Here is a 243,793-nt window from a genome sequence, read left to right on the forward strand (position 1 = left end):
AACCCAAGAGTAACTTTGAACGCATGAAAGAGAAATAGCTTAATCTTGGCCACCGCTGCAAACATATGTCACCCAGCCCCGGCGCAGCGTTCATGCCCCACCGGGCCCCCTCCCAGGCCCCACGCCCCGGGGATTCTCCCAAAGCCTAGCCTCCTGGGTTCCCCAATGTCAGGGACGTGGCTCCGCGCCTCTTCCTCTCCCGCCTCCCCCACCCTCACACTCACCGCTGGGGCCCCCAAGACCACATTGTTAGTTTCAATACAATGGAATGTCACTGCACCGAACTCCTCGGCGCCCCCCTCTGCTCCCCGGAGCCAGTCCCGGGTCTCTCTGATCACCGAGTTCAGCCACAAACCCAAACTTCACCATGTGAGAGCCCAGGACCCAGGAGGTGACGGGGACCCATGACTCCCGCCCAACCCTCCCTTCTACCCACAGTCCCCGGCCAGCCGCAGCTGTGAATCCAGTACTGGTTGCCCCCATCCACCACCCTATAGGAGTCATCAGCCGCATCTCCCAGCTGGGGCGAGGGCGAGGAGACGAGCGGAGGGCTCCCCGCCAGGCCGGACCCCTGGGCGGTGCTGCACAGGGGACGAAGGCCCCAAACGCATCCCTGGCCTTTCCTGGCCCACCATGACCCCGCCGCCCACCCTCCCTACCTGGCCTTGAGGCTGGGGCTGCTGCCGCTGCTGCAGCTGCTGCTGGCGGCGGCGGCCGCGGCTCTGGGTTCGTAGGCCCAGGCGGGGGCAGGGGGTTGTGCGGCGGCGCTGGCGGGGGCAGCGGGGGGCGCGGGCGGCGGCGGCGGCGGGTCGGCGAAGCCGGAGGTCGCGTAGTTCCTGTCCATCGTGGGGGTTGCGTAGGGAGGGCGGGCAGCAGTGGGGGCTTCTCCAGGGCCCAGTGAGAGGGGGGCGGGAGGGGAGGGAGGGGGCGGGGGAGGAAGAGGAGGTGGAGGAGGCGGCGGCGGAGGGGGCTGCCCCTCACATGGCCTCGGCGGGCGCACAGGCGAAGGGCGCGTTGGCCAGTCTGTGCTGGGGGAACCCGGGCGGCGGCGCGCGACGAGGCCCCAGCTGGGCGTCAGGGAAACGGCGGCATCCGCGGCCGGGACTCACCGCGGCAGCGGCGGCGGCGGCGGCGGTCGCTGCGCCCCATGTTGGTGGATTTCCCAGGATGCACCTCCCGCCCCCCCCTCCGCCCCGCGACCTCGCCCCGCCTCCGCTCAGCGCCCCGCGCTCGCAGCTCGCGGGCCAGGCGGGCGGCCAGCGAGGCCTCTACCGCCACCGGCAGTCTCTGGAAGGCCAGCTGGGGCGGTGAAGGCTTGAGGCCTGTCCGGCCTGGCCGGGTCCAGGAAACCGGCGGGTCGCCTGGCAGCCGTAGCCCACGGGCCGCGGACTTCCAGCCTTCCGCTGCTCCGAGGGGAGCTGTCCGCGCTCGCCGCGCCCCGCGTGGGAAGGGGCTGTGCCTGCTGCTTGCCCTGCGCGAGGGAGGGAAATTGAGCGGAAACCCAGCGCAGGGTGCTGCAAAGGAGAGGCTTGTCAACGCTTTGCCTGGAGTTCGTTATTTGACCCTTCGAGTTATTTTCAGTGATTCAAATAACCCAGTTCCCACATCGCGATTCTTTTCTCTGCGCTTGGTCCTAAACCAGAAACAGCTGAGCGGGCTGTTTTACAGTTCCGTTTACTCCCTTCCTGCCCAAGGCTTGCCGGGCTGGAGGACCCTTTTCCTGCTGTTAGGGGAGATTTATATTCAAGAGATTCAAATTCAAACGTATTATTTTCCAATCCTCGTTGAAAGGACCTTTCCCAGGGGTTCTTATTAACTGTCCCCACCCCCACCTTGGGGATTTTCTCATTCTGGATTTCAGAATCTTCTATCTGAAGATAAATACAGCCTCTTCATTGATTAAAAATACAGTCACCATCTGGATGACTTTAATTGCGATAAAGTTAAACTCACTGGGCACACTTTGTGTTGGAGTTTTTTTGTTTGAGACTTAGAACTTCAGCAGGACTCTACACAGACATTTCCTATCTGATCTCCAAGCTGTTTGATGGCGGGTAAACTAACCATTATTTGCGGTTCTTCTATTGTATGTCAGAGTTGTGTTTCTTCTAGTAACTCATGAGTAGTGAAACTTGGGGATCACAGAAATCGTCGTTTGGTCCTGAAGGCATAAAGTAAAAGTTAAAAATGACAGTAAAGTTTGACCACCACCCTTAAAAATTCAATACGCATTTAACACCTCTTCATGTATTTAGCACAGAATTCTGTTCCTCAAGATAAGCCTAACAAAGGTTCAAGCAAATCAGGCATAGTAGAATACCTAATTAAATTGATACATTATCTCTGATCACCATTTAAAAAGCAGTTTAAACTTGGGTAATATCTGGTATTGGATCTACTGTTCCTTCTGAGATTAATTTTGTTCAGGGAGATTCTGTTTTCCTCCTGGCGCCTACATCCTTTTGTTCCTATTCATCCCTTTTTGTAAGTCTTTCGGCACCTGTGATGCTTGGAGTCTGGTCCTGGGGTGGGGAAGCAAGGAAGTGAGTATTCGTTATTTACAAATGAATTCAAATGTGTAGACACAAGTGATTTTGCCAATTTTATGTTAATCCCAGTATGCATTTACAGAGGCTATCTTTGAAAAGTGGTTTTCTTTGGGGAAGGAATTTGCTAGATAATCTGAGATCCTGCAGAGAAGTAACATAAATCTTCCTTACAGCCTTTATTTTTCTTACTGCAGACTGCAGATCTGCAATCTAAATTTTAAAAAAGTTTTCACTACTAACTATTCATTTATAAGTATTTTTGTGAGCACTAAAATTTTGTCTGTATGGAAGGTGTAGGAAGTGGAGTGGCATGCTATAAATGTTTTATGGCACTTAGTTTGGTACCCACAACTGGTACTCAGAATGAGTTATGCAGGCAATACCAAACAAGTGGCAATAAAACCTTTACAGTCCCTCACACCATTATGTAGTTTGTTTATGTCACATAAATCAGAGAAAAGATATTAAGGGAAATTTTTAGTGAGTATTTTAAAAATAGTATTACTGTCACCATATGTGAGGTTCCTTTGCCCATTAAGTGAAATTTCCTTAGTTTATCCTGTCAATGCAAGTATATTTCCAGTGTCACAACATGTCTACAAATAACATCATAAAATCTTTTTGGTAGAATTGACGATACTATCTGAAGAGTGTCTTTTTTCCTACTGAAAATATACTCCCAACACTGTGAACTTTCCATGTTCTCTTTCAAATAATAGCAACCAGCCAAAGTCCTATTTAGAAAGGATCAAAAGTCTACAGTGAGCCCTGTTTTTCTGGTTTTAAATAAAAATGTTCACTCCATTCTTTGCCTGTAGAACTTCAGATGCAGATCAACTGGAGTTCCCACTGTGGCACAGTGGGTTAAAAGATCTGGCATTGCAGCCGATGCAGCATAGGTTTCAGAAAGAGGCTCGGATTCAATCCCCTTGCCCGAGAATTTTTATATGCCACGGGGTGACCAGAAAAAACAAACAAAAAAACCATCAGAAATGAAATAAATCCCACTATCATTTTCTCTGTCTCTGAGGCTTGACCCTATCAATTATCTTTGGCTGCTCTCTCTGTTGCCTGTCTTACCCTCCAGGGAGATAGCAAAGGGGTCAGAAGAATTGCATTTAAGCCTACTTCTTTGGAAGCCATAGGTGTCGCTGAAAGATAGCGATGTGTCACATTCCAGTGAGCAGAACTTCAGAAAGCATACTTGATCAATTTTGCATATAGAGGATGTGGTCTGATCTATGGCTATGGATGATCTCTTAGCTGGCTTAGCTGGGGTCTGGAAGAAGCCAGGTTGAATGATAGGAGATCAAGAGGTCTGGGGATAGGAGTTCCCACTGTGGCACAGTGGAAACAAACCTGGCTAGTATCATGAGGACATGGGTTCAATCCCTGGCCTCGCTCACTGGGTCAAGGATCTGATGTTGCCTTGAGCTGTGATGTAGGTCGCATAGGCCTCTCGGATCCCAGATCCCAAGTTTCTGTGGCTGTGGTAAGCCAGCAGCCGTAGCTCTGATTTGACCCCTAGCCTGGGAACTTCCATATGCTGCCGGTGCGGCCCTAAAGAAGAAAAAAAAGGGGGGGGGGGTGTCTAGGGATAAAGCACAGTTTAAATATGAGCCAGAGAGATAGGGGTGTGGATTGATCAAAAGTGTTATCTTTTATCTCCCTGAGTAGATCACAGGAAATTTAAACCTCATTCTGTAGATGATAGCCCTTCTCATCAGAATAACTGATGTGGAGAGTGAGGGGGGCATTGCCAACACTACTGTCACCATCTCCTCAGTCATGCCGAAGCATGACTGAGTTCTCCATGGACATAAACTGTGAAGGCTGCTCTAACGCAGTCACTTGGCTCCTCAATGAGCCGGGAGGAGTTCAGTTTGACATTGACCTACCACAGAGTTGATGCAATGAGAAAGTCTGCATCAACTCTGAGCACAGTGTGCACACTCTGCTGGAGACACTGGGAAAAACAGGAAAGGCTGTTTCCTACCTCAGCCCCAAGCAGTTGGCTGGGCCTCAGGCTGGCAGGAGAAATGAAAGTAGGCAGGACTCTGATCCACTGCTGCCTTCCAGACAGATCTCGGACCCAGCAATCCTGCTCAGTGAAGGGAGTTTGTGGAGAGATGCTCACTTGCCCTGTTCCTCTGTAGCTTCTCTGCAATAAAGGCAAGCTACTTTTGCTGGGAGAAAGAAAGAAAAAAAAAGAATAAACTATATGTATTATGTATTCAATACATATGCACTAGGTCATATGCTGTGGGCTTGGCATGGTTTATCTCATTTAATCATCGAAATGTTCTTACAGTGTGGGTTTTTATTATTATTAGTATTTCCATGCTCTAGGAAATTGAAGCTTAATGAGGTTAACTAACTGTCCAAGTCATGCAAGTTAATATTAAATTGATGATTGTGCAAGTAGAGCTTCAAACCAGCTACGTTTGACTCCAAAACCTAATAAGTTTGGTTGAAGTGCTGCTGCCAGTTATCGCCACTGAAGAGTTCCTATATTTTCCTTATAATTAATAACTATTTTGTGGGTACTTTCAGACTTTATTTTTGGTTTTGTTTTGTTTTTGTTTTTGTCTTTTTGCCATTTCTTTGGCTGCTCCCTCGGCATATGGAGGTTCCCAGGCTGGGGGTCAAATCGGAGCTGTAGCTGCCAGCCTATGCCAGAGCCACAGCAACGCGGGATCCGAACTGCGTCTGTGACATACACCACAGCTCACAGCAACGCCGGATCCTTAACCCACTGAGCAAGGCCAGGGATCGAACCTGTAACCTCATGGTTCCTAGTTGGATTTGTTAGCCACTGCGCCACGACGGGAACTCCACTTTCAGACTTTAAAGTCCTGAAGCATCATTCCTTCACCACTAGTTTTAGTATCTATATTAGTTTCCTGAGGCTGCTGCAAGAAATTTTCACAAACTGGGTGGCTTAAAACAGTAGAACTGTATTGTCTCACAATTCCGGAGGTCAGAAGCCTGGAATCAAGACGTCTGCAAGGGCTTTGTGCTCCCCCCCGGAGGCTCTAGGGGAGAATTCTTCCTTGCCTCTTCCAGCTTCTGGGGGCATTCCTTGGCCACTTCACTCCCAATCTGTCTCATCGTCACATCGCCTTTTCCTCTCTAAGTCTGTATACTTTTCCCGTCTTTTATAAGAACACTTGTCATTGGATTTAACCACTCCCCCTGGGGTAATCCAGGACGATCTCATCTCAAGATCCTTAATTACATCTGCAAAGACCCTTTCCCCAAGTAAAGTAGCATTCATGTATTCCGAGGATTAGAAAATGGGCACATCTTTGGGGGAACTACCAATCAACTCCCTACAGCTTCTACTGATGATTCTTGCTTGAAGGAATTATTATTGTGGTTACCAAATTGTGTTTTTTTTCCCCTAACTCCATCATTTCTTCTGTAATCATTAGGTATCATTCTTCAGTGATGGAACTTTTCCTTATCTCCTATTTTACCTATCTATTTATTACAGTATAGATTCATGAGGTCTTTTTTATTCAATGATTTTTTTATAGGGCAGAATTAACTCAGCAGGTGCAGGTTATCCAGACCCTGTACACTCCAAAGAAAGATTTGGCCCTTACCAGGTACCAAGGCAATAGGTTCTAAGCACTTGGAATATCCTGCCTGTTAAGAGTGGTTTTGTTTACCTGGGGCCTTGGACCACACCAGGTAGTTATGCTAACAATATGATTTATGATGGGGGCTTTGGACCACATGGTACCAGCTTGAACTCTGGAGAGGCTAGAGAATCAAGGTTAGCTAACAGGCAGTCAGCCATGCCTATGTGATCGACACCCCCCCCCAGCACACCCCCCCCAAAAAAAACCCTGGACACCAAGGCTCAGGTGAGCTTCCCTGGTCAGCAATACTTCATATGATTAATGCCCATAGGACTCCACTGGGAGAGGACAACTTCAAGGCGTACCTGGTCTCCCTAATACTGTGCACTATGTGCCTCTTCCCATTGTTGATTTTAACCTGTATGCTTTCACTGTAACAAACTGTAACCAGCAGTATAACGACTTCACTGCCCTGTGAGGTCTTCAGCAAATTCACTGAATGTGAGAATGGCCTTGGGGGGTCCTTGATCCTAGGGTTACATAATCCATTCCCATATTTATTTATTTTGATGGTCACATAGGCCCATATCTGCCAGTACTCAAACATTTAACTACATTAGTATATTCCCTCACAATAAAGAGCCATGAGAACCTTTGAAACAGGGAGCACATGATGAAAGCCTTGGAAAACATGCCCTCGCCCTTCCTAGTGTCGCACCCTAGTTCACCTCTTCAGCCTGGGTGGAACATTGGTGCACCAGCATGAGAAAAACAGTCCTTTCATAGGTACGCACATGCACACACCACAATCACCACCATTTCCACCACGAATAAAAACAAGAAAAGAAAAAAAAATTTTTACTCCTGTTGTCCTGGTGGTCTGCAAACACAACTTTGAGGCAAATAGTTTCCAGAGGATTTGCTCCTGGAGGATTGAGCTTCAAACCAAGGGTGATCGAGCATAAGCCTCTCTCAGCTACAGCTAAGCTTAAGCGGAAGGTACTAAAGTTTACCCTGTCTGAGGAAAAAGCCCCCTGTAAAACTGGTTTATATCCTCTCACTTCTCTTGTTCCTCTTCTGTTCCCTTTATCCCCAAACTCTAGATATAGTGGTGGTAAAGGAAGCTCATTGGGAGAGATCTAGACTTGACCTAATTATCATTCATGTTCATGTTAGTATGTGTATATTAACTACTAAGCACATCATGACCTGGTAGCAGATTCAATTTTGCCATGTGGGATTTCTCAGTTACTTAAGATCCAGATCAGAGAGGCTCAAACATCTCATAGAAGTCTAAACCCTCTTCTAATTTCCTTCAAATTCTAGGGCAACTTAGTCTCTTGCTCAATATGTCTTCAAGTTTCCTCTGCTTCCATGAGTGGTTTCTCTGTTCAAAGGAGAAGCTGAAATTCAGTCTCTTTATAGAGTTACACACGCGCACACACACACTCTAGTCATAGGGAACATTTTGAAAGTAATAAAGTAAACACTGGACTCGTGATTATACTAGTATTATTATATTTATCCGTATTCATCTCTTTGCTACTCATGTAATATGGCCGCATGCTCACAACTTTGAAAACTCAGAGGAAATACTGGTCATGATGTGTTGTAGCAGACTCCTCTGGTCCCCACGTCACATCCCTTGGTTCACTTCTGAGACAGTGCTGACTTGCCTCATGCTCACAGCAGCCTACCCCAAACCTTGCCATGTGTCTTTCTGCATTCTGCTCTTTTGGACATCATTGGAGCTTCCTGGAATGCACAGGAGTTTGCATCTCCCCCTCAAGAGAAATCCTCAATCAGTGGAGAATGGAAGTCAGTGGAAATATCCCAGCCTCCCAACTCCCTGGTGGGCTGTTACACGGGAGTCATTTTGCACCCTTCTCAGAGAGTAGTCCTTAGAGAAGTGAGCCCCTGTGGCCAACAGTAGCAACCTTGATAATATGCCCTTTGGTTTGTCCTTCTGCCCTGCCCCTCTCCCTGCTCTGTCATTCTTGCTGCCTCCCAATTAAACTACCTGCACCCAAATCATTCTGCTTTTGGGAAAGCATGTCTTACACTATTGTTTGACATAACGACTTAATTTTTGCATTGTAATTTAAGTTTTTATGTCTTTTTATAAGCATCTGTCCCCAGGTCTTAGTTATTGTCTTTTCATGTCAGCTATGGATTGGCTAAGGGGACAAGGAATGTTGCTAAAAGTGCTAGAAGCTACACCTTGAAAATATGTAGAAGGGTCAGAGCTGGGATAATTCCAAAGAATTTATTGATACAACGGGTGAAACAAGTGGGCTTGGGTCTTTAAACAAACAAACAAACAAACAAAAAGGAGTAACATGGCTCATCAGGTTAGGAACTTGAGGAAACTTGAGGTTGGGAACTTCTGTGAGGAAACAGGTTCGGTCCTTAAACAAACAAACAAACAAACAGAAAGGAGTAACATGGCTTATCAGGTTGGGAACTTGAGGAAACTTGAGGTTGGGAACTTCTGTGAGGAAACAGGTTCGATCCCTGGCCTTGCTCAGTGGGTTAAGGATCCGGCATTGTTGCAAGCTGCAAAGTAAATCACAGATGCAGCTCAGATCTGGTGTGGCTGTGCCTGAGGCCAGCAGCTGCAGCTCCTACTTAACCCCTAGCTGGGAATCTTCCATATGCAGCAGGTGCGGCTGTAAAAAGAGAGAGAGAGGGAAAAAAAAAAACCCCACTGTAGTCCTTCTAAATAAAAGCTTATATCCCTTCCTCTCCCAAATAAAAACTAAAGATATACTCTTTGGAGAGACAGAATAGCATAATGATTAAGAATGTAGACTCTGGAGCCAGGCTGCTTGACTTAAATAGTTCTTCTGCTGCTTACTGTGTGAACTTGGGTAGGCTACTTAACTGCTCTGTTCCTCAGTTTCCTTTCTTTTGTAAAAACAGGTAGTAACAGTTGCCTCTAGAAGTATTGAGAGGATTAAATAACTGTGTATGTTTAGAAGAGTGCTTGGCACACAGTTTTCAGTTTTGGCTTTTTTAACTTTTTATTTTGATATAGAGTAGGTTAAAGAATAGTACAAAGAACACCTTATGTCATTCATTAACATTCATAAATGTTAACATTTACTACCTTTGCTTTCAAACTCTCAAACACACCATTCTTCTCAACATTGTATTGGAGGTTCAGCCAGAGCAATAAGGTGGGGAAAACAAAGAAAAAAGTAAAACTCTTTATTTGTGAATGTCATGATTATGTCATAGGAAATTCTAAGGAATCTATTTAAAAAGAAGTAGAATAATTGAATTTAGCTATCATAGGATATCAAGGTCAATAAATAGTAAATAAATATAATTCTTTTTTTTTCTTTTTTGGCCACCCTGTGGCATATAGAATTCCCTGGGCCAGAGATCAGATCCACGCTTCAGTTGTGACCTACACTGCAGCTGTGGCAGTGCCAGATCCTGTAACCCATGGTGCCAGGCTGGGGATTGAACCTGCATCCTGGTGCTGCAGGGACGCCGCCAATCCCATTGCATCACAGCAGGAACTCCAATAATTGTAATTCTATATAGTAACAATAAACAGTTGGAAAATACAATTTAAAAAATTTGAGATAAAACACACAAATTCGTAAATTTTAAAGTATATGATTCAGTGGCTTTTATTATATTCATAAGATTATACACCCATCACAATGATCTAATTCTAGAACATTATATCACCTCAAAAAGAAGCCTTATGTCTATTGGCAAACACTTCCCATTCCTTCTTCCCTCTAACCTTTGACAACCACTATTCAATCTACTTTCTGTCTTTATGGATTTGCCTATTCTGGACTTTTCATATAAAATGAATCCTACAATATGTGTGGCCTTTTGTGTCTAACTTTTTTCACTTAGCGTAGTGTTTTCAGGGTTCATCCATTTTGTAACATCTATCAGTACTTCATTCTTTTATATCTGAATAAAATTCCATTATATGTATTTACCACATTTTGTGTATTCATTCATAAACTGGTGGACATTTGAGTGTTTCCACTTTTTGGCTATTATGAATAATGCTACTACGAATATTTGTATACAAGTTATTATGTGAACATATGCTTTTAATTCTGTTGGCTATATACCTAGGAGTTGAAAAATTCAAATTTAAAAATAGAATTTTGAATAGAATAAAAAGACATGAACTACTTAGGGATGAATTTAACAAAATATATGCAATGCTTGTATACCGAAATCTATGAATATTGTTGAGAGATATTTTCAATATCTTGAAAAATACATTATGGATTGGAGGACTCAATTTTTTTTGGCCATGTCCAAGGCATGTGGGAGTTCCTCAGCCAGGGATTGAACCTATGCCACCGCAGTGACCTGAGCCACAGCAGTGGCAGTGCAGAACCCTAAATCCACTGTATCATAAGGGAACTTCCTGGAGGACTCATAATTGTTGAGTTTGATTCTTCTCAAATTTTTCTGTAAATTTAATGCACTTCTAAATTCTCAGAAATATTTAGATTTAGAAGTTGACAAGCTAACTCTAAAATATATACACACATATGGAAATGCAAAATGCCTTGAATAGCCAAAATAATTTAGGGAAAGAATGAAGTTAGAGGACTTATACTACTTTTTTTTTAATTTAAAATGTTTTTATTTTTTATTTAATTATTATTATTATTATTTTTTAAATTTTCCCACTGTACAGCAAGGGGGTCAGGTTATCCTTACATGTATACATTACAATTACATTTTTCCCCCACCCTTTCTTCTGTTGCAACATGAGTATCTAGACAAAGTTCTCAATGCTATTCAGCAGGATCTCCTTGTAAATCTATTCTAAGTTGTGTCTGATAAGCCCCAGCTCCTGATCCCTCCCACTCCCTCCCCCTCCCATCAGGCAGCCACAAGTCTCTTCTTCAAGTCCATGATTTTCTTTTCTAAGGAGATGTTCATTTGTGCTGGATATTAGATTCCAGTTATAAGTGATATCATATGGTATTTGTCTTTGTCTTTCTGGCTCATTTCACTCAGTATGAGATTCTCTAGTTCCATCCATGTTGCTGCAAAAGGCATTATGTCATTCTTTTTTATGGCTGAGTAGTATTCCATTGTGTATATATACCACATCTTCTGAATCCAATCATCTGTCCATGGACATTTGGGTTGTTTCCATGTCTTGGCTATTGTGAATAGTGCTGCAATGAACATGCGGGTGCACGTGCCTCTTTTAAGTAGAGTTTTGTCCGGATAGATGCCCAAGAGTGGGATTGCAGGGTCATATGGAAGTTCTATGTATAGATTTCTAAGGTATCTCCAAACTGTTCTCCATAGTGGCTGTACCAGTTGACATTCCCACCAACAGTGCAGGAGGGTTCCTTTTTCTCCACACCCCCTCCAGCACTTGTTATTTGTGGACTTATTAATGATGGCCATTCTGACTGGTGTGAGGTGATATCTCATGGTAGTTTTGATTTGCATTTCTCTTATAGTCAGCGATGTTGAGCATTTTTTCATGTGTTTGTTGGCCATCTGTATATCTTCTTTGGAGAAATGTCTATTCAGGTCTTTTGCCCATTTTTCCATTGATTGATTGGTTTTTTTTGCTGTTGGGTTATATAAGTTGTTTATATATTCTAGAGATTAAGCCCTTGTCAGTTGCATCATTTGAAACTATTTTCTCCCATTCTGTAAGTTGTCTTTTTGTTTTCTTTTTGGTTTCCTTTGCTGTGCAAAAGCTTTTCAGTTTGATTAGGTCCCATGGGTTTATTTTTGCTCTAATTTCTATTGCTTTGGGGGACTGACCTGAGAAAATATTCATGATGTTGATGTCAGAGAGTGTTTTGCCTATGTTTTCTTCTAGGAGTTTGATGGTGTCCTGTCGTATATTTAAGTCTTTCAGCCATTTTGAGTTTATTTTTGTGTATACTACTTCTTGTCAAGACTTACTGCAAAGCTACAGCGAGCAAAATAGTATAGTATTGGCATAAGATAGACAGAGATGAATGAAACATAACAGAGGGCCCAAATATACCATCAATTGATTTTCAAAAAAGATTCTAACACAATTCAGATAATTTGGTGGGGGGAAAAAGCCTATTAAACAAATATTGCTGAAACAATTTCATAGTTGAATGGAAGAAAATGCATCTCAGTCCTAACTTCATATATACACAAACATTAGACTTACATATAAAAGCTGAAACTGGAGTTCCCGTTGTGGCACAGTGGAAACAAATCTGACTAGGAACCATGAGGTTATGGGTTCGATCCCTGGCCTTGCTCAGTTAAGTATTCGGCGTTGCCATGAGCTATGGTATAGGTCGCAGATGCAGCTTGGATCTGGCATTGCTATGGCAGTGGCATCAGCCGGCAGCTGGAGCTCCAATTTGACCCCTAGCCTGGGAACTTCCATAAGCCGTGGGTGCGGCCCTAAAAACCAAAAAAAAAAAAAAAAAATCAGGGAAGTGCAAATTAAAACCACAGCGAAATACCACTATGCACACACCAGAGTGGATAAAATTAATAGATGCATAATAACGAGTGTGGCAACGATGTGAAGCCACTGGAACATTTATGTGTTTCTGTTAGGAGTGTGAAATGGTTCAACCACTTTTAAAAACAATTTGATAGTTTCTTATAAAGTTAGACATGTGCTTATCTATTATCAGCAATACTACTCTTATGTATTTACCCCCAAAGAACTGAAATTTTATGTCCACACAAACACTGGTATATGAATTTTCATAGTAGCTTTACTTACAAATGCTTATAACTGGTGAATAGATACATTGGGATATATCAATATGATCAATGAAATACTATTCAGCAATGAATACACTGGTGGCAGATGCAACAATATATTATTTAGTAAAAGAAGCCAGGCACTAAAGAGTACATGCCATATGATTTGATTAATATATAAAATTCTAGTATAGGTGAAATTAATCTATAGTGACAGAAAGTAGATTGGTGGTAACCTGAGGCTGGAGAGTTAGGAAATTGAGAGTAAAAGGACAGATGGAAAATTTCTGCAGTTGGGGTGATTGTTACCTGGTTGTCTACATTTGTTAAAACTCGTGGAACTGCTCAGTGAAGATGGCTCCATTTTCTGGCATGTACATTATACACCAATAAAGTTGCCATAAATGTAAAATAAAGCAGAGAGGAGTTCTTGTCTTGGTGCAGTGGAAACAAATCTGACTAGGAACCATGATGTTGTGGGTTCAATCCCTGGCCTCACTCAGTGGGTTAAGGATCTGGCGTTGCCATGAACTGTGGTGTAGGTTGCAGATGCGGCTCGGATCCCGAGTTGCTATGGCTCTGGTGTAGGCGGGCGGCTACAGCTCCGATATTAGACCCCTAGCCTGGGAACCTACATATGCCATGGCCCTAAAAAGACAAAAGACAATAAATAAAATAAAATAAAATAAAATAAAATAAAATAAAATAAAATAAAATAAAATAAAATAAAATAAAATAAAATAAACCAGAGAATACAAAAATGCCCTTGGAAATTAAAAACATGACAATCTAAAAATGATAATTTAACAGAGTTGAAAGTTAAAGAAGCTTTCAGAAAGAAGAATAAATGGAGAAAAATAGAAAATAGTGGATCATTTCAGGTAGTCCAATATTGAACCAACCACTAGGAATCACACAAAACATGGAGAAAACAAAGGAGAAGAAAATAGCAAAAGTTATACAAGAAAATTTTGTAGAATTAGGAGGGCACAGATCATCATATTAAAAATAGTCATTGGATGCGGTGAACAATAAATTAAAACCAAGGCCCTGAATTGTCAATTTGAGGTCACCAGGGATAAAAAGAAAATTTGAAAGTTTCCAGAGGAAGGAAACAAGACTTTAGGAGACAAGAACACAAACAGAGAGACTGGTATTAGGAACTAAATATGTTCTCCTAAAATTTTAGGTATTGAAGCTCTAACCCTTAGTGTCTCAGAATGTGACTGAATTATGTAAATAGGGTCTTTAAAGAGATTTAAGTTAAAATGAGGTCTTTAGGATGGGCCTTAATCCACTAGGACTGGTGTCTTTCTAAGAAGATATTAGGACACAGAAACGTAGAAGGAAGACTGTGTTAAAACAGAGAGTTGACCCTTAATCCACAAAATTGGCCTCAGAAGAAATCAACCCCGTTGACACTTTGATCTCAGACTTCTGGTTTCCAAGAATTGTAAGAAATGAATTTCCTTTATTTAAAAAAAGAAAAAAAAAACAAAATTTCCAGAGGGAGATGAAGGTCACATGTAAAGGAATGGAACCAAAATACTATTAGAATTCTTTTTTTTTTTTTTAAGTTTTATTTATTTATATTTTAGGGCCACACCCACGGCATATGGAGGGTCCCAGGCTAGGGGTCAAATCGGAGCTACAGCTACCTGCCTACACCACAGCCACAGCAACACAGGATCTGAGCCGTGTTTGCCTCCTACAACACAGCTCATGGCAACTCGGGTCCCTTAACCCACTGAGTGGGGGGGCCAGGGATCGAACCTGCAACCTTATGGTTCCTAGTCAGATTTGTTTCCTCTGCACCTCGATGGGAACTCCAAATACTATTAGAATTTTTAACGGCATTTAGATGCTAGATATTAGATGCTAGATATTAAAGCCATATCCACAATATGCCAAGGAAAGTTATTTTTAACCCATAACACTATACACAGCCAAATTATAAATCAAATATGAGAGTAAAGACAATATTCAGGGGCATGCAAGGATGAAGGATTTGATCCACTCTTTTCAGCAAATTTTCCTTTGGGTGTGCTTTGGCCAGTTAAGGAATAGGATCAGTTTCTCAAATTATTCTCAATATTACTGTTTTTAACCTGTTTAAGCCTATTTAATGCTAGGAATTATAGGAAAAAGAATAAGATAAATGAAATGGTAATTAATGAGACACTCCAAAGTTTTAAAAAGCAATAATGATATTAGGTGTTAACTCATATTTACATAAAACTTTACAATTGAAAAACTTTTTATCATGCTCATATGAAATGAAAGATCCTAGAGAAAGCATTTGGCCTGGGAACTGGCACATGGTAGATGCTTACGGTGGACAGACCCTAAGGTCATGCCTGGTGATCCCTCTCTTCTGATTTTTACATCTTTGTAGAATCTCCTCCCTTCGAGTTCGAGTGAAATGTACGACTTTGTTTTAACCAGCAGAATATAGCAAAGGCAATGGGATGGCTGTCTGGCAATTACGTTACGTTATTATTATGTTCATGTTGCTAGCAGACACACTCTAGGGATCCTTGTTGGCTTGAGGAAAGAAGCAGCAATGTTGAGGAATCCCATGTGGCAGGGAACTGTGGGTGGCTTCTAGGAACTGGAAGAGGCTTCTGAAGCTGAGGTTGGCCTCCAGCCTCCAGCCCATAAGGGTTTTTAGTTCTACAGATGCAAGGAGATGAACTCTGTGTAAGTGAACATGAGAGTGAATTCTTGCTTGGTAAAGCCTGCACGTGGGAACATAGCCTGGCCAACACCTTGATGGCAGCCTTGTCAGACCCCGAGAAGAGGACTTGCTAAGCTCTGCGTGGGCTCTTGACTCATAGCAACTGTGGGATAATAATGTGTGTTGTTTGAAACTGTTAGATTTGTGGTAATTTGTCATGCAGCAAAAGAAAACTACTACAGTGCTCAACAAATACTAATTGATTTGGAAAGTAAATAAAATTAGGCTACTATCTAATTGCCTCCTTTTTTTCTTTTTTCTCTTTCTTTCCTTTTTTCTTTTCTTTTTTCTTTTTTTGTCTTTTTAGGGCTGCACCTTACTTCATGTCTCTGGTCAAATACGTTCTCCTTAGACTTCTCTTTAGTTCCCGCACTGCCTTCTCTAGAATAGGCCTTCCTACCAGTCACTCTCCATTTCCTTACTTTTTCTTTTTGCTTTTTAGGGATGCACCTGTGGCATACAGAAGTTACCATGCTAGGGGCTGAATCAGAGCTGCACCACAGCCACAGCAATGCAGGATCTGATCTGTGTCTGTGACCTATACCACAGCTCATGGCAACACTGGATCCTTAACCCACTGAGTGAGGCCAGGGATGGCACCCTTTTCTCATGGATACTAGTAGGCTTCGATACAGCTGGGACATGTTGGAAACTCCATAATTGCCTTCTTTCTGACCATCCTTTTGGTTCTGGATTGTTTAACCCCTGCCCCATCTCAACAGGTTTGTGACAAGAGATACTGAGTGGTCCTGGCATCTGTCTTGGGATGACTCTTGATGTCTGAAGATGAGACATCCGTTTGCCCAACATTCATCTGCCCCTGATCCATTTGCTGGCTTTTCTGCCCAACATCCATTTGCCCCTGACTTAGTAACAGCATCATCTTCTTTTGTGGAACTGTGTCTCTCCAACTTCCAATCATATTATGCTGTCCTCTGGATACTGGTGGGCACATGAACCAGGCCTGCCCACTAACTGGCCCAGTTAAGGTCCTGTGACCCAAGCTTGGCTAATTAGAACCTTGGTGGTAACATGTGGGCTTTGGGTGAGGGAAAATTACTTCTCTGCAGTAAGCCTCCGGCTGTGCCACTATTCCTGGACAGCAGGACAGTGTTGACACAAAGCAGATTCTAGAACTTGAGATATTAAGGCCCTAAAGACTGCCCCAGACTTCCCAGTTTTGTAGGCCAGTTTGATTTAAATTTTTGTGACTTGCACTAGAGTTCAGATTTATATACTGTCTTTTATTTATTTATTTAATTAAAAAAAATTTTTTTGTCATACCCACAGCATGTGGAGGCTTCTGGGCCCAGGATTGAATCCATGCCACAGCAGTGACCCGAGCTGCTGCAGTGACAATGACAGATCCTTAACCTACTGTATCACAAGAGAACTCCTTTGTAGTGTGTTTTAGACTCTACCTCCTAATCTATTTACCCCTAACCCCTATATCATTTCTTCTGGTCCCTGAGTGAGACATAAGAGTCAGCAATGGACTTGACAATCCTGCACTCACTATTTAAGGGCACTTCTAATCAGCCCCGCCTCTTAAATCTCTATGGTTTTAGCTCTCAAAATTCTGCTTCTTAAGTATATTGACTAAGCTACTGTTAGGACAGATTCTTTGTTTAAATGAAATACAGCTATTCCACCTAGTTTTTAAAAGTTTGTGTTTCACCATCTTGTCAGAGCAATCAAAATCTAGGATATAAATTTGAATCCCTTGAAATTTTACTTATAGACATCACCTCGTTAAATATTACATAAAATCATTACTAAAACAATTCGCCCTTTTATCCTCTTCAACAGAATGTGAGGAAGTATTTTTTAAAAAAACCAAACCTTTCATTTGGCCCTAAGAAAACATTTTGTCTTAAAAGTAAGTTTTTGTATACATTGACTTTACTTTTTAGAGCAGTTCAGAGCAAAATTGAGTGGAAAATACAGAGCATTCCCATATACCCCCTGTCCCCACACATGAACATTGCCCCCCACTATCAACATCCCATGTCATAGTGGTACATTGACACATCATTACCACCTAAAGTCCACAGTCCATAGGCTATTCTGGTTCACTCTTGTGTTGTACATTCTAAGAGTTTGGACAAATGTATAATGGCACGTATCCACCATTATAGGATCATACAGAGTAGTTTTACTGCCCTAAAAATTCTCTTTTCTCCACCTATTCATCCTCTATACCTACTGCCCTTGCCCAATCCCTAACCACAACTGATCTTTTTATGTTCCCATAGTTTCGTCATTTCCAGAATGTCATATAGTTGGAATCATACAGTATGTAGCCTTTTGAAATTAGCTTCTTTTACTTAGTAATATGCATTTAAGTTTCCATCATATTTTTTCATGGCTTGATAGCTCATTTCTTTCTAGCATTGAGTAATTTTCTGTTGTCTGAATGTACCACAGGTTATCTATTCACCTGCTGAAAGACAACTTAGTTGCTTTCAAGTTCTGGTAGTTATAAATTAAACCATTATAGGAGTTCCTGTCGTGGTGCATGACACCGCGAGGTTTTGGGTTCCATCCCTGGCCTTGTTCAGTGGGTTAAGGATCCGGCGTTGCCAAGAGCTGTGGTGTAGGTCGCAGAGGAGGCTCGTATCTGGAATTGCTGTGGCTGTGGTGTAGGCCGGTGGCTACAGCTCTGATTAGACCGCTGGCCTGGGAACCTCCATATGCCACGGGAAGCGGTCCTAGAAAAGGCAAAAAGACAAAAAATACATAAATAAATAAAAAATAAACCATCGTAAATATCCATATGCAGGCTTTTGTGTGGACATAAGTTTTCAAGTCGTTTGGGTAAATACCCGGGAGCATGATTGCTGGATCGGATGGTAAAATTACGTTTAGTTTTGTAAGAAACTGCCAAACTGTCTTCCAAAGTGGCTGTGCCATTTTGCGTTCAAATCAGCAATAAATGACAGTTCCTATTGCTCCACATCCTCACTAACATTTAATGTTGTCAGTGTTCCGGATTTTGGACATTTTAATAGGTATGGATCTCTTTGTTGCTTTGATTTGCAATTCTCTAATGACATACGATGTTGGACATGTTTTCATATGCTTTCTTGTCACCTAAATATCTTTTTTTGGTGAGGTATCTGTCAGGTCTTTTACCCATTTTTTAGAAGCAGGTTGTTTTCTTATTGTTGGATTTTGAGATTTCTTTGTATAATTTGGATAACAGTCCTTTATTAAATGTGTCTTTTGCAGAGTTCCCATTGTGGCTCAGCGGAAGTGAATCTAACTAGTATCCATGAGGATGCAGTTTTGATCCCTGGCCTTGCCCAGTGGGTTAGGGATCTAGCATTGCCATAAGCTGGGGTGTAGGTCGAAGACCCGGCTCAGATCTGGCATTGCTGTGGCTGTGGTGTAGGCAGCTACAGGTCTGATTGGACCCCTAGCCTGGGAACCTCTGTATGCTGCAGGTGCAAAATGCCAAAAAAAAAGTGTCTCTTGCAAATTTTTCTCCTAGTCACTAGCTTGTCTTCTCATTCCCTTCATTAATTTTAAGGAGTATAAATATTAACATTTATGTGTTACTCAATTGGGTAAAAATTAAGGTGGTCTAATGTTTAACATGAAGTAAAATTTAATAATAGAGTTCATTTAGGTGTATGCTATGTATTATTAATTTATTTCTCTTAAATCGGAGGTACTATTAATCCTATAGTTTAGTGTAACATTACTGTATTTTTTGATTTTAAAATTATGTATAGATATAGTTCACAGAAATAAACTGTTTTAAAGAGTAATATATTATAAATTTTCTAGAAAGATTTATTAAATATTAAGAATGTGTTAAGGAAAATAGCACTTTCACAACTGTAATTTTTTAAACAGAAAGTTAACACTATTGGGTGATACATTCAGGGAGTTCCCGTCGTGGCGCAGGGGTTAACGAATCCGACTAGGAACCATGAGGTTGTGGGTTCGATCCCTGCCCTTGCTCAGTGGGTTGACGATCTGGCATTGCCGTGAGCTGTGGTGTAGGTCGCAGACGCGGCTCGGATCCCGAGTTGCTGTGGCTCTGGCGTAGGCCGGTGGCTACAGCTCTGATTCGACCCCTAGCCTGGGAACCTCCATGTGCTGCGGGAGCGGCCCAAGAAATAGCAAAAAGACAAAAAAAAAAAAAAAAGAAAGAAAATTACATTCAACAATACCATGCTATAAACATTGAAAACATGAATAAACTTGAAAACATGCAATGTGTTGTTCACATTTCATGAAGAAGAATGTTTAATTGAAACAAGCAACAAATATTTACTTAGTAGAAAGTTTATTCACATGTATAAAAAGTGTCTGTAATAGGAAATATATTAAAACCAAAACATAATCAAGACTACAGGAAAAATAAGCATTCAGAAACAGGTTTCAGGAGTTCCCGTCGTGGCGCAGTGGTTATCGAATCCGACTAGGAACCATGAGGTTGCGGGTTCGGTCCCTGCCCTTGCTCAGTGGGTTAACGATCTGGCGTTGCCGTGAGCTATGGTGTAGGTTGCAGACGCAGCTCGGATCCTGCGTTGCTGTGGCTCTGGTGTAGTCCGGTGGCTACAGCTCCGATTCGACCCCTAGCCTGGGAACCTCCATATGCCGCGGGAGTGGCCCAAAGAAATAGCAAAAAAAAAAGAAAAAAAAGAAACGGGTTGCTTTTTCCAGATAATGAAAATGCTAGTATATTTGTACTGAATTGCTTTAAACTCTTGATCTATTAGGGATATGTTTTTAAATTACAACAAAAAAATGTTTACAGAAACACACTATACAGAAGATTAAAGGCATTAATATATGTCATAACATGTTCCACAATCCGATACAGGCAGGACCTACAAAAGAATCTAGTTTTGTTTTTTTGCTTTTTAGGGCTGCACCTGCGGCCTATGGAAGTTCCCAGGCTAGGGTTGAATTGGGGCTGCAACTGACGGCCTACACCATAGATGCAGCAGTGCAGGATCCAAGCAGTGTCTGCTATCTATACTACAGCTCACAGCAATGCTGGATCCTTAACCCACTGAGCAAGGCCAGGGATTGAACCTGCATCCTCAAGGACACTGGTTGGGTTCGTAACCTCTGAGCCATAGTGGGAACTCCCAGAATCTTTTTTTTTTTTTTTTTAATTACAGAAATTCCAGGAACTCCCAGAATCTTTTTTTTTTTTAATTACAGAAATTCCAGACACTCTTCTAGTAGTATAAATGCTATATACAACATTTTAAATCAAACTAGTAACTAATACAAGTTTATTTCACATTTAATTAGAAAAAAACAATATGAATACAAAATTAAGCTTTTAAACAGCACTAACAAACTTTTTTTCAGTAAAACATTCTCTTATACATATAGAAAAAGTACACACACACACACATAAATTATCTGAGCAACAGGAAAAAATAATTAGAATTTTACAGGCATACAGGAAACCAGACACAGAAGACACTGTTACTTTAGTTTTTAATTGCTCTGAGAATTTTTACAGAGCTCTGTGTATTCATGCAGTGGGCGCAATATTAACAGATGAAAAACTCTGACACAGTCATAGTTTGTGTCCTTTGACTTTTTTCCATTTTGAAAAGAGAATATTCTGTGTAGAATTGTCTACACTACTGAAGGCATAACTCTATAAATGTGTTTGTCTTTTTCTAGACTTGTTCCCTTTTCATACCCATATTACATTCATTTCCTGATTGTAATAGAGAGGAAACTGATCTAATTAAATATAAAATTCTATGTCAAAATAGATTTAATAGTTAACACTAATTAATTACCCAGAGGAGAAGCACAAACAAATCAATCAAACCAAAACACCCACCACCAAAAAAAGTACAACAGGAATAGAAAAGTGTGAATGAGCCAGCAATACATGTTAATAATTTTACATTGAGATATTTTCCTTTAAATTGTTATAAGCAATTGATTATTATGGTTCTATCACATTTTCTTTTTTATGTTTAAAGTATTATGAGCTTGACATTGGAGCTCTACAAATATCAGTGATTTTGTAATTTTGTTTTTTTTTGGCATGGCGTGCAGTGGTTTGATGTAGGATCTCAGTTCCCAGACCAGGGACTGAAACTAGGCTGCAGCAGTGACAGTGCCAAATCCTAGCCATTAGACCACCAGGGAACTCCCAAGTGATATCATAATTGTAATGATGAATTCTATATTTGTTTAAGTTGGAGCAAAAGTTTTATACTAAATGATGGCATATGGCATATCTAAGCTGCTGCTGAGGCGACAGGGATTGTCACAGGCTCTGAAGCTAGCTTTGCAGTTAGATTCTTGTGAATCATTGGGAGTAAACAGGTTTAAGGAATATTGCAAATTGTGATTCAATAAAAGATAATATCACATCTTATTTTTTATTCATCCTAAGAAATATCTATGTTTGTGAGAATAAATATACAGGTATGTAACATATGCAACTAGATACATTTTTTTTTTTGGCAGCACCCAAGGTATGTGGAAGCTCCTGGGGCTGGGATCGAATCCACACCACAGCAGTGGCCTGAGCTGTTGCAATGGCAATGATGGATCCTTAACCTACCGAGCCACAATGAAACTACAATACATTTTTTATAAATGACAAAGGTTACACAGTTCTCATACAGACTTAGCATTGTTTGTGTTTTATAATTTTATGATTTGAGACAGTGTAATTCTATAGGTATGAGATGGGCCTAGAAAAGTGTGCTTGCTCATGCTAATGCTAGCTCTCACCAGTGTGTTAGGTTTTAGGCAAGTTATCCTTCTATGCTTTAGTCTGATTGCTAAAGTGAGTAGAGTTTGCCACCAAACTTTAAAAAAGGATTAAAATAAGGGCAAAGTGCAAAGCACAAAGTTACATGGGAAAAAGTGCTTACATAAAGCCAAGGTATGGAGTTCCTATCATGGCACAGTGGTTAATGAATCTGACTAGTAACCATAAGGTGGCGGGCTTGATCCCTGGCCTTGCTCAGTGGGTTAAGAATCCAGTGTTGCCGTGAGCTGTGGTGTAGGTCGCAGAAGCAGCTTGGATCCCAAGTTGCTGTGGCTCTGGCGTAGGCCGGTGGCTACAGCTCCGATTAGACCCCTAGCCTGGGAACCTCCATGTGCCTCGGGAGCGGCCCTAGAAAAGGCAAAAAGACAAAAAAATAAAAAATAAATAAAGCCAAGGTATGACTAACAGTAAAAATTTTTATAGGCAAAGTGGGTAGCTTTAAAAAAACCACTTTTCCTAATTATGTCTAAAGATTGCCAATGATTTCTTTTGTCACAAGTAACCAAAGAGACTCTGAAAATAGAAAAGGTGAAATCTTTAGCAGTCTATAATGATTAAGATCTTTCTTTTATCTACCTTAAGATCAGGCTGTCTTGAGAGATATACTCAAACACACAGTATAATATCATTTACACTTTTTAAACATTTGATTTGGAAGGAATTATCAATGCATGTGGGTTTTAATCTCACCTCTGTAAAAATTATAAAACAAATCACAATTTTATCAATGGTCTTAAATAGAAAAAAGAAATGCCTGGCAAAACCATGAAGAACAAAATTTTCTATTCCTTAAGAGTATGCTATTTTTTGAGCTCCTGCAAAGAGGAAACAAATACACACATACATACACACCCACTCAGATAAATGTGTGCAATACATTCATTCCAGAGGTTTATAGCTTATATTCTACTACATTCTTAAAGAGAGACTGGTCATATATATGATTAGATGAAAATACAAAATATAGACATTAAAAGATACAAGGTATTGCTGGTAACTTTAGTCAGTATAATTTTGATAGTACAAAAGTAAGTTACTTTTACTATGTTCTCAAACTATTATTTATAAAGTTCAACAAATTTTCCAGATTACTAATTATATATAGTTACATACAGATAACTTAGCAGTGAAAATGAGTTATGTGTGTTACTTACTCATCAGTAACACACAACTTTTTATGCATGGAACTTGTCAGTAATACACATAACTTTATCAAGTTCCAGTCACTCCTAGATTTGAGGCCTCTAAATTTATTTGATAGTATAACCACTCTTGAAAATCCTTGCCACTAAAACCCTGTACCCTCTGAAGAACTGACTCCTTAGCAAGTGCTTCATTTTTTTTTTTAAAGAAAACTATTGGCCTTCCTCCCCATAATAAAACATGACTGATAGCAAGAGTTCATAACTAAATGCATAAAATGTGGTGAATGCTATGCAATAATTTAAAATATAAAACCAACTGATTATATTAAAGCCCCCAATTAATATTTAAACATCAGATTCTGTGAAGTGTTTCCAACCAAAAAGAAATACTGAAAAAGAGTGGGTCCAATATTGACTTGAGATAATCTAATAATTTGAAATTCTTATTTTTTACATTCAACACAAGAAATATACAACTTTCTTCTGTACAAAGGAAAGAGATGGTTCACCAGTTCTAGCTGTGACATCCATAACACAGATTTTTTTTGAACCATTAAAATGAACAAAAAATGCTCTCTGTTTAACTGCAAGGAAACCCTAGCTAGCTGATAATGATCAAGTTCAGGTCTAAGAGGCTGACAGAACTTCAGTGGTATAGTACACATCCTAATTCTTCCTTTACTCTCTACAGTTTGTCATAAAGGGCTGAAGTGACATGTTTTTTTTTTTTTTTTTTGGTCCAGGGAAAATGAACCATTTAAATAATGTAAATGTCCTCTATCACCAAGACAAGAACGTGGGCTTAGTGAGATGGGAGTGACATAGATTTTTTAAATACCCCAAACCCTTTTGCTGGTCCAGGATATGGTGGTGGTGGTGAAACGTTGTGTTTTCTGGTCAGTGCCACTGCCTGTTCATAAGAAGGTAGCCCTGTGTCCTCCACTGAAGGTGGCGATGGTGACAAGACAGCCTCCTCTGGTCTTCTGAAAATGATGGAGGGAGTGTGTCTGCCCCTTCTTATGTGGGTGGCTGAAGAACTAAACAGAGACAGCATTTAGGTCTAGGAAAGGCCGCATTTAAGGTTAAGATGGCAATATTAAAAAATCCAACCATTATAATAAAAGTTGAACTGATTCATTAATATAACAACTGTTTGGTTTTTTTTCTCTCTCTTATCCAGTCATTCATTGTCTGATTGGCTCCTCCTCCCCAGTCTTCATTCACGTTGCATTTCATTCTTATGGCTACTTCTCTAAACTCCCACCCTCACCAACTAACACTTGGACTCTCCAAGCCTTCTTTTTATGGCTGCAGTGTGGCATATGGAAGTTCCTGGGATAGGGGTCGAATTGAAGCTGCAGCTGCAGGCCTATGCCACAGCCATGGCAATACGAGATCTAAGCTACATCTGTGACCTATGCCACAGCTTGTGGCAACACTGGGTCCTTAGCCCACTGGGCAAGGCCAGTGATTGAACCCACATCCTCATGGACACTATGTTGGGTTTTTAACCTGCTGAGCCACAATGGAACTCCAATATAACAACAGTTTTATTTTACTCATAAACTCTGAAAGGGTCTTGCCTTAGTGGAAAGATCAAGAACTTTGAAGTCAGTCATGGGTAGGAAACAGGATGCTGTCATTTCATGGCTATGTGACCAACAGCAAGTTAACCTGATTTGGCTTTCCTCCTCCGTGAAATGGGGATAATAACCGCTACCTTGGCAGAGTGTTTTGTGTGGACTGAGAAAGATATCATATGTAAGGCATCTACCAGTTTCTGCATCACTGTTATGAGGACTCACAACATGTGAATTCTGTTTTTCTTGCTCTTCATTAAAACTTTCTTGGCATTCCCTGGGAAAGTGGTTAAGGATTCAGCATTGTCACTGCTGTGGCTTGGGTTTGATTCCTTGCCTGGGAACTTCAGCATGCCATGGTTGTGACCAAAAAGAAAAAAGCTTTCTCAAAGTATGATGTGAAACCAAATCCAGGCTTGGTTGAAAGGTAGCACAACTCCAAGTCAAGGAAATTGATGCCATAGAGATAATCGCAATAATGGATGCCTGTGTCTCTCCTCTGTTTCCCACTGCAGCCCTGCTGCCTGGTTGATCCCTCCTAAACAGTACTTCCATCATGTCACTCTTCTCTGCAAAAGTCTAACCTGCAGCCTACTTTCCACTGAATCAAGTTCTAATTCCTATGCCTCCTTTTCAAAGCCTCCCTCATTATGGCCTTGCTTTAATTTCTAGCTCTGTGCTCTTGCCAAGCTATGTGCTGTGAATTCTCTGTTCTGTCTCTGTGCTTTCACTGGTATTGTTCCTTTTCTCAGATTATTGTCTATTCCCCATGCCATTGATCTAAGCCCAACATTAAAAAAAAAAAATATATATATATATATATACACACACACATATATATACATATGTATGTATGTATGTATATAAATGTATACATGGCCCAGCCATTGATCTAAGCCCAACATCAAAAAAATATATATATATATACACACACACACACATATATACATATGTATGTATGTATGTATGTATATAAATGTATATATGGCCCAGGTCAAGTCTCACCATTTTCACCCACACCAGCCAATGAAAATTGAAATGCAGCACAGGTCTGCATTTTCTCCCTTCAATTTGTGAGTTACAAATTATAATTTAAATATTAGTAAATCGATTTGTTTAGACTGTGAGGTTGGCTGTCTATGAAGTATCAATGGTGTGCATATGCATAAATTAGCCTCCTGAAGTTATGGCTAATAAAGATAATTAAAATTTATAGGTAATCCCCAACCTCTAGTCAATATTTACAATATTCTTCCCAATTAGAGATGGTTTAGCAGACTCGAAATACTGTAAACTTTTGCAGACTCGTTAGCTTTCCCTGGAAAATACCCTTTCCTTTGTAGGTAATAACAAGATCTGAAATTGGAGGGAAGGAGAGAGGAAAATTGCAGAGAGAGAGAGACAAAAAGAAAAAGATCTGTGTAATCTAGGAACTGGATAATCAGCTCTTCCATAGTTGAGAGGTGACAGAGCATCAGCAGTGTATTTAGAGGGCTCCACACAATTCCTCCTCTATTGGAAATCAGGAATGTTTTCATGGAAGGCTTGTCACTTGCCACATTCTTTAGTTTGTGGCAAAAAAGTTCTACTTCTCTGCTCACAGGAAACAGGAGAGACAGATGTTTTATCTGAACAAATAAATTTTTCCGTGTTGACTTTCAAAATTTAAGTTACAGAAACATTATAAAGTCATTAAGTGTCTACACAGTGACTTCTTACATTTTATGTGATTAAAATCAGAAAGTATGCACCAAGAAAATCTCAAATAAACTGACGACATTGTATTACGCCTATTAGAAAAATAAGACAAACTATTCTAACAATGATCTTATTTTTCACTCTTTTCTTTTTCAAATATTCTCTCCGCCTTCCCCCACTTTCAGACTTGCAAAACATAGAAAGAGAAGAAATAAATCTGCTGGAAGAATTTCTTGGGACAATTGATGAAAAGTACTTTAGTAAGTATTTAAAAGTTAAACCCAGCTCAAGCGAATGTCTAGTTAACCTAGTTTGAAATGTTGTGAGAATCGAAGTGAGACAATAGACGTAAAAATGATGAACCGTAGAGCATTATAGGGTACCAATATGAAGTATAACTAATCTTACTTTTAAAATAAGAGATATCCAGATTTTTGCAAATTCATAATAGCATACACATACACATGATAATAGCACTTCTTTGCTCCCTTTGAATTCTGCTTCTAACCTCACACAGAAAAGAAGTTAGAAGGTTTCAGAGAAAAAAAAGGCATAAAATGGACATGGCGCAGCAGAAATGAATCCGAATAGGAACCATGAAGTTGGAAGTTTGATCCCTGGCCTTGCTCAGTGGGTTAAGGATCCGGCATTGCCGTGAGCTGTGGTGTAGGTCACAGATGAGGCTCGGATCCTGTGTTGCTTTGGCTGTGGCGTAGGTCAGCAGCTGTAGCTCCGATTGGACCCCTAGCCTGGGAACCTCTATATGCTGTATGTGCAACCCTAAAAAAAAAAAAAAATGGCATAAAGTAAGAAGATGTAGTGGTGCAGAGAAGCAGAAAAATGAAGAAAAACAGGAAAGAAGAGAGAATGTCAAGCATGAGGACAATGAACAATGGCTGTGCTATCACAGATCTTTAGGGAATTACTAAACATGAGGCATACATGAACTTTTTGGAAAAAAAATTGTAAAAGGGGTGGAAAAGAAGGAAAAACAAGAGGCAAGGAGAATCTTTAAAGAGAAATTTTGCCTATTTATTTCTTCATTAACCTGGGAGTTTCCAGGTATCCCACAGCTTGTAGAGAAAGCCATACTGAATACAATCTTAGCCAAAGTCCTAGGAAATGGAAAGACCTTGCTTATTTCCTGCCTATTAAGTAAGAGAGAAAAGAAACCTCTCAGCTTAAAGGATAGTGGCTTGGAGTTCCCATCATGGCTCAGTAGTAATAAACCCAACTAGTATCCATGAGGATGTGGGTTCGATCCCTGGCCTTGCTCAGTGGGTCAAGGAACTGGCATTGCTGTGAGCTGTGGTGTAGGCTGCAGACAAGGCTCGAGTTCTGCTTGATATGGCTGTAGCATAGGCTGGCAGCTGCAGCTCCACTTTGACCCAACTGGGAACTTCCATATGCTGCCAGTGTGGCCCTAAGAGCAAAAAAAAAAAAAAAAGATTGTGTCTTAGCTATTGAAAACAGTGAGGTTCCTCAGAAAACAGAAAACTAAATATAGAACTACTATATAATCTAGAAATTCCAGACATATATCCAGACAAAACTATAATTCAAAAAGATACATGCACCCCTATGTTCATTGCAACACTATTCACAATAGCCTAGACATGGAAGCAATCTAAATGTACATCAACAAATGAATGGATTAAGTAGATGTAGTACATATATACAATGGAATACTACTCAGCCATAAAAAAGAACAAAATAATGCCATTTGCAGCAGCATGGATGGAACTAGAGACTCTCATACTAAGTGAAGTAAGTCAGAAAGAGAAAGACATACCATATGCTATCACTTATATCTAGAGTCTAATAAACGGCACAAATGAACCTATCTACAAAACAGAAACAAATTCAGAGACATAGAAAACAGACTTGTGGGGGAGGTGGAAGGGAGTGGGATGGGCTGGGAGTTTGGGGTTAATAGATGCAGACTATTGCCTTTGGAATGGATAAGCAATGAGATCCTGCTGTATAGTACTGGGAACTATGTCTAGTTACTTATGATGGAGCATGATAATGTGAGAAAAAAAGAATATATATATATATATATGTATGTATGTGTGACTGGGTCACCTTGCTGTACAGTAGAAAATTGACAGAATGCTGTTAACCAGCTATAATGGAAAAAAATCAGAATCATTAAAAAAATAGGAGTTCCCGTCATGGCGCAATGGTTAAAGAATCCGACTAGGAACCATGAGGTTGCGGGTTCAGTCCCTGCCCTTGCTCAGTGGGTTAATGATCCGGCGTTGCCGTGAGCTGTGGTGTAGGTTGCAGACGCGGCTCGGATCCCACATTGCTGTGGCTCTGGCGTAGGCCGGTGGCTGCAGCTCCGATTCAACCCCTAGCCTGGGAACCTCCATATGCCGCAGGAGCGGCCCAAGAAATAGCAAAAAAAAAAAAAAAAAGATATAGTACATATATACAATGGAATACTACTCAGCCATAAAAAAGAACAAAATAATGCCATTTGCAGCAGCATGGATACAGCTAGAGTTTCTCATACTAAGTGAAGTCAGAAAGAGAAAGACAAATACCACATGGTATCACTTATATGTGGAATCTAAAATATGGCACAAGTGAACTCATCTACAAAACAGAAACAAATTCAGAGACATAGAAAACAGACTTGTGGTTGCTGAAGGGGAGAGGGGAGGGAATGGGATGGGCTGGGAGTTTGGGTTTAATAGATGCAAACTATTACATTTGGAATGGATAAGCAATGAGGTCCTACTGTATAGCATAGGGAGCTATATCTAATCTTTTGGGATAGACCATGATGGAAGGTAATATAAGAAAAGGTATGTATGTGTGTATGCCCGCGTGCGTGTGTGCGTGTGTGTGTGTGTGTGTGTGTGAATTTGCTGTACAGCAGAAATTGGCGCAACATTGCAAATCAACCTTAATAAAAAATTATAAAAAAAGATGGTGGCTTAAGAAAAATTGCACAAATTTTTCCTTACTTTCTCTTACTTTTCCAAATTTTACAGGATTTACAGAAGTCTCAATCTCCTTAGTCCCTGCCCACAGATCACGTTAATGCCTAAGGGAATTGATCAGGAATTTCAGCTTAGGGATAGAATTACACTTTATGTTGTCCCTGACCTCTGCCCCTTTGCTGGCATGTCCTCTTTCTGCACCCTATCGCAGGCTTCCTTTGAGGCTCTGTCCCTTGCCTTCTGTCCTTTGATCACACTCAGGTTACTTGACTACTCTCATGGCTTCAGCTTTTAACATCCAATGGATTTATCCTAACCCCATATCTGTTGCCCTCAACTCTAACCTTAAGAATAAAGAAAAAAATTTTTACTGTGGTAAAATCTGTATAACATAAAATTGGTCATCTAAACCATTTTCAAGTGTACAGTTCAATGGTATTATATTTACAATATTGTGCAACCATCACCACTATTTCCATAATGTTTTCATTACCTGGTCACCATCATGAGCTTCTTCATAGAACTTGAAAGGAGGAATAGAGATAATATAAGCATACGATCTGGTGCTTTTATTGAATAAGGTTAGTTTTACATTTTCTCATCTATACTTACAGATGAGATAATATAGAAGATAATAACTTTTTATTCTAGTAAAGATATTGAGATTCTATTACACAAAGAATGATGGCCTTTATGAAGCTTTAAGAAGCTTTACTAATGCACTGGAGTTCAGTTAACAGTAATGTACCAATGTCCGTTTGTTAGTTTTATAAATATACTGTGGTAATGCCAGATGCTGACAACAAGGAAAGCTGGGAAAAGGATATATGAGAACTCTGTGTTATCTTTGCAACTTTCCTGTATATCTAAAATTATTCCAAAATAAAAAGTTTATTTAAAAAAATAGGAAGCCATTTCAAAATAATAGTATAGGATGTTTAATAGTGAATTAACTATTTTTACTTGGTACTTACCCTGGATGTCCTTGTCTGTTACACTTAGTGATGCAAAGATAGTAGCCAAGTAATCCAAAAATGACCAAAAATACTCCAGCAGCAATTAATCCAGTCAGAAGGCCCATAACATCGATTTTCTCTCTGTTACCATCTTAGGAGGAAACATTAAAAAACATAAATATAAAAACTGAAAGTCACCACCTATGAGTAATAAATTTAACACTGGGTGTAAGTACACTATTATGCATCAAATAATTAACACTGATTACTTTTGAAAGTCTGTGCTAGAGACATGACCAGAAAAAATTTAGATACACTCCCCCCAAGCATTTGTTATGGCTTGATTTATTTTAAATAAGTTATATTACCAGGATAATATTCAATGAACAAACATATTCTTTGTTCAACTGTACACATTTTGGTATTAACTACAAAGAAATATATTAAGCAATTCCAGTGCTGCAGTAATGTAATACCGTCTCCCCAGAGCTGGGACTCTATGCAGGAGGAAGGAAAGAATAGCTGGCAAAACCAAACCAAAACAAAATAAATCTGACTAAAAAGCAGCTAGAGGTGATCAATGCAGATGAAGTAAAGGATCCCCTCTCTAGAAGTGACTTAATTCTATCTAACAATCTTAATTTATCTAGTAGCATAACTATTCCATTCACTTATAACACTAAGAAAGAAAAAAAAATCAAAATAGTTTACTACTTGGAAACAATAGAGTCCTACTTTAAGCCTATGCAAGTCTTGACTTAACTGAGCTGTTCAGAAAAGCATGAAGCCTATTATCTCATTTCCCTAGTACCTCACCAAACTTGATTTTCAGTGTGTAAATAGATGAATGTGGATTTCTCTGTCTTAGATAACCCAGTGTATAATTGAGAAATCGTCCTTGGATTTACAAGGTATGTATGTTGTGCAACACCAAACTCCAACAATGAAACTGAAACTGTATTATAACCAAAGAAAGGCTGGGGAAAAAAAAACATTAAAAGTGATTAATTCTTGCCTTACTTGTTATTGTGATTGGTCCTTTAATGGAGTAGTCTTGCCAAAATGTCATCTAAGAGAAACATAAAATTTCCAAGTTTATTTAATTTCTTTATTATCGTTTCATTTGGTCTCAATGACCTAGACTAGGGATGGTAAATTCTTGGCATGTGCCACAGGTTAAGATGCCAGTTCATTCAAGCTAGAGGCAGTGACTCACTCTAATTAAAGCACTACCACCCACCGACATCCAAAAGAGCTTCTTCCAGCTCTGGAACTGGTCAGAGGATTACTGCCAGTGCAAACTCTCTACAACTGCACCCTGCTAGTCTTCCTTCACCTGCCCAAAGCCCTCGCTCAGGCATCGAGAAACTATCGCATTAGAGAATCGATGAAAGTAGTAGAGGTGGAAGTTGAAGCAGGGGGTTCATCTAATGTTTGAAAAGGAGTCTGATTTTTTTCTATACGAGGTGGGCCCTCAGTTTGCTAGGAGATTTTATGAAACGGATTTATTTGATTTGGAAAGACATCCCTGAAACTAAGTGCAGTGTTTATTGAGGGAATGGAAGCCAATTTTAAGCAACTATTCAAAAATCAGAAAATGGGTTTGTGAAAAACAATACAATTTCAATAGGCACAACTACAAAGTACAGACTTTGTTCTCCCTTCTCTAATAGATGCAGCAGATAATAGCAGGGAGTGGGAGGCGGGGCACAATTCTGAAAGAGAAAAGAATTGAGTTCCAGTAACACCTGCATTTGAAGTATACCTAGAAAGGTTCTTATTGACCAAAGAATAAGATGGGATTCTTAAGGAAAGGGAAAAAGGTGCTGGTGTTATTTAACATACAAGAGTAAAGGGTTTGGGTCACTTAATATTCTTAAAGAATATGCCCAATTATAACAGGGACAGTGCTGTCTGTCTTTGCAGAATTTAATTATGTGTTAAGGAGAACTTCTAAAAGTTTATTGCCAAGAAATAAACTCCTAAATATGGGGCCTATATATTTCGTATCTTCAGACTCTAGCAGAGAACTTGGCACATAGTAGATTGTCGATAAGTATTGACATATAAATATAGTAATCAAAAATGATAAGTCACTGATAGGAAAAACTGCTCTGAGTTTTGCATGATTGACACCTGAGGCACAGAACTAACTCCAATAATATCCTGAAGTTTAATTCACTCTGCTTCATCATTGTCTCTGAATATCACAAACATTAAATACACAAAATCACAACATAATTGATCATTTGCTAATTACTATAAGCTAAGTTAGGTATAACACCAAGCTTAAATGGGTTAATTAGCATTTTAAGAAAGTAGAAAGAGCTAACAGGTATACAATCCCAATTTTATTTAAGGCATACAATTTGCCATGACTGAAAGTGCCATTTTCTTAAGTACAACTCAATTAACATCAACAACCAAATTACCGTTTTATCTTCATCCACAAAAATCTCTCTGGCTTCCTCATAATTACAAAGTTCTTCTCTGCACTCTCTCTCTAGGTCACCAGGAGTGAAGAGCTCCAAATCAAATCTATTATATAGGAGGTGTCTACGTATGAACCAGTTCGCTTCTTCTTTTGATATAAAGACTAATAAAAAAATAGAAAAATTACAAACATTGATTAAAAAAATAAGGCAGAAAATTCCTGTTTTAATTGTGAGAAAAGCATATAGTTCTATGGATGTGATTAAATCATACCAAATTTTATTTTGTGGTTTTACTTTATTTATTTATTATTATTATTTTTTTGTCTTTTTGCCATTTCTTAGGCCGCTCCAGCGGCATATGGAGGTTTCCAGGCTAGGGGTTGAATCGGAGCTGTAGCCGCCAGCCTACGCCAGAGCCACAGCAGTGTGGGATCTGAGCTGCGTCTGCGACCTACAGCACAGCTCACGGCAACGATGGATCCTTAACCCACTGAGCAAGGCCAGGGATCGAACCCGCAACCTCATGGTTCCTAGTCGGATTCGTTAACCACTGAGCCGCGACGGGAACTGCTCTTTTGTGGTTTTAAAATCTGACAAAAAGAAATATCATCATTAAAAATAATTTCTGCTAGATATGAAATACAGATATTAGTAAAACTCCAGACCATATGTGTTATGTCTAAAATTATCAGCATAAATGAAAATTGAGTATTACTTTTTTTCCCTAGATGATTATTTTTCCAATAAATGACAGGCCAGACTATTCTGTTTCTAAAGCACTGGTTTCCCATTATCTTGACTGAGAAAAATGAGTCTGGTGTAATGGACAGAGTATTGGACTAAAAGGTAGAAAATAGAGATTCTCCATTTGATTTGGCTTAGTTATCAGCTGTATGTATTGGATAAGTCACTTTATATCTCTGGGTTGCCATTTCTTCATTTGTAAAATTGGTATATGAACTAAATAATCACAAAGATATTTTTATGTTTTAAAATTATGAGTTAATGTTTATATTAAAAGTGTTATATCAAGCTTATACCAAAAATGTTTAAACTTCTAAGCTAATAAAATCATGTTTAATTATAAGATTAATTAAAAGCCCTTCAGTCCCTCCCAAAAGAGTAGCTCCCTCCACCCAGCCCCTAAACATATGTCTCCCACATTACAAGACTCCCTTTATATTTGCTGGGAAGGTAAATGGTAAACACCATGGCCAAGCACAGGTTGACACAAAACCAAAACACCCACCAAGGCAGTATTTTCAGCACCGGCAAACGTCAAACTCATTCGGGTATCATACAAACGAAGCTGAAGCGATCTTGCTCCAGATCATCACTGAGACTGGAATTCAGAAACTCTGAGAACTACAGCAAATGCTTAAAAGGATTTAAAAGCATTGGCATTTTTCACTCATAACGATTACTAAAGGCAGAATTTATTAGAGTGGGCGACTGAAAGACTATTGAGACTGCTGACTAATAACTGATTTGAGAATGACCTCAGGTTGGCCATTTATTCTTAGCCTTTGAGAACAGTCACACTGTGGCCGAGATATTTTCCCTACTAATCAATCACTTTTCTAAGCAGGTCTGAATCTTTTTTTGAATCTTTTTTTTGGGGAGGTGGGCTGCACCAGCAGCATGCAAAAGTTCTGGGCCAGGGATGAACTTGGAGGCACTGCAGTGACAATGCTGGATGTTTGACCTGATGAGGCGCCAGGGATCTGAATCTTATATAGTTGTTTTGTCCAATACAGTTGTAAGTGGCTACTGAGCTCTTAAAATGAGACTAGTCTGAACTGAGATGTGCTGTAAGTGTAAAATACCCATGGGACTTTAAAGACATGGCTTAAAAAAAAAGAATGTGAAACATCTCAATGTTTTCATTGCTTACACTTGGAAATGATTATTTGATATATTAGGTTAAATTAAATCCATTATTGAAATTAATTTCACCTACTTCCTTTTACTTTTTTAAATGTGGCAACTAGAAAATTTTATTTACATGGTTCATGTTTTATTTTTATTGGCGAGTCCTATTCTGGTTGGCTATATGGGCTATTTGAACCAACGGGGAAGCGAGAATGGGATCATTGGTTAAAGAGTTTTGTTTTGTTTTTGCTTTTTTGCTTTTTGTCTTTTTAGGGCCACACCCACAGCATAGGAAGTTCTCAGGCTAGGGGTTGAGTTGGAGCTGCAGCTACTGGCCTACACCACAGCCACAGCAATGCCAGAATCAAGCTGCGTCTGCAATCTACACCACAGCTCATGGCAACACTGGATCCATAATGCACTGAGTGGGGCCAGGGATTGAACCCGCAGCTTCATGGATATTCGTCGGGTAGGTTACCACTGAGCCACAATGGGAGCTCCTGAAAGTTGTTTTAAGAAATATTCTAGGAGTTCTCTGGTGGCCTAGCAGTTAAGGATTCAGTGTTGTCACTCCTGTGGCTTGGGTTTGATCCATGGTCTGGGAACATCTGAATGCTGCGGACGTGGCCAAAAAAAGAAATATTATGAAAGGTAGACCAGTATGATGAAATATTTCTTTTCTTTCCCTTATCTTCTTGTAGATTTTATGTTATGACTTAATGGAGATAGAATGAAAAATTTCTCAGGTCTCCATCAACTCTCACTGGAATTCTTGCAATGGCCCTCTAAGGGTTTCCAGTATGCCTGGTTCCTCCTGCTTTTGCAGTTGCTATTTCCTCTGAATAGAACTTTCTTCTTTCAGTTTGCTTTCTCACCTCCTTCAGGATTTTGTTCAATTGCCTTGAAACCCATCCCTACCGACCCACTTCAGGCACTCCCCATCCACTATTGTACTTCGTTTTTCTCCACAGCACTTATCGCCATCTGGAGTTGTATATGCTTTACTTACTTGTTACCCTCTGTTCCCCTCACGAGAAGGAAAGTTCCATTAAAGCAGGGATGGTGGTTCCCGACACATAGAGGTACTCAAAAAATCACTTACAAAATAAATGAATGAACTTGACTTTTCTATAGTGGGAAGGCACTCTTGAACCTAAATTCTACCAATTGAAGCAACTCAAAGACATAGTCTGTTTCTCAGCTTGGCATAGGTTTAAAATACCAAACCAGGAGTTCCCCTTGGGGCTCAAAAGTAACGAATCGGACTAGTATCCACGAGGATGCGGGTTCGATGCCTGGCCTTGCTCAGTGGGTTAAGGATCCGGAGTTACTGTGGCTATGGCGTTGACTGGCAGTGCCAGCTCCAGTTTGACCCCTGGCCTGGGAACTTCCACATGCCACAGGTGTGGCCATTAAAAGGTAAATAATAAAATAAAATAAAAATAAAATAAAATACCAAACCAGTGATAAAGTAACTCTGAGCCTGCCTACCTCAGCTATATTATACTTACTATGTAAAGTCTAATTTCAAAATGTAGAATTAGAAATCTGCCTTTGTATTGCTACTTCTCAGATATCCCCAGATCTTCACGTTTTGTTGGCTAGAAAAGCAGTGTCAGTCTTCTATTCAAGTAGTTATCTGAGTTATAAAACTCTGCTGCCCTCCAAATGGGACTTTAAACTTGAAAGGAAGATAAAAAGAGAGAGGCAACAACATTTTTATTATTCCTGACATGATGTTTATACCAGTGAAAGTCCTCACTGCTGAATAAAACATGCCTTGGAGTTCCCGTTGTGGCGCAGTGGTTAACGAATCCGACTAGGAACCATGAGGTTGCGGGTTTGATCCCTGGCCTTGCTCAGTGGGTTAAGGACCTGGCGTTGCCATGAGCTGTGGCATAGGTTGCAGACGCGGCTCGGATCCTATGTTGCTGTGGCTGTGGTGTAGGCCAGCGGCTATAGATCCAATTAGACCCCTAGCCTAGGAACCTCCATATGCCGCAGGTAGGGACCCTAGAAAAGTAAAAAAATAAAAAAATAAAAAATAATAAAACATGCCTTTCAGGAGTGGCTGCTACTTACCCACTTCCCAGAGTGTGAAAATTCTAATTTAATCTGTGGTTGACCTTAGACCTTCAGTGCCTTATCAAACTTTTTTCTGCCTTTCTTATGATCCTCGGAGAAATACCGTCCTTTGTTATTTGGGCTCTAAGTAGCCATGGATTTGCTTGTAATTGAAAGAGGCAAACTCCCTTGCCCGTGGAGTATCTTAAACTTCCAGTGAGAGTCCCTATTTTCATCTGGCCATTGCAGGGGGATGCACTGGCCTTTGCTCTTTTGTATTCGCCTCCTCAGATTCTCTTCTCATCTCTATTTCTCCTGCCTTAGACCATCCTTAGAGGCTGTCTGTGTATTCCACTATTTTAAACCCAGCAACTGAGATAGTCCATTCTTGTCCTCTGTCCAGTATGCCCATGTTTTCTAAATAAATTCCCTTTCAACCCTATTCTTGGGCTTTATCAGAATGTAGCTGAAGGTCCTTTATTTTCCAAGTTACTTTCCTCCATTTCTTATGTCTCATCTGCAGATACAGAGCATTGACTTCCAAGCCATGCAACTCTCCTGAGACAAGAGTTATTGCCAATTCACTCTTTCCTCTGCACTTAAACTCTGTTTCTACCTCTGTCGTAGAGTTTGTGGAGATTATGGGTTTACACCCTGCCTCTCCCACCAGATGAAGCAGTCCTCCAGGGGAGGGATTATGGTCTTTCATTTCTATATCTCCAGTACCTAGTATAGGGTCTAGTATACTAAGCTTAATAGTTATTAACTGAACAAATCAGCTTTTTATCTTTAATTAATTATTTTTTTTGGCTGTACCCTTGGCATGCAAAAATTCCCAGGCCAGGGATCAAACCCATACCACAGCAGTAACCAGAGCCACAGCAGGACAAGGCCAAATCCTTAACCCTCTGAGCTACCAGGGAACTCCTGGGCTTTAAAAATATATAAGATTCCTCACTGACATTTCTCACAGATGTCTCCAGCCATCTGCATTCAAGTATCATCTCCAAATCCCTTCCACAGTTTGTGTGTCCTTGAAAGTGTCTTTTACACTTGCAGCATGTGAATGAATGAATGCACTCACAAGCATTCTGGAGATCAGCATTTGGTCTCACTGAGTATGAATCATCAACCTTATTCATGAGTGGAATTACATATTTGGTGCAACTTGAGAGGCACCAAAAATGATCTCCTTCTCAATCTCCTCCTATGCCGGTAGCTAGCCTACCCAATTGCTTAGAAGTCTGTTGTTGGGGGTTGATTCCTTCAGGTTAAATCAGGTTAAGACATTGTCCTATTTTAATAAACACACACACACACCACACACACACACACCCTCCTAGAAGGTTTGAGACACTAAGTTGCATTAATGATTAATAAGTCATCCAGGAGTATTAGTGTAACAGATCCTTTCCAAAAGAAAATGAGAGTAGGCTCCGATGAGAATGAATAAGGGGCAGGAAAGTGTGGGGAGGTAGATCCAAAGCACTGGCACTGAATAAGGGAGCATCAGGCAGTGAGAAGAGGCAAGCCGATGCTATTTTCTCTTCTGGTTTTTTTTTTTTTCCCTAAGTTAGGCTTTCAAAATGTGGGCAGTAATCAGTCCGTTAATGACCTGGAGCCCACAAGGTGTGTAATTCTAGGTTAGCAAGCTCCAAATCTAATCTCACACCATCTGATTTTACCCCAATAACAGACATTTTAAAATAAAAAAGGAACTCAGAGATCATTCCACTCCCCACCCACCACCATTTTACAAGCTGAAAGGGTTCAAATAACTTGCCCAAGGTCTCATAACAAATCCAGATTAGATCCTGAATTCCCTGTCCATCTTTCCAGGAAGAACAAGTAATTATGCTCATTATAATGACCACATAGCCTCATCTAGCAGAAGGGCCGCTCACTGATTTTCAGAAGTTAAAACAGGCTTTCCATTCAGTCAACCACAAACCTGGTCTTAAGTATATATTTATCAAAAGTAACTCACAGAAGTGAATTTATATAAATTGCACTTAACATAACACACCACAACATTACCAAGGAAACCACAAATTGTAAGATATTTTAGTGCTTCTATGACTGATGCGGGGCATGCGCTGTAATACCTGCTCGGGTTTCCAGGGGGGTTTTTCTTGGAACCTGAAGCCACTCTTACCTTCTTCTCCCGCATGCCTAGACTCCTCTGGACTTGTGAGATGAGGAAACGCGAAGGTAATTACAGGCAGTTGGCTGAGTAGCACCAGGAGTGTAAACATAGTCCGGCAACTGTCAAATAAACTAAAACAAGCAAAATAACCAACCAATCAACCAACCACCAAAAAGAAATACGTCCAAAAAAAAAAAAAAAAAAAGCCCCCGGCTCAGCACTTTCGAGTTCCTCTGGGAACTGAGTCACCAACCTGTTGTGCTCAAAGCCACCGCAAGACTGCGTCTGGAACGCGGTTTCGGTCACCAGGGTCCGACCCGCGCCCCGAAAAGCAGCCCCGAGAGCGTCAGGGGACTCATGTCGCCCCCTGCCCTCGGGGTCCTGCCGACGGCTAAGCGGGCACCTGTCGCTGCGGGCGACCCTCTGCTTTGCAATTGAATCGGATCCGGTCCGCGGAGGTGGACCCCACCTAGTCGCCCATTCCCCTCCCCGGGACGAGTCTCCGGGCCGCTCACCTGCAGCTCCCGGAACATGTTCCAGCAGTTCCCAGGCCGGAGCCCGGTGCTTGAGTAGTTCCTGTGGCCGCCAGACCCTCTGTCTCGGCGCCCCCTAGATCCTCTCCTTTCTTTCCGTAGGGCTGGGGTGGTCCCGCGTTCGGGACAGGGTAGAGCCTGGGGTCCTCGGAGGAGGCGACCGGGCCGGCTTGGGGACTTGCGGTGTGCGTCCTGCCTTGATCCCTGGAGGCCGCGGAGTAAAGCGGCGGGAAAGGGAGGAGGCAGCTACCTAGGAGCACTTAGGAGCACCTGGCCGCGCTCCTCCTCCCGGGGGCGGGCCTACCTGCCGCGGGGGGGGCAGTTGGCAGGTTTCTCCCGGGAGCCCGCGCCTAGCTGTCGCCGCCGCCGCCGCTGCCGCTTCCGCCCTGAGCCCGGCCACCGGCAGCCAGTTCTGGCTCCGCCTAGGCGCGCGAGTGGCAGGTTTGGAACTGGTTTCTAGACCCCGCGTCCTCTGCCAACCGGTGAGAGTGTGTTGGGCTCCCAGTGCTGAGCAGAGCGCCCCCGCCCGGGCGCGTCCTGGGCTTTTCGCTTTGAGTTCCATGAGGTGGGGGGTGGGGTGGGGTATGTCTTGGGGTTACCTTAAGTCTCAAAGGGTGGTCCGCGAACGAGAACAAAATGGTTACTAGAGAAAACGCACTTTTCTAGTAATATAAAATGGGAAGTGACCTTAAATTTAATCGATTGCATTGGTTCTCAAATCTGGTCCACCAGGTCTGGGTCATCTCCAAGATCCTTACCAGGGGTCTCTCGGGTCAACCGGTACAAAGACACGATTTGCCTTTTTCACTCTCCTTCCCTAATGAATGTACTGTGGAAATTTCCAGAGGCTGTTTGACGCGTAGTGATATCACTCAGCTAACTAATAAAATGCCTGCATATGTATTGTTTTCCATGATAGTAAGTTACAGTATCAGTGTACAAGACATTTTTAATAGAGATTTAGAGAGAATAAAATTTGCTTGTTCTCAGTACTTCTGTACTTTTTATTAGCTATCTTTGGTCATACCTGCCAGGATAGCTGCAACCTCATCATTTTCAAATAGTTATCTGAAATCTTGAGCTGTTTTTTAAGCCTGTGAGGAAACCCAAAAAAGAAATTATATGTTATTGTCTTTTTTTTTTTTTTTAGGCCGCATCTGCTGCATATGGAGGTTCCCAGCCTAGGGGTGGAATCAGAACTGTAGCCGCTGGCCTATGCCAGAGCCACAGCAACCAGATCTGAGCAGTATCTTCAACCTACACCACAGCTCACAGCAATGCAGGATCCTTAACCCACTGAGCAAGGCCAGGGATGGAATCCCCATCCTCATGGATACTAGTCTGTTCCCTAACCACTGAGCCATGATGGCAACTCCCTATACTTTGTTGTCTTGATTAGAAATAATATTTTGAAAATTTCTCAGTTCCATATGATAAATACCATTAGATAAAATTCACATAAGTTAAAGCTCTTTGGGGTCCTTGATAATGTTAAAGGGTGTGAAGAGGTCCTGAGATCAAAGAGTTTGAGAATTTCTGCCTCAAGTAATGAAGGCAGAGGGTTGACAGAGCACCCATGCCACGTGATATTCACATACGTCCTTGTCCAAATAACATGCCAGCAACTCTTTAACATTATTTATTCTCTTTGATGTTATTTAAGTGGCTTGGCCCTTGCTAAAAGCCAAAAGAAACATTTTTTTCCCCTTCTCATCTTTAATTCAAATTCCACCAACTTCCTTTTTCCCCCTACAAAAGCTATTGCCTAATTTCTTCTTTTTTTTTTTTTTTTTTTTTTTTTTAGGGCCACACTGTGGCATGTGGAGGTTCTCAGGCTAGGGGTCAAATCTGAGCTATACCTGCTGGCCTACGCCAGAGCAATGCCAGATCCTTAACCCACTGAGTGAGGCCAGGGATCGAACTTGTGTCTTCATGGATACTAGTCAGATTCATTTCCACTGAGCCACAATGGGAACTCCTACTTTATTCTAAATAATTAGAATCAACTGAAATCTACCTAAGTTTTCTGAAGAAATTTGTCTTCACTGATTCTTTCTAGACAGTGCTTTTTATTTTTCTTCCTCCCAATCTCCCCCTCCTTGATTTCCATTTGTCCGTCTTGTTCTTAAACTGTTTCTGTGATAGATGGCTCTTCAATCCTTTTACTGTTCTAAGCTATTGAGATCACACTGTGAAGAGGCTAGAAATGATTACTTGTGGTTGACATCCTAAAATAGGAAACATCTCCATTAGAACACCCATTCTTCTATTTACTCATTCATTTAGCCCTGAAGATAGAGAGAGAAACACCACAGACTCTGTTTGCAAGGAGAATTTAATCTAAGATCTATATCCAAGAATGTGGGCCCTGTAAGTTCTTATCAAGGGAAAGAACTGACTTATCTTTATCCTCCGTAGAACCTGGTGGAGTTCTTTTATGTTGTTCACGCTCAGTACACTTGGGGGGTGGTTGTGTGGAAGCAATTTATTCGCAGGTAGGAAAATCACATTACACTATATTTGGAGAGGGAAATAGTCAGATGCCTCATGCTGTGGAATAAGCAGACCTGAACTTTGATGACATTTCCTTGGTTAGAATTCGTCCATCCACATATCTGGATATTTGGACCAAAACAAATGAGGTTTTGTGCTCACTTCAAATATCAGAGTTTATAGTCTGAGAGGGGAGTCAAATACAGGAATGAAAGTCTGTTTCTCAGTGGTGAATTACAGCTCTGCATGTTTCCCTGTAACATTGGATCCTAAAGAATATTATAGCATTCTGCATTATGAACACATACTTCGATCACTATGGAGTTGCAAGATATTTTGAGATTAGGTAGCAAAGAAAAAAAGTAACAAGATTGTTCAAGACTGTCAATTTCTTCTGTTATTTATTTTGCTGTAATTCATTTGCTTTTTAAAGTCACATTTGTTTTATGCATTCTCCCAAAAATTTTAAGAACTTTTATCCTGACCATCTGCAGGGTTGGGCCAGATATTATGATTCTCTTTCTCTCTCTCTTTTTTTTTTTTTTTTTGGTCTTTTTAGGGCTGCACCCATGGCTTACGAACTTCCCAGGCTAGGGGTCGAACTGGAGCTGTAGCTGCTGGCCTATGCCACAGCCACAGCAACGCAGAATCCAAGACTTGTCTGAGACCTACACCAGAGCTTACAGCAAGGCCAGATCCTTAACCCACTGAGCGCGGCCAGGGAGTGAACCCACATCTTCATGGATACTCGTTGGATTTGTTACCATTGAGCCACAACAGGAACTCCCATGATTTTCATTTAAAAGAAGAGGATACAGAGGCACAAAGTAAAGGGTCTTGGACAGTCATTGGCCAAATAGAAGCCAAGCTCTTGTCTCTTTCCAGTGCTTTTTTTGAGTTATTAGCAAGCAATGGAGGGCAGGAGGTAAAGAATTATTTAATTTCAAGATAAAGAAAAAAAAATCAGAGCAATGAGATTCATGGACTTAGATGAATGGGATAATACATCTCTGAATTTGAGCACACACCCACCCACTTACCTGTGTGAACTCAGGAATGAAATGGAAACTCGCTCTATTGTGTGGGCATGAGGATTGACTCAAGGACTGTGACAGGAAATGTTAAGGTTGCAGCCATGAAGCTCTGCAATGTTAAGGTCACATCCATGTCCTTAAAGACACAGTGATAACTATGTCGTTACACTCCTTGGAACAGAAGATGGAACTTTACTGAACTTAAGTTTCTGTGACATTTTAGCCTTGACATTTCAGCGGCGGTTGCTTGCTGTTTTAATTTATCCCAGTAAAATCAGGAAGTGGAAAATGAAAGACTCCTCCTGTTCAAGGCCGATTATATTATCAGTATGCAAGTATTTTCAGATGCAACAAATAGGCCAAGGAGTTAAAGATTTTATTTTACACATATTCTTAACACCTTCTGAAGGAACTATTGACTAGAGCTCACATTTAATTCTATCATTTAAGAACAAAGATTGTTAATAACAAAATAAAATAAAATGCGAAACAGTGTGAGAAGTTACCTGGTTTCCTGGTCGTCTTGTTTTGGGCCAAGATGTTAAAAAACAACAGCAAAAACAAACCAACAAAAGTAATCGTTAGAGTCCTTACAAGGCACATAGGAACTTGAATTAATGTGACTCTGAGCTGCCTTCAGGGGTCTGTGACAAGGATTTGGGTCACTGCTGGTCACAAATATCTTACTCTTTGTTCAGACCTTGGCATTTTTACAGCTATAATTACTTCTTTCACTCATTGGACTCATTTTAATCATCATCGTCTTACTCTCTGATTGCCACACAGTTTTTTTGGTCTCCTTTTTGTAAGCCCATGTTCAGGTAATCGTAAGGTTTTAAGTAAACACAGGTTTGTTTTTTTTTCATAAGCACATCAATTGTGGAATTCTCTTGCGTCCAGTGGATTAGAAATCTAGTGATGTCACTGCAGTGGCCTGGGTTCAATCCCTAGCCCGGGAACTTCCACATGCCACGACCATGACCATAAAGCCCCCCAAAACAAAAAACAAACAAGAACAAACCGACAAACCTCTCCACGCTTTCATGTCCAATGTCTGAAAAGAGAGTTTAGACAAATCATGTATTTTTAGTTATATAATTGACATTGTTTAAGAATCATTCATTCATTCTGCACCTAAGCAGGATAATAACGAAGTATTGATGCTGCTGGTACTGAAAAAGGTGCACGTTATATGGAAGATCGATTAGAAAATGTACAACCAGGATCCTGTTTATCCTTCTCTGGTGAAGGATTATCCTTTGTTATTATATGTACTGTCCAGGGTTGAAGCTCTCAAATGAGGGTTCTCGATGAATGGGTTTTGTCATATAAAGTGTGGGGTTTTTTTGTTTGTTCGTTTTTTGCTTTTTAGGGCTGCACCTGTGGCATATGAAAGTTCCCAAGCTAGGTGTCTAATCAGAGCTGTAGCCACTGGCCTACGCCAAAGCCACAGCAACGCAGGATCAGAGCCACGTCTGCGACCCACACCACAGCTCATGGCAATGCCAGGTCCTTAATCCACTGAGCGAGGCCAGGGATCGAACCCCCATCCTCATGGATACTAGTCGGGTTCATTGACCACTGCATCATGACGGCAACTCCCTAACGTGTGGGTTTTTAAGCACCATTTCTTTTACTGATGCTAATGCCTTTAGTAGATTTATGGCTCCCCACCCCGCCCCCCGCCCGCCCTTGATAATGCCACGCTGACTTGACTTGGGAGTCCAGAACAAAGTTCATTGATCCTGTACCTCATCAGACACATGGCAGGATTGCTAAGTGAATGAAAGGAGTGAGTTCTAGTCCTAAGTCTGTTTCTCTCTAGCTCTGACCAAATCACTTCTCAGAACTTTTTCTGTCTCTTCTGAGACATTGAGAGTTTGGTCTGAATGAATTCTAAGTCTCCTTCCTATGCTAAAAATTTGTGGATCTTTGGTCATTCTTAATAGTAAAAGTATAAAGAGGACTTTATTTAAGTAATTTTTGAATTATTCTTTCCTTCCTGGATAATCTTGGATTATTTGCTTTTATATAATTTGTTACTTAGAAGGAAATCAGTCATATGAAAATATACATTTTAGACTTGTCTGTTTACACAAATTCTCTATTTTATTATTTGTTCATCTATAATTGTACAAAATGGGAAATTAGTATAATTTTTGCACATGGAAAAACAGATAGTAAATCATTTTTATTTATTTATTTATTTTTTTGTCTTTTGTCTTTTTGAGGGCTGCACCCCCAGCTTAAGGAGGTTCCCAGGCTAGGGGTCTAATTGGAGCTATTGCCACTGGCCTACACCACAGCCACAGCAACACCGGATCCTTAACCCACTGAACGAGGCCAGGGATCAAACCTGCAACCTCATGGTTCCTAGTTGGATTCGTTTCCACTGAGCCACGCCGGGAACTCCCTGTAAAGCATTTTTAGATTTACTTTCATTGGCTTCTCTACTCTAATAACTTGATTTACACTTTTCTTTCTCTCTTTCTCTCTCTCTTTTTTTTTTTTTTTTTTTTTGCTTTTTAGGGCCATACCCACCGCACATGGACGTTCCCATGCTAGGAATCCAGTCGGAGCTAAAGCCGCTGGCCTATGCCACATCCAAAGGAACACAGGATCCGAGCCACCTCTGTGACCTACACCACAGCACACAGCAATGCCGGATCCTTAACCCACTGAGCAAGGCCAGGGATCGAACCCACAACCTCATGGTTCCTAGTCAGATTGGTTTCTGCTGCGCCACAACGAGAATTCCACACTTTTCATTCTTGTGTTATTAAGTGACATTGCTGCAGAATCTTTTTCTTGTTATCAGGACTCCTATTTTATTTCTTTCCGACTTTGCTATTTTTTCTTGGATTTGTATTGAGTTTATATTTATTTTGGGGTATTTCTACTATCATTTCCCCTGTGTTATTTCTTCCCCTGCCTCAATATTTTTTTCCTTTTCTCTTTTGTCCTCAGAATTCAGAATTTTAAAATATGGGGCAGGGAGTTCCCTGTTAATGGTTAAGGATCTGGCAGTTGTCACTGCTGTGGCTTGGGTTTGAACCCTGGCCCTAGAATTTCTGAATGCTGCAGGTGCAGCCAAAATAAACAAATAAATAAATAAATATGTAAAATTGGGCACATTGATTTGCCTTTCTTCTTTAAGAAGAATAACATCTTCTCTTTCTTTTGAGGTACATATTGTGCCTACCATGAAATTATCTATATAGTGTTGGACACTCAGTATGTATTGAATGTGGAGTGCCCATCGTGGTGCAGAGGAAATGAATCTGACTAGGAACCATGAGGTTGCGGGTTCAATCCCTGGCCTCGCTCAGTGGGTTAAGGATCCAGTGTTGCTGTGAGCAGTGGTGTGGGTCATAGACCTGGCTAGGATCTGGCGTTGCTGTGGCTGTGGTATAGGCCAGTGGCAACAGCTCCAATTAGACCCATAGCCTGGGAACCTCCTTATGCTGGGGGTGCGACCCTCAAAAAGACAAAAGACAAATAAATAAATAAATAAAAATGCTTGGTCGCAGAGGCAGCTTGGATCTTGCGTTGTGGTGGCTGTGGGGTAGGCTGGAAGCTGTAGCTCTGACTGGACCCCTGGCCTGGGAACCTCCATATGCCATGGATGTGGCCCTAAAAAGCAAAAAAAAAAAAAAAAAAAGATTTTATATATATATATACACACATATATACACACACATATGTATATATGATGAATTAAATTAATTACTGAGAATTTATTAATTGTTCAACAAACAAATAAACAAAAACTGAAGTTCACAGATACAGAGAAGAGATTGGTGGTTGCCAGAGGTAGGGGGTGGGGAGTGGGTGAAGTAGGTGAATGAGGTCAAAAGATACCAACTTCCAGTTCTGAAATAAATAAGCCATGGGAATATAATGTGTAGCATGGTGACTGTAGTTACTTACACCCGTATTAAATATTTGGAAGTTGCTAAGTGAGTAGATATTGAAAGTCCTTATCACAAGAATAAAAATTTTTTTTGTAAATATGTGCTGTGATGGATGTTATTTAAACTTATCATGGTAATCATTTCACAATAGTATATACAAATACTGAATCATTCTGTTGTGCATCTGAAACTAACATATTATATGTCAATTATACTTCCGTTAAAAGTTTTTCGGCGTTCCCGTCGTGGTGCAGTGGTTAACGAATCCGACTAGGAACCATGAGGTTGCAGGTTCGGTCCCTGCCCTTGCTCAGTGGGTTAAGGATCTGGCTTTGCTGTGAGCTGTGGTGTAGGTTGCAGACGCGGCTCGGATCCCGCGTTGCTGTGGCTCTGGCGTAGGCCAGTGGCTACAGCTCCGATTCAACCCCTAGCCTGGAAACCTCCATATGCCACGGGAGCGGCCCAAGAAATAGCAAAAAGACAAAAAATAAAATAAAATAAAATAGAAGTTTTTCAAATAATTTATTAGTTTTGATTACCATACGTTTTGATTGTTCTTGTCTATTTTCGTTTATAAGTTCCCCTTTCCCAATTCTTTTTTTTTGCTTTTTCCTTTCATTCCCTCTTATTGTTATTTTGGAAAATTTTGTTTTTTTCTCATGATTCTCAACTCTTCTTTCTCTCTCTAAGGAATTTCTGTGATTTTCTTAGGTTGAACTACATGAAATCGACGCTGCTGTATTTTAAAAAAGGCATGAATTTCTTAATTTCATGTGATTCAACCGAACTGTTTTCCTCGATGCCTAGTACAGAGCTTTGCAGAAGCTTGATTAGTATTTTTTGAATGAATTAATAAATCAATTCTCCATTCCACTGGTTTTTCTGAGGGCCTGGGTAACATTAAGCAGAGAACACTTGACCAGCTGTGGACTCAGAAATTTTTAATCATTAATAATCTTACTTATTGGCTTATTACCTGATTGTATTAGCTCCTTTCAATAAGGTGCTAAAGCTAAACCTAAGGATATGCTTATAAGCAAGCATGTGGTTACCCACATCAATGTTATTTACATATTTGCATGAATGTTAGTAATCATAATTTATGGAGCATCTTTTTGTGAGCTTTTGTGGACATATACGTGATTAGCATCTCAACAAGCTGAAATATGTTAAAAGAGAAGTAGCAGAAATTGAAAGGAAGGTTGGATTTCTTAAACTATTATTTTAGTCTCACTAGCTGTAACATGAAATATCTGTTATTTCCAAAACATTCACCTCTGATATTCCACTACTCTCAATGAACTTTTGAGAATTTATTCACACTGAAACAATAGCTGAGCCCTGGAGAGGAGCCATTAATTGAGGAAACGTTTTAGGTTTCTTGAATCGCTGATGACTAGAATCGTTGACCCTGTTCATGAAGATTTTTGGTTCAAGATGCTTTTAATACTTTAACATGTAAACTCATAAGTCCTTCTTTTGTAACAGCTGAGATCTTTGTTTCATGCACTGACAAGTAGGTAGAGAAATTTTAAGACATTTTTCCAAGGAAATTTAGTAAGCGAATCAAGGGGAGCACTGAAACTAGGATTTCTGGTTTCTACCCAATATGATTTCCACTTCATCCCATTGTCATTAGAATTCTACTTAATCATTCAGTAACTGCATTTATGATTCACGCCCTATGAATCATGAAGAGTTTCTTTTGTCTTCTTTTAGTCACCAACAGGTGAAATTCAAGATCTGTCTCTGACATGTGGCATCAACCTCTCATGCAATTGAGGGTATAATTTTTCTTTCTTTTTTAAAAAATAAATTTCCTATTACTTAATAGCAAAGCAATAGATACCCTTTGTAAAAAAAAAAATCCAAATAATATAAAAGTTGGTTGGTAAAAAGTCAGTTGCTCTAAAAGAAAACTGTTGAAGTTTCCCCACAGCACAATTCTTTTGTAGTGAACTCTGGAGAACTGTTTAAACGCTTATGTCATAGAAGTTTTGTTGTATTAAGTGATGACTCCTTGGACACATTTAATGTTGCAAAATTTTCTTTGCACAGAATTTGTTATAACGTGTAATGTTTGAAAAATGTGTTTTTAAGAGTTGTCTCTCTCACATCTTATTCCAAAATAAACTCCAGCTGGCCTGAAGAGTAAAATGAAAAAAAAAATGACCCCATAAAAGAATTAGAAGAAAATACAGGTGGAGGATATCTTCTAGAGTGAAGAACTTTCTAATAACAAAAGCAAAGGAAAAATGATAAAAGAAAAGATTCATGTATTCGACCTCATAAAAAGTAAACATTTTAGGCATAAGATAACATTAAGTTAAAAAAGCAAATGACAGGCTGGGAAAAATACTTGAAACACATATGACAGACAAGGAGTTAAGATCTTTATCCTTTTTCTTTTTCTTTTTTTTTTTTAAGATCTTTACCTTTTCAAGTACTGTAACAAATCAATAAGAAAAGAAATATGAATAGTCAATAAATAAAACTTAGAAAATGTCCAATTTCACTAAGAATCAAAGAGATGAAAAGCAAACTGAGATTCTTTTTTTGCTGGTTATGTTCAGTACTGAGAAGAGTGTAGTAAAAAAGGCATTCTCCATTCACTATGGAAATAACCATTTTAGAAAGCAATTCAGCAATTCAGTTCAATTAGCGTGGAGATTCTGTTCTTTTTTTTTGTCTCTTTGCCATTTATTGGGCCGCCCCCTGGGCATATAGAGGTTCCCAGGCTAGGGGTCAAATCAGAGCTGTAGCCGCCGGCCTGTGCCAGAGCCACAGCAACTCGGGATCCGAACCGCTTCTGGAACCTACACCACAGCTCACAGCAACGCCGGATCCTTAACCCACTGACCAAGGCCAGAGATTAAACCCGCAACCTCATGGTTCCTAGTCAGATTCGTTAACCACTGAGCCACGTCGGGAACTCCACGGAGATTCTATTCTTAAATGTCACGAGTGGTGATGACTTTGTCCATTTTCATCAACCTAACTTGCACTTTGGCTTTGCTCCTTTGTAAAGATAATCTCTCACAGGTCATCTATCTAATGATAGATCTAATGTCTCTTCAGTTATTTCTGCATTTTACTTATTATTTTCTAGGTGTAACTAACAAGCTCAATAAAGTTCTAGTTTATTCATAAAATTTTTTAAAAAATTAACAAGTTGACTTAGCAAATTGTTTCCTCCTGCCCCGTGACTTTTCAAAGAGAAATACTTTTATTATTTTCTATTATAAATACTTATGTTTATTGGAGAAAAATTTAGGGGATAAAGACAAGGGAAAAAGATGCCTCATTCCACCTTCACATGTGTGATTTGAAATACATTATTCCAGAAATATTTTCTAGCTATAAACATAGGTATATAGCATACATACTGTGAAATTAACCTCCAGAAAGCTTATAATGTATATGCCCACCTATACTGGGAAATGACAAAGAAGATCATAATTTCCTCTTGTCAACAATGGATATTAATGGTTTAAAAATAACCTTTTTTGTCTTAATCAGTTTTTTTAATATACTCAGTGGATGTTTATAGATCTTCTTTTTTGAGTCCCCTATTAATATTTTTTTGCTAAATTGTATTTTAGCCAAGTGTAATCCCAAGATTGTTGGAACTGTTTTGTTTTAGTTGGGCCTAGACTATTCTTGGAATTTTTAGAGAACAGTAAATTATCTTTTATCTATGATTTATCCTGCATGTAAATTGTAATCAATGTAATTTATAGAAGTTGCTCAAATCATTTCACCTTTGCATTTAAGGTCATAAGTAACTTTCCCTTAAAAAAACACATGTTCCTAATGAGATCTCTTTAGGCACTCCAGGGAATACAACAATGAATAATAATTTTAATAACATTTAAAAAAATGATATAATATTCACATCACATAAAATTCATCATTTTAACCATTTAAAAATGTACAATTCAGTGAGTTTTAGTATATTCATATTATTGTGCAATCATCTTCACTATCTAATTCTGGAACATTTTCATCATTCCGAAAAGAAGCCTCACACCCCTTACTCAATCACTCCCCATTTCTCCTGGACTTCACCCCTGGCAACCACTAATCTACCTCTGAATCTATGAATTTGCTTATTTTTGACATTAACCATATGTGCAGAAATGGGACCATACAATATAATATGGTCTTTTATCACTGACGTCTTTCACTTAACATGTTTTTAAGGTTCATCCATGTTGTAACATGCACTTCATTCAAGTTTATGGACTAATAATATTCTATTGAGTGGATATACCACATTTTATTTATTCTGCAAATGATAGACATTTGGGCTGTTTCCATTTTGTGACTCATAAATAATGCTGTTATGAACATTCACGCACTGTTTAAGTTTTTGTGCGAACATATGTGAACAAAATCCTCTTTGGTTTACACCTAGAAGTGGAATTGCTAAGTCATATGGTAACTCTATGTTTAAGGTTTTTTTTTTTAAAAAACCTCTCATTTATTTATTTATTTTGCTTTTTTTTAGGGCCGCCGCACCCACAGCATATGGAGGTTCCCAGGCTAGGGGTCGAATCAGACCTGTAGCTGCCAGCCTACACCACAGCCACAGCAACACAAGATCCAAGCTGTGTCTGGGACCTACACCACAGCTCATGGCAACGCTGGATCCTTAACCCACTGAGCAAGGCCTGGGATTGAACCGTCGTCCTCATGGATGCTAGTCAGATTCGTTAACAGCTGAGCCATGACAAGAACTCCTGTTTAAGTTTTGAAGAGATCTCTTATGACACAGGGGGTTAAGGATTCCACATTGTCACTGCAGCAGTGTGGGTCACTTCTGTGGCATGGGTTTGATCCCTGGCTGGGGAAATTCCACATGTCATAGTGTGATCAAAAAAAAAAAAAAGTTTTTGAGAAATATGTAACATTCCTGAAGGCTTAATATACTTGTGACATTTAGTTAAGCATTTGACTTACATTTTCTCATTGAATCCTCATAACTTGCTGTGGTTGGTCCAATTATTAGGTCCATTTTATAGATGAGGGCATTGCAACTCAAAGATGTTAAAAAAAAAAATTTGCTCAAAATTTGATCTATCCCATAGCTAGTTGGGATAGATCCAGAATTTGAACTATGGCAGTCTGGTTACCCAATCTGAATTCTTTACTCCTCATTGTCTTAAGACACGAATGGTTCACAATGGGCAGAAGATAGGTCACAAGTAATAACACAAGGTGAAATGAAGTAGGAAGTATAAGCACCATATAATGTGACCAGAGGATTAGAGGTGGTGAGTAGAATCAGAAAAGGCTTTCTAGAAAGAGGAACATTTGAGGCAAACCTTAATTTATGGCAACAAATTTAAGAAGAGGAGCTGGAATGAAGGCCAACTAGGTGAGAGGACTATTACCAGGATGGTGAGTTAGTTTTGCATCAAGTGCCAATTCCATTTCATTGGTAGTGACTGTGTGTAGCACTGTGTTGAGATGTTATATGCCAGCTCAGTGGGAAAGAAGATGATGAGTAATTAGCAAAAGCTGCCATGGGCAAGGGAGGGAAGATTTGAAGATCTTGTGGTATGAATTTTTATCATTGGACTTATTACACTATGGAGATGAGCAATTATGGGTCATATGTTGGAAAACAATGACTACACGATTTTGACTCGGTCATAGGATATGCATAGGAAAGTGGAAGCTGACATAAGATAAGAAATCTATGATGAAGCTATATTGCACGGTGATTTAAATGACAGACTGATGAGTTTGTATTTAATTCAGTAGAAAATGAAGAGCTATCGAAGATTTTTGGACTGATGATAGTGTCACAGGAAGCCTACTCTAAGAAGATTAATCTGACAGTGGCATCGAGCATGAACTGATATGGAGAAAGATGAGAAAATGTACGTGTGAGGAAATGAACACTCTAACAGATTTCTGGTACTACTTTGGTTCAACTTTTCTGGAAGACATTTTGGAAATGTGTATAAAAAGCATTAAAATGGTTTACTTCTTAAAATTCAATATCTGGAAATTTATGCCAAGGAAGTAATAATTATGAACATATGCAGAGGTGTAGCCCAAAGATGTTCATTGCATTGGCATTTAAAGAAAAAAATAAAGGAAAGTTTCCTTGTGGGGCAGCGGGTTAAGAATCTGGCGTTGTCACTGCAGTGGCTCAGGCCTGGGAACTTCCAGTCACGGCAGGTGTGGCCAAAAAAAAAGAGAGAGAGAGAATGTAGGCCAGACTGGCTGTGCAGTTTCCTTTCTTGTCACCATCCACCGGAGTCAGGACTTGGCATTTAATTCACCATGGAAAACTCACTGCATGAAAACAATTTAGTTAGCAATATTGAGTTTGCTAAAAATTGTGGAAGCGAGATGGAAGAGAGATTTTTTTTTTTCATTGAAAAACACTCAGAAAATTTGATAAATACTTTCTCTACAGTGCTGAGCAAAGCCAGATTCCTTAACCCACTGAGTGAGGCCAGGGATCAAACCCACATCCTCATGGAATCTACTGTGTCAGGTTTTTAACCTGCTGAGCAGCAACAGGAATGCCTGAGTAGGCCTCTTTTTTGAAAAGCTGGTTTCTATTAGGAAAAAAGCGTCAAAAATATTGTTGGAGGGTATAAAAATTACTTACGAATTACACAAAACATGGGGAACTCATATGCTAAAAAAGAGGAGGCATTTGTGGAATAAACTAAAATGTAACTTACTACCTAACACTTGTTGAGTACCCTTTGGAAATATTTCTTCTTAAGGTGATTGTGTCCTTTCCATGATTTAAACGTGACTTAGGTGCTGACAACTCCCAGATGTATACATCTAGCACAAATCTTTCCTCTGTGTTCCAGACACATATTATCTCACTTCACTTCAGACTAATATCTCTATATTTGGTATCTCCACTTGATATCTTATAGATAGCTCAGACTTGCCATGTTAAACCTGGTCCACCCTGACCCTGATCTTCTAAAACTTGGAAAAGGTAGAATCATCAGAAAAGTTGCTAAAGTCAGAAGTTTAGTAAGCATGCTTTTTTTTTTTTTCCTTTTTAGGGCTGCAACTATGGCATATGGAAGCTCCCTGGGCTAGGGGTTGAATCGGAGCTGCAGCTGCTGGCTTACACCACAGACACAGCAACACAGGATCCAAGCCACATTTGTGTTCTACACCATAGCCATGGCAATGCCAGGTCCTTAATCTACTGAGTGAGGCCAGGGATTGAACCTACATCCTCATGGACACTATGTTGTGTTCTTAACCTGCTGAGCCACAACAGGAACTCCTGGTGGTATGGGTTTGATCCCTATTCTAGGAACTCCTAGTAGGCATTCTTTTTTTCTTTTTTACAGTTTTTTTTAATAATAATTTTTATTTTAGTGGGCATTCTTGATTCCTTCCTTCCTCTCCCTCATGTCCAATATATTAGAGTCCACTTAGTATCACATCCAAAATAAAGCCATTAATATCTTTTTATATACATTGCTGTGTTTAATTTTTGTGAAAATGCCAAACTGTTTTCCAAAGTGGCTGCACCATTTTGCATTTCTACCAGCAATAGATTCCAATTTTTCCACATTTTTGCTAGTACTTGTCATGGTCAGTCTTTTTTTTTTTTTAAATTATTATTATAGCCATCCTAGGACTTACTTTCCTTTTCTCTTTCTGAAGTCCTATCTCATTTGCTGGCTAAAACCTGGTCTTTTACTTATCATTCCTCATTTTAAATCATCCAAGGATGCTTGAAACTTGTGGCCTACATAGTGCTTTGAAAATCAGGAAATTTCGGAGTTCTCATCGTGGCACAGTGGTTAACGATTCTGACTAGGAACCATGAGGTTGTGGGTTCGATCCCTGGCCTTGCTCAGTGGGTTAAGGATCCGGCGTTGCCGTGAGCTGTGGTATAGGTTGCAGATGCGGCTCGGATCCCGCGTTGCTGTGGCTCTGGCGTAGGCCATCGGCTAAAGCTCTGATTAGACCCCTAGCCTGGGAACCTCCATATGCCACAGGAGTGGCCCTAGAAAAGGCAAAAAGCCAAAAAAAAGTAAAATAAAAAATAAAAAAATAAAATCATGAAATTTCTGGAAAGTCTAGAATATTTGGAAGTTCAGTTCCAAATTGGGCAATGATTGGGCAACAATTGGCTGGAGATAAGTTGTGGCCCTCCAGTTTTTTTTTTTTTTAGGCTGTGCCCATGGCATACAGAAGTTCCTGGGTCAGGGATAGAATCCACACCACAGCAGCAACCTGAGCCAGAGCAGTGACAATGCCAGGTCCTTAACCTGATGAGCCACCAGAGAACTCCAGAGGCCTTCCAATCTTCATCATCTTCTACTGTCTTACACATGGGCTGCTTTCCACATTGTTCCTTTTTACTTGGCTCCAGAGATAATTGAGTTTTCAGGTCTCTGTTAAAATCATCTGGCACAACGTAACTGTGGATATTGACTCTCAGAGCAAAATATAAGGAACTCCATAAAAAAATAGATTTAGAAATAAATCTAACCAAGGAGGTCCATAAACTTTATGGGGAAAATTATAAAACTTTACTGAAAGAAATCAAAAGAGACCAGGAGTTCTCCTGTGGCACAGATTAAAAAAAATGTGCAAAGGAGAAATCAGAATGGCCAATGGGATCAGCCATGTCTCTGCAGTGCCAGGATGCAGGTTTGATCCCTGGCTGATACAGCAGGTTAAAGGATCTGGCACTGCCAAGCTGTGGCATAGATCGCAACTATGGCTCAGATCTGATCCCTGGCCTGGGACCTCCATACACTGTGGGGCAGCCAAAAATGAATAAATAAATAAACAAATAAATAAAGTTATTGGAACATATTTATATTTATCACAGTTACATTAAGGTTGAAAGCATTCACAGACTAAACAGTGTATTGATTAAGGGTACATTCACATGTAGTGAAACTATAAAGAAAAACAAAGAAATTGTAGAAAAGAAAGAAGTGACAGGAGAGTGATTAGTTACTTCTGAGCATGGGCGAGAAGACACAATCAAGCAGAGATAAAGAAGTGTTATACTAAATGGTGTGTACGTGTGTGTGTGTGTGTGTGTGTGTGTGTGTGTACAAGTGCATACTATCTATGGATGAAATAGTAAAATAAAACTTCAGGAGAGTTTTCATGAAGAAAGTGATTAACTGGGAACCTGGGTTTGTGTAGAAGTGTAAAATAGGGAAGGGGGGATTGAAGAAAGTCTCCATTTCACAGTTTTGCCCACGGTTGGCCTTTTCCAAGGTACTGGTTCTATTTATTTCCACCCGAATGTCACAAAAAGGGAAATTGCAAAAATACACATATTTTGTTTTATCGTTTTACGTGAGGGATGACTACCATTCAATAGGATCTGGAAACACTGCATACAGTAACAATGTGAAAAGTGTAATAAAGGAATTTCCTCTTTTCTCCGTTTATTAATTTTTTATAATGATTTTTATTTTTTTCCGTTATAGCTGGCTTACAGTGTTCTGTCAATTTTTTACTGTACAGCAAGGTGACCCAATCACACATACATATATACATCTTTTTTCTCACAGTGTCATCCTCCATCATAAGCGACTAGATATAGTTCCCAGAGGATCTCACTGCTTATCCATTCCAAAGGCAATAGTTTACATCTATGAACCCCAAATTCCCAATCCATCCTACTCCTTCCATCTCCCCCTTGGCAACCACAAGTCTGTTCTCCAAGTCCATGATTTTCTTTTCACTTGTGCCATATATTAGATTTCAGATAAAAGTGATATCATAGCTTTCTGACTTACTTCACTTAGTATGAGTCTCTAGTTCCATCCACGTTGGTTCAAAGGGCATTATTTTGTTCTTTTTTATGGCTGAGTAGTATTCCATTGTGTATATATATATACCACATCTTCCTAATCCATTCATCTGTCAATAGACGTTTAGGCTGTTTCCACATCTTGGCTATTGTGAAAAGTGCTGCAATGAACATACAGGTGCATGTGTCTTTTTCAAGGAAAGTTTTATCTGGATGTATGCCCAAGAATGGAATTGCTGGGTCATATGGCAGTTCTATATATCGTTTTCTGAGGTACCTCCATACTGTTTTCCATAGTGGTTGTACCAATTTACATTCCCACCAACAGTGTAGGAGGGTTCTCTCTTCTATACACCCTCTCCAGCATTTGCTATTTGTGGACTTGATGACGGCCATTCTGACTGGTGTAAGTTGGTACCTCATGGTAGTTTTGATTTGCATTTCTTTAATAATCAGTATGTTGAGCATTTTTTTCATGTGCTTGTTGGCCATCTGTATATCTTCCTTGGAGAAACGTCTATTCGGGTCTTTTGTCCATTTTTCCATTGAGTCGTTGGCTTTTTTGCTGTCGAGATGTATAAGTTGTTTATTTTAGATTAAGCCCTTGTCAGTTGCATCGTTTGGAACTATTTTCTCCCATTCTCTAAGTTGTCTTTTGTTTTGTTTTGTTTTTGGTTTCCTTTGCTGTGCAAAAGCTTGTCAGTTTGATTAGGTCCCATTGGTTTATTTTTGCTTTTATTTCTGTTGCTTTGGGAGACTGACCTGAGAAAACATTTGTAAGGTTGATGTCAGAGAATGTTTTGCCTATGTTCTCTTTTAGGAATTTGATGGTGTCTTGTCTTATGTTAAAGTCTTTAAGCAATTTTGAGTTTATTTTTGTGCATGGTGTGAGGGTGTATTGTCTTTTTACCTTCTGAATGGCTTTAAATGAAAGCACTGGATTAAGAGTCAGAGACCTAAGTTTCTTTTCTTAAAAAAAATTAAAATTATTTTGTTTAATTTTATATTTTGGCCATACCCTCAGCATATAGAAGTTCCTAGGCCAGGGATCAAATTCAAACTGCAGCTTCAATCTATGCCACAGCTGTGGCAACACTGGTTCTTTAACCCACTGTGCTGGGCCAGGGATAGACCCTGCGTCTCAGCAGCAACCTGAAACGCTGAAATACTACAGAGACAGCACCAGATCCTCAACCTGCTATGCTACACTGGGAACACCCCAAGTTTCTAGTTTTGCTCTGTCCTTAATTAATTGTGACCTTGAGTAATTAATTTTGTCTCACTGAATCTCAGTTTCCTTAACAAGATAATTTCTAAGGTTCAGCTTTAAGTTCAGTCGTTCTACGAGTTGGAGAACCTCTCAACCAAAAAGAAAGTAGGATGTACATTCATCATTTTAATAAAGATATATTCTATTAATTTGGAAAATCTGAAGAGAGTATTAATTTTCCTCCCACAGTCTTAATGAAGAAATAAAGAAACTAATTTTCCATTACCATTCAAGGGGCAATCCACTCCTTCACAGATTGTGAAATTAATGTAACAGATCCAACCCGCTGAACAGTCTATGCAGCTGTCTTCACCTCTCCAATTCCAAGCCCAGAAACTGTATTTTATATAAACAATGTATAAAAAGTTAACTGAAAATGAATGTAGTTTTAAAACTTAAGTTTATGCATAGTGCTATATAGTTAAAGCAAAATACCTACTGTTTCCAGTATCTTTGATTCTGTAACATTTATTGAGTATTTTCTGCCTCTGAAGCACAGCAGATTTATGATCGTCACTAATTATAGCTTTACTAATTAATGTAACTTGTATCTATAATGTCTATTTTCCTAAGGTGTTCAGTGTAGTTAGCAGATATTAAATCATTCATCTTTACAACATATCAGTGAAGCTAGTAGGAGAAGTATTGTTCTCATAATTTAGAGGAGAATATTAAAAGTCAATGATCATAGGTCATAATCATACAGTAATTTTTGTCATGAACATTAAAATTAGATCTCTCTCCACCCACTTCCTATTTAAGGCAGCTATCTCCCCCATCCACTTCCTAAAATTTTTAAGGGCAATTCCCTATTATGTGCAACCCTAGTGGGATGCAGAGGTCTGCCTTCCACTCCTGAAACTGAACAGCAGTGATGTCCCTTCTCCCTAGGGTGGGGCCGCCAGAGTAAAGGCACCTTATCTAGGCTCCAGGATTTGGACACTCCAGCTCAGGGCCTGGAATCTTGAGGGAGTAACACAGATGCAGCAACAATTTAGGAATTACTTGTACCTACTAGCAAAGACAGCACGAATCTGCAATTGTTTTGAGTATCTGATGTCAATTGTGTCCTGTGGTGTCACCTCTCCATTGTTATAGTTAGACACTTTCTGCTGGTATTGTCTGGTTTGTGGCTGATGATTAGGCTTCCATTAACTTTGTGAACTGCGCAATACCCTCGCAATAAATTTCTCTTCTGTTTATATTGATTTCAATGGCTCACACACAAGGACACAGATTTCCCTAAACTTAACTGCTGTTGAAGGCAGCATATCTTAATCACTGAATTGTTCTGTATAATTAGGATGTTTAAATTCTGGCACTAAATTAAAAAATTTCTTGGAGTTCCCCTGTGGCTCAGTGGGTTAAGGATCCAATGTCACTGCAGCAGCTCAGGTCGCTGCTGTGGCACAGATTCAATCCACAACCCAGGAATTTCCACATGCCGAGAGGATGGCCAAAAAATATTTTTAATTATTAATAATTAAAAAAATTATCTAACATATTATTTGAAGCCTAACTGCAAAATCATAAGTCTGTGTATATAGGCTTTAGGATAATGTCAACAATATATTTTTTTACTGGGCCTAATCAATAAAGTTAAAATGGAATTGTAGATTCAAAATATTCCCACTGTATCAAGCAAGGAAAAGTAAGATACAAAGCCAAAAGTATAAAATATTCTCCATTTTATAAATATATTTGTGAATAGAAAAGTACTGGAAGAATAGATAATGAAAATAATGTGTAGTGGGAATATAGATTAGATTTCTTTGAGCTTTATCTTGACATTTAAAAAATTAAGATGTATTATTTCATAATTAATAAAAACCCATAGTAACTTAAAATTCTGTTTCTCATGGAAATTTACTGTTAAAAGAAACATTTCTGCGGACAATTTACTGACTTAGGCTCTTATTCAGTGATTCATGAATTGGGCAGCATTCAAACTAGCAGATAGAGAGGAGACGAGAGATTTTTATAGACCAAAAGCAAAGTGAGTAGGAACAAGAGAGTGACACTGGGCATTTATTTGCTGGTTGCTTAAAGCAGGGTTATTTTCCTTATATGGAGCAAGAGCATCTTGGAGCAGGTTAGGTAACTTGTGCTGAGCAGGCAAGCACTGATTTATTGACCTAGGACTTCCTTTCCTGGGAGAGCCAAGCACAGAAACAGTTAAGTTTTGGTTTGCTGACATGGGCCTTAGCATGAACAACTCCAGCTTGGGCCTCATCTGGTTACTTTAATATTACAAAAATAGAAAAAACTAGTCCTCATCTTATAAACATAGAGAAGTAGTCATCATTTGGCTTCAGCCCTTCTTGTTTCATCTGATATGAGCTTTACTCCCACTCATGCTAAATATTCAGCTTAGAAAGATTTTTTTCATTTAACTGATAATTCCTTCTTTTGCATATGTTATTCTCTCTTTTAGGAATTCTTCTTCTTCTTCTTCTTCTTTTTTCTTTTTTAAGGGCCACACCTGTGGCATATGGAAGTTTCCAGGATAGGGGCTGAATTGGAGCTACAGCTGCTGGCCTACACTACAGCCACAGCAACACCAGATGCTTAACCCCTCAGAGCAAGGCCAGGGATGGAACCCAAAACTTCATGGATACTAGTCAGGTTTGTTTCCACTGAGCCAGCCACAACAGGGACTCCTCTTTTAGGAATTCTTTTTTTTTGTGTGTGTGTCTTTTTGCCTTTTGAGGGCTCCTCCCACGGCATATGGAGGTTCCCAGGCTAGGAGTGGCCACCGGCCTATGCCAGAGCCACAACAATGGGGAATCCGAGCCGCATCTGCAACCTACACCACAGCTCAAGGCAACGCCGGATCCTTAATCCACTGAGCAAGGCCAGGGATCGAACGAACCCCCAACCTCCTGGTTCCTAGTCGGATTCGTTAACCACTGAGCCATGACGGGAATTCCTTCAGTACGATTTTAAATCTAATCTTTTCTGTTCTCCAATTGTTTCATTTTTGTGAATGCTTACTTTGTTCTCAGAAATGCAGTCTGTCCTTTAATCTTATTGAAAAAAGAATCCTACATTTTCCCAGGCTTTTCTTGCTTTTGTAGTAAATTTACTTTAGAAGAAACTATTCCTCTGATTATTATAGATCGGGAGTGGTCAAACTATACCTCTCAGGTGCCTACTTTGAAAATAAGTTTTATTGTAATACAGCTACCCTCTTCCATTTATACTGTGTCTGTAAGCTGCTTTTGCACTATGAAGGCTACAATAGCTGCTTTCCTTCTATAATACAACTCTGTCTAGTTGCCACAGACTGCATGGCCTGCAGAAACTAAGATATTTACTATCTGGCCCTTTACAGAAAAATTTTCTTGACCATTTTTCCAGGTGATTTCTTCCTTTTAATTTTCAGAATGTTTTCCCAAGTTCAGAGATTTTTTTTTCCTTTTTTTTTTTTCAGCTGCGGCTTGCAGCAGTCTGATGTGGGGGCTCTCAGGTCCCAGACCAGAGAACATGGGCCACAGCAGTGAAAGCGCCAAATCTTAACCACTAGACCACCAAGGAACTTCTGAGATTTTTCTTTATTTGCACATCAACAAGGATTAAGAACAAGGGGTTAGTACCTAAATCATAAGGTGGCCCTTTCAAATTTTGCCTTTCTGGGGCACCACATTATACCTACTAAATCAGAATTCTTTGTTGGGCCAACATTCTTCCTTTCACTACCCTGGTTCCACTTCTCAGAAGATGCCCTGATTGTTTGCCTTTATGGTCAGCTCTGTGATACATACTGGAGGAGACTAACTGCCTAGACAAAGTCTACTTGAAAGACTAGTTTTTTCCTCCATCTTTTCCTCTGATTCTCCTCTACCTTAATACAAACTGATAGGACTCAAAGTGTTATTTTAAGCTGTTTTGGCTTGACATAAATAGCTATACTCAATAACTTAGGTAAACTTGCATTTTTAACCTCCTTTAACTGGTTTCCTACTTATAATATGGATTATACACACACTAGAAGTTCATAGGGCAATGTGAGTTAAAGGCCATCATTATCTTGGGTCAGATTCATCTGTTACCACATAACAAGAAACAAGAGCTTTCCAAATAAGTCTTAGGCCATGAGTAGGCCACAAAATGAACCACGGATTTGGAATTAGTGTTCGCTTATTTGTGATTTGGGGTAAAGTCTTTGAATTTTCTGTCCTTCTGGTTTTTCAAACTTCAGAATTGTAGTTGGAATTGGGAATTTTATTTCCTTCTGGCTCTAAAATGCTTTTTCTTTTCTCTTTTTAAAATTTTATAGCCACACCCATGGCATATGGAAGTTCCTGGTTTAGGGATTGAGTCCCAGCCATAGTTACAATTTATGCCACAGCTGTGGCAATGCCAGATCCTTTAACCCACTGTGCCAGGCAGGGGATGGAACCCACACCTCCGCAGCTACCCAAACCCCTGTATTTGGATTCTTATCCCACTGTGCCTAAAATTCCCCCTTTTTTTTTTTTTTTTTTTGCTCTTTAGGGCCCCACCTGCAGCATATGAAGGTTCCCAGGGTAGGGGTCTAATCGGAGCTACAGCTGCCAGCCTATGCCACATCCACATAAAGGCAGGATCCTGTCTGTGTCTGCAACCTACACCACGGCTTACAGCAACGCCAGATTCTTAACCCACTGGGCAAAGCCAGGGATTGAACCTGCAACTTCATGGTTCCTAGTCAGATTCCTTTCCACTGCACCACGATGGGAACTCCCTAAAAATTCTTTAATGTAACAATTCTTGAGTACAGTCCTAGAGCCTGTAAGAGTGCTCAGCTTCAGTGAGCCTCCACAGAGGAGTTCTTGGTGGCTCAAAGGGCTGGTTGGAAGTCAGGGGAAAGGCGTAACAATGTAGAAAATAATTGAAATACAACACTGTAGGTGTTCCCAACACTGGTCCAGATCTCTCTTACTTGGTCTTGTGATATTGTTTTAAACTGACTTAATAAGGATGTTTCAAGCAACAGTTGGGCAGGATATGAATTTGTTAGATAAATCTGATCTTTGGAAAATTACCTTAAGTTGGCCCTGTGTTTTACATCTTTTTTTTTTTTTTTTAACTTAGATCCACATTTCGGATACAGTTTCTTATTTACTGAACTCTGTGAATAAAGGGGCTCAACAAGCATTTTGGTATATTTTACAGCAGTGTAAGTTTTAAGAGCTCTTTCATCCTTTCCTACTTACGTGGAATTCCTGTTAATGTCATAGGGATTTACTGTGATTGAAATGAAGGGAGTTTGTGTCCTGGAAAAGTTTGTAAGCAGTCTTTAGATATATAAATGGTATTATATATTTATGAACAACGCATAAATGTTTAAATAGTATTAACATGAACAGAATAAGATAAGATGTTAAAGATATGTCTATATTAGCAATTGAAGGGAATTGGAGGGGAAAATGAATTAAGTGTCTGGGTAATTTTTTTTTTCTTTAAGGTTGGAACAGAGAATGGGGAGAGCCTCTACTTGGGTTGAGTAATGAATTTGCCTCCTTTCCGATATAAGGTTCTATGTGGTCACCATTTCACTCAATGGTCACACCGTCTATCAAGGGTGTGATAAGTAAGCGTCCTAGGATTCAATATTTCACTTTCGTTCATCTACTTCATCCAAAATCCATCAAGAGGACCTGAAACATGGAGGAAAGGAATAAAAGAGAGGAAAAGGTAAGACTACTGTTACTCTGAACTCTTTATCTTGATTAACTAGGAGAATAATGCCGCAACCATGGCATAACATAAAGAAAAGTGTTCAGAAAGAGGATCTGGTTGAAGGGGCAAAAGGTAAAGTTCACATATTTGCTGGGTTTGCCTCATTGCTTTTCATTAAGATTTGAATTGGAAATTAAAGAAAAACCAGTATATTAGGAAAAAGTCTTAGAAAGAATGTTTAATGCAAATTTTCTGAGATGAGGAATTTATGCTTTGTTCTCCTATGTAGTATATATACAAAATAAGGTCAAATAAAGTCAACTAATTATAAGCTCTAAAAAGCCCCAACCCAATCATAAACTTATAATAAAACTTCTCCCATAGTGCATGTAATGCATATAGTAAATTAAAAAAAGTTTTTTTTTGGCTGTGCCCACAGCATACAGCTGGGCCAGGGATCAAAACTGAATCACGGCAGTGACAACACCAGATCCTTAATTGCTAGGCCACCAGGGAACTCCCTTAAATTTTTTTTTTAAGAGTAAATGTTTTGTAGTTGATTAATCCATTGTCTTGATATTGACATCTAAAATTCGATAGCTGGAGTTCCCGTCATGGCGCAGTGGTTAACGAATCCGACTAGGAACCATGAGGTTGCAGGTTCGGTCCCTGGCCTTGCTCAGCGGGGTTATCGATCCGGCGTTGCCGTGAGCTGTGGTGTAGGTTGCAGACACGGCTCGGATCTCGTGTTGCTGTGGCTCTGGCGTAGGCCGGTGGCTACAGCTCCGATTCGACCCCTAGCCTGGGAACCTCCATATGCCGCGGGAGCGGCCCAAGAAATAGCAAAAAGACAAAAAAAAAAAAGTTGTAAAATTCGATAGCTAATTGACATGTTACATTGTTATATATGTCAAAGTGAAAAGACAATATGTACAGAAAATTTTAGATAAATTTCTATCACAATATGTGGCACTACCAACATGAAATTCTGTAGGTTATATAAGTATATAGCCATAAATATTTATTAAATGTATATCATGTGCCAAACGCTGAGCTGAGGCTGCAGGTACAAAGATGAATAAGATATAATTCCCTCCCACAAACATAGAAACAATTAACTGTGATGATATGTGATAAGTGCTATGACAAACAAGTTATGAGCATTTGCTTTCACTATAGCATTTATATAAGCTATAGAAACCTGTTCATTTACTTCGTGCATATAACATTTTTCTTCAACGTACATATTATCTCCTATGGGAGTGACTCCTGGGGAGTCACTGTGCTTATTCACTACAAATTCTAAGTAGCTAGAATATTTGTCTTTCACGTCTAATATAGGATGTGAAAACTGTGATTATGGAGAACCTAGTTTGGGAGACATGTAAAGATGCTCACTCCCTTTACTACACCAAGTAAAAATGACATATTTTCAGTCTCTGACAATTAGGTTTAGGGTTGGATTAAGACCCTCTGAAGCCTTAATCTATGTCCCGTAAAAATGATTCTATATTATAATAAAGATTCACAATCCGTTCATAAAAGAACACACACTTGTAGTGAGGAAAGCTCTTACTTTACATGTGTGTAGAGTTACATCAGATTGAAAAGGAGGAGGTAATGAAGACAGAGAGCTAAAAGGAAAGAGAGTGCAGAAGAAAGAGGAACTTCCCATCAACCAGACTTGGACTTAGATACCTGATAGCCAGCGAACATTTATATCACTCACTCATTAATTCATTTAATCAACTAATACTTATTGAGTTCTTAAAAATGACAGGCATAAGCACCTTATCTATCATATTTATATCTTAGAGGTGGGTACTATCATTACTTCTACTTTACTGATGTGGACTTTTGAGGCAAAGAGAGACTGATTCCTTGTCCAAGTATATCAGCTAGTAAAGGACAAGAATTTGTATCAAGCCGTCTGCTCTTAACCGCTATGTATGAACCATCCACTGTGCTAGCCTTTGGGATTTAAAAGTAAATGTGACTAGAGTCCCTGTTGTGAAGGAATTCACAGTTTATTTGGAGAAAGAAATTGCAAATAATTGCAGCTCAATGTGATAAACAATACAATAAACATGTAGAATACCACAGAGGGAATGATTAATTCTGCTTAGATGGGAGTAAAGGGTTGACAAAATTTTAAAGAGGCTAGAATTTAAAGAAGGAGAACGTGATTTTAGGCAGGCAGGGCAGTTGTAAATGTAGAGGGAGCAGCGTATGTAAAAGCTAAGGGTACTTCAGGTGGGGCGAGGTACTAGGGATGGAGAGCCCAGAAAGCAGTGTATGGAATTCTAAATACTTTTAATATGTTTATGAACTTTCATTTAAAATTTTTTTTTTTTTGTCTTCTTAGGGCCACACCTGCGTCATAGGGAAGTTCCCGGGTTAGGGGCAACATGGGATCCGAGTTGCATCTGTGACCTACACCACAGCTCATGGATACGCCAGATCCTTAACCCACTGAGCAAGGCCAGGGATCAAACCTGCTTTCTCATGAATCCTAGTTGGGTTCATTAACTGCTGAGCCACGAAGTGAGCTCCCATCCTTTGAGTTTTACAGGATCTTTTATATAGAATCTGGGGCTGGGGTCAAAGAGTCCTAAAGCCCTCCTTTTGGATTTTTCACTTTCAGTCTTTAGACTCTTCCTTTCATCTGTTCCCCACACAATTGACTAATAATACCAGGAGTTAGTCGTTCAGGGGGGGTAGGTAGCACTGTTTCTAGTATGAGTCCATTACATAATCATATGATAATTGTGTAATTAAGTAATTATGGTAATCATATGATAAATAAAATTATATACAATGACAAGATTATAATAAAGAGTTTTTCCCTCACAATAATTTCTCTATTATTATTTTTTTTGTCTTTTTTTTTTTTTAGAGCCACACTAGTGCCATATGGAGGTTCCCAGGCTAGGGGTCAAATCAGAGCTGCAGCCACAGGCCTACGCCACAGCCACAGCAACTCGAGAGCCTAGCTGTGTCTGCGACCTACACCACAGCTCACGGCAACTCTGGATCTCCAACCTACTGAGCAAGACCAGGGATTGAACCAGCGTCCTCATGGATGCTAGTCGGGTTCGTTAACCACTGAGCCATGACGGGAACTCCTCCCTATTATTTTTTGTGTAATATTCAAAATACCTTTTTAGTGCACTGTAATTTACTCATTCTTTTATTTTGAAATTTAGGTTATTCACAATTTCATACCACTATAGACAATGTCATGATGAATAATTTTTCATACATATTTTTCCCTCATGTTATTTCCTTAGTGCGAGTTCCCAGGAGTGAGAGAATAAATAATATTTTTATAGCTTTTCTTGTGTATTACCATATTGCTTTCCATTTGCAACAACATAGATGGACTTGGAGGGCATTATGCTAAGTGAAATAAGTCAGAGAAATTCAAATACCATCTAACTCATGTGGCATGTAAATGCAACAAACTACTGAATACAACAAAAAAAGCAGGCTCAGATGTAAAGAATAAACTAGTGGTTACTAGAGGGAAAGGGAATGGGGGAGGGGCAAGATAGGGGTAGGAGATTAAGAGGTACCACCTATTATCTGTAAGATAAATAAGATACAAGGATATAACATACAACACAGGGAATGTATAAATGAAGCATAACTTTTAAAAATTTCAAATCACAGTGTTATACGCCTGTAAAATATAATATTGTACATTGACTACTTTGATTAAAAAAAAACAAAGATAGATGAACAAAACTAGGCTCTGCCTACATGGTGATTATGTTCTAGGATATAGACAATAAACAAATATACCATGTTATATGGTAATTGTATTATAGAGAATAAAACAAGGGGGAGGGTGGTAGAGTATGTGTGTGGGTGTTACTATTTAGGATAGTCAGGCAAAGTCTCCCTGATATGTGACATCTGGGCAAAGACCTGAAGGAAGGGAAGGAGTAAAAAGAGTTCCAGACAGACATTTACTTGCAAATATGGTTACATTTTGAGGACAGGGACCATTTCTTTCAGATTTTGGTAGCACAGCAAAAATTATGTATGTAGGAGGCCTGAAATATATTGCATTCTATATTATTTAGGTGCCAGAAAAGGTGTGATCACCAGTATGATTATCTCTAAAGTTCTTCTCTTTATTACTTCACTTAAAAAAAAAAATCAACATTTGTTTATGTTTGAATCTTGCTGATAACACTTCCACAAGATTCAAACATAAAAAAAGATAAGGACGGAAGGATTGAGAGTTTGGGATTGACAGATGCAAAAGCTATTATATATAGAATAGATAAACAACAAGGTCCTATTGTATAACACAGGGCACTATATTCAATATCCTGTGTTAAAACATAATGGAGAAAAATGTGTAAAAGTGTGTATATGTATCTGAATCACTTTGCTGTATCCCAGAAATCAACACATTGTAAATCAGTATACTTCAATATATATATGGTATTCAGTGAGGTCTCCCTCTCTCTCCTAGCCCCTCTACAGTTCTTATTGCTCCTATTAAGTTTACATTTATCCTTTCAAAGATTTTTTTTAACATAGATACATGAGTCAATACTTAAAGAAAAACATTGAACATCCAGAGATATAAACTTCCAAGAGCTTTATCTTAAAAAAAATAATAAATAAAGTCAATCATATTGCTCCAGGTGCTCAGGATCCCCCACTCACACTTGGCAAGGGAGTAAAGCCCTGAAAACCGGAAGTGCCCTAGGGTGTGAAAGGGTGAACCGGAAACGCGGGGTTGGTGGGAGCTAGAGGCTTTTGGCTGAGGTAACTCCGAGTAGTTACTAACTTGCTGGTAGGCTCTGTGGAAGTACTCCTGATTTTTTCATCCAGGATCCATTTAAAGTTTGACTTGCATCTCTGGCTGCTCAGGGGCTGACTTGCCCCTAGTCATGGACTTTTGTGTTGGTGGTTTCTAGAATCTTACACTGACCAGACCAGGGAGAGGCCGGCATCCTTGGACCTCGCAGTTTTTGCTTGGGCTTCACCTGACTCCCTGAAAACGGTGTCAAGCCCTCAGGTTAGTAACGTGGGTCTTGTCTATTCTAGTGGAGAGCAGATGCATCTCTCGTGCGCTTTAGGGCTGGTTGGTTTTGTTTTTAAATCTTGCGTGTGAGCTTTGAATAAGTGTAATCATGTTAGTCATGCTTGTAAAAAATTTCAAATGAGTCTAATGCTTAAGGTTTGTAATATTTTGAACTGGCTGTTTGAGTCTCGACTTTCTTTGGTGGATGTTACTTTGCAGAATGTTTGAAATATATTCTGAAGAAAAATTCTTCTAGTGCTTTGGCTGGTCATGTACATCCTCAGGAAAATTTCTCCAGTTTTCTTTATTCTTAGGGTAATTTTATTCTGAAGTGCTTTTCATAAGCAAACTAAATTGGAATCTTTCTGGGAATGAAGTGGCTGACCTAATCTTGAAAATGCTGAACTGTAGATTTAAATTCATCATGTTGTTGTCTTAGTCTTGAACTTAGCCTTTCTTTTGGACACATCAGTGATAACGCAAGGCATTTATGGGAGGCTTTATAATCAGTATACTTCATTTAGAAAGAAAATGTGAACATTCCATTAAGAATTTTCCCCTTAGATTAATGAAATCCTTTAATTTTTGATTATAGGGTGTTTTGCTTTAGCTGTGATAAATGCCTGTGGCTGTTTTTGTTTTGTGCCTTGAAGGAAAAATCCTTGCTGAAATATTTTAATCTGAAAATGGGCAAATAGAAGTTCCTATTGTGGCTCAGTGGGTTAAGAACTCAGCATAGACTCTGTGAGGGTGCAGGTCCAATCCCTGGCCTCCCTCAGTGGGTCAAGGATCCAGTGTTGCTGCAAACTATAGCAATAGGCCACAGATGCTGCTTGACTTCAGCAGTTGCTCTGGCTGTGGCGTAGGCCTCAGCTGCAGCTCCAATTCAACCCCTAGTCTGGGAACGGCCGTATGCCTCAGGTGTGGCCATTTGAAAAAAAAAAAAAATCAGCAAATACCATGCAGGTGGAGTTTATTCTGTAGTCCTTCACAGTTTTCTTTTCTAGTTACTTCTTTAGCCAATCTGAGTGTTTATGATAACCCGCCCTGGTTTCAGGGTTGGTTTAGAGGAATTAGTGAACTTTTAAAAATTATCTTCCCTACTTGATGATTTATAAAGTGTGCTAATGTAGCTCGAGAGAATATTTTAATTTTTATACTGCTTCATACCATATTATCAGGAACTAATATCAATTTTTACATCATATTGCCCACTGGGTGGCAGCATGGGGTTTTTTTAGTTTCTTTAGTTTTGGCTGTGGATTTCATAACTCCTGGAGCTGTAATGGTGTTATTCTGATGGTAATAGATATCTATCATATGCTGAATGCCAGGCACTGGACTAAATACTTTAGGCCCATTATCTCATTTAATCATGAAAAACAAATCCCAAACCCTGTGACATAAGTATTCCCATTATTCTGACATGAGGAAGCTGTGGGAAGGAGCTTAAATAATAATGTAAGGCCGATATATATTACAGGGCTGATAAACTACACAGCCAGTAAGTGGTAGAGCCAGAATTGAAACAGGTACTTAACTACTACTTCTTGCTAGTCAAAGGTGAAGTTAATGTAGGTTTATAGTGACCAAATAGTGAAGAGCCAGCAGTTAAAATGAGAAATCTGTGAATATTCTGAAAGAGGTGAGAATTGAATGTTTTTTATGTTTTACCTAATGTGCCTCAAGAAATTGGGGGTGCATCGTTTCCAAAAGACAGTATTTACTAAATTGTGTTCTAAGGTGTACTAGTCCTGGGAGATGCTCCAATTAAAAAAATAAATAAATAAATAAAAGGTACCTGTGACCAGAAATGCTCTTGGAGATTCATTAAAGGCACTCAAAAATACTGCAGTAAAGGAAACTGTTTAACACAACTTTTTTTGGAACTGATAGCATTCGTATACTTTCCGATTATATCCCACATTAAAAAATATGGAGTTCCCGTCGTGGCTCAGTGGTTAACGAATCTGACTAGGAACCATGAGGTTTCGGGTTTGGTCCCTGGCCTTACTCAGTGGGTTAAGGATCCGGCGTTGCCGTGAGCTGTGGTGCAGGTTGCAGACTCGGCTTGGATCTGGCGTTGCTGTGGCTGTGGTGTAGGCTGGCGGCTACAGCTCTGATTAGACCCCTAGCCTGGGAACCTCCATATGCTGTGGGAGTGGCCTTAGAAAAAGGCAAAAAGACAAAAAAAAAATTACATGCAGGCCAGTATAAACATACGTATATACATCTGCAATAAGATACTAAAATAAAATACACACGAGGTAGTATTTACCTTTAGTATGAGCAATGTAGTCTTACATTTTCTATTTTACTTCTAATCTTTTTTTAAATAGTAAATATCTTTGTTAATATTTATTCTTCTGTTCATCCTGGTAATAGTTGAATGAACATGGTTTCTTGTTGGGAAATTATTCTTTATAATAATAACTAAGGCCACTAGCAAAGTAAGGACATAGGAAGTAATTTTATTGTTAGAATTCCCCAAAGGACATTCTTTGTGACACATGTTCCCCAGAATATTAATTTGTATTATGAATTATCAAAAAAGTGTTCCATGGTCAAGATAAACCAGTCTAAATTTAGGTAGGTTCTACCTATGCTAATGGTATTGTTAATGTCTAAGATGAGGAGTTAGGATGCAGCATTTCCCAGTTTTATTTGACCAAGGAACCTGTTTTTAGAGAGGTATCTTGTGGACCTTGTGCCTTTTATAATATACTTTGGGAAATGATCAAGTTGATAATTAGTTTTAAAATGTTTTTGTTGTAACGTACAAATTTTAGGTGAAAATTTTTATTGTAAATTATTCACCTAATTTTCATAGTTCATTTAGCCTATTTGCTAATATCAACATGGCAGAGAAACATGTCAGAAAGCCTTTCAGAGGTTAATGAATCCAACCAGGAACCATAGTTGCCACCTGGCCTTGCTCAGTGGGTTAAGGATCTGGTGTTGCTGTGGCTGTGGTGTAGGCCCACGGCTACAGCTCTGATTAGACCCCTAACCTGGGAACCTCCATATGCTGCTGGTGTGGCCCTAAAAAGACAAATAGAAGACAAAACAAAACAAAAAAAGCTTTTCAGCTTCTTAGTTTGCCTATGATCCATGGAAACTTTCTGTTAATAATAAGTCTTTATGAAATTCTTTGGCAGTGATTAATTTCATATAAACTAAAATTTTATTTGCAGTTTAAATTCAATGAGCACTAAATTTCCAGCTGTGTTAGAATCAGCCATGTTAAGACATTTTGGCAATTTTATTTCATATTTAGAAAAATGTGGAGTTATTTAAAGGTTACAAGTGTTTAAGAAATATTTAAAGGATTTTTCTACATTTTATTTATAAGGTGGCCAAAATTAGTGCTTATGCACTTGATCCAAAGATTTCTGTTGTGTTGTTTTAGATTAGTTGAATTTATAGTACCTTTAATAGTTTCTTTCATGCTTGGTTCCATATGATCCTTAAGGAGAGATTTTTCTAATTCTCTCATTTCCTTCACACATCTCAGACCATTTAAGTATAGAACTTAAGTATTTCTAAATTTCTAAAATTTATATATGAAATCCCTACTCCTGTTCTATTTTCTTTTTCTTTTTTGGCTGCCTCATTGCATATGGAGTTCCCAGAGATCAGATTTGAGCCGCAGTAGTGACCTACATCATAGCTGCAGTAATGCCGAATCCTTTAACCCACTGTGTGGGACAGGGATTGAACCTGCATCCTGGTGCTGCAGAGATGCTGCCAATCCTGTTGTACCACTACAGAAACTCCCTACTCTTTAAAAAAAATTTTTATTTATTTTTTGCTTTTTAGGGTCACACATGTGGCATATGGAAGTTCCCAGCCTAGGGGTCAGATCAGAGCTGCAGCTGCAGGACTACACCACAGCCACAGCAACGTGGGTTCCAAGCCACATCTGCGACCTACTCCATAGCTCATGGCAACACCAGATACTTAACCCACTGAGCGAGGCCAGGGTTTGAACCCGCATCCTCTTGGATACTAGTTGGGTTCATTACTGCTGAGCTACAGCGGAAACTCCCCTCCTCCTTTTCTTAAGTCAAGAAGAAATTTGGCAAAGATTTTACCGTGAATATTTTAATAGTGTAAAACATTTTTCTGTAAGAAACTCAGTGTTTTAGTAAGTACACATAATTTATAGAAAATTTAAGGAAATTACCAAGTGTTCCCATGATGCATTGCCTACTGGAGCTTAATCAACCTTCTACAAACATAAAACAGTTAATGAAAAATAACTTTCATGGCAGCATTATAGATTGATATAATAAAGTACAAATTTATGTGACTTAGGCAGTAGGAATGGGCAGTATACACAATAAGGTGCTAATCATATGATATGGGCAACAAGTACTATTGAGAAAAGGAAAGGTTGGTGTCAGCTGGATTCATAAGAAAATTTCACCAAGGAGATGGAATTTGATTGATATTTAAATATGTTTAAATAGAAAAGATAGAGGAAGGCATTCTATATGACAGAGCAGAATGTGTGAAGGTATTAATCCGCTTAGGCTCCTTAATATGGCATGAAAGACCCTTCTCAAGTCATCCCATCATCTCCCAGTTTTATAAGTGACTCTAATCTCCTTAAACTGTTTTTAGTTCTTCATTTATTTTAATTATTTATTTCTCCGCCACACCTGTGGCATATGGAAGTTCCCAGGCTAGTGATTGATTCTGTGCCACAGCTCCTTAAACTATTACCTTATATCTCTCCGAACATAATTTTATGAAGATTGCTCATCAACAATCTCCTACTTTCCAAATCAATTCGTGTTAGAAAGAACTACCGGAGTTCCCGTCGTGGCGCAGTGGTTAACGAATCCGACTAGGAACCATGAGGTTGCGGGTTCGGTCCCTGCCCTTGCTCAGTGGGTTAAGGGTCCGGCGTTGCCGTGAGCTGTGGTGTAGGTCGCAGACGCGGCTCGGATCCCGCGTTGCTGTGGCTCTGGCTTAGGCCGGTGGCTACAGCTCCGATTTGACCCCTAGCCTGGGAACCTCCATATGCCGCGGGAGCAGCCCAAAGAAATAGCAAAAAGACAAAAAAAAAAAAAAAGAAAGAACTACCTTCCTGTCCTTCAGCCAAATTTGATTTCCCCTTGCTCAGGATCTATCTCAGAATCCTCCTCCATGGACTATTTCTTGAATTCCTCAAAAGCCTAAAATCTCTTCTCCATAGGTTAATTATATCAGAATTTTACTGCTAGAACTAGCACTTGACATCATCTCTTTCAATTGGCTATTACAGTTAAAACTATTTGGGTAATGAGACAGGATATTTACAACCAAATAAAAATTTACACTTAGTTTTGCTTCCTTATTTTATAGGTGAAAATGAGTCTTGGGCACTGTGTACTTTGAACTCTGAATCCTTAGAGAACCCCTTTTTTATGTCATGTCCCTTTATATCATGCCTAGTGTTATCAAGTCTGGGATTACACTTATTTGAATAAATGCATTATCTACCATTCTAGACTCTTAAAGACCATTAACTCGCATGTGTATCACTTGGAGTTTCATGAACAGAGAGATATATTGAATTATATCATGCTTATTCTTTACTGTCTCTATATAAGAAGTCTAATTTAAAAAAATCCATATGTGGACACTTTTTCCATTTTTCTTCATTACATAATTGTTTTTCTCTAGGTCTTTCTAGTGTTATGATATCTTTTTAAAGATATCTTAGGATATAAACTCAGATATCTTAAGATATAAATATGTACTATATCTACAGGAAGTGCATTCTGTGCAACATGCAATGCAATAAATATTAATTGAGTGCCTGACTTTTTAAAATTATTGTATAAGGCAGTATGAGGATATAAAAATGAGACTTGACCATAGTCTCACCACTTAAAATATAATGGCGAATGCAGTTATTGTTAATGTAAGAAAGAGTATGATTTAATCAATTCCACTTTGACACTGTGCTGTGTGGAACATAAAAACTCCTTTGATTCTTCGCTTCTAGGGGGGATACACTCTAGGAAATGTAGTGTTTATTATATTGTTATATTATAAATGGTCCAATGGAGTTAAGGTGATTTTCCAATGAATGTTATAGAAATCCAAGATCAGATAATTAAGTAGTGTTTATATATTTTTAGTCATGTTTTGGTAATTTTTTCTCAATCTTTTTCAATCTACACATATACCACCTTGTGTATAGTTAATGAATAAAGGTTTTTTTTACAAAAGAGCTTGCTTTTTTTGACAAGTGTCATCCATATTTTACATTTAAATATTATATTAATTACTTCTGAATGAAATATGCTTATAAGACTGATTTCATATTCAGTTCAAGTCATGAGATTGTAAGAAAAAAGACTATGATGAATAACTTGTGGGCTATTTAAGGAAAAAATAGGCAACTTGGAACTTACAGCTCTTTAACAAAGAATTCTTTTGGAAATTTAGTAACTGAAAAATCACAGTATTATATCTGTAGAGCTATTGTTGATGATTTTGTTTATACTCTGAATGTTTTAGCTAATGTCAAATCCTACCAGTTGTTATTATGTGAAATGATAGTGTGAAATTGATGCTGTTATAGTATAACAATAAGGACGTGACTCATGTATTTTATGTACACATGCATTCAACTGTAGTGACAAATGGCTTCATGCTGTGTGATTAAATGCATATTAGCGTTTGCCCTAGGCATTTGATTATTACCATCTTTACTTCATTACATTACCACACTGTATGGCCATATAATTTATAAGATAATACACACATCACTTTGTTGCTGATAGGAATTATTCTGTTTTATGGATGGTGTCCTTTAATTTTGCCTTTCATGGATTATAAAATTGGTTAATATCTGCTGAAGTGAATCACTGGAGAAGCAAATAAAGATGTTGGCCTCAGGTCACAGTGTCATTTGTGATACTGGCAAAATCTTACAGGCTCATTTATCCCTGTACATGATTGATAACAGCATGGGTTAAATGGAGAAAGCTTTGCTTCTATTAAAGGATCATCATGAATGAAGACCTCCCACTTAAAAGTCAGGCATGATGAGAAGACAAGAGACTGTCTACAGGTCAAATTAAATAACTTAAATAATTTAAGTAGAATGACAGTGTAATTTGTCCATTTTGTGTTATTACTCTGACCCCTATCAGGATTATAGGCTAACTTACTTTCTTCTGTAGAGTATTTAAAATGTTATTTTTAATAAATATTTTCAAAGATAAAAAAGCCTTTAGAACTCTTAAATTGTGGTAAAATATAGATTATTATATGTTTCTGAAAATAAAATCTTACAAAAAAACCCCTGCAATCCTTGTAAAATTCAGAAATATGGTGAATGCTGAGGTCATGCTTTAAGCTTCTATAGACTTTATTTTAAATTATTTCATAATGAAATATTATAATTAATTACTACAATACATTTATATTATAAATTCATTCATTATAAATAATAAATTTATTAATAAAATTACTATAAACAATTTGCAAGCATTAGTTAGTAACACTTTGAAGCCAGATGTTAAAAATAAAGATATAAGAGTTCCTGTCATGGCGCAGTGGAAAAGAATCTAACTAGGATCCATGAGGATGCAGGTTTGATCCCTGGCCTCGCTCAGTGGTTAAGGATCCAGAATTGCTGTGAGCTGAGGTGTAGGTTGCAGACACGGCTGGAATCTGGCATTGCTATGGCTCTGGTGTAGGCCGGTGGCCACAGCTCAGACTAGACCCTCTAGCCTGGGAAACTCCATGTGCCACAGGTGCGGCCCTAAAAAGCAAAAAAAAAATAAAATAAAATAAAAAAAAATAAAGATACAGTCAACATTTTTAAATGATTACTTTCCTGTATGGAATCATTGCATTTATTCAAATTGTGGTTCAAAATAAGGGAAAGCATAAGCATTTTTGGATAATAAAAGCAGTATTGGATTGTGAAAGTGTTTTGATCTGTTGAGTAAAATATGAAAAAAAGAGCAATATGTGAATAAAATCTCAAATGTTACGTCTCCTTTAAATGACCAAAAAGGAATTATTTTGACATAAAAGCATTCTCATTTCTTGTTCATTGACTATTGAAGGCTTACTGTATGCCAGGACTCTAATATATTACTTTGTTTAATCCTCACACCCTGTGAAATAAGTATCTCTGATTATAGATGAGGAAACTGAAACCCAGAGAAGTCCACAGCTAGTAAGAGGAAACAGAATTTGAATCTGCATCTGTTGTGGATTCTTTTTTTTTTTTCCCCCATACCCACAGCATGCAGAAATTCTGGGGCCAGGGATTGAACCTGCGCCATGGCAGTGACCTGAGCCACAGCAGTGACAATGCCAAGTCCTTAACCCACAGCACCACCAGGGAACTCCTGTTGTGGATTCTTATAGGAATCTACAAATATGGATCTATTTTTTCAAAATAGATAATAAAAATACTTTACCACAAAATTTCAAAACCATTGCATTTCTCACTTTATCAAGCTGATCACATTCCTGTAGTGAAAACTTCTTTTGGACTGTGAATCTCAGTGAGAAATACATTTCACATCATGATCCAGTACACTTACGTGTATTTACATTTATATGTAATTAAAACAAAAGCTTTATGAAACTTCCCACATATGAAGATTGCTGATATATTCCAATCTATTCTTTTCTGTTTTCTTTCATGATAAAAATTGCTGCTTGCAATTAAACTGATTTTTATATCTCTTTTAAGGGTTCTCGACTGAAGCAATTCTGTACTAATTTAAAATATGCACAATAGGAGTTCCCGTCATGGCGCAGTGGTTAACAAATCCGATTAGGAACCATGAGGTTGCAGGTTCAATCCCTGGCCTCGATCAGTGGGTTGAGGATCCAGCGTTGCAGTGAGCTGTGGTGTAGGTTGCAGATGCGGCTTGGATCTCGTGTTGCTGTGGCTCTGGCGTAGGTTCCATATGCTGTGAGAGCAGCCCTAGAAAAGGAAAAAAGCCAAAAAAATAAAAAAATAAAAAAAATATACACAATAAAGTTTTTTCTTCCATTATAGAAGTTATATATACTTTTCATAGAAAGCAGAATGAAGGGGAAAACATCACTTATTCCTTGATAACTGAAAGACAACTGCAGTTAACATTTTGATGTATTCTCAGTATTTTTTTGGGGGTGGTGTTTATATTACTATTGTTTTAACTAAGAGGAATATGTAATTTTGCATCCAGATTTTTAAAATTTAATATTTATCAAATTTATGTGTGCATGTAATAGAAAGAATTAAATTTTTTTACAAGATTTGTTCAAAAAAACCAGTAATCTCTGCCACTTCCTCCTCTCCAGAGCAACTGCTTTAAACTGTTTTAGCTGATTCTTTATACTTTTGCTTCCATATCTCTAAATAATATACTTATTGTTATTTCTTAATTTTTCAGTTTTAGGCATATCAAATGACTTCCTGTAATGGAAGATGAGGATTTAACTTAGTTTTAATTTTTTTTCTTTAACCCTTCCCCCTTCACACACATTTCATACTCCCCATAAAGTTACATCACAATCTTGATTATTTCAGTATTTAGAGTTACATTATTATGGCTGCATAATGCTTTTCACAGCCAAACCATTGTAGTATGCTGTGATTATTTTTCCTTTTCAACATTCTTCCCAACTCCATTGTCTTGTTTTTCTCTATTGCTTAATTTTTAATGTATTCATCACTAATCCCAGACTTTTCTCAGTGATATGAAATTCTTACTAATGGCTTAAAAACAGTTGGTAATCTGTTAATTTCATCCTATTGAGGGAGTTTCTATCAGAACCTGCTGAACCACTCCAACCTGGACTGGTGGCTGTTCAGGTTTGCTGTACAAGTGTCATCTTGCTCTCTCCATTCACCATCCCAGGAATTCCTTTCTTCTTTCTCTCTTGTACAGGGTACCCTGTTTCTTGGATCCCGTACCTTCCTCTTTCTCAGAGAAATCCTTAAGTGGCTACCCGAGAAAAGATGCATGGAAAGTAAATTGTTTTGGAGACTGCATGCCAGAAAATATCTTCTACCTTCACAGTTGGCATGGCTGTGAAATTCTAATTTTGTAATAATTTCTCCTTAATTTTGAAGGCTTAGCTGCTTCTTCCTTTTTTTCCTTTTTTTTTTCCAGCCACCCCCAGCATATGGAGTTCCTGGGCCAGGGATCAGATCCCAGCCGAAGTTGCAAGTATGCCGCAGCCGTGGCAACACCAGATCCTTAACCCACTGTGACATGCCAGGGTCGAACCTGCATCCCAAGGTTTAGCTTCTTAATTGCAGGTTTCTTTGTAGATTTTGAAAAACTCTAATGTAATTCTTCATCCTTTGTATGAAAAAAAAATTGTTTCCCTTTCTGGAAGTTTACAGGATCTTCCCATTTTCTTTAGTATTTTTTAACTTCACCTTTTTTTTTGCGGGGGGGGGGGTTGATTCTTGGTACTGATTTGCATGTCTTGACAGTACTGTGTCTAAATCTCTTAAATCCTTTATAATTACTCTTAAGCCAGCCCCAAGCCACTCAATCCTGTTTGCTTTTTTTTCCCCCCACCATGTTGTGTCTTGGCACCATCTGTTAATGAATTCTTTGCAAATTACAAGTTTTTAGTTCTGGGAAAATTGATTTTGAAAAAAATTTTTTCTTTTTATGGCCACACCCATGGCATATGGAAGTTACCAGGCCAGGGATTGAATCCCAGCCGCAGTTGCAACCTGACTTGAGCCACACCTGCGGCAACGTGGGATCCTTTAACCCACCATACTAGGCTGGGGATTGAACCTGTACCTCCACAGAAACCTGAGCTCTACAGTTAGATTCTTTTTTTTTTAATTTTTTTATTAGGGTATAGTTGATTCACAGTGTTGAGTCAATTTCTGCTGTACAGCATGGTGATCCAGTCATACATATGTATATTCTTTTTCTCATACTATCTTCTCATATGGTCTATCCCAAGAATCTAGATATAGTTCTTTCTGTGCTATACAGTAGGACCTCATTCCTATCCATTATAGGTGTAATAGTTTGCATCTACCAACTCCAAACTCCCTATCCATCTCACTTCTTCCTCCCTCCACCCAGTAACCACAAGTCTGTTCTTTATGTTCGTAGGTCCATTTCTATTTTGTGAATAGGTTTATTTGTGCCATGTTTTAGGTTCTATATATAAGTGATATTATATGGTATTTGTCTTTCTCTTTCTGACTTATTTTACTTAGTATGAGAATCTGTAGTTGCATCCATGTTGCTGCAAATGGCATTATTTTGTTCTTTTTTATGGCTGAGTAGTATTCCATTATATATATATATATGATATATATATATGATATATATATATCATATCTTCTTAATCCATTCATCTAGACATTTAGGTTGTTTCTATGTCTTGGCTATTATGAATAGTGCTGCAGTGAACATAGGGGTGCATGTATCTTTTTGAATGAAAGTTTTGTCCAGATATATGCCCAGGAATGAGATTACTCAGTCATATGGTAGTTCTATATTTAGTTTTCTGAGGAACCTCCATACTGTTTTCCATAGTGGTTGTACCAACTTACATTCTCAGCAATAGTATGGGAGGCTTCCCTTTTCTCCACACCCTCTCCAGCATTCATTATTTGTAGACTTACTAATGATAGCCATTTTGAATGATGTGATGTGGTACCTCATTGTAATTTTGATTTGCATTTCCCTAATAATTAGTGATGTCGAGCATCTTTTCATGTGCCTAAGACTATCCATATGTCTTCTTTGGAGAAATGTCTACTTAGGTCCTCTGCCCATTTTTTAATTGGGTTCTTTGTTTATATTTAATTGTATGAGCTGTTTATATATTTTGGAGATAAAGCTCTTGTTGGTTGCATCGATTGCAACTATTTTCTCCCATTCCGTAGGTTGTCTTTTTGTTTTTGCTTGTAAGTTTGATTAGGTCCCACTGGTTTATTTTTGTTTTTATTTCTATTGCCTTGGGAGACTGACCTAAGAAAATATTTCTATGGTTGATGTCAGAGAATGTTTTGCCTACATTCTCTTCTAGGAGTTTTATGGTGTCATGCCTTATGTTTAAGTCTTTAAGCCATTTTGAATTTATTTTTGTGCATGGTGTGAGGGTATGTTCCAGTTTCATTGATTGACATTGTAGCACTTGCTGAAGAGACTTTTTGCATTTTATATTCTTGACTCCTTTGTTGAACATTAATTAACCATAGGTGTCTGGGGTTATTTCTGGGCTCTCTATTCTGTTCCATTGGTCTGCATGTCTGTTTTTGTACCAGTACCACACCACCTTGATTACTGTAGCTTTGTAATATTATCTGAAGTCTGGGAGAGTTATGCCTCCTGCTTGGTTTTTTATGTTAAGGTTGCTTTGGCAATTCTGGGTTTTTTTTATGGTTCCATATAAAGTCTTGGACTATTTGTTCTAGTTCTGTGAAAAATGTCATGGGTATTTGATAGGGATCACATTAGATCTGTAGATCACCTTGGGTAGTGTGGCCATTTTAACAATATCGATTCTTCCAATCCAGGAGCATGGGCTGTCTTCCCATTTCTTTGAATCCTCTTTTAATTTCCTTGTTTAATGTTTTATAGTTCTCATCTTATAAGTCATTCACCTCCTTGGCCAGGTTTATTCCTAGGTATTTAAATTTTTTTGGATGCCATTTACAATTTTTTTATATTCCTTTTCTAATATTTTATTGTTAGTTCCTGTTGTGGCTCAGCAGTAATGAACCCAACTAATATCCATGAAGACGCAGGTTCAATCCCTTGCCTTGTTCAGTGGGTTAAGGGTCGGCATTGCCGTGATCTGTGGTGTAGGTCACAGACTTGGCTTGAATCTCTCATTGCTGTGGCTGTGGTGTAGGCCAGCAGCTATGGCCTTGATTCAGTCCCTTGCCTGGGAACTTCCATATGCTGTGGCTGTGGCCTTAAAAAAAAAAGACAAAAAAATGATAATAGTATTTCACTGTTAGTATACAGAAATGCAACCTATTTCTGAATGTTAATCTTGTATCCTGCTACTTGGTGAATTCGTTGAGCAGTTCAAATAGTTTTTGTGTGGTTTCCTATATATTAAAAAAAAAATTCACTGACCAACTAAGTATTAAATGTTTAGGTTAACTTGTATCAGTGTTTTTCACATTTTACTGGAATTGTTAAGACAGGATTTTTGATTCTTGATTCAGTGGGTCTCAGGCACTAGAATTTGTGTTTCTAGAAAGTCCTTAGGTGTTACTGATGTTGTTGGTGCAGAACTACACTTTAAGAACCACTGATTTACTTCATTGCTTTTGTTGTTTGTGTAACACTATTGATTATTAAAGTTAACAGGAGGTAATATTATTTTCTACTCTTAACATAAAGTACTATTCTCATATTTTGTGAGTGTTTGGCTAATGATTTTGAACTTTGAGCATTTAGGACAAGTAATGTTATATGTAGCAAGAAACAAATACCAGGTTACTAAATATATACACTTTAAAGTGTATTTATGTTAAATGAATAATATTTAGACATTGACTTCCCATTTAAAATAGAAGGAGCATTTTGATGGAAATTACTTAGCCTTCTTTAGTAATAAAATTCATAATAAAAATGTAGCAAGCTTCTTAAAGAGATCAGTAGGTTAAAATCTCTTCTGAGATATATTGGAATATAAGTAATATATAATATCTATTTAAAGAAATACAACTTTCTGTTAAAATATTAATAATACTTAAACATTACCATTATCATATGCACTATTTTAAAGGTCTCAGTAGTATATAAAAGGAAATCAAACATAGTTGTCCATTTTTCCTATACTCTTTTCACAGTTATTTATTTATTTATTTATTTGGCTGCCCCTTGGCATAGCGATCTCCTGGGCCAGGGATCAGATCCAAGCTGCAGCCACACACTAAGCTGCAGCAATGCTGGGCTGGGCATTGAACCTATGTCTCAGTGCTCCCAAGCCGCTGCTGATTCCATTGTACCACAGCGGGAGTTCCTTTTCACAATTATTTATTAATTTAACTAATTGGAGTTGTTAATCTATCTAAAATGATATTTCAAGGCTTTAACAGTGCCATTCTTTTAAAACCCATTCTTTTAGGGTTAAACTTGAAATTTATTGTCAGGTTGGGGAACTGAGCCTCAGAAAATTAGTCTTTTTCCTTCAAGATTATAAAGTTGACAAAGCAGTCAGTTTTTTTTACTCAAGTGTAGGCCTCTGACTTTGAGTTCAGTGATTTAAAAAAAAAATTTATACCTTGTAGGAACTAATACACTACAAACCTCAGAGAAGCAATTTAAGGCTCAAAAGAAAAACTGAGGTGAAATTGCTTTGTAATAAGTAAGAAGTTGTCTAAAAATAAACTATTCTAATTGCCTCTTAATTCACTGAGTATTTATTTTGTGCCTAGAACTGTACTGAATATTGTCCGGGAATAAATTAAAGCAATGTAGAACAGTTTTTGCCTTTAAGAAACATCCAAATTGAAGAGGCAGATGGAATGCACTTGGAACAACTGGTATTAAACTTTATAGTGTTGAATTTAAGCACACAACAAGAAATTTAGAGAATGGAGCAATTTTGAGTAGTCAAGGAAGGATTCCTGGAGAAAAGATGAATAGAATATAGATGCGGGGGGGAGGTTGAAAAAGTATTCTCAGTACCAAGGTGGACACGAGCATGGATTAGGTAGGAGAGAGCAAGGAAACTGTAATAGAGGAGGTCTTGGTCCTCTTTTGGGACTTCTATTTGGTAGAAAAGGATTAAGGTTGAATAGGTGGATGAAACTAGAAAGTGGGGAAGCTTTAAGCATCAGGCAAATGCATTTGGATTTGATTCGCAAACAAGAGGAGACCTCGAATTTGGAGATTGATTTTGGAGACTGAGATTTAAGTGGTGGTATTTGTTTGTTTTGGCCACACCTACAGCATGCAGAAGTTCCCCAGTCAGGGATCCAACCCACGTAGCAGCAGCAACCCATTGCTGTGACAGTATAGATCCTTAACCCGCTGAGCCAAAAGAAAACTCTTTAAGTGGTGTTTTGAAAAATAATTCTGAGTGGTGTTTTGAAAAATAATTCTAGAGGAAATATGCAGGATAGATTGAAGTAAGGGAGAAGATTAAATAAAGAGGTAACAGGAAAATGTGATTATAATTCATGTCTGAGGTAATGAGGGTCTGACTAGATTTATAGCAATAGGAGTAGTGATGCAGAATGAATCTAAGGGCCAATTAAAAGGAAGAACAAACAGGTCCATTTAGAGATTAGATTTAGGGGATGAAGGAGAGTGAACATGAAGACAGAAGTGGGGGGGGAGAGGGAGAGAGAAAGAGGAGAGCTCCAAGATTTTGTGTATGTTCATTGGAGATTTAAATAAAATATGTGGTACTACTGACAGAAATAAAGTTAAAAATATTTGAGAGAGAAATGCAATTTTTTTCATTTTTGTTTTTAGGGCTGCACCTGTGGCATATGGAAGTTCTCAGGTTAGGGATCCAATCAGAGCTACAGCTGCCAGCCTGTGCCACTGCCGCAGCAATGCCAGATATAAGGTGCATCTGTGACTTACACCACAGCTCATGGCAATGCTGGATCTTTAATCCACTGAGTGGGGCCAGGGATTGAAGCCAAAATCCTCATGGATACTAGTTTATTTCTGCTGAGCCACAACAGGAACTCTAGAAATGCAAATTTTGATTTGTTAAATCTGAGGTGAAAAAATACAAACGAGATCTTTTGAGATGACTGAAGATACATTGGGAATTGTTCACAAAGTAGTCACAAGATAGAACTTTGGAGCTGGAAGTAAATTTAGAGATAAAGTAAAAAAGTAGATCCAGAAAGGTCAAGTGGTTTGTCTGAAATCACATGACTACCTATTAACAGATTTGTTAATATCAACTGATTCCCAGTCTGTTGCTCTTTTAATCATTATTTATGTACCTAGCTATAGCAAGGGTCACTAGCTGAATACCTTCAAGAACTAGGAAAGTGAGGTAAATTCATTTAATGGTTAAAAATATGTAGTTAATCTCTGACATTACTATATATCAAGCCCTGTCCTAGGTGCTGAAGACACAGCATGGCTAAGATGGCTGAGACTGTGCTCTCACGAAGCTCACTTTTTAAAGGAGGGACATAATAAAGTAAATAGATAATTAACCGATAATTTTGAGTAGTGGGAAGTGCTGTAAAGAAAATAAAACAGTATTATGTACTGAAAAGTATAGAGGTATTATTTGAGCTGAGACTTGAAAAGCATGGAGGAAGTTCTGTATAAATGAGATAGAGCATTTCAGGTAGGAGTTCCCGTCGTGGTGCAGTGGTTAACGAGTCTGACTAGGAACCATGAGGTTGCAGGTTCAATCCCTGCCCTTGCTCAGTGGGTTAAGGATCCGGTGTTGCTGTGAGCAGACGTGGCTCGGATCCCGCGTTGCTGTGGCTCTGGCGTAGGCCAGTGGCTACAGCTCCAATTCAACCCCTAGCCTGGGAACCTCCATATGCCATGGGAGTGGCCCAAGAAATAGCTAAAAAGACCAAAAAAAAAAAAAAAATTAAAAAAAAAGATTCAGGTTTGTAGAACAGAAACAGACTCAAGACTTTGAAAACAAACTTAGGGTTACCAAAGTATGGTTCCCAAAGGAGACAGGTGGGAGTCGGGAAGGATGGACTCAGGGTTTGAGGACAGTATATGCCCACTGTGGTGTATAGAATGACTGGCCAACAGAGACCTGCTGTATAACACAGGGTGATAATTTATATGGGAAAAGAATCTGAAAAAGAATGGATATGTGTACATGTATAACTGAATCACTTTGTTGTACAGTAGAAATTATCACAACATTGTAAACCAACTATATTTCAATAAAACCTAAAAAACAGACAAAAACCTCTGGAGTTCCCAATAGCTCAGCAATTAAGGGTTCAGTGCCATCACTACTGTGGCTCTGGTTACTGCTGTGGCATAGGTTCTATCCCTGACCTGGGAACTTCTGCATGCTGCAGGTGCAGCCGAAAAAACACAACCCCCCCCCCAAAAAAAACCCCATAAACTGACTTCAATAGGAAATACTTCCTGGGTTTCCCACAGTTTTTTTCTCTAGAGCCATATCTATATTTCTTTTCAAGATAGACCTCTGTCTGCTTTGGACATATTGGACTGCTCTGAGATAATGCCCTTGAAATTCTTATATATATAGTAAATTGTCTTGCATTTTCTGAGGCAATAAAGGGTCTTGGTTTGATTTTTTTTTTGAGATATTTCTTACTGTAAGCATTTTTGTTGATTAGAGACTAGAACTGTGAAATTGTTTTATTTTCCAACCCAGGACATCTTGGACCCTTTGTATTTTCTATAGATTTGACTAAATGAACCTGAACAATTCGTTCGTTATATACCTTTAATATTTAGCTAGGGGGAAGAAAAAAAAAAAAAGGCCAGTTGTCACTTCTAGCATTCTGCCTGGAAATCTCCTTAGATCCACATTTTAATTAGGTGCAATTTTTTTTTTTCTTTTTACAGCTGCACCTGTGGCATATCGAAGTTTCCAGGCTAGAGGTCAAATCAGAGCTACAGCTACCAGCCTACACCACAGCCATGGCAACACCGGATCTGAGCTGCATCTGTGGGCTGCAGCTTATAGCAACTCTGGGTCCTTAACCCACTGAATGAGGCCAAGGATTGAACCTGCATCCTCACAGAGACTATATTGGGTTCTTAACCCACTGTGCCACAATGGAAACTCCTTAGTTAGGTACATTTTTAATCTTTCGGGTTACTGAAGACAGTACTTTGGTCACTTATTTTATACCATCTTTCCAGACTCTAGTAACAGTTTCCTCATCAGTGCTACATATTTTAAGTTTTTGTATGGTGTCATTCCATTTCCAGTATTCATTTCTGTATTAGTTACCTGTTGCTGAATAACAAACCACCCAAAACTTAGTGGCTAAAACAACAATATTATTTCTTGTAGTTTTGTGGACTGGCTGGGATGCTTAACTGTTGATTTCAGGTAGGCTTTTTCATACAAGTTTACTTAATTGATGAGTTTGCCTGGGGCTGAGCTCAGAAAGAAAAGCTGGAACTTTTGGGTCTCTTCTTTTATGTGTTTTTTTTTTTTTTTTCATCCCACATTTCTTCACAGCATGATGATCTCTGGGGATCATTCCAAGAGTTCAAAGGCAGAAACTGTAGCACTTTAAACTCTGGAACTCGTGCAGTGTCAATTCTGCCACATGCTATTGATCAAAGAATGTTATATGACTAGCCTAGATTCAAAAGGATTAAGAAATATATTCCATTTTTGGTTGGGAGGAGCAAGAAAGTCATATTGCAAAGAGGTGTGGATACTGAATGGGAGGAATTTGTGGCCATTAAATATGTATAAGAATATATATACAATATATAAATAATCCCCAGATAAGAGAAGCTTTTATATTCATAACACAAAAACACAATTCTTTGACATGAACTCTTGAACATTAAAAACATGAAAAATTTCAATAGAGTGATCGGAAGATAAAGGCAAGATCTCTTAGAAATTGGAACAAAATTGCAATAAGATGGAAGTAGGAGAGAAAAGAAAATTAGATAATCAATATATATATATATATGATTCAACATCCTACTAAAAAAAAAGAGAACAGAGAATGTGGGGAGGATATTATTAAAGAAATAATATAGGTATACTTTTCTATAGGTGAGGCCAAACTGTCTGTTAAAGGTGAGATTGGAATAATGTAATTTTCAGAAATTTTTACGTTAAAAAAAATTTAGCTCCCATTTCTTTTCCACAGGAAATTATTGGGGGTATTGTTGATTAAAACCAGGAAAAAGCAAAAAAGAAGAAGGCATAGGAGACAGGAAACAGAAATTCCAACACAAGAAAATGTCAATGGAAAACTGGAAAATGGTCGTGTGTCTGGACCAGGCCAGGTTGGAGCAACAGAATGGAAGAATGTGGGAGACTTATGGCTAAGATCATTTTGTCTTTTTTTTTTTTTTTAGGGCTACCCCCTCGGTGTATGGAGGGTTCCCAGGCAAGGGGCCTAATCAGAGCTGTAGCTGCTGCCCTATGCCACAGCCACAGCAACATCAGATCCGAGCCGCCTCTGCCACCTTATACCACAATTCATGGCAATGCCAGATCCTTAACTCATTGAGCGAGGACAGAGATCGAACCTGCGTCCTCATGGATGCTACTCAGATTTGTTTCCATTGAGCCACTTCAGGAACTCCTAAGATCATTTGTTGTTTTGAAAATGTAAAAAGATGGTTCACTGACATTTTTAGGAGAATTTGGAAAAAGTGGCTGGTACAAAGCAAAATAAGAAACGGAAAGGAGTTTCTGTCCTGGCTCATCGGTAACAAACCTGACTAGTATCCATGAGGACTCGGGTTTGATTCCTGGCCTCCCTCAGTGGGTTAATGATCTGGTGTTGCTGTGAGCTGTAGTGTAGGTCGCAGAACTGCTTGGATCTGGTGTTGCTGTGGCTGTGTTGTAGGCCTGCGGCTGCAGCTCTGATTCAATCCCTAGCTTGGGAACTTCCACATGCAATGGGTGCAGCCCCAAAAAGACCAAAAAAAAAAAAAAAAAAAAGGAAAAAAAAGTCACAGCAGTTATTAAAACCTGAGGATATCTCTAAAGGACATATTTTACTTGATGTGGCAGTCAACAGTATTTACACGGTTTTAATAATTTAAACCAGTACTCAAAGGCTTGAGACTTTTTTACACTTTTAAAAATTATTAAAGACCTTAAAAAGCTTTGGTTTATTTGAGCTATATCTTTTTCTATTTTCTATTCAAGATGAAAAATTAAAACAGAAAATTTAAAGATATTTATTCAAATAAAAGCAAATCATGAAGCCTTAATATAAAATAACATTTTAACAAAAAATAATGTATTTTCCTAAACAACAAAAAAATTAGTGATAAAAATGACATTGTTTTCTGTTTGCAAATCTTTTCCTATCTTTAAAAGGAGACAAATGGAGAGTTCCCTGGTGGCCTTAGTGGTTGGGACTCAGCACTTTGACTGATGGGGCCCAAGTTCAGTCCCTAGTCTGGGAACTGAGATCTGACGTCAGAGCTGCTGCATATTGTGGGCAAAAAAAGAAAAGAAAAAAAGAAGATGACAACTGCATTCTCATATCTGCTTCTGCATTCAGTCTATTGTGGTATTACCTTATGTAGCTTATAGAAAATCACTGTGCACTAATGAGAAAATAAGCATAAATAAGGCAGAAAACACTGTAGTGTTATAATGAAAATATTTTTAACCCTGCAGACCCTCTTTAAGGATCTTCCCACCCTTTTAGAACCACTGGTGTAAACTGACCATCGAGTCAACCAAAAATTGTGCTATGAGTATGTTAGGAAGATGGAAGAAGAGAAAGTGGTGGTGATTGTGTGTGACATAAGTGAGCTTAATTAATTAACTGTAACAGGATGTAAAAAATGCAGTAAAAATGGATACATCAAGAAATAGAGTTTTATTGGAGTTCCCATTGTGGCTCAGCAAAAACGAATCTGACTAGTATCCCTGAGGTTGAGGGTTTGGTCCCTGGCCTCGCTCAGTGGTTAAGGATCTGGTGTTGCTGTGAGCTGTGGTGTAGTTTGCAGACATGGCTTGGATCTGGTGTGGCTGTGGCGTAGGCTGGCAGCTGCAGCTGCGATTTGACCCATAGCCTGGGAACTTCCATATGCCACAGGTGCAGCCCTAAAAAGATTAAAAAAAAAAAGAAGAAGAAATAGTTTTGTTATTTAGAAATATAAATGCATATATCAGAAGGAACAGCTGGAATAATTGAAAGTAGCTGACTCTGGGAAGTGGGAATGGGGGGAATGTAGGCCAGCTGATCACTGTTTTCCAGTGTTTATCAGATTTTTTTTTAACAAATGCAAATATCACTTTGGTTAAAATTAAAAATTAAAACAAAGAAACAAAATGAAATAAGATATGATCCTACCCTTAGGGGTCATCTTATGTAACAGTTGTCTTTTATACTGGTAACTATTGGTAAACATATGTAGATATACATAGTTATAATATATTCTCAAATATGCAGTACCATGATAGATTAGAATTCTTTTTTGAAGAACCTCCATACTGTTTTCCACTGTGGCTGCAGCAATTGTATTCCCACCAACAGTGCATGAGGGTTCCCTTTTCTCCACATGCTCGCCAACACTTGTTACTTTTTTTTTTTGGTGATTGCCGTTTTAACAGGTGTGGGGTGTTGCTTCTTGCCGTGATTTTGATTTGCATTTCCTTAATGATTAGTGGTGTTGAGCACCTTTTCATTTATCTGTTGGCTATCTGTTTGTCTTCTTTGGGAAAATGTCTGTTCAGAGCTTCTGCTTGTTGTTTAATGGGATTGTTTGCTTTTTTTGCTAATGAGTTTTATGATTTTTTAAAACATATTTTGGATATTAACCCCTTGTCAGACAAATGACTTACAAATGTTTCCACCCATTTTCTAGGTTGCCTTGTCATTTTTTGACAGTTTCCCTTCCTGTGCAGAAGCTTTTTAGTGTGATGTAGTAGTCCCTTGGGTTTATTTTTACCTTTGATGTCAAATCCAAAAAAATCATCACCAAGACTGATGTCAAGGAACTTGCCTCCTGTTTTCTTCTAGGAGTTTTATGGTTTCAGGTCTTATGTTCAAGTCTTTAATCCATTTCAAATTAACTTTTGTGTATGGTGAGAGTCAGTGGTCCAGCTTCATTCTTTTTCATGTGGCTGTCATTTTTGCAACACCATTTAACAAAGAGACTGTTCTTTTCCTATGGTATATTTGTGGCTTCCTTTGTAATAAGTTAATTGACCATATATATGTAGTTTACTTCTGGAACATATGTTCCATTGATCTATGTGTCAGTTTCTCTGCTAATGTACTGTTTTAATTACTGCAGCTTTGCAATATAGTTTGAAGTCAGGAAATGTGATACCTCTGGATTTGTTGTTGTTCCTCAAGGTTGGTTTGGCTGTGTGTGTGTGTGTGTGTGTGTGTGTGTCCATACAAATTTTAGTAGTGTTTGTATTATTTCTATGAAAAATGCCATTGGAATTTTGAGAGACCGCATTGAATTTGTAGATGGCTTTGTGTAGTATGGAAATTTTCACAATATTAATTCTTACAATCCATGAGCACAAAGCATCTTTACATTTTTTGTTGTTTTCAGTTTCTTTCATTAATGTCGTAGTTTTCAGTGTGTGAGTCTTTCACTTCCTTGATTAAATTTATTCCTAGGTATTTTATTTTTTAATGCAGTTATAAATGGGATTGTTTTCTTAACTTCTCTTTCTGATGGTTGGTTATTAGTATATAGAAACAGAACAGATTTTTAGATTTTGAATCCTGCAGATTTACTGAATTCATTTATTCTAACAGTGTTATGGGGTTTTTGTTTTTATTTTTGTTTTTTTTTGTAGAGTCATTAGGATTTTCTGTATGTAGTATCATGTCATCTGCAAATAGTGACAGTTTTACGTTTTCTTTTCTGTTTTGGATGCCTTTTATTTCTTTTCTTTACCTAATTCCTCTGGCTGGAGCTTGTAGTATATATTGAAAGAGAATTAAGAGTGGGCATCCTTGCTTTACTTCTGTTCTTAGGGGAAGAGCTTGCAGCTTTTTGCCATTGAGCATGATATTAGTTATGGGCTTGTCATATATGAAAAAAGTACCTTTTATATTTTAAAAAAAGTACCTTTTATATTTAAAAAAATTTATATTTTAAAAGGCACTTGTTTTATTTTTTAATGGTTGTTATTTTAAGCCATTATGTTTTGGGGGGAATTGTTATACTGCTAAAGGGTTTATATCTTTAACCTTCTACTACCAAATTTTTCTCCAAAGTGTTTTTACCAATTTACACACTGACAGTGTCTGGGAGGTGACATTTCTTCACTTCTTCACTAATACTTGGTAATATCTATCTTTAAATTTTTGCCAGTCTAATGAGTATATTGTGGAATATTGGGGTTCTAATCTTCGTATTCCTAATTACTAATGAGACCAAGTACCTTTTCCTGTGTATATTGGCTATTTGGATATCCTATTTTATGAAGTACCTGTTTAAATATCTTGCACAATTTTCTATTGCTTTTTCTGTTGTTTTCTTCTTGTATTTAAAATACATTCTGTAATACTAGATCTTTTTGGTTATATGTGTTAAAAATTACTTTTCCTACTTTATGATTTGTCTTTATTCTCTTTATATCTTTTGATGAACAGAAGTTCTTAATTTTAATAATAAATAGATTAGTCTTTTGCTTCATTATTGGTGTTTTTTGTCTTATTTAAAAAATCCTCCTGGCGTTCCCATCGTGGTGCAGTGGTTAACGAATCCGACTAGGAACCATGAGGTTGTGGGTTCGGTCCCTGCCCTTGCTCAGTGGGTTAATGATCCGGTGTTGCTGTGAGCTATGGTGTAGGTTGCAGACACAGCTCAGATCCTGCGTTGCTGTGGCTCTGGTGTAGGCCGGTGGCTACAGCTCCGATTCGACCCCTAGCCTGGGAACCTCCATATGTCGTGGGAGTAGCCCTAGAAAAGGCAAAAAGACCAAAAAAAAAAAATCCTTCCTTAGTTCAAGAACAGCTAATGTATTCTGTATTACCTTCTAATGGCATTATACTTTTGCCTTTAGAATTGGTTTTCTAATCCATTTGGGATTATCTTTGCATATGAAGTGAAGTAGGGGTCAACTTTCACTTTTTTTCTAAAACAGAAACACAGTCATCCCAGAATTATTTATTGAAAATAAATAGTCCTTCCTTTCTGATATGATTTATGCACACACACAACCCACAGGTCTGGATTCCTTGTTTTGTTTCATAGGTCTGTTTGTCTTTTCCTGCATCATTGTCTCACTGTCTTTTTTTTAAATGGCTTCACCTGCAGCATATGGACGTTCCCAGGCTAGGGGTCGAATTGGAGCTTTAGCTGCTGGCCACAGCCACAGCAAAGCCAGATCTGAGCCACATCTGGGACTATGCCGCAGCTTGCAGCAACGCCGGATCCTAAACCCACTGAGCGCCAGGGATTGAACCTGTATCCTGATATTTTATTGATATTATATCAGGTTCTTAATCCACTGAACCACAATGGGAACTCCTGTTACACTCTTTTTTTTTTTTTTGGTCTTTTTGCCTTTTCTAGGGCTGCTCCCGCTGCATCTGGAGGTTCCCAGGCTAGGGGTCTAATCGGAGCTGTAGCTGCCAGCCTATGCCAGAGCCATAGCAACGCAGGATCTGAGCCACGTCTGCAACCTATACCACAGCTCATGGCAGCACCGGATCCTTAACCCACTGAGCAAGGCCAGGGATTGAACCCGCGATCTCATGGTCCCTAGTCAGATTTGTTAACCACTGAGCCGCGACTGGAACTCCTCCAGATAATTTTTAAATGAGATCACCATTTAAATTGGTAGATTTTGAGTAAAGCTGATTACCCTTTATAATGTGGGTGAGCCTCATCTAATAAGTTGAAGACCATAAGAGAAAAAGACTGAGGTTTCCCAAGGAGGAAGGAATTCTGCTTCCAGACTGTCTTTGGATTGCATTGCAGTATTACCTCTTCCCTGAGTTAGACTTGCCAGACCCCACAATCACATGAACTAATTCTTTAAAATAGATCTTTTTCAGAGATCCTGTTGTGGCTCAGTGGAAATGAATCTGACTAGTATCCATGAGGATGCAGGTTCGATCCCTGGCCTTGCTCAGTGGGTTAATGATCCGGTGTTGCTGTGGGATGTGGTGTGGGTTGCAGACATGGCTCGGATCTGGCATTGCTGTGGCTGTGGCGTAGGCTGGTGGCTACAGCTCTGATTCGACCCCTAGCCTGGGAACCTCCATATGCTGTGGATGTGGCCCTGAAAAAAAAAGATATAAAATAAATCTTTCTCTTTCTATATACACACATTCTATTGGTTTTGTTTCTCTGAAGAACACTTAACTTATATAATATCTATCAAAATGGCTAAAATAAAAAATGGTGATAACACCAAATCCTGGTGGGGCTTTGGAAAAACTGGATCTACTCATATATTACCGAAGGGAATGTAAAATGGTATAACCACTCTAGAAAATAGTTTGGCAGTTTCTTTTAAAGCTGAAAATTGCCTGAATATTTATTCATCCTCACAGTTACACTCTTGGACACTTTTCCTTAAGAAATGAAAACATTTGTTCATGTAGAAACTTGCATGTGGATATACATAGCAACTTAATTCATAAGAGCCAAAAACTGAAAGCAATTCAGACATATTTCAATGAGTGCATGTTTAAGCAAACTGTATATGTTCACACCATGGAATATTGCTCAGCAATAGCAAGTAATGAACTGTTGATACGCACAATAGCTTGGATGAACCTCAATGTAATTATTATTAGTGCAAAAAGTCTAGTCTCAGTTATTGCATGATGTGTGATTCCATTTATATAATTCTTGAAATAACAAAATCATAGAAATAGAGAACAGATTAGTGTAGTGGGTATGGAGACAAATAAGCTGCATGAGGGAGCCAGTGTTGATGGTAGAGTTCTGTATCTTGATTATAGTGGTGTTACATGAACCTATGCATATAATAAACTTGTACAGAATTATAGATACACAAGTATATGTATAACTAGTAGAATAATTATAAGCTCTGTATGTTGTACCACTGTCAGATTCACAGTTTTATATTGTGCTGTTATTATATAAGACATTAACATTGGGAGGGGCTGTGAATGGTGCATAGGACTCCTTGTACATTTCTTTGCAACTGTCTGTGAATCAATAATGGTCTTTTTTTTTTTTTGGTCTTTTTAGGCCACACCCACAGCATATGGAGGTTCCCAGGTAGGGGGCTAATCAGAGCTGTAGCTGCCAGCCTACACCACAGCCATAGCAATGCCAGATCTGAGCTGCGTCTGCAACCTACACCACAGCTCACGGCAATGCCAGATCTTTAATTCACTCAACAAGGTCAGCAACTGAACCTGCGGCCTCATGGATACTAGTCAGATTTGTTTCCACTGATCCATAGCAGGAACTCCTGTGAATCAATAATTCTTAAAATTAAAAGTTGTAAAGAGAAGTTTCTTGCAGCCTGATTCATAACATTTTATGAGTTGAAAAAGACATTTAAATGCTTTGGTTTTTGTTAAAAGGCAGTTACCCTAGTCCAACTTTGTTGTGTTTAAAGATTGCATTGCAGTTAATTAGCCTATCCTTACCATATACTTTATATCAAGGCAAAATTTAGAAAGCACAGTGTCTTTCTCAGCCTTGGTATAAAATGATTAATGAAGGGCCAATCCTTGTCTGTCACATCAGGAACCCAGTCTTTTGGTGTTTATAGGCAGAAAATTTGGTTTCAAGGGTAAAATAAGAGAAAAAGCCTCAGCTACAGAGAAACAGGATAGGATCATTGTTGCTGAATGTTTTATGTATCAAGATCCAAATAGCAGTGATGACAGAACTGTTATTCAGTGTTAAACCTGGAGGATTGTAGGATACAGGTTTTTTTTTTTTTTTTTTGTCTTTTTGCTATTTCTTGGGCCGCTCCCGCGGCATATGGAGATTCCCAGGCTAGGGGTCTAATCAGAGCCGAAGCCACCAGCCTACACCAGAGCCACAGCAACACCGGATCCGAGCCGAGTCTGCAGCCTACACCACAGCTCACAGCAACACCAGATCCGAGCCGAGTCTGCAACCTACACCACAGCTCACAGCAACACCGGATCATTAACCCACTGAGCAAGGGCAGGGACCGAACCCGCAACCTCATGGTTTCTAGTCAAATTCGTTAACCACTGCGCCATGACGGGAACTCCAGGTTGTTCAATTTTTATGGTAACTGCACTTTTACTTGAAAAACCTAAATAAAATTTTTTCAGTTAAAATATTTTATATTATAGGAAATGAATTTCAATATGAAGAATGATTTTGAGACCGAGTCAGCATCATCTAATTTTGCTCTTCAAAGTTCTTCGGAGACATTGTTTTCTATTCAGCTGTTAGATTTCAAAACAAGTTTACTGGAAGCATTAGAAGAATTACGTATGAGGAGGGTAAGTTCCTTTTTAAAATGCTTTTTTCAATCAGAGAACTTGATTTTGTCCAGTTTTTTTTTTTTTTTTTGTCTTGGGGGTGGGGATGGGGGGAACAGGCCCTGAAATAAAGAGAAAAGGTTAGATTTAGTCAATATTGGGTTGGAATAGAAGAGGAATTTATAAACCAAAGTAAAAATAAAACAGATCAGATTTTTAAATACTTGGTAAGTCTGCTAGTATTTACTGCATGCCTTTGAGTGCATAGATAGTATTATAGCTAGACACTAAGGCTGATGAAAAAGAATTGCTCTTTAGGAGGTTACAGTTTTGGTATGGCTAGAAGATAGGTGCCATGAAATGATTAAATGATGAGACAAGTAACATGATTAAGTGACAAAATAAATGTACGTAGTAGGTATTCTCAGTTCAAATAATAAAATATCCTTATTTTTAAAGTGGTAACCTTGAGATTTTTAGAAAGGAGATATCTAGTGCAAAATTGAAAAGGATGTTTGGTTTCAGCAGGAGATCTATATTGTACAAAAACCCTTAAAAGAATTTCAGTTCAGAGATCCTGTGGGTCTAAATTTGTAGAACAAGTTGTCAGCTCTCCATTAGATAGATTGGTGAGATTCTGAAAAGAAGAAAATAAACTATAAAACATTGTAAGAATGATCTAGGGATGAGGTCACCAGGACTTACATGTAACCAAAGATAGAACAGAAGGGACAGTAGAATTTGGTGACTTCCTGAAAAAAGGTGTAAGTGAGAGAAAAGGAGATCTGAAAAAACATTTTTATTACATGAAGCCTGTTCTAGAATTTAAAAATATTGAAATTTGTTGTCATAATAAGGAAATTTAATTACCATAATGTTCATCCTATATAAAGCTGCTTGTAGTTGATATAGCAAAAGTCTATTTAACAAAGAAGAAATCTTTCTTTAAAAAAGGATATCTTTGGAGTTCGTGTCGTGGCTCAGCAGATAGCGAACCCGACTAGCATCCCTGAGGACATGGGTTTGATCCCTGGCCTCACTCAGTGGGTTAAGGATCTGGTGTTGCCCTGAGCTGTTCCTGCATTGCTGTGGCTCTGGCATAGGCCGGTGGCTACAGCTCTGATTGGACCCCTAGCCTGGAAACCTCCAGATGCCACAGGTGCGGCCCTAAAAAGACAAAAAGACAAAAGAAAAAAAAAGGGGGTATCTTGGATAAGCATTGAAAATAACTATTTTTTATAAAATTAGCTTAAATGGCATCTTTTCTAAGTAAAGCAGCCTTAGGTAACTATTTAAAACTTTATATTCTATTTTGTCATGTTTCAAACATTATATTTTGGTCCATTTGTGTTTCTGACTTGAAAAAATAAGCTTCCTTTAAAAATGGTTTGAAAAATTTCAGGGTTGGAATAGAAGTAGTGTTTTTTAATAACCAAAGACAGGAATGTACCCTACTTTTAATAACAATCCTCATTGGAAGGGGAACTTTATTCTTAAAAAGAAGAAAATTCCTTATTTTATTGGAAAATGACAGTTATGCTTTTCACAGTTACCATAATGACAACACTTTGTCCATATTGCTGGATTTTAATTTTCCCCCATATTTTAATAAGAACATTTCAAAAATACATAATAGTTGAAGGTATTTAGCAGCCAACACCCATATACCCACTATGGAAGGCAGAGTAATGGCCACCACCAAGATATCTATATTCTAACCCTCAAAACCTGTAAATATATTACCTTACATAGCAAAAAGGACTTTGCAGATGTGATAAAGTTATACATTTTGAGATATAGGGATTATGCTGAAGTATTCAGCTGGGTCTGATATGTTCACAAAGGTTCTAATAAGAAGGAAGCAAGATAGTCAGAATCAGAGAAGAAGATGTGATGACAGAAGTAGGGGGTGTGGTCAAAGAGAGATTTGAAGATGTTATGCTGCTGGCTTTGAAGATGGAGGGTGGAAGCTATGAGTCAAGGAATGCGGGTAGAACTGGAAGAGGCGAGGAGTTTCCCATAGAGACTTCTCAAGGTATGTAGCCAGCCAACACCTTGATTTTAGCTCAGTAAGAACTTTTCAGATTTCTGACCTCCAGAACTGTAATAGAAAAAGTTTTGAATTATTTTAAGTTGGTACATTTGTTGTAATTTGTTGCAGCCACAGTGGGAACCTAATATACTTACCACCCGGATTCTATGCTTGATCTCATATATATCTCTCTATCATTGGTCTTATTTTTAAAGGGATTTCCATGTAAGTTTGAAATTGGTATACTTCAGTATGCATTATTAGAGTTCAATATTTAGTTATGTATTTTTCTTTTAATATAAAATTTATATACAGTGAAATGTATAGTTCTTAAGTACATCATTTCATGAGTTTTAACAAACCCTTGGGTGTAACCCAAACCCTTGTTAGAATGTTGAACATTACTATCTACCCTAGAAAGTTCCTTCATGCCCCTTCTCAATTATTCCTCATCCCTATCCATCTAGAGGCAACCGTTGTTCTAATTTTTTTCACCATGGATTAGTTTATTTTTATTCTAGAAATTCATATAATGGAATCATATAGTCTTTTGTGTAAGTTTTCGTACTATAATATTTAATTTTCATTCATGTTGTACTATCAGTAACTTGTTCCTTTTAATCATCGAGTAGTAAGCTCTTGTAAAAATGTGATAGATGGACTTCCCGTGTGGCTCACAACATAACTACTCGGCGTTGCTTCTACAGTGGCTGTGGCTCGACCCCTAGCCTGGGAACCTCCATATGCTGCAGGTGCGGCCACTTGTTTAAAAAAAAAAAAATGTGATAGAGTTTGTTCTTTTCTTAACCTATTGATGGACAGTTGGGTGGTTTCCAGTTGTTGGCTATTATGAATAAAGCTACTATGAACATTTTTGTTCAAAATGTTATGCAAGCATGTATGATACAGCTGAGCAAGAATAGACTTTATTCAGGATCTGTTAATAAGATACTATGTCATATGCCCTCTCTGACCTGAATCTTTACTATAAAATTTTAATATTTCCCTTTAGTAGTTTCTGAAGAGACATTTTCATTTAGCATTTAAAAAGAAGAGCAGGGAGTTCCTGTTGTGGCACAGTGAAACGAATCTGACTAGTATCCATGAGGATGTGAGTTTGATCCCTGGCCTTGCTCAGTGGGTTGGGGATCTGGCATTGCCATGAACTGTGGTGTAGGTCACAGATGCAGCTCAGATTCTGTGTTGCTGTGGCTGTGGTATAGGCCTGCAGCTGTAGCTTTGATTCAGCCTCTAGCCTGGGAACTTCCATATGCCAGGGTGAGGCCCTAAAAAAGCAAATAAAATGAAATGAAGTAAGAAAAGCAGGAGTTCTTTTGTGGCATGGTGAGTTAAGGATCTGGTTTGTCACTGTAGCAGCCCAGGTTGTTGCTGTGGCATGGGTTTGATCCCTGGCCTGGGAACTTCTGAATGTTGTGGGTGTGGCCAAAAGAAAAAAAAAAGAGAGAGAAAAGAAAAGAAAGAAAAAGATTAAAACCTAATCACAGCCAATAATAATTATATTTAATTTGCAAAGTTTAAAGAGGTAAAACTAAAATACTGAGCCATAATTATTGATAAGCCTAGATGGGATTGAGTTGTAGGTTCTGAAGGGAGGTAAAGATATTGGCCAACTGTATACTTTGTTTAGATATGTGGGCATATTAAAATTTCCATGGTAACCAATAAATGAATAGAAATAGAGTTTGTATCTTCCTAAACAGTAGAGAGAAAATATGCCAGTGTAGTAAATCATCTTGGATTTGATGTTACAATAAGTCTTTTTTTTTTTTTTTGTCTTTTTAGGGCTGCACCTGCAGTATATGGAGGTTCCCAGGCTAGGGGTCCACTTGGAGCTGTAGCCGCCAGCCTATGCCATAGCCACAGCTATGCAGGATCCAAGCCATGTCTGTGACCTACACCACAGCTCATGGCAACGCTGGAACCTTAACCCACTGAGTGAGGCCGGGATTGAACCCGTGTCCTCCTGGATTGAACCCGTGTCCTCCTGGATGCTAGTCGGGTTCATTAACTGCTGAGCCACGATGGGAACTCCTACAATAAGTCTTAAAAAAGGGTAATAGCTGTCTAGTAAGCTTTATCCTGGTTAAAAAAAATGTTGAATCTGTTTTCTGTATATTCTGGAAATTGGCCCATCTAGTCTACATTACTTTTTAAAAGATTTTAATTTTTCTATTATAGTTGATTTACAATGTTCTGTCAATTTCTGCTGCACAGCAAAGTGACCCATTTATACATGCATACATACATATGTATGTATCGAATATACATATATATATATATTTGAGAATATATATATCTTCTTTTTCTTAAATTTTCTCCATCATGTTCCATCACAAGTAGCTACACAGCAGGATCTCATTGCTTCTTTACTCCAAATCCAGTAGTTTGCATCTACTAATCCCAGACTCCTAGTCCATCCCATTCCCTCCCCTTCCCCTTTGGTAACCACAAGTCTGTTCTCCAAGTCCGTGAGTTTCTTTTCTGTAGATAGGCTCATTTATGCCATATATTAGGTTCCAGATATGTGATATCATATGGTATTTGTCTTTCTCTTTCTTACTTCACTTAGTATGAGAGTCTCTAGTTCTATCCCTGTTCCTGCAAATGGCATTATTTTGTTCTTTTTTATGGCTGAGTAGTATTCCATTGTATATATATACCACTTCTTCCTAATCCATTCATCTGTCAGTGGACATTTAAGTTGTTTCCATGTCTTGGCTATTGTGAATAGTTCTGCAGTGAACATAATGGTGCCTGTATCTTTTTCAGTGAAAGTTTTGTCTGGGCATATGCCCAGGAATAGGATTGCTGGATCATATGGTGGTTCTATATTTAGTTTTCTGAGGTATCTCCATACTGTTTTCCATAGTGGTTGTACCAATTTACATTCTCACCAACAGTGAAGGAGGGTGCCCTTTTCTCCACACCCTCTCCAGCATTTGTTATTTATTGACTTGTTAATGATGACCATTCTGACTAGTGTGATGTGGTACCTCATTGTATTTTTGATTTGCATTTCTCTAATAATTAGTGATGTTGAACATTTTTTCGTGTGCTTGTTGGCTCTCTGTGTATCTTCTTTGGAGAAATGTCTATTTAGGTCTTCTGCCCATTTTTCAATTGGGTTGTTGCTTTGGTTTTTTTTTTTTTTGCTGTTGAGTTGTACAAGCTGCTTGTGTATTTTAGAGAGTAAGCCCTTGTCAGTTACATTGTTTGAAATTATTTTCTCCCGTTGTACAGGTTTTTTTTGTTTTTGTTTTTGTTTTTATGGTTTCTTTTGTTGTGCAAAAGCTTGTAAGTTTGATTAGGTCCCACTGATTTATTTTAGTTTTTATTTCTGCTGCCTTGGAAGACTGACCTAAGAAAACATTTGTATGGTTGATGTCAGAGAATATTTTGCTTATGTTCTCTTCTAGGATAGTCTGCATTTCTTAGTTTTGATTTTGAAACGTCTGTTAATGGTAAACTCAAGGCTGCCTTTCTCTGTCTCTCTCTCGCGCCAGAAAATGTCTTTATTTTGCCATGGAGTTGTAGATTGATATTTATATTTTTTCAGTGTTTTAAAGAGATTTTATTGAACTCTTGTTGCTATTGAGAAATTTGTTAATTTAATTGTTCCTCTGTGGGTAATCTGTCGTTTTTTTTCTGTTTGTTATTTTAATTTCTAGAGGTTCTTTCAAAGCATCTGTTATGGTCTGGATGTTAGTGTCCCCTCCAAATTGATATGTTGAAATATAATATCCAACTCATCAGACCAAACCCCCATGAATGGGATTAATACCCTTATCAAAGAGGCCCAACACAGCTTCGTGGCCATTTCACCTAGTGAGGTTATGAACTGGGAAGCAGTTCTCTCCAAACACAGAACCTGAGCATGTTAGGTACCCTGATCTCAGACTTCTAGTCTCCAGAAGGGTGAGAAATACATTTCTGATATTTATAAACTATCCAGCCTGTGGTATTTTTTTAAAGTAGCTGGAGTGGACTAAGATAGGTTCCAAAATTTAATGCAATGCCCATTGAAACCCAATGGGGTATTTTTTTAGAATATGGCAGGATGATTCTAAAGTTATACCTTTAAGAAAAATGTATGACTAGGAGTTCCCGTTGTGGCTCGGCAGTTAACAAACCCAACTAGGATTCATGAGGATGCGGGTTTAATCCCTGGCCTTGCTCAGGGGTCAAGGATCTGGCATTGCCATAAGCTGTGGTGTAGGTAGCAGACGCTGCTTGGATCTGGCTTTGCTGTAGCTGTGGGATAGGCCTGCAGTTGTAGCTCTGATTCAGCCCCTAGCATGGGAACCTCCATATGCCACAGGTGGGGCCCTGAAAAAAAAAAAAAAGTATGACTATACATATATATCAAATCATTATGTTGTACATTTTAAACTGATACAATACTATATATGTCAGTTATATCTCCATAAAACTAGAAAAAGAAAAATGTATGAGTAATAGACAAGAAAAATTTGTAGATAAGAATTGTGCTAATTGCCATATCAAGTTTTAAAACATGCTGTTTTAAATTTTAATAGTTAAAAATGCCACACCTTTGGAGTAATAAATAGATTGGTAAAATGGTAAATCAATACAGTAGAAGAGAGGAAGGACGGATAATAAATAGCATTTGGACAGTTTATACATATTTTATACATGAAAATCAGATTTAGTAAAAAACATAATGCATAGAAAAAAGTATGCAAATATTAGAAAATATTAGAAATAATTTTTGTAGTCTTGAGAATAGAGATTATCCTTCCTGAAGGGAAAGATGAGTAGATATGATGATATATAACTATTAGCATTGATGTGGTAAAACTGTCATAAACCAAGTTAAAAAACAAGTGACTGATTGAAAATACTTGTAATATGCAAAATGGAAAAAAGGGTCAATATCTCTTTATAAAACATTTCATTATATCAAAAGGTAACCCAACAGAAAAATGAAAATAAAGAATATAAATTATCATAACATATATAAAAATATTCTTAAATTTACTACTAATAAAATACATGAAAATTATTAGAAAAATATTAAAAGGATGAATAACTCCTAGTGTTGGCAAGATTTTTCAGGAGTCGGTACTATTACATCCTTTATTTATTGATAGTAGTTGGTACATATAATAGAAATTGAGTTTTATCTATCTAAATTAAAAATGCAGAATTTCCTGGTCATTGAATATGAACAGTTTACATTTTTATCTAGGATAATTTTTTGTGTGTGGACTTAATTGGGCAGGTTTTTTTTACTATGATATTTATTATATTGTTATAATGGAAAAAATTAACAATCTAAATGTCTATTAACAGGTAGTGAATAAGTGATACTGTGACATCAGTAACTTCCAGTAATTCACACTTCTTGGTATTCATGCCCTTGAGTATGTAACTCCCATGTTAACTTAGCCCCGATTATGTGACTTGCTTTGGCCAGCAGGACATTAACAAGCCTGATACTAGGAGAGGCTTGATAAGTACTTCCCCATTAGGACTTGTTCTCCTTGACAGTCAACCTCTTGGAAGCCAATTGCCATGCCATAAAGCTCAGAATAGATTATTTAATGGTGAGAAGCTACATGGGCAGAGACCTGAAGTGAGAGAATATCATGGTTATACTAGCACAGCCAAACTACCAAATGAATGCATTTGTATGAATAACCTGATCTATAGCTTGTGAAGCAGAAGAATTGCCCAGTCAATGTATAGAATCATAAGACCTAATAAATTATTTTAAATCACCACGTTTTGGGAATGATTTGATAAATAGAACTAGGTGACTGATTCAAATATGTGGAACACTATGTAGCCCTTTAAAAATAAGGGAGGTACATATGTACTAACACGGGAGATGTGCATGGTATGTGGTACCATGGGACCATAGAAATGACCTTGTGGAGTTCCCGTCGTGGCGCAGTGGTTAACGAAATCCAACTAGGAACCATGAGGTTGCGGGTTCGGTCCCTGCCCTTGCTCAGTGGGTTAATGATCCGGCGTTGCCGTGAGCTGTGGTGTAGGTTGCAGACGCGGCTCGGATCCCGAGTTGCTGTGGCTCTGGCGTAGGCCGGTGGCTACAGCTCCAATTCAACCCCTAGCCTGGGAACCTCCATATGCCGCCGGAGCGGCCCAAGAAATAGCAACAACAACAACAACAACAATAATAACAACAACAACAAAAGACAAAAGACAAAAAAAAAAAGAAAAAGAAATGACCTTGCATGTTGAAAAAATGCAAAATGATCTTCATCAATATTAAAAATTGTGACTGTTCTGTGACTTAAAAATATTTGTGAAAATATTATATACTTTTTATGTCATACATGTAAAGGAAAGTGAAAAATAATATTTAATACAGCTTAATTTAAAACATTAGATGCATTAAAAATCAAAGTGTTTTATTTGTAAAATAACTTAATCAGGTCAATTTAACAGTACTTGCTTTATTCTTGTTATGTAACTTACAATATGGAGAGAGCATCATTTCTCTGCCTTTGCAAATTACAATACTCCTGTTCAAGTCTGGATCAGCTTCTCACATTTTATCTGTTGTGTTTTTGATGTTGTCAAATACTTTTGAGAGCTCTCCTTTAATAAGTGATATTTTTTTCTGGCATCATGTGCTCTGGGACACCTTCATCTTTTTCATCCCAATCACTTTCCTCATTTATGTTGATATGTTTAGCTTGTCTGTGTTCCCTTACCTACATTTCTAGGATCTCAAATGGTGGTAGTACATGCCTATGGTCAGCTATTTCTTCTTCTTCCTCTTATTCTCTCTCTCTCTCTCTCTTTTTTTTTTTTTTTTGTTTGTTTTTGCTTTTTAGGGCTGCACATGTGGCACATAGAAGCTCCCAGGCTAGGGGTCAAATCAGAGCTACAGCTGCTGGCCTATACCACAGCCACAGCAATGCCAGATCTGAGCCACATCTGCAACCTATACCACAGCTCACAGCAATGCCAGATCCTTAACCCACCGAGTGAGGCCAGGGATTGAGCCCACATCCTCATGGGCTTTATCACTGGGAGACTAAAAAGGAACATATCTTAATGCTTTTACTGCCTTTGTGTAGATTGAATAACAGATACACAGTGGCTAGTCATTGACTGTGAAAGAAATGACATAATTGATCACTGATCATGTTGCACCTGTGTTATTTATGTAGTGATTTATGGACTGAAGAGTTAGCAGTGAAGTTTCTGCAGTTACAGTAATTAACCATGATAACTGAAATTTCGACCATGTTGTTGGGTAGCTGGTGGTATTCAACCAAACCAAAGTAACTGAAATTTGTGTGTATGAGAACTGCGTAATGTGGGGACTGTGTTGTTAAATGAAAGTGGAAATTGTTAAAAAAAAGTTAAAAATGTTTATATAGCTACCGAAAACAGTTTTGGAAAGATATATTTTAAACAGTTATCCACGGCTACTTCAGAAGTGTAAAGTTCTTTGTAACATTTTCGCACCTTTTCTGTTAATTTGAGCTTTTTTTTACTATAAAAAATTTAAAATAATTAAGTATTAGATATGCCAAGAAATACTGTATGACCAATACCAATGTAAAAGGCAGACAAGAAAAATAAAATTATGGGGAGTTCCCGTAGTGGCGCAGTGGTTAACAAATCTGACTAGGAACCATGAGGTTGCGGGTTCTATCCCTGGCCTCGCTCAGTTGGTTAAGGATCTGGCATTGCCATGAGCTGTGGCGTAGGTTGCAGACGCGGCTTGGATCCCGTGTAGGCCAGCGGCTACAGCTCCAATTCGACCCCTAGCCTGGGAATCTCCATATGCTGTGGGAAGCAGCCCTAGAAAAGACAAAAAAATAAAAAAATAAAAATAATAAAATAAAATAAAATAAAGTTATATGTGATTTGGTTCTTGGAGTTTAAACAGAAAAGGACATTTATTTATTTATTTTTATTTTTATTTTTAATTTTTTTGTAGAACTGTATTATTTAATTGTACAGTTGCATTACTTAATTATAATTATCATAAATTCTTTGATGGAGAGGAAATCAGAATCAGATCTAAGAAGACTTCAGCATTCCAAGAATGATGTCAAATGATCCCCTTCATGGTTGATTATGTACTTATTTACTATGAGATATATTTCTTCTCCAGAGATTCCTTATTTGTGTTATCAATTGTAGATTTTTTGTTTGCAGTTATTCTGAAGTTTTGATATGAGTCTATATGTATATTAGATTGTTTTAAGTTGTTGTTCTCTTAATTGCAAGTTCATCTCCAGTGTCCTGTATTTGTACCCACCTCTTCTCATGATTTCTGGTTTGGGTGGTATAATTGTGCATGGATGATTTCATATCTTTACTGTATATATACCTTTACTGGTGAGCCTTGTCATTTGTGGAATTTTTGTTTCCTCTTGCTCTCTTTTCTTTTCTGCCTAGAGAAGTTCCTTTAGTATTTGCTGTAAGGCTGGTTTAGTGTTGCTGAATTCTCTCAACTTTTGCTTATCTGTGAAGGTTTTTATTTCTCCTTCAAATCTGAATGAGAGTCTTGCTGGGTAGAGTCATCTTGGTTGGAGGTTTTTTGCTTTCATCACATTAGGTATATCATGCCACTCCCTTCTGGCCTGCAGAGTTTCTGCTGAAAAATCTGCCGATAACCTTAGTGGGGTTCCCTTGTATGTTATTTGTTTCTTTTCCCTAGCTGCTTTCAAGATTTTCTCTTTGTCTTTAATTTTGGTTAGTTTGATTAATATGAGTCTCGGTGTATTCCTCCTTGGGTTTATTTTATATGGTACTCGTTGTGCTTCCTGGATTTGAGTGAGTGGTTCCTTTCTGATATTAGGGAAGTTTTCGGCTATTATCTCTTGGAATATTTTTTCTGTCCCCTTCTCTCTCTCTTCTCCTTCTAGCACCCCATAATACTGATGTTGGTGCATTTAGCATTGTCCCAGAGTTCTCTGAGACTCTCTTCATTTGTTTTCAACTTTTTTTTTTGTCTTTTTGCTATTTCTTTGGGCCGCTCCCCCGGCATATGGAGGTTCCCAGGCTAGGGGTCGAATTGGAACTGTAGCCCCCAGCCTACACCAGAGCCACAGCAACGTGGGATCCGAGCCACGTCTGCAACCCACACCGCTGCTCATGGCAACGCCGGATTGTTAACTCGCTGAGCAAGGGCAGGGACCGAACCCCCAACCTCATGGTTCCTAGTCGGATTTATTAACCACTGTGCCATGACGGGAACTCCAACTTTTTTTCTCTTTTCTGTTCCGCATCAATAATTTCCACTAATCTGTCCTTCACCTTACTTATTTGTTCTTCTGCCTCATGTATTCTGCTGTTAGCTGCTTCTAGTGAATTTTTTATTTCAGTGATTGTATTTTGCGTCTTTTCTTGTTTAACTTTGATATCTTGTATCTCTTTGCTCAGTATTTTCTGTAAGTTATCTTTGCCTCCAGTTTATTTCCAATGTCTTGCATCATCTTCAGCATCAACAATCCAAAGTCTTTTTCCTAGAGGCTGAGAATCTCCTCATCGCTTTGCTGATTTTCTGGGGTTTTTCCTTTCTCCTTCATCTGAGTTATAGTTCTCTGTCTTTTCATTTTTATAGGTTTTTGCTGTGATGACCTTTTTACAGATACTAGAGTTGTAGCCTCTCTTGCTTCTGGTTCCTCCCCCCTTCTGGCTGAAGTCGGTATAGGGGTTTGCTGTAGGTTTCCTGATGGGAGGGGCTGATGCCTGCCCACTGGTAGGTGGGGCTAATTCTAATCGCTCTTGTGGGTGGGCTTAGTCTCTGGATGGGATTACAGGCAGCTGTGTGCCTGAGGGGTCTTTAGGTAGCCTGTTTACTGATGGGTGGGGCTGGTGATCCAACCTGGGTTGTTGTTTGCCCTGGGGCTTCTCAGTGCTGATGGATGGGTGGGGCCAGATTTTCCCAAAATGGCCACCTCCAGAGAAAGGCATGCTGCTGAATATTCCCAAGAGCTTTGCTTCCAATGTCCTTCCCTCACAAGCCACATTCACCCCTGTTTTCTCAGGAGATCCTCCAAGCACTGCAGTCAGGTTTGACCCAGATACCTATGGAGACCTCATTCTGCCCTGGGACCCAGTGCATGTGAAAGTCTGTGTGCGCCTTTTAAGAATGGGGTCTCCAGGAGTTCCCGTTGTGGCGCAGTGGTTAATAAATCCGACTAGGAACCATGAGGTTGCGGGTTCGGTCCCTGCCCTTGCTCAGTGGGTTTACGATCCAGCGTTTCCGTGAGCTGTGGTGTAGGTTGCAGACGCGGCTCGGATCCTGCGTTTCTGTGGCTCTGGCATAGGCTGGGGGCTACAGCTCCGATTCGACCCCTAGCCTGGGAACCTCCATATGCCATGGAAGCGGCCCAAAGAAATAGCAAAAAGACAAAAAAAAAAAAAAAAGAATGGGGTCTCCGTTTCCCCCAGTCCTGTGGGGCTCCTGCACACAAGCCCCACTTGCCTTCAATGCCAGATGCTCCAGGGGCTCTTTCTCCCAGTGCCAGATCCCCGCACGTGAGGGTTTGATGTGTGGCTCAGAACTCTCACTCCTGTAGGTGAACCAGTTAGTTTACAGTCTGTGGAGCTTCCCACCCAGGAGGTATGAGGTTGTTTATATCACGAAATTGCCCCTCCTACCTCTTGATGTGGCCTCCTCTTTGGCCTCTGGAATAGGGTATCTTTTTTAAGGTTTCCAGTCCATTTGGGTGGAGATTTCTCAGCTTTTATTTGTGAATTTTGTGGTTTTTTTATTTTTTTAAACTTTTATTTAACAAATATTTATTGAGATACTTTTTGCCATACACATTGTATAAAAATGATGGCATAGATATCTTTAAGGATCATTATTGAAAATCAAATTAAAATGTAGAAGTGGGGATTTTTGAGACTACACATCACCAGGTACTAAATTGAGTATAAAGTAACATATATTGATTTTTTTCTACCTTACAATAGCTAGAATATATGTTGAAATAAATTCTCAAAGCCAGCCTGGTGTGTTTGAACCATTGTTCATTCCTTATCTTCTTTTTTTGTTATTAGAGTATAGTTGATTTACAGTGTTGAATCAATTTTTGCTGTACAGCATAGTGACCCAGTCATGCTTTTATGTACATTTTCTCATAGTGTCTTCCGTCATGTTCTACCCCAAGAGATTGGACATAGTTCCCTCTAGGACCCCATTGTTGATCCATAAATGTAATACTTTGCATATACCAACCCCAAACTCCCCATTCACCCCACTTCCTTTCTCTTCTCATTGAATCTATAGATTGCCCTTGGTAGTAGTGTCGTTTTGCCAATATTAATTCTTCCAATCCAAGAACACAGTATATCTTTCCATCTGTTTGTGTCACCTTCAGTTACTTTCATCAGGGTCTTATAGACTTCTGAGAACAGATTTTTTATCTCCTTAGGTAGGTTTATTCCTAGTGGGTTTTTTTTTTATTGAAATGATGGTGAAAGGGATTATTTCCTTAATTTCTCTTTCTATCTTTCATTGTTAGTGTATAGAAATGCAGTGGATTTCTGTTTATTAATTTTGTATCCTGCAACTTTCCAAAATTCACTGATGAGCTCTAATAGTTTTCCAGTAGCATCTTTTTATATATAGTATGTCATCTGCAAACAGTGACATTTTTACTTGTTCTTTTCCAATTTGGATTCCTATTTCTTTTTCTTCTCTGATTGCTGTCACTAGGACTTCCAAAACTGCATTGAATAGAAGTGGCAAGAGTGGTCATCCTTGCCTTGTTCCTGACATTAGAGGAAATACTTTCAGCTTTTCACCACTGTGTATGATGTAGCTGTGGGTTTGTCATATATGACCTTTATTATGTTGAAGTAAATTCCCTCTATGCCCACTTTCTGGAGAGTTTTTATCATAAATGGATGTTGAATTTTATCAAAAAGCTTTTTCTATATCTATTGAGATGATCATATGATTTTTATTCTTCAGTTTGTTAATGTGGTGTTTCACACTGAGTGATTTGTGCTTATTGAAAAATCCTTGAATCCCTGGGATAAACCCCATTTGATGTATAGTCTTATTAAAGTTTTGTTGGATTCAGTTTGCTAGTATTTTGTTCAGGATTTTTGCGTCTATGTTAATCAGTGATATTGCCCTATAATTTTCTCTCTTTTTTTGGTGGTAGCTTGGTCTGGTGTAGGTATTAGAGTGATGGTGGCCTCACATCTGGCCTCAGTTTGGAAGTGTTCCTTCCTTTGTAATTTTTTGGAATAGTTTGAGAAGGATAGATGTTAACTCTTCTCTAAGTGAGTGATAGAATTTGCCTGTGAATCCATCTGATCCTAGACTTTGGTTTGTTGGGAGTTTTTTAATCACAAATTGAATTTCAGTACTTGTAATTGGTTTGTTCTTATTTTCTTTTCTTTTCTTTTTTTTTTTTTTGTCTTTTTGGCATTTCTTGGGCTGCTCCTGCGGCATATGGAGGTTTCCGGGTAGGGGTCTAATTGGAGCTGTAGCCACCATCCTATGCCAGAGCCACAGCAACGCAGGATCCGAGCCGCGTCTGCAACCTACATCACAGCTCATGGCAATGCTGGATCCTTAACCCACTGAGCAAGGCCAGGGATTGAACCTGCAACCTCATGGTTCCTAGTCAGATTCATTAACCACTGCACCACGACAGGAACTCCTGTTCTTATTTTCTGTTTCTTCCTGGTTCAGTCTTGGGAGATCGTACCTTTCTAAGAATTTGTCCATTTTTTTCTAAGTTGTCCATTTTTTATTATCATAGAGTTGCTCTTGGTAGTCTCTCTGGTCCTTTGTATTTCAGTGGTGTTGGTTGTAACTTATTTTTCATTTCTAATGTTATTGATTTGGGCCCTCTCTTTTTTCTCGATGAGTCTGGCTAAAAGTTTATTAATTCTGTTTATCTTTTCAAAGAACCAGCTTTTAGTTCTGCTGATCCTTTCTACATTGTTTTAGATTGTTGTGTCTTTGTTGTCATTTGTCTCTCAGTATTTTTTGATTTCCTCAATTTCTTCAGTGCTTGTGTTTGTGAGTTCTGCTTTGTTTTTTTTGTTTGTTTGTTTGTTTTTGTTTTGTTTTACAGTTTTTTTCTTTGTAATTGATTTCTAGTCTCATGGTGTTGTGGCAAGAAAAGATGCCTGGTATGATTTCAGTTTTCTTAAACTACTGAGGCTTGATTTGTGGTCCAAGATGTGATCTATCCTGAAGAATGTTTCATGTGCACTTGAAAAGAATGTGTATTCTGCTGATTTCAGATGGAATGTTCTATAAAATATATATATATATATATATAAATTAGGTCCACTTGATCTACTTTTTCACTTAAGGGTTGTGTTTCCTTATTGATTTTCTGGATGATCTGTCCATTTATGAAAGTGGGATGTTAAACTTCCTACTATTATTTTGTTACTGCCAAGTTCTCCTTTTATGGCTGTTAACATTTGCCTTATATATTGGGGTGCTCCTATATTGGGTGCATATATATTTACAATTGTTTTTTGTGTGTTTCATTTTTGTTTATGTTTTTGTCTTTTTAGAGCTGCACCTGTGGCATATGGAGGTTCCCAGGCTAGGGGTTTAATCAGAGCTGTAGCCACTGGCCTACGCCAGAGCCACAGCAATGCCAGATCCGAGCCACATCTGCCATTCTACACCACAGCTCATGGCAACACTGGATCCTTAACCCACTGAGTGAGGCCAGGGATTGAAACTGCAACCTTGTGGTTCCTAGTTGGATTCATTTCCACTGCGCCATGACGGGAACTCTTACAATTGTTGTATCTTTGTCTTGGATCAATCCTTTGATCATTTTGTAGTGTCCTTCTTTGTCTCTTATAACTTTATTTTAAAGTCCATTTTGTCTGAGTACTTCTACTCCAGCTTTCTTTCTTTTGATTTCCATTTGCATGGAGTATCTTTTCCCATACTCTCATTTTCGGTTTGTATGTGTCCTTAGATCTGAAGTGGATCTCTTGTAGACAGGATATACATGGGGCTTTTTTTTTTTTTTAATGGGCTATACCTGTGGCATATGGAAATTCCCAGACTAAGGGGTCAAGTCAGAACTGCAGCTGAAGCCTATGCCACAGACATAGACATGCCAGATCTGGGCTGCATCAGTGACTATGCTGCAGCTTGTGGCCATGCCAGATCCTTAACCCACCAGCAAGGCTAGGGATTGAACCCATATCCTCATGGACACTATGTTGTGTTCTTAACCCACTGAGCCATACTGGGAACTCACAGGCTGTTTTTGTATCCATTCAGCCAGTCTGTGTCTCATTTGGAGCAGTTATTCCATTTACATTTAAGGTAATCATCAATATGTATGTTCTTACTGCCATTTAGTTAATCATTTTGGATATATTTTTGTAGGTCTTTTTTCTTCCTTTCCTCTTTTGTTTTCTTCTCTTGTGATTTAATGACTGTCTTTAGTGTTGTGTTTGGATTGCTCTTTCTTGTGTGTGTGTGTGTGTGTGTGTGTGTGTATCAAATACAGATTTTTGGTTTGCAGTTACCACAAAGTTTTTATACAGAAGCCTATATATAGATATATATATATATATATATACACACAGGATTATTTTAAGTCACTGGTTTCCTAATTTCAAATGCATTTCAAATATACTGCATTTATACTCTCCTCCTCTATGATACTTTCTTTTTCTTTTTTTTTTTTTGACCTCACCCATGGCATGTGGAAGTCTTGGGCTAGGGATCAAATCCGTACTACAGCAGTAACCAGAGGCACAGCAGTGACAACACTGGATCCTTAACCTACTGAGCCACCAGGGAACTTCACATGATACTGGTTTTGATATCATATTTCACATCTCATTGTTTTGTGTATCCTTGAATTGCCTATTGTGGATGCATATACTTTTATTACTTTTGTCTTTTAACTTCCCTGATAGCTTTGTGTGTGGATGATTTCCTGCCTTTATTGTATGTTTACCTTTCCTGGTGAGCTTTTTCATTTTGTAATTTTCTTTTTCTTCTTCCTTTTTTTTTTTTTTGTCTTTTTAGGGCTGCACCCATGGTATATGGAGATTCCCAGTCTAGGAGTCGAATCAGAGCTGTGGCTACTGGCCACAGCCATGTCAGATCTGAGCCACATCTGCAACCTACACCACAACTCATGGCAATGCTGGATCCTTAACCCACTGAGTGAGGCCAGGGATCGAACTCATGTCCTCACGGATACTAGTCAGGTTTGTTAACTGCTGAGCCATGACGGAAACTCCACTTGTAATTTTCTAGTTTCTAGTTGTGGCCTTTTCTATTTTTGCCTAGATAATTTATTTTAACATTTGCTGTAAAGGAGAAGATATTTGCAAATATGTTATGACTGATAAAGGGTTACTATCCAAAATATATATAAAAAGCTCATGTAGCTCAACATTGATAAAACAACCCAATTAAAAAAATTGACAGGAGGAGTTCCTGTCATGATGCAGTGGAAATGAATCCAACTAGGAACCGTGAGGTTGCAGGTTCGATCCCTGGCCTCACTCAGTGGCTTAAGGATCTGGCATTGCTGTGAGCTGTGGTGTAGGTCACAGACATGGCTTGGATCTGACCTTGCTGTGGCTCTGGTGTAGGCCGGCAGCTGTAGCTCCGATTAGACCCCTACCCTTGGAACCTTCCTATGCTGTAGGTGTGGCCCTAAAAAGACAAAATACAAAAATAAATAAAAAATAAAATGAAAAATTGACAGGAGACCTGAATAGATATTTTTCCAAAGAGGATATGCAGATGACCAGTAGCACATGAAAAGATGTTTAACATCACTAAAAAGTTGTTTAACATCACTAATCATCAGGGAAATTCAAATCAACACTTCAGTGAGATATTTCACACCGTTGGAATGACTATCATTAAACAGAGCACAAATCACAAATGTTGGCAAGGATGTGGGAAGAAGGGAACCATCATATACTGTTGGTGGGAATGTATATTGGTGCTGACACTGTGGAAAACAGTATGGAGGTTTTGCAAAAAAATAAAAATAGAACTGCCATATGACCCAGAAATTCCACTGTATGCCACATTCAGCCAGATTATGGGGAGAATTCCAGGATGGAATGCAGACTGAAAACATATGTAATCCTTTCACCAATGTGACTTGGTGACAATTGACTTGATACTATAAAGCTAAAGATAAAAATTTTGAAACTTTACATGAAGCGCTATCTCTAGTTGGTAAATTTTTTTCTCATGGGAGTAATATTGAAACTACTTTGCAGATGTACTAGGGTTGAACAAATAAGCAAATTGTAGATTATGAGAGCATTTACTTTTTAGGTGTGTTGAATGGGCCTAGAAGTAGCAACACCCCAATAGCAGCAACCATTTATAGTGCCAGATCTTGGTTCTAAATATCATCATCTAATAAAAGGAACCAGGACTCCTTAGAGAAATGGTTTATTCTAGGGTTGTATATCTTGTAGTGTTGGAAGATAAGGAGGCACTTAAAAGAGCAGGTCAAAAGGATACAGAAACCAACCTGGGAGAGCTCCTATGAACAAAGTTGGAAGAATTTGAGCAATAAAATAAATAACGATATTATTGGATTATAACCCAAAGGATAAAATAAATATCCATTATACCCTCTAGCATAAATAAATGGTTAAATAAATAAAAGTGGGAGATTGGACAGATCTTTAATTTGAATGAGTAAATGTAGGAGGAAGACAAAAATAGAAAACCACCCTTAGAATATCACAGTAGTAATTGCTGCAGGCAGGATCCACTGATGAATGCTAAAATTAATGGATGAAACTTGAGGGAGAAAGAGTAGTTACATAGTCACACAGTGTCTTCATCAAATTATTTAGTAACTTACTATGGTGGTTTTATACATGTTTGTAAATTGTTTGATGCTCTTTCCTTCTAGGAAGTGAAGCTTAATTTCCTTTCCATTGATTGGGGATTAAGTTCTAGAGGATGATTGAAAGGAAAAATAGTTAGGTATACTGTGGAGAAAACTGGCAAATAGTACCATAACTGAGTGATTAAGATTCCTAGAAAGAATTCATGTGGTTCAATAATTCATGTGAATATCAAACACTCATGATACGATGTGATGAAGAGGGAACTTTACCTCTACATTATTCTCCCCCCAAACCTAGCCTAATCATGAAAAAAACTGCAGACAAACCCCATATGTGGGATATTCTGCAAGTTATCTCATCAATGCTTGTCAAAAAGTGTCAAGGTCATGAAAAGTAAGGAGACTGAGAAACTATCTCAGATTGGAGGAGTCTAAGGAAACATGACTAAAGCTAACATGATATCCTGTATTATATTCTGGGGCAGATACTATTGGAAAAAATAGTGAAATCTGAATAAACTGTAGTCTCATCAATAATATTGTAACAGTTATTTTCTTAACTTTGATAAATGTACCCTAGTTATGTAAGTTTTTTGTTTGTTTGCTTTTTAGGGCTTCACTTACGGCATGTGGAAGTGACTGAGCTAGGGGTCCAGTTGGAGCTGCAGCTGCTGGCTTGTGCCACAACCACAGCAATGCTGGATCCGAGCCACATCTGTGACTTACACCACAGCTCACGGCAACACTATGGGGAAATTCCCGTAGTTATGTAAGATTTTAACTTTAGGAAAGCTGGGTAAAAAGGAGACATGAACTCTACCATCTTTGCAAGTCTTAGGTAAATCTAAAATTATTTTAAAATAAAAAATTTGTAGGAGTTCCCATTGTGGTACAGCAGAAATGAATCCGACTAGGAACCATGAGGTTTCGGGTTCGATCCCTGGCCTTGCTCAGTGGATTAAGGATCTGGCATTGCCTTGAGCTCTGGTGTAGGTTGCAGACACTGCTTGGATTCCATGTTGTTGTGGCTGTGGTATAGGCTGGCATCTGTAGCTCTGATTTGACCCCTATCCTGGGAACCTCTATATGCCATGGGTGTGGCCCTAAAAACCAAAAAAAAAAAAAAAAAGTAAAATTAAAAATTTGTAAAAAGAGGTTAGGCTTTGAAAAAGTAAAAACTCAGTAGATACTATAGTACAAATTAATGTGATTATTTTTAAGAGATATTAAGCAAGAAAAACTATATTTGGCCATTCATTTAATGTTTCTTGAACACTTAATTGTGCCAGGTTTTAGAGATTATAATACTATGTAATAGCTAAGGAGTGTACAATATAATATGAGTGTGTGGACAAGGAACCACTCCTACCACTCCTGCGTATACATCCGAAAAGACCCAAAACACTAATTCAAACAGATGCATGCATCCCACTTTCATAGCAGCACTATTTACAGTTGCCAGGATAAGGAAGCAGAGACTTTAAGAGACTGGTACCCTGATCTCTACTCCTTGTCTAGTGCTCTTCCATTAATATATGTAATAAATTAACCAGAATGCATAATACAGTCAACATAAAATTGGACCATATGGTAAAGGATTAGATAGTAAAGTTTCTTTAAAGAAGCAAAACACTGTTTCCAATAAAGTTTAAAAAAAAAAAGAGAGAGGCTTTCTTGGAGTTCCCATTGTGGCTCAGCAGAAATGAATCTGACTAGCATCTATGAGGATGCAGGTTCAATCCCTGGTCTCGCTAAGTGGGTTAAGGATCCAGTGTTTCTGTGAGCTGTGGTGTGGGTCATAGACGTGGCTTGGATCCCGAGTTGCTGTGGCTTTGGCATAGGCCAGCAGCTACAGCTCTGATTGGACCCCTAGCCTGGGAATCTTGATATGCTGTGGGCATGGCCCTAAAAAGACCAAAAAAAAAAAAAAAAAGCTTTCTTAATCTACTAAACTATATGTCAGTACTTAACTATGCTATAGTTAACGTAATTACCCATTTTTTTCTTATGGATCTAAATTGGTAATGATAATATTTGAAAAAAACAGAATTTTAAAAATTAATAAAGATATCTACAAATAAACAATGCAAATCAACAAAATGTGTGCTTTTTAGAATTTAGACACCATTTTTGGTTAATTCTGTTATCAGATAAATCTGTAGAATAACTGATGAATAGGGACGAACATAGCAGAGGGGTCGCAAGTTCAGCTTTCTCCAGGATTCAGGTAGTTGGCATATGATATGAATGATATGAATAGGGTAGGAATTCATATTGAATGGAGAGCCTATATCTTCAGTTTAACCTGTGTTTGTCATTCGGTTCCAAAAAATTGTTGCCATATAGAAAAAGGGACCCTGTACTATTAGCTTTTCTAATTATTGAAGAGAAACTAGAAATTCAGACTTAAATATATTAGATTATAAAAATTGGAAGAGGGTTGAAAGTTTTTAAACAAAGTATATCTATAAGCCAAATTAGTTATACAATGGGGATAAAAGACCTCTATCACAGAACTTTCAAACTTTTGAAGTAAGCATTCATTTGATAACTTTTGAGAAACAACTACTCAGTCTTGCCCCAAGAGAATTTAAAACTTAATAGTCACAACATAACTTGAAAATTAATTACTGCATACTCTCGCATTGTATATATTATGCATCATAATAGAATTGTGAAGTATTATGGGAGTTCAGAGAAAGTCACATTACATTTATTAAATATCTAAGCAGAAGTAAATCCTGGAATTTTAAATTAGCGATAAATAAAAGCCAATGGAAATTTGAGTTTTCTAAAGTAATAATGATTTGCTAAAGAAATTATAAAGGAAACTGAGTAATGGTATAATATGTGGTAAAAAATTTTATAAGCAGCACTTCAGTGCCTTATAAAATTAGTTATGCTACAAGTGCAATCATGCCCCTTTGTGATTATAATGATTTCAGAATATGTATCTTTTTACAATGTGGAAAGCTGATAAAATGAGTGTTTTCCATATTGCTGAAAGGTAACATTATAATATGCTTCTACTATATTAGGATTTGATTTAATTTAGTGCTTTTTAATCACAATTATTATTTAGCTTTTTATTTGGAATTTTCATTTTTATTTATTCTTCAAACAGCTTTTAAGAGTTATTAATAAAAATTCTTATTACATTGTCAATGAGAAAAAGTATATGAAATTTGGTGAGAAAATCTCATGTGTAACTTCAATAAAGTATCCAAGAATATAGAGCCTTAAAAGTGTTTATTTTTTATTAGCTGCCTTAGGACTACAAGGATTTAAGTGTCTTTACAAAAACAATAAAAGAGGAGTAATTTGATGGTTTATTTATTCTTTATAACCTTTAGAAAGTGTCATGCTTGTTTTTAAAGTGCTTGCTTCAGGCTGTAGTTTTACAAGATGGGCTATGTATTGTTTAGGCCTCTTCAATTCTTGACCCTGAACAGATTTAGGGACATAGTATATACAGCAAGCACTTGTCCAAGCAGCCAAAACTGTGTGAGAGTACTTTTATTCTTCTTTTCAAACTCATAATCCAACTCCTACAAAATTGCCCAATTCTGTTTCTCATGTTGTCTAATACAATACTAACTACTCTTTCAGAAAGTTCTAGTTTGATTAGCTATAAAGTATCCAAGATAAATATCTCCGATATGCTTGGGGTAGCCTAAAAGTTTGTGTTAAAAAAAAAATCTCTTTCCTAATTAGTATTTAAATTACTCTTTTCATATTAGTCAACATAATGTACTACAAAGATTTCTGAAATAGAAAAATAATAATATTTGAATATTCATAGCAGTTTTAAAAATCTTTCGTTTTTCTCATCAGCAGATATTTCTAGTTCTTATTTTGAAATGTTCTACTAAGTAATCAGAATGTACTTATATATTTAAAATAGGTAGTATGATTTTGAATGGTTTTCTGACTTTTGTGGAATATGAAGATTAAATTCTGAAGGTTTTGAAGGAAAGGCGTATGTCATAGCATTCCATGCTGTTGTACCCACAATTTCTTAAAGGTAGTGTAATGGCCCTGGAGACAGATCATCTAACTTCAAATATTGGTCTGCTCTTTGCCTGCTTTGTGACTAGGCAAGTTATTTATCCTCTTGCTAATAACCTGGTTTCCTTATCTATAAAATAACAGTTATTAGAGTACCTACCCATAAAATTATACCTCAGCTTAAATTAATCAATACATAAAAAGTGCTTAGAACAATATCTAAATCATGGTAAGATCTTAGAACCCACTGTAGCCACTAAAGGAGAAGTGTATAACCAGGCCCACATGAAGAAAGCAGTATCTTGCAGATTTTCAATCCAGCTGCTTTAGAAAGATTCATGTGATATGTACTACACACTTCCCCAACAAATGCCTATGCCTTTATTTGCTTTTTGACTACATACGTATCTATGTTTTGTCTGTAAATACATATTACTATAAGAGCTACTACAATACTACTTCTATTCTTTCTTCACTTTATTTATCATATAGCATGCCCTGTTCACATAAATTCTGTCTTTTAGTCCATGCTGGGAGAAGCTTGACTGTATCTTAGGATCCACCTCTCGCTAATGTGAGTTAGGTAAATGCTGACTGTCTTAGCTGCTCATGAAGACCCAGTGCATTTTGCCATCCAGTGACTGGTTTAGGAGAGGGCATATGACTTAGTTATGGCCAATGAAATATTAGAAGATGTGTATTCAGAAGCTTCTGGGAAGTTTTGTTATCCTTTTAATAAGAGATTATACTTTTTCTACTGCAGAGTAATGTCCTTTCTGTCCTTAATGCATACAATTACAGTAGCCAAGGGATGAAAAGCCTAAGGAAAATCACTTGAATAATGGCAAAATGGAAGGAAAGAGAGGCAGAATCATAGTCCTTGGTGATATTATTGGGCCTCTGAAAATGAATCCTAGAAGCACTCTGCCTTCAGACTTGTCTTGGGAGACCATAAGTCCCATAAGCCTTTGCGAGTTGGGGTTTGTTGTTGTTGCTACTTGCTGCTGAAACTATTTTAAATGAGACAGCTTTAATGAAAGCCTCTTTGAATACCGTGTTTGTGTGTGTGTGTGTAATAAAACAAAGAACGTGTAAGAGAGTCATAAGAAAATATTTCATAGCAAAACATTTTTTCTCTTAACATCCGCTCTTCGATTTTTCCCAACTGTTTTCTTATGAAAATTGTCAAACATGACAGCAAAACTGACAGAATTTGACAGCTATCACTCATACATCATTAATGTTTTACTGTTCTTGTTTTATCACGTATTGGCCCATCTACTTATCCTTCCTTCCTTCAACTTTATTTTTGATGATTTCAAAGTAAACTGCTGGCATAAGTGCACTTTTTCCTAAATACTTCAGAATGCATATCATTGAGCAGAGTACAATATTTGTTTACAGCTTTTTTCTTTACAGTAAAATTTACATACAGTTAAAGACACAAGTCTTTACAGTGTATTTTATGAGTTTTAGCAGATGCATACACTTGAATATTGCAAACTGTTACCCAGATATAAAATGTTTACATCTACTCAGAAAATTTCTTTATGTTCTTTCCCAGGCAAATTCTTTCTCCTACACACTCCCCAAAAGGCAGCCATTCTTTTGATTTTTTTTTCCACTCCTGATTAGTTTTGTTTTTTTTTCTGACATTTCGTGTAAATGGAATCCTACAGTATGTATTCTTTTTTTTTCTTTTTTTTTTTGTCTTTTTGCCATTTCTCGGGCCGCTCTCGCGGCATATGGAGGTTCCCAGGCTAGGGGTCAAATCGGAGCTGTAGCCACCAGCCTATGCCAGAGCCACAGCAACGTGGGATCCGAGCCACGTCTGCAACCTACACCACAGCTCACGGCAACGCCGGATCGTTAATCCACTGAGCAAGGGCAGGGACCAAACCCGCAACCTCATGGTTCCTAGTGGGATTCGTTAACCACTGCACCACGACGGGAACTCCATATGTATTCTTTTAGATAAGGCTTCTTTTGCATAGCGTAATATTTCTAATCCATCCATGTTGTTGTATATTAGCATACAGATCTTATACATGTTTGTTAAGTGTGGACCTATATATTTCATTTTCTCTGGAATGATTATAAACTGTATTGTGTTTGTAATTTTATTTTATGCATTTTATTGTGAGTGTATAGAAATGTTATTGATTTTGGGGGTATTGATCTTATGTCTCATGACCTTGTTCAGCTCATTAGCTCTGGGAGATTTTTTAAAATAGATTCCTTGGGGAGTTCCTGTTGTGGCTCAGTGGTTAACGAACCTGACTAGCATCCATGAGGTTTTGGGTTTGATCCCTGGCTTTGCTCAGTGGGTAAGGGATCTGGCTTGCTGTGAGCTGTGGTGTAGATTGCAGATGCAGCTTGGATCCTGCGTTGCTGTGGCTCTGGCGTAGACTGGCGGCTACAGCTCCAATCTGATCCCTAGCCTGGAAACCTCCATATGCTGCTGGTGAGGCCCTAAAAACAAAAAAAAGGCCAAAAAAAAAAAAGATTCCTTGGGATTTTCTATGTGTAAGATCATGTCATCTACAAAGACACAGTTTTTACTTCTTTCTTTCTGACCTGTTTCTTTTCTTTTTTTCTTTCTTTTCTCCTTTTCTTTCTCTTTCTTTTTCTCTCCTTCCTCTCCTTTTTCCTGTTTGTCCATCTGTCCACGTCTAATTGCAGGGGGTAGAACTTCCAGTAGTATGTTGAATAGGGGCAATGAGAATAGATATCCCTTCTTTCTTCCTGATTTTAGAAGGAAAGCATTCAGTCTTTCATCATGAAATATGATTATTTACAGTAGACAATGATATGGAAGCAACCCATGTGCTCACCAACAGATAAAGGTATGAAGAATACACACACACACACACACACACACACACACACACACACACACATATATACTTATACATACACACAATAGAATATTACTCAGCCATAAAAATGAAAAATTTGGCATTTGTAACAATGTGGATGGACTTGGAGGTATTATGCTTAGTGAAATAAGACAGAGAAAGACAAATATATGTTGTCACTTAAGTGTGACATCTGAAAAATAAGTAGTAGATATAACAAAAAAAGACTTTAAATAATGTTTCTATAAATGCCCTTTATCAAACTGAGGTTATTCCCTTTATTCCTAACCTGCTGAGAACTAATTTTTTTTGCCACCCCTGAAGCATGTGGAAGTTCCTGGGCCAGGAATCAAATCCACACCACAGCAGCAACCCAAGCCACTGAAGTGACAATACGGGTTCCTTAACACACCACAGCTGCATCACAAGGGAATTCCCTGGCTGAGAACTTTTATTATGAACAAGTTGAATTTTGTCAAATGCTTTTTCTGTGTTGATTGATATGATCACAGGATTTTTCTTCTTTAGTGTATTAATATGGTGAATTACATCAACTGTTGAGCCAGCTTTGCATGCCTAGAATAAATTCTAGTTGATCATGGTGTATAATTTTTTTATACATTGTTGGATTCCATTTGCTAATATGTTACTGAGGATTTTTCCAAACTGTGAGAGATACTGGTCTTTGTTTTCTCTTTTTGTACTGTCTTTATCTGGTTTTGGTGTCACAGTAAATAGGTCTCATAAAGTGAGTTGGGATGTGCTCTTTTCTCTTCTGTTTTTCTGGAAGAGACTGTGTGAAAGTGGTGTTAATTTTTTTTAAATGCTTTGTAGAAATCTTTGGTGAAATTATCTGGGCCTGGGAAATTTTTTTTTTGGGGTGCTTTTAAATTTATGGCTATAGGGCTATTTAGATTGTATATATATCCTTGGTTGAGTTTGGTAGTTTGTAGTTTTAAAATAATTGGTTCATTTCTGTGAGTTGTCAAACTTATGAGCATAAACCTGCTTGTAGCATTCCCTTAACTTTTTAATGGCTATAGGATTTTTCTTTTAGAAACCATGGAGCATATATAAAATTGTCTATTTAAAAATCTTTGTCTAAGTCCATTGTCTGCACTTGCTCAGGAATATTCCTGGTCTAATTCAAGAGCATTACTATATATATATATATATATTTTTTTTGTCTTTTTGCCATTTCTTGGGCCGCTCCCGCGGCATATGGAGGTTCCCAGGCTAGGGGTCTAATCAGAGCTGTAGCCACTAGCCTACGCCAGAGCCACAACAATGCGGGATCCGAGCCGCGTCTGCAACCTACACCACAGCTCACGGCAACACCGGATCGTTAACCCACTGAGCAAGGGCAGGGACCGAACCCACAACCTCATGGTTCCTAGTCGGATTCGTTAACCACTGCACCACGATGGGAACTCCTAGCATTACAATATTTTAAATCAAATCAGAGGATTTTCCTAAATACCTGCTTCCTGCTTGACTTTGGGACTCCTTCCTTGACTTTGGGTCTTCCCTTTGTGTTGCTTCCCAGAGAGTCCATTTTTGCAGCTCTCCCAGCTGTATCTCCCTGTTTTTTTAACTTGATGCTTATTAGTTGCATGGTGGTGGCATGTGGGGAAATAGGAACATTCTCTGATGTTCTTATTAAGTCTCAGTCTCTGGTGAACCTGAGTCTCACAAGACTCAGGTTACAAGAATTCTGATCCCCTCTATCAAGGAGCCTAGCATGTAATCTTCCCCTCCCCTAATGATAGAACTCTTGTTTTATTTTTTCAGTCTTATCCTCTCAGCTGCAGTGGTTTCCTCAAATGCCCTCATGGAATAGGGTTTTTTGTTTTGGGGGGCTTTTTTTTTTGTTTTTTTTTGCCCTTCCCTTGTAGATTAAGGAACAAAAGGGAAGACAGGTTTTTCTAGATAGAATTTTCAGTGGTGGCTGTTAGTCTCCTTTCCGGCTGCAGAGGATTTCCACTGGTGTCCTTAGAGATAGTTTTTGTTGTCCTTTCCCCTGCAGATTAAGGTTTTGGTCTATGGGAGATATAGGGAAGATGGCTTGTGCCTGTTCTTCTCTTCCCTAGCCAGTAGCACAGAGGAAAGCTTTCTCATATTCTTCTCATCCTTACCTGTAAGCACCTGGTAAGTTTAATGGAGGAAAAACATTTCAGAAGAAGGTTTATACCTCTTATTTCTGGGGCCCTAAGGAGATTCATTAGAGCCCATGCTCTAATTTTAGAAATTTATTAAGGACTTTCAGCTGATTTTTTTTTTATCAGTACTCAGTGGCTTATGTCCAGGTAAGCAAATGCTGTGTGCTTGTTCTCCCTGTAGGCATCTGTCTGGATGCAGATGATTTTGGATTACTTGGTTGATTTGGGACCTCAGCTCTCTGATAGATTTTTTTTTTTTTTCTTTTTAGGGCCGCAGTATGGAAGTTCCCAGGCTAGAAGTCGAATTGGAGCTATAGCTGCCAGCCTATGCCACAGCCACAGCAACTTGGGATTCTGGCCGCATCTGCAACCTACACCACAGCTCATGGCAACGCCAGATCCTTAACCCACTGAGCAAGGCCAGGGATCGAACCTGCGACCTCATGGATGCTAGTCAGATTCATTTCCAATGAGCCACGATGGGAACTCCAAGGGTGGGAGGATATTATTTTTATCTATCTAGAAAGAGCTGAAACTTGAAGTTTTCAAGTCCTTATTTTCCTGGCATTTTTCTTCTTTTTGATTTAGGAAGCAGAAACTCGATATGAAGAGCAAATTGGTAAAATTATTGTGGAGACACAAGAACTCAAATGGCAAAATGTGAGTATTTCCCCCCTTTAGTTAGCATTTTTAGCATCTATTTAAAAATGTGTTTTAGTCTTTAGTTGCAAAGTTAATTTTTAAATTTTCTTAAATATATATTTGGGGGATTGTGCATCATTTTAGAGATTCTCAAGAAAATTCCAGCTAAAAGTGCTAATAACATGTGGGCTTCCAGAAAACCTTGAATAGCCATTTTTATTCAGGCTTTCCTGTAAGAAAATTATTGAGGATAACTCTGAAAACTGCTATGAGTTATTCTGTATCTGAGAAATATATTGTGTGTTATAGAGGAGTTAAAATATTTTTTAAGATGTGAAAGCTTAACACCATATTTTCCTAGTTGTTACTATATCCGAATATTTTTAAAAATATGATCAAATCTGATTTTCTTTCTATCCTTATTCTTATAGAGGCAGTTTTGATGGTGCTTCTTATGCCTTTCCATCAAATTATTCTTAACAGCTAAAAATTGAAAGCTTAATTAAGAGGACTCTATCCTCAGTAATTGGCAATATTGAAATAGGAACTTGGAGATAACATGTAAGAATCAGATTTCAAATGACAGAGGATAGGCCAACAATGGAAATTTTGCCTTTTTTTTTTTTTTTTTTAGGGCCACACCTGTAAGTTCCCAGGCTAGGGGTCTAATTGGAGCTGTGGCTGCCAGCCTACACCACAGCCACAGCAATGCACAATCCGAGCCATGTCTGTAACCTATACCACAGCTCATTGTAGCAGCAGATCCTTGACCCCCTGAGTGAGGTTGGGGATTGAACCCTCATCCTCAGGGATACTAGTTGTGTTTGTTACCACTGAGCCATGGCAGGACTCCATAATGGAAATTTTGAGGCCAGACAGGCCCACAGGGTGGTATAGAAATGGGAGTAAAACCAGTGTTGGGTTATATATGAGGGACAAGTCTGAAACAAAGAGAACTGTCTGTGGAGAGAAAAAAAGAGATAAACACCAAGGATAATCTAAAGCTCCAAGCAGATTTTAGAATATAAAGTCATAGCTTGCTTTTTGTAGTTTGTTTTTTTATTTTTTGGTAAGATTTTTATTTTTTCTATTATAGTTGATTTACAGTATTCTTTCAGCTTCATATCTTGTTTTAGGACAGAGGGAGTCAATTGTAGAAAGTTATCAGAATCCTTAAGTTAATCAGTAAGTTTAATACAATCCAATTTAAAATGCCAAGTGTGTATTTAGGGTACTTAAGCTGATTCTAAGGTTTATGTGGAAATAAACTTATAAGAGTGGCTGGAAAAGTTTTGAAAAGCAAGAGGATAAGATAGTCACAGTAGATTCTCAAATATATTATATATCTATAGTAATTAAAATAGCTTGGTAGTATGCATGAACAGATAGAACATAATAGAGTCCAGAAATGGATCCAAATACGTAAGGTAATTTAGTGAATGATAAAGATGGCATTTCAATGCAGTGGGGAGAAGTAGATTATCAAAGAAATGATATTAGAACTGGGTACCATTTGAAAAAAATAAAACCAGATTCCTACCTTACTTTATAAACTCATACAAAAATAGAACTTTCATATATTCCTTTTGGCAATGTAAAAGTGTCCTATTGAATTCCCCCAAATGTCTAGATCCCATAACCTTCTATATATCCCAATTCTGACTTTTCCCTTTTGAGACACTACTAAGACTGTCAAGCTAATATTGTTACTTACTGCAATGAATTCTAATAAACATAGTTTTGCTTTGTTAAGAGGTTGATGGTGTTTTGGTTGAGTTTGTTTTTGTATATGTTGTTAGGTAAGGGTTCAGCTACATTCTTTTGTGTGTGTACATCCAGTTTTCCTAGCACCTTTGGTTGAAAAGACAGTTCTTTCTCCCATGGAATGATCTTAGCATCCTTGTCAAAAATAATTTGGCCATATTTGTGAGGGTTTATTTCTGTGCTCTTTATTCTATTGCATTAGTCCATGTGTCTGTGTTTGTGCCAGTATAACACTGTTTTGATTCCTAGAGCTTTCTAGTAAATTTTGAAATCAGGAGATGTGAATCCCCTAGCTTTTTTCTTCATTTTCAGCGTTATTTGTCTGGGGGTTCCCACTGTGGCACAGTGGGATTGGTCATGTCTTAGGAGCACTGGGACACAGGTTTGATCCCTAGCCTGGCACAGTGGATTAACGATCAGCATTGCCCCAGCTGCGGCTTATGTTGCAACTATGGCTTGAATCTGATCCCTGGCCAGGGAATTCCATATGTCATGGGGCAGCCAAACAAAAACAAAAACAAAAAAAACCCCAACAAGATTATTTGGCCATTTGGGTGTTCGTTGAGATTCCATATGAATTTTAGGGTATGTTTTTTTTATTTCTGCAAAAAATATCATTGGGATTTTGACAGGGGTTACATTGAATCTATAGATAACTTTGGATACTATAGACATCTTAATAGTATGAAGTTTCTAATCCCATAGCAAAGGTTATGTTTACATTTTTAATGTCTTATTTAATTTATTTTGACAGTGTTTTGTAGTTTTCATTGTACAAGTCTTTTAGCTCCTTGGTTAAGTTTTATGTATTTTATTCTTGTTAGTGCTATTGTAAATATAGTTTTTTCTTAATTTCACTTTTGGGTTGTTCATTGTTAGCATGTAGAAATGTAACTGATTTGTGTGGCTTTGTATATTACTACTTTGCTGAATTTCTTTATTAAATTTTTTTGTGGTCTCTTTAGGGTTTTTCTCACATAAAGTTATAACATCTGCAAACAGAGATAAATCTGCTTGTTCATTTCCAAATTGAATTTCTTTTTCTTGCCTCATTGCTATGGCTTGGACTTCCAGTACTATATTGAACAGAAGTTGTGAAAGCAGGCATCTTTGCCTTGTTCCTGACTTTAAAGGAAAAGCTTTCAGACCTTTACCATTGAGTAATATGTTCACTGTGTTTTTTTCAAATATGAATTTTATTATATTGAGGTAGTTTCCTTCTATTCCTATTTTATTGAGTGTTTTTATCATGAAAGAGGTTGAATTTTGTTGGTGCTTTTATTTTTGCATAAATTGAAATGTGTTTTTCCCCTTCATTCTGCTAGTGTGGTGTATTACATTAATTTATTTTTATATGTTGAATTTTCCTTTTATCACAGGGATAAGTCCCACTTGGTCATAGTGTATGATCCTTTTAATATGCTTCTAAATTAGGTTTGCTAGTGTTTTGTTGAGGATTTTAGCATTAACATTCATTAAAGGTATTGGTGTATAGTATTCTTTTCTTGATGTGTCTTCATCTGGCTTCAGTATTAAGGTAATACTGGCCTCAAAATATAAGTTAGAAAGTGTTCCTTCCTGTTCAACTATTTGGAAAAGTTTGAGGAGGATTGCTGTTAGTTCTTTAAATGTTTGGTAGAATTCACCAGTTAAGCCATCAGGTTCAGGGCTTTTTGGTGGTGGTGGTGGTGGTGGTTGTGGTGGGATTTTTTTTTTTGATTACTGATTCAGTCTCCTTACTAGTTACAGGTCTATTAAAATTTTCTATTTCTTCATAATTTGGTCTTAGTAGGTTTTATGTTTCCAGGAGTTCTCCATTACATCTAGATTATCCAATTTGCTGGCATACAATTGTGCATAGTACTCTCATAGTACTTATTATTTCTGCAGAATCAGTAGTAATGTCTCCACTTTCATTTCTGAATTTAATAATTTGAGTCTTCTTTTTTTCTTAGTCCATCTAGCTAAAGGTTTGTACTTTTTGTTATTTTTTCAAAGAACCAACTTTTAATTTCATTCATTTTCTCTCTTGTTTTTCTATTCTCTATTTCACTTATTTGTGCACTGATCATTGTTTCCCTCCTTCTGCTAGCTTTGGGCTTAGTTTGTTCTTTTCTTTCTTAAATATAAAGTTAGATTTTTGATTTGAGATCTTTCTTGTTTTTTCATGTAAACATTTATAAGTATAAATTTCCTCCTTTGCAGTTCCTTTGCTGAATCCCATAAGTTCTAGTGTGTTGTATTTTTGTTTTCATTTGTCTTTAAATATTTTCTAAATTCTCCTGTGATTTCTTCTTTGACCCATTAGTTGTTTAAGAGTTTGTTCTTTAATTTCTACACTGGGTTTTCCAGTGTTCCTCCTGTTTTTTTATGTCTTAATGTCATGCCATTGTTATTGGAGAAGATACTTTGCATGTTATCTATTTTTTGAAATCTATTGAGACTTAATTTGTGGCCTAATATATGGTATATCCTGGAAAATGTCCCATGTGCACATGAAAAGAATGTGTTTTTTTTTTTTTGTTGTTGTTGTTTTTTCAGGTAGTGTTCCGTATATGTCTTTTAAATCTAAGTGGTTTACTGTGTTGTTCAGGTCCTTTATTTCCTTGCTTATCTTCTGTCTGGTTGTTCTATCCGTTATTGAGAATGGGGTATTGAAGTCTTTAACTATTATTGTAGAACTGTTTATCCCTTCATTTCTGTTCATTTTTGCTTCATATATTTTGATGGTCTGTCACTAGGTGCATAAAAGTTTATAATTGTTATATCTTTTTGCTTATTGAACCTTTTATAAATATATAATTCTTTTGTCTCTTGTAACTTTTTAAAAATTTAAGGTCTATTTTTTATTTTATCTTTTTGGGGTATTTTTGTTACTATTTTCATTAAATACCTTCTCCTGTTTTCTCACTTTCAACTTGTGTCTTTGGATCTAAAGTGAGTCCCTTGTATACAGTATAAAGTTGGATCATTTTTTGTATCCATTCTTCCAACTTTTGCCTTTTGATTAAAGAGTTTAAATGTACATTTAAAATAATTTCAGATAAGGAGCATCTGACCTCTGTCATTTTGCTATTAGCTTTCTGTGTATTTTGTAGCTTTTTGGCCCTTATTTCCTGCAGTGTCATTTTCTTTGGTGTTTAGTTGATTTTTTGTAGTGAAGTGTTTAAATTCCTTTCTCATTTCCTTTTGTGTATATTCTATAGCTATTTTCTTTTTTGGTTATCATGGGGATTACAATTAATATCTATCATTATAGCATTCTAATTTGAATTTATATCATCTTAAGTTCAGTAACATACAGGAACTCTGTTCCTTAATAGCTCCATCCATAACCCTTTCAGTTGTTAATATTACAAGATTACATCTTTATATATTGTGTGTCTAAGAGCATAAAGTAATAATTTTAAGAAATGCATTATTAGCCTCTGAATATGTGGAAAACCAATGTGGAGTTACAAACCAAAATTTCAGTAATACTAGCTTTTAGTCTAATAATTGTTTTTTAAAATGTGTTAGTTTCCTAAATCATATGGAAACAAAAAGAAATAAAGCAATTATTAGAGTAATACTAGCTTTATAATTGTTCTTATATTCACCTTGACCGAGATCTTTATTTCTTTATATGACTTTGAGTTACTCTCTGTGACCTTTCACTTCAACCTGTGGAACTCCTTTTATCATTTCTTGCAGGACAGATCTAATGGTAATGAACTCTCTCAGCTTTGTTTATCTGCATTTTAGATCCTGTAGAGAAAAGGCAACTTATATGACATGATGATAAGACTATGAAGCATATTTCCTGAGTCCTTGGAGTATTTGCCAGTTTTGACTGAGGTCAGGAAATGTCCAAAATTGGGGCACAAATAGCTAGTTTCATGTGGTAACCTCTAACAGGTATGTATGGTGGAAGCCAATGAGTATAGGAGAGTGTGGACTTAATGGTCTTGAGAGTTAGACATAACCTTCTTGCTCATGAAAGTTCAAGAGTGTCAGATTTAATATACCATTAACTCCCTCTATTTTTCCTCAAGATTGGGGCAATGAGGTTTCTAAATAAATGACAAGGCTTTGCAAAGTTCTCTAATAACTAGCCCAGTAAGATGAATGCCTCTGTCACTGGAGATCCTAATATTGAGAATATGAAATCAAGTGGTTTTTTCCTACTTCATAATTGTAGCTCTCTCTTAAGAAAAAGTTTTAATCAATCCAGAGAATTAGCAAGCAATGATCAGAACATATTTAGAACCCTTTGTAAGGGTTAATTTTAGGAAATCCACATGGGCATGTTCAGTGGGATCCTGAAGCTTGGGTTTACAAGGATAATAGTTTTATTAGGACTGTGCTGGAGACAAATGAGATTTCCACCAGAGAATATCCTCAAAAATGTTAGTAAAATTTCTCCACCCATGCTACTTGAATATAGTTTTCGGTATGACCTTGCTCTGATGGGTAATTTCTTGTAAAAATTTTTGAAGAGTTTCTTCAAGGTTCTCTGGTGCCACCAAGTGTCTGTCCTAGAAGTGCCAGGGATTCTCTTGTGGTTTACAACCATGTATTCATTAAATTCTGGAGCCAGTTGTGGGCATTCCAAGTTGCATTTTTGAATCTCCACAAAGATTTAGCTTTTTAGAGTATCATGGGGCCGGGACCTGACTGATGGCTACCTGTGTGTCATAAAGATAAATTAGGATATTTCCTTTGGCCACTGTTATTCTTTATAGTGTGGCTTTACGATAGCTGTCTTATTAGGAAGCATTAGAGCCCTTAAAATTATTGTTCATTTTACATTGAGATTCCTATTGAGGTTAGAAACTCATTGTTTCTATAGCATTACAAAATCATTGACTACCCCAAAAGGCATACTTGATACTAGTTTTATGTTAACTCTCTTACCTCTTAACAACTGGCATGCTCTGCTGAGTGGGAAGGTACTGTCATCTGGGCTGGCTTTACTCTCTCATAAGGAGTCATATTTTAGGGGTCATTTGAGACTGTTACAGTGTATCTTGCCTGATATTTTCCCATTTCAGTTTCAAAAAATAGTATTTCAACAAATAATATTAAACCTGCATTTTCTAGGAGGAGTTTCTAATAAATCTGAGACGTAGTCATTACTTGGACAGAGGCTAGATCTCATGAAATTCCCTTTCTTTGGGTAATGGGAAAAGAGTAGTAATCTTTAAAGTACAGCACTGAGTAGAAATATGTGAGGGAGAAAGTAATAGAAGTTCATAGGAGGTAAGCCTGCTTACCGAGAAATGTATTTTCAGTAAGCAACGAGGTTTGTACAGCATACAGAACCATCAAATTTAAACAAGATCATTGAACCAAGTTAATAGAGGCCTTTACTTGTTTGGCTGCTGCTAATATTATCCTTAGATAAGGAGTAGGATTTTGCCGAACAATAGTGTTTTCAGTCCGATATAGGTATGATTCATCCTTTCTTTATTAGGCTCTTGGATTATTCACTTTAGCTCTTCTTAGTTTCTGGTTTTAGAGGCATTGTATAAACTTAGGGAGAGGTTTAGATGGATCAGTCTGAACATTTACTGCCAATATCACTAAGACGTTTTTGGAGTTCCCTTGTGGCTCATTGGGTTAAGAACCCAGCTAGTATCCATGAGGATGTGGGTTTGATCCCTGGCCTTGCTCAGTGGGTTAAGGACCCAGCATTGCTGCAAGCTGTGGCACATGTTGCAGATGTGGCTTGGATCTGTGTTGCTGTGGTTCTAGCATAGGGCTGGCAGCTGCAGCTCTAATTTGACGGCTAACCAGGAAACTTCCATATCATGCAGGTGCAGCCCATAAATAAATGAATAAATAAATAAATTTAAAATAAAAAAAATTTTAATTTAAAAAAGAAGACATTTTGCCCACAAAGAGTGCCATTTTCATGGAGAGCTTTAATTGGTTTCATCGTACATATAGGTACCTAGGTCAATATCCAAATTAACTATGATCTGACTGTAAATTAAAAAATCCCTAGCAATCTTTTTTAAAATTTAAGAATTTAATTTTGCAATTCTATTTGCATAGTTGATTCCTGTCTCTCTCTCCTTTTTTTTTCTAGGCCTCACTCAAGGCATATGGAGATTCTCAGGCTAAGGATCGAATTGGAGCTGTAGCCACTGGCCACAGTCATGGCAACATGGGACACAAGCCCCATCTGCAACCTACACCACAGCTCATGGCAACTCTGAATCCTCAACCCACTGAACGAGGCCAAGGATCAAACCTGCATCCTCATGGTTAGTAGTCATATTCGTTTCTGCTGAGCCACAATTGGAACTCCCAATTCCTAGGTCTTAAGTTAATGTGTGTGGTGTCTTAAAGGAGAAAGTAATATTTCTCACTCTCTGAGAATCTAAGGATAATAGTTATAGGCTGAAACAGGGTGATTATTTTAGGATTATGAGAGATACATACTATTTGAGTAGCTCCTTGACTCTGAGGGAGAGGTTATGTAATGCTGCCAGAGTTTGTGGTATGAATAAAAATTTCAAGGTTTCTTATACTATTTAGAGAAAAATGTCTTTGCAAGTTGGAAGAATGAGTGGGAAGTTGGATGTATGATTTCCCCTTAAAGCAGTGTCATTGATTTGCCCTCCCGATAATTTTTCCCTTTATTTTCTTAGCTAGTTCAGGATTTCTTTTTCCCAGTGTCTTTTCTGCTTATAAGTATTTACAGGTGTTTCTATCAGGAGGCATGCTCTTCTGGTGCTTAATGACTGGATTGGGATTGTTAAATTGTTTTATCTGTAAGGTCGTTAGTTTATTCTTCTTTTGATCTAAGGCTTTTTGAAGATTCGGATTTGGAAATCTAGTAAGGGGGCAATTTCCCATTCCAGTTTTTCTTGCGTATTAAATATCTTATTTCTTGTTTTAAGGCTGTTCACAAAAATTTGGGAGAGAGCTGGAGATCACATCTACTTCAGAATCTTCTCCTCAAAGAATCTATCCCTGAAGTCTCCTATAAATTTATTCTTCCTATGCTTGCAGGAGTGGATTAGAGTCTTATATTTTCACAGGAAAGCTTTGAGCAATAAGCTCTGAAAGATTTTATCCAACATCTACAGCTTCCCTAAATGTCTTGTATCCTATGCAGTTGGGATTTCCTAAATCATTCTTGGGATCTTTTCACTTTGCCTTTTCTGTTCGTTCTTTCTTTCTTTCTTTCTTTCTTTTCTTTTTCTTTCTTTCTTTCTTTCTTTCTTTCTTCCTTTCTTCCTTCCTTCCTTCCTTCCTTCCTTCCTTCCTTCCTTCCTTCCTTCCTTCCTTCCTTTCTTCCTTTCTTCCTTTCTTTCTTCTTTTCTTCCTTTCTTTCTTCCTTCCTTCCTTTCTTTCTTCCTCCCTTTCTTTTCTTTTCTTTCTTTCCTTTACTTCTTTCTTGCTTTCTTTCTTTCTTTCTTTCTTTCTTTCTTTCTTTCTTTCTTTTCTTTTCTTTTCTTTTCTTTTCTTTCTTTCTTTTTCTTTCTTTCTCACTTGAGAATATGAACCAATTGATATAGACCCGAGAACTAGCAGTATTATTTTTTAAATTAGTTATGGGAATTAAAACATTTTAAAGTAATTGCTAACATCAGGAAAAATAAAATGTTATATGAGAATAAAGATATAATCATGATATACTATCTGACTCAGCATTGAATAAAAATTGCATAGTTGTAAGAGTATAAATACTGACTATTGATTTAAGCACAATTTTTCTGTAACTGTTGGAAGAATAGAGGGAGGAAATGTAGGATAATGGTTGTGTAAGAAAGCTAATCTCCTTGCTATCATAATAGGAGGTCAGGGAGATAAATTTTTTAAATCGATAAATTAATATATATTTAGAAACATGGAGTAAAATAACAAACATTTGTAAGTAGCCACTTCTAGAGCTAATATTTTAAATTATGAGACTAACTTGATAAAAAATAGAAGAAAAATTCATCTTGAAATCTGAAGGGCAGGACACACATCTTCTACCAAAAAAAAAGGTGGGGGAGAATGGAATCATATATATAGATTTTTTTTTTTTTTCAAAAATGCCCTGTGGTAGTTTTGGTTTTGTAAAAAATATATTTCCATGAATTTAAAGAGTCATATGTTGGGAGTTCCTGCTGTGGCACAGTGGGTTAAGAATCTAATTGCAGTGGATTGGGTCACTTTGGAGGTATGGGTTCCATCCCCACCCTGGCACAGTGGGTTAAAGGGTCTGACATTGCCACAGCTGTGGCATAGACTGCAGTTCTGGCTTGGATTCAGTCCCTGGCCCAAGAACTTCCATGTGCTGCAGGTGCAGATGTTAAAAAAAAAAAATCATATGTTGCCATGTAAACATTTGTGCTTAGATAATAAAATTGGTTTCTTCGGAAACTCAGAGACTGTAGTCTGCTTGAATACTAGGACTGTTGAAATATTTTATTTTATTTTATTTGTCTTTTTGCCTTTTCTAGGGCCGCTCCCTTGGCATATGGAGGTTCCCAGGCTACGGGTCTAATCGGGGCTGTAGCCACCAGCCTATACCAGAGCCACAGCAACATGGGATCCGAACCACATCTGCAACCTACACCACAGCTCACAGCAACGCCAGATCCTTAACCCACTGAGCAAGGCCAGGGATCGAACCTGCAACCTCATGGTTCCTAGTCGGATTCTTTAACCACTGAACCACAACGGGAACTCCAGGACTGTTGATTTTAATAACTTGATGAAAGATATTTTCTTGAAGGAAACTTTGGAGTAAGCTATATTCAGAGTTTAAAATTTTAAAAAACAATATGTTTTATCATGAAAAAGAAATTGAGAGCAAAATTATTGTATGCCAAATCCATAACAGTTAAAAAATTATTAAATTGTCCTGAGTTGTGTCTCATGAATGTAAAGTAATATGTGCAATAAATGTTAACTTTTATTTAAATTGTGAACATTTGGAAGAGTTGCTAGCATTTATATTTTAACTTTTCATAATTTTTAAAATAGGAAACTCTTCAGAATCAAAAGGAAACCTTATCAAAGCAACACAAAGAAGCAATGGCAGCTTTTAAAAAGCAGGTAAATTTCATAAGGACAGAAAAATACTAGTTTTAAATATTGCACTTTTCTCATGAATGTTATGACAAATTATTCTCCATAATCATTGAAGACAAAAAGAATATTATTGGAAACAGGAAATGAATAAGGTTATTTTGGATCATAACCGATAATAAAGAATGTAATGTTGTAGAATGATTTAATTAAAGAGAATAATTGGGAAGATGATTTGCTTGGCTATATATTTTCATTTGTCCTAAATAAAATGTTAGTGATATGTGTGTTCTTGCACTTTCTCTCCCTTCTTCCCTTTCTCTTTAATTAGTGTGTCCTGGGAGCTTATTTTTCCATATCACTCCTTTCTTCATGCCAGAATTATAACATTAGGGAAAAGCTGAGATGCAAGTAGGGAGATATAAGGATGAAGAGGTGTGATTATCATGCATTTCCATAAATATTAACCTTCAGCAACTGAGAAAGATTAGTAGAAAATGGAAAGAACAAAAGTGTTTTAAAGAAAATAGCAACTTCTCCCATTTTTTTGTATTCTATAGCTCCTCTTTACTACCTCAAATTTTTATTCAGTCTCTAGTTAGGCACATTTCTTATAGTTATATTTTCTATGTAAAATATAACTCTGGAAGTGCTTTTCCTTATAGCCATGCCAGTGTCATCATTTTTTCTTCCTTTTTCCTTCTCTCTTTTTTGTTTTCATCTCCATACAAGTGTGTGTGTGTTTAGAAAGAAATGCATAAAAAGTAAACTTACATAACCTAAATCACTAGTGGGGTGAGGTTATTGATAATTTACACTGTAGTGTGGATTTCTTTAAGCAGACGATTAACTTCTTCCGTATAGTCTGAAATTGGCTTTACCTAAGTTATGAGAGTTTTAACTGAAGGGTGAAGAAGCAGAAACCAAATGTACTGCATAATATTTATTCTTTAGGAGAGAGTAAGTCTATGTCTCTGTTTCCCCACGGGACTCTGGGCAAGATAAGAATATCCAGGTATCTTGGAGTTCCCGTCGTAGCGCAGTGGTTAACGAATCCGACTAGGAACCATGAGGTTGCGGGTTCGGTCCCTGCCCTTGCTCAGTGGGTTAACGATCTGGCGTTGCCGTGAGCTGTGGTGTAGGTTGCAGACGCGGCTCAGATCCCGCGTTGCTGTGGCTCTGGCGTAGGCCGGGGGCTACAGCTCCGATTCAACCCCTAGCCTGGGAACCTCCATATGCCGAGGGAGCGCCCCAAGAAATAGCAACAACAACAACAAAAGACAAAAAAGACAAAAAAAAAAAAAAAAAAAAAGAATATCCAGGTATCTGGAGGGTAGAGGAGAAAGTGCTATTGCATCTCCCCTTGTTTTTCTGTTTTAAAAAAAATTTGTTTCTTTTCCTCTTCTTTTTTTTTTTTTTTCTGAAGAAAATATTCTTGAATGTAAGTGAGGACCATGGGAAGTGAGATGAAGAAATTTCAAAGAAAAATTTTATTTCTTGACAACTTTGCCTAGTATCTTTGTGTTGCTTGGAATATTAGTTTGCTTTGGCAAGTTCACTCTAGTTTTTCTGTTTACAAAGTCATTATTTATTTATTAGACTGCCACATGCACTTTTTAAAATTGTCAAAAAACTCTGTCAATGCAGATATAAGTGAGTATCAATTTCACAAAAGTGTATCTTCAGAAAATGTTATATGTTATTATTTATGAGTAGATGGAAAATATTGAAACATTTAAGAAAGAAAACTAGAGGGAAAAACTAAATTTTCAAGGATGATTGGTGCTCTGATCATGTGATTAAATTGTTCATTTCCTTTGATGACTGGCTTCCCATATCTTTCATTATTTATTTTCTCAGTGTAAAAGTAGCATGATCACATTTACTAAGTTCAAACAATATGGACATGTAAAACACATCTGTAGTCTCACTAGACCAGTGTAAATCAGTAGTAACATTTCACCTGTATTTTAATTTTTAAAATTCTTTATCAGTTGCAAATGAAGATATGTGCCTTGGAAGAAGAAAAGGTATTTATTAATTTTTTAATAATTTGAAGCATAGCTAAATGCATTTAATTATCAGTTCACGGTAATAGAAAGGAGCACTAGTAATAAACAAATGGAAACTATTCTTGAAATTTTAGAAACAGGACCCAAGGGAATGTGTTACTTGAGCTCTAACTGTTTGACAGTTGAGAGTACTGAGGCCTAGTAAGATATAAATGACTCAGCTGAAGCTGAAGATTCCATTTTGAAGTGGCAGGGTTGGGTGTAGGACCCAGATCTATTCAGCCCCTAAATCGATGCTCTCTCCACTTTGCTGCAATATTTCTATTAAGTATAGTATATTTTTAGTGCCTTTTCGATGAAATTACTTTCTTTAAAAAAAAGATTTGCATGTACATGAAGACCAGTAGGAAAAGAGTATACAATTCTAAACAATCCTAGAAATTCATCTGGCAGTAAATATTTTCTCTAGCTATTTAATATTTAATGCATATTTTTATTATATCAAAGAATATGTCATTTATAATAATAATTATATTTTTAGCAAGACCTTTTAAAATTTTTTTCATATTCTTATAAGGTAAAGATACTTGTGTCTTATTATTAGAATATCTTTATTCTACCATATGAAATTAAATGAACATATAGTGTCCGTAAGTTCTCAGGAATACTGTATTGATAACATGATTTATTGTTATAATGAGATTTTCCATTTCATGATATTTGTGAGCTTATATAGATCTTATTGTAATTTTTTGATATTTTGGAATCATTAAAGATGTAGATTTTAGTTCAGATATAAGTTTAAAGTCTGTGAAGTATTAGGTTTAAAGTAGAGACTTTGGTTATCAAGCTCTTAAGTTTTCCCCATTCATAATGTCTTTTATTTTGGAAAGCACTGAAATATACTTTTTTATTTAAGGGAAAATATCAACTTGCTACAGAAATAAAAGAAAAAGAAATAGAAGGATTGAAGGAAACATTAAAGGGATTACAGGTGAAGAAACTTTATATTGCTTGAAAGGTAATTTGGTATTTTAGCAGTGTATCGGTAAGACACCTGTAAACATGTAATCTAGCAAAGTAAAGCTGACAAAAAATTCATATATCATATTCTGTGTAATTTAATACTTTTTGCTGAGAGCCTTCAATTTCAAATTAGAATGTTTGCTTCATCCTTTATCTTAAAAAGAAATGTTGGAGTTCCTGCTGTGGTGCAGTGGTTTAAAATCCCCACTGTGGTGGCTCAGGTTGCTACAGAGGTTCGGGTTCAATCCCCAGCCCAGGGAGGTGGGTTAAAGGATCCAAGTGGGTTAAAGGATCCAGCATTACCACAGCCGTGGTATAGGTTGCAGTTGTGACTCGGATCTGATCCCTGGCCTGGAAATATGCAATATGGGTACATGTAGATATCCAGTTTTTCAAACACCATTTTTTGAAGATTATCTTTTCCCTATTATGTGTTCTTGGTGTCCTTGTCAAAAATTTGTTGGCTACCTACATGTAGATATATTTCTGGGCTTCCTATTTTGTTCCATTTGTTGGTATGTTTCTTTCTTTTTTTTTCTTTTTTTTTTTTTTTTTTTTTGGTCAGTAAGTATCATGCTGCTTTGATCACTGTAGCTTTGAAATACATTTTAGAATCGGGAAGTATGAAGTATTCAGTTTTGTTTATCTTGTTCAAGATTGCTTTGGTTATTCAGCATCTTTTGTGTTGCTACACAAATTTTAGGGCTTTAAAAAAAATTTCCTTAGAAGCTGACATGATTTTGATAGGGATTGCACTGAATCTGTAGATCACTTTGGGTAATACAGACATTTAAACAATATTAATTTTTCCATCTGTAAACACAGGATGCCTTTATATCTATATGTCTTTTAAAACTTCTTTTGTCAATATTTAATAATATTTAGTGTATAAGCCTTTACCACATTGGTTAAAGTTATTTCTAAATGTCTTATTCTTTTTGTTACTATTGTGCATGGGATTATTTCAATTTTCCTTTCAAATAGTTTGTTGTTTGTGTGTAGAAATGTGACTGATTTTTGTATGTTGATTTTGTATCCTGCAATTTTACTGAATTTATTTATTAGTTCTAACAATTTGTTGTTGTTATGTCTTTAGGGTTTTTTCTACATGTATGACTGTGTTATATTCAAATAGCCTTTAGGGTTTTCTACATGTATGATTGCGTTATCTTCAAACAGAAGTAATCTTTTTCCTTTGTGATTTGGATGCCTTTTATTAATTTTTCTTTTCTCATTGCTCTGGCTAGGACTTCTAGTACTCTGTTGGATGCAAATGGTGAGAATGGGCACTCTTGCCTTAGACTGAATTGATTATGGTGATGACTATGGGTTTTATTTTTTTAAATATATGGCCTTATTGTGCTGAGGTATGTTTCTTAAATATTTATTTTGTTGAGAGTTTTTAATCATGGATGGATGTTGAATTTTGTCAAATGCTTTTTCTGCATCTATTGAGATGAACATGTGTTTTTTTTTTTCTTTCATTCTGTTAATGTGGTGTATCACATTGATTGATGTACATATGTTGGACCATCCTTTTAGCCAGGGAATTGAATCCCACTGGTAATGGTTAATGATTCTTTTAATGTGCTGTTGAATTCAGCTTGCTAGAATTTTATTGAAGATTTTTGTATCTACGTTCATCAGGGATATTGGCCTCTCATTTTTTTTTTTTCCTATTAAAAAAAATTTATGGCCATGCTCACAACATATGGAAGTTCCCAGGCTGGGGATTAAATCCAGGCCTTAACTGCGACCTACACCACAGCCACAGCAACACCAGATCCTTTAATCCTCTTCACAGGGCTGGGGATCAGACCTGCTCCTCCACAGCTACCCAAGCTGCTGCAGTCGGATTCTTGTTTTTTTTGTTTTTTTTTTTTTGTCTTTTTAGGGCTGCACCTGCAGTATTTGGAGGTTCCCAGGCTAGGGGCCTAATTGGAGCTGTAGTGCTGGCCTACACCACAGCCACAGCAGCATGGGATCCAAGCTGCGTCTGTAGCCTAAACCACAGCTCACAGGCAATGCTGGATCCTCAACCCACTGAGTGAGGCCTGGGATCGAACCCACATCCTCATGGTTCCTAGTCGGATTCATTAACTACTGAGCCACGATGGGAACTCCAGCAGTCAGATTATTAACCCACTGTGCCATGGTGGGAAGTCCTGGCCTGCAGTGTTCTTTTCTTTTAGTATCTTTGTCAGGTTTTGTTGTCACAATGACCCTGGCCTCATAAAATGAGATTGGAAGTATGCTCTGTTCTGTATCTTGGGAGAATTTAAGAAGGATTTGTGGGGTGTTTTTTGTTTGTTTGTATGTTAGTTTGTCTTTTTAGGGCCACACCCACAGCCTATGGAGGTTCCCAGGCTAGGGGTCTAATCAGAGCTGTAGCTGCTGGCCTGTGCCAGAGCCACAGCAACGCCAGATCTGAGCCACATCTGTGGCCTACACCACAGTTCATAGCAATGCCAGATCCCTAACACACTGAGGGAGGCCAGGGATCGAACCTGCAACCTCATGGTTCCTAGTTGGATTTGTTTCTGCTGCGCCACATGGGAACTCCAATTTTTTTCTTTTTTCTTTTTTTTAAGGGATTTGTATTAAATCTTCTTTGAATATTTGGTAGAATTCATCCATGAAGCCATCTAGTCCTGGGCTTTTCTTTGCTGGGAAATTTTAAAGTATCCTTATTTGCCATTGGTATGTTCAAGCTTTCTATTTTGTGTGCAGTTTTTGTAGGTTGTGTGTCTTTAGGAATTTATTAATGTTTTCTAAATTACCTGATTTGTTGGCATGTAATTGTTCATAATAGTCTTTTATGATCCTTTTTATTTCTGAGGCATACATTGTAATGTCTCCTTTTTCATATAATTTTACTTATTTAAGTCTTCTCTCTTTTTTTTTAGTCCAGCTAAGGGTTTGTCAGTTTTGCTTATTCTTCCAAAAAGTCAACTCTTAATTTTGTTGATTTTTTCAATTGTTTTTGTAGGCATTTATTACTATGAAATTTCCTATTATAATTGCTTTTGGTGCACCCCTTAAGTTTTGGTATGTTGTGCTATTTTCATTTGTCCTCAGATACTTTTAAAATTCTCCTTTAAAAAAAAACACAATGAATATTCAAGAGTTTGTTTGTTTAGTTTCTATGCATTTGTGAATTTTCCTGTTTTCTTACTGTTATTGATTTCTAATTTTATTACACTGTGGGCAGAGAATATACTTGGAATGATTTTGAGCTTCTTAAATTTAAAATTTTTTCGGTGCCCTATCACATAAAAGTTGACTTTTCTGGGATAGACCATATAATAAACATATGATCTATCCTGGAGACTGTTCCATGTATGCTTGAGAAGAAAGTGCTCTTTTGTTGGGTGGAAAATTCTGTACATATCTGTTAGGTCTATTTAATCTATAGTGATGTTCAAGTCAACTGTTTCTTTATCGATGTTCTATATGGATGTTCTCTTATTGAAAGGATATTGAAGTCTCCTACTATTATTGTATTTTTGTCTATTTCTCTATTCAGACACGCTATTTGCTTTGTATATTCAAGTGCTCTGATACTGGATGCATATATATATTTGTTATATCTTCCTGTTGAATTGACTCTTTAGCATGGTATAATGACCTTCTTTGTCTCTAGAGGCAGTTTTGACCTTATCTAAGTTTAGCCACTCCTACTTTCTTTTGGTTACTCTGGCATATTTTTTTCATCCCTTTACTTTCAGTCTATGTGTGTCCTTCTACAGTAAATCTCTTATAGAATTATATCGCTGGACCTTGTTTTTTATTATTCATTTAGCCACTCTGTGCCTTTTTATTGGAGAGTTTAATTACATTTAAAGTAATTATTGATAGGTGTGTAGTTACTATTGTCATTTTTCTTGATTGTTTTCTGATTTAGTTGTTTTTTACATCTCTCCTCGTTATCTTTTGTTATTTGATTTTTTATAGTGAATTTAATTAATTAATTAATTAATTAATTTTTATTTATTTTTTCCTGCTGTGCAGCCTGGGGATCAAGTTACTCTTACATGTATACATTTTTTTCCCCACCCTTGATTCTGTTGCAATATGAGTATCTAGACATAGTTCTCAATGCTACTCAGCAGAATCTCCTTGTAAATCTATTCTAAGTTGTATCTGATAACCCCAAGCTCCTGATCCCTCCCACTCCCTCCCTCTCTAGTCGGGCAGCCACAAGTCTATTCTCCAAGTCCATGATTTTCTTTTCTGAGGAGATGTTCATTTGTGCTGGATATTAGATTCCAGTTATAAGTGATATCATATGGTGTTTGTCTTTGTCTTTCTGACTAATTTCATTCAGTATGAGAGTCTCTAGTTCCATCCATGTTGCTGCAAATGGCATTATGTCATTCTTTTTTATGGCTGAGTAGTATTCCATTGTGTATATATACCACTTCTTCCTAATCCAATCATCTGTTGATGGACCTTTGGGTTGTTTCCATGTCCTGGCTATTGTGAATAGTGCTGCAATGAACATGTGGGTTTTAAAAATTGTGTCTTTATCTTTTGATGGTGTTCTATAAATCTTAGATGCTTTATTCACTCTCTTTCCTTTTCTGACTGGATAGTTTAAAATAATCTGTCTTTGAGCTTTGAGTTCACTGTTTTTTCCCCTTTTGTTTGATTGTGCTATTGAAACTATTACCTTTTTCATTTCATTCATTGTATTTTTCAGCTCTAGAATTTCTTTTTGGTTCTTATGATTTCTGTCTCTTCATTGAACTTCTGATTTTATTCATGTATTATTTTCCTGATTTTGTTGAGTTTTCTGTCTGTATTGTGGTTGGTTGAACTTCTCTAAAAGAATTATTTTGATTCTTTGTCAGGTAGTTCATAGATCTCCATTTCTTTGGGGTCAGTTACTGGAAATTTATAATGTTCCTTTGGTGGCGTCATGTTTCCTTGAATTTTTTGGTATACCTTTTAGCCTTTTGTTGGTGTTTATGCATTTGAAGGAGAGATCTCTTTCAGAGTTTTTGGACTAGCTCTGGCAGCTATAAAACTTGACCTACTGGTGGGTGGAGGATGCTGGCTGGATGTGGTATGCAGTGGTGCCACATGTCGTGCTGGGTCTAGCAGCTCTGGCTTTGTGGGGAAGCAGTGGTGCCTCTGGCTCCAAGAAAGGGCACAGCTCCATTAGTTTGGGTAGGTTTAGACATTAGCAAAGATTGTGAGGGTTCTTGGCGATGAAGGTTGCTGGTGTCCACAGTAGTGATGAGAGCTGCTGAAGTCCTTGGTAGTAAAGGCTACTGATGTCTTCCTGCTCTACTTTTTTCCCACATTGGGGAAGTTGTGGCTGAGGGCATTTATTTTGGTTCTAAGCTAGTGTGTGAACCTAGAGGATGGAATGGCACGGGTGAAATACTTTTCTGTTCAGATATCCTTGTTTTTTTGTGCTCTACTGGGTTGCTGTAGCTTCTTAATTGTACTACAGAGCTCTTCCAGAATTAGTTTCATTCGTAGGTACTTGTTAAATCATGTGTGTGTGTTGGCAGGAAGGGGGGGAGGAGAAGGGCTGGGACCTCCTGATATCTTTCTGGTATCACTCCCATGAATTCTTTATATTTCTTAGAAATAAGCCCTTTATGTTTGTGCTGTGGGCTTCAGATGGTTTTTACAGTTTGCCATTTTGATTTTGTTCATTTGGTTTTTTGTTTAATATTTGCTATAAATTATTCATTTTTCTTTCATGGATTTTGGAGTTTGTCATGGTTAGAAAGGCATTCACATCTCCAAAGTTACAAAAGGACTTGCCCTTGCTTTCTTTTATTACATCTATGTACTCAAATTTTATATTGAATCTTTGATCATTTGTAGCAGTTATGAGATGAAGCTAAGTCTATATTTTTCAGATTGTTATTCAGTTGTCTTAACATTATTTAAATTCTCCTTTGATATATTAAGCAATTTTTATTTTGAATTTCTTTTGTTACTTCAATGTACCAAACTAAATAAAAATTAAATAAAATGTCAGTGAGTTCCAAGAAGAATGTTTTCACTAAAAAGAAATGCATGGATTTTGTGCCTCAGATTGGATGAATAAGAGGCTGGACAATATTAATGATATAGTAAAGAATCCTTGTAACTTGTTTCAAGACGAAAGGCAGAAAGTGATTAGAAACTCCAGAGAAAACAGATTACTCTAAGGCATAAAGTACATTAAAATCTGGGATGGCTTGGGGCAATTTATGGATTATAGGAAGAGAGAAGATATTTAGGTCCTGACTGTAGTAAAATCATCCTTCACGTAATATACAGAACTAATAGAGGAGGAATGTAGTATTAACACCCTATTTGGCTCTGCATTAAACAATATCTATGTTAATTGTAATAACATAAACACTTTTGACTTTCATTTTTTAGAATTAACCCATAAGCAAAGTGGAGAAGACAATTATGGTCACAGAACAAAACTTAAATGTTACTAACCTTGTTGATAAAAAAGTAAAGGTGTAGTTAAGATGAAGTTGATGGTGATATCCAGTTGATGGAAGATAAATAGAGGATTAAGTCTACTATTTAAAGTTTATGTAGTTACACAGTTTAGTGGTTCTTATCATAACTCAGATATCCAGTTCAAAATGACCCCTGTAGGTAAATTTTTTTCTTGTTTCTTTTTTCCTTTTGGCCTTGCCTGCAGCACGAAGAAATTCCCAAGGGATTGAACTTGCCCCACTGCAGCCACCCAAGCCACAGCATTGACAATGCTGGATCCTTAGCCCACTAAGCCACCAGGGAACTCCTAAATTTTTTTCTTACTATTTAGAGAAATTAAAAAATTGTTCTTATAATTGAGTAAATAGAAATTACCATTATAACTATTATAAAAGACTCACTGATGTGTTTTCTTTTTTTTTTTTTTTGTCTTTTTAGGGCCGCACCTACAGCATATGGAGGTTCCCAAGCTAGGGGTCCAATCAGAGCTACAGCTGCTGGCCTAGACCACAGCTCACAGCTTGGGATCCGAACCGTGTCTGCAAACTACACCACAGCTCACGGCAACAGTGGATCCTTAACCCACTGAGCAAGGCCAGGGATCGAACCCGCAACCTCATGGTTACTAGTCGGGTTTGTTAACCACTGAGCCACTATGAGAATTCCTGATGTGTTTTCTTACAGTGTCTTGAATTAGGTATAACTTATCTCTTATTTCTGGATAAATCTTAGGAAAAGTATTATTTTTTTCCTACTAAAAATATGTCATTTTTGTTAAAAGTGCTTTGTTCTTTTAGCACTTTTTCATAAATTGCTTTATTTGACGCCATTCATGCATGTTTAATTATCTGGTTAATGTAATGAGTATTTTCAAAGCAAAAGACATTTCTTCATATGGCTGACCCTCTGTGAAAGAGCTGTAGGATTTGTTTTGCTTTGTTCAACCTGTGACATAGTACAGGTGATGTATATGTTACTTCAAGGTCGGCTGAACATGCTATACAAACAGTGTAGAACAATGAAAATGTTTCTAGTGTTTCCCCCTCAAGTTAAAGTTCCTGTTCACTTATGGATCTGATATAAATCTCCTAGGTAAAGGAAGTCCTCAGCCTCTTAACCATCATGTAGCAAAATCCCTCCCTCTTTTACTTAGGTTGCAACTTTTTTCCTTTCATAAGGCCATGCCTACCATGTGCTACATAGCAGGAATAAGAAATTAGGTAGTTCCTTTTCTTAAAAAGGTTATAGTCAAGTGACTCTTTCTTCTTGAATTCCAAAACAAAATGAACAGACACAACTCCATGACACACCAAAAACTTAATTATTTTGCTTTAATGGATACTTTGAGTATGTTTAATTTCTATTTAAAGTGGTACTTTGTTACCTGATTTTGAAGGGGTTGGATATAACAGAGCAACCTGATTATATCTAAGTTACCTGAGAAATTAAATTGTTTGTATAAACAATATACGCAGAGGGCTAAATAGATTTTGATGAGTGTCCTGTAGATTTTAAGTAAATTGTTTCTGCCTGTTAACGACTTATTATATAGTCCTGTGGTAAGACTTTTTGTCTTCCTGAGCCTCAGTTTTCCTTTAGGTAAAATGAGGAAATTGACATACATCAGCATTTCCCACACAAGAACATTTTGTAAAGCAATAACACATCCACTTTCTCTACTCTGGATAGCAGAATAAAAAAGTTTGGGAAGGGTCTTTATTCACCTTCCAGAAGAGGCATGAATAAAGAGAGCATAGATACAAGGTGGTAAAAACTGGATTGGGAGTAATGGGATAGATGACCTCTAAGATTTTCAGCTCTAATGCTCTGTGATACCATGTTATCAAATTTTAAACTTACTGAATTATAAATTGACATTAATTCCTTTCACAGAACTGAAGCCTATTTAGTATATAATGTGTTGTTTCTATTACTGAATCCTTAACTTTTTAGGCCTTACCTAACCACAGTGATAAAAGGGAACTAAATTCCCGGAGCTTTGGGTGTGTACATTTATGTATAAGGAATTCTTTGACATTCGGATAATTTTGTAGTTTAGAGACCATAAATTTACAGAGATGTTAAAAATAGAATACAAAGAATTAATTTTCCTAAGTGATTTAAAAGTAATATGCCAATCTGATGCCCTATCACCCCAAATACTGTAATATCTTTCTTACAAGCAAGGACATTCTCCTACAAAACTGTATCACAACCATCAAAATCAGGAAGTTAACACTGATACATCATTGCAATCTAATTCTCATGCCTCATTCAGTTTTTACCAGTTGTCCTAACAAGGGCTTTTATAGAAAAAGGATCCAGTTTAGAATCTTATGCTGAGCTTCGGTGTCATATCTCTTTAATCTCTTTCATTCTAGAACACTTCCCCAGTCTTTGCTTGATTTTTATGACTTTGAAACTCTTGAAGATTACAGACCAGTTCTTTTGTAGAATGTCCCTCAATTTCTGTTTGTATGATATTTCCTCATGAATAGAGTTAATGTATGCATTTTTGGCAGGAGTATTACAGAAATAAGGCCTTATTCCTATAATTGAATCCTATCAAATAGCTGATGATTTCAGTTTGTCTTACTATTGGTAATGTTCACTTTGATCCTTAAGGTAGTATCTGACAAGTTTCTCCACTGGAAAGTTACTCTTTTCCTCCTTTCTTTTTTTCTTCTTTTTACAAATCTTTTTTGGCTGCACATGTGGCATGTGGAAGTTCCTGGGCCAGGGATCAAATTCAAGCTGCAGCTGTGACCTATACCACAGCTGTGGCAGTGCTGGATCCTTAATCTACTACACTGGGCCAGGGATCGAACCCTTGCCACCACAGAGACCACAACTGGATAATTAACCCACTGTGCCACAGTGGTAACTCCCTCTTTTCCTCTTTCTAATCAGAGTATTTTATAGGTATTTTGAAGTTATGTAATGTTCTATTTCTTATCATTTAATTAATATTGTTATAGGCTCATAGTTCTAACTTTATTAATGGATTAAAAGCTATGACTGTCATTATTTATTTTGATGCTCAATACCATTAGTTTGGCCAATTGAGGGTCCATTCAGGCTGATTTCTAAGTCTTTTGGACATGTCTTCATCATTCTTTTAGCATTTTCCTGCTCTTAGGTGAAAACAAAATGTGCCAGGGATCACATTATAGTTTACCTAACCTTGCCTGGAATAAAACATTTCTCCATGTTTTCCTGGTTCCTCTTAGTGGAAAATGCACTTGGTGATTCAGACACTAGGATCTGGACACTATTACACTCACTACTATTGGGGTGTCACTGGTCTCAGATCCTCTCAGTGGACAGAGCTAGAGGATTTAGTGTATGTATTTATATACACACAAATATATAAACACTCATTTATACTATGTTTTTCTCTATCTATGTATGTCAGTATGTCTATATATAAATTCACATTACTTTCAATTCCAACCCAAAACTATACATTTCTTTTCTCTTACAGTGAGAAATAAGACATTCTTTCTTCTTAATGTATTTACTTATTTGATAAATTACCTAGTATATGACCAGGCCACCATTCTGTTGCTCCTTCCTTCCTGACATGGGTGCCTTTTCCCTGCTTCAACTCTTACACCTGGGTTGCTCTTTTTTCAACACTGCCCACTGAGCACCCTGTTCACCTTTTGACTCCTTACAGTAGACTGCCCTTTCTCCCATGGGGACATCCTCTTTCCCCCATTCCAGCCTGATACCTGTTCTGAATGCTGCCACCATGACCTCTTCATCTCATTCCCCACCTAATGTACTTGGGACTGGATTATTCAGGAAGGGGAGAGGTTAAGTATTTTTAATGTAGTATTTAAAGGACTTTATCCCCAAGTAATATATATCCAGTTAATGGAAAAATAGATTTGTTCTAAACAAAAGTTTATAGTCAACTTTTTGTATAGTTTTCCATAAAGTTAGGGGTTAACTCTAACTAGTTATATGTGCTTTATCTTTGAAATGCCTTCGATAGTTAATACATTAATGTTAGAATAGTTTTTCTGTATCGATAAGTCAATTTTATGTGATTTCGCAATGAAAAATAATTATATATAGAACGTCCATAAAAAGATTTCATGTCAAACTAGTTGTGTTACTTTCAAATTTGACTTGTATGTCATAAGAATGCAGGTACATGGCAGTTTTTTAAGTTGGGCAGTACTCTATAGAGGTGTTGATAAAATAAGCTGTGAATCATGGTTCAGAAGGTGTAAAATACAGAGACATCAATGTTTGAAGAACAGTGACCTGAAAGAATTTGGTAAATTTGTTCTATGTGTATCAGTTTTATCTTTGGCTAATGGTAGCTGTATTAGTGAGGATTCACCAGTTAAACAAAACCAATAAAATAGGTAGGTAGGTAGTTAGATAGATTGACAGAGCTAGAGAGAGAGATACAGGATATATATATATGTGTGTGTATATATATATATATATATATATATGTATCTCCTCTCTTTTATATATAGATAGAGAGAGAGATTTATTATGAGGAATTGGCTCACACAATCATACAGTTATGGAAGCAGAGAAATGACATCATCTATTGTCTGAAAGCTGGAGATATAATTCCAGTCTGAATCCCAAGGCCTGAAAGACAGGAGAATCCATGGTGTAAATTCCAGTCCAGGGAGTTCTTGTTGTGACTCAGTGGAAATGAATCTGACTAGGATTCATGAGGATGCAAGTTGGATCCCTGGCCTCGCTCAGTGGGTTAAGGATCTGGCATTGCTGAGAGCTGTGGTGTGGGTCACAAATGTGACTTGGATCTGGCATTGCTGTGGCATAGGCCAGAGGCTGTGGCTCCAATTAGACCCCTGGCCTGGGCACGTCCATATGCCATGGGCGTGGCCCTAAAAAAAAAATTCCATTTCAAAAGCATGTGAAAATCAGTGTTCCAGCTCAATCAGGTAGACAGGTAGAAAACAGGGTGACTTCATCCTTTGTCTGCCTTTTGTTCTATTCAGGTCCTCAACAGATTGGATGAGGCCCACTCACATTGGAGAGGGTAATTACTTTATTGAGTCCACTGCTTCAAATGCTAATCTCATCTAGAAAACCCCTCACAGACACACCCATAAATAATGTTTAATCTGGGCACCCCTTGGCCCAGCCAAGTTGACATATTAACCGTCACAGTAGCAGATAATAAATTCAAGATTAGATTGAAAGTGTTCTGAATTTTGTCTTTTTTTCCCTTTTTTTTTTTTAATGACCTCTACCTTTTTAGTTTTGTTTTGTCTGTATACCTTAAAAAATACTCTGATTTTGTCCAGTCTCATTTCTTTAAAATGAGATCTGCATGCAGAGGGCTTCCAAATGTGTATCTCCAGCCCCAAATCCAGCTTGGATTGACTGTTGGATGTCTAAAAGACATCTCAAACTTGATGTGCTCAAAACTAAGTTCCTAAAATCTCCTCCCCCTGAAAACTCACTTGTCTTTTATTTTTTTGTTAATTACAACTCCCTTCTTCCTGCTGCAGAGTTTTTTCAGTTTTTCCCTCAAGAGTATATCCAGAATCCGACCACTTCTCACTACATCCATTACTAACACCCTAGACCTCTTTCATGATCTTCTTTCATCTGAATTGCAGTAGTTTTTATTAAGCGTTTTTCCTGCTTCCACTTCTGTTCTCCCTCAGTTTTCACTTAGAGTGATCCTTCTAAAAAGTAAGTCACGCTGTGTCACATTTGTGCTTGGAACTCTTCAGTGGCTTCCTGTCTCATTCAGTGTAAATCATTATCATGTGCTACAAGACCTACAGTGATTTGGCCCTACCTCTCCTCGTTTCGCCTACTCTTCTCTCAACCCATCTTTTCTGTTCTTCCCCTTGCTTACTAAACTCTTTCAACCACGTGGGCTTCCTGCTGTTCTTGAATATACCAGACATTTTCCCACCTCAAGGCCTTTGCACTTGCTGGAGTATTCTTCCTTGATTTCTATGTGCTCAAAAGTTTCTCTCTCAGGACTTTCCTGGCCATCCTATGTAATCCCCTTCCTGAATTTATTATTTTTATTAGAGTCTATTGATATATAATAGACCATATATTTTAACTTATTTATGTTGCTTGTTGTCTACATTCCCTAGACTTTAATCTGGACAGGATTTTTTTGTCTAATATTGTAGCCCCAATGTTTACATTCGTGCTTTACTTATAGTAAGCAGTCAGTATTTGTTGAAGAAATGAATGACACATAATCCATTTCACCAACATGAGATAAATTATCAGCTTGTTCAAGGCAGTATGCTAAAAAATTTATTTCATAGGAAATATGAGGTAATTAGTGAACTTTTGTTTAGATTTTAACAAATATTGGGTGGGTTTAAATAAGCACTCATACATGGCTAGTTGGACTTTAACTTGGTCCATACTCTGAAGGACTATGTGTGTAATTGGAATTGTTAAAAGTCTATAAAAATGAGCAAGTCTTAGGAGTTCTGCTTCTTGTAATTTATTCTGCTGAAATGAATAACTACAGAGTTTTCTTGATCCCACATGTTTATTTCAGAATTCTTGGGTAAATCTACAAAAATGAGAGTGATTTGATAAACTATGGTATAAAGTTAAACAGTGGAATACTGTGTAGGCATTAAAAATTTGTAGATTAATTTGTGATAGAAAAGTATTTACTATATAGTAAGTAAAAGTAAGTTACAAAATAGTACATATATTATTATTCTACCCTCCCCACTCGCTTTTAAAGTATAAATACATGGAAAAATATCTGGAAGTACTGCTGTATTAATTTGTGTTGTTATTTCTGGGTTGTGAGATGATTTGTTTGAAACAATGTTTTTCCCCTGTGCTTAATGTATTTTTTCAGATTTTCTTCAATGAAGAGCTAATATTAAGTGGCAAACTCTCCTAGAGTCTCTTGCTGTCCTTCTTTCTTTATTTTTCTCCATAGTATTTGTCACTCTCTAACTTCTGTACTTTTTATATTTTATTATGTGTCTACCACCACCCCCACTAGATAGAAAGCTTGTTAAGGACATGGGCTTTGTTTAATTCACTGTCCTATTTCAGGATCCTAGGAAAGTGGTTGGCCTATGGTAGGTGTTCCATAACTATATGTTGAATCAATAAATGAATGTATTTTTTTAAAGGAAGAAAGTTATGGTAAATAACATTTTGAAAATATGTCACTGGAAAAAACTAGTGCATAAAGTATAAATGTCACATTTTATAGAATATGATTTTAACATCAAGAGGAATTTGTAGCAATTAACTAAAGAACTTTAATGAGATTTTTCCCTTTATTTTTTCAAGGTTTCTGAATATTCTTTACAGAAGAAAGTGAGTGAAATGGTAAGGAAATTTCAAAATATACACCCACCTACCCCAGAATAGTATACAGTGTACACAATATTTTTGTCAATATTAATGGGAAATTTATAGTTAAAAAAAAAGTTGAAAACAGATATTAATATCCCCTTTAAAGGGCTGAATTATAGTTTAAGATATAGTTTGAATGAATTTATTTCACAAATTTATTTTCAGATTATATATGTCTACGTATTAAAAAATGAATTTAACACAATTCCTAAATTATAAATAGAAGTCTTACATCAAAATCGAACCATAGGAAGTTCCCCTCTGGCACAGTGGGTTAAGGTGTTGCTGCAGCTATGACACAGGCTGCAACTGTGGCTAGGGTTCAATCCCTGCCCTGGGAATTTCCACATGCCTTGAGTGTGGCCAAAAAAAAAAAAAAAAATTGAATCACAAGTGAAAACAACAAAACTCTGAAGCTCTTTACTTTAATAATGTCTTTTCTAGGTATTTTTACAAACATGTAGTTATTGCTTATAGCCTGAAAAGTTGAAATAATATGAAGTAGCATTTGAATATTACACCTGGGATATGGTACTCATCCTTTGTCATTCAACAAGTGTTTATTTGTTGTGCATTCCTCTTCTATAGTATATTAAAAATTAATATTTGCATTTTGCATCATAATATTTTGTGAAATATTTACTTTGGTATTCTCTCTATATATCCCTATTTGATTCAGAAAAATTTCTCTCTCTCTCTCTTTTTTTTTTAGGGCCACGGCTATGGCATATGGAGGTTCCCAGGCTAGGGGTCCAATTGGAGCTGTAGCTGCCAGCCTATACCAGAGCCACAGCAACACAAGATCTTAGCTGCGTCTGTAACCCACACCACAGCTCACAGCAACGCCAGATCCTTAACCCACTGAACGAGGCCAGGGATCAAACCCAAAACCTCATGGTTCCTAGTCGGATTCATTTCTGCTGCACCATGAAGGGAATTCCTCTCTCTCTCTCTTTTTTTTTTTTTAATTACTCAAATGAATTTATCACATCTTTAGTTGTATAATGATCATAAAAATCTGATTTCACAGGATTTCCATCCCACAGCCCAAGCACACACCCCCACCCCCCAAACTGTCTCTTCCGGAGACCATAAGTTTTTCAATGTCTGTGAGTCAGCATCTCTTCTGCAAAGAAGTTCAGTCTGTCCTTTTTTCAGATTCCACATGTCAGTGAAAGCATTTGATGTTGGTGTCTCATTGTGTGGCTGACTTCACTTAGCATGATAATTTCTAAGTCCATCCATGTTGCTAAAAATGCCGGTATTTCATTCTTTTTAATGGCTGAGCAATATTCCATTGTGTATATGTACCACACCTTCTTGATCCAATCCTCTGTTGATGGACATTTAGGTTGTTTCCATATTTTGGCTATTGTATCCTCTCTGTATTTTTGATTGAGCAAATTTCTCCCATTTCACTTTATTTTCAGAGGGCTTCTTGGGTGGGTTTATGTATTTCAATCTTCCTTCTTTGGAGTAGACCGTAAGGCAAGTAAAATTAATTTTTTAGTGGGGTTAGTATGTTATATCTATGAGAAGTAAGAAATGAGAGATCACTCCTTATGACATTACACAAAAATATAAAGTCAGTATTTTGCTTCTTGAAATGTTTTGGTGTGTTAGAAAATAAATAGGCCATAGAAAGATTGCTAAGCCTGATTAAATAAAAGATGTGAGAATTCTGTTGCCGTTCAACTGGAAAGACTAAAGATAATATTGTCACACTATTTTAAACTATGATTTTAATTAAGGAGCTGAAAAACTAGATTCTGGTTTAGCTTTAAGTATCATGACATTTGTACTGAAAGTCATCTTCAACGCTACAGTGGTTTTACACAAAATATAGTGAAATTGAATAATGTACCCTCTGACCTGGGAGATAAAGCTACAAGTTAAAGATCAAAGGCAACATAAAATGTGTTTTATTTTATTCCACTTTAAAGTTTCATCAAACAGATACTTAAAATATTAAAAAAACATGGAAACATGCAGTATACTTATAGTTTCTGGTCACTTTTGAGCATTTCTTATTATGAATTTAGCCTCTTAAGAACCTACTAGAATAATAGTGAATTATAGTTAACAATATTTTTCTGACAATTCAGAGCATTAAATAAATCACTTTACAGTAAAATAATTTTACATATTTATATGTACACAATATTTTAATGCCAATTCTGGCAGAATACTTTATGTATTTTAGATGATTGATTTGAAAGTTAAAAATAATCTTTTGCCTAAATATTCTTACATTATTATTTTTACACTATTCTCATATAACCTTTTCTTTATTCAAAGTACTATATGATATTCAATTAATTTTATTCAAATCAGCATATTATTCTTCTATGTTATATGACTCTTTGTGCAAGATAGGAAACAAAATGGTCACTTGTGTCAAGGCAGGACTTTGGGGAGCAGTTGATAAAGTGTTCCTAAAGAAATAGTTTTTAGAATAGTATTAAGACACTTTTTTTTTTTTTGGTCTTTTTAGGGCCATGGAGGGCTTGTGGAGGTTCCCTGGCTAGGAGCTGAATTGGAGCCACAGCTGCCAGCCTACACCACAGCCACAGCAGTGTGGGATCCGAGCCATGTCTGTGACCTACACCACAGCTCACGGCAATGCTGGATCCTTAACTCACTGAGCAAGGCCAGGGATTGAACCTGTGTCCTCATGGATGCTAGTCAGATTCGTTTCCACTGAGCCACACAGGAATTCCTCCAATATTAGGACACTTTTAAAGAAGTTCATGATCTTCTGTCGGTGAGCTCTTATTAACTACTAGTAAATTTCTGCTTGTGGGAATTCAATAAGGTGATGTTCACGTAGAGGTGATAGGTTTCTAGATAAATTAACACAATTATGAATAAAAAGATTTATTTATCTCTAACAGTACCCAAACGTTCTCTTGAATAAATGATCACATTAATCATTACCAATAAAAATAATGCAATAAAATATGATAAAAATAAACTATAGATTAACTGACTTGGTCATTAATAAAAATCCTTCCTGTTGTGTTCCCCTGATTACTGTACAGATGACTATGTTGTATAACTGAGCAGCTAATAGAGCTTAATGAATGAAGTAAAAACTTAGCCAACCATCCCTTAAGTTATATTTTCTTTTTTTGTATATCACTTTCCCCTAAGGAAAAGCCGTAAAGATTTATTTTTCTTAATTAAATTAAAACAAAATTTCAGTTTTGAAGGTTTTCTTCATATTTTCTTTCAGAAAATATTCATTTTTTTAGACTGAAGACTTGTCTAGAAGTAATCTTTATGATTATAATATTATGTACACTTGTAAACACAAAATATATGTGACTTCAGTTTTTTTAAGTTATGCATGCCTTATATTGTGGCTTAAAAATGAAAGTATCCTAAGAAAGATGCCATAGATTCTTAAAAAATGAGTATTATAACCCATTAATTTATTTTGGGTTCATATTGAAGAAATAGTTGCAAAAATAGAAATGAAGAATATATGAAGTTTGTTTTAGGGTTTTGAATCTTTTTCTCTAAAATTCACTTATAATGAACTAATTGTTTTAAGGGAAATTAATTTTATTTCTAAAAGTGTTCAAATCAGTCTCTATAAGGTAATAAGAAAGGGAGGAAATAAGCAGCTGTGCCTTCTGTTAGTAAATATAGTTCTAAAGAGTCATGTGTAAATGTTATTTTAAAATTATTCCCATTTAGGAGTTCCCACTGTGGTGCAATGGGATTGGTGGTGTCTTGGGAGCCCAGGGTCACAGGTTCGATCCCCAGCCTGGCACAGTGGGTTAAGAATTTGGCATTACCACAGCCACTGCTTGGGTTGCAACTGCGGCTGGGGTCACAACTGTGGCTCAGATCTGATCCCTGGCCCTATAACTCCGTATGCCATGTGTGGCCCCAAAAAGATAAAAGTAAAGTTATTCCTATTTTAAATGCCTGAAGAGGCTTCTAAGTAAAGTTTTAGACCACACACACATATGCACACACACACCCTACTCGTAATTATGCATGTGCTATAATCTTGATTTTCAAAGATTGTTTGTTTAAAATGAGGTACATATGTATTTGGAAAACAATGAATCCTGACACTGTTTTTTTGTGGACAGAGGGTTTGCATTTAGTAGTAAAATTGAATAAAAGAGAAAATAACTTGAACTAATTCACAGAAGTAAAAAGAGCGAAAACACTATCTATTTAGCTATTTCTTAGTAATTTCAATAAAATAATCTTTATTATGGTATAGTATATAATTTTAAAGTTATAATAACACCATAAATTTATTTGTATTATTCTTTATAATGTTCTTAGGTTTCTTAAACAGGTGTTACCAATCTGCTTTTTGTTGTTGCTTCCCAAAGAATTTAAACTATTTGCTGACAGCCATGCAGTTAGTGGCAAACTCCCTTCTTCACTCTCATTATCAAAACTGAATCGGGGCAGCCAACTAGGTTCATATATCAACAGTCCCATATGGGCCTGAATGGGCTAATGAGCTATAGCTATATGTGCCCTTATGATTTGTAAGTCTTTATAGCATTTATCATGGCCATTGAATAGGCTAATATATTTGAAAATCACAATTCTGTCATTGAAACAAATGAAACCACATTTTAATTAAATTCAACTTTGGTTTCAAGCAAAGGATGTTGGAATAGAGTATATCACAAACTACTCTAATGTGTATAGAGCTCTGTATAGGTAGTGAATACCTAAGAACTCACTTTGATCTTTCTGCATTTTTAGTCAACAAGATAACTTTGCAGGCATTGACAGTATTAATATATGTTAATATGTAGTGGACAGTTTTCTCATAAGGGCTATATAAAAATCGATTTGAAGGGAGTTCCTGTTGTGGCTCAGCAGTAACGAATCTGACGAATATCCATGAGGACACGGGTTCGATCCCTGGCCTCACTCAGTGGGTTAAGGATCCAGTGTTGCCATTAGCTGTCATGTAGGTTGCAGATGCAGCTTGGATCTGGCATTGCTGTGGTTGTGGCTGTGGTGTAGGCCAGCAGCTACAGCCCCAATTTGACCCCTAGCCCAGGTGCGGCCCTAAAAAGCCAAAAAAAAAAAATTGATTTGAATTTAAAAGTTGAAAGAATTCCTTGAGCTGAAAAAAAAAATCTTTAGACAAGTGTTCAGTGGAATTGTATTATGTTTCTATACAACTGTTGGAAGCAATATAATTCTCTGGATTAGGGAATTAAGTAGTATTTTAGAAGAACAGATTATGGGTCATTATTATTCATTGTATAGCTGTTGATAATAGTGACTGCCCAGGTTGGCAATAAGATCTTAGGGTAAGTACGCTTGTCAACTTGTTTGAATTTATAACTGCTGCGCACTTAATTCAAATGACTAAGTAGTGAATTTGAAAAGCTCATAGAAGTGCAATAAGAAAGTTTCAACTGATCCTTCACAACCATTGCCAAAGAAACTATCACTTTGCTTAAAATAATTTAAAAATGTTTTTGGAAAAAGTTAAGATTATCACCAGATCTGCCAAGTTAATGTAGTTAAGTACAACTTAAATTGTAATGTGTTTTCCTTATTAATCTTAAGGAGGGCTGTTCCAATTCAAAATAAAAATTAATTAAGCTTTTGAAGGCACTTTTATCTTTTGAGGAGTAATAACAAAATATTATATTGTACTTATTTTGTGACAGGCTCTGTTCTTAGTCTTCTGTGTGTTAATTTGTCTTACCTGTATAACAACCCTATGAGAGAGATACTGTTATAATCTCTATTTTAAAGACAGGGGAGATAATTTTTCCAAGGTCACACAGAAGCTACATTGTAGAGGCAGGATTAAACATAGGCAGACTAGCTTTTGACCACACTACTAACCTGCCTGTGCTTTGGTGTTAAACAGTACAAAATGGCTCTGGTTAACTTATGCAAAGGGAAACTTAACGAGCAGGCACTCACAATCAGAGTCCAGAATGATTTTGAAAATGAGTAGGGACTAGGGCAATTGCAGGGTTTGCGAAGCAGGTCGTAGGAGCCCAGGGCAGAAGTTTCACATCAGTCTGGATAGGATCACCACTGAACTTCTTTAGTTTTATAGTCTCTTTTGTTCCAGATTCACATTCCAAGAAAGTAGAAATGGATAGATTTATTTGGGGTAATATGCCCTACACTTGACTAGGGAAGAATAAGACCCCTGAATTTTAGTCCTATTAGATTGTAATGAAGAATTATTTCAAGTAAATGCTTGGAATTGTGTTACTGTTGATAAGGGCCATAGATGCAGGCCAGGCAAATCTAACAAACTGCCACTGTTGGAACTCTCTGAGACAACAGCAGTTCATTCAGAAAGTAATTACTTAGGGCCTGGTCATGGGCCTCCACTCTTCTTTATACCTCTCAATAGAAGCTGAAGTATGTGGCGGAAATGAAAGTTGTGGATGATTCTACTAATCAACTCAAGATCAAAACTTTTGAAATGTGTTATTGATTATGTTAGCTTAATATTTCTTTTTGAAATGTAAGTCATTTTTCTCAGTATGGTAAAACAAGCTCTTTTAGCTGAAAGCAGTGCTGGTCCATGTATTATACATAAGGTCTAATTATTACCAACTATGTCTCCCAGCTTAAGTAAACTTTCTGCTATACTATATTGCCTCCCTATCACTGACAGATATTGTTCTCATGATTCCATTTTTAATGCAGTGATAAGTGCTATATTCATTAAAATTAACCTCAGGGAAATCACCTGAGTTTTGATAATGCCCATTATAATTGTGCCAGCAAATTTAGAGAAAAAAAATTATTTCCTAAATTATCAAGAGTATTGCTTTAATAATATTCCCCCCACTTTCTTAGTCCTGGACTGGACTAATTAACTTTTCTATAGCTAAAACACCAATTGCTTTTGAAAAAGAAATCGTAAACAAAGGAAATATAACCTTAAGTGACTATTTTGTTACAGGAAGGAAAAAAGCTTTAATTTTAACTAGTTTTAGAAATATCTCCTAACATTTCCTCTCTAAGATGTACTGGAAGAGTACTTTTTCGTGGCATATTTATGTTAATAACAATAGTTACTTAAAATAATAAAATTGATTATGTTTAATAATGTGTGTATGTATGTGTTATATATCTATAACATTTAAAATAACTCTTCAAAATAGGAACAAAAAGTCCAGTTACATCTTCTGGCTAAAGAAGATCATCAGAAGCAACTGAATGAAATTGAGAAATACTATGCCACAATAACAGGTCAATTTGGATTGGTAAAAGAGAGTCATGAAAAGTTAGAACAAAGTGGTAGGTGCTATCTTATTTAAATTTATATATTTAATAGGAAATGTTTTAAATGGACTTATTAATGAATAAATTGAACTTATCTGATGCTAGAAATAATAAAAAATGGCAGTTTATTTAATATTATTAAATTCTGCAATAATTATATACATTGCATTGAGGCTATTTTCCTTGTCCATATTAGTAATATTTCCTTAAAATGTACATTGAATATAATGTTTTCCTTATCTTTCATGCTGCAGTACAGGAAGCAATACAGTTAAACAAAAGACTTTCAGCTTTAAATAAAAAGCAAGACTCTGAAATATGCACCTTAAAGAAGGTATGATTGATCCAGTTTATTGTATTATGTAAAAATTAGTCTATAATAGTTTTATGAGATAATACTAGAAAAGTTGGGTAATTTTTTTGTATAAAGATAAATGTTTTAAATACAGATTCGTAAACTTTGAGTTATGGTTTTAATAAATGTAATGATTGAATTTGTTCTAATCCATTCTAAATATTATTTCTTTGACTTGTGAGCAGTGGCATGCATTTTTATGATGACATGAATAGCCAATAAGCATTCGCTATATTAATCTCATTAACACCATTCATTCATTCATTGAATGGCTTTATTTAACTGGTACTATATGACACTGAGGATACAAGTATGAAGAAGATAAAACATGTGCCAGCCTTTTGGGGGTTTATAGTTCAACAGAAGAATTATATATAAAGTGATCACACAGATCAAATAATTTAAAACTGTTATAAATGATATGAAGAAAGAATAAAGGATGCAATGAAATTATCAAGGTGACTTTACTACATAGGAGGTGAAGTGGTGGGGGAAAGAAGAGAATGTTTCAGGCAAGGGAATAGCATGTGCAAAAGCCTTGAGACAGGAGAGTTTAGTATCTTTGAAGGACTAGAAAAAGTCTGGTATGGTCCAAGCATTTTGAGTGAAAGAGTGCAGTGCATTGGACATTTATTGGTTACTTACTAAGCATCTATATCCCTTTCTTCCTAAACTCATCTAGATTTTTGTTTTGATGCCTCCAGCTTTAGAGGTGAACCCTAAATTGGCAGAAGGCCATAAATATATTTTATTACTCTGGCCAGAGTCATTGGTTAAGGAGTGGATAAATGACTTTAGCTAGTAGTTATAAACCAGCTAGTGGTTGTAAACCAGAAAGAATGTAATCCCTACCGTGGCTGGCAGTCAGCCTACAATCATAACAAACTGAAAAAGAGGAACCTGACAATGTGGATGCCAGATTGCTATGATATGAAGAAATCTATACTTTGATGACATTTTTGAGTTCCTGGATGGACCAACCCTACTCTTGCTCTACCTTTAGATCTTTCAGTTATCTGAGCTAATAAATCCCACTATTATTTAATCCAGTTTGGTTAGGGCCAGTTTCATTTTCCATAATTTACAACTAAAAATATCCCTACTTATACAAGGGGAGAATGATATGAGAAGGACAAATAGGCAAGGCCTTTTTTTTCCCTACAGAGAATGACCTTTTATTTCCTTTTCCTAATCTTTTCTAAGCCCCAGCTGAAATAATACTACTTTGAACTACCTCCCTATCCCTGAGAGAGTTCTTACCAACAATCAATAAACGCTCTAAAACAGCATTTACTGAGTGTCATTTTAACATTTATTAATAAATTACACTTACTTTGTAGTTATTTAATTTATTGGTGTGCAAAATGTCTTCCATTTGTCCCTCCCAATCCAGACTTACCCATTCATCTCTTCTTGTAAGGCTTTCCTACTTGGATTGCATCAATGCTCCCATATTTTCTGGCTTCCTGTTTTGACCACATGTTTATAGTCAGCACCATCAGTCAAATTCTCTCAGTTTCTGTTTGAAAAAGTTAATTTCTCCTTCACTTTTGAAGAATAATTTCAAAGGACACAGAATTTTAGGTTGGCGGTTTTTTTCTCAATACTTTACATATTTCACCTTGCTCTCTTCTTGCTTGGATGGTTTCTGAGGGAAAATGAGATAATAATTATCTCTGCTCCTTCGTAGGTAAGATTTTTTTTCCCTCTGCTGGCTTCTTTTAAGATTTTAAATTTATCTTTGATTTTCTGAAGTTTGAATATAGTATGGCTGGGTGTAATTTTTTTGGGTCACTTTTCCTTCTTGGTCTTCTTTGAGCTTCCTGGATCTGTGGTTTGATGTCTGCAGTTAATTTGGGGAAAATCTCAGTCATAACTGCTTCAAATATTGCTTCTTTTCCTTTAATTCTTCTCTTTCTTGTACTTATGAATATGTTACACTTTGTGTATGTTACACTGTCTGACCCACAGTTTATGGATATTCTCTTATGGTTTTTTCAGTCTTTTTTTCTCATTGTTTTTAGTTTTGGAATTTCTATTGTCATATCCTCAAGCTCAGATTATTTCCTCAGCCTTGTCCAGTCTACTATTGAGCCCGTCAAAGGCATTCCTATTTCTGTTACAGTGGTTTTGATCTCCAGCATTTCTTTTTGACTCTTTTTTAGAATTTCCATCTCTCTACTTACGTTAGCCATCTGTTCTTCCATGATTTGTGTTGTTTTCATGAAAGCTTCTAGCATACTAATCATAGTTTTAAAAAATTTCTGTTCTGAGAGTTCTGGCTGTGGTATGGCATGCAGCAAGTTAAGGATCCGGTGTTGTCTCTGTGGTGGCATGGATTTGCTCCCCAGCCCAGCACAGTGGGTTAAGAATCCAGTGTTGCTGCAGCTTGTGGCATAGATTGCAGCTGTGGCTCAGATTTGATCCCTGGCCATGGGATCAAACTGGAAACGTCTACATGCCATGGGTGTGGCCAGTAAAAAAAATTCTGGTCTGATAATTCTAACATTCCTGTCATATCTGACTTTGGTTCTGAGGCTTGTTCTGTCTCTTCAAACTGTGTCTTTTGCTTTTTAGTATGTCTTTTATAATTTTTTTGCTGGAAGGCAGACATGATATACTGGGTAAAAAGAACTTCCATAAATAGGCCTATAGTAATATAGTGGTAAGGTGGGGAGTGGGGCAGTATCCTATGATTAAATGAGCCTGTTGCCCCTGGACTGTGAACTTCACTAGTGCTTCTCAGTCCCCACCCCCGTCCCCAGGAGGTATGAGATGGTTGGAGAGGGCTGAAGTTGGGTATTACCCTTCCCTCAGGAAGTGTAGGCTCAGGTCAGATAGTTTCTCCTGAGGGCAGGACTTGCTGATAAGAACAGAATGAATCAGTATATTTAAAAACAGTTCACTTTCTTTCCTTTTCCTCCTTCTAGGAAGAGGGAATTTTTCTCTGATGTCTAGTGTGAGAGAACCTGGAGGTAAAACTTCACGGAAGTGTGGGGGCCCCAGGGACTGTATCCCCCTGAATTTTTAACTTCCAGAATTGTCCGCTCTGGGGAGTTCTGTCGTGGCTCAGTGGTTAACGAACCCAACTAGTATCCATAAGTATGTGGGTTCAATCCCTGGCCTTGCTCGGTGGGTTAAGGATCCGGCTTTGCCACGAGCTGTGGTGTAGGTTGCAGAACAGCTTGAATCCAGCACTGCTGTGGCTGTGGCATAGACTGGCAGCTACAGCTCCGATTCGACCCCTAGGCTGGGAACCTCCATATGCCGCAGGTGCAGCCCTAAAAAGACAGAAAAAAAAAAAAAAAAAAAAGAAAACTGTCTACTCTGAACCTCTGGAAGTTTGTCAGTTACAGTTCAGTTTTTCCTATCCTGGTACTGGTTCCTGTGGAGGTTTCTGATTATGATTCTCTGTATTCACTTGTCCATCTCTCTAATTTTTGAGGCAATGATTTGCCTAATGACATCATTTCTCTAACAGATCTGAGTTGTTGCTTTTCAGTTTGTTTGGTTTTTAACTTGGAAGAATGAAGTGGGAACTTCTACATGAATTCCTTTAATGCTGGGCCAGAAGGCTCTCTGTATTTATATTTAACTATAACTTTACCAAAATAGAAAATTTAAGACAATTTATTATTCATAAAGACACAGTCCTAAGTTTTGAAGAAGAATGTTTTGTGCTACTAGACTAATGACTTGAATGCGTAATTACTTGAATGCATAATTCAAGAAATCAGGAAGTTTTACTGCTTTCTCTATTAGCACCATTTCAAGGAAAGCAAGCAGGACCACTTGAGCAAAAGATTGATGTGGCTTCTCAGTGCTAAGCTAGAGTTCAAAGACCATGAATATTTGTAACCCTATTATATGTAGGTCTTTTTCTTATACCTGCCAATAAATTGATTTTATATTCCATGTACTCTATTCTTATGCCTGAGGGATCAGAAATTAAGAGCATAGAGGTAGCTCAGTATAGAATATTAGAACACTAATAAGCATATATCCCTAGCCCTTAAAGTCTATGTCTGTCTAATAAACCACCTAAGAGGACAATTTATGTGTAGAGAATATTTCTTCTCAGTCACATTTCAGAGTATTGAAGATGGCTCTTGTGGAGTTTTGAAAATTTTTTTTCTTAAATTAGAGAATTGATAAATGGACTATTCATTTTTAACAATATAAACTTTAAAAACATAAAAATAACTAATACTGACTGAATAATTGTGAATAAGCACACATTCAGTGGTATCTCTTTGGTTTATTTATTACTGAAATATGGTTGATTCACAGTGCTATACAGTATAAATAGAGAGAGCCTTCTGGCCCAGCATTAAAGGAATTCATGTGATATCTATACATTCAGTGATATCTCTTTGGTTTATTTATTATTGAAATATGGTTGATTCACAGTGCTTCACAATCTTTGTTTATCCCCTCCATGTATAATAGCTTAGAGTTCATCCCCCTCCCCCTTGGATACATTTTATGGCCACTACCTGTAGCATATGGAAGTTCCCAGGCTAGGGATCGAATTGGAGCTGCAGCTGAGGCCTATGCCACAGCCACAGCAATTCCAGATCTGAGCTGCATCTGTGACTTGTGTTGCAGTTTACAGCAACACCAATCCCCAACCCACTGAGTGAGACCAGGGATTGAATCTGCATCCTCACAGAGACTACATTGGGTTCTTAACCTTTGAAGCAACAATGGGAACTCATTTCTTTTTTTTTTTTTGTCTTTTTGCTATTTCTTGGGCTGCTCCCATGGCATATGGAGGTTCCCAGGCTAGGGGTCTAATTGGAGCTGTAGTCACCAGCCTACGCCAGAGCCACAGCAACTCGGGATCCGAGCCGCGTCTGCGACCTACACCACAGCTCACGGCAACGCTGGACCCTTAACCCACTGAGCAAGGGCAGGGACCGAACCTGCAACCTCATGGTTCCTAGTCGGATTCGTTAACCACTGCGCCACAACGGGAACTCCGGGAACTCATTTTTTGACGACTTCTTTTTTTTTTTTAACCTGTGTAGTAGCATGTTTAAGTGATTTACTTCCCAACTGTGATTTTCTCTTTTGTATTGATTCTTCTTTTCTATGTAGAGAAGACCTTTCAATATTTATTTTAAGATAATTTTAGTATTGCCATATTCTTTTAGTTTTTGTTTGTCTGAGAAATTCTTTCTCTCTCCTTCCATTCCAAATAATGAGTTTGCTAGGTAGAGTATCCTAGGTTGCAGACTTTTCTGTTGCAGAACTTTGAATGTATCTTGCCACTCCCCTCTGGCCCACCACATAGACATCAGCTGATAGCCTTATTGGGGGGGAGGGTTCCCTTGTAATTAACTCTGTTTTTCTCTTGCCTTTAGAATCTTCTCATTATCTTTAACTATTGCTGTTTTTATTATGCTATGTCTTGGTGTAGGTCTCTTTGGGTTTATCTTGTTTGGGACCCTCTGTGCTTCCTGTACCAGGATAGCTATTTCCTTCTTTAGGAAGTTTTGGGAAGTTTTCAGCTATTATTTTATCAAATATATTTTCAATCCCCTTTTCTTTTTATTCCCCCCGGAATCCCTATTATGCATAGATTGGCATGCTTTATATTTTTCCATAGATCTTATATTGCTTTCATTTTTTTTTTTCATTTGGCTTTCTGTATGCTGTCCTGATTGAGTTATTTCCATTATTTTATCCTCCAGGTCACTTATTCTTTCTTCTGCATTATTCATTCTGTTCTTCATTGCCTTTAGTTCCACTTTTGTATTAGCAAATGAGCTTTCTAGTTTTTCTTGGTTCCTCTTGATAATTTCTAGTTCCTTTTTACAGTACTCTGCATTTTTGTCAATAGACTTAATTTGTTCCTTCAGTATTTTCATTTCTTCATTTTGAAATTGGTGTCTGTTAAACTGAAGAGGCCTGTTTCATTGTTTGTTCTTTCAGGGGAATTATCTTGGTCTTTTAACTGAGAGGGATTTTTCTGCTTCTTTTTTTCCTTATATTTCTCTTATTCTGTTAGTTTAGGACAAACAGTTGTCTACTGTGGTCTTGGATGGGCTGTTTATACATGGGAGCATCCCTGTGTAGCTTGAATGCGTTTTATATTTAATTTTTAAAATAGTTTTGGTGTGAGGACTATTTCATATGGGTGCCTGTTGCCTCTTCCCTTAGCATGTGCTGGCCATTATCTCCTTGAGAGTAGGTGTGCAGATGTAGTGCCTGGTGCCTGGTCCTTTACAGTGTTTTGCAGTGGTAGCAGCTGACACATGCACTCAGAGCATGTGATGGGAGTGGAGGTGGCTCATGATCACTCCTGGAGTCTGCAAAAGTGATGGTGGTGGCTCACACAACTGCCTCTGGAGCTTGTGTAGGTGGTCCCACCACCTGAGAGTGCATGCAGGAGACAGAGCTAATGGCGAGTCCTATCTCTCCCCTCATGCACCCCAAAGTCACACCTGGTCTCCAAGGCGGCCCAGGCTTCCTCTGTATACAACCTCAAATATGGTTGCCCTAGACTCCAGTCCCTTCAGGCTGTTTCAGTGAGGCCAATCCCAGTTCTCTCTGCATAGCCAGCCCCTGAGTCTGATCTCCAAAGCCTGAGCTTCAGTACTCAACCCATGCCTATTCTGGCAGATGCACGTCTTGGGCTGTGGAGAATGCTGAGCAGTGGCACTGACCATCTGTGCAGGTTTGTCCCATCTGGCTGCTGCATACTGGTTGCTGCATTCTCCTCCAAGGCTCTGAATCTCCCCCTGTGTCCCAGAGCATCTGGGAAATTTTTTCATTTCCCAGCTCCTTCCCAGGGATGTAGGTACCATCCCAGTTCCTTTCTCACTGTCTTTTTTTGTTTGTTTTTTTCTTTTGTCCTATCTGATTATGTGGAGATTTTCTTGTTCTTTCAGAAGTTTGAGATCTTTTGCCAGTGTTTATTAGATTTTCTGTGCAAATTAAAATAGTCATATGCCTTTATATAATTAGTTTTTGCATTATTGTGAAAATATTATATTTCATAAATTTCTCTACTAAATTTTGTTTTTTCATTTAAAGACAAATTGCAACATGAAACCACTGTATTTCTAATGTACAGTTTAAGATTGACCTGGAGATGGAGATGAGGATTATGTAAATTCATGGAGAGATTCCCTTGTTGGATTTATGTGAAAGGGGTAAAGAGGGTCTCTGCACAAGAAGAAGAGTGTTGCTCATGAGTACATTTGCCCCCTTTCCAAGGTCTTTCAGCCTCGGCCAAGGCTTTTTAAATGTGCATGTGTCATCCATTGGTGGCCTCTGTCACTCTAGAAAGGATTACAGCTGCCAAATAGTTCTTGAAAGAGAGAGTGTATACAAGGGTAAAGTGAGAAAAATGTGGTTACATTTGAGAATTGTAAGTTCAAATAGCTGAAATGGTAAAAATTTACATATGTGTTTTAACAGAAAATTCTTAATATTTCAGACATTCTAGGCAAAAATTTTATATTTTGTGGGTTTTTTAATGTAGTTTTTATTTTTAACTTAAAAACTTTTTTTGGTTTTCATATTCTTTTTTCAGAGGCTAATCAAAACTAGTAACATTGCTTTATATCACTTATTTAAAACTTCTAATCCTTAATTTTTCCAGAGGTTTTTTTTTTTTAATTTTTCTCATATACTGCTCTATGATTTTGTCCAGGACAGTTTAAATTACTGGTTTGTGATAAGATGGAATTCTTTTTTTTCTTTCTTTCTTTTTTTTTTTTTTGGAGCAAAGTTAAACAGACCAAACTTAGTTGTTAGATAAAACTAGGTATTACAGTTCTAAATGCTGGGTTCACCATTATGGCAATCATGAAGAATTTCCGATACTATCTGTGAGCAGCATTCATAACCTCTGCTATTTGTCTAAGTAAACGTCAGAGCACTCAAGGAGATAGTGATATTTAACAGACTACCTCATACCAAAAGAAGAGGGATAAAGGAGAAAAGGGCATGGTATTTATGACTCTAGGAACTATAAGTTGTAATTTAATGAGATCAAAGCATGTGCTGTTTATTTGCTGCACTTACAGCTTTGAATAAAATGGTTAGAAAACAGTGTACTAAAAGTTCAGGGTATTTAAAAGCTAGAATGGCTATAAAATCAAAAGCATATTTTCAGTGAAAAATAATTTTGTAGAGGTCTCTTATTTTAATTTAATATGCTCTTAACATTAAGTAATTAATATATATAAGAAGAAAAAAGAAATGATTAGTTTTTAACTTTTGTCAGCCACATATCAGGTTCTCACCTCTTCCCACCTTATTCCCACTTCCCTGCTGTTTCATAACAATTATTATAATAGAAATTGATGCATTTTAGAGATCTTCTATAAAACTTACTGATTACAACAGCTCTATGTTTTCAGTTGTTGAAAAGATGTAGAAGTTTGTTGGATTTTGTAACCTTGACGGAAGTAAAAGCTTTTAGAAAACCAACCTTCCTTTATTAAGTCAGAGAATTGTAAGCCACTTTATATGAATGTAAGTTTTAGCCATATACTTCAGTTTAATTGCACTTTTATCAGTAAGACATTGTGTCTTAGAGTGAACCTGGAACAAATCCCTAGTATAAAACAAGCCATTTGATAATTTACTTTCTAAGTTGTTTACTTCATTCAGGTGTATCTTGCTTTAACAAAACCCTATAGAAAAAATAAAAAATTCAAAATGATTGTTGCAAATTTTATTTTAAAAATGATCACTTTAGGGTACAGAAAAGCAGCTTGAAAGTAAGGTTTAAAACACCATGTGTTTAAAAAAGATGTACATTATTTTTGTTATTTTAAAACTAATATCATTGATATCTTTTAAAAAATCAATTTAGCATAAAAAGTTTGTTTTTATTACTCAGGTGGTGTTGACTAAATACCAGGTAATGGTATAAATATGTTTTTGAACAGCCTGTAAATCTGAGTTGAGATTAAAACTTTGAAGTCCTCTAACATATTTTTCCTTTGAATTATTAATCTCCTGAATTTTTTGAAAGTTAATTGCTGAAATGACTAGCTTTATTTTTATATCCTTCAGTATCTATAGTCAGTTTAACTATTATCCCATGTTTTTGAATATTTATCCAGTTGGATATAATAAGATAAATAAATTTATTTATTTAATAAATTCTTTAAGTCAAAGATCATCTGGCTTAGGAATTAGGATAATGTTTTATTATATTGTCTGATTTCTGTAATCGTTTTCTAGGATATTCTTGGACCTGAATTTATAGTACAGAATAACTCATTGTAATCTCACAAGTTTAGAGCTAACACAGTCAAGATTCTAGCCCCTAAATATGCTGTTCTTTTAGCATTAACATAAAGCTAGTGACTCACCACCTACTAAGCTTTATTTTTCCATAGTCAGTAAGAAAATTGTGGGAGTTCCCACTGTGGCTCAGTAGGTTAAGGACCCAACATAGCATCTCAGAAGATGTGGGTTCGATCCCTGGCCTCACTCAGCAGGTTAAGGATCTCATGTTGCTGCCAGCTGCAGCATAGGTCTCTGATGTGCCTCAGATCTGGTGTTGCTGCCCCTGTGGCGTAGGCCTGCAGCTACAGCTCTGATTTGACCCCTAGCCCAGGAAGTTCCATGTGACGCAGATGTGGCTGTTAAAAAGAAAGAAAGGAAGAAAATAAAATTGTACTGGTCTGTTCACATTTAAGTGAGGAGCATCTCTCTGTAACATGGTGGTCTACAGGTCTGTGATTGTTACCTTAACTGGAGTGGAGGAAGCCATCTGGTTCAATCAGTGATTAAAGGCATAAGACTATACTTTCCTATATACTATACAATATACTCACTACTGTACTATACCTGTCACTTTCTCTGCAGTCTTACAAATTGACTGTGAATCACTGTGTCATTAACAATAGTCTCTTTGGCTAACACTGACTGCTCTCACCAATATATTTTATTGCCATTTGCTTTATCCTGAATAAATCAACCTTGACTTCATCAAATCTTATTTTTTTGACAAAGATTAAGTCACATTTTTCATATCATGTTCATCACTCTTTTCTTCTTAGATTCATTACATTTTTTCAGTTCTTCTTAGATCCCAGAATGTCTTAAGGTGCTAGGGGATAATTATGAAATATGGTATCTTTCCTCGAGTTCATAGTCTATAAGAATACTGTTCCTGTTATTACTTATGAAACACTGAATCTTAATTCTTCAAATAAATGAAAGAATACTTAGTTATTCATACCACTATTAAGTCTTTAGACCACTTTATTTTAAAAGTTGAGAAAATAATCATAGAATCCCTTGAACTCACCTTAGTATTAATAAATAGGTAATAGTGTCTAGCACATAGTAGAGATGCTCAACAAATTCTTGTAATGTGGAATATTTCATGCCAGGCACTTTGTTAGTTTTTTTAAAAATTATATCCCCACTTTACAAATGTGAAATTTGAGGCAGAATGCAGTTAAGCAAGTTACCTAAAGTTACACAACAGGAAAAATAGAGCGAGGATTAGAACCCCCCAAATGTGGCTCCAGAACCTGTAATCCTAACTTTCTACTGCTAATAGTAGCAGCATAAGCAATTTATCCATCTAAGTTTCTTCTCTGCATCATTCACCATTAGAGAGCATATATTTATTAAAAGGGAAAATTGCTAATATTCATACTCCTGAAATACCAGCTCCCTATAATCCTTGACTCTGCATATCTAGACTAATATGTCCCTACCTTGAAACTTATCATTAAATACTGCTTCTTTGGGGCTCTTTCATTCACCCCTCTTCCTTCTCCACCCAGAGCATCCTTTTCTATCATCTGTGCTGTTACACACCCAACACTATTCTTTTGACCTCTAGTCTTTCAGTCCTCATTATAGTCCGCACTGTATTGGCCTATTCCTGCCTACACATAATTCCATGAATGATATTTCTTATTTGCTCTATCTTAACTTGTAACTTTACCTTTTTCTTTAAAACTAAACTTTTCAACTTTAGTCATCCTAAGGGGGTACATAACCCAGACCATACTAGTATTACTTTTCTCTTTTTACCCCTTTGTATTCTCATTTGCAATATGGGTGTAATGATATGTACCTTTCCTCTTTTATGTATGTGTAATAAATACAAAATAATAGAAAACCACCTCAGAAGTTTTAACATGTAGAAATTTATGGAATTATTGTTGCATGCAGGTGAAATTAGCTTAAAATTAAGGCAAATTTTGATGGATACCATTTTTCTGCAGCATAGCTATAGGTGGGTTACTTATATAGGCTTTCAAGACAACTGAAACATGGCCTCATTTGCTTTTAAATTTTTTATTAAGACAGGAAAGCCAGACATTTCTTCCAACTCATTAATTGCTTTTTCTCCCCTTGTGCTTGAATTATATTCTCTTTCTACAGTGACTTGTTCTCTCAATCATCCCTAAATTTTAAGTAATCATAAGGTTCATCTAATCTACCAATTTTCATCTTTCTTTGAGCTGCAGAAAATTCTGTTCAAAATGTGGAAGTTCAATATAAAAAAAAATAAAGTAGAGCTACTTGTGCTGGAAAGGAGGGTTGGAGGAATACTGAGCCATGTATGTTAGCACTTACTTCTCTATCAGCAGCTGCGGAGGGGCTCCATGGAACCCCTAGGACTTCTTGCGGCACAATTTAAAAACTGTTAATTGGATGCAGCAGTTAGGTGAATTACTCAACGTTAAGCAGCTTGTAAAAAAGATTATCCATTTATCTTTGCTTTGTATTTCTTTTATTTTTAATTTTTTGTCTTTTTAGGGCTGCACCTTCAGTTTTGGAAGTTCCCAGGCTAGGGGTTGAATTGGAGCTGTAGTTGCCAGCCTATACCACAGCCATGGCAACAAAGGGTCCGAGCCGCATCTGCGACCTCACTGCAGCTCACAGCAACACCGGATCCTTAACCCACTGAGCAAGGCCAGTGATCAAACCCACGTCCTCATAGAAACTAGTCAGGTTTGTTACCCCTGAGCCACAGCAGGAACTCCGATTCACTTTGTGTTGTATACTATTTGTAGTCAGTAATATTCTAAACAATGTATAAATTTTACAGTGTTAGTTGAAATTCTTCTTGTAGTGGACCTTTTGATAATTCCGTAACATCCAGTGCACCTCATATGATCAGTCTGTCTTTAAGCCAGTCGATATGATCTCCATTCCTCATGCCAGTATTTGGTTAAGGAATGAGCATGTGATTTAATGCTGGCCGGCAGGAGGGGGTTCAGAATTTTCTTACTCTTTAGGAGGGGTTCCAGGAAGAGATAGTTGCTACATAGTACCTACATCACCTTTTGCTACAGAATAGATTTCCTTATTGTTTAATGATTTATGTATGTTTTCTAATAGTTGTGACCAAAGCATTCTGATAACTGACAATTCATGTTTTTCATTACAGAATATTGTGTTTTGTACAAAATTATATTCAAAATACAAAATGTATTAGGTTGTTTTTGTTTTTGTTTTTGTTTGGGGGGCCTGCATCTTCAGCATATGGAAGTTCCCAGGCTAGGGGTTGAACTGGAGCTACAGCTGCTGACCTACACCACAGCCACAGTAATGCCAGATTTGAGCCATGTCTGTGACCTACACCTCAGGTCATGGGAATGCCGGATCCTTAACCCACTGAGCAAGGCTAGGGATTGAACCCACAACCTCATGGATACTAGTCAGGTTCGTTTCTGTTGAGCCACAAGGGGAACTCCCTAAAATGTATTAGTTTGACCAATTATATTTTAGTTCACTGTTCAAGGGTCTTTGGGTACAAATAAATTCCTTTTTCTCCTTGATTATTTTCTTTTTCCTCCTATTCCTCCAAAGCTCTATGTTAAATTCTGTTTTTCTTTTTTGCATATTCTTTTTTGCAATTAGCACATACTCCTCCATTTAATCATTCACTTTATGCAGATAACTTCCTCTCTATATTTCCAGCCTCAAGTTTCTTTTAACCTCTAGTTCTGTATTTCTCTTTCTTTCGTCTCTTTCTTTCTTTCTTTCTTGAAACAAAGTGTTTATTAAGAGAGAAGATGAGAAGATATATGCAGAGAAAGCACAGGCAGGCTCTGGTGGGAGGGGTGGGCAGAGAGAGGGAGAGACAGAAACACAGAGAGAGAAAGAGCAAGAGAGAAAAGAACAGTTCTATATTTTTCAACTGCCTGCATGTCATTTCCTTTTATGATTTATTTTAACTTCAGGGTCCCTCAGTGGATTGAGTCTTCATTCTTCCTGTACTACTTCTTCACCCTGTCAAAAAAAAAAAAAAATCATACGCCTGTCCTTTCAAAGGAAACCATCTTGCTGCCTGTGCAGGTGAACCATCACTGATACACTGAAACTTCATTTGGGAGAGTTCATCCTATGTGACCTTTTATAATTTGCAAAATAATGAGTGAAGAATCTTTTTTTTTTTTTAATTTAGAACAGTTACAGTCTATGGCTTAGGCTTAAGATTTGTGCTTTTTGGCTTTCTTAAGAGTCAATCTCAGAACATTGTCTATCTCTTATTTCTTGTAGTCTTTAATATGAGACTTTTCATCTTCTTCATCACTGAAGTAGACTTTTCATTTCCATTCTCAATGCATCACTCTTTTACGTTTCATGGTCTCTTATTTCTTCTAGCTTAACGTAAATACTTTGAAATCACCTTTTTCCTTTATTTCTTTTGTCTATTTGATTATATTTTCCTTTAGAATCCCTTATTTTTTATTTTCCATTTCTCAGTTGTATAGATATTCATCATCTCATGCATGGATTAATAAAATAGCTTCTTAGCCAGTATTCTTTACTCCAGTATTAATTCATTCTTTTGCTAGACTAACTACTGATTTACTTGTTTAATATAATACTTTTATGTGCCTGACACATGCTAGATACTTAGCATATGTAGAAGGAATGATATATTGAATAGTTCTCCTTTGTTTACCAAATCAGGTCCCCAATTTTTTCCCAGCTTTATTGAGATATAATTGACATATAACATTGTTTTAGGTTTACAATATGTTGATCTAGTCCCAAACTTCTTTAATTGGCTTTCCAGAACTTCCCTAGTCTTGTCCCATTTTTTATCTTAAACAATGTTTCCTACTACCTTCTAATAAGCATCTTCCATTCTATTTAATCCAAAATCTTTGTTGCCGTTATCAAAGTTCTTAATTTTCCCCATCTTTTTGCCTTTTCTCTCTCCATATTCCCTACCCCAACTTGAAATTCCTTCTCTCAGTTTACTTGTATTAAACAGGATTGAGGCAGGAAACAGATGGCACATTGGAATAGTTAATTGAAAAAAGATTGATGAAGAAGCTATTTACTATGGTCAGAGTTCAGGGAAATCAACAGAGGATAGAAGCAGTGAGGGAATGATTACACCACGTGGACTGGAAGGTGGCAAAGGAAGGAAGCAGATACTGTAACCTGGAGAGAGCTATTAGTAACGATGTAGAAGAAAGCTGCAACTCAGAAGCTATGACCTTTGGTAAAGATAAAGAGCTGTTGTCAATTTGTAGTCATTTATGGAGGGAGCTGGAGAAATACTTCAATCTCTTCTCTTCCCAGTGTACTTATTTACTGATACCTTCCACAGATTGAACCCAACAAAGCCATTGAGAAGGGAGCCTGTTTGCTATATCCCTAGATATCAGCCATACAGGCCAGAGAAAAAAATGGAATTAAAAAATATAAAGAACATCTAAACAGTTGAAGCATACAATAACTGAAATGAAAAATGCACTTAAAGGAATCAATAGCAGAAAAATGAGGCAGAGTAACAGATAAGTAAGCTGGAGGACAGAATGGTGGAAGACCAGAATAAAGAAAAAAGAATGGAAATGCTACAGACCAGAATAAAGAAAAAAGAATGGAAATAAGTGAGGATGGTCTAAGGAGTTCCCTTACAGCCTAATGTTTAAAGGATCTGATGTTGTCACTGCTGTGGCTCAGGTCACTGCTGTGGTGAGAGTTCATTCCCTGGCCTGGGAACATCTGCATGCCATGAGCATGGTCAAAAAATAGAAATTAAAATAAGTGAAGATTGTTTTAGAGACCTCTGGGATAACATCAAATACAACAACATTCATGTTGTAGGGATCTCAGGAGAAGAGAAAGGACCTGAGAAAATACTTGAAGAGGTAATAACTGAAAATTTCCCAAACATGGGAAGGGAAACAGTTACCCAAGTCCAGGAAGCCTGGAGAGTCCCATACAGGATTAATCCAAGGAGGAACATGCTGAAACATATAGTAATCAAATGGATAAAAATTAAAGAGAAAATATTAAAAGCAAGAAGGTAAAGGCAAAAATAGCATACAAAGAAATTCTCATAAAGTTATCAGCTGATTTTTCAGCAGAAACTCTGCAGGCCAGAAAGGAGTGGCATGATATATTTAAAGTGACGAAAGGGAAAAAACTACAACCAAGAATAACCTGCCCAGTAAAGCTCCTTTTCAGATTTGAATAAGAAATCAAAAGCTTTAAGATAAGCAAAAGCTGAAAGAATGAAGCACCACTATACCAGCTTTACAAGAAATGCTAAGAAACTTCTCTAGGCAAAAAAAGAAAAAAACTACAAGTAGAAACAAGAAAATTAAGAAATAGGAAAGCTCACTGGTAAAGGCAAATATACAGTAAAGGTAGGAAATCATCCATACACAAATATGATATCAAAACAGTAATCATGGGAGGAAGAGAGTATAAATGCATGATATTTTAAATGCATTAAAAATCAAGTGATCAGAAACCTAAAAAAAATCATGTATATATAGAGACTATTATATCAAAATCTGGAAACCACCAACCAAAAACTTACAATAGAAACGCATACACACAAAATGAATCTAACACAATACAAAAGGTAGTCATTAAGTTACAAGAGAAGAGAATAAAAGGGGAAAGGAAGAAAAAAGACCTACAAAAACAAATCCAAACAATTAACAAAATTGCAGTAAGAACATAGGTATGAATATTTACCTTAAATGTAAATGGAATAAATGCTCCAACCAAAAGACAGAGTGGCTGAATGGATATAGAAGTAAGACCTATCTATATGTTGTCTACAAGAGACTCATTTCAAATCTAGAGAAACACAGACTGAAAGTGAGGAGATGGAAAAAGGTATTCCATGAAATGAAAATCAAAAGAAAGCTGGAGAAGCAATACTCATATTAGACAAAATAGACTTTAAAATAAAGAAGGTCATAAGAGACAAAGAAGGACACTACATAATAATCAACAGATCAATCCAAGAAGAAGATATAACAATCATAAATATATATGGATCCAACATAGAAGCACCTCAATAATATAAGGCAAATTCTAACAGCCATAAAAAGAGAAATTGACAGTAACACAATAATAGCAGGGCATTTTAATACCCCATTTTTGTAAATAGATCATGCAGACAGAGAATCAAAAAGGAAACACAAGCTTTAAATGACACATCAGACCTAAGTAGACCTAATTGATATTTATAGAACATTCCATCTGAAAGCAGCAGAATACACATTCTTTTCAAGTGCACATGGAACATTCTCCAGGAAAGGTCACATCTTGGGCCACAAATCAAGCCTCAGTAAATTTAAGAAAACTGAAATTATATCAAGCTTCTTTTCCAACCTCAAAACTAGAAATCAATTACAAGAAAAAAAAAACTGAAAAAGCACAGACACATGAACTGAAGAAATCAAAGAAGAAATAAAAAAATACCTAGAGACAAATGACAACAAAAACATGATGACCCAAAATGTATGAGATGCAGCAAAAGCATCTCTAAGAAGGAATTTTATAACAACAACAACAACAAAAACTTACCTTGGGAAACAAGAAAAATCTCAAAAAACAAACAAACAAAAAACCAATTTACAACTAAATCAACAAGAGAACGAACAAACAAAACCCAAAGTTAGAAGAAGGAAAGAAATTATAAAGATCAGAGCAGAAATAAAGGTGAAGAAAACAATACGATCACTGACGCTGTACAGCAGAAATTGGCACAACACTGTAAATCAACTATACTCTAATAAAAAAACCATGAAAAGAAAGAATCTATGTAACTAAAAGATGGTTCTTTGAAAAGATAAACAGAATTGATAAACCTTTAGCCATATTCATCAGGACAAAAAGAGAGCGCCTAAATCAATAAAATTAGAAATGAAAAAGGGGAAGTTATAACCAATACCACTGAAATACAAAGGACCGTAAGAGACTACCAAGAGCAACTCTGTGACAATAAAATGGACACCTAGAAGAAATGGATAAATTCTTAGAAAGGTACACTCTCCCAAGACTGAACCAGGAAGAAACAAAAAAATAGGAACAGACCAATTACAAGTACTGAAATTGAATCTGTGATTAAAAAACTCCCAACAAACAAAAGTCCAGGAACCAGATGGCTTCACAGGCAAATTGTATCAAACATTTAGAGAAGCATTAACACCTTAGTTTCCTTAATATCATGCTTTCTTGGTTTCCCTCCTTGCCTCAGCTGACTATATTTCTAAACCTTCTGTACTAGCAGTTTAATCAATGAATGTTGGAATTCTTTAGGAGTCAATTATGTGTCATCATCTTTCTTCTAACTAATAACTAAGTGATTGTACCTGTTTCTGTAGCTTTAAACACTGTTAAATACACTGTTAAATAAACTGATTCATGAAAAATATGTATTTATTTTAGAAAAAAAAATAATTAACTGCACGATGAAGGAAATAAAAATTTCCTGTAATCTCACCACCCCAGTGAACCAATTTTTTCTGCAAGAGTTGCTTATTATTATTGTTATTTTTATTCTGTTCTCAAATATACCTTTTAAAAATTGAAGTGTATAATTAAGATTCTTAATCGTAGATGTTTTTTCCAGCAAAGAAATTTGGATGTTGATTTTCTTAGGCTTGGAAAATGGTCAGAAATAAGGGAAGCTATGCACAGCATAAACCAGCTTCCCTACTAAGTACTATGGTCTGCACCTTGTACCATCACCAATAACCATGTGGATGCTGCCGTTATTAAAGTGGTGTCACTGTTGCCCATGGAAGCCTGAAGTTTATAGCACTGCCCTTGCTATCTACCAACAGATAGGTTTGCAGCAGTTCTTGTGATACTAGTTTCTGATCCAAGATCCAAGATAGGTGTGTCTGATTAGCAGAGCCTGGTCACATGGATATAAAGCTATATTCTGACATTCCAGCTTCTCTAATAGGCCTTCAGAATTTGAAAGGGGTTCAAATGCTCTGTCATCAAGAATGTGAACAATAGGAGTTCCCTTGTGGTACAGCAGGTTAAGGATCTGATGTTGTCATTGCAGTGGCTAGGGTCACTGTGTGTGGGTCAGTCCCTGGCCCAGGAAGTTCCAAATTCTTCAGCTTGGCCTACAAGTATTTTTCAATATTTTAATCTTGCCAGATTTTAAGGTACAACTTCTAGTACTCTACTCCTTCCCCTTACCTTTAATTTATTAGTCCCAGCCACATGAGATTAGTTCTATTTCCCTGAAAAATGTTTCTGTACCTTTCTGAGTCTTTTTTCCTAAAGTGTTTACTCCTCTTTTGTCCTCCTTGCAAATGTATCATTGAAGACCCAGTTTAAATACCACTTTCCTGTGTAATACCTTATTTGTTTGTTTGTTTGTTTGTTTGTTTATTTATTTTTGGCTGCACCTGTGGCATGTGGCTGTTCCTGGGACAAGGATTAAATCTGAGCCACAGCTGTGGCCATCTGGGTCCTTTAATCCACTGTGCTGGGCCAGGGATTGAACCTGTGTTCTGGTGCTGCAGAGACACTGCCAATCCCATTGCACCACCGCAGGAACTCCTGTCTTCTTTTTTTTAAAATCTTATAAGATTTTTGTTGAATAAGTCATCAACAAAAACCCCCTACTTGTGGTTGGTTGGTCGTTTAGTTAGTGTGTTCTTTTTAACAGCACAGATCGTGCATTCTATTTTTGTGTCATTATGTTTGCCTGTTCCATGGCCACAAATGGACTTTAAAATTGTCAGAAAAATGCCTCGATTTGACGAAATATATATACTGAATTTTTTGATGTTTCTTATGTTAAGGAACTAAAAAAAGTAACCTCAGACTTGATAAAGACCAAGGTCACATGTCAATATAAGACAGGAGAAGAAAACATCAATTTAACAATTAAAGAACAGAAATTTCAAGAACTTCAAGAAAGACTCAAAATGGTATTTATTTATTTATTTATTTATTTATTTATTTTTAGGGTCACACCCACAGCATATGGAAGTTCTCAGTCTAGGGGTCCAAACAAAGCTGCAGCTGCCAGACTACATCAGAGCCGCAGCAGCACCAGATCCCAGTCACATCTGTGGCCTACGCCACAGCTCTCAGCAATGTGGGATCCGTAACCCCCTGAGCAGGGCCAGGGATCAAACCCTCATCCTCACGGATACTAGTTCAGTTCATTTCTGCTGCGCCACAATGGAAACTCCCTCAAAATGATATTTAATTAAATGTATTCATGTTTATAAAATTTACATTTTAGAAAATTTATGAAAATTTATGATTATATAGATGAATAAATAAAAGGATTATGACACAAAAATGTCCCTTCTGGAGCTCCCATTGTGGCTCAGCAAGTTAAGAACCCAACATAGTCTCCTTGAGGATGTGGGTTTGATCCCTGGCCTTGCTCGGTGGGTTAAGGATTCCAGCATTGCCACAAGCTGTGGCAGAGGTCACAGATGCAGCTCAGATCTCTATGGCATAGGCCTGCAGCTGCAGCTCTGATTTTACCCCTAGCCTAGGAACATCTACATGCCACAGGTGCAGCCTTAAAAAAGAATGTTCTAGAGTTCCCCCCATGGCTCAGTGGAAATGAATCTGACTAGTGTCCATGAGGACAGCAGGTTTGACCCCTGACGTCACTCAGTGGGTTAGGGATCTGGCCTAGCCATGGGCTGTGGTATAGGTTGCCAGTGCTGCTTGAATCTGGCATTGCTGTGGCTATGGGATAGGCTGACAGCTGCAGCTCCTATTCGACCCCTAGCCTGGGAACTTCCATATGCCACGAGTGCAGCCCTAAAAAGACACACACACACAAAACAATGTTCCTTCTTTATAGAGTTAATATAAATGGTAAAAAATTTATGAATTTTAAAAAAATTATTAGTTTTTGGCATTATCAACAAGACTTTAGGATAATAAAATTTGCCTGTAACCATTTATTTTCACTTTAATGTGCTGTCAGGTAATCTTATGGTACAGTGGTGTTTTCAGAAAAGCTTTAGGAGATCAGAAATTCTATAGTTGTTTTGTTTTTGTTTTTTGTTTTTTTTTTGGTCTTTTGTCTTTTCAGAGCCACAGCCACGGCATATGGAGGTTCCAGGCTAGGGATCTAATCAGAGCTGTTGCTGCTGGCCTGTGCCAGAGCCACAGCAATGCCTGATCCAGGCTGTACCTGTGACCTACATTACACCACAGCTCACGACAACGGCGGATCCTTAACCCGCTGAGCCAAGTCAGGGATCGAACTTGCAACCTCATGGTTCCTAGTCAGATTCGTTTCTGCTGTGCCACGACGGGAACTCCAATTCTGTACTTTTTAACATTAACATTTATAAGTTTGCACCAGCCTGTATGGGATAGAATCTAATACTATCTTTAGTTCAGTAGAGTCATTGCTCAGCAATAAACAAAAATTGATACTCTGGAGTAATAATAGGTCATGACACTCAAATTTGTTAAGCCCTTAATTGAATGTAAAATTTGCCAAATTTTGTATCACAATTTAAAAATTATTCAATTTGTAGGAAATGGAATTAAATAAGAAGATTAATGAAGAGATTACCTGTATTCAAGAAGAAAAACAAGTAAGCATTCATAAGATATTTGGAAGCCAATAAATATTTTAAAAGCCTAATACAATGTGGGAAATAAATTAAGCTAAACAAGTAGAATCATGCCTCGGTCAGTTCCTAGCAGGTAGTAAGCACTCTGTTGGGTGTACTGAACGGATGCATGTGTATCTTTTTAAGTAGGCCTCACATGTACTCCTATTAAACAAATAGAGGAGAAACGGGTAGCATCAAAGGCTACAAACTTTCAGGTGTAAGATAAGTAAGTTTTTGGGGTGTACAGCATTAGTTAACAAAACTGTATTCTATACTTGAAAGTTGTGAAAAGAGTAGATTTTTTTTTTTTTTACTGTCTTAACCATTTTTAAGTGTACAACAGTTCAGTAGTGTTAGGTACATTCACACTGTTGTGCAAACATCACCGCCATCCATCCCTAGAACTCTTTATTATATCTTGCCAAACTGAAATTCTACCCATTCACAAAAACTCCCCATTCCCCCTCCCTCATTTCTTAGAAACCCACAATCTATTTTCTGTGAGAGTAGATTTTTTAAAAAATGAGACTCCAAACACATATTCTTTTTTAAAAAATGTTTATTTTGTTGAGGTGTAGTTGATTTCTTATATTAGTTTCAGGTATACAACATAGTGATTCAGAATTTTTATAGATTGGGAGTTCCTTCTGTGGCTCAGTGGGTTAAAAATCCATCTGCAGTGGTTCAGGTCGCTGTGGAGGTGCAGGTTCGATCCCCAGCCTGGCCCAATGGGTTAAAGGATCTGAGATTGCTGCAGCTACAGCATAGGTCACAGCTATAGCTCAGCTTCAGTCTCTGTCCCGGGAACTTCCATATGCCACAGGTGTAGTCATATATATTTTTTAAATTGTATAGATTATTATAAAGCTATTATAAAATATTGGCTATATTCCCTATGCTGTGCAATAGTTGTACAGTGCTGTCCTTGTAGTTCATTTATTTTATACCGTGAGTAGATCTTAACTGTTCTCACCACACACAAAAAAGTTGATGATTATGTGCAGTGATAGAGGTGTTGACCTTGTGGTAATTATATCACAAAATATCCGTGTGTCAGATCATCACATTGTACAGCTTAAGCTTACACATGTTATATATCTCAATAAAGCTGGAGAAAAGTACATTAAAATTTTAGAAATAAATCCGTTTTTTCCTTGATAGTTTAGACCAATGGTACTCTAAGCCATAGTTACTGAAATGCATGTGTACTTAGAGCATACATTTATAGGACATTATACCCTCATTTGAATCTATTTGATATTTATGATATTTTGACTTTAAATAAAAAGAAAATATGTGAAAGAAGGTTTCTCCTGTTTCTCTCTTTACCCCTCCTTCTGCTTTTCCTCCATTTGATTCTGAACACATGCCATGACATCCTAGCCCATTAGCAGTATGACGTTTTGGTAATAATTATTATTTGAGGAGCAAACCAACAAAAGTTTGGGTTTTGAATTCTTCACATTTTTCAGTAGTGTCTTGTAGTCCATGGTTCATTTCAGAAACTTTGTTAGTTATTTCAGGAGCCCTTAGAATAGTGCTTTGTAAGTAATCATGTAATACAGATTATGTTAGATGTTAAATTAATAAAATTGCCATTAGTTTATTTCAGCATGTTGTTTATTATGGCTGGCATTGAAATTAAACTGTAAAGATAATAAATTAAGAAAGTAGAAAGTGTGTTTTAAGAATGAGTTTGGAAACACACCTACTGTCTTAAAACTTTTCCAATTAACATGTTATATTTATACTTTTTTAAAAGGGTATCATCACTTCTTTCCAACAATTGCAGCAGTTACTTCAGCAACAGACTCAAATTAATACTGAAATGGAAGCAGAATTAAAGGTACTTAAATAAAATAATCAGACTGTATATTTATATTTCCATCTAATGAGCTTTACCTGTTTAGTTGCATTCATCTGTCCAATTTCATCTGAGATCATTTTGAATTTTAAGTGTAAAAATATTGGCCCTTTCGTCAACTTGGTATCAGTGTCCCAACTAAAGAGCATTTTTTTTTTTTTTTTTTACATTCAAGTCACTAGTTAAATGTTCACTTTTGGAGTTCCCCTTGTGGCTCAGCAGAAGTGAATCTGACTAGTATCCATGAGGATATGGGTTTGATTCCTGGCCTCACTCAGAGGGTTGGGGATCCAGTGTTGCTGTGAGCTATGGTATAGGTCACAGATATGGCTGGGATCCCACATTGCTGTGGCTGTGGTGTAGGCCAGCAGCTGTAGCTTCAATTTGACCCCTAGCCTGGGAAATTCCATATGCCACAGGTGCGGCCCTAAAAAGAAAAAAAAAAAAATCAAGTATCTGATTTAATTTAGTAACAAATTGAATAGGTTTTTTTTCTGTGTTTTATAACTGTGGCCAAGACCCAAAGCTGAAAATAAAAGGTGACAAGTGTTACCATAGTCTTAGAAAGTAGTCAGTGAGCTCCCCAAAATGGGGAGGGGGAGCAGATCTCTCTTCACAGGAATGTGATAGAACTGGCCCTATTACCACAACAATCAGTCCATTATCTTCTTCCCAGTATATATAAGAAAATGATTGGGGATTGAAAGAAGTTATGGTCACTGATGTTTTGGGAGTGAGGGTTCATTAAGAGAGGCTTTTTTCTTAACATCCCTAGTAGAGAGGTGTTCATTTCCCCTCATGAATCTTAAGTGTAGGCATTTATGGGAAAATCATGTATACAAATTGGGGTATAAGAAGGGGAGGTTGCCATCTTGTTTTTTAGATGGATGCTTGAGATCCTGTAGAAAACTGAAAGTCCACTCTGGTGCTGCTGGTAAAACAAAATGTTGTAAGTTCATGTGGGAGAGCCTGGCATGTTTCTTGAAGTTCAGAAGTGTACCAAGAACATATAGACTGATGCCCAGTTCTGGTCTAGAAGTTTCAAGGAGAGTTTTTGGTGTAATCTGTTTCAATGGGGCTTAAAGTGTGTGTTACGTTTGTTCTAATGCTACATGGCCCTGGAAGAGTACAGAAGAGAGAACGTGGCGGTTGCTTTGTTCCACGTGAAGGAACATGGAGGTTCGTGGAATGGCAGAAACTACTAAGTGACAAGGTGTCCAACTCAAGAGAAGGAGCTGGGGACATGTTCTACTGGGGCGGCCAATGCAAGATATTTGTGCTCCTCTGAAGCGATTCTTGGTCATGAAGGGTGAAGCTGTACATTTCCCAAGAAAAGTAAAGACCACCATCAGCAGAGGCCTAGGCCACCTTCATGGGTATTAACCAGTGCAGTTGTATAAAGTCCATAAGGTTCTTCTGGGTAGAAGGGGCTTGAGCTTCAGGTTTAATACTCTGTGGTCACTGTCTTAACTTTTTTAAATTAATTTTTATCTTTGAAAATATGTTTTGTAAATTGTCAGATGGGAAAATGGAGCATGCACCAGGGCTTGGAGCTTCAGCTCCAGTGTTCTCCTGTCTTCTGCTGCCTCCCAGTACCTGTTCTTAGCTGCTGACTCTTCTGCCCTTTGGTGCCCTAGGTCCTGAACAGCCTCATCCTCCCTGCTCCTGTGTTGCCACTGCTCTGGGTCCCACTGGTGGGGAGAGGCCTGTGTTCTGTTGTTGCTGTTTACCACTGGTGGTAGACTAGATGTAGCGGGGAGGGTCTGGGTCAAGTGCATGTGCCCTGCAGCATCTTCTGTCCTACATTGTCAGGGCTCTGGCACCATTTGGTAAGTGTCTTAGCAGGGAGTGAGTCCCCAGTATGGGTACTGAATTGTATCCCTGCCTGGCAGTTTCAGTCCTTTGGGGGTTACCCATCTGCCATGAGTTGGGGTAGAGGGCCCATGGGATGGAGAGATTGACGTCCCCAACTTCAGCCAAAACGTAATACATGGGTCTAGCAGCTTGCAGAAGGTAGAACCCAGTGCTGAGTCTTGTGGTGAGGCCTTTAGACATCTGTGAGGATCTGTATTTGGCCTGTGAGTATCACAGGGGCCCATAACATTTAATAGAAAATAAAAAAGCACCATGTTAGGTTGACAGGGAGAGAGAGAGAAAGAGAGAGGGAGGGAGGGACCACAAAGAAAAGTTTTCTTAGTATCTTTTTTTTTTGTCTTTTTGTCTTTTTAGGGCTGCATCTGTGGCATATGAGGTTCCCAGGCTAGGGATCCAATCAGAACTGTAGCCCAAGGCCTACACCACAGCCACAGAAACGTGGGATCTGAGCTGCATCTGTGACCTACACCACAGCTCACAATGTCACCAATTCCCCGACCCACTGAGCAAGACCAGGGATAGAACCCACTTCCTCATGGATGCTAGTTGGGTTTGCTAACTGCTGAGCCATGGTGGGAACTCCCTTAGTATCTTTATTGGCACTTTTTGCTCTGCTTTTTTTCATTTGTACCCAGCCCCACAAGTTACGCTGAATCTTTTATCATTGAATGTAATCAGACTTAACCTGAATAATGAAAGATTTCTCTTCTCACTATTGATGTTCTGTGAGTAGTCATGAAAAGAGAGTTTTGCCTTTCTTATTTCTCTTGCCTGCCCCTCTAATACTATAGGAGTTAGAAGAGAGAGAGAGAGAGAGAGAGAGATGCTGGAAGAGGGAGAGGGAAAAGGTTGGAAGAGAGAGAGTGCTAGAGTCAAATCTCTTCCTCCTCTTAACCCCTTCACCTACTGCAATAAAAGATTAAATTTTTTTCTCTGAAAGTCCAGTTATCAGTAAGTATTCCTCCTGCCACCTCGCCCACAGGTGAATAACTGGAACTAGTTCTCTAATATGTTGAACCTTCTCCCTAGAAACATATGATATAATTTATCCTAATTCTTCATGAGTAGTAATTATCAGGATTGTCTCCTAATCCATTTAAAGGAGTTGAAACAGATTTTTAGGATGAGCAAAATATCAGAGACTAGCAAATCCAGTCATTTCATTTCATGATGAAATAAAGATCCACAAAATGTAGGTAGTATAGTTTTTGCCTATAATTAGTGGCAAAACCAGGATTAAATTTTTGTCTTGATTCCACTTCAGCACTATTTCTACAATATCACATTGTTAAGATATTTTTCCTAGATATATGAGAATTGCCATTCTTGTTAGATCAGTTATATGAAGACCAAAAGTTTTGAATTGCCCTTCCACAGTTCTATATCCAGGGCTTATGTATTGTTGAATTCTACAGGGCCTACAATAGCCATAGAGATACACAGTCATGTGTTTCTTTGAGTTAATGTTAATGGTAACTATGGTTCTAGGACCTTTTAACTGTAACTACCAGTATCTTAGATAAATCAAAGGCCTCTCTCTTTAACTAGTCCCATTATTACCCAAGCCTTGAGAGTACATAGAGAAACTAGATTTCATATAGTAAAATTTCAAACAAAGTATTGGCAAGAACAGGATAGAATTGCCAGCTCTTTATTTTAACAGGCAAGGGAATTAAAAATCAATACTATCTATCATCACTTTAATTTTATAGAGGAGAACATTTTAACACTAAAAGAATATTAAGGGAATAATATCAATAAAGGACAGTCCTTTACAAGAAAACACACTTGATGACCTTATATTGACATTTTTTTGCCAGGGACCAGGAGATTTTGCCATGGATCAGTACTTGTTTATAGACTGGTGTTGGAGAACCACTGATATATAGTATCACAGAATATTAATGTTGAATTGTTGCTGAGGATTATGCTGCATAGATATCTCAAGTGTTTTCCCAAAGAGCATTCTGATTGTACCTGTACTAAAAGGGATCATTACACTTCATAATAGCCTGCTTTTTTCAGTGCCCTGCAGTCATACTGTTATCTGTCGTATTTTTTAAAGTACACTTTAGAGTATAGAGACTTAAATTCTCATAACAGAAAATATTTTCTACTGTGATTAATCATTGTTTAGTCCATATAAAGTATAATTATGCTGCTATAGTCATAGTGTTAAGCAGAAAATTAATAAATCCACAAGGATGAGGAAATAGGGAGAGGAAACAAAGTTTATAAAAGTGGGAACCGAGTGGAGAATGAGTAATTTGCTTAGCAAATGAGAGAAAGTACAGAAATAAGCAGAAATTGCAAGCATCATGTGCAGGGAAAAGAATCTGGATGTGTAATAGTTTCTTATATAGACCTAGTTTTTGACTTCAGTTTTGCACCAACTGAAGACAGGGCACAACTAAAGTCAAAAACTAGGTCTATATAAGAAACTATTACACTTCCAGATTCTTTTCCCTGCTCTGCACAAATAGACACTCTCTGTCTCCTATGTGGCAGAAGGTTGGAGAATTATACGTTGGAGAGTTTGAGGAACAACTGAGTTTGGGTATATCCAGTGGTGTGCTGGAGACAGCTTGTACCAGGAAGAACTAGTTAGAGCTGTTGTCATTTTGTGAGTTGGTTTAAACCAATGGTAGCTTGAAATTGACCATGGTGAGATTTTTAACACTAATGAAATTGGCAAATACTGCAAATCAGGGTAATTTTTTGAGACCCAATTTACCAGCACAGTACTGAAAGTATTACATTTAAAACAGTTTGAGAAGTCTAAATATTGAATTTTGAAGCCTCCAGGCCAAGTTTCCCCATTTAGAGGGCAGTTAGCCTTATAACTTCCAGGCAGGAGAATGGAAGCTTCCATTCTGGAGCTACTAACCTGCTCAAGAAAAAAGACTGTTAACTGCTGTTGATGAAAACAGCTCATCCAGACCAATGTACAGTAACGCCCACCACTGTAGAGACAAAATTTTGTAGTTGGCAGAACTTTCAGCCAACTTTTAAACATTTCATCCTTAAATGTGAGCAAGCAGTTAAGGATCACTAGACATTTGAAGAAAGTCTCCATGTAAAAAATAGACAAAACAAGCAGGGTAGTGAAAAAAAAACTTGGAGAAGCAAAGAAAACATAATTAATTAAGAGAAATACATTTATTAATCTATAATACAATACAATAATTAGGAATGTTAAAAGATAAATGTTCATGGAATAAAAGAGAATATATTAGCAGGCACAAAAAGTACAATGAGGGAGTTCCCGTCGTGGCACAGCAGAAATGAATCTGACTAGTATCGTGAGGATTTGGGTTCAATCCCTGGCCTTCTCAGTGGGTTGGGGATCCAACATAGCTATGAGCTGTGGTGTAGGTTGAAGATGCAGCTTGTATCCCATGTTGCTGTGGCTGTGGTGTAGGCCAGCAGCTGTAGATCCGATTCAACCCCTAGCCTGGGAACCTCCATATGCTGTGGGTGCATACCTAAAAAGTAAAAAAAAAAAAAAAAAAAAGTACAATGGTAAAGTTGGAAGATAACATTGAGATAGTCTTCTAAGAAAGTAGACAAAAGGGGGAGTTCCCATCATGGCTCAGCGGTTAACGAATCCGACTAGGAGCCATGAGGTTGTGGGTTCGATCCTTGGCCTTGCTCAGTGGGTGAAGGATCCGGCGTTGCCGTGAGCTGTGGTGTAGGTCACAGATGCGGCTCGGATCCTGCGTTGCTGTGGCTCTGGTGTAGGCTGGCAGCTACAGCTCCAATTACACCCCTAGCCGGGGAATCTCCATATGCCGCAGGAGCGGCCCAAGAAATGGCAAAAAGACAAAAAAAAAAAAAAAGAAAGAAAAAAAAAGAAAGTAAACAAAAGACATGAAGATGGAAAACAGGAAAGAAGGAAAATTAAGGGCTCAGTCCTAGAGGTCAGGTGAGTTTCAGAGAGAATAGAAAATGGAAGGAGAGCAAATGACCAAGGAAGTAATTCAAGAAAGTAACCCAGAACTGGAGGATCTGAATTTGTTTTGCTTAACACCAATGCATATTATTATGTAATTTCATACTACAGTTGAGAAGATTATAAAATTGCTGTGAGGAAAAAAGTAGGGTACATACAGGATTCAGAATGAGAATGGCAAGGTAATGGCTTCAGACTTCTGATTGGCATCCCTGGGAAAGTAGGAGATAGTAGAACCATGCCTTTAGAGGTTAAGGAGAAATTGCTTTCCAAAGCAGAATTGTACAGTATTTAGTCAAATGAGTGAAGGGTTGGTAGAATAAACATATTTTCAGACATGCAGGGTCTCAAAAAGTGTACCACCTCTGTCTCCTTTATCAAGAAGTAATAGAGGAGTTCCCGTCGTCGTGGCGAAGTGGTTAACGAATCCGACTAGGAACCATAAGGTTGCGGGTTCGGTCCCTGCCCTTGCTCAGTGGATTAACGATCCGGCGTTGCCATGAGCTGTGGTGTAGGTTGCAGACGCGGCTCGGATCCAGCGTTGCTGTGGCTCTGGCGTGGGCCGGTGGCTACAGCTCCGATTCAACCCCTAGCCTGGGAACCTCCATATGCCGAGGGAGCAGCCCAAGAAATAGCAACAACAACAACAACAAAAAGACAAAAGACAAAAAAAAAAGAAGTAATAGAAAGGTTGCTTTTCCAAGACAAGGGAATAAACCGAGAGAAAAATTATCAGCTCTAGGAATTAGGAGACCACCAAAGAAGAGAGAAGGAAATTCTCAGAGATAATCTGGTCAGTGTAGCAGAATGAAAGCTCAGTAGGTCCAAATTGAAGGGAAGGATGAACGTCTCCAAAACATGGAAACTGAGAGGTTCCCTGTTGTAGGCAGTGTCTTTTAAATGGGGAAATGAGAGTAGGGACAGGAAATGATTGATATATCTATAATGTACTCTTTGGGAACGTAATGTTCTTGGTCATTTATTATTACTAGGAAAGAGTCTGTGGTATAGTCTCCCATATCTCCTCTTAACCTTGATTATCCATCTTCTAAAATACAGTGTTATCAATATAAATAAATACTGTAAAGTATCTGTTAGGCTGTTAAAGTACTAAGCGTCTATTATATACATACCATTGTAAATATTCAGAAACTTCCCTATTATTATAATATGTACCTAAAGATTCAGGCAAAATCATGACTTCTACAAAAATATTTATATTATCCTAAAGTAGAAGCAGTTAAAATAGGTATTCATTGAGTGCTGTCAAAGTGCAAAGTTCTTTATGAGCTGGAGCAGAATCTTCAGGTTAAAATTGTAAAATGCTTTTTATTAGATGTTTCCATAATTTTGCATAATTTTATCTTTGCATACTGATATTTTGTATAGTAATTGAGAACCCTTTAAATAGATGGAATACTATGAAACCTTTAAAATGAGCAGATGTATATAATGATATGGAAATTAAGCAAGACATTCATATATTTAGAAAAGCAGATTGTGAGACAGTATGGTATGTGTGATATGATTTTATCTCTATTTAAAAAGATACATTTTATGTACTTGTGTGCTTATAGACAATTTCTAGAAGGATACACAAGAAACTATTAGAATAGTTATACCTCTGGGGAGGAGAGCTGGAAAACCAGTAGAGAAAAACTTTACCTTTTCTTTCTGTATCCTTTGTGTGGCTTGAATGTTTACCCTGAATGTATTTAGCTTTATTAATTATAAATAAATTAATATAAAAATTCCAAATGTATTAGATATGTAGGTAGAGTTCTTACTATTTGTCTTTTTACAGAAATTTACTTGGATTATCAGCAGACACTGAAGAAACCTAGTAATAGTGGTGATACTAATTTAATAGCTTTTAAATCCTTGTCTTAGAAAATAGTAGTATTTTTACCCCATAAAAGTTTTGGGGGAAGGGGAGAAGAGAGTCTGGTGGCTATATAATATGGTAATTTATGAAGTAATAAGTTAATACAATAAATATTAAAGTTCTATTAAAAGTGTTAATTTGAAATTAAAAATTAAAATTATATTTTAAGGATTTTCTAGCCAGTTAATTTCTGAAATAAATGGATGTGGAAAAAATGTTCTGTGGTAGTTAAAATTTTTAGTAGGTTTAGGCTGGATTATGCTACATTTCATATTTTTCAGTGCTGTACTTTATATTACTTTTTCAGTACATTAAAACTTATGCAGTGAAACTGAATAATGGCAATGTTTTTATACCCTTTTATAGCCATTTCTTTTTCATAACCTCCCCCTATTTCCTGTTAACTAAACTATAAGCACCTTTCTGTTAATTTATGAAAATTATTGTTGAGATAGCACATTATCACTGATCTGTATGGCACTTTCAGCATGTTAGAAGCAAAGGTCCAAGCAACATAAAACACATCAAAATTCATTAATGTGGTATTGATTATTTTTTGGATAATTAATTTTATTGCAGACCCTTGAAAGAGATAATGAGCTGCAAAGGGAGAAGGTAAAAGAAAATGAAGAAAAGTTCCTTAATCTTCAAAATGAGCATGAGAAAGCACTAGGAACTTGGAAAAAGCATGTAGGTTTATTAAATAGTAAAATAGTAAAATATTTTAAGTAGTTACAGATATTTAAAATAACAATGCTAAGAAAATATTGCAAAAATAAGACAGGGATAAAGTCAGACATATTTTTTTTTTGCTCTTATTTTTCCAAGAAGTGAATGTTTATAAAGCTAAATTTAATAAAATTTTCTGTAATGCTTTCATACATGAAAAACCTCACATATACATGTACATATTTAGATATATATGTGTGATTTTTCCTATGTGATGAATAAAAATTAATTTCCCTTTTCACAAAACCATTGATAGTGTTTTAGTAAATGATTAAAATAAAAAGTTATATAGGTATTATCATTAGCTGATCTCTTTAGCTTTCCTCAGTAGTTTTGTTGAGTTGTATTAAAGCCGTGTTTAGAACATGTATACAGTAGTTGAGTTCTGTAGTTTAACATTTTATCATGAGAGTTTTATGTTGTAAACATGGCTATTTCCTTAAAGCACATCTGTTTATTTTATGCTAAATTTTAATTTCAGTGAAGTAGATAATAAAAGTATGAAGTGATATAAATTAAAGTTGTGAAATATAAGGTTCACTTAAAAGACTGGTGAACCACAAAATTGATTATTCTATTATCTGTATGTATTGCCTTGAGTTCTTTTAAAAGAATTAACAAAATAGAAAGTCACAGCTTATCAATTTATGAAAGCTATATTTTGGGAAAGTAAGATTATATTTTAAACTATTATACAATTATGCTACATAATTAATACAATACTGATGTATTTTATACTAACATATATCTACATACCATTCTGCACCTGTTTTTGTTTGATATAAATTTTTATATGTCAGTCTTGATTTTTTTGATCCATTTACAACTAACATGTTCTTTTTGCATTTTGTAGAGATCTTCACTGATGAATTTGATAAGATTTACCTAATTTTGAAAAATATTTTGTAATTAATTGTATCATAATACTATAAAATGCTTAATGACCTCTATATAAGTAAAGTTCATCATTAAGCAACAAGCATAATAATATTATTTTAGCTTCGGCTAATCCAGCTTGCATCCCAATACTTCCTTCTCATCCCTAATGTTTAAAAAACCGTGGAAATAGTACTTTCAGGGTAAGGAAGACTATCAAGTGAAAAGAGAATATAAACTTAAACATGCCAACGATGCAAAAAAAATAGTTGAACTAAGCAAACTAAACATTTATTTTTCCTAATGAGATCTCAACCATGTCCTTCCCCCAAGGGGAAAAAAAAATCAATCAAATTAAGAAAAATAAACATTCACCTTCACTAGTTGGGACCTCAGTCTATAATCTGGATAAAATTGGGTTTGTCTTGGGATTTTTAGCATCTCCAGTCATTTCACTTCTTGATGTTTTAGTGCTAAACAAAGTGTATATATTTTTTTGGCCGCACCTGAGACATGTGGAAGTTCTCCAGCAAGGGATGAAACCTGTAACAGAGCAGTGGCCTGAGCTGCTGCAGTGACAATGATGGATCCTTAATCTACTGTACCACAAGGAAACTCCCATAGTTACATTTTTTTTTAAGCTGCTTTGGCTCTATAAGTGTTTTCTTGGATGGGGGGTCAGATCTACTCTTTAACTGTATTTCTATTCTGAGTTTTTCACCATCCTTGAGTGAAAGACAATCACAGTATTGCTAGTGAGATTGGATTGAGATGATTTTTAAAAGACGTTAGAATATACTGACAGAAATAAGATGAAATCATATAAACTCCAGTTAGAAAAATAAACAGTGAGGGAATTCTCTTGTGGTGCAACAGGTTAAGGATCTAGCATTGTCACTGCAGCAGCTTGAGTCACTGCTGTGACAGAAGTTCTATCCCTGGCCCAGGAACTTTCACATGTAATGGCCACAGCCAAAAATAAAAAATAAAAAAATAAACAGTGATAGAGTTCCCATTGTGGTACAACAAGATTGGCAGGGTCTCTGGTGCACTGGGACACAGATTCAGTCCCTAGCCCAGCACAGTGCATTAAGGATCCAGTGTTGTTGCAGCTGTGATGTAGGTTGCAACTGCAGCTCAGATCTGATCCCTCTCCCAGGACCTCCATATGCCCTGGAATGGCTGAAAAAGAAAAATAATAAATTAAAAAACTAACTAACCAGTGAAAGAAAATACGTACAAATAAAACAGGGAATATTATTAGATAGTTTATTTAAAATTCATTGAAGTGTCATGTCAAAGATGCCTAAAATACAAAGATGGTTAAAGAGCTCACTCTCTTAAATAGGTAATTATTAAGTTAATCACAATATTGTAGAGTGGTTTGTTTATTTGATTGTTTGTCTGTTTGTTGTTTGCCATGCATGCAGCATGCAGAAGTTCCTTGGCCACGGATCAAACCCACACCACAGCCACAACCCAACCCGCTACAGTGACAACACCAGATCCTTAACCCACTGTACCGCAAGAGAACTCCTTTGTAGAGTGGTTTTTAGTAGTAGTAACATTACCATTAACAAATTATTATGAAAGCACAAAATAAGTCATGTTGTTTAACTAGGTTGAGGAAAGTTTTAGAGAAGAGATGACGCTACAGTTTAGCACTTTTACCAGACAGAAGGTGCTGGTTTCCTCACTTCCCATTCTACTCTGTTGGCATTCCATTTAAAAAAGGGAAGAATAGTGGAGTCATGGAACTGCATTCTCAAGGGTGATGAATAATCTAATCTAGAATGTAACATTAGAAGTTAGGTTGAGGTCACCTTCTGAAGAGTTCTTTACTAAGGAAGTTGAATTGTATAGGGAATGGGAAGCGACTGAGAATTTTAAAGCAGAAAAGTGACATAGTCAGATTTCACTTTGGAAAAATCACTCTAGCATCAGTATGGAGGATGGCGTTATGGAGGGAGATCAGTAAGCAGAATGTTGCACATAATTAACCACAAGTCTATGAGGGTATGAATTAGGGCAGTGGTAGTGATAACAAAGAAGAGGGATAGATGCTGGAAGCATTTTAGAAGTAGAATTAGCAGGATTCGTGATATGTAACGAGTTTTAGAGGGGAAAGAAGTCAACTGTGATTCTGGGATTATTACAATGGGCAGAGTAATAATGTCACTAACTGACAGTAAGGACTGAAGGGAGAAGCAGATTTGGTGGATGAAAATTAGTTTTATTTGGGAACTGTTGGATTTATAATGACTGCAGGACATCTGACTTGAAATATATATCATGCATTTGGGAATCTAATCTTAGGAGAGAATTTGGGAGATGAGATACATATTTAAGACTTATTAACATAAAGCTGAAATTTAAAGGTATAATAAGGTCATCTATGGAAGGAATGGAGGACTTGAAGAGAAGACTAAAGAAGAAAAAGCCTTGGGGAATGTCAGTATTTTGTGAGTGGTTAGTTTTGTGCGTATTGGGGCAGGAGGGGAGAGGGAGCCTGATAAGAACAGAGAGGAAGGTAGGAGGATAAGGAGAGAGTACTACCTTGAAATGAAAGAAAAGAGGCTGTTTCAAGAACAGATAGTCAACACAGTCATGCTCCAGGGGTGTTGACTGGTACAAAACTTGGAAAAAGTCCTTTTGCTTTTTTTGCAGGTGATAGCTGAGAAAAAAAATCATAGAACAGTAAGGGCAGAAGTCTAGATGTTAAGGACTGTTAGGAGGTTAGAATTTGAAAGTAGCAAGAGTAGACTTTAAGACACAGGGGAGGTAGAATAATTTGGTCAAGGAGAAAAAAAGAATTAGGAATGTACGACAGCACATTTGTGGGCTCGGAACATGCTGGTAGAGCAGGAAAAGGTTGAGATTAGGCCAGGAGAGAGGAGATCATTGCTGGAGCTAGGCACTAAGGGAGGTAGGAGGGATGAGGCAGAGAACACATGGAGAGTTGAGCCTTGGGAAAGGAGAACCTTGCAGAGGTAGATTTAAAAATGGTTAAAAGTAAGTAAGATGAAGGGAAAGTATTAGGTCAGCTCGTATCTGTTAGCGTCTCTAAAGAATATTACATGCATTTGTGGAATTTTTGTCAGCTTAAAATTGTCTAAGAGAAACTTTTATAATCTTTTATGACAAAATAAAAGATTCTCTTCAGTGCAATTTCCTTTGTCTCACATTTGAGGTTTCTATGAAGGAGAACACCCTCAAGAAAAAGATTATGAAATTTTATAGCCAGTACAAGCCCAGTTTATGGATGTATTAGGCTGAAGGGTCAGTTTCTGTTGTACTAGTACTCGTCGTCTAGCTGAGTTAAAATCTGTGTATCTTAGTTGAGCCAAAAAGAAAACATTAAGAAAGCAATGAAGTTGTAACTTTTATAGAAATTTTTATTAAAAATAAATTAATTTTTTTGTTTGTAATAAGAGGTAAACCCCTAGATTTAGTTTTGGATTTGAATTCTGATTACCACTTTACACCTGCCTGACCTTGGGCAAGTTACATTAGGTCTGTGAGCCTGTAAATTGGAGATTAAAAATACCTCATGGGGAGTTCCCATCATGTCTCACTGGAAATGAATCTGATTAGCATCTGTGAGGACACAGGTTTGATCCTTGGCTTTGCTCGGTGGGTTAAGGATCTGGCGTTGCTGTGAGCTGTGATGTAGGTCGCAGATGTGGCTTGGATCTGGTGTTGCTGTGGCTGTGGCTTAGGCTGGCAGCTGCAACTCTCATTTGACCCCTAGCCTGGGAACCTCCATATTGCCATGGGTGTGGCCCTAAAAAGACAAAAAACAAAACAACAACAACAAAAAACCCTCATGAGATTTTTATGAGTATCAAATGATGTTTATTAAGTATTCAGTACAACTCAATAAATCATAGTTCTTAATACTGTAATTACTTTGGGAATGTTTTTATTTTTTACTGTTTCCCAAAATTTGTGTTAATGAAGCATTTTCATACAAAACAAATTTATATGTGTGTTCACTTTATATTAGGTTGAAGAACTTAATGGAGAAGTTAATGAGATTAGAAATGAGTTATCATCACTTAAAGAAACTCATACTAAGTTACAAGAACATTACAACAAATTACGCGATCAGAAAAAGTTTGAGGAAGACAAGAAGTTTCAGGTAAAATTGAAGTGTATTGGGGGTATAAGCTCTTAAAGAAATTGAAACTACCATCACTGATGATTTTTGCCATGCTTTATATTTTTAGTTTCTCTCCTTTTAAAAAATGAGTATAAGCGTATAGCCTGTAATACTTTTTAAGTTGATTTTTATGTACGGTATGACATAATGAAAAAGGGTCATTTTTTTTACATGAATTTTCAGTTCCAGCATATATATTTGTGGAATAGACAATTTTTTCTCCCACTGTACCTTGGTACTTTCCTTGAAAATCAATTGACCAAATAAATATAAATGGGTCTATTTCTGCACCCTCTGTTATATTCCTTTGATTATATGTCTATTTTTAAGCCAATACAATACTTTCTCTATTAGTCTGGATTTATAAGAAGTCTTAAAATGTATAAATCCTTCCGTTTTGTTGTTCTTTTTCAAAATTGTTTCAGCTGTTCTAAGTAGCTAAATTGTTTTGGCTATTCTCCTTTGCTTTTCCATATAATTTTTTTTTTTTTTTTGTCTTTTTGGGCCACCCCCATGGCATATAGAAGTTCCTGAGCCAGGGGTAAAATCTGAGCTACAGCTTTGACCTACGCCACAGCTGCAGCAATCCTGGATACTTAACTCACTGCACCAGGCCAGGGATTGAACCCATGCCACTGCAGAGATGATGCCAAATCCTTAATCTGCTGTGTCACAGCAGGAACTCCCTCCATTTAACTTTTAGAATCAGCTTGTCAGTTTCTTTTTTAAAAGAGTGTGAGATTTGGATTGTGTTGGATGTATAGATTAATTTGCAAAGAATTGATATCTTTTTATGAACATAGTATATCTTGATGTTTATTTAAATATTATTTAATATCTCAGAAATATTTTGTAGTTTTCCTTGCATAGGTCTTGCAAATATTTTTTATTTTTATGTATTTATTATTTTTTAAATTAAAAAATTTTAATTGAAGTATGGTTGATTTACACTATCGTGTTAGTTTCAGGATGTACAGCACAGTGATTGAGTTATATATGTATGTGTGTGTGTGTATTTTTTTTCAGAATATTTTCCCTTACAGGTTATTATAAAATATTGAGTATAGTTCCCTGTGCTATGCAGTAGGTTCTTGTTATCTATTTTATATACAGTAGTGTATATATGCTAATCCCAGGCTCCTCTAATTTATCCCTCTCTCCAACCCCTTTACCCTTTGGTAACCATCAGTTTGTATTCTTTGTATGTGAGTCTCTTTCTGTTTGAAAATAAATATTATGTTAAATTTATCCCTGAATATTTCCTGTTTTGGGGTCTTACTATAAATAGTATTCTAAAAATTAATTTTCTAATTGTTTCTTACTAGTATATAAAAGTAAAATTGATTTTTGTACATTGACCTTATATTGTTTTACCTTTTTAATTAACTTATTATTATAGCAATTTTTGGTTGTTGAACTTTAGAATTTTCTATGTACCTAGTTATGTCATCTGTGAATTTAAGGCAGAAGAATTTTACTTCTTTTTCTGCTCTGTATGCATTTTATTTTTTCCTCAAGTTATTGCATTAACTAGGATCCTTTAGTACAGTGTTAAATAAAAGTTGCGAGAGTGGACATGCTTGATATGTTTCTCATCTTAAAAGGAGAATATTTAGCTAAGCCATAGGTTTTTTTGGGGGGGTATACACTCTTTATCAGGTTGAGGAATTTCCTTCTATTCCTAGTTTGCTGAGTTTTTCTCATGAGTGACTTTTTATCATGCCTTTTCTGTATCTATTGAGAAGATCCTATTTTTTCTTTATTCTGTTAATGTGTCGACGTTAGCCAATTAATTATATTGATTGATTTCCAAATTTACCTTGCATTCCTGGGATATGTATTGTTCTTTTTATACACAGTTAGATATGATTTGCTAATGCTGTGTTAAGGGTTTTGAATTAATGAGGAATAAAGCTCTGTAAGTTTTGCTTGTTTTTTCTTTGCACTCTTTTGGTCCGGTTTTTCTATCAAAGTAATACTGGTCATATAAATTGAGCTGGAATGTGTTCCCTCCTCCTGAAAAAGTACTGTGTAGAACTGCTATTATTTACCTTTACTAAATATTAGATACAATTCATTGGAGAAGCTGTCTAGGCTTTTTCTTTGTGGGAATATTTTTAATAACAAACTGAATTTTTACATTATTTATAGGGTTATTCAGATTATCAGTGTCGTCTTGTATTGGTATGCAGAAAGTAGTTTACATAGCATGCCTGTGAAAAGTCTTTGAAAGACCTAATGTAAGGTTTGGCTCTTGAGTGATACCTGGAAACTTAGACTGGGGGAGAGTGCCCACCATTTCCTAATAGACAGGAGTGGCTCACTATGCCTAAACTAAGTGGTTTCCTCGGAACATCTGCTTTCTTTCTGGGCATCTGGAGTTTTGACACATGCTAGGCAGAGGGTGACCAGCACCCCAAAAAACCTTTAGCACTGAATCTCTAAATTCACATATGTGGTCATGATTCATTGCTGTAGGAATTAAGCATGTCCTATGTGACTCTACTAGGAGAGAACTCTTGAAAGAAGTTTATACATGGTTTCCTCCAGACTTCACCTCTTGTAACTTTTACCTTAGCTGATTTTGCTTTATATTCTTGTGCTATAATAAATCTTAGGACTACAACTACATATTGAGTCCTGTGAGTCTTTATAGCAAATCACTGAACCTGGGGATGGACTTGGAGACACAGTTGGTTTGGGTAATTTTTCTCTTTCAAGGAACTTGTCCTTTTCATCTACGTTGTCCAATTTACTGGCAAAGAGTTGCTCATAATATTCCCTTATTAATATATTCATTTTAGGATCTATATTGACGTCACCTCTTTCATTCTTTTTTTTTTTCCGTCTTTTTTGCCATTTCTTGAGCCATTCCTGAGGCATATGGAGGTTCCCAGGATAGGAGTCTAATCAGAACTATAGCTGCCGGCCTACCCCAGAGCCACAGCAGCGCGGGATCCGACCTCTTTCATTCTTGATATTAATAATTGTGTTTTCCTTTCCATTCCCTTACCTCTCTCAATTTAGCTAGAAATTTGCAATTTTAATAGTCTTTTCGAAGAACCAGGTTGTGGCTACATTGATTTTTCTCTCAAATTCATTTATTTACTATTTCATTGGTTTTGCGATCAAATTTCTTTCATTCTGCCTACTTGGGATCTAATTAGCTTTATTTTTTCTAGCTACTGAAGATGAAAACTTTGGCCATTGGTTATTGGCCTTCTTTTTCTTTCTTTCTTTCTTTCTTTCTCTCTTTCTTTCTTTCTTCAGTCACAGTTGTGGCATATGGAAATTCTCTGGCTAGGGGTCAAATTGGAGCTACAGTTGCAGGCCTACACCACAGCCACAGCAACACCAGATCCTTAACGTACTGAGCAAGGCCAGGGATCAAGCCCACAGCCTCACAGAGACAATGTTGTGTTCTTAACCCACTGAGCCACAACAGGAACTCCTGACCATTCTTTTCTTTTCTTTTTTTTTGTCTTGTCTTTTGTCTTTTGTTGTTGTTGTTGTTGTTGTTGTTGTTGTTGTTGTTGCTATTTCTTGGGCTGCTCCCACTGCATATGGGGGTTCCCAGGCTAGGGGTTGAATCGGAGCTGTAGCCACCAGCCTACACCAGAGCCACAGCAACTCGGGATCCGAGCCGCGTCTGCAACCTACACCACAGCTCACGGCAACGCCGGATCGTTAACCCACTGAGCAAGGGCAGGGACCGAACCCGAAACCTCATGGTTCCTAGTCGGATTCGTTAACCACTGCGCCACGACGGGAACTCCTCATTCTTTTCTAATATAAGCATTTTAAGGTATTAAATTTTTCTCTAAACACTGCTTTAGATTCATTCTATGAATTCTAATGTGCAGTGTTCTCATTTTTATTCTATTGAACGTATTTTAAAATTTTGTGAGTCCTTCCTTGACCCATAGATATGAATTTGCCCTATAACCATTTAGTTTAATTTCCAAATATTTTGAGAATTTTCCAAATATCTTTCTGTTAATTATTCCAAATTTGAATAAGACTTTTATCCTTTTAAAGATATTAAGACTTTTTTTGGCCAAGTGTATTGTCTATTTTGATGAATATTTTGTGGAAAAGAATGTGAATTCTGATGGTTGTTGGACTGTTTTATAAATGTCAGGTCAGTTTGGTTGCTAACGTTGTTCAAGTTTTATCTATCCTTACAAATATTTTGTGTATATTTTCTGTCAGTTAGTGGGAAATCTTTCATTGTAATTGTGAATTTATGTTTCTCTTTTCAGTTGTGTTAGTTTTTGCTTCATGTGTTTTTAAGCCCTGTCATTAGGTGTATACACAGTTATAATTATTATGACTTCCTGATTAATTGACCTTTTATCCTTATGAAATGTCCTTCCTTATCCTAGTAATATTTCTTGTCCTGAATTTTATTTATTTTGCCTGATATTAATACAACTACTCCATCTTTTATGATTAGTGTTTGCATTACATACTTTTTTCATCTTGTTACTTTTTAATAGAATATTTGTGTTTTCTTATTTATATTGAGCAATAGCATGAGAAAGTATTTTCTCTTTGAGAACTTTTTTGTTTCTTTTATTTTGGTAAAGTAGTACATAACATAAAATTTACTACTTTACTCATTTTTGTGTGTATGGTTCTTTGGCATTAAGTTCATTCATAAATGGGCATTAAGTTCATTTATAAATGCCAGTGCACCAATAAAATCGCATTTCCAAAAAACAGACAGTAGGCCAGATATTGCCAACTCCTTTTCCAGAGTTTAATTTATCATAGTCTGCTTTCAAATAATATTATAGGAAAGGAAATTCTCTGATTAGGTAAGAAGCTTACAATACTATATTCTCATTCTCCTTCCTATCCTTTGTGTTGTTTTTATCACACATTTTTTTCTACATATATTATGAACTCCACTGTATATTGTTATTTGTTTTATTTTAAACTGTTAATTACCTAGTAAAGAAAAATAGGAAGTAGTTTAACTGTCTTTTATATTAAATCACATTTACCATTACTGACACTTTTCATTCCTCTATGTTAATTTAGGTTTCTGCCTATCATATTCATTTAGCCCCCAATTTTTTCTTTAATATTTCTTTTTATATACATCTGCTGGTAAGGAAGTCTCTCAACTTTTGTTTGTCTGAAAAGTGTTTATTTCTCCTTAATTTTTTTAAGGATATTGTCACTGGGTATAAAATTCTAAATGGACAAGTTTTTTTCTTTAATTAATTTAAAGATGCTGTTCCATTGTTTTCTAACTTGTATTGCTTCTGGCAACAAGTCTGTAGATATTATTATATTTACTGTCCTCTTTATAAGTGTCCTTTTTTTTCTGACTGCTTGTAAGACATTTATTTGTTTGTTTGTTTATTTATTTATTTATTATGGCCACATCCATGGCATATGGAAGCTCTAGGGTCAGGCATTGAATCCAAGCTGCAGCTGTGACCTATACTGCAGCTGTGGCTACACTGGATACTTCAATCCACTGCACCAGGCCAGGGATCAAACTTGTGTCCCACAGTGACCTGAGCTGCTGTAGTCAGATTCTTAACCCACTGCGCCACAGTAGGAACTCCAATTTATGGTTGTTTGTAAGCAGTTTGAGTATGATTTATCTTGGTGTGGCTTCCTTGCATATCATGTTTGGAATTTATTGAATTCCTTACATCTCTGGATTTAGTTTTCATCATATTTGGAGAATTTTAATTAGTATTTCTTCAAACATTTTTTTTTCTCTTTCCCTTCTCTCTTTTTATGGGACTTTAATTACATTTGTATTAGACTACTTGATAGTGTCCCACAGGTTACTGACGTGTCAAAGTATTTTTTTTTTAAGTCTTATTTTTCTCTCTGCTTTCCTTGGGGTTGTGTATATTGTTATGTCCTACAGTTTATGTATCTTTTATTCTAAAACATCTAATCTGCCATTAAACCTATCCAATAAATTTTTATTTCACATACTGCATATTTTGTCTCTAGAATTTACTTTAGGGGATTTTTGGGGGGTATATTTAATTTTTATCTTCATTACATTCATGTCGATGTCCTTTAATTTCTTGAACATTTATAATGACTGTTTTTAAAATTGCTTTGCTGATTCTATCAGTTCTTTAATTTCTTTTTTTTTTTCTTCTTCTTGCTTTTAAGGGCCGCATCCATAGCCTATGGAGGTTCCCAGGCTAGAGGTCAAATCCGAGCTACAGCTGCTGGCCCACACCACAGCCACAGCAACATAGGATCCCAGCCATATCCGCAACCTACACCACAGCCCATGGCAATGCCAGATCTCTAACCTACTGAATGAGGCCAGGGATCGAACCTGCAACCTCACGGTTCCTATTTGGATTCGTTTCTGCTGCACCACATTGGGAACCCCAGCTCTTTAATTTCTATGTGTGTTTCTGGGGACTGATTTTTTTTTCTTGTTTATAAAAGGTGACATTGTTTTGCTTCTCTTCCTGTCTAGTAAATTTTTTATTGGATTAGAACGTTTTGAATTTTACATTGCTTATTGTTGTATTTCATTGTTTTCCTTTCAATAGTATTGAAGTTTGACAGGCAGTTGAATTATAGACAAGCTTCTTCTTTTTGAGGCTTCATTTTAAATATAAGGGTAAATCTAGACTTGCCTTTACTCTAGGGCTAGTTCATACCTTTGAGTAAGGTGTGATCCTCTGACGGATCTGTAGAATGCCCAGGTGTTTAATAAGGTCCTTCCCCTCTGGTTTATTGGAACTTGGACTTCCCAGATCTGTAAGTGCTCTGGAAATTGTCCACCTTACAGATCCCTTGTAAGTCCTTGTATGCTTTTATTCCACTCATGTCCAGCTTAAAATTTAGTATCTGATTGAATATGCATGGTTCCCTCGTCTTCAGTACATTGCCTCACAAATTGCTTAGCCTCCCCAAACTCTGAACTCTATCTTTTCATCTCAATGAGACCATCTTGCTTTGCAGTTGATGGTACAGAAAGTGTCTCCTGGCAAAAAGACAGAGTAATAATAGGGTTTGTTTCATTTTTTCCCTTTTTCTCAAAAAGCACAGTTTTTCATTGTGTGTGGTCCATTGTCTGAAAGCTGTTTTTTTTTTTTCATATATTTTATCCAGTTTTCTTGTTATTTATGGTGTGAAAGCAAGACCAGTAACAGTTACTCTGGCATGGTTAGAGGTAGAAGTCTAAATTTTAAAAATCATTCATTAAATGTGAAGTATACCATCTTTAAAAACTCTATGATTAGCCCTTTTTAAAGCAATATTTTTATTTTTATTATATGTCTTTTCCATAAAGTGGGTATTTTTAACATATATGCTCGTTAATTTATTCATTTAATTCATTCTTTATGTACTTATTTAACAAACATGCATTGAGTATTGCTTATGTGCAACACACTGTAGAAGATTATAGGAATATAATAATGGAAAAGACAGATGGTTTTTCAAGAAACTTACAATCTAGTAGAAGAAACAACTTAAGAGTAGTTGTAGCATACTCTGGAAAGTGCTTAAAGAGTGGAATAGTCAGAGTAGTGGCAAAGAATGGAGAGATCAACTTTACTTAGATGAGGAGGGGCTGCACCTCACCTTACTTGTGGTGAGGGGGAGACCTCACACAGCAGGAGATTTTTGAGCTGAGTTGTTAAAAGTAATAATTTTCCAGATAATTGCAAGTAGATGGAGTAACATGGGCAAAGAATCAGGAAAGTGAAATATCATTATTCAACATGTAAACTAGACATACGTTAGCAAGGCTGCAGTAGAAGATGCTTGCAGTAAATAGCCAGAGAAGGGGTTGAAAAGATAGAAGATAGGCTGTAGAGAGCGTATAGTCTATTTATAGAAATTTATCCTTGACGCTACCATTTGGAAGCTTTTAAACAAGGGAGTAAGGTGATTAGATTACTTTTTTGAAGCATCATTATGGTGATGATGTGGGTAGACAAGTGGTACAAAACTAAAGGCACAGATTCCAGCTTAAAGAACACTGTAATAGTCCGGGCAGGAGATATTTATTGTCATTTTAATATTCATAACTTAACATAGCTTTAGAGTTATAAATGGCAAGTAATTCTAAAACATCTGGTTGATTATAGAAATGAATATAGACTTGCATTCATAAAAAATTGTTTAGCATTCACTTTCAAGTTGAAAATAACTTAATCAGATTATAATCATATTTTCATTTTAAAAAATGTAGACAATATAGACATGTTAAAATAAGAAAGTGAAGGTCACCCATAACCCCATCGTCTAGAAATAGTGATTGTTAAAATTATGGTATATGACTTCCAGAGTTTTCCTATACATTTTTTTTTAGTTTTTTTTATTTAGAAATTTATTTTATTGTGGTAAAATACATAACATAAAATTTGCCATTTTTTCTTTTTTAATGAGTTTTGTTTTTTCTATTATAGTTGGTTTACAGTGTTCTGTCAGTTTTCTACTGTATAGCAAAGTGCCCAGTCACACACACACACACACACACACACACACACACACATATACATTCTTTTTCTCATATTATCCTCCAGCATGCTCCATCACAATTAGATACAGTTCCCAGTGCTGTTATACACACAGGATCTCATTGCCTATCCACTCCAAAGGCAGTAGTTTGCATCTATTAACCCCAAGCTCCCAGTCCATCCCACTCTCTCCCCCTCAGCAACCACAAGTCTTTTCTCCAAGTCCTTGAATTTCTTTTCTGTGGAAAGGTTCATTTGTGTCGTATATTAGATTCCAGATATAAGTGATGTCATATGGTATTTCTCTTTCTCTTTCTGACTGACTTCACTTAGTATGAGAGTCTCTAGTTCCATTCATGTTGATGAAATGGCATTATTTTGTTCTTTTGTATGGCCAAGTAGTATTCCCTTGTGTATATATACCACATCTTCTTAATCCATTCATCTATCGATGGACATTTTGGTTGTTTCCATGTCTTGGCTGTTGTGAGTAGTGCTTCAATGAACATACAGGTGCATGTGGCTTTTTCAAGAAAAGTTTTGTCTGGATATATGCCCAAGAGTGGGATTGCTGGGTCATATGGCAGTTCTATATATCGTTTTCTGAGGTACCTCCATACTGTTTTCCATAGTGGTTGTACCAATTTACATTCCCAACAATAGTGTAGGAGGGGTTGCTTTTCTCCACACCCTCTCCAGCATTTTTTGTTTATGGACTTATTAATGATGGCCATTCTGACAGGTGTGAGGTGGTACCTCATAGTAGTTTTGATTTGCTTTTCTCTAATAATCAGTAATCTTGAGCATTTTTTCATGTGCTTATTGGCCATCTGTATATCTTTTTTGGAGAAATGTCTATTCAGGTCTTTTGCCCATTTTTCAATTGGGTTGTTGGGGTTTTTTTTGCTGTTGAGTTGTGTAAGTTGTTTGTATATTTTAGAGATTAAGCCCTTGTCAGTTGTGTTGTTTGAAACTATTTTCTCCTATCCATAGGTTGTCTTTTTTTTTTTTTTATGGTTTCCTTTCCTGCACAAAAGCTTGTCGGTTTAATTAGGTCCCATTGGTTTATTTTTGCTTTTATTTCTGTTGCCTTAGGAGACTGACCTGAGAAAACATTTGTAAGGTTGATGTCAGAGAGTGTTTTGCCTGTGTTTTCTTCTAGGAGTTTGATGGTGTCTTGTCTTATGTTTAAATCTTTAAGCCATTTTGAGTTTATTTTTGTGCATGGTGTGAGGGTGTGCTCCAGTTTCATTGATTTACATGCAGCTGTCCAGGTTTCCAGCCCCACTTGCCGAAAAGACTGTCTTTCCCATTTTATATTCTTGCCTCCTTTGTAGAAGATTAATTGACCATAGGTGTCTGGGTTTATTTCTGAGTTCTCTGTTCTGTTGCATTGGTCTATATGCCTGTTCTGGTACAAGTACCACACTGTCTTGATTACTGTGGCTTTGTAATTATTGCCTGAAGTCTGGGAGAGTTATGCCTCCTGCTTGGTTTTTGTTCCTCAGGATTGCTTTGGCAATTCTGGGTCTTTTGTGGTTCCATATAAAGCTTTGGATAGTTTCTAGTTCTTTGAAAAATGTCATGGGTAATTTGATAGGGATTGCATTATATCTGTAGATTGCTTTGTGTAGTATGGCCATTTTTATGATAGTAAAATTTTTCTAACCCAGGAGCATGGAATATCTTTCCATTTCTTAACATCTTCTTTAATTTCCTTGATTAAGGTTTTGTAGTTCTCAGCATATAAGTCTTTCACCTCCTTGGGAAGGTTTATTCCTAGGTACTTAAATATTTTGGGTGTGATTTTAAAAGGTTTTGTATTTTTTGTATTTTTACGTGGTTATACCTAAAAATATACTTAAAGTTCATTTTAGGAGTTCCTGTCATGGCTCAGTGGTTAATGAATCTGACTAGGAACCATGAGGTTGCGGTTCAAACCCTGGCCTTCCTCAGTGGATTAAGGATCTAGTGTTGCTATGAGTGTGGTGTAGGTTGCAGATGCAGCTCAGATCCCATGTTGCTGTGGCTCTGGCATAGGCCGGCTAGCTACAGCTCCAATTAGACCCCTAGCCTGGGAACCTCCATATGCTGTGGGTGCAGCCCTAGAAAAGGCAAAAAGCCAAAAAAAAAAAAAGTTCATTTTAACTAATTACAATTTAGTGACATTAATTACAAGTATGGTATTATGCAGTCATCACCACTATCCATTTCCAACACTTTTTCATCATCCCAACAGAAACTGTGTAACCATTAATCAAATCGGTAACTTCCTCTTTCTTCCTCCTCAGGTCTAGATTGGAGAAATTGGTCTAATCTACTTTCCGACTCAGTGAATTTACCTATTCTATATATGTTATATAAGTGGAATTGTACAATATTTGACCTCCTTGTCTGGCTTATTTCACTTAGATAATGTCTTCAAAGTTCACCCTTGTTGTAGCACATATTAGAACTTCATTCCTTTTTATGGCAGAATAATACCCCATTGTATGGATATGCCATTTTGTGTCCATTCATCTCCTGATGGAGGCTTGGGTTTTTACCCTTTGGCTATTGTGCTGTTTTGACATTGGCATATGACTATTTGAATCTCTGTTTTCAGTTTTGAGAGGATATATAGTGAGGAGTGGCACCAAGTGAGTCCCACATCCTGGTATTCATGTTCTTTTGTAATCCCTCCATTGATTGTGAATTGTATTTAGTAACTTGCTTCTAATTAATAGAATATAGCAGAAGTGATGCATTGTTACTTCTGAGATTGGGTCACAAGACTGGTTTCTGTCAGGTGAACAGCTGTTTCTCAGTCTGTCTCTGTCTCTCTTCTTGTCTTTTTTTCTGAGCCATGTAAAGAAGTCTTAGCTATCCTGCTTTTCATAAAGGTTTGATTCTTAATATGTAGTATTTTATAATGTGGAATACATGGTTGAAAACTTTGAAGGGTCTCCGTTTTGTTTAAATATGGTAGACTATACAAAATGAATTTATAGTGATCTTGTTACAAAGAATAGCATCTTAATTTTAGCCAAAAGAAAATCACTTGGCTTTCAAATAGAAATTGCTGAATGGTTGAATTGAAACACAGATTCCACTTTTATTAGCTAAGTTTGTTCATATGTTTTATACTTTTAACAATCTGTTTTTACGATAAAGCAGTCTTTCCCATTTTACACTAGAATCTTCCAGAAGTGAGTACTGAAATGTCAATGGAAAAACAAGAAGACACCATCGTACAGAAATATAATTCCAGGCAAGAAATAAGGGAAGAAAATACTGTGAATTATTGTTTAGACAGTGAATACAGAGAAAAGGAGGAAAAGAGAGAAGGCCCATTTATAGAAGAAATCAATATAAATGAAGGTAGCCTAAGATTATATTGCTATTTTCAAATTTTTATATTGATCATTTTAGGGGACTATCAATTACAGTCTTTGCTTTGAGAACCTAGTATTATAATTGGAGAAACACTTTTGCATTTGTATGCATCTTAAGAAAAGACTTATATGTCTTTTTAGGTATTTGTTAATAGGTCAATATTTGGGGGGAAAATAAATTTTTGCTTTCCCTTCTCATCACTTACTTATAGGCTTTTTGCATTCTGGTTTTTGCCTTCACTGCTTTGCTGAGAATATTCTCTGAGCTACCAGTAACTTTCTGTTGACCAGACCCTGGAGCACTTTCCTTAGTTCAAATGACCTTTCTGTAGCCACTGAAATCATTGACTAATTCATCCATATTGAAAAAGAGTTGTTTAAAGACAAGTTTGAAGGTGTTCAAACCTAGGCTGAACAACCACTTGGTGGAGATGTTGTAGAGAGAATGATTGGATTAAAAAGGCCCTTCACGCCCAAAATTTGTATTCTAGATTATTTTAACTATACTGACATTTTGAAATCTATGGTTAAAACCCAGACTGATAAAATTAATGTTTTAAATAAATGTCCTGTACACTTTGCCCAAAAGAATTCCAAAATTTTAAAATATTTACAAGGTAGCAAGTAAAAAAGTGGTGATTATCAGTCTTGGAAAAAACCAGCTAGCAATGCCTGCATCTAGGTAGTAAGAGAAATTACAGTAGGACCTATTAGTGTAAATTAATATTAATCTAATCAGCTATGTGTTTATATGGAGTTGTATTATATGCCCAAGAGGAGGCAACAGACTAGAGAAATAAAAACCATTTCCTAATACCCTCAACTTACTTCTCCCCTTTTTAAACCAAAAATAATTTTGCTGTTAATGAAATAAAAATTTAACATGAGTAGAGCCAAATTTTTATAGCATGCTAAATATATGCTTATTAAAGGGAATTCCATATTTACATAAAAGTGGTGTTATTATGTTTGTGTAATAGCTTACAAGTGAACATTTTAAGGCTATGTTTTTATAAAAATAGGTAATAACATGTCTTATAAAAGAAGGCTTTAATGTATGACATAAAAATTTACTGTGTTATTATCATAACAGACTTACAGCTTTTTGAAAAAAGCTCCAAGAATGAAATTGATACTATTGTACTTCAGGATAAAAATCAAAGTGAAATCTCCCTAAACAAAACCTTTTGCAATGAAGAAGAAGGACAAACCTTGAATGTTACTGACATTAGAAACGTGGTTACTACAGAAATAAAAGACAAGGTGGACTTGGAAAAAGATAATGGATATGCAGAATTTAAATCACCAAATATTTCTTTTTTAGTGGCAGGTATGTCAATAGAAACAGAAAAGCTACCTCTAGAAAGAACCGAAGGATTAGATCTTCACCATACAGAAGTGTATCTGGTTGAAAACAGCAGAACATCATTTAACAATATTTTACATGAGACGGCTTGCAAGACAAATCATAAAAAAGATGTTTCTGAAGATGAACCACTCAAACAACAATTGAGATGGCTTCCAGGGACTCAAGCAAATGCCACAGAAAAGGAAATTACAAAGAGTCACCAAACTAAGGTAGATTTGGATTCATCTCTATATGTAAAAAAGAATCTCATTCATTGTCAGAAATACAGTTTACAGGATTCAAGCAACATTTTGTTAGATGACAAACAATGTAAATTAAGACGAATAGAACTGTTAAATAAAAAAAGTGAATGCAGCACACTGCCATTTAAAGAAACTTCAAATTTTCAGCAAGTTGGTGAGGATACCTCAGAGAAACGTGAACTGACTATTCCCTGTAAGACAGCAGTCAACCACCTCATTTCTTCTGATGTTTTCAGTAACAATTTGAACATACTTTTAAAGAATGCAGATAAAAATATTAATATTATGCCTATGTTGGTGAAACCCAACTCAAGCCCTGGGAAGAGAACTATATGGAAAAATCTGAATGATATGCAAAGCAGTGAAGTTAAGAACTGTTTGGGATCTATAGAAAACTATGCGACTGTTTCCTATCTTCAGGATATTGGTGAGACTATACCTGCTTCACAAGCCAAAGATATGAAAACTGCTGTTCACGTGAAAACGTCCACAGAAATACAGTTTTCCAATAAAGAGAGTCAGATTGATGAAAATCAGATTCCTGAAGCTACAAAAAATGACTTCTCCCTTAATGAAAGACAGCATACATTGTTAAATAATACAGAGAAAATGGAGTCATTAAATGACATTATTTTGGAAAAAAATTACAGTGAAGGACAGCTGGAAGAATCTTGTTCATTTCACATAAAGCCATCTGGAGATTTAGTAAACAGAGGTGGAAGGTCAGCCTTTGATCTCTTAACTGTAGATAAAAAAACTGAGAAAACTCCAGTAAACGTGAATTTTTTAGACCCTACTCCTTGGTCAAAAGTAAATCAAGTTGAAAGTCAAACAGTGGGCACTTTAACATCTAGCATTCCTCTGTTGCTGAAGGAGAGACCAATAGGTCCATCAGAAAACAAAAAGAGTGTTTCGATGACACTTTGTAAAAACGTTGGTGTGGATGATGGCAGGAAGGATATTGAACCAGGTAAGAAAATAAGGTTTATATTTTAAGTTCTTTTAAGTTTTGTATTTCTACTTATTATTCTTGGTAAAAAAAATTTCCAAATGGTTTAAAATGAAAATTTATATACTAATATTTTTTTCCTAAACCTCAAAGTCTTCATATGTGTATACACGTAAAAGTAGGAAATGTTTTATTTAAAATGGAAGTAGACTTCTTTTCCTCTATGTTTGAGCCAGTATTATCAACATGTACTGAGGTAAAGTGCATTTTGGAAATTAAAAAAAAAAGAATTCCTTTTCATCATCAAAGAACTGAAAATAGCAAAAACAACCGTAAGTCTGAGTCATTAATTTTAAATTGGGAACATCTACCTAATCCAAGTCTCTTTAACTTCTAGGCAAACGCAGTGAAGATGTTGATTAGGCTTTTCTGCCAGAGTGCGTGTTTACTCCTTTTGTTTATTAGGAAAAAAAAAAAACAAAAAACCTTTCTTCTCTCAGAACCATATTTTAGTTTTTTCTCCTATGTTGTCACTCTTTCCCCAATTTTTTCCCTTTCCTTAATTTTTGTTTTTCTCTCTCCCTGCACTAGCACCACAAATCCAACTTTTTCTTCTTTTGTTTTGTAAGTGATAGTGAGGTATAACATTAATACCTTTCATATCATTGATATTTATCATCATTTGAACACTTTAAGTGGAATTCCTTAATAATTGTTCCTATTAATAAATTCAGATATTTAAGTATTTCAGATAATAGACTGTTCTACTCTTTAAAACCGCATGAAATAACAATGTCCAAGTTTTACTTTAAAAATACTCCAGAATTTTAAAAAAGAGAGGTAAATGGATGAAATACATATGACATAATATTGGAGATACTGAAGTTGAGTGATTACATAGAGGTTCATACTTTCTACTTTTGTGTATTTGAAATTTTTCATATTAAAGATATCTTAAAATAGAAATATACTACCTATCACGTAACTTGAAGATTAACTGTTGTTTAAGAAATATGAACATAATAAAAATGTTTACTTTGCTAATAGTTGTTGGGGGTAAAGTTGTTGGGGACATTTTTAGATTTTAAGGGAATTTTGCCTGTTTAACAATATGCATTTAGACCCAATTAAAAAATGTAGATTACAAGGAAAGCTTTATTTTAACAGGCTTATTTCAAAAAGGAAATTGAAAAAAAAATTGGGAATTAAAAGCAAAAAAAGTGGATTGTGTTTACTAGAGTGAATGAAGTAATGTAAGGAAAAATAGAAAATCAAAACACTGTAAAATCTCATTTCACAAACTGTAATTCTCCTGATAAAATGTATTAAGTTGAGATTCCATTAATTTCGTCTGTTAAATGCTGCAGTTAGTTAAATGCTTAGTCAAGGGACTGGTCTAATGTTTACTATTTTCTCACAAATCCTTTCATCCAAATCTCAGTAAAATAAATTGGGATGGAACGAGCAATGACTAAAATTCTATAGAAATTCAGCTTTTAAATACTCCTGAATATCTTTTAACCTTCAAAGACATTCCTCTAAAACATTGTTATCTGTTTATTAAAGCCCAGTAACACCCTACTAGACAGCCCTTTGTTGGGCTTCTTACTATGGCTCATTTCTTTGAAATATATATTTTACAAGTCTTTTAGTTAGTTTAGACGTTTCCCTTTAATCTGAATTGGTAAGATGTTCACTATATAAACATTTACATGCGTAGGCAGTGCAGTAACCAGAGGAATAAGGATAACATTTTATGTATATTGTTTTAGGAAATATTTATACCATTCATTAATGTGAAATCAGCAGGTTTCAGACAGTGATAAAAAAATTGTTTTCTGAAGTGAAATGCCTAAAGTAAGAGCAAAGTCTGTGGAAATCAGTGTTCAAAGTGAGAAGATAGAAATTGTTACTTTTTAAATATAAAATCATAGGGTCAGAGAAAAACAAATTTAGTCACTAAAATGAATGCCTGGAAAAAAAAAATTCAGTTGTCATTTCCTCTTTGTCAACCAGATACTACCAGCATTAACAGAGTTGCTGACACTTTGAATAACTCGAGTATCCATCCAGATCCCAAGGGAGAGCCCAGTGAAGAGAGGAATGCAATTGCAAAGACTTTTTATGATTCTTCTTTTCCCACAGAACATGTAAGTCAATTAAAAATATTGCCGAGCAGACCTTAGTGAGCTAATTCTACAGATATGTGTAGAACTGTATGCATCTGGATGCTTTAAGACCTAACTGATCTTCAAAATAATATCAAGAGGGCAACATGGCACCATTTTTCACAATTAAAGTTGATGGAAAACAGCAGGAAAAAGTCACAGTGTATAAATCAAATAGATATAATCCAGCCTGTTTTGGGAAGGAGAGTGTGAGGTGGAGTATTATGTACTTCTATTTTTCAGTCACCTAAATTTAGGAATAGTGGCACTTGAGCATTTATTTATTTATCTAAACTAGAAAAAAAAGTTCACCTATTTGAGCATTTAAATTTTTAATAAAAGATGCCCCACATAATCTAATCGATTAAGTCCTGTTTTTAATAGTGCTTAAGATAATTTCCATTATTTGGGGAAATTGCTACAAAGGAAGAATTTATTTTAAAGTATTTCAGTTAAAACACAGTATGTGAAAGGATCAGATATAAATGTGATATCAAGTGTGGATATAAATATTAAGCAGAGATTATATGGCACCAAGAGTCCATTTGTCATATATAAAGCAACTAAGTAACTACAACTGACAGGATTTTGGCTTTTTTCAATTTTTAAATTTTTTATCTTAGCGTACGAAACAGTGCAAATTGTTCAGAGTCTAAAAAACAATTATAGGTATAACTGCCAAAAGGTAATAACCTAAAAAGGCTAGGAGGACAGTTGCATAGTGGCAGATTTTTAAGTCACTGTATATTTCAAATTTTAGAGATGCACATTAAGGAGTTCCCTGGTGGCCTAGCAAATTAAGGATCCAGTGTTGTCATTGCTGTGGCACATGTTCCATCCCTGGGCCCAGGAATTTCCAAATGCCAAGGGCGCAGACAAAAAAAGATGCACACTAAACAACTCTCTCTTTAGTTTCCCTTTAATGTTCTCTTTAGTGAAAATTATAGTACTAACACAGCTTTAACAAGTTAACAGGTTTTAGCAATACATTTTATTTTGCTTTTTAAATTCGAGAAACCTCAAGTAAGATAGCATAACTCTCCCTTTGGCAAAGTTGAAACTAAAATCAGGATCTACATTTTCCACCTTTTCATAATTGAGCTCAAAAACAAATCGTTCCAGCTTGATGTGTACAAGTAGGTAATCTTTAAACTATGGTAACTAAAGCACAGTAGACAGGCACTGGAAAATCTAAGTTCTGACCTTGGCTAATTGCCTAAGTCATAGAATCAAAGAAAAAGAAGCATCAGCGTGTCAAAGTTAGACACCCATTCTAACTGGGTTGAATACTAAGTAGTCCTAAGATAACTGTCCTGTTTTCAAACAGTTTAAGGGTATAATGGAAATTTCACATCTCCCTTTCAAGCCCATTTTTATAGTTAACTCACTAGGGAAATTCTTGTAGCAAATTCCTAATGCTTTTTCTGTAATTAATGTTAAATAGAATTCAGAACTTTTTCAAAGAAATATTCCCACAGCAGTCCTTTTCATGGATGAGAAGGCAGTGACACAAATGTGAAATAACTTTCCAGTCATAATAGAAGAGTCTGTGATAGACTTAGCCTAGGTGTCTTGGCTCTTAGTCACATGCTACATACCTCAACTTTTGTAACCGAAAAAGAGCTGCTTCTCAAAATATTCGTGCATGTAAAACACACTAAAGTAAACGTCTAGCTAAGCTTTTATCACTAGTCGTCAAGCTATATGCTGACTCGTCCCAGCTGAAGCTTGACTAGCAATTAACATCTTGGAGTTCCCCTTGTGGCTCAGGTTAAGAACATGACTAGTATCCTTGAGGATACGGGTTTGATTCTTGGCCTCGCTCAGTGGGTTAAGGATCCAGCATTGCCACAAGCTGCGGCGTAGGTAGGTCATAGATGCGACTCAGAGCTGGTTTGCAGTGGCTGTGGTATAAACTGGCAGATGCAGCTCCAATTTGACCCCTAGCCTGGGAACTTCCATATGCTACAAGTGCAGCTCTAGTGGGGAAAAAATCTAATGTGGGACAAATTTAAAAGCAGATCAGTCCTTCTGTCATCTACTGAAAATGCTGTGATGCCTGGATTAAACCAGACTGATCTAGTCTCTCTAGGACACCTGGCTACTTGCTTAATACTTTACGTTTGTCTAAATCAGGGATTGTTGAATAACAGCTGGTGCCAGATGCAGTCAACTGCCTTGTTTTAAGTAAAATTTTATTAGAACACAGCCATCCCTATTCCTTCACCTATAGTCCTATGGCTGCTTTGGTGTTGCAGTGACAGACTCAATGTGAGAGGCCACTCAGCCCACAGAGCCGAAAGTATTTACTTCTGGTTCATTACAGAAAAAGCTTGCTAAACTCTCGTTCAAAATAAAAGATGAATTTTATGAAGACTTACAGCCAGAAAGGAAATACAAGTTCCTTATATTTTTCAACATTTTAATGCATATTCTCCACATCCTGTAAAATTCTGGGCAGGTATTATGAGCTAATCAACTTTCCCCTATAGATCCACAGTAATTTGACAGTGTTTTTTATTCTTCAAGGGGGTTAGGTTGGCTGCCTGTTGGAATCTTGATTACATTCAGGAATGAGAATGGAGAAAGGGGCCAGAGTAAAAGAAAGCCTCTTATTTTACACATACAATGAAATAAGGTTCATTTAAGTTAAACTTTAAAATGCAACTGCAGGCTTAAGAAGACTAGTACTGGGCTAGGGGAAATTTTAGGCCAAAATAGATTTTTTTCAGTCAGGCAGAAAGCAGCGATTAGGTCAGTGATTTTTGTTTTGCTTTTTTTTTTTTTGTAGGGCTGCACCTAGGGCATGTGAAGGTTCCCAGGCTAGGGGTCCAACAGGAGTGATAGCTGCCGGCCTACACCACAGCCGTACCAGATCCGAGCCACATCTGCCACCTACATCACAGCCCATGGCAATGCCGGGTCCTTAACTCACTGAGCAAGGCCAGGGATCGAACCTGTGTCCTCATGCATACTAGTGAGATTCATTTCCGCTGAGCCATAACGGGAACTCCTAGAAGTGATTTTTAAGAATTTTTTTTTCAAGGCTGCACCTGCAGCATATGATGTTCCCAGGCTAGGGGTTGAATTGGAGCCGCAGCTGCTGACCATAGGCCTGGCAACAGAGGATTGATCTTTAACCTGCTGAGCAAGGCCAGGGATCCAACTTACATCCTCATGGACCCTGTGGGATTCTTAAACCTTCTGAGCCACAAAGGGAACTCTGGAAGACAAGTGACTTTTAAAAGCACATACCTATTAACTAGAATGACTGCTGTCAGCTATAAAACCTATTAAGCTAAATAGGACAAGTTTTAGATGTAAACGCTACATCTTGTTTTTCTCTACAGCCAATCCTTGCTTCCGACTCTCCCAAGGAGGTAAAGGGAAACAAACTATGTGTACATGTCTCTTTGCTTTCCATCATGGATTAAAAGTTAAAGGATCAGAATTTTAGAAAACTGAGTAATATGTATGTGCTTGATGTCAAACATGCCAGAATGCTTCTGGCATTTTGATGGCAAAACAGGACCATTGTTTCATACAGATCAGTCATTTTACTCCACAATCAGTAGCAATCTAGATTTAGCGTTGGTCTGACTCCACACTGATTCTCAGTACCGCAGCTGCCTTACATTTTTTTTGGCTCTGTGAGCTACATGAGGTGTTGAACAAGGTACATGCCAGACAGTATGAGAAATTTACATTTACCCATTACCGGTTACTTTACAATAATACATTGTGTAACTATAAGAAGCTGGTGAGAAAACCAAGGCCCGTAAAAGTTAAACAACTTGTTTAAGGTCTCTTGTCTCTTGGTGGTCCTGTGCTGATACTTTCGTTTTCATCTGTTATTTCTTCAGAACACAGGCAATCAGATAAATGTGAACAGTGAGAGGTCAAGACTCTGAGGGGACTGGTGGCTAACTAGAATTTTCAGGAGCCAAACAAAACAATCCACAATGAGCAGTCCATTTAGGGAACTGTGATTATATGTAAACACAAACTCATTTTAAAAATTACTATATAACCACTTTGAAAACACAATGTTACAAAATACACCATTTTGGAAAAGATACTGAAAAAGATTTTAATGTAAGGTAATACTTAGAGATCTTCACAAAGATTTAAGATCAAATGAAATTCATTACAGCCTAATTTATTAACAGTAAACGTTTTCCAACTCAAATGTCCAACAATATATTCAATTATGGAACACGACAGAACCATGCTCTTTTAGAGGGAACTTCTGAAAATGTTTTTAAACGAGCATAGAAAATGATAAAAATATGATCCACATTTTTAAGAAGTGTATATAGAGAAAAGACCAGAATATTTACATCAAAATGTTTAATGATGGTTGGGATCTTGGGTAATTTTAATGTTATTGTCATCCTGCTCCATACTTCTAAAATATATTCCCCTTCAACAGAAGATTTTAATTTGAATCTAAGGCCAATTTTTTTTTCAAGAAATTCAAATTTGTTTTTGATAGGGATTAAACTAAAAACAAATACTCAACAGGAGATAGTTAAATTATCACACATCCATAAAAAGGAGTATTTTGCAACCACTGACAGTTGTTTATGAGAAATTTTAATGACTTAGGAAACAACTCATGAAGGGAAAAACCAAGATATAAAATTCTACAGAATGGAAAAGCAAAAAATTCTATAGAATGGTCAAATATGCTAAAAAAAGAAAGATTAATAGCAATCAATACTTAAATATTGACAGGTTTCTCTGGATAGTGGATTACTAATGATAAATTTTTAGTTTTATACTTTATTTTCTAAATTCCCAGTAATTATTTCACAATAAAAAAAAAAAAACCTTAAAATGAAAAACTTCTAAAAGTTAACACAGTAGTAGAAGCATATGCCCCAATGTGACTCCTTGGAAACACGCCACCTTCCAAATACCTCACTGCTTTTTCCTGTTTCTCCAGCAATGGTGTTCTGAAGCTTAAGAGGAAATATGAAGTAAAAGGCAGTTTTTATATGGAGATTTACTTCCGTTAGCATTTCTAATTTTCCCTTAGCTTTGATAGAAGATACGAAACATAGACATGTCTGGGAAGGAAAGGGAGTAGAAGACAAAACAGATTTTTATCTGCATTGTTGTAAAAATGTTTTCTTTCAATGTAAGCTCAAGACCTCTAAGAAAATGTGTGTGGTATTGTTGAAATATATTAGAGATCTTGAAGAGCTAATACATAAGCCTACAAATTCTTAATTTTGTAATTTTTTTAGTGCAAAATTACTAAAATTGTTGGGAATTAGCCAAGAAAACAGTGGCTTTTATAATTTCAGAGGCTTAAGAATTTTTCTTTCAACTCTGATGACTGTTTAGAAGAATAAGTAATAATTTCAGTGGTAAGACAAGTTTGGTTATTTCCTAGGTGAAACCAAAGCCTCTGAAATCAACTCTAATACAAAGCCATTTTCAAGCAATCAAGACTAAAGATATTACTGATTTGGCTGCATCTTCCCCTGGTGAAGATAATTGGCAGAGCCAGGTAACAAATCAAATAAATGAAATTGAAAAGTTTCTAAGCTTAGAAAATGACAACCAACCTAAAAAAAGAAAAGCAGAAGAGATGGTAGAAAAAAACAACAGATGAAAATAATGTTGGTAAATGATTTCGGTGGTGAAATAATTTAATTAAAATTATGCGGTTTAGACAGAACACAATGTTTGTTACATCTAAGGCTTTACACTTGTACTCACTTTTCCAACGTGATGAAATCTTATGTTTTTGCTCAGCAAATGCTTCATATGTGATAGCTAAGACTGCAAGTTTTGATGTTAGCATCCCATTTGCCTGAAGTCTTTCCTCAAAGCTCTTGCACCTCAAAACCCCTCCTGATAGAACACAACTTACGTTATCATACAAGATAGACATGGTGACCCTTTGTAATTTATTACTTTGTATCCTCTGAAGATTATGATTTCTTTTCAATTTCTTTTAAAGTTGCGACAATAAATGTCCAGACTATAGTCAGATTTCAGTCTATAATGTTTTACTGTGATTTAGATTTTTTTTCCAAAAAGAACAAAATTATATAGCATAAAAATTCAGGTATCAGAAAGACTCAAAAGGCTGTTTTTCACTTTGTTCAGGTTTTGTTTCCAGGCATTAAGTGTGTCATACAGTTGTTGCCATTGTTGTTTTCCAAATGTCCGATGTGTGCTATGACTGGAAAAATTAAAAATAAAAGTTATTAGCCAACCTTTTATCCTCTGGTATTCTTTTACAGTATTACTGACTTGTATCTAGTTAAAAACAAGGTTAAATACACATAGAAGACAATTTAGAGTTGTAAGAGAATAAGAAGCTTATTTAAAAAAAAAAAAATTAGCCATATTGATCCTAAACCATCTATTTTCCTGAACTACATAAACCAGACACAGAAGTCATTAGTATTCTGGCCAGTGCTGAGCCATTAAATGAAATGTGCTGGAAAATAGGACTCTTTCATTAAATAAGCTAATCACATTCAGTCTCAACTTTAATAAAATTATGATGAATAGCAACTATTTAACTACAGTCAACTGATAAGAACACCACCTTGGTTCTCTAAACACTTAAGTGAAATAATCCGAACAAACTAAATTGTTCTACAAAATGCTGTGAAGTATTAAGTGTCTTACCTGACAACTACTTTTCTCTGGGTTTGATCAATTTTGCAGTAGACCATTTTAGTTCTCACCGCTGAAAAAAGATGTTTTACACATGACATGTTATATGGGAAATTCCTAAGAAAAATAGCCTAAAGGAATGAAACTGTGACCATAAGCCATAATAAACTTTACAGTTTTCCAACATTATTTTACAAACTGGCTCTTTGAATTTAACAACAAGCATAACAATATGATGCAATCAAAAGGAAAGCAATGCATCTGTCCTCTGGTTGCTAGGCCTATCTGCATTAAATATCACAGAGGGTATTCATTAAGAATTCTAGTGCTGGAGTTCCGAGTGGTGCGGTGGGTTAAGATCCAACTGCAGCAGCCTGCGCTGCTCTTTAGAGGCGCAGGTTTGCTCCCAGGCCTGTCAGTGCGTTAAAGGATCTGGTGGTAGAACTTCCATGTGCTGTAGCTGTGGCCATTTAAAAAAACAAAAAGAATTCTAGGGTCCTATCCTGCAATCATGCAGGGAAAGGGGGGGGGGGTTTCCCCTAATAAGGTATTAGTTCTTTATAGGACTACTTGAGACTCAAACCAAGCATTAGAAAGAAAGCCTATCAACAGTTCTGTACATTACTCTTAAAAACCCCAGAAAAAAAATCCTAATTAACAGTTAAATCACTTTATAATAAATGCAATTACTGAGGAAGAAGGTCCTATTTCTAGGCCAATTATAAAAAATTGATCATGATTAACATTTGCAGATCATTTACTATGTGACAGACACTGAGCTGAGTGCTTTACCCATCTTAATTTAATCCTCACAACCACAACTTAACTCCTATATTCTGGTTTCCCAGAGGAAGATGTGGTTTCAAATGTAGGTCTGATTCTAAAATCTAGGCTTTTTTTTTTCCCCCCCACAGCTACAACTGTACCTGCAGCATATGAAAGTTCCCGGGGCTGGGGGTAGAACTGGAGCTCCAAGCTGCATCTGTGACCTATGCCGCAGCTTGCAGCAATGCCAGATCCTTAATACATGCAGGGAGGCCAGGGATCAAACCCACATCCTCACAGACACTATATGGGGTTCTTAACCCACTGAGACACAATGCAACTCCTAGAATCTAGGCTCTTAACCAGTACTGCCTAAAGGCCTTTGTTCTACATGACTTCAAGGAATAGAACGTACACCAAAAATCACACAACAATTTATGTTTCCACTGAATTTTCAATCTACTACAAATATAATCTGCTAACCTACTAAACATAACACATTTGTTACAAAAGGATCTAGCAATGTTAGCATAAAGCTCAGCTTCAAGAATAAAAATCTTATTTTCCATGGGGTAGGAGAAATCCTAGGAAAAAAATGAAAATGTTCCAGTTGCTTACCATCAATAACAAATGCTTCAACATCATCAGCTCCAATCTGAAGTTCTTGTTGCATTGTATCAAAAGAAATTTCTTTATTTTCCACTGCCATTCCCATAAAAGTGAGTAGCCTCATTTTTGCCATATTCTGTTCATGTAGTAGGCCTGAGTAACACAATAGAGAAGCCAGGTAAGAATCCACACTTATTAAAGACCTGCACAACACAACCCTTGTTTTAAAGTGTGGAAGTCACTGTGCGTGAGCATGTATACAGAATTAAGTTTCACAAAGTTTCTTATATTTGCAAACCATAAACTGACCCCATAATTATGGAGCACCTAAAATTATTTCTCTATAAACGCATTTCTTTATTGCTTCAGTGTCACAGGTGATTAAGTTCAAAGTTAAGAATAAGCTATCAATTGGTATTTTTAGGCCCTAAAAGTTTTGTAATTTTAATTTTTAATATTTATACAATTTATGAGATAGAGTACACAAAGTACATTCCAGAAACATTTTTATTTAATTGCTTAAGCTTGTTTTTACTAATAGCTCTCCTCTTAAATACAAGATTCTTTACTTACTATCTGTTCTGTATCAGTGTTACTGGTAAATATGGAGTTTTAAAATACTTTAATACTTAAAAAAGTCAGAACTGCAAAAGTATGTTTATCATTTAACATTTACAGTTTTAAAATGATTAGTACTAGATAAATTAACAGCGATACTTTTTTAAGCTAAAGTAGACAACTACAAATTTTGCCTTGTAATTTCTAGTGAAACATTCTATTTACAATTACTCACATCACAAATAACTGTTAGACCTAAAAGGAAATTTAACAGATTATCTAGTCCCAATCCTATCTCTTAAAACACAAAATTGCGGAGGAAAGATATTAAGTGACTTACTTATTAGTTACAAAATGGCAGTACTAGGCCTAGAAAATAAGTTCATTTATAAATCACTAGAAATATAAGTTATCTACAAATCCTGAACATCTAAATTATTACCCATTCCTAAAAAGAAGCTGCATTATAACTCATCAAATATACTTGATTTGAGGCTAATTTCTTAATTACAAAAACAAGTTTCTAAAATTAATCTAGATTTACATGTTTCTTTTTTCTGAAATTTAAGATTATGTAAACTCAGCAAATGACTGATCAGGAACCCTTAAGTAATTAAGAACCTCAAGTTGTATTGTTAAAAAAGTTCTAAGCACTCCATAAATAAATCTGAAATTTGTAACATTCATATATTAGCAGAAGCCTGGGGAAGCCCATTAATACAGGACATAATCGTCTGTTAATTAGCTGTAATTATAATGCAGGCTTTCTATTTGGCACAGATTCAACAAAAACATGATCATCATAACTCAAATGAATGAGGTATCCAAGTAAGTACTGCTAACTGGGTTTAATGGAAATCTACAAGCATCAAAAAATCAATTAGTGCACATTAACCCTAATTAACAAATGCAAATTAGATGCTGATTAACTTTCCGAAACAAGAAGGTAGCAACTGGATAATACCAGATTACATGTGGACATGTTAGGGCAATTCAGTTGACACAAGATAGTGCTACTGTTGGCCCAAGTTGTCAGTGTTAATAAAACAAAGTGTTTTGAGATAAACTGATGCCACCTGTGGAATCCAGACATTTTAACCAGAATTTCAGCTGTAATAAATGTTTAATGATACATCTAAAACCAAAATACATACTTAATGTCTTCCTCAAAGACAGACAAAGTTCTAATAAATGATTTCTAATTCACACAGATTTCAAGAAACAAAAGGCAAAACAGGGAAACTGATTTCTGGTTCGTACAATGAATGAAAGATGCTATTATGTTTCCCCTACCACAGACAGCAAATACTTAAGATTTTTCTCACTGTCTGGCAATACAAGAAAATTTCCTTAACATTATGAATTCTACAGACACAGTTCTCTTTTAATATGATAAAACTTCTAAAATTTCTAAGCTATCATTAGAAATAGTCTCAGTTGAATTTTACTGCTATTCTTTGTGCAGTTACAACTTACTATAAATCAAAAAACCTATCAGAGGATTGAAGATTATTTCTAGAATCAATTATGTAAAACCACGACCTTACATGTGGAAACGGGACTTTAAAAACACTTAAACTGATGTTTAAAGTCACTAGTACTTTAAAACAAAGAACCAAACTTAAAGCATTTAAGACTCCTGTTCTCAAAAATCAAACTATTAAGCCAGTGAAGAAGACTAGTAGGAAAGCTGTGCTTTGTTTCATGAAAGTAGAACATTACCTTCAAAGATGAAGTCACAGTGTTCTATGCCATATTTCAATTTTAAAGTTATAAAAAAATCTAATTTTATGGAAACATTTATTCATTACTAATATGTCAAAACCTTAATGCAGTAATAAAAAAATGTGCATCATTGAACAATTTCTGCATTGTCACTGACCCCTGTCTTAAAATGCTGCAATATAGAAAACGTAATTTTAATGCATGCAATAGCTTATGAACCAGTGCTCCTTTGAAACAGTCAATTACACATCAATGGGGGAGTGTCAAAGTGTTAATTACTACTCCTTTTTCTTTGGTGCGTAAATAAAGAGGTTGCTGACATTAACATTCCATCACATAGCTCATGCCACAAAACAAATTAACTGGGACAGAATGTGGTTTTCTGGGTCTAGTGCACCTGGCAAAGCCTTCAGCACAAACACACTTGCATCTCCTTTATATTGGTGTATTTCAAATGCTTATTATGTTCAGAATGATTCAATCTTTCCCAATTCCAATGGCTGCACAGAATTTACAGGTGATGGGAATTAATGATTACCAAATTGAGGACTAATAGTATAATCAAAGTAGATTATAAATGTATTCTTTATACCTCAGTCAGGAAGACTAACAATTCAACTTTAATATGGAAAATATCACTAGACTCTAATTCTGATTATTGCCTAGTAGAAAAACAGAGCACTTGCTTTCAGTTGATGTCACTCTTTAAAAATGGGTTTAGAGCAATTTAAACCTGTTCAACTACACATTTTCTAAGTTTTCTCCCTGTAATTTCAGCATGTTAAAAACATGCTCAAGAAGGAAATACTGAATATATATGCAGTTTGCTCAGTGAGGATGAGTAAATCCAATTTGGCAACAATTAGTGAGCTTTGATGCTCTAGAAAGAGAACTCAAAGATAAAAATCACAAAGCTTATGAGCGTCCCACTGTGGTGCAGCGGGATCGGCAGCATCTTACAGCACTGGGGTGCAGGTTCAATCCCCAGCCCGGCACAGTGGGTTCAAGATCTGACATTACCACAGCTGCAGCTTGGGTCACAACTGGCTAAGATCTGACCCCCTGGCCTGGGAACTCCATATGCTGCAAGGTGGCCAAAACAAAACAACAAAAAAAAAAATCAAAGTTTAGACTTACTATGCTATCTTCAACAAAGTGTAATTAGAAAAGTTTTATCATGTAAAACCACTACAATTCCATTTATAACCCCATCTACAATTTCACTTAGTTGTATCTTCTTAGCAATACAAAATACTTCTACAATTTGTCAATGGAGGTGGGGGGGAGCCAACCGAGTAAAAGGTACTACCTAAGAAAAAAGCTATTTGTTACAATTATGACTATGGCTTTTAAAGTACCAAAAATGTGAATCACCATGCACCTAAGGAATAAGATCCTGACGTCACTGGTTAGGGTAATTTACACATAAGGCCATGTTCATATGTGCTAGGATCTCACATTCCCATCACTCTCTTCTACCACCCCTCCCCCAAGGAAAATCCTCAAAACTTACCAAGTGAATCAATGAAGTCTTTATTATTCTGATAAAACTTGACATATGATGCCAACTTAGCACTCACAAAAATGGTTAAAAGCTAAACAGATAGAAACAAACAAAAAAAACTGTCACTATGGAATCAAGATTTATGCTCAAGATATTTTTAAAAAGACACTAACTCCCAGCAACAAGACTACGCATTTCTTTCTGGCAGAAATTTCAATCTGTTTGATCAAATTACTATCTAAACCATTTGCTTTTATCAGACTCAACTGAGATGAAAGAATGAGTAGATACAGTGAGCTCTAAACAGTGTACCCTAAGAGATGGTGGTAATGACATAGTACAAATAGAAAACAGCCCAAAATATACTTCATTTGAAAAGTGTGTTGTGTTTTTCAAATATCAGATTTATCTTGCTAATTGGAGCTAGCTGACACTGTATGCTAAAAAGAAATTTGTACTAATAATGGCCAGGCAAGTGAGGAGATGAAGGAAAGGGGAAGAGGAACAGGAGTGTGTTCAGTGGTTGGAGAAATGCTTAATGCTGGTCCTAAATTTCAGTCTGTTCCTGATATAAAATGAATAAATAGTTCTCTTTCCAGATCTAATAGTCATGTTCATTAATACCAAGAGAGTTCTGGCTCAGTATGTTAGATTTGGGGGAAAAGAACATTTTTCACATTACGGATAAACTACTTACATCATGAATAAGCTCGCCTTCCAAAAACTTGACTGGTTTCAAAGTAAGAAGGTGGTCAAAAAGAAATGCATTTGGATCTTTCAATGCTCGCACAATACACCTTAATTAGAAAACAAAAATCCAAGCTCAGAGTCTTGAAATTCAGGTACTTTTCACTGCCTTTGTGGACTGCAAAATATACTCAACTAAGTAAAATATCTGAGAGTTCAATATACACATCATAAGAAAAAGCTACAAGATTAGGGTTAAAAAAAGTCAATCTATCAGCTATACGTTTTAATAAAATTACCTGTACACAAAAATATAGCTGGAGAGTACTCAAACAATAAATACAACAGCAGTATTTAACCATATGCCAGACCCTAAGGTAAGTGCTTTAACATGTATCACCTCGTTTCATCCTCACAGCATCCTGAGGCACATACACTATTAACACGCTCATTTTATCAATGATGAAACTAGCTTAGAAAGAACCAGGAAGTGCTAATTAAGTGGTCAAGCACTTGAGCAGGCATTGTGACCTCAGAGACCTTTTCCACCAACACCTATCATGTACAGGTTATTGTGAAGCAAGAGCCCTATAAAGAAGTCATCTTAATTTTCTATTTCATAGATTTCTAAGTTTTTAGAAAGCCACCCATTTTCCCCCATCTACACAGCTGAATATTAAGGTAAAACTGACCCAAGATTAGGTTCTACTACTCATGTTGAGAACTGCCATTCCAGTAAAACCCAAGAAAACAAACACCATGTGGTCATTTCAAATGTATCCTATGGTGCTCTCAACACCAAATCTTAAATTTTGGTATCTACATTAGAATCATCAAGGAGCACATGGTATCAAATGGCTTTGGATCACTGGTGGATGTATTCAGTCACATGACTGAAGACTGTAGCTCACCTCCACCCTGCTGAGAGCGGTCACTGGAACACAGTGTTTAACGTTACCTGTGAGCATCAACTCGAGCCTGGGAAGCATTGTCCTCTGTGTAACTTCCTAGCAATTCCACCATGACTTTTGATGCAGCATCACTGAAAAGAAATACAGCTTTAGGAATTTCAGTGTCATTACAGCCACTCATTCATTCAAAAATATTTTCTAAGTGCCAAGTACTGTGCTGATGATGCATACAATGACGATCCAGAGAGACAGTCCTCCTCTAGGGGAAAGGTCATGGAACTTTCCTTTTAGTCAGAAAGAGGCAACTAAGGAAAAGTAACAAAAAGTAAGTGCCAAAAGGAAATAAACGGTGATGTAATAGAGTCATCAGAGCAGAGATAGGAAAGAAAAGACTACCTCATATGGAAAATGAGCAGGGAAAATCTCTCTCTGAAGAAATGACATATAAGCTGAGATCTAAAGGATATAAAATAACTGGCCATGAAAAGTGCTAGAGGTGGAAGGTGAGAGTTGAATGACTTTTCAAGCAGTGAGAAGACTAAGTATAAAGGCCCTAGGTGAGAAAAAAGTTTTGTTTTGGTACAGCTGAAGGTGAGCCAAGACTAAATATTTATACGACTCCACTAATGACATCCTTACAAACAAACACCTTTAAAATTAAAATTATGTAGATTATGCATTTTAACTGCAGGGAAAAGAACAAAATAATTAAAGGCATTCATTCACCTTGAACTCCTAGAAAATGTTTAATAATAATGTTCCTCCTTCATTTCTTCCTTTAAACTGAAGAATCTTCAGCCAGTTATAGCAAGTTTGCTAAGTAGGAGAAGCAGCTGGGATTCCCCTCCCCACTTTGTGCTTTCTAAAAATCTTCCCATCTCCCACACACATCTGAATTCAACCCGGGTAAAATAAAATCCATGCCATTTATTTTTAAAAGAGATATTCTACTCAGGGATCAAGATCACGGAGGAATAAGACATGGCGCTTACCTTCTCCCACAAACACATCAAAAAAAACCCACCTACATGCAGAATGATTTGCATAGAACATCTACCGAATGCTGGCAGAAGACTTTAAAAACCTCCAAAAAGGGCAAGAAACCCTACACATAACTGGGTAGAACAAAAGGAAAAAGAGCGAGTGAAAGGAATCAGGACGGGACTAGCACTCCTGAGAGGGAACTGTGAAGGAGGAAAGGAACCCACCCCTGGGAAGCCTACTGACAGATAAACCAAGACGGAGGGACCTCAAAGCCACAGAGAAAAGCACAGCAGCTGGGCTGAGGAGGGCAAAGCAGAGAGAGAGCCATGCACAAACCATCAATATCACCTCCCAAGACACCACAGCCTGAGATGCTTGGGCAGGGGCTGGGTGTGGAGACTCAGGCTCTGGAGGTCAGTTCCAGGGAGATGACTAGAGCTGGCTGTGTGGAGACAGCCTGAGGGGTGCTAGGGACTGGTGCGCAGAATGCCACAGCCAAGGGAAACTGGGAGATCTGGGCCCACAGGAGAAGCAAGGTGCTATTGTTGGGGAAGGCAGAAAGAGGAGTAGACCACCATAGGAATATCTTTCTCTGCACATGCCTCGACTCTGAGAGTGGGGCTACAGGCAACGGGCCCCTCTTGCGCAGGCTAAGCGCAACAGGGCACTCCTGTGTGGTATACAGGTAGCAGGGGCAAACTCATTTATCTCATACTCTAGAAGTGGGCATGGCCTGCCACCACTAGGGGTCCATGAACAGGCACCACCTACAGCCCCAGTCATCTCAGAGGTCAGCACTGCAACCAAGCACCACCCTTTGTTGCTCTCACTGCCAAATGCTCTGGGTACCAACTACACCTGCCTGAGGGTCACTATCACTTCCCAGGGCCCTGCAACTAGGATCAGCCTACACAACCTTCCTGCAGGTCCTTGTCATTGTCAAGGACCCAGCAACCAGGCACTGGCTACAAGCCCTGCCCATTGCCTCCATCTCTCTGGAAGCACACCCAGAACCCTAAAAAGAAATAGTAAGCCCTCCCAAAATACCCCAGGGGTGCTCACGCATACATACAGCCCTCCAAAACTACAGTAGTTGTTTTCCCTAAACTCACAGAACAACAATACAAGCAAAATGAAGAAACTCAGGAACCATTCCCAGTTATAAGAACAGGAGAATTCACCTGAAGGAGCAAACAATGAAACAGACCTCTGCAGTCTAACAGACACTAAGTTCAAAAATGAGGTAATGAAAATACTGAAAGAGTCAAGAGCAGATATGAACAGTAATGCAGATTACTTTAGAAAAAAACTAAAAAATATGAGGAGGAACCAAGAAAAATTAGAAAATTCATTTGCAGAGAAGCAAGCTGAGTTAAAGGCACCAAAGAGAAGAATGAATAATGGAGAGGAACAAATCAGTGACTTGGAAATCACGCAATCAAGACAGCAGACAGAAAACCAAATGAAAGAACATGACAGCAATGTAAGAGATCTATGGGATAATATAAAGGGGGCCAATCTACACATAATAGGGATTCCAGAAGGAGAAGAAAAAGAGGATGGAAAATATGTTTGGAGAAATTATGGCTGAAAACTTTCCAAATCTAAAGGAAACAGGTATCAAGATACAGGAGGCACAGAGGGTCCCAAACAAGCTGAACCCCAACAGGCCCACACCAAGAGCATTATATTAAAAATGGTAAAATTTAAAAATAAAGAGAGGATTCTAAAGGCAGCAAGAGAAAAACAGTTAATTATAAGGGAACCCATATAAGGCTATCAGCTGATTTCTCTACAGAAACACTACAGGCCAGAAGAGAGTGGCAAGATATATTCAAAGTTCTAAAAGGGAAAAATCTGCAGCCTAGAATACTCTACCCAGCAAGAGTATCATTTAAAATAGAGAAACAATTTTTCCAACAAACAAAAACTAAAAGAGTACAGCAATACTAAACCCATTCTCAAAGAAATACTGAAAGGGCTGCTCTAAATAAAATAGTAAGAAGAAAAAGGATGGAGGAAATCACAACTGGAAAGTAATCACTTTAACTAAGCCAGTATACATACCTAAGAGGAGAAGCAAAAAAAAACAAAACAAAAAAAACCCTACTGGAAAAGCAATGATAAACACAAGGAACAGCAAAATGATAAACACTAAGATGTTAAAAAAGGACATCAAAATCATAAAACATGGGGAAGGAAAGTAAAAAAATATACTCTTTCTGTAAGAATGGGTTTAAGCCTATATGACTCTCAGGCTAAAGCAAAGCAGATATAGGAAGAGGTTAACATATTTGAAAAACAGGGCAACCACAATCAAAACCAAACAATACATTCACAAAAACTAAAAAGAAAAGGACACAGCATAGAAGAAATGAAAATCTTCCAGCCAAAAAAAGGAACAAAGGAGAAACACAGAATCAACTGGAAAACAAGGTTTAAAATGGCAATAAATATATATCTATCAATAATTACCTTAAATGTCAATGGGCTGAATGCTCCAATCAAAAGACATAGTGGTAGAGTGTATAAAAAAACCAAGACCCTACAATATGCTGAGACTCACTTCAGGGCAAAGGACACATATAAATTGAAAAGGGATGGGAAAACATATTTCATGTGAACGGAAAAGACAGGAAAGCAGGAATTGCAATACTCATATCAGAAAAAAAAAGACTTTAAAACAAAGGCCATAAAGAAAGACAGAGGACACTATTTAATGATAAAAGGATCTATTCAAGAAAAGAATATTACACTTGTCAATATATATGCCCCTAATATAGAAGCACCCAAATACATACAACGAATACCAACAGACATAAAAGGATACGTTAATGGGAATACAATAATAGTAGGAGACTTTAACACCCCGCTCACATCAAAGGACAGAGTCTCTAGACAGAAAATCAAAACAGCAACAGAGATCCTAAATGACACAATAGGAAAGTTAGACTTAATTGACATTTTCGGGACATTACATCCAAAAAAATCAGAATATATATTCTTTTCAAGTGGAACATCCTCAAGGACTGATGACATACTGGGGCACAAAACTAACCTCAACAAATTTAAGAATACAGAAATTATTTCAAGTTATCTTCTCTGACCACAACAGCATGAAACTAGAAATCAACCACAGGAAAAGAAATAAGAAAAAGGGGAGTTCCCGTCGTGGCGCAGTGGTTAACGAATCCGACTAGGAACCATGAGGTTGCGGGTTCGGTCCCTACCCTTGCTCAGTGGGTTAACCATCCAGCGTTGCTGTGAGCTGTGGTGTAGGTTGCAGACGCGGCTCGGATCCCGCGTTGCTGTGGCTCTGGTGTAGGCTGGTGGCTACAGCTCCGATTGGACCCCTAGCCTGGGAACCTCCATATGCCGTTGGAGTGGCCCAAGAAATAGCAAAAAAAAAAAAAAAAAAGAAAGAAATAATAAAAAACTAAGTACATGTAGACCAAACATGTGGCTAAAAGAACCCAATGGGTCAAAAGGGAAATTAAAAAATACCTTGAGGCGTTCCTATCATGGTGCAGCAGAAATGAACCCAACTAGGAACCGTGAGGTTGCAAGTTCGATCCCTGGCCTTGCTCAGTGGGCTGAGGATCCAGTGTTGCCCTGAGCTGTGGTGTAGGTCACAGACACAGGATGTGGCTCAGATTCCATGATGCTGTGGCTGTGGCGCAGGCCGGTGGCTACGGCTCCGATTAGACTCCTAGCCTGGGACCCTCCATATACCACAGGTGTGGTCCTAAAAAGACAAAACAAAAACAAAAATCTTGAGACAAATGATAATGAAAACACAACCATTCAAAACCTATGGGATGGTGAAAAAGCAGTTCTTAAAAGGAAGTGCACAGCGATACAGGTGTTCCTCAGAAAAGAAGAAAATCCTCAAACCAACAACTTAAACTATGACTTAAAAGAAGAGAAAAAGAAGGACAAACAAAACCTAAAGTCAGCAGAAGGAAGGATATCATAAAGATGGGAGAAGGAAATAATACAGAGATTCAAAAAACAATAGAAAAAAAAAATAAAAAAACTAAGAGCTGGTTCTTTGAAGGGGTAAACAAAATTGACAAACATCTGTCCAGACTCATCAAGAGGAAAGAACTCAAAATAAATAAATAAGTAAATAAATAAATAAGAAATGAAAATGGAGAAATCTCAGATACTGCAGAAATACAAAAAACCATAAGAGAATACTATGAAGAATTACATGCCAACAAATTTGACAACCTAGAAAAAAAGGACAACTTTCTAAAGACATACAGCCCACCAAAACTAAAGAAGAAATAGATCAATTCAACAGACCGATTACTTGAAATTAAATTGAATATATAATTAAAACACTCCCTACAAACAAAAGTGCAGGACCAGATGACTTCACAGGCATAGTCTACCAAACATACAAAGAACTTATTATACCCATCCCTCTTCAACCTTAAAAGGTTAACCTTAAAGGTTGAAGAAGGAATAATCCCAAAGACATTCTATGAGGCTACCATCACCCTAACACCAAAACCAGACAAAGATACTACCAAAAAGGAAAATTACAGGCAAATATTTTTGATGAATACAGATGTTGGCCAACCGAATCCAACACCATATAAAAAAGATCGTACACCACAACCAAGTGGGATTCATCCCAAGTTCATAAGGACGGCTCAACATATACAAGTCAATCAATGTCATACACCACATTAACCAAAGTGAAGTTAAAAAACCATATGATCGTCTAATTGATGCAGAAAAAGCATTTGACAAAGTCCAACATCCATTCATGATAATAACTCTCACCAAAGTGGGCATAGAGGAAACATACCTTAACATAATAAAAGCCATTTACGACAAACCCACAGCTAATATAATACTCAACAGAGAGAAGCTGAAAGCCTTCCCGTTAAAATCTGGAATAAGACAAGGATGCTCACTCTCACCACTTTTATTCAGTATCGTATTGGAAGTCCTAGCCACAGCAATCAGACAAACAAAATAAATAAAAGGTATCCAAACTGGAAGAGAAGAGGTAAAACTGTCACTGTATGCAGATGTCATGATACTATATATAGAAAAACCTAAGGACTCCACAGAAAAACTACTTGAACTGATTAATGAATTCTGCAAAGTAGCAGGATACAAGAGTAACATTTGGAAACTGGTTCCATTTCTGTATACTAACAATGAAATATTAGAAAAGGAATATAAAAATACAACACCTTTTAAAATTGCACCCCCAAAATTAAATACCTAGGAATAAAACTGACCAAGGAGGTGAAAGACTTATATGCTGAGAACTATAAAACATTAATCAAGCAAATTAAAGAACATTCGAAGAAATGGAAAGATAGTCCATGCTCCTGGATTGGAAGAATTAATACTGTTAAAATGGCCATACTACCCAATGCAGTCTACAGATTCAATGCAATCCCTATCAAATTACCCATGATACCTTTCACAGAACTAGAACAATCCAAAAACTTATACGGAACCAAAAAGGATCCAGAATTACCAGAATTGCCAAAACATTCCTGAGGAACAAAAACTTAGCAGGAGGCATAACTCTCCCAGACTTCAGACAATATAACAAAGCTACAGTAATCAAGATGGTATGGTACTGGTACAAACCAATGGAGCAGAATAGAGAATCCAGAAATAAACCCAGACACCTACAGTCAATTAATCTTCATCAAAGGAGGCAAGAATATAAAAATGGGAAAAAAGACAGTCTCTTCAGCAAGTGGTGCTGGGAAAACTGGAGAGCTGCATGTAAATCAATGAAACTAGAACACACCTTCATACCATGCATAAGAATAAATTTGAAATGGCTTAAAGACTTAAACATAAGACACCAAACTCCTAGAAGAGAACACAGGCAAAACATTATGATGTCAACTATACAAATGTTTTCTTAGCTTGGTCTCCCAAAGCAATAGAAATAAAAACAAAAATAAACCAGTGGGACCTAATCGAACTTAGAAGCTTTTGCAAAACAAAGGAAACCACACACACAAAAGACAACCTACAGGAATGGGATAAAATAGCTGCAAATGATGCAAATGCTAAGAGCTTAATCTCCAAAATACACAAATTCATACAAGTCAGTAGCAAAAAAACAAAAGACCCAAATGAAAAATGGGCAGAAGATCTTGAATAGACTTTTCTCCAAAAAAGACTTTGGAGAATGGTCAACAGACATATGAAAAAATGCTCAACATCACTGATTACTAAAAGAAATGAAATCAAAACTACAGTGAGGTACCACCACCTTACACCAGTCAGAATGGTCATCATTAGTAAGTCTACAAATAACAAATGCTGGAGAGGGTGTGGAGAAAAAGGAACCCTCCTACATTGTTGGTGGGAATGTAAATTGGTACAACCACTATGGAAAACAATATGGAGGTAGCTAAGAAAACAAAATATAGAACGACCATATAATTCAGCAGTCCCACTCCTGGGCATATATCCAGGCAAAAACTTTCCTTGAAGAAGATACATGCACCCCTATGTTCACTGCAGCACTATTCACAATAGCTAAGACATGGAAACAAATGAATGTCCATCGACAAATGCATGGATTAAGAAGATGTGGTATATACATACAATGGCATAAAAGAACAAAATAATGCTATGTGCAACAACATGGATGGAACAAGAGATTTTCATACTAAGTGAAGTAAGTCAGAAAGACAAATAACTACATATCACTTACAACTGGAACCTAATAATGGCACGAATGAACCTATCTACAGAAAAGAAACAAACTCATGGACATGGAGAACAGACTTGTGGTTGTCGAGGGGGAGGGAGTGGGATGGACTGGGAGTTTGAGATTAGCAGATGCCAACTACTACATTTGGAGTGGATAAGCAACGAGATCCTGCTGTACAGCACAGGGAACTATATCTAAATCACTTGTAATGGAACATGATGGAGGATAATGTGAAAGAAACGTGTGTGTGTATATACATATGTGTGTGTGTGTGTGTAACTGGGTCACTTTGCTGTACAGCAGAAATTGACCGAACACTGTAAATCAACTAAAACAAAAATTTTTTAAAGTGATATTCTACAACTTCCCACAGTTAGGTTCAGTTAAATTATCTTATGCCACACTGCAAGCACAGGAACACTTCTCAGTTTTAGCAGTCACAGTACACTTTAATCTAATACATCTTTTCAGCTGAAGTCTGAATTCACAAAGATGAGATAAAATAATCATTTAAAGTGCACAGTATCTGACATAGAAGGACTTAAAAGATGGTATACAATTTGCACTTGTCAATTACTAATATAAATAAAATGAAGGGGGCACCCATAAATGAAAGCATTCTCACTAAAAGGGCAAGGCAAGTCTCAGAAGTCTATTTAGAAGCAGAAAAACCACCCACCACTTTCCATACACTACGCAAAAACCAAATCTCAAAATTTAAATCAGCAGCATGACAGAAACGTAGAGTTTAAATAACCATCCTCTCCTAGTTCATAGTGTGTGGGTAGCATTCATCCACTCAGGACCCATCCCTGCCAAACACGTTGGGAATACAAGGATTGACAGACAACGTTCCTAGCCTTCACTGAGCCTACAACCTCATAAACCTTTTAACAAAGGATGATACCATGATAAAAGGAGAGGGTGCTGTAAATATGGGAGGAGCATTTCAGGCAGAAGAAAAGAGTTGAGTGTAGGTTTAGAGTAAGGGTAGGCCAATTTTCCATGAAGGACCAGACAATAAGTATTTTAGGCTTTGTAGGCCACATGGTCTCCACCACAACTACTCAAGTCTTGGCAAAAGCAGCCACAGACAGTAAGTAAATGAACAAGTATGGGTGTGTTCTGATGAAATTTTACAGACACTGAAATTTTAATTTCATATAATGCTTACATGTCAAGAAATACTCTTCCTGGAGTTCCTGTCGTGGCGCAGTGGTTAACAAATCCGACTAGGAACCATGAGGTTGTGGGTTCGGTCCCTGCCCTTGCTCAGTGGGTTAATGATCCATGCGTTGCCGTGAGCTGTGGTGTAGGTTGCAGACACGGCTCGGATCCCGAGTTGCTGTGGCTCCGATTCAACCCCTAGCCTGGGAACCTCCATATGCCGCGGGAGCAGCCCAAGAAATAGCAAAAAGACAAAAAAAAAAGGAAAGAAAGAAAGAAATACTCTTCTTGATTTGTTTTTTCTCAACTATTTTAAAATGTAAAAACCATTCTTAGCGTTTAGGCCATACAGAAAAACAGGTACCAGCTTCTGGTCTGAATGGGAAAGAGCATGGTACTCTGGTATCTGACACAGAATCATTACATCTAGGATGTAATAACCAAGAGGAAGGGTGTAGGGTGGTGTGTGTGTGTGAGAAAGAGGGATGGAATGTCCATATAAACACTGTTTCTGTAGTTTGTCCCTGCACTATACAAAAACGGCAAGATGGGAGCTCCCAGCAGAAACGAATCTGACTAGTATCTATGAGGACACAGATTCAATCCCTGGCCTCCCTCAGTGGGTTAAGGATCTGGCATTGCCATGAGCTGTGGTGTAGGGTCAGACATGGCTTGGATCCCACACTGCTGTGGCTGTGACGTAGGCCGGCAACTGTAGCTCTGATTGGACCCCTAGCCTGGAAACTTTCATATGCAGTGGGTGTGGCCCTAAAAAGCCAAAAAACCATGGCAAGATGATTATTATCATATTCACCAAGCTCATTCTTCAGCAATAAATAGAAGCCCATGTTGAAAGGGACTTGTATGCCATGCTAAGAATTTTGTATTGTATGCTAAAGAAAATGTAAACTGAAAGAATGATACGCTAAAATTTTTGCTTTCCAAAATCATTGTAGAGAGAATAAACAGAAGACCACTTCAAGATGTCTTGGGAACACAGAGACTAATTTAGAGGGAGAAAATGATAAATACATTTTGGTCACATTGAGTTGGAGGCACCTATGGGCTACATCTAAGTGGAAGCTGGTGGAAAGAAGTTGGACGTAAACATTTGAAGCCTGGAAGAGAAGCCTGGGTTAGAGACAGTCCATGACAGAACCACAGGAATAGATGGGATGACCCAAGGGTGAGGGAGTAGAATGAGAAAAAGGTCCCAGGTCAAAATCTTAAAGAATACCAGCATTTAAAGGAACAGAGGAGTAAGTCACAAAGACGTCTGAAAATGAACTGCCAAAGACGTTGCAGAAAAACAAAGTGGCATCACTTGAGTTTCTATGAAAGAAGCGGTTAACAGTCACACACTGCTGAGAGGTCAAGGAAGAGAGAATACAGTCATCGCTGGACTGCATCTGTTTTTAAAAATGAAGAACCCTACACTCAAAAATTAGAAACTAATTTTTACATCAGAAAACTAAAAGAAAGTCAAGGATCTTATACTTACAAAGTGTTTTAAAGTATCTTAACATATTCGCTACTTATTTTAACTTGAATGCCTCTGGGAAGGGCATACACTCTAACTCCATAAACTACCATTCATATTGCCTTACCTCATCGCTTCTTACATCTACTGCTTTTCTATTTCAGAAGCAGTCATTCATATAGCACATATATACTGAGCACTACCAGTGTCAGACACTGTTCTAGAAATGAACAAAACAAAGTCCCTGTCCTTGTGGAACTTACATTGTAGAGGGGTCTGACAAATAACAAATATTAAAATAAGGATGAGGGGGAAGAAAGTAATGCAAGGCTGGGGGACCGCTGCTATTTTTACAACCAGAGAGAGAAGGCCTTTCCAACAACAACTGAGCAGGCTGAAAAAGGGAAGAAGCCAAAAGTGAGGAGTTGTGAATGAAGCAAAGAATCTAGACAGGGACCCCTAAGGCCAACTGAAGAAGTGTCTCAAGAAAAAAAGACTAATCACCTAAAAATGCTGTAGCTATTTCCTAATATTGTTAACATTAGTGTATGTCTAATAGAGCACAGATGGGTAATGATGTCCTATCTCAACTTCTCTGAGAATCAGCTTTGGAATTCTCTAGAACATTACTTTAGTTACTTCCTTTCTACACACAAAAAACTGAGAACCTACTAAATAGAAATTAGAAAAGTCTTACAATGAGCAGTCATCATCTCTGATAAGCACCAGACATTCCAAGGGAAATCATAACACTTAACATTTTAAATTACAGTATAGACGACTTAACATTTTAAAGATGAACTTAAAAAACTGAAAAGGATAATGATAGGAATAAGATATCCAATGTTTACTGAGTGGTTCCTTAAAAATGAAGCCATTGTCTAAAAAATTTCATGTCTATGTTCTCTTATTTAATCTTTTTGACAACCTTATAAAGTAAGTACTGGTATTTCCATCTTGAATTTGGAAACAGAGGTATAGAGATGGTAAGTAATTTGTTTCAGGTCACGTAACATGTAGGAAGCCCAAGATTTTGAATCCCAGTAGTCTTACTCCAGAGCCTGCACTTTTACAGTGCATATTAAAATATGGACTCTGGAGTTCCTATTGTGGCACAGTGGAAATGAACCAGACTAGCATCCATGAGGATGTGGGTTTGATCCCTGGCCCTGCTCAGTTTAAGGATCTGGCGTTGCTGTGAGCTGTGGTGTAGGCCAGCAGCTGCAGCTCCGATTTGACCCCTCGGCCTGGGAATTTCCATATGCCACACCTACAGCCCTTAAAAATTAAAATAAAATATGGATTCTTTCTCCAATAGCTTTTATGTCCTACCCAACTGAAGTGGTTCATTATAAAACTACTTACTCCTAACAGTTACTAACAATTGGCTAGAACGCTGTCACAAGTGTTCCATCATGTCACAGACAATAGCCACTGAAAATGAAATAAGCTATTAATGCAAGACCCTCTGCTTATCTTCCTTAATATAAAACATTGCAACTTCCACAACAAAAATATAATATCCTCTTGTTAAATGTAAATGGTCTGCAAAACATGTAATTATTTAACACAACAGACATGTTAATCTTGTTGATCCTAATAAATTAAACATCCTAGCACCAAAAGCCACTATAAAAATTGTGCAGTAAAACTAAACTGAAGACTGATTACTTTTTCAAAAAGTTTTTAACCACTATATGAAAAGAGAAATTAAAAAGCTAGGTCAAAACGGCAGGATTATCCTTCAACACTAATTCTAAAAACTGGGCCAAACCCATCATTTGGTAGTATCCATAAACTGGGTTTAGAGAAGAATAAATATTTTGGGCATGCAGTTTTCTAGGCTGAATACAAGCCTCAGGAGCTCAAGACCTTGCAGAAACCCAACAGGAACCATTTAGTACAGTTTATTGCAAAGTTTCACTTGAGGGGCACACTTTATACAAGAGACTTTGACTATGGAAAACTTTAATTGATAGACCCTCACCACCATTAAATAAAAACAATAGCACTACTCTGTAGTTAAGACATCAAAGCACCATTAAATAACTTAGTCTAATGTTATAAACAGCTTTGGCACTAACAGTATACCGTTTTTAAAACAAGAACAAATTTTGCTTTTTAAAAAGTTTAAAGATGGGGAAAAAACTATTTTAAACGCTGCAATTATCTTTAATTTGGTAGGTGAAATTTACACAAAGAGATTTACAGCAACTCTTTGGAGAGGAGAGCAAAACCACTTATTCTACTTGTCTTTAAAAAAGTCTCAACTACTTATATTGTCTGCTTTAAGTTCTGAGTTAGTACATTAATTCTGAATACCTTTTCTTACAATCTACAAGTGCCTCATAAAGTAGCCTTAAAAGGGTGTGTTTTTTCTCAGTGTTGAGGTTCCAGTCAGAAATCCATTTTCTAACCTACAATGAGATTAACAAAAGAAATTTAGTGACAAAATGAACATAGTTTCACAATTTAAAAGATAACATTTAGAAGACACATATTCGCTACTTATTTTAGCTATAAACCTATATTTCTTATAAGCAGAACAAGTATTTCACACAATAACTCACTTGATCCAGCTCAGTTGGAATATACTGGATGGCCCCACAAGATGCTGCCACTTTAATGAGGCTGCAATATACTGTATATCTTACAGGAGTATTCTTATCCATCCCATGAAAAAGGTTGCTAAGCCTGGTTAACAAATAAGAAAACAATATTTGAGATCAGTAACTATAATAATTAAATTGAGGTTATCTGCTCTGACAACAAACAGGGAAAGAGATACAATGAAGAACTTCACGTTACAAGGGGGAAACGAGGGCACAGGAAGGTTAAGTGACTTGTCCAAAGACACACAGCCAGTAAGAGCCACAGCTGACAGTCAAATTCCAAAATTCTTGCTTTTAACCACTAAATTACAATAACATGAAGAGCCCCTTGGAAAAAAAACGGAGCCTCTTTCAGTTAACTTACAACTGTAGTCTCAGAGATGGGCGTTCACCTTCCCGAAATTTGACCAGTTTCTCACACAGGCTCTCAATCAGAGCTTCTTGCTTATCTGGTTCCAGGATCAACAGGAGGGATACCACGCTGTTCATCACACTTTCAACATCTACACATGTATGGAGGACACTTAATACTTTTGTACTATAATACTTAATGTAACTAATTATGCATGTACTTCCAAGTGTTTTAATGCACCAGAGACCACTAAACATAAAACACTTAAAAAGATGTCATCTGGCCACTGTAAAACTATTCTAGAGGACACTTTTCCATCAATGGTATGCATTACACTAAAATCACAGAACACACGAATTCAAACTAAACCACTTCTGTTGTATAGTTAACATTCAGGAAGCAACTTATCTATTTAATTAAAGAAGGAAATTATTACCTAAGATTTGGTTTTCAACCAGTAAACAAAAAGACTGATTTACATGTCTGTATAGTATACAGTTTCAATTTTTACTAGCAAGATACTAATCATAAATTAAGTTTAATCTCAAACCTTAGAGATTTCAGGACTCCTCATTTTCAAAATTTCCCATTTTATCTCAATAAGGAATCACCCAAATAAGTAAATGGCTTCTAAATTAACTGAAATTGTATTCTATGTGATATTACTCTAAACTTTATTTAAAAAAAAAAAAAAAAAGATGTGGCATTTCTGTTGTAGATCAGAGGGTTAAGAACCTGACACAGTGTCCATGAAGATGCAGGTTCGATCCCTGGCCTTACTCAGTGGATTAAGAATCCAGTGTTGCTGTGGCGTAGGCTGGCAGCTGCAGCTCTGACTCAAACCCTAGCCTATCGTTTTTTTATTCGGTTCATTCTGAAATTACCAGTATTTACTGTGTGTAATAACACTCAAAAAACAGATGTAAAAAAGATGTTTTCTCAAAATAGGCTTACTTCCTAGGTATAACAGATTAGAATAAACTGAAAGTATGTGTAAAGATTAAAAACGACAGTACTTAAAATTTCTTAGGTCTGAAACAAAACAAATACAATCCTCAAGAATGTTTCAAAAGTAGTCCTTTATGATTAGTAAGAAATACTACAAAAAAATAAAAAACAAACCTTTATCATCTTCCTTCAGACATACATCACAGGCTTCAATAATTTGAGCTAAATCTACATGAAGTCCACCTTCTGAGTTCTCTTCTGAAATTTCAGCTCCTTTAGATTTCAAATAAGCTCGAAGTTCAGCAGCCTGTTAAATCAAATAAAATGAATTATGAATCACAAAATACAAGATCTCAAACCATTCTGTCCCATTTCTACACACACCAAAAAAAAAGAAAAAAAAAACAAAGTAAATATTGCATTTAATGATGACTTTGGAGTTCCCGTCGTGGCTCAGTGGAAACAAATCTGACTACCATCTACGAGGATTCAGGTTTGATCCCTGGCCTCACTCAATGGGTTAAGGATTCAGCATTGCCATGAGCTGTGGTGTAGTCGCAGACAAGGCTCAATCCCATGTGGCTGTGTCAGATCCCATGTGGCTGTGGAACCTTCATAGGCCGCAGGTTCGGCCCTAAAAAGATTAAAAAAAAAAAAAAAACCGAAATGATGACTTCGTGCTAATCTCCCCTACCTTATCCAGCATCACAGCCTCATAGGTTTTCCTAAAGAAGTGACGACACAGACACACTATGACCCACACTGACCACCTTCAGAATTCCTTTCATATCACCTATACATACTGCTGGACTTCCAGTATATAGTAAAAAAATCTTTCTAATGTAATTCAAAGCTTTTTCGGGGGGGGGGGACTGATCTGAGTTGGTAAACTCAATTTGTTTTAAAGAAATGAAGTTTTATTGATCTCAGGTGTATATAACACAGCTTCTTTTCAAGTCACAGACATTACTATGGCAAGAGGGCAATCATTTGTGAATTATATGTTTGAGAATCTGAGATAAGCATTTTCAAAGACACAAAAATATGCCTTTGAATGTTGCCTTGCATAAAATATTTCTATCAAATTGCATCTACAATGTAATTAACCTTTTAAAAGCCTATTTGGATTAGAAAGCACTTTAGGACCTATAAAAACATAACCATAGTACCACATCCAAGCATCTAGATATTTTCTACTCTAATGCATATGTAACATTTAATAACTTTTGAGGACTTCTGGCAGCCAAACATGAATGCAGACAATACTTAAAATGAAGTGAAATGGAGACGTAGGGATATCATTAGTAAATTAGTAAATTCAGAGGCATCACATTTTCTAAACCCACAGATATGTTTAGCTACCATAGAAGATTAAATCTATACATCTGATGGTGCCATCCTTTCAGATAACACAGTACCTTCACATGAATTGGCAATATAAGCAAGATTTCATAAAACAAATATCACCATACCAGAGAGCACAAAAATAGCAGTGCATGCTGAGGAAAATACAATATGGTCTCCTCTGAAAAGCATTTGTTTGGTTTCTGCTTTGTGCACACAAAGCCAACTATGCAATCAATAGTTTATTGTTTTCATCTGTCACCCTTACTGTCTACAGGTGGTTGTGGAGTGGTAAAAGCAAAGGAAAGAAGGATTTGCAACTCCACTTCACACCTGTAATCAGAAAATCCGACCAAAGTTAAAACTCCTGAAGCAGTCACGTATATACTAAAGGAATGGCCAATGTGAAACAAGAACAGTAGAAATGACACTTTAAAATATAATCAATGACAAGAACTTACTGCATCTAAAAACCCTTTTCTATGTTTAAAAACAAACAAAAAAAAATAAGTACTTTTCAGTAACCTAATAACCATTTGTTGACAACAGATTCCATTCCTAATCAGGTATTTTTTTTTTCCCTTGTCTTCCACATCTTCCTTTCTAACTGTGCTCAACTCCTTCCCTTTCTTGTTTTTCTTTCTTTTCTTTTTTTTTTGTCTTTTTGCTATTTCTTTGGGCCGCATCCACGGCATATGGAGGTTCCCAGGCTAGGGGTTGAATCGGAGCTGTAGCCACCGGCCTACGCCAGAGCCACAGCAACGCGGGATCCGAGCCGCGTCTGCAACCTACACCACAGCTCACAGCAACGCCGGACCCTTAACCCACTGAGCAAGGGTAGGGATCGAACCCGCAACCTCATGGTTCCTAGTCGGATTCGTTAACCACTGCGCCACGACGGGAACTCTTCTTTCTTTTTCCTTTCTCCTTAGTTTGCTCTTCAGGGCTGTGGGTCTGCGTTTCTACCAAAGGAGAAAACAAATAAAAAACCCACATCTGCAATTATAAAAGTTCCATTAGACTAGGAATGTTTTATTCTACGGGAACCAAAATTTCCGTGTTAGTGGAGTAAGAAAAAAAATAAAAAATCACAACACTCAAGACCTCACAGAATATAGTTTTCAGTTCTGCAAAATTAGGGAAGATCTTTACAAGTTTAACTTTTGCTACGGAGAGAAACGAGAAGCATTAACCATAAACGCCAAAGAGCAAAACCCAAAAAGAAAATTTTTGAATATTAGCGCTGTTCACCAGGTGCATGCCTCAAAGTATGACGTTATGGTTTCCGGTTACAGAACTCTCACTCCTGCCCTTCAAATAAGGATATGAAACAGTCTACGTACAAAATAGGGGTCACCTGTGCCTCTGTGATCACATAACCATTTTGATTTTCAAATCGAAGTTATTTTTCCTTGTACTGCTAACGCCATCTAAAGATTCGCCACCTCCCACTCAGGGTGTGGCTACTAATTAGGGGACGGAAGCAGATACCCTTTGCAATGAGTCAAAAGTACTGCGTCGACAGAAGTTAACTCCAGGCTCTAAGAGTTCCGACACGAACTAGGAAGTTGGCCGTCGAGCCGCGGCTTACTCCTGGGCCAGCCGGCCCGCAAGCTTAGTGCAACTCCAAGCCAGAAACGTACGCCCCTGTCTCGCGGCCTCCCCAGTCTGGCGTGTGGAGGCCCTGAACGGCAGCTCTCGGCTCCCCGGCTGGCTCCGTAAGGCAGCTTCCCGCCGGCACAGCCCTGGCTCGCGCAGGACGTGGCCCCTCACACCGCTGAACACCACCCTCCGACCCCGCCCTGGCGTCAGCCGCGGCCCAGGGGCATACCTGATCTTCCTCGCTGATGTCGATGAACGCCGGGACGCTCATGGTGAAGACCGGGGCACCAAGAACGAGCACCTCCCAGACCACGCCGACCGGAAAAGAGCTGGGCTGCGCGGCGGCGCCTCCAACTGCTTCCGGGTCACCTTGCGCGAGTCTTGCGGGACAAGGGTAACCGGGTCGGGCGGAGCCACCGAGGCCAATCCCAGCGCGCGCTCTGGTTGGGGGCGGAGCGGGGCGGGGCGGGGCGGAAGCGCCCTAAGCCGCCACTCCTGCGCCGCGTCTCGGCGCCTCTAATTTCTGTGGCTGTGTTCCCCCCTGTCCTACCTGTTACTGATCCGCTTGTCTCACTGAACTCACCTCGCACCTGAAGTTTTAAGCCAATTTTTTTTTTAAGCTTATAATTTGACTCACTTTTAAGCCTTTAGCAGGCAGTACTCTCTGGCCAGGGAATA

The 243,793-nt window shown here is 37.2% G+C and overlaps 3 protein-coding genes across 3 annotated transcripts; 1 reads left to right on the forward strand and 2 right to left on the reverse strand.

Moving 5' to 3' along the window:
* Positions 1-22,674: 22,674 nt before the first annotated feature.
* PRRG4 (proline rich and Gla domain 4) lies at positions 22,675-40,181 on the reverse strand. Its single transcript, XM_047776050.1, has 6 exons — positions 39,734-40,181; positions 39,228-39,349; positions 33,134-33,297; positions 31,722-31,770; positions 30,720-30,852; positions 22,675-24,553 (listed from the first exon to the last, which is right to left on the reverse strand). Exons 2-6 carry the CDS (start codon positions 39,325-39,327, stop codon positions 24,319-24,321), a joined length of 681 nt encoding a protein of 226 aa, XP_047632006.1. The 5' UTR covers positions 39,328-39,349; positions 39,734-40,181; the 3' UTR covers positions 22,675-24,318.
* Positions 40,182-95,871: 55,690 nt separating this feature from the next.
* CCDC73 (coiled-coil domain containing 73) lies at positions 95,872-218,435 on the forward strand. Its single transcript, XM_047776052.1, is given in 17 exon segments — positions 95,872-96,009; positions 124,463-124,534; positions 135,251-135,322; positions 137,290-137,325; positions 138,227-138,301; positions 152,095-152,133; positions 159,297-159,432; positions 159,672-159,751; positions 178,807-178,935; positions 180,523-180,582; positions 182,366-182,473; positions 190,759-190,869; positions 195,791-195,925; positions 207,591-207,774; positions 208,882-210,369; positions 212,365-212,498; positions 217,918-218,435. Coding segments are annotated over 17 exon segments (3,219 nt in total). The 3' UTR covers positions 218,140-218,435.
* An 87-nt stretch (positions 218,436-218,522) lies between these two features.
* Positions 218,523-243,484, reverse strand: EIF3M (eukaryotic translation initiation factor 3 subunit M). The gene is made up of 11 exons (XM_047776053.1): positions 243,345-243,484; positions 240,344-240,476; positions 239,234-239,372; positions 238,828-238,951; positions 238,580-238,674; positions 225,965-226,048; positions 225,017-225,116; positions 224,329-224,410; positions 220,542-220,685; positions 219,171-219,231; positions 218,523-218,715 (listed from the first exon to the last, which is right to left on the reverse strand). Exons 1-11 carry the CDS (start codon positions 243,384-243,386, stop codon positions 218,595-218,597), a joined length of 1,125 nt encoding a protein of 374 aa, XP_047632009.1. The 5' UTR covers positions 243,387-243,484; the 3' UTR covers positions 218,523-218,594.
* Between the last annotated feature and the right edge of the window lie 309 nt (positions 243,485-243,793).

This window comes from Phacochoerus africanus, chromosome 4 (genome assembly GCF_016906955.1).
Source record: "Phacochoerus africanus isolate WHEZ1 chromosome 4, ROS_Pafr_v1, whole genome shotgun sequence".
Classification (NCBI taxonomy): domain Eukaryota; kingdom Metazoa; phylum Chordata; class Mammalia; order Artiodactyla; family Suidae; genus Phacochoerus; species Phacochoerus africanus.

What these genes read in the sequence shown, in the direction of transcription:
- EIF3M (XM_047776053.1), bottom strand. Translation starts at nt 243,386, where the DNA reads ATGAGCGTCCCGGCGTTCATCGACATCAGCGAGGAAGATCAG. An exon ending in CTTGTAGATTGTAAGAAAAG is followed by an intron (nt 226,049 to 238,579) that starts GTATTCAGAATT and finishes ATTTCTTTTCAG; the next exon opens with TGATGCTGCATCAAAAGTCA. An exon ending in AGACTTCATTGATTCACTTG is followed by an intron (nt 220,686 to 224,328) that starts GTAAGTTTTGAG and finishes TGTGTTACTCAG; the next exon opens with GCCTACTACATGAACAGAAT.
- PRRG4 (XM_047776050.1), bottom strand. Translation starts at nt 39,327, where the DNA reads ATGTTTACACTCCTGGTGCTACTCAGCCAACTGCCTGTAATTACCTTC. An exon ending in AGGACCAATCACAATAACAA is followed by an intron (nt 30,853 to 31,721) that starts GTAAGGCAAGAA and finishes TTTCCTCCTAAG; the next exon opens with ATGGTAACAGAGAGAAAATC. An exon ending in AACAGACAAGGACATCCAGG is followed by an intron (nt 24,554 to 30,719) that starts GTAAGTACCAAG and finishes GTCTCTGTTTAG; the next exon opens with TTCTTCAGCCACCCACATAA.